The sequence below is a fragment of the Pogona vitticeps genome, chromosome 1, assembly GCF_051106095.1.
Source record: "Pogona vitticeps strain Pit_001003342236 chromosome 1, PviZW2.1, whole genome shotgun sequence".
Classification (NCBI taxonomy): domain Eukaryota; kingdom Metazoa; phylum Chordata; class Lepidosauria; order Squamata; family Agamidae; genus Pogona; species Pogona vitticeps.
Genome location: NC_135783.1, coordinates 108,796,800 through 109,085,157, shown reverse-complemented (window position 1 = coordinate 109,085,157; position 288,358 = coordinate 108,796,800). Strand labels below are relative to the sequence as shown.

Here is a 288,358-nt window from a genome sequence, read left to right as displayed (position 1 = left end):
AACAAAGGCCATGAAAGGCTGCTGCTTCCAGGGCAGGAGTGGCAACAAGTATTCCTGGGCAATGGCAATGGCTTTTTATCGTGTTAATGCCTGCCTTCAAACACCTCTAGACAAAACTCTGGCGAAAGTTTTATAGTAGCCTAATAATGGCTAAAGTGAGTTAGGAAGAGAAAAAAAGCACATAGCTTTATTTATTTCAGAATTTACATCCTGCTTTTCTATAACATAGTCAAGGACTGAACTGTGATCAGGGAACTGATCTCTGATTCGTAAAAATTAAACTCAAGGAGGCTTACAATTAAAAATAATGTCCTCTTAATTATGTAGACTGGCATAAGTCAAACAATGTAAACCACAGAAGCAAATTGGCACTACTGAAAAAAAAAATCAAGGCTTGTATTCCTCATTGTCCAGCAGACATGAGACTTGATGCTTGACAAGGAATACAAACCTCAGCGTCTTAACTAGCAACAATTATCTATTTGCCAATTATAAGTAGTCATTCATTCATTCATTCATTCACTTAAAATTGTCTTTCTTTCTTTCTTGATCCCGTTAGTGCCAAGACAGTACTCTTGAGTGGTTACAACAAATAGAACGCGCGCACACACACACACACACACACACACACACACACACACACACACACACAAAGATAAAAGCATTAAATGCAACTACAATTAACCCTTAATTAAATAAAATAACATTTAGTATAACACATGATGACACAATGTACAATAACTCTTACCATCAGAAACAACTCACCACAATCAAATCACAGACAATAAAGGATAAGGACAGACATCGTATCTAACCATGTTATTCGAGAAGGTGAAAAAAGCATTAATCTTTCTATAAACTCATTTTAATATGTACTTTTCTCTGTAGAGTTCATCATTATTATTGTTACATCCCAAATCCTAAGGAGAAAAAAAACCCAAAAGAACAACAGTGGAGAAATATTTCCTTCCAGTAAAATGGAGAGAGAGAGAGAGAGAGAGAGAGAGAGAGAGAGAGAGAGCACATATACACATAAATGGAATTCTACTTTATTTCCCTGAATGGCTGCCTGTCTTTCCCACAGAAATATATATAGAGAGTTGCATATATATTTCTGTGGGAGGTGGACACCATTGGTATGAAGTGGTGGTCCCCTATTTTAGACCATTTATATATATATTTCTCTGGGAGAGCACTTCCAAAAATGCAGATAAAATGGGAAACCCATATTTCAGGTGCAATTGGGTTAGCAAGCTCAAAAAGTTTGTGATAGAATCTCTCTCTCTCAGCTTCCAGAATTTTTGGTTGAGTCCCCTCAATAAGGGCATGGCCCAAGAATTTCCATGGCGAAATTCAGTGAATTTGACCTGTCAGTTAAACTCCTTACATGACCCTTCTAAGATTTCCTAGGTTTAAAGTGTTCAGATGTGCTTTACCTATTCTTTCTGGTGGCACTCTGGGATTATGTACCTGTTGCCCAAGGGTGAAACAAATGGCAGGGCCATGTAGTCTTCTCAGCCATATGAGCCTGAGGTGATTTTGGTTGGCAAAGCAAACTCCCAGTTCCTGCCTCCACAGCCAGGTGATTCCAAATGTCTTGTAGACTGGCAAATTTCAGAAGGCCTTTCATGCACAGTTACTATATGGAAGCTTAGTAAGTGTCAGTCTCTCTAATGCCTTATAGGCAGATGGAGAATTTTTCCTGGCTAACTCATTTCTACATAGAAGTAAAGAAATTCCCAAATAATTTTATTTTAAAATTCTTCCAAAAAGGGAAAGGCCCTGTTTTTTAAGAATCACCAATGTTTCTCACAGGATACTTTTTTCCCCCTGTCAAGTCTTTTATGCCTGCCGATCTCTTCCTTCCAAATGATGAAAATCATCTGCCGTTTTTTTCTTTTTAAAAAGATGCATTATTTTATAACAGGTGCTTTTGGACAGACTACCCTGTTCCATGGACATTTTTTTGAAATACGCCACAGCAGTGCCAATGATTAAATTTAATGTACTGCAGTGAGATACTTTAGACTGGAGTTCATTAATGAAAAAGGCCCTTTTGGGGCAGGAGGACAAATTGAGACAAATGAGTTCTTTTGGCACACATGATTTGCTTTTCTATATATGAAGGGCTGAAAAACCATACACTTTTCTCTACAAACAATGAGTTGAATACTGAATCTGGCTCCTGGCTCCTTAAAGGAACAGGGTGGGCCACTCCCCACAACCCTCATAAACTACCATAGAAAGCCTGACTCTTTGTGTTGTGCAGAGAACTGAGATCTGCCTGCAAACAGTGCATAGAAAGCAATAATGAATGAACCCTAATTGCAGGCTTGAGGGAGCTATAATCCAATAAGGGAACTTTTCCAAGCTCTCGGGTATCTGGTTGCACTTCCTGCTTCAGTGTGGGTTGTATTTGGTGACTAGTGATGTGCATCATAAAAATGTTTGTGTTTGTTTCACTTTGGATTCTTTTTCGGGAAGTGCTTTTTATTTTGCATTTTTCTTGTACTGGTCTTACTACATGAAAGGGAAAGGCTCTTTCATCTTAGATGTCCCTTTCATGTTTCCTTCACTCCAAAAACTTTGAAGTACTCTTTAAAACGTATATTAAAAAGCAGACACGAGACAACAGAAAATCAGTCTACTCCAACAGTAGATGAGAAAACTCACCAAAGCCACACCGAAATATATACCTTTAATAGAATAAATGACATATTAGTCAAACATGTTTTTAAAAATCAGATAAAAATGGAAAGCACTACCCGCCCACAAGAAGGAAAAAAAACACAGAAAAATAAAAGATGCACAGTACCACTGCTCCCCCAAAACAAGGGAAGCAAACAAGGAAATAAAGACAAAAAACCACAGTTGAGGCCCTTCCCAAACCAAACCCAGAATATGTTTATTTATTTATTTATTTATTTATTTGATTTATACCCCGCCTATCTGGACCAATGGACTATGTTCTCTGCTACTTAATAGTTTGTCATGTCTTCAGTACTTTCAGTCCATCAGACAGCAGAAAAAAAAAGAAGAAACAAAAATAGCAACCAAAAAAAAACACCCACAATGAGAAAAACAAAGGCCTAAAAAAAGAAGGGAACCAAATACATTTTTTAAAATCCCAAAGAGGCATTCTGGTACAGGTAGGCTGCCTGGCAACAGCAAAAATAATGCAGAAAAATACGGAAGCTCCTCGACAAAAAAGACAAACAGGGAAAGGATACAAAATGGAGGCATAGAAGCCTGTGCAGTGATAATGATAATGGATATCCTCTGTATCCTAATATTAAACATACAGAATTTCATGAGAAATACAGAGGGATATTTTTAAAAAAAAAAAAAGAAGAAGAAATGTAAAATATCATCAAAGAATATTCCCATAGTGTTACTTGGACCATGGCTTGGGATCTTGGGTACAAACTAGCATGTTCTAACTGTTAATAGCAACCAGTTAATTATAGGAGTACCTCGGTTTATGAACACCTCAGCTAACGTAATTTTCAGTTTACAAATGAAAATCCATTGAAAATAATGCCTTGGTTTACGAAAATTTTCTGCAATACAAAGTAAGTTTCCCCAGGATGCATTGTGCCAGGGAGGTTTATAGTGCCGCCCCCGTGCATGCATTCCTATGGGAAACCGCATTTTGATTTACATAATTTTTGCATTACAAAATGTCCCGGAAAACCCATTAAATTTGTAAACCGAGGTACATCTGTATTGCTGCCACAGAGTAAATCAACATGCCATTAGGCAATTCTAAAAATGGGGGCACCCCAAACAAAAAAAGAGTAAAACTTTGAAACTAAACTTTGGATCAGCACAAAATTTAGCACAGAAGTAGCTTGGGGAAGTTTGGGAAAGAGTTTTCAAGTTAACATTTTTAAAAAGTAAAACTGTTTTACCACTACCGCCCATGCAGACACTGGTGACCTTTTGGTCTGCAGACTTAGAACAGATCAAATAAATTAGAATGTTGACAACACCCATGACAGCAGTCAAAATGGTCTACACTTGTTGAAAAACAGTCCTGACAACTGCTGTGTGTTTAAGTAGGAAATGGTTAACTGATGAAAAATGAGTTAGCTTCTGCGTAGTGTCGTTTTGTGAATGGGAGTGAGGACAAGAGGGTATCCAGTAGACCATCCTGACTGCTGCCATGGGTGTTGTCAACATTCAGGCTGCCCTTTGCTATGTAAAGCTTGGCATCCTTTTCTCTGCTGACAACATGGGCACAAAATTGTGTAGCTGTATCTGGCCATTTCCTGGCTTTCTGAATCATGGGTACAGAAGCACAATGTCCTACATTCATAAAGCAGAGGGTTGTGTTTCCTTTTTCTGTTTCTTTTAAAAAGAATTAAATATGTCTACTTGTTCTCTCTCTCTCTCTCTCTCTCTCTCTCTCTCTCTCTCTCTCTCTCTCTCTCTGTGTGTGTGTGTGTGTGTGTGTGTGTAAATCCACTTAAGTTAATATTTTACATTTATTTCGGCTGCCCGGAAATAAATTATGCACCTGGGGAAGATAAGTTTAATTGGCTGTACAATGTACTATCCTTTTTTAAAAAAATCTGGATACCGTGAAGATATTTTCATCCTCCAATAAATATAAAATTAGCAGATTAACAGAACTGTAATTATAAATTCTAGCATTTGTTTGAATGAAGTCCAGGTGGAGATTGTTGATTTTCCTGTTAATTTAGCATGCTCTGCTGCACAGGGTGGGGTGTGGGACTGTAAAACTCTTAAGATTAATTTTGAGAATACAGTATTGATTGTGTATGATTCCCATTAAAATCAATGGGACAAGTTGGCTGGTATTAATTCAACTTTCTTTGATTTCTGTAGTGCTAAGTGATCCTCTGGATCAGGATCCCAAAGATAAGCATCAGTGGTTCTAGACTAACATCTGTAAATGCAAGAAACCCACTATTAAAGCACCCTAACAAATAATAATCTACTGTCTACTTTAGAATGTACTGTGGTAATGAAAATCTCCCATCTTCTGATCCATATTAGAAGGTGATGTTCAAAGAAAAGCACAACTAGGATATATATTCTCACTATTACTTTCCAGTTTGTACTCTGAGAATATCTTTAGAGAACTAAAGATATTCTTTAGTTGCTGATTCAAATGACAGTATCATTGTTAAGGGAGAGGTTACCGGCAACATCTGATCCATAGATATTACAGTCTTGCTAACTGCCAGTTTAGGCAGTCTGCAAAGGTTGTACAAGGAAGTTACTAATGTTAGTAATGAATACAGTCTAAAAATGAATGTCAAGAAGCAAAGTTTATGGTAGACACTAAAAACTAGTGGTCTATGAAATGCAGTTAAAGATCCAAAATGAAAGTCTGGCACATGCTGACAAATAAAAGTATGTTACAAATAGATTGACTGAACAAGGGGCCAATGGCTATGGAGTAAAAATCAGAACAAAGATGGCCCCGGGCAGATTTCTTAAGATGCAAAATGTAATAGACAACAGAAATGTTAATTTGACTTTGAAATTTCACACTGCCAAGTGCAATGTATTCTCACTTCTACTGTCATGGAATTGTAGACTTTAACCATTGTTAGAGTATAAAAATAAATAAAAGGATTTGAAATCTTCTGTTGTTTTTAAATGCATTGATTTTTATTTAGGAATAGGAAGGAACGGGGTGGAAAATAACAATGGAAGAAAGGGATTGGATAGGGAACCAACTACATTTCAAAACTAAGTGGACAATTACAATTACATATGTAAATAAATAAATAAATATGTCAGAATGATTTACTGGATGGTAGGAGAAAATTACTAAATTCAAACTATTTCCTCTGTCCAGTACCATCCAAGACTTTGGCTTTTTTACGTATTTCAGTCTTTGGAACTTTAGAAGCATTAGGAAAGCCCTTCTATGGACTGCATTTTAAAACTAAGACCTAAAAAAAAGAGATCAACCTCATGGCTGTATAAGAATAATTTGAAATGTGAATGCCTTTCAGGATGCTTTCGTAGATTGAGATGGTAACTTAGTAAATCAAAAGGCCAAGAAATTATAAAGTACTGTACATACACCTGGATCCCCATATCTATGAGATGAGTATCCACAGTTTCACTTATTTAATTATTTATTTGTTTCACAGCCTGAAAAAACAGAAAAAAACTATTTCCACATATATTACCAGAACTGGCCCCTAGAGGGAGCCAGAAACCATTCTATGAATACTCATCGGGGCAGAATACATAGCATGGTCTCTAGCAGCCAGTTCTAGTAATGCATATCCGCTTGGCTCCAACACTCTTGGCTTTTCGGCGCCAGGCAAAGACCTTTCTGTTTAGCCAGCATTTTAATTAAACAGTTTTCTCTAGCTGGCCACATGAGCAGCAGGACTTATTAATGTTTTAAGAATTGTTTTAATATAGGATATTTTATATTGTCTTTTTAACGTTTTTAATGTTTTTAAGTTTTAATATTGTTGTACGCCGCCCAGAAACCACTGGTAATGGTGCGGCTAAAATAAATACAGTGGTGCCCCGCACAGCGAGGTTAATCCGTTCCGGATTAACCTTCGCTGTGGGAAACATCGCACTACGGAACACCAAAAGGCATTGGAACGCATTAAACAGCGTTTAATACGTTCCAATGCCATAGAATACTCACCGTAGTGCGATGTTTCCCAGGGGCCAGCAGCCATTTTCGCTCCCTCCCCTCGCACAACGAGGGCGCCAAAATGGCTGCCATCAGCTGTCCGGCGGGTCCAAAATGGCCGCCGGAACAGCCGAAAGGGGCCGGGGCGCAGCGTTTTCGCGCCCTTGGTAAGCAAGGGGAGCGCGCGAAAACGCTGCCGGAAGCCCCGAAATGGTTTTTCCCATCTTGCAGAATCATTTAATTAATTAATTGTTATAAATTTTCCTGAACTTGTTATCTTTTATGTTGTAAGCCGCCTAGAGTGGTTGAAATGACTAGATAGGCAGGGTATAAATAAATAAATAAATAAATAAATAAATAAATAAATAAATAAATAAATAAATAAATAAATAAATAAATAAATAAATAAATAAATAAATAAATAAAGAGAAAATTGCAGATTGTTACATAATCATTCCAGGTAAAATAAACAGGAAATGAAGTAGAGGCAGTAGAACATATTGGCTGAAGCACCTTTGGAGATTGGTTTGCATGCATCCCAACATAATCATTTTGAGCTGCCGCATAGAAAGTAAAAAACTGCTATGATGACTTCTAACCTCCTGTAGGAAAAGAAGTAGAGGTGGAGTTGTTAGTTACCTGAAAATGTTGATGAGCATCTTTGCTATTCCTTCATCGAAGTCATTGATAGAGAAGTTAACACTGGAACCAAGTCTTTTATGCAGGAATTTAATGATACCAGACCACAGAAGCGGTAAAAGAGCGGGAGTGCAACACCTCCTTTGACACTTCTCTTCAAGATGATGAGCAGCAGTGGATGAGTTCTCTTCAGGCACAGGGTCACCAACCAGCAACGCACGCAACCAAGACTAGCATAGCCTACTGCACAGTTCATCAGTTTCTGAGAAGACTATAATTTTTGAAAGCTTATGATGTGAAGATATACTAGGTGCATCACATTTCCCTTATTTATTTATTTATTGATTTATTGATTGATTGATTGATTGATTGATTGATTGATTGATTGTAATTCAAAATATTTATATTCTGCCTTTCTCCTTGCGGATCCAAGGCAGCTTACACTATTATAAGAAACAAAGCTAAAAGCTAAAAAAAACCCAAAACAACAAATTATTGAAATATTTTAAAAGAATTAAACAAAGAGCAATGTTAAAAGCACAAATAAAACAACAGACTACAATCCTTCCTTTAAAAAAATTCTCTTGGTCAACCAGTCCTTTAAAAGAAAGCCTGCCTGAAGAGGAAGGTCTTGGTCTGCTTCTGGAAGGACTACCAGGCTCTATCAAAACCAAACAAGAGTTGTTCTTAAGAAATTCATACCAAGTCTTCCAGCTCTGCAGGTCTAAGATGGTGGTGGTGGAGGGGTTTTTACAATCTTGCATGCTGCCCGTGGTTTGAGTAACTGGGAAGGACTTTTCTGGGTGATTGTCAATCTATCCAGCACTGACCAATCATTCCCACCTACCTCTGAATTCAAAAGACAAACCCAACTCTCTACTGAGCTTTCTTTCCCCCTCTCTTTCTTCTGTTTAACTCAGTTTTCAGTTTGCTTTTTGCTGGCTGTTGATCTGTTCACAACTGTAAGTAATGAAGCATTTTTAATTCTTTCTCCTGCAAATGTCTCAGAGTGAATTATTGAGACTTTAAATGCCTGTTAATGGGGAAAGGATTACTATCTTGGGAACTTGTAGCTATTCTCCTCTATGAGTTTTGGTACTTCTACTGCACAACATAAAGAAATTTTTACCAGAAATTCAAAATTCTGTAACAGATGATGACAACTCCAGGTAATCACGTTTCTTTTTCTGTTTCCCTAAATGTTCACAGACTGAATGATCTGTTTCCACTTTTGATACTAGCATCAAGCTGCCTAGGCCATTATTTCACAAATCTTTATTCCCCTTTCTTGAAAAGGTGGGCAATATTTCCCTGACTGTTCATTATTTTTGTTTATTAAGGGAAGGGGGGAAATGTTTTGCCTTTGGAGTTCAAATGAATAAAATATGGCTGCATGCCTGATCAACATCATTAGGCCATAAGAAAAAAAAGAGAGAAAGGAATTGCTGTGGAACCCTTTAGTGCCACTTTGCCAGTGTTTTTCATTTGTCCCTTCATTCCTCAGGGGTTGGGTGGTTAAACCAGGAACTCTGTGGAAGCCATTTCATGTCCTCTGGAATTGATTGTGAGATGGGTTGGTGGCCTTCAAAGTGAGGTGTATGCTTTTCTGAACATGCATGCTGGTAGAGCTTCATCTAAGGAAGATGTGCATAAGCCTTAATTGCATTTTTTTCTCTTTTTCCCTTTCATCTGCCATTTGGAAATGGACAAGATTTTTCTGTGCTTGTTTTGTTATTGCTGAGAGATTAATTGCAGGAGGGTGTCTGTGATTAGATGTTGGAAATCTGCATCTTTTAAAGGTGTCTTAACTTCTTTTCAAGAATACTTAAATGAGGATTAGTCAAAATAGAATGAATAGTTTGGGAATATATTATCATATCCTGAGAGTGTGACTTAGAATTTACAAGAAGCATTAGAAAACACTACACATTTCTCATGCAGAGCAGTCATGTTTCTTTTAACACACACACACACACACCCCGCCGCTGCCATTTGCTCTCCTAAACACAGGGATGAGAAAGTTAATTTAGGGAGAAACTATAACTCCCAAACTACTCCAGCCAGCATGGCTAGTGGTCATGTTGCCAGATGTATTTTAGGATATGTAGTCCAAAATATAACTTTCCCCATCTTTGCTTAAATGTACCACTAAGCTGTCTCCTCTAGTATTTTCCAAACCCTAAACAGCTGCTTGAATTACAAGCAAAGCATATTTTTAAGTGTTCATGAATCAGGAAACATCTTATGAGGCAGGAGGCACCTTTTCTTCCCCCCTGCAAGATGGCATGCATCTAGGACAGATCCTGTAGAGTTGCTCAAAGCTCCACATATGACCAAGTTTGAATTCTTTCTAGAAGCAAAAAGGACAGAACTGAGGTTGTCGTGTTTTGAGCACATCACAAAGAAGCAAGATTTCCTGGAAATGACAATAGCGCCAGGAAAAGTTGAAGATAGCAGGAAACAAGGAGGATCAAATATGAGATGGATTGATGCCGTAAAGCAGTTGTCCCCAAACTTGGGCCTCCAGATGTGCTTGGACTACAACTCCCAGAAGCCTTCACCACCACCTCTGCTGGCCAGGACTTCTGGGAATTGAAGTCCAAGAACATCTGGAGGCCCAAGGTTGGGGACCACTGCTGTAAAGGAAACCAGAGGCTTGAACTTGCTAGAGTGGAGCAGGGCTGTTAATGATAGGACCTTCTGGAGGTCACTAGTCATCGGGTTGCCATGGACTGGATGTGACTTGATGGCAAATAGCTAAAACCAGATAACTTTCTATTTGCCTATATGATAAGTTTACCATTTTATGTGTTTAAAGCCACTTCCCTGTTTAACTTGGCTGTATATTTTATACGTTAAGGATATGGAATGTGGCCTATAGGGGAAAAGCTTTGCATTCCAGAGGTTTTATGTAATCATAATCATAATCATAATCATAATCATAATCATAGTCATAATCATAATCATAGCAATAGCAATAGCAATAGCAATAGCAATAGTACAACCTTTTAATTGCAGAGCTGAAAGGGACCCAAAGGATCATCAAGTCCATCCCCTCTCGAGGAGGCACAGTGAGGAATTGAACTCCCAGCCTCTAAGCCACTGAGCTATCCAGCAGTTCATGTATGTGACCCCTGTGCCAGATATGAACACATCTTAATAAAACCAAGTAATGCATCATGCATGACTGACATTTTTCTGTTACCAGGGTACATAATATTCAAAAGCTGGAAGAGCAAAGTCTCATTGGGGGATTTAATAGATTGCCAAATTACTAACAGTGCTTGTGAGGAATTTGAAGAAGCTGCTTGTTTCCTTCAAATAAGATAAACCTTACATTTTCAAAAGTCAAACCAATGCTCACCTAAGTGAGCAAAATGCAAAAGAGCCAGAAAAGTTAATCGCCTGTAGAGGGAAAATGAAATACAAATATTAGAAAAGTCAGATTTTTTTTCTCTTAGAAGGGCTTAAAACTGCACTGCTCTTGATTAGTGGCATCCTATGGTTTGAGAAGCCAAAGGTCTCATTGTGTTTCTCCAACAACTAAAACAAACCACATACCACTCACTGCATGAGGTCCTACAACAGATACAAATGCAGGTTTCTGTTTCATAGTTTTACAATCCTTTCATCATTTATTCATAGCTAAGCCCTGCTTAGACCACAAATCTCAAGTACTGTAGTTACCATTAAAAATCCCTTTCTTTAATCCAACTTTGACTTGAAGTGTCTCCAAGTTGTCATGGTGCCTGGAATATGTTCTTTTCAAGCCAGTGAGAGAAATAACAAGCCCACACTTGAAGAAAAACACTCATATTGCCTCCCTGCCCCCCAACACTTTTTAGTATAATCTGGTAGAATACTATAACGGCTAGGCTGTCTGTGGATTTCTGTTAGATTGCTCAATGAGATGGAGTACCCCAAAGATAGGGAGTTTAATTCCCCATTGTGCTTTGCAGAAGAAGAACCAGTCTGGGTGGCTTTGGGGCAAGTTACATAGTCCCAGAGTGGCCCAAGAAGAAGGGAGTGATAAACTACTTCTGAGTAATCTGTAAAGAGAAAAGCCCAGAGAGGGTCATCGTAAGTCAGAATCGACAGCATGTAATTAATTAATTAATTAATTGGTCTGAAAAACAAGTTCTTCCCACCTCTGGTGTGAGCAAGGTACTATGGCAGCACATTACTTTTTGCAGAGAAGTAATTCTTCTAATATGTACTTGTGCTGATTTACCAACTTTCACCCTAGACATGAACAATCTTATCACTGACTTCCCAGAACACCACAGTACACCACAGTAAAACATACTTAGCCGCCTAAAACTCTGAACAAGATCATTTTGTTCCTGTTGCTGCTTATTTTGCTGCAGGCCTTTATGCAGCAAATGAAGGAGGAAGGAGAGAGTTATCTGGAGCATCGTGGGGCACATGGGTTTGGAGCAGATTCTGGTGGTTTGTCTAAGCTTCCTGTAATTAAGGTTAATCTTCTCAATACCCCCATCCAGCTGAGAACACTAGCATGCCCTCTCCCTTGCCTGTCAGTAACACACACAGTATATTTCCACCATACATCACAGAAGCAGCTGGAAAGCTTCCTATTACGTTTTAATTAAACATTTCTTGTGTTGAAGTGCTTATCCTGTCTCCGTCTTTTTTCTTTTTTAAAAATGTGGTTCTTGTATGACACATGTAGCATTTCTAGATACTTGAGAGAAAAACAAACAGAATAAACTGGCACCTTGAAAACAGTTCCCCAGCAACAGCAATAATAGGTAGGTAATAACAGCTAGCAAGGTCAGGATTTTGCTTGGGAGTCTCTCAACACTTCAAGGTAAACCTGCTTTTGTTACTAGCCAGGGATGATGAGAATTGTGATGCAGTGCAATGGAAGGGCACTGGATCAAGGAAGGCCAGCTCTTGCCCATTGGCTTGAGAGCACAAACATCCCTGAAATAGATGAATTTATTTCTGAAAGCATTCGTTTGGATGAGTCAGCTGGAAGCACGCTCCACAGGAGCATGAGAGTCTGGGGAAGGGACACACACACACACACACAGAGAGAGAGAGAGAGAGAGAGAGAGAGAGAGAGAGAGACTGTTACCATAGGCCTACAAAAGAACAGGGTAATTAACTGACTGGTGACAGACCCTGAGTATTTAGCCTACCGATCTGGGTACTTTTCATGCCAGGTCTGCTTTCTATTATTTCTCAAGGGGTACCCATGCTGCCAATCAGTAGGCAGAGTGTTCATATAATGTCTTTACACTAGAGGCTGAACCTTTTTTAAATGTAACATTAGATGAAAAAAATGTAGTTTTGCTAAGTCCCAGTCAATATCAGCTTCCTAAAAAAGATGTACTTGTATATTATATGTTTCCAAACACATTCATCATATTCATAAAAAAAAAGTAGTGAGAATTAATTGGCTTGAGCTGACTATTTATCTCTCTTCCTACATGGTCTCATGTTGGACCCCTATCCAAACAAAATCTTTCACCTCCTACTTCAGGCAGACATCTTTTTTTTTCCTGGTTTAGCTTATTGGGATGTCAGCAGAAAGAAGAGTGTTCTTCTTAATATAGCATTATGCAAGCAAACTGTACACCATTTTGAAATGCTTACATGATAAATATTGCCTTGATTGTCATAACACGCCGTCTGCTTGACACCCACTGTGGCAGAGAATCCTTTTCACAGCCTTACATAAACTAACAAAATGCCTGAAAACATTAACCGAATGCTTGACAACAAAGTTTGTCATTTACTGCTTTTGTTCTTTTCTCCCAGTGCCCCAGCTTCTGTGATAAGAATCCTGCAACAACATCCAATTCACCTTTCAAGTTTGTCTTCTTTCAGCCAGGTGCCCACGAAAACAATATGCAAATGGATCCATATATATATACTGTATATATATGTGCTCTAGACATCTCTAAAGTACTGTGCTTCCCACTGTAAGCCTTTTCTGTGTGTCTCAACATGAAGGCCCATCAGGAACTCTATGGCCTTCAATAAGCCAGTTTCCTTCATCGGTAGAAATAGTAATGTCAAAGTAGAAACAGATGTTAGGAATCACTTACTGGAATCCTATTGGTGTTCACAGAAGCTTTGTGTAACTTGCTGCAGCTAATTGTAGCTAAGTTATGAGCTACTAGGGCACATCTGCAACTGGCCACATGACCAGCCACCTCATTAATTAGCTGTGACAAGTTACACAAAACCACTAGTCCACAAAATAGTTCTGAAGAAATTCTAAGAAGGAAGCACAACAAGATGGGAAAAAGACATGGACATTCTGGGTAGGACACAGTAAAAAAGTGATTTCAAGATGGATGGCTTGGTGTCAGGCTCACAGGAAGAGTGCATAGCCAAGGGTGCCACCTGTTGCGGTCTGTTGACAGCCATTGCTGCCTACCTTTAAGTCACTGGTCTGGATATCCACCAAATCCACAGCTGCAGGTGAAGGTCTTGTCAAGGCTGGGGGTCTGGAAAGGATGGCTTTCATGGGCAGGGAGAGCTCACAGGTGGAAGTAGGAGTTGGCTGTGCCTTCTTCCCCGGCTTTGGTCTTCGTGAAGTTCAGAGAAGAATATGAACTCTGACACTTGAACTCTGGCAAGATAAACAGAGACATAGATATAAACAAAGAAGTTCCTATCTCAAGTCATACAATAGAGTTAAATCACTTACAACCTATAATAATAATAATAATAATAATAATAATAATAATAATAATAATAATAATAATAATAATAATAATAATAATAATAATAAATTAATTAATTAATTAATTAATTAATTAATTAATTAATTAATTAATTAATTAATTAATTAATTACAATGAGTGATATATTACTGATGTTTGGAATCTGAACATCTTTATCTCACAGAATTTTGAGGAATTATTCATCCAATATCCTTTCCCCCATAGGTTCTTCACTTTCAGAGAACAAAGTAGAGTTCAGATTGATTACAAAGTGCTATGTAGAAAAGAGATTTTTTAAAATATTAAACTGTCACCAAAGGTAGAAAGTGTTATTTTTTTCTTGTGAGTAGTTATGCGTGAAAAGGCATTGTAACTTTTCACATATGTTAAATCCATCTGGACAAATTCAATTCCATGTGCATCTACTCAAAATAAGCCCTGCTGAATTCAATAGGACGTACTTCTAGGTAAGTACTCATAGATTGGCAGCCTTAACTGGTTCTTTGCTACAGTACACTAATAACAGTAGCTCATGGTGGTATTTCAAACGTGTCAGTCTTGAAGGTGCCAAAAACGCATCACTGTCTTAATTTAAAAGTGGTTACGCTGGTCCAAGAACATAATTAGAATATGTTACTTTAAGTGAAAAGGTTCTTGCTTCTGCTTTTGGACACTGTTAGTCCTTTCAAAGAAACTAGATGTTCTGGGATAATCCAGAACATAGTTCCAGGTGAGGATGACAAACCTGGCAGGAAATGAATCTGCCAACCAAGATTTCTCTCTTCCTTCTTCTTACACCTTTAATCTACAGCTGCAGTGGGCAACAGGCAGGCAATGGACACATGCACTCTACCCATTTTTTGTAGTCCTGCAGCCCTGTCTGCCTCACCTGGGGTCTACAGGCCACTGTAGGGAACAGGACATAGTGTGTGGCATGCACAGGTCCTACAGAGGAGGTGGCGGTGGTTCCCAACTTTGAGTCTACAGATGTTCCTGGACTGAAATTCCCAGAAGCCTTCACCATATGCTGTGCTGGCCAGGATTTCTGGGAGTTATAGTCCAAGAACTTCTGGGGAGCCAAGGCGGGGAACCACTGGTCTAGGGGTTCAAGAAGGGCCACCTACTGCTGCTGCTTCTCCCAAGCATTTACTGCTGGTGGCAGAAGCCTCACCATGCCGAATGATAAGCTGGTCTGAATTATTGCTAATTCCTGTGTCCCATATGGAAAGTGGCAATGGCTGCAAAGTTATTTCTTTTTTACTTCCCCTTGAGCTAGGTCTTATGTCCATGGGAGTCCAGGATCAGGGTTGCTCTGTAAAAGATGGCTGTGACTGTCCTGGAGGTAAGGCTAATCCAAATACATCGAACAAGAGTTCTGAGTCAGTAGACCAGGAGCTCAGAGTTGGCCCAGCCTCACCATTATTCTCTACCCTTAGCTCCCCTTCTTAGCCCCAGTCCATCTGTTGCTCTTTGCTGGGGCTTAGTTCCATTCAACTCCACAATCCCCTTCAAGGGTGACCAGTAGTTCCAGATGAATGATGGTTCCTGCAGAAGGAGGCCTCCTCCAGCACCTGCATGAGTGGCAAGAGTCACAGTTTCTGGTGGTGGCGGCCCCAGTGTTTCCCTGGGTGGGCATGGGTACAGGCAGTTGGGTCCCCTTGGGCTGTCATAGCTGATGGAATTAAGTGAAGATGATTGCACTGCCTCCACATCCCTGCTCCCTGTCCAGGCTCACCACTTGCCTATCCAGGGGTCCTGAAGATCATTTAAGTGCATCTTCACTCAGTGGCCAATCTTCCAATACTTCTGCCCATGTCTCCCCCTTGTTTTCCTCCTCCTCTCCTCTAATTCCTGGCTCCGCCCCTTCCATCCCACCTCTGCTCCAGGTGTTCTGTATCTACACTTCCCATCAGGTGCTCCTTTTTCCTGCCTGTGTCTCTTGCTGGTCCTGTTGCCCAGGTCGGTGCATGGTCATCATAGAGACATGAAGACATTTAAAGCCTATATTCCTAGAACTGTCTAGCTGCTGAAGGATACCTGCTTTCAGTAGCTGAGAGCTTTTAACCTGTGGCCACCCAAACTTCACCAAGCTTCACCCAGGAGCCCCGTGTTCTGCTCTAGTGAAGGTCAGCCCAGTAAGACAAGTAGGGCACTCTCCCCTAAGGTGGTCAGAAAGGGCAAAAGATGCTACATTTCCTCTCCCAGAAGCAAATCAAATTATTTCCTGTGGAAACCTACTGAAACAACATCCTTCGGTTTAGTTAAACATTAGTTAGCAAGGAGTTGCACTGCAGGGCTATTGCAAGTGGGGAGAGAAGAGAGAAAGCAGAATCTATTTATCTCACTTAATGTGGCTCCCTTGCCTCGGAATCGCTGCTCTTCCATTCCTGAGAAGCACCGGCTGCAACTGTTCTTCCCAGGAAGTCCTTTGCTGCCAAGGAGCTGCTGACTCACAAAGAATAGCTCTGTTGCTTTTAGGTGTGCAGTCATTTGCTGAGTCATTGTGTCAAGCCTAGGTTTTCTGGCCGAGGCGCTTTCTGGAGCTGGGAAGTTGTTTAGGGAGGAGGTGGTTCTGTTCGGGGGGGGGGGGGTAGAGCTACTTCAGAGCATCCTCTGGAGACAAATCTGCTGTATTTTCTCTGTGGAGAATTGGAGTGTCCTGGTTAATGTTTTGTAAAGGGTGAGAGGGACTTTTACCCAGCCCTTTGCCCAGTGGTTCTGGACCGGAGAAGTGGATTACACAGCACAGACCATGGGGTCCATCTTTTCTTCTGTTTCTCCCCACTCTTCCTTCCCCGAGCTGGTTGTCTTGTCTGAAGGGGGTCTCACTCCCTCTTCCTCCTCCCCCTCCTTCATTTCCAAAAGGTGCATGTAAGGCTCAGCCACGGCCTCCTTGCCCAGATGGGCCCCATCACCTCTTTCGTCCACTCAGAGATTGCCTTCTGTCTGCACTCACTTGGGGGCCAGTCTCAAAATCACCTCTGCGGGGGCCACTGGGCAAAGGCAGATGACCCGCTATGAGTGCGAGGAGTGGACCCTTCACACACGTGGTTGAACTAAGGTTCACAAACATTTTTGTCTTTTGAAGGAGTTTGATATATAGTGCAAGCATAAAAAGTCAAAGTTATTGTTGTGAAAGAAAATCTCTATGTCATGGCCAGCACCAAAAAATATAAATGTCAGCTCCCTGCTCCCACTTCATCTGCATCACCATCACACCCTACTATACATTACAGCAATAGAGGTGACCCTACCGTTCAGCAGAGGGAAACAGGCACGTCCTGCATCAGCTTTTCAGTATCACGAGAAGGTATCGATTGTCTGCCCATTCATTTTAGTGTTTTTATTGACAGGTGTCGGAAAGGTGCTTGCAAGGTTTTCAGCCTCATCTGCTAAAATGAATGGGACTGTCTTTGAATACCATGCACAATGACTTGGGAGGTGGTGACTGGAAGGATGCCATTTACTGATCTGCCATAGGCAGCAAGATGTCTTAGGCTGAACTTCTGCACTGACCTAACTTCTCCTTTACAGATCTGGCACCAAAAAGGACAGTTCAGTCCTCGGGCGACTTTGCTCATTTTGGCCCAGTGGTGTGTGAACTGCACAAAAGAGCCTTTGAAGCTGCTGACTTCTGCTTGAAGGTTTTCTCGGAGCACCAAACTAAACCAATGCATTGCAAACAAAAGTATGCTTTAGAGATGTGCACGAATCAGAAAAAATGGTAATTCACAAATAACAAATTTACATTTTTTCTGACAAATTGATGAATCAATTTGTCAATTTGCTTTTGCTTTTAAAACACTGTAAAACAGTCCCATTCCCCCCCAGAACCTAGAGACACTAAAATCGCAGGGGTGCTTCCCCTGACTCTCCTCTACAATCCCTCCACGTTTGGTGAAGATTGGGTTTCAGACATCCAAGTTATACACCAACAAAATGGGTCCCCCCCCCGTAGGAAAGTGCCCTTTAGCAGCTGGCTTGGGGAAATCCAATCTTCACCAAACTTGGAGGGATTGTAGAGGAGAGTCAGGGGAAGCATCTCTGCAATTTTGGTGCCTCTAGGTGCTGGGGGGGGGGTTATAGCACAAGGAAGCAAAAATCACTAAAATTTCATAGATTCGTATTCATTAGGGGCATTGATTCGGATGAATATGACTTGACGAATTAGCAATTTTTGATGAATTTTGCAATTGGTTTTTTAATTCATGCCCATCTCTAATACACATCAGCTTGGCGAGATGAAGTCCATAGAGTAGCCCTGAGGGGTACAGGAAGGAAATGGAGATACATCTGTGTCTCTGTCTGTGTGTGTGTGCTTTATTCCTGCAAACTTTTGAGCCTGTCATCTGGCTATGTTCATGTGATAAGATTCAGAAAGCCACTAAAGCAGCAGCAGCAGTAGGCATTTCATTTAATCTCTTTTGAAGTCCAGCAGGCACCAACATTTCAGCAGAAACCAATCAGTTTCACAAAATAGTATGCTCCTTTCTGGGAATTATCCCCATGTGTTTATCGCACAAGCTAGACAAGGGCCATTTTTAAAGCAATGCAAATGCATATGTGTCAGTTCAGAAGATGTTATATTTAGAAAGAAATTGTGCTCCACACTGATGGGCAACGTTGCATCACAAGGAAGAAGGAAACCTGCATCCAGGCTCTCAGCTGCATGCCTATATTCTGCACCCAACACCTGTCTCCTACAGTCTTTCATGCCCCATCCACACAGAGCATTTGTTCAATTTTCCTTGAACCCATGATGCTTTTTCTGCAACCCAGTGTCTACAAAACATAGAGGTTTGTAGTAACTAATGTCAACAGAGTTGGGAGCAGATGGGAAAAAAAAACCAAAAAAACCCCAAACCCTACACTTTATTTCGAAGTATTTTTATACCACTACTGTGTAGTAGTGCATTTTTGTTCTGATGTTCTCTGATCTGCATCAATGCAGGATCTGCCCATGTGGATTCTAGTGTTGCATTGTCCTATGCTGATCTATGCTTTTTGTGATGGGTTATCCTTTGATGATAAGTCCTTACGGGCATTTTTCTGCTCACCTGCCTCTACCTCTTTGTACCCTGTAGATCAGGGATCTCAAACTCAATTTACCTGGGGGCCGCTGGAGGCAGAGTCTGGGTGAGGCTGGGCTGCATCAGATTTTCCACCAAGCGGACCAAGAGCCCGAGGAAGCCGCCCAGGAGTTTCCTTAGCCCAGCTAAGGGGGAGGAGGAGGAAGGACGCGCGAGCCCTTGTTGCCAGCCATGACCCCCTCCGGCTCCTTCTTCGCTACCACCAGCAGCAGCAGCAGGATGAAGAAGCAGAGAAGGGAGGGAGTGCCGGCGACCACCTAGTGGGGGGGAGGAGGAGGGCACAACATCATTTTTTTTTAAAAAAAACCTCACAGAATCGCCTTGCCAAAGGAGAAAAGCCCCCGTGAAATTAAACAGAACGGAGTGGGGCCCCCACAGGTGCACACACGCACACACACACACACACACACACACACACACACACACACACACACACACACACACACACACACACACACACACACACACACACACACACACGGAAGTCCGGCAAACTTCCTCTCAGGGGGCCCCCCTCAAAAAAAAGGCACACTCAAACTTTGCAAGGAGAGCCCAGGCAGCCTCCAGAGCCGAGGCAGCTGAAGCAGGACAAAGAGGAGGAGGAAGAGGCACTGCCAGGCACTGAGGCAGCCACTGGTTGGACTGGTGCTGGGGGTGCCGAGAGAGAAAGAGAGCCACTTCCCTGGAAGAGGCAGCTGCTGCTGCTGTTGGCAGCTTTATGGCGCTCTTTGAGGATGGGCCAGGAGGGAGCTCCACTCTCAGGCATCACTCGGCAGTGGCTCGAGCACTCGGGAGGGAAAGGGCTGGCAATGTGCCTCACTCGTCAGCTCTCCCCCAAGACAGCACCTCTTGCACCCTCCATCCGGAACTGCAGCCTGCCAGCCGGCAGACAGGCGGGCTGGCTGGCAGGCTGCAGTTCCAGATGGAGGGTGCAAGAGGCACTGTCTTAGGAGAGAGCCGGCGAGTGAGGTGAGGCCTTTTTTACTCTTGACAGCAGAGGACATGTGGGTACTTTGGGGGGGGCAGGCAAGTCGGGGGCCACAAACTATCATCCGACGGGCCGCAAATGGCCGCCAGGCCACATGTTTGAGATCCCTGCTGTAGATGGATAAAACAAGGAAGGGAGAAGAAAGTGAAGCGGGTGGTGGGGAAAGGGCAGCAATGCTAGGCAAAACCCGAAATATAAAAATGTATATTCAATTACAAAAAAAAGGAAAGCTCAACAATATGGGGGGGACGGACTACATATGGGGTGGGGTAGTAACATTTCAAGCTCATTTACATTGGCTTTTACATCATGTAACCAATGGAAAATAATGTGAATTAGACTATCCCACTCCCAGAGCATTTTCTACATAACTTCTCAATGTAGTCTCACCCTTGGTAAAGGAAGACACCACCTTTGGTTTGCAAGAGCTGAGCAGGGCTGTGAATGACGGAATCTTTTGGAAATCATTAATTTACAGGGTCACCATAACTGGGAAGCGACTCAAATTCATTTTGCAATGGAAGGCAGAAATACCCTTGGCAAAGCAATTACTTCCTTTCTAAAGCAGAGCACTCTCTCCTATCCCCCAGATCTAACTACAGAGACCTCTAAACCATTTCATTTTTATATTTTGTTGTTGTTAAAAATATCAGGTACAATCAATCAAATTTATAAAAACATTGATTGGTATTAAATAACAGACACAAGTTTAAAACAAAAACCTAAGTATCTGCTAAATATCGGCACAGTATATTTATGTTTTCCCAGTAGCTTTGCAGCAGCCTGTCCTGGTTGCTCAATAGCAGATTGAACACTTCACCTGCAGGGGCAGGGGAGGTGAAATTATTTTTTTACTCTGCTAGACCAGCACTGTTGTACTGAATTACTTAGATTAATTTTTTAAAATTGCCTTTGTGTGAAGTTCCAATCAAAACTGTGGTTGCAGGCAGTTTCTCAATCAGTACCTCGTGGTGCAGTGGTTAAACTGCTGCACTGCAGCTAAAACTGTGACCACAACCCGGGGTTCAATCCCAGGTAGCCGACTCAAGGTTGACTCAGCTTTCTATCCTTCTGAGGCTGGTAAAATGAGTACCCAGCAAATTAGAAGGGAGGCATTGTGTAGCCTGCATAATTAACTTGTAAACCACCCAGAAAGTGCTTGAAGCACTATGGGGCAATATATACCATAAGCAGCATGCTTTACTTTGTGTCTGATGTATTATGCTCCAGGTTGTTGCTGCTGGTGGTGGTGCTGTTCTTGTCAATATCTTGTGGCTCCTTGAAAAAGTAAGGCAATCAAGAAGGATGACCCATTTATTCAAGGTCACACACATGTCTCAACCAGTTGAAAAGCAATAGGCAGGCACAGTGTGTGGATCCCAGTGTGGATACAAGCAAACCACCCCATAATACTCTTACAAAAATGGGCACAATGTGGCTATTTTTCTGAGCTTGTTTGCATTTAACATCTTGGCATGAGACTTCATGCCTCTCATTTCTTGCGGCCTCCTGCTGAAGCATTGCTGAATCACTGTCTGGCTTTCTTTCAAGCAGTCAAGGCCTGATGTCTCCCTGAGACCATGTCTGTCACTTATCAGCCTCCATGGTCCATATAGTGTATTTTGCAGAAGCACCAAAAAGGATTCTACGAGCGAAATTAAAGGGGGGGGGGAATTATAACTATGAAACTAGACCTCAGATCAGCACCAAATTTGTCATGGATGTAGCAGAAAGTCTTCTCTTGTTCTGTGCCAAAATTGTTTGGGCAAAGTGTGTTTGAGTTGTGATTTTTTAAAACAATAACAATGTTTCACCTCCATGCAGAAACAAGTGACCATTTCAACAGTTCTTAGAAAAGAGATGAAAAATGTAGATAAGATAAAATTTGCATACCTGGGGAATAAAAGCTCTGTTGTAGCCTCTTTTGTCCTGTCCACAGGAATTGAGCCATTGCTGACTCTAATTTAGGCCCTTTAATTACTGCTTTTTAAAGCCTAAAACCTCTGAAATCACTCCTTTTTTATATAACTTCTGAGAATTCTGAAGGAATTATTTGCATAGCCTAACATTCTGGCCAATCAGAATGTGTCTCCAGTCTCCTCACAGGGCAGGTGTCTTTTCAACTTTGCCATGGCCTTCAGTGTGAAATAAAGCATTTAACTCCTTCCTAGCCACACATTCTTTGCTTCTGCCTGTGGAAATATTTTAAAAGCTATTATATAAAATAAATAATAATATACAACAGCTCACTCATTTAAGCTGTAAAATTACAGGTTTTTCCCTTTGTGGCTTTGAATGATCTCAAAGCACATTTTACCTGGTTTACGCATGAGTAAGTTTACCCAGTTCGCACATCCACATGAGTTCATATGATTTTTAGATGTTATCCTCCCTAAACCAATGTCAGATCACAGATCCTACAGTGGGGTCTTGACTTGAGAACTTAATCCGTATTGGAAGGCGGTTCTCAAGTCAAAAAGTTCTCAGGTCAAATCTGCATTTCCCATAGGAATGCATTGAAAACCATTTGATCCGTATCTGCTCTTTTCCGTCCATAGAAATTAATGGGAAGCTGCTATTGCACCTTCGACCACTAGAGGGGGATATTTTGTTTCTTTTTTTTTCTTAGGTCAAGAAAGGTTCAGGGAAGGCAGGGAAAATACAGTCCAGGCAGTTCAGTACCAGGCAGTCCGAAGACTGTCTCCCAATCCACTCTCTAAACGCTGGGAGGAGTGAGGAAGCAGACAGGCACCCTTTTCACTGGCCAACAGTTAACTAAAAGTTCACATTTTGCACTTTCCCTGCCTCCCACATGGGTTTTTTTCAGTTCTTAACTCAAATCTAAGTATGTAAGTCAAGTCAATATTTTCCTATCAGAGCGGTTCTTAAGTCAAAATGTTCTTAACTCGAGCTGTTCTTAAGTCAAGACCCCACTGTATTTGCACCCACAAATTACATCACACACAGGGGTCTGAAAGGCTGAGAGAAGGGCCTCCTGGAAGATCTTAAGAAGCAGATGGAGTTGGGTATCATCAGCACACTGGTGGTACCAGACCACAAAGTTCTAGACAGCCTCTTTCAGGATTTTCATATACTGTATATGTGATATAGTGTGGGGAGTCATGGAACACTGAGACTCTGCACAGGATAATGGTCAAGATGCTGAACAGGAGTCCCCCCTGCACCAGTGCCATTCACAAAGTGATACCATGCAAGGGAAAATCCCAGAAACTGACTTCTTTTTTCATCAGTTAACCACTTCTCACCCAAACACAAAGCAATTGTAAGGGCTGCTTTTCTATAAGTGTGAATGGTAGTGAGCTCAAGAGGGTGTTGGGTAGACCATCTTGACTGCTGCCATTGGTGCTGTCAGTGTTCAGGCTGCTCTTTGCTACGTAAAGCTTGGCATTCTTTTTCCTGCTGGCAACTCAGGCATGATATTTTGCAGCAAAATATGCAGGTTTTTGAATCGTGGGTACAGAAGCACAGGATCCCACATTCATAGACTGGAGGGTCTTTTGTAGTATTGAATCTATAGACTCCTGTTAGCCACCTTTTTCTCCTAAATCCCTGGTTGTTGCCTGGGACCTCTCTTAGCCTGTTCTCCCTTGTCTTCTCTGCCCAAAATGTCAATTCTTCAACGTGGTTCTCCATGAATCCACACTAATGGGTTAAGTCAGCACTTGTGCTGGCCTCTCGGAATCTTCTAGAGCTGCAAGAGAAAAGTAACAATGTTCAGGTTGCCCTGCACTGAGCATGCTCAGCCCGCCAACGGCTCAGTTCCTTTTTTCCGCTTATGAAAGTTGGAACCTCTCGGACTGAGCTCCTGTTTTTTGGCTATATTTCGTGTTTTACATTGACCGGACTGAAAATCGTTGATCGTTAGGGTCCTCCCCAGCATTTCTTCAATACAGTCTGGTGAGATTAAGGATGGTTGATCTCCATCACCCCTAAATTCTATTTCCCCTACACCATGGTGGTTTGTCCATCCCCCTTTCTTTGGTATGTGCATAGCTTAGGGAAAGATCCTCTTTTCCTTTTTCACTTTCCATCATTGCAATAACATCTGCACTCTAAACTGTTTCATCCAAACTCTTGCCAGTTTGCATAGCCCGTGTAATGGCACTCTGAATTTTAGTAGCCTCTCAGCCTTGCAAGTTTGCCAAAATTCTGAGAAATTCATATCTCCCCATAATATTTCTGGAACAAAAGTATTTTAGGATTTAGTCACTTGCTTTATCTGCTTACTGTGTGCCATATACACAGCTCTGCTGTAACATTTGCTATTCCCCATTGTGTATACTTTGATCCTTGTGCATCCAGTAAATTTCCCCTATTCAGCAATGCTCTGTCAATGTGATATAGTGAGCTGTTTCTGTTAAAACATACTATTGCCATAGCCCAAACCTTTATTGTAGGAGTGTGTCCCCAAAACATGCATGAACACACATACTGTACATCCTGAGATCACAACACGAAACAGCACAGGCCTTCTTAATCCAAGACACGCAAGGTTCCCTACGCTTCTAGAGATTTCTGTGTGACATTCCAGTTGATTGAACTTGAGTGTTGTGACCTTTACATGTTTTCTTTTTCTAACACTGCTAGTTGCTCTGACTTCCTTTACAGCTGCTCTAGTCAGTGACAATTGTGTCATTCAAAAAGGCAGGCTGAAACACAGCCTGTTGTCCCCCCCCCCCCCACAGTAGATAGATCCGTTTATGAACATGGATTTACAATATCAGCTCACCATCTGTCACAAGCTGTTTTTTCAAATGCTGTCCTTATTCCTTGGCCTCTCTTATCAACCCATTTCAATATTGGCCCCGCAATCTCGGCAAAGATTTCTTCACTTGTAAAGTACAGTTGGGACTCAGGATGCCAAGATTTGCATGCAAGAAGGAAGAGCCTCCCAGAATTGAGATCAGCATTTTGGCAAACTGCAGGGAACAAGACATCCTGTCTCCTGATGTGAAACCCACCCACCCACCCTCCGTGTAAAATCTGCCCAAACACTTTCCTTAGCAAGCACAGATGCATTCAACTGTTTCTGATTTTATGGCAGTTCACAATGTATTTTTTTATTTTCCTTAAAAAAAACAAACCTCAGAGAAATAACCCTCAGAGAATGCAAATCTCTTGGAATGAAATAATAATATTGTAGTACCTGAAAAACTAATGTGATAGCACGGGGCTGTGTCCCTCTTCAACAGTTATGAATATAATGAAGTTATTTATATAACTGATATGTATGTGTACACACACACACACACAAACATACACAACTCTGTCTCCTAGAATATTTTGCCACTGCCTTTAAAGCAGACAATGTGAAGCAATGGCAGTTCAAAGTGACAGTAGCATGAGAGACTGCTGAGTTACAATCAGAGCTCTACATGAGTCCCTTGACTCAATTAGGAGGCTAATTCAGGGCTTTGTTATATATCCTGATTCAGTCTGGAACAATTTTGGCCCCATTGGATTTGATTTCTGCCCTGTACATCCATAAAACTTTCACAGCAGATATATTTGGTATGGAAAACCAAGGCAGATACCCTTTTTGTTTTTCCACTGATGATGCCAAAAATAGCGATATGTAATGGACAAGCATCGGAACAATATTTTAGATCTCAAACCTAAAAAAATTACTCTTTCATTAATTCTTTATTGTCTCCAAACCTGCCAGAACATCCTGGAGCAGCAACATCCAAGTAGGATAATCAAACCAAATTCATGGCACATGTGTTGAGACAGATGCAGCAAGCCACACATCATCCTCAGGAACAGATTTCCAGTACCTGTTCTGGACAGAAAATCAATGCTGTGAAAACCAGCCTGAAATGGTGATTCCCAAGTAGGGCAGCTCAACAAAATTCATCTATCCCCTTCAGTCTGAGAGGTGTTTTTTTTTTTTAAATGGATGGCTCTGTTGTTTTTAAATGTGTTTCTAGTATTGATTTTATTCACCATTTTTAATATTGTAGTTGTTTAACTCTTTTTAAATATTTGTATATTTACTGTTTTTAGCTTTAAATATTGTCTTTCTAATGATGTAGGCCGCTTTGGCTCCTTTTAAGGAGAAAAGTGGGACAAAACTATTTTAAATACATAAATAATAAATAAAACTAGAGGAGACAGATGCAGCCCACCCCCAAATGTCCCTAGTAGCCGTTATGAGCTTAAAGTCCATACTGCCAAAGTTAGCGAAGGACTTCTGAGTAGGATAGCTCAATGAAAATTAGCTGTCAAAGAAATAAAATAAGACAAAGTATAAACAGCTGGAAGGCACAGAACAACAACGTACATCCTCTTGGTCTTCTCTTCTCCAGGCTAAGCCAAACTGATGGGGCCTGGGAAGACTGGCAGAGAGCATACAGCCACAACCTTGTTTTCTGTGTGCAGCCATGGTTCCCATGGAAATTCAGTGGTTTGATGTACAGTATTACTCCCATCCAGTCATATATGACTGCTGAATTGATTGTTGTCACCAGACCGGAACCTGCTGTTCATGGGACTTTTTGACAATGTGAAAGTTAGACCCAGAATGTGATTCCTACAGCTATATTGTGGCTCGCTGCATTTGCCCCCCTCTTCTGCCATAGGAATGAATTTTGGCATGCTGTCCTACTTGGAAATTGCCAGTCTGGTCTGTCTTGCATAATTTTGGTTTCCTGCCTGTCAAGTCCTTCCTAATGATGACTTGCACATTATTAGACCGTTCCCCTCTCATTTGATATGACCTGCGCATATCACTGTCCTGGGCTGTTTTGTGCACTATGGATTTTCTGACTGGAATGGGTGCCAGAATGCAATCACTGAGACTGTTTTGTGATTTTTTCTTCATAAGTTCCCTCTGATCAGGTGGGTTGGGTGAACTTCACTGGGTTGTCCGGATACAAAGTTGCTGCATACCCCTGCCCATATTGATCTTCTCTCTGGAGCAGGTTCTGGAATATTATTCCTGCCTGTGTTTTGTGGCTGATTGCACCAGATTCCTCTAGTTGGATGGGACGGGTGAATTTTGTTGGGCTGCTCTACTCGGAAGTCACTGTTCCGGGCTGTTTTTCACAATGTTGATTTTCTGCCTGCAATGGGCACTAGAACCTTGTTCCTGGGGATGATTTTTAAAATGCTGTGAAAACAGGCCAGCACAGGCCTATAAGGATTTGAAATGATTCCAAGGAAACAACAGACAAGCTCCATCTTACTTATAAGGAGACAAGTAGCTTACAACACACACTTGTGCCCATTAGATTGGAAACAAACCATAGCATTGCTGACAAACCAGTGTAAGAGGTCCAAACAACTATTGGAAGGAACAACAATCTTTGTAAATTTTTGTTATTTACACTAATAAGTTGCAGCTGGGTAATGCCTCATTACTACATCATGATCTGAGGAACAATTAAGCATGTGAAGTATTCCCTAGTCATAATCAGGTATGCATAGTTAAAGCATAACAAGCTTAATAGCATTTGATAAGGAAAGTCTGTCTCCAGCTCCCACCATTTTCCCAAAATATAGTGCACCTTGCATGTCATTTATCTGTCTCTGAACTGTGGGAACATTGGAGCAGCTTTAGCTACACAAAATGGAGGACAGCAGATCAAAATGGAAGAAAGATGGCTCCTCCAAGTATTGGGCCTAGCAGTAAAACGGGTATAGTTTGCATGACAAACTTCACCTGTTAAAGTGCCTACCCCTCCTAAAAAATTATTAAAAGTACAAGAATCTTGCTCTCCTTTTCAGTGTAGTCATTCTAGTCATAATATGGAATTCAAATTGTTGAATGCATCTAATTTTCTGAGTTTATGGAATTTCTCAGGATTTTTAACTACTAGTTTTTCAGAGCAACCCCTGGCAAATTCTTTGCTTTACCTCTGCTTTAAGTAGTAATACAATTTCTTGTTACATTTTCCCGTAGAATAAGCAAGCTGACAGCTTAAGTAAGTATTTGAGCCAATTTTCTCCCATTGAGACTGATAAAGCTTAATCAGCTTATATCTATTGTAACATTTTTTTATGGCTTGGTCAGTAAATTCTGCGGACAAGTCCACACTGCACATAATATGACACATATAGGTTTCAGAATCCGATTTAAGAGTCTATGCCAGTAATAAGTCAATTTGAATATACTGAGACATATGGTAGAATTATATTGGTCCTCAAATATCAGACTTCAGGGTTGTTTTTTTAATCCTCATTTCTTGAAGTCACTGAATACTACCGCACCAATATTTTAACCCTGTCAAGCTAATGATGGTATCTGTGGCTCCAAAAGTCTAGGCCAGGGTTGGCCGACTGTGACCCTTCAGGGTTGGTTTTTTTTTTTTTTTTGGTTCCCCCCCCCCCCCTTGCAGGTCCCATGATCTCTGAACAGCAGAATCAGATGATGAGGGAATCTGGGAACTACAGTGAAAAAATATCTGGAAAACCAGAGTTGACCACCTGTGGTCTAGGCCGTTTATGTGGAGCAGTTCTCCCCATCAATGTGTCCCTTTCAACTATACCATGATGAATAGAAACATGGAAATATTCCACCTCAGCCAGTATCAGAGAAAGAAAGGAGAAAACTAAAAAAATGTTTCTTTTGTTTCTGCCCATCCCTGTTCTTGCTGTTCATTTCTTTATTATTTGTCTCATTTGTAGGCTGCTTTTCTCCCAGTAAAAGTGACTTAAAATGATAAAACGCAATTGTGACATGCCCCTGCATGTCCCCAGATTATTTCACTAGCCTGAGGCCCACAACATGTTTCCTCCTTTATCCTGCCACCAGTTGATCTCTGTCAACAATGTTCAATTAGAAAGATTGAGGCCCATGCTGATTGTAAAGTTTAGCAAAAAACAAGTTTGTTGGTTACATTTCACCTAAACAGGTTCTTCAAAGACTTTAAAGTATTCAGTAGTTTTGTAATACGTAACTTGTTTCACTCTTAATTCTCAATAGTTCCACATTCTGCACTGCCTCCCTTAACTCGTAACTCTCTAACTCCAACTGACTAGCTTTCCACATCAGACTCTCATCTCTGACTCAAACTGACTGACCAAACTCCCGTCTTCTCTGCCTCACCCCTCCCTCCTGGTTTCTCCGGCTCCTCCTCCCAACAGCTCCCACTGGTGTATGCAAACAGCCTCCTACATGAGCCAAAGCAGGGTGATCGCTACAGCAATACGTTGCAAGGTTAGAAGACAATTAAAAATACAATGCTGTAGCCATTAAAAGGGTTTTAACTGTTAAACATACACTTAGGAGAATAAGGGGAAAAAACAGCATCCAGGGACTTATTTGGAGTTATGAAAAGCTTACCTGAAGAAGTAGGTCTTTAATGGCCATGGAAAGAAAAAAGAGACAAGACCAACCTAACCTCCCAAGGGAGAGATTTCCACAACCTAGGAGCAGCCACAGAGAAGGCCCTGTTTCGTGGCCATGACAAAGGCACTTGCGATGGCGGTGGAGCTAGAGAAGGGCCTCCTCTGAAGATCTTACAAGTCAGGAAGGTTCATAGGGGGACAGAGGTTCCTTCAGATAGCCTGGACCCCAGCTATAGAGGGCTTTATAAATGATAACCAGTACTTTGACTGAGCTTGGAAACAGTGCAGTTGTTGTGGGAGGGGAAAGATACACTCCCTGTAACTAGCTCCAGTCAGCAGGTTGGCAGTTATGTACATATATGTATGCCAGCAGCTGTGCGACTGTTACAAACAAAAATACCCCAGTTTTGCAGAGAACCAGATCACACCAATGGCCAACCATATGGCCCCATATCCACACACTACCATATCAAGTGGCTCGCCACAGTGCAAGAAGTCATAATGAATGGAATTAGGACATGGAACAAAATGGCTGAAACAAATTTATCAGGAAAAAAAATCTGAGGTTCCTTTTAGAACAGGTTGAAAAGGCACTTGATATCAAGTCTGAGTTAGTTGTGTTCTTTAATGTTTTTTCCCCATTGATGTGACCATTAGTAGAGCCTCTTCACACAAACATCCAGGCGTGTGCCAGCTGTGGGAATTCTCTGCAGAGTCTGACTCCTATCTTGTGACATGTTGTTTGTTTGTTTGTTGTTGTTGTTGTACTTCTGTTGCTACATTTGGGATTTATCTTTTGCTGCCTTCTTACCACATGCTTACTTGGTGCTTCCCAACATGTGAAGAAATCAGAATCCTGTCTCTCTCAGGCAAAAGTGAGCACCTGTGAGAGGCTCCTAACAGATCAGGTGCTACTGCATGCACACTTGTCTTATGGCCACTTATTTGCCCAGTGGTTACAAGGATGAATTTCTGAAACAGGACCAACACTCTGGATAGGGGAAAGCCTTCCTCAACTGATAAGTAGCACTTTTCACAATGGTTTTGTCAAAGACTATGTTGCCATTTCTATTCATTCAGGTCCATCCATTACTCCTTAGTCCACAGAGACTGTCCAGTGACATGAGTTTATATAGACACTTTACTTGCACAAATATGATAGTCTAAATAAAACAAAATGCAATACTAATGGGAAGTGGATCTCTAAACAGTTTTGGGAGGCCTGTGGCTGAACAGGAGAATGCATTTGAAAAGAGAGATGAATAAGAGATCACTTGTATTGTAAATTAAGAAGTCTTTGTTTACAAAGACCAGCACCATCCATATTTAGATATTACATTTTTTTAAAAGTTCATTTGATTTATATAATTTTTGCTTCATTCCGTGGCATGAGTTATCTTTAAAAGATTTTAAAGAAATTTTCTTTCAGTATGGCAGAAACAGAATATTTAGTTTTTTTTTTTAATTTAAAATATTTTACTTTGCCTTTCTCCTTAAAAAGGACTCAGGGTGGCCTACATCATTAAAAGGTAATATTTAAAGCTAAAAATAGTAGTCATACAGAGCGCACCGTTTAACGACTAATTCACATAGCGATCCGGTTTTTGGGATCCCTAATGCGATCGCATACCGATGGTTCCAATGGGCAAAAATCGCTTTGCGACCATTGGTAAGCGTTTCGCTTACCGATCTTCGCATTGTGATGTCGGGGGAACAGCTGATTGGCGGTTCCAAAATGGCCGCCGAAAGACCCAAAATGGCCGTGCGCAGCGTTTTCGCACCCTGCCCTCGCTTACCGAGGACACAAAAATGCCTGCGCTATGGAGGAACATCGCTGAACGGTGAGTTTGGGGCCCATTGGGTTTTTCTATTCCATTTGGCGATGTTTCCGAATAGCACCACTGTACTAAAAAGGGTCAAACAAACACCACACTAAAAATGGTAAACAAAAGCAACACCAAAAACAGATCTAAAGCAGTAAGGCACAACTATCCATTTAAAAACCCCACTCCAGCAGCCAGTCACTAAGGGGAAGCTTGCCTGAAGAGAAATATCTTTACCTGTTTGTGGAAGGACAGCAAAGATGGGACCAGTCTGTTCTCCTGTGGGAAGGAGTTCCAGAGTTTGGGAGCAGCAACAGAGAAGGCCCTCTCCTTTGTCCCCACCAAATACACCTGTGAAGGTGGCGGGACCAAGAGAAAGGCCTCTCCTGATCCTCTTAACACTTGAGCAGTCTTATAAAGGAAGGCACATTCATTGTGATAACCTGGACCCAAGCCATTTAGGGCTTCATAGGTTGGAACTAGCATTTGAATTGGGCCCAGAAATGGCTTGGTACCCAGTGGACCTGTTGCAATAGGAGGATTATGTGATCCCCGTATCCATCCCCAGTAAGCAATCTGGTTGCCACATTTTGAACACACTGATGTTTCTGAACCCTTTCCAGAGGCAGCCCCACATAGAGCACATTACAGTAATCCAGCCAGAATGTAAATAAGGCAAGTGTCACTGTAGCCAAATTAGACCTTTTGTCAACAAAAACTTGTTTAGGTTGAAGATGCCTTTGCTGCAACAGGATAATAATTGAATTCTCTAGGAACAGAGTAGTATTCCACAATGAATATATCAGTACAGTGGTGCCTCGCATAACGATGTTAATTGGTTCCAGAAAAAAAAAACGTTATGTGAAAACATCGTTATGTGAAGCACCATTTCCCATAGGAATGCATTGAAAACCGGTTAATCCGTTCCAATTGGAACGGATTATCCAGTTTTTTCCCTCCCCCCCGCGGCTTGGATCTGACCCATGGCGGCTACCTCAGCCATGGCTGGACTCCCTAGAGTCCGGCCATGGCTGGGGTAGCCGCTGCGGCTCGGATCCAAGCTGCAGGGGGAGGGTGGTGGGATTGGGATGCCTTTCAGGCATCCCGGGCTTGGATCCCACCAACCGCCGGTTACCCTTTAAGCGGTGGAGACAGGCTGGGGGGTGGATTGGGAAGCTTGAAGCCTCTCCGCGCCGCCTACCCCAGCCGTTCTCGGACTTCCAGAAGTCCGAGAACAGCCTGGGTAAGCAGCGCGGGGAGGCTTCAAGCTTCCCGGTCCACCACCACCCCAGCCTGTCTCCGCCGCTTAAAGCTTCCTTGCGCTGCCTAGCCCGGCCGTTCTCGGACACCTAGGTGTCCGAGAACGGCCGGGCTAGGCAGCGCAAGGAGGCTTTAAGCAGCGGAGACAGGCTGGGGGTGTGGACCGGGAAGCTTGAAGCCTACCAGCGCCGCCTACCTCGGTCATTCTCGGACTTCCAGAAGGCCGAGAACGGCCTGGGTAAGCAGCGCGGGTAGGCTTCAAGCTTCCCGATCCACCCCCACCCTGTCCCCGATGCTTGAAGCCTCCCCGCACCACTTTCCCCAGCCGTTCTTGGACTTCCAGGCGTCCGAGAACGGCAGGGGTAGGCGGCGTGGGGAGGCTGCCGGCGGCAGGGACAGGGTGGGGTGGTGTCCACAAGGCTTCCAGGCAAAGGCCTGGAAGCCTTCAACACACCCGTACCCTTCCCCCGCCGCCGCTGAGAGCCTTCCGAGCTCTCAAAGGGCTTTCTCCAATATCGGAGGGGGCCCTTTGAGAGCTCAGAAGGGAATTGTTGGCAGGGGACGGTGGCTTCGGGGTCCTTCCGAGACCGCAGCCCACTGCCGACATTTTCCCCCAGCTGAGCAGTGGGGCTTCAAAGCTCCCGCCGCTCAGCTGGGGGAAAATGGTGCCTGTGGGGAAAAATCGCAAAGCAATTTTTCCCCATAGGCAAGATCGTTGTGCGATCGCAAAAGCGATGGCAAAAAAGCCATCGCTATGCGATTTTTTCATTAAACGGGGCGCTCGTATACGAGGCACCACTGTACTCTGTTCTTTAGGGTTTTTTGTTTTTTTAAAAGGTAAGTTCCAATGATGCAATTGAACAAATAAAACAAGGGGGAAAGGAGCCTCCCTGAAGAGTGGAAAGCATTGTGAATACACTCGGGCATCCCCTGGGCAACAGCGTGGAAAAAAGCCCATTAGAACATCTAGTTCTTCCTCCTGTGACACACTTATCAATTAGTGTGACTTCCCATACCTTACACACCCACTGCACTAAATAAAAACTGCGTACTGAACTTCCAATGTGATGCTAACGACATTCTTAAAACCAAGCCCAAGGGCAGTAATGAGGTCCCTGTGTTTCATGCTCAGGGCAGGGGAAAGCGCCAAGGATGGGTGTGTGTCATAACCTCAATGTGTTTAAAGAAACATTTGATCAAAATGTATGTTTGTTTGTTTGTTTTTTGTTTGTTTGTTTGACTTAAAGACAGAATATGATGGGGGGAATTACCCTTTCATATATATTTGTATATATAGAGTAGATGTGGTGGCGCTGTGGGCTAAACCGCAGAAGCCTGTGCTGCAGGGTAAGAAGACCAAGCAGTCGTAAGATCGAATCCATGTGACGGAGTGAGCGCCCGTTGCTTGTCCCAGCTCCCGCCAACCTAGCGGTTCGAAAGCATGCAAATGCAAGTAGATCAATAGGGACCACCTCGGTGGGAAGGTAACAACGTTCCGTGTCTAAGTCGCACTGGCCATGTGACCACGGAAGATTGTCTTCGGACAAAACGCTGGCTCTATGGCTTGGAAACGGGGATGAGCACCTCCCCCTAGAGTCGAACACGACTGGACAAAAATTGTCAAGGGGAACCTTTACCTTTATATATTTGTAAAGTGTGCTTGTTAACATATTGTATGTGCTGAAATGAGAGAGTTAAATCTACAGAAGTCAAGATACTATGTTTTTGCTCCTGCAGGCATTACTAGCCAATCAAATCTATGCAAGGAAATAAACATCTACTCTAGTTGTGTCTGTTAATGAAAATTTAACTCTTCTGCCAAGTATCTGTGAGAGCGACAAGCTTTACCAACACGGAACTCTGAAAAAAGCAGGGAACCCATTTCCCTTAATCAAAGTGTTCAAATCAGAGAGTTTTAGAGTGGAAGGTCATGTTTCCAAAGAATCAAAGACCTCTCTTTCCTTTTAGGTAGACGGTAAATTGCACAGAGTAAGAGATCAGGTGGGTGATGCTAGGAAGGTCATCTGAGCTAAAAATTCAAAGGAAAATCTCCTTGAGTAACTAGATGTGAGAGTATCAGGTTTGAGATTAAAGAAGGAAACAGTGGAGTCCTCTTTGGGCATTCATACATATTCCGCATCTCAAGAGTGGGAACCAGGTCTGTACTGATATACTTGGAGGTGTAGTTGCTCATTATGATAGTTCCCATAGTTGGCCACTGCTCTAAGGAGGATTCAAAAATATAGCCAGCTGGGTCAGTCCACATCAAGAGAAGAGTGAAGTCTTTTGTAAAGTGAATGGCCTTTAATTGGCCACGTAAGACCAAATAGCCTCAAATATAAAAGCGACAACTTGCAGCAATATACTGTACTGTTCCTAGAAAATCAATTTCTCTTGTTATTGCGAGAACTGCAGGTATGCTGAGAGAGAACAAGGATGCCTGGAAGGGAACTAGGGGAGGATATCACAGTTTCTGCTATTCAGGAAGTCCTGGGACTTCATCCCTGCAAGCCCAGACTCCGCTACACCACCGGGGGTGGGGAAGAGCAGGGTCATATTCATTGCCACACTTCCACCATCACATTCCCTCTCTTATGTCCACCTGTTGTGAAAAGGTCTAAAGCTCTCTGAAGTGATTTTGGATCTATGTAGTGAGATGTTAAAAGAGCTGAGTTCTGTATTCTGCGTGGCCTCCTCTGCACCCACTAAGCTAGCCTGCTTGCCTCAGGGCAGGACGAGAAGCCAAACAGTATGTCCACACATAGAATGGGAGGCATCAGCAGCTTGTCCTTTGCCTCAAGCAATACAGTACTGACATCTTGGGAGCTCTCCCCATGACTCCCTTCAAAGGCAATATGGAAACGGTTACCATTCTCAGGCATTATAGTTTACATCAAGAGCTTGCCTTTGCAGAATTATTTAAAGCTTACCCAGAGAGGCATTTTTCAGCAAACATAAATCTCTGGATCTGGCAGGGGAAGGAGTTGGCTAGCTGGTACCATGGTGGGTGGCCATGTTTCTTGCAGTGTGTTTCAAAACATGTCTAATTAAACATTCCTAAAAACAGCAGGTCTGGCTAATGAAGGGACCTGGGGATGCTTGGCACACACAGAAAGGATGCCTGTTGTCTGAGTTCTTGTGTTATGTTTGCTATTATTTATTCATAGCCTTGGTTGTATGTTACAATTACAGCAATTCGTTATTCACACATCTTTAGGATGTTAGAAGCCATTCCCAAAGATTGCAAGGCTAAGCAGCCTTAGATGATTGCTTTGACAAACTCAACTACATTAAAAATAGGAATAAAGATACCTGCTTTGGTTGCCTAATGGCTCCTCATTTTATGTCACTCTTGTCATTTCTCCATTTCTTTTTCTCTCCCCTATACTTGTCCTGCTTTGTACTGTTTGAACAGCCCTTTCAGGTGCTCAACAGAAATAGACTGAAGTCCGTTACTCACCTTCTGCGTCCTGCCATCTTCTTCTACCTCAGTCCCTTTTCTCTTGATGTCATCAAACATGGATATGTGGCATTTGTTTTTAATACATTTGGCCCTTCCTAGTTACCAGCACCTTCATCTTCTGTAGCTGGCATTCCTGCCCCCTTTTGATGTAATGTGGTGGAAGCATTTGTTGACCTTTAGCAAACTCGTGTTTTCATTCTTTCTTCCATGGTGCCTTTTGTGCTTCCATCATAAAGGAACTTTAAAATGACAATCCATTCTTTCTCAAGACTTACCTGACTATAATATCTAGAAAATCCTGCCCTTTGCCCTATGCTCTGGTGGCAGTGAGTCAGCATCACTGCTCTTGATTTCTTCCCTTTTTAAAGAAAACTTTCATCCTGCATGGCAGGGACCCTGTCAGGGGAACCATCTGTACCTCTCATCATCATACACCCATTGCTCCTCCTCCCTCCTTGTAATTCACATTATCCAGCCACCCTTATCAGGATAAATTCTAAACAGAGCTTGAATAACCACATTCACATAAAAGTGAGCCTGTTTCAGGAGCATTCACAAAACAGAGACTGGACAAAAAGTGAGTAAGGGTGCACAGGAAAGGGTTGTTTTAACTGGGGTGATTTCCCTTAAAGTGATGCTTCTGTCTGCCAGGGAAGGGCTCCAACCTGGCTCCAAAAAGTAGAAAAAGGCCTAGCTTGGGCACAGATCGAGTTCAGGCTGGAGTACTATTCCCCATATGTCCTGTGACTGCCAGAAAATACATCACAGTGGAACACTCCATAAGGAATCCAAATTGTGATCAGTTTCTCTGTGTGATCACACCCAGCTGGGTGGCCTTGTCCACACTGTAGTGCTGTCCCCAGTCATTCTGGAGTTGCTCTGGATTGTTCTCATACTTTCTGTTGCAGGTTTGAATAGATGATCAAGTACTGGTGTTCACATATGGTGAGGGTATTTGTTGCTGGAGGTACTGGAATGCACTGGGTCACCCTGGTAGTGCCTGTCCACTCATATCTGGAACTGCTCCCTGAGATCTCACTCCCAACACAGACTGGTGTCCTCTTCTGCCTCTCTCCTCCTCCACTGCCTCCCTGACTAATTCACTCTCTTCCTTTCCCTCCTGTTTTACCCACCCACCATTCTCAAACCTTCATGACTGATTCACAAGGTTTTCGAATTTTATGTTAATTTTACTTTACTTTTAGATAACTTTAAAAAAATTAAACAGTAGGATGAAGGAACAGCTGATATCCTAAGAACATATTTATTTATTTACATGAAACGGGAATGATAGTAAGGTGTGGAAGGGTGGGACACAGGTATAAGGAAATGTCATCAAATGATTCTCATCCACAAAGTGCACAGATCAGCCCTCGTCCACGTGATGCTGTGATCCACATGAGCAAACTGGAGCAAAGCAGAGCAAAAAGACAGCACCATAGAATGTAAACAAACAAAAAATCTGGGAAGTAAAAGGTTTTACTATCCCACCTTGTTGCAATAGGGTTGTTCTATCCCACTAGTTACAGCCTTGCCTGGTGAGGACACCAGGAGGCAGTAACAGTATCGCAAGTGCAAGGAGAGTTGAAACAAACACTCCATGGAGGCCATTTAATTTGTATCAAGAGAACAGCCTGCTTTTGATCCCAACAGGCCCTTACATTTCAAGTGGCATTCACATTTTTTTAACATCCACATTAATTGCATTTTTGTAATTAGCACCAGAAAGAGGTTGGTGCTATTCCCCCCCTCCCGTCTCTTTCTCACATTTCTTTGTAAAGTTCAAAAATCAGTTTGAATCAAGGATATGTGTCACATATGAAAATTAATATGAAACAACCTTTCCGTGAAAAAAAAATTTCTGAAGACCAAGGCAAGACAGGGCAGGGCAGAAAACTGCATTTTATTAGTTTGTGGCATTCTTAGATGTCAGCTACATGGGGGGTTAACTTGCTCTGTAGTCCCCTGCTAGAACAATTGGGGTCACTCTAAAAAACCATTGACTATATGGTAATGTTTTTAGAGTATTCCAAATGGGAACCAGTCCCTCCCAGATTGGTCTAGAATTTGGAGCCTACTGTTTATTTGGAATTATTAGGATCAATCCAATTAAACATGGTTTTCTTGCTCTGCAATTGCCTAGATCACTTCGGTGTGGGGTCAAGGGAGAGTTCTTGCTGCATGTCATTGGTGATGTGTAAAGGTGGGTGTGGCCTGGTTCTAACTGCTGGTGGCACCCTCCACCCTATTTTGAAATTTTCAAAAGTCATTTTTGCTTTAATTTTATTTTAAATTTTAAAACTTTTCAAAAGAAATGCTTCCCCACTATTGCACTACATCACTAAACTGCTATAAAGTCCAGGACTGAATATCGTGTCCAAGCAAGCTTTGTGTTTGCACACACTGATGTGTGTTTTGCAAAGTTGATGTAGCTCCAGGAACATCCATAGCCCAGGAGGCCTTTCTAGTGTGGTCCATGTAACCGTCCACCTTGGGAGACAATTATCTGACCACTACGCAGAGATGCCTATTATTAGGCATTCCTCCAACTGCAAGCCGTAGAAGGGAATCATGCCCTTCCACGGAAAACATCCACTTTTTATTTTTACAGCATGTTTTGCAAAATGTGTCAATGGATCACCATACCTTCAAGTGATAAAGCAGAATATCAATAGGCAGAGTGGAAAGACACATTGGACTAAAAAGTACTGTGCACTTTTACCGGTATTTTGTCTGCAACATTATGAATGAGGAGCATGCCTTAAGTAGCTTGTCCTGTTGATGAACAGCATGGAAATATGACATTTTCCACTGGCCTGCTCTTAGATGGGTTGTTGCTATTGCATGCCATCAAGCCACCTCTGACTTTATGGGTGACCCCATGAATGAGCGATCTCCAAAATAGCCTGTCCTCAACTGGCTGCTCAGCCCTCGCAAACTCAAGGTTGTGGCTTCTTTTAGGGGGCCAATCCATTTCGTATTTGGTCTTCATCTTTTCCTGCTGCCTTCAAACTTTCTTAAGACTATTATATTTTCCAGAGAATCCTCCCTTCTCATGATGTGCCCAAAGTAGGACAGCTTCAGTTTCAACATTTTTTTGCTTCCAAAGGTTGTTCAGGCTGTACACGGTCTTCACCAGTGGATTCCATCAATGGATTTGTCCACAAAAGCTCACATTTAAAAATATAAAAATTAGTCTTTAAGATGCCACCATGTTTCTGTCTTTTTCTTTTTTGTTTTTTGTTTTCACCTATATATTTTTCCCTGTCAGCTTTCTTTACTGTCCAGTTTTCATACCTCATACATAGTGACTGGAAATACAAGGGTGTGGATGATCTTGGTCTTGGTCCCCAGTGACACATCCTTACACTTGATGATCTTTTTGAGTTCTAGAGAGGTTGTTTTTGATGAGTCGTTAAGTCGTGTCCAACTCTTCGTGACCCCATGGACCAGAGCACGCCAGGCCCTCCTGTCTTCCACTGCCTCCCATAGTTGTGTCAAATTCATGTTGGTTGCTTCGCAGACACTATGCAGCCATCTCATCCTCTGTCATCCCCTTCTCCTCTTGCCCTCACACTTTCCTAACATCAAGGTCTTTTCCAAGGAGTCTTCTCTTCTCATGAGATGGCCAAAGTACTAGAGCCTCAGCTTCAGGATCTGTCCTTCCAGTGAGCACTCAAGGTTGAGTTCCTTTAGAATTGATAGGTTTTCTCTCCTTGCAGTCCAGGGGACTCTCAAGAGGATCCTCCAGCACCACAATTCAAAAGCATCAATTCTTCGGTGGTCCGCCTTCTTTATGGTCCAGCTCTCACTTCCATACATCGCTACTGGAAAAACCATAGCTTTGACTATGTGGACCGTTGTCGGCAAGGTGGTGTCTTTGCTTTTTAAGATGCTGTCAAGGTTTGTCATCGCTTTCCTCCCAAGAAGCAGGCGTCTTTTAATTTTGTGGCTGCTGTCCCCATCTGCAGTGATCATGGAGCCCAAGAAAGTCAAATCTGTCACTGCCTCCATATCTTCCCCTTCTATTTGCCAGGAGGTGATGGGACCAGTGACCATGATCTTAGTTGTTGTTTTTTAATGTTGAGCTTTAGACCAGTGGTTCTTAACCTTTGTTACTCGGATGTTTTTGAACTGCAACTCCCAGAAACCCCAGCCAGCACAGTTGGTGGTGAAGGCTTCTGGGAGTTGCAGTCCAAAACTCCTGAGTAACCCAAGGTTAAGAACCAGTGCTTCAGACCATTTTTTGTGCTCTCCTCTTTCACCCTCATTAAAAGGTAGCAAGACATAATTATATTAAAATGACAAAGGCATCGGAGCATTTGGGATTGAGTTGAAAAATTAACATGCTAAAGAATGAAAATACACTTGTGCTAGATAGTGTGTCCTTCATTCTGAATCCTTGTCTTAAAAAAAAAGCTGATCTCCCTGACAACAAAATGCATTTTTTTAAATGTTGGAAATCCTGAAGTCATTACTGGAAACTCCACCTTGCTGCCAATGAAGAAATAAAATTTCTAGTAAGATGTATTGCTATGGATAATATTTCACATTATCATCTTTCTCAAATGGCTTCCTGTATTCTTCAGACAAAGCAAGCAGAATTCAATGGGATAGGGGCATTTATTGATATATTTTCTCAGAAAAGACTAGAGGGAACAGTATTATATTTCTTTTCCATCAGCATCTCTCATCCAGCAAATTCATGTTTCTTCTTAGATGCCCTTTAAACATCACACTAGCATGATGCAAAGCTCTTTTCCATGGTAACTCCAAGAGATGTAACTTTATTAATAATCTCTTCAGCAGAAATTAGAATTTCCCACACAGTTTTACCCAAATACGGTATCTACAGCTCACAGAGGCTTGCAGAGATTCTTCTGGAGTAGAATTCACTTCAGATAACACAGAGGACTCTGGTCCATAAAAATAAATAAATAAATAAATAAATAAATAAATAAATAAATAAATAAATAAATAAATAAATAAATAAATAAATAAATAAATAAATAAATAAATAAATAAATAAATAAATAATAGAAGTAGCTGCAGACAAACAGATACATCTCACAGCAATGTCTTATTCCTACAAAAATCCATTTCCCTTTCGCACCCTTCTATGAGGAGTACAGATGAGGAAACAGGGAAGCCACCGGTGGCCAAATGATAATGCCATTGTCCTGGCTCATTAAGGAGGAGGAGGAGGAGGAGAAGGAAAAGGAGAAGGAGAAGAAGCCTATCCTCAAGAAGTATTCCTGGTACACAATGTTGTAAAAAAGAGGCTACCATATGCAAAAAGTACAGGTACACCAACTCAGAATAATATGCCAAAACACCCTGGTCAGAGAGCACAGATTAGAACACGTGGCAGCAGTTGGCTAAGACTAGATAAGACTGTTTAGTCCAGTGTCCTGGATGCGTATTTTATTCTGACTATGCCACAACCTGCATGAAATTTATTTGTGAGCATCACACCTGCATTTTCTGTTACTCATATGTTGTTCCTGTAATTGAGAAGGGATTACCTGGTTGAGATGATTAAAATTCAAGCTAATTTAGCATAAGGATCTCTATGCATCTCATCTTTTTCTCCCTCTCGCTTTCATTTTACTTTTTTGGAGCTAGAAACATGTATTATACCTGTTGGGCGGATGGAAGTAAAATGTACGTTTTATTCCTCTCCAAGGGGATAATTGTCTTGCCATGATAAAACTATAAACAGATTTAAACAAGGGATGTTGTTGGTATTTTACAAAATTCAACACCAATGAGGACAAGTGAACCCTAAGAGTATGCGAGCAAAATATCTTATTCGAAGGAGTGAATTGGGCAGGTTTCAGGTGTCATGAAAGATAAGCAAATTCTTAGCTGTTTGGCTATTGTTATGTTTTTGCTATTAGAAAGGGGGAGAGGTTTTTATAGGATGTTCTGGACTATGGGTAGGGTGGCAACATGAAAAGGAAGGCAAGGGTCTTATACCTTTAATAGTTGTGTGGAAGAGGGAATTGTGAAGCAAGCTATACATAGTGAAATTCCCTCTTCTATAAAACTAGAATAGATATAGGTGTCCTTCTATTTTACTTGACTACCCTACTCATGTATCCATATAATCTGGGTCCTTTGCAATTTCACTTGGATGAGGGAGGTGACATTTGCTCCTTTTCCAGAACTGGAAGCAAGACAATAATGAGCAGCCATCTCTGTGTCAGCTCACCCCACATATTTTGTGGCTTCTGTTCTGACATTACTTTTGCAAAACCAGGAAGAGTGTGCTAAAGTGCAGCATATGCTATAAAGATTGAATGACGGAGGGTGCCTGTCTGCTGAAATATATCATCCCTAAGCCAGTAGACTGGAGTTGGTTGAGAGTCTTACATCAATGTAGCAGCATACATTAGCATTTTAGAGGTAAAAGATGGTATAGGAGGAATGCCAGCTTAGAGTCAGAAAAAGCTAGGTTTACATTTCCTCTCAAGTGTGAAATTAGTGAGATCACATGACAAAGGGGAGAGGGCTTCTACGCCTGCGTGCTGTGCTTCAGCCTTATGGTGTTTCAGTAACAGTCACGCACAGGTTCTGCAAACTCAAGACCACGGCTTCCTTTATTGATTAATGTCCCACCATCGCTGTATTTTCTAGTGGATCTCGTTTTGTCATTCTATGCCCACCATATCAAAGCCTCAATTTTGTCATTTTTCTTCCAAGCTTCATTTGACCTGTTGGCGCCACTGCTGTTGTGATGCGCTATCTATCATTGCTGTGGTATGCTATCAAGGCAACTGCAACTGATAGCAACCCTCCCAAAAGTCCTATCTTCAATAGTCCTGACCAGCTCTTGAAAACTCAAGGTTGTTGCTTCCAGTATTGAATCAATCCATCTCTTTTGGTCTTCCTTTTTTTCCCCTGTCGTTTTCAACTTTTAACAGCATTATTGGCTTTTCCCGGTGGGTTTGGTCCCAAAGTTGATAGCCCATTTTAGTCATTTTTGCTTCTAAAGCGAGTTCAGGCTTGATTTGATCTAAGACGCACTTAGCTGTCTTTCTGGCATTCTGCAAGATCAGTAAAGCTGTTCTCCAACACCACATTTTGCATAAACCCATTTTCTTTCCCTGACAGCCTCCCTCATTGTCCTGCTGACACATCCATACATAATAATAGGTATAACATAGTATTTCTGTGTTAGCTCCATTTCTTCTGAAACAACAACTACTACCTACCATACCCAAGTCAAGATGCATAGCACTCACAGTATCCAATATCAATAGATCTTGGTCTTGGTCTCCAGAGATACATCCTTGCATTTGAGGATCTTTTCTAGTTCCTTTATATCGTTCTCTTGAAGTCCCAATCTTCTTCTGATTTCTTAGCTGCAATCTTTGCTTGGATTGATGAATGGACCAAGATACAGAAAATCTTCAATGTTAAAATTGTATACTACTTCTGCAATTATCATTTAATGTTCAACTATAGTCCTGCTTTTGCACTTTTTTCTGTCACCATCCTCAGTAGGTGCTTAAAACCATTGCTGCTTTTTGCCAGTAATAAGGTATCATCCGCATCTCTTAATTCACTGATTCTTTTTCTCCAATTTTCACCCTGTCTCCATCTGGATTTGATCCACATTTTTGTATGATAACATTCTGGGCAAGTTGAATAGATAAGAAGATAAAATGCAACATTGTCTGACACCTTTGCTGATGGGAAACCATTCTGTTTCTCTGTATTCGGTTCTAACAGTAGCTTATTGGGCAGAGTGTGTTCTGCATCCAGACAGTAAAACATTGTAATACATCCATTTCTTTTAGAATGATCCCACAACTTTTCATATCCACACAGTCAAAGGTTTAGCTATAATCTGTAAAGCATAGTTTACAGGAATAGTAATTTTGCATACTTCCTTGATAATATTTTACAGTATATTGCCCAATAAGCATTCTTCCTTGATAAAATCTCCGATTTCAATCCACAGTTCTTTTGGCTCAAAGCCAGTTGAGTTTATTAATACAAATCTGTTACTAAATCACAGATTGACAGTGTGGTTGTTTTAGTATTCTTCAGCTTTACTCAAATTTTTCATATTAACAGCTCATTGTCTCTGTCACAGTCCAGCCTTGGCCTTGTTTTGGCAAAAAGAATGAAACTTCTTCATCTTCTACTTCTGACTATGTATTCTAATTTCTATATCGGCCATCTGGTGAAACAGTTTTAGTTCTATAGAAAATGGCATTTCAGCAGGGGTAGATTGAAAACTTCCTCTTCTTTACAATTATTAAATATGCCTGAGCACTATCTTCTTCTTCATCCTACATGAAGCTCACAGAGTGAACTTTGAAACTATCATTTTACCTGAACTGTCACACAGAGCTGTTGTGAGAATAAAAGAAAACAGCACACTCCTTTGAGGAAAGATAGGATACAATGAATATCCCATTGTTCGTTTAGTCGTTTAGTCGTGTCCGACTCTTCGTGACCCCATGGATCAGAGCACACCAGGCCCTCCTGTCTTCCACTGCCTCCCGGAGTTGTGTCAACTTCATGGTGGTTGCTTCGCAGACACTGTCCAGCCATCTCATCCTCGGTCGTCCCCTTCTCCTCTTGCCATCACACTTAAACAATTGTAGAACTGTATTATTAATGATGGTGATGGGGTAATGATGGCGATGGGGAATACCCCAGCACCATAATTAATAATACAGTTCTACAATTGTTTATCAGAAGTACTTTCCACTGAGCTCAATAGGCATTTTCCTTTGTAAGATGGGAAAGAGAGCATGATGAGGTAAGGCAGAGCCAATGTCAGGAACTGCATTATTTCACAAGTATTTCGCTTTCCATCATTTGTCATGGGATTGTAACTGGCATGATTCATTACAAACAGCATCACTCTATTGGTCTCATGGCGAGTGTCCCTTATGCTAGAGTGCACTGCCTTACACCTTCAGAAACTGAATGCCTGACGGAGGGTGAGGTTCTCGTGGGATCTTGCTCATATATCCACATTCACAAGACAAATCACATAATGACAACTGCCTAGCTTCAATTGTGGGTGGCAAGGGCTGGGTGAAATTTGCAGAAGTTGTGTGGGCATATTCTCTTCCCAGGGACTTATATTTATGGGTTTGTTTGTTTTTTAAATAAAAGACTTAGGCCTCAAATCAATAATGACTTGCTGACTAGAAATATAAATCATAAATGTTCGTGAAAATTAACTTGGTTACATGATGTTCTCTTCATTTAAAGGTAAGGAGCATGCTGGATCTTTTTTTTTTTCATCTACAAGAATGAATTAGTATATGGGAGTAGCAACAGGTGGTTGCAATCTTCTCGCACAATTGTATGAATGATAATTTTGCAATTCTAGTCAAACTAGAGATCCTTGAGTGGTTTTGTGCGAAAATTCAACCAAACTACAGTGGTGCCTCGCATAGCGAGGTTAATCCGTTCCGGATTAACCTTCGCTATGCTGAAGCATCGTTAAACGGTACAGAAAAGCCCATTAGAACACATTAAACATGGTTTAATGCGTTCCAAATGGGCCAAATACTCACCGTTCAACGAAGCTTCGTAATGGCCGGCAGCCATTTTCGCGCCCTCGCCTCGCTTAACGAGGGCGCGAAAACGCTGCGCGCGGCCATTTTGGGCCATTTCCGGCCATTTCCGCGCTTCCGGCGGCCATTTTGGCCGCCGAACAGCTGATTGTCGGGCTTCGTTTTGCGAAGATCGGTAAGCGAAACGCTTACCGGTCTTCGCAAAGCGAATTGAGCCCTATTCAAAAGACGTTAAGCGATCGCATTAGCGATCCGAAAAAACAGATCGCTATGCGATTTCGTCGTTATGCGGTGCGCTCGTTAAGCAAGGCACCACTGTAACAGCTTTCACAGTATTTATTACATGTGGAAGTATCAGTATCAGATTTTATAAAGAATTTTTTAGAAGTCTTCAAACATCAGCCCGATTTCTGGACTACTGCTCTCAGTATGCCTCAACCAACATGCCACTGATTATGGTTATTTCCACACAGCACCACAGGCATTACACTATTCTCAAGATTCAATATATGTTTTGCTTCCTGCTAGTGAACCGGGGATGTAGTCCCAGTATGTGTGTAATTCTGGCTTCTGCTCCACAAACTGGAGCCAAACTAGCCCCTGGTTCACCCCAGAGGATGGTGTTGATTGTGTTGTTCATATATATCTGGAACTTGACTGGCCAGCCAAATAAATGCTTTCCCCAGAAACCTCTCATAATTATGCTTTGTTATAATTCTAGCAGAAAAATCTCCACATATTCCTGGATTCCTGGGTGTCTCAGGGTCAGGAATGCATTTGCACAGTTATCACTAGTTACACCAATTCCTGGAAATATCTGTCTTGACAATGGCTACTGTGAGATTCATCTTAGCTACATCCCAGCTGGGTTACTATAAAGGCTCTGTGTGGGACTGCCTTTCAACAGTGCTTGGAAACTTCAGCTGATCCAAGCTTCAGACCCAATTACAGGGAGCACACAACTTCCTTTCTACAACAGCTGACTCACTACTGCTCCATTTCTGGACACAATTCAAAGTGCTGCTTATGACCTGGACGTCTCTGTTTAACTTGGATCTAGGCTATTTGAAAGACCATCGTCTCCCATACAAGCTTATGGGCTTTAAGATCTGCTGGGCAGGCCCTTCTCTCCTTGTCAAGAGAGGCCATGCAGGCAAAGAGCTTCTTTTTCAGGCAGACCTGCAGAAATCAAGTGCTCCCTTTGCTGGCTCTCTTTTTAAATGCAAACTTTTGTTAGAACTTTAATCGACTATTTTAAGGTGCTTTGATTGTAGTTTTTAAATTGTAATCATTTAATCCTATTTTAATGTTCGTAATTCTCTTGTATTTCAATTTTTTATTGTTTTTAACAGTTGTGTAAGCTGCCTTGACTCCTAATTCTAGAAGTGTAGCGTATAAATACAATGAGTGGGTGGATGAATGAGCATACATGTACAGCATGGGTGTACATCCCTCCTTTCTCCTATCTGTGCTAGTCAGGGGAGACATACTTCATGTGTGCAGCACAGGAGTACATCTTTCTATTGTCATGTGTACAGAACGTGGAGGAGGACACAAGTTGAAGCTTGGGTGAAGGAAGGACTCTCTGGTAAAAGGGTGTTTTTGCCAAAGGGGTAATTTAAAATGACAAACAGTTCAGAATGTGCTCTCACTGCCTCCAGGCAGCCTCCAACAGCTTCTCCGTGCTTATGTTCTTAATATAAAACTGAAATTCCTTTTTGTTTTCTTAAGTGGAATTAATTTGTGTAAACTACTCAGCCATGTGCCATTATTTTTTTAAAGATTCTATAGACTGATAGGAAACAGGCTTCACTTTACTAACCCTCTGCTCCTGAATATGTATTGCAAACAGTGGTGAAGTAAAGACAAGGCTCACAGGGTCAAAGTGTCTGGATTTTTTGAGTGGCTGGGACTATGACATCACCTGACACCAACATCACATTTCCTTTTTCCCTAAGAACTTAGCTGCAGGTCTCAGATACAGTCCATTGCTGTGAGCTATCCCTGCTGTCATAGAAAGGGAATAATAAATTAAGAGCCACTAACTTTACTAGAGACTCAATCCTCTTCATTGATATGGACCAATCCAACAGCCTCCAGTTTTGAACTCTCCTTATGGAAAGCAGGAAAGCTTATGGGGGCCATCATGATGAACACTTGCACTCCCAAATTTACCACTACACTATTCATCTCAAGCAAATTTTTGGTGCACTACAGTTCAATAGGTATGTATACTAAAAGTCTTTTTTTTTAAATGAACAACGTTTGGAAACACTACCCATCATACTGAGTTGGGGAGCCTCTAAGCTGTTTCCCGGCTAACTGATTATTCCAAGCTAGTTCTATAATTGGCTGAAATCCTGTTGTGTAACTCTGCATGTGCAACAGGAATGATGTCAGCTAACTTCACCAAATTCTTTGTGACATTACATTGTGTTTTAAACTTTTGGCTCTACAGAAATATATACAACACTCATTTCTTTGCTTTTGTGTGAAGTGGCAGTCAATGCTGCAACTGCGGGCAGTTTCTTGATCCATTCTACACATAAGACAAAGAAAATATTTTTGAAAAAAAATCAATCCAAGTGATTCAGGACATTAGCGGTGGGCTAGCAGAGTAAAAAATAAATAATAATTTGCCTCCCCTACCCTTCAGCAGACAACCAGGGTAAGAGCACAGAGTGCTGTCCTCTGAAGATGCCAGCCACAGAGACTGGTGAAACATTAGGAAGAACAAACTTCAGAACACGGCCAAAGAGCCCGAAAAATCCACAACAACCATTAGATCCCAGCCATGAAAGCTTTCACAAATACAACCAGGGTAAGTGTTCAGTTTCCTAGTTTTTTGAAGTGGGTTGCTATTAAGCCACTCCACAATACTGGAAATAGGGTCACTTGAAGACAGTAGGCCATTTGGGTGTTCAGATCACACCAAATGACATGTTGCTCCTCCCCTCTGACCTCAAGCAACCCTATTAAGACCATACTAACCCTCATCAAAAAGGTCAGTGCAGTTGCACCCTAAGAAACCACTCCAAAAGGCTTAGTGGTTCTTAATTCTGCAGTGAATTATGGCTAGGAAGCTTGTTTATATAGCTCTCAACAGAAACAGATATGCCATTTTGACATATTATTATACAAGAGAAAAACGAGTGTACCTAGGAAGCATATAATATAAACACATCTTGTAAATATGCATGCAAAGGAGGTCTAAAAGCTGCAAGTACCAATTTGCTTTATGGTGTCATTGGCCAGCTAAGGGCAAAAAAACGAAAAGTGTCAAGTGTGATGAAAAACCTTTTTAGCCTTGGTTCAGAAAATGTAGGCACCTTTCTTTGCCTGTAAATCTAATTATGTCAAGATGTTTGCTAGTGTTTATTTATTCAAAATTTTAACATATATTAGATTCCCTCAAGAAGTTCATCTGTTTGTTTGTTTTTTTACTTCATGCTAAGTTCAAGTCTTTGGGCCTTTTTAACTTCTCTTTTTGTGCCACTGCCTGCTTCAAACTCCTAAATCACAAGGGACACAGACTTCTGCCTTATGTCAAGTCAGAATGCAGGTCCATCTAGCTCAGTATTAGCTGCACAGAAGCTACCAGGCACTGGCTGAAATCATGTTGCTTTGTGACAGCCAAATCCTAACTTTCAGTCTGTTTCTCCTTAGTAAACAAACCGTCCCTGCTATGAATCTCAGTAGAAACACATCAGAGATGCTTTGCTTACCATAAAAAATGGACCAAAAATTACAATTTGGCTTACACAACAGGATTTCAGCCACTGAATCTTGTGCACAGAGAACATCAGTCCATGGAGAAGTTCCTCCCCATCAACACATACAGTATTTCTCCACAAAGTCCATCTCTCTCAGGTACATGCTCACCTGTTGATCTTGTAAAGGCTCTATGTCATTTCCTAATCAAGAATCAACACAATTCCAGAGGGGTAAACATATAGAGCCTACGTGCAAGCAGGAACCTCTCATCTTTAGACTTGCATGAGAGCAATGAGGCCAGCTTCTCCCCTGTAACCATACTAACAATTCTCCATTAACAGACAACTGAGCAGGGTGGCTTAGCTTGCTTGGAATCCAGAATAGGAAATCAAGTGGTTAGGAATATGCAGATGCCGTTCTTTCTGCTCCACTGCCTGTTTGCCTATTTTTGCCAAGCAAATGAAAAAGTAACCCTGAAAGATTAATTTATCAGAGATTTCTGAACATGTAGTTCTGTGTTAATAGGAGGCAAACAATGGAAACTTTCCACTTTCAGAGTGTTGAGAATTACACATTTCACTGAATTCCCTAAAGCAATACCTCAAAAGCAAACAAACAAACAAAGAACCACCACCCACCCTTTTATATTTTACCTCTGGGTTAATAGTTGAATGAAAGTGTCATTGCACAGCATGCAGTTCTAAAGAATAGATTTCGCATTCTCATCTCAGTAAAGTAATTGCAAACTTTTTATATTGTCTAAGTGGAGCAGCAGGAACAAGTCAACATTTATCCCAAACTAGGGCTGTCAGAGCCCATGTGTAGAGTTTCAGACTAGGATTGAAGAGACCTGGGTTCAGTATGCACTTGGGTATGGAAATGGAACTGGGGTAATGATGGCAAATCACTTCCTGAACATCATGTTTATCAGTTAAAAAAAGAAAAAACTCCAAAACAAAAAAAAAAGGTAAACCTCAAAATTTGGTTTTTTGTTTGTTACATTTTTATTCCACACCATCTAGTGTTATGCCACTATTCTGGGTGGTTTCCAACAAAACTGTAAGGCATAAGAAAAACAGCCACTGCCACCCATACCACATTAATATAAAAAAGCAACTGACAGAAAATACCAGATGGTGGCCATGGACCAAAAAAATAATATTCACAGAAAAAATTAATGCATTTTTTTTTAAAAAAATAACAATTACAAAGGAATAATGTTCTGAAATGCTTCTCTAAAAAGCAAGTTTTATGTGCTTTCTAAATATTAGGAGGATAGGTGCTGGTCACAAAATGGTGGCCACCACCAAGAAGGCCCTTGCCCATGTGTGCTTCTTTTGTCTTCTCATTGTCCTTCTGGTCATCCTCACTGACCTCTCTCTATCTTCCCTTGAGCTATTAGAGCACCTCCCAGTTTCTAGTTCTTGCCAAATAAGTTCTAAGTGTAAAAACACAATGGCCCAGATTTTATTTCCTTTTATAATAATCAAAAGACAATTGCACGAGCAAATCTACCTTAAGAGGTTGCTCGTTGCAGTCCCTTTCATATTTTAGCAGAGTAACTGATAGCAGAGGGACGTGGTGGCGCTGCGGGCTAAACCGCAGAAGCCTGTGCTGCAGGGTCAGAAGACCAAGCAGTCGTAAGATCGAATCCATGCGACGGAGTGAGCTCCCGTCGCTTGTCCCAGCTCCCGCCAACCTAGCGGTTCGAAAGCATGCAAATGCAAGTAGATAAATAGGGACCACCTTGGTGGGAAGGTAACAGCGTTCCATGTAAGTCGCACTGGCCATGTGACCACGGAAGATTGTCTTCGTACAAACACTGGCTCTATGGCTTGGAAACGGGGATGAGCACCGCCCCCTAGAGTCGAACACGACTGGACAAAAATTGTCAAGGGGAACCTTTACCTTTACCTTTAACTGATAGCATACTGAGTTGCATGCCTGTCGTGTCCACTGTGGAAGAAGGACGAGGAGGTGTAGTGCGCAATGCAGTAACATTCTTCTTTGTGTTCAGTGCTAAGATGCTGAAAGATGCTTAAGCTCTTAACAAGTTATCAGAGGTCACTAGAAGATAGTGTGGAAGACTTCAATGGCTGGAAGCTGGTTACTCCAGGTGTTCTGGGGTTGTTGTTGTTGTTTAGTTGTTAAGTCATGTCTGACTCTTCGTGACTCCATGGACCAGAGCACGCCAGGCCCTCCTGTCTTCCACTGCCTCCCGGAGTTTGGTCAAATTCATATTGGTTGCTTCGATGACACTGTCCAACCATCTCGTCCTCTGTCGTCCCCTTCTCCTCTTTCCTTCACACTTTCCAAACATCAGGGTCTTTTCGAGGGAGTCTTCTCTTCTCATGAGATGGCCAAAGTATTGGAGCCTCAGCTTCAGGATCTGACCTTCCAGTGACCACTCAGGGTTGATTTCCTTCAGAATGGATACGTTTGATCTCCTTGCAGTCCAGTGGACTGCAAGGAGATCAGACAATTCAAAAGCATCAATTCTTCAGCGGTCGGCTTTCTTTATGGTTCAGCGCTCATGTCCGTATATCACTATAGGAAAAACCATAGCTTTGACTGTGTGGACTTTTGTTGGCAAGGTGATGTCTCTGCTTTTTAAGATGCTATTGAGGTTTGTCATCACTTTCCTCCCAATCTAATTGCTTTCCTTCTAATCCCTTTTGGGGTTAGAAGTTTGCAAAGTGATACAGTGTGCCCAGATCAGACCAGTCCCAAGAGGTCTTATGTTTTGATGTTCAACTGTGTCATCTTTTGATGTCTGGTTTGATTATCAGTTTGCTCATTAGTGTGTTACTGTTCCTCCAATTAGTGCATTATAAACATCCAAGAAGTTGGTCATACAGATCTGTGCTTAATGAACAGGTACCTTGCAGATTTTGGGCATTGCTGAGCTTCAGCATAGACCAGACTCTGCAAAGGTGCTGTGCAAGAACTGACTCTCAGGGGTCACCCACCACCGTTGTTCAGAGGCTCGTGGTGTGCAGAAGGACCATGGAATTTCTCTAATTTGTTTCTTGCTTGTACGTTTTTTGCTTTACTGTCTCTTGTCCCATTAATCAGCATATTGGCTGGCATCCATCTCATGGCCTACTCCTTCGCCCACACTATCTCTTCCATTGTTGCCTGGCTAAGCCTGTTGCAGAGGACAGACTGAGAGCTGTCACCAGAGGATGCCGTGCCCTTGGTTTTTCTCCTATGGTTCCTGCTCTTACTGCCCAGGTGCTGGAACGTTACTGCCTCCCTTTTGAGCAGGAACTGTTGCCTCTGCCTCTTCAGGGAACGGAGCAGGCTCCTGGCATTGTAATGCCCTGGCCATTTCTGCCCTGCTTATTTGCTGCCTGTGGCAAAGGCAAACTGCATCTTTTGAGCCTTTCCCACTCAAAGTGGTCCCAGACAATGCACTAGCTTTTCTGAGGTGGTGGTATCTCAGCCTGCGTACCTCAGGGGCTGTATTAGTCAAAGTGGTGCCGCTACACCCTGCCTGCCTCTTACCTGTAGCCTCAAAGAGTGGGAGCAGACTTACTCCTGCTACCACCAGTCTGTTTTCCTCTAGCCCTAGGAATAACATGATGCCCAATAAAACTAATGATCAGATATAATGGTAATATAATACTAAGTGCTGGACGGAAACTGTGACTAGTATATGTAAGTTGAACTAATGGGGATACATAATGGACTGGAAATGAAATGTACCTTGCACAGACATGAGCAGTGGAAATAAAAAAACTAATAGTACTTATTGTAATGCATATTCGTAATATAAATTAAATGTGTGGTATAATTGCAATATACAGTATATACTTTGTAAATAAAATAACTAAGCTTCCTGGCAGAATTTCATGCACAGCTGAACACAAACACATCTATACATTTCACAAACAATAAAGAGAGAGGGGGAGAGAATTTAAAATGAACCACACGGAGCAGAGAAATCTGGGGTGGCAGAAAAAGTTTAATCAGCTAAAATGCAGAGACTTAAATAAAGTAAACAGCTTTCATCAGTGAAACAAATTTGAAAGGCAATGCAAAAGTAATAGGCAAAAGTTATATTATTGGATTCACATTAACAAGACAAAGAGAAGAGACACTGTTTAGATTAAATTTACACTATAGTCAACAGAAGTATATCCTAGAAGGCTTTTCACCCTGGCTGTTACTACTACTGGTAAAGCTAGCAAAAGAATGCTAACTTACTATATCATTGACCTTGCACAACCTCACCCTACAAGCACTATCTTTGGGGAGTGGTAGTGGAATCCTTGTCTGTTTTGGGGTGAGAACTATGACTGAGTAAAACCAGTTCTCTTCTCAGTCGCATCACCTTGTTAAGATTCATTGACCACCTTTTCACTGCTCGTTGCAGATGTCTGAATTAATCCATAGTGTTCTGGACCCTTTCACTCCACTCCAGAACCAAATCTGACTATTCCACTTTGATTCCACTTTGAACCTCATATATCCCAAATCAGCCCAATTCAGTTCCAAATGTGGCTAAAGAGCCCTATCATGCATTTTGCATGCTGTAGCATAGCAATTTCCATTAAACAGAACCCATTGAGATTTATTTAGCACATCATTTCCTTGCTGTTGTCCAGACTTTCTCATTCTTGGCTATGCCAGGTTAAAAGCCAGCAAAAATGATGTGGCATCTGCTTATGCCACAATAAAACATATACTTTTAAGAAGTGTTAGACTCTTAGTTATATTTCCCTTCACTTGGCTGAATGTTTACGGTTTTCTGGATGCCTTTTAGGGTTATGGCTTTATACTTATCCATATCAGAGAACCATTTCAGATGTTTCTTTGCCCCACATGATTGCATGTGTGAGTACAGTAAAACAGAAGGAAAACTGAAGCTATAAATAGCACATGATTAGAAGAGGACAATCCCTAACTAATGATAGCATTTGAGTATCATTGCAAGATTTTCTTTTATCTTTAATAATAACCATGCGACATCAAGTCAGTTCTGATATATGGCATGACTTCCCAGGGTTTTCCAGGCAAACAATACACAGAAGTGGTTTCCCATGCCTTTCTTCTGGGGTCATCCTGGAACTGTGCAGTTTGCCCAAGGTCATACAGGCTGGCTCTAGTCATAGGAGGCATGTTGGGGAAATCAGACTTCCAACCTCTGGCTCCACAGCCAGATACCTAAACCACTGAGCTATCCAGCCAGGAAATTACCTTACTTTGTGATTGGTCTTCAGGACTCAGTACAGGATTCCTTTGAAGTCTGCTTGTATGATTCTGAAAGCCTCTCTTCTCTCCAGTCTCCAACATTACCATGATTTCAGCACTAACTTGAAGTCTATCTATATCATCTTCTTCTGGCCTCAAGCCTGTAACTCAGCAGATATCAGAGGAAGATGCCAGTGGTATGAAGCAGTACATCCATGCAGCCAGAGAATACATGCAGGGTCAGTACAACCTTTATGCAGAGGAAAGAAGATGCCTCAGGTATCAAATTCTGAGGAACAGAGTCCAGGGACAAAGTGTGAGAGGACAGAGTGATGTTTACCATGCATATCACCTGCCCTGTCCTTTCTGAGCAAAGCTCCCACCCTCAGGTCTAGGACAGCATACTGTCCCATCTCTCCTGCTGAACTAAGCTTCACTGGCCATTCTAGTCAGCTTTTATACAAGGAATGGGGATTGCCTCCATCTTCTCTTTGGCCTCAGGTGGCAAAATATCTTAGACCAGCTTTGAGGAGATTTGATCTGCATGATCATCATGACTGTTCAAAAATGGGCTGTTGTAGCAACCGAAATTGTAGTTGGTATATCCATGTGTTGACAGCAGCTTGTACAGCTGTGGCCTCCACACAATCTCAGAAGGATTATGAGCCTTACTGGATCCTTTGTCAGATTACATCTCCTCACCCTCTCCCAGTCTAAATGCACACATTTCATTTAACCTCCCCAGGACTCCTGCCTTAGCCTTCTTTTTTCCCTTCTACTGCTGCTTCAAATCTAATTTTTCTACCAGCATGTTCTAATTCTCCATCTGCCTCCTGGACCCATATATCTACTTAATATAGAAAATAAAACAGATTGCAGGTGTAAAAATACACATTTGGGCATTCAGCAAAAGCATTTCTATTACATTCAAGGAGCCCAAGGTTCCAGCAGATATTTGCACTATGAATAGCACAAGTGGTGCAAAACAACCTTTAAAAAAAAAACTTAATAGTCAGTGAAATATTCAGAAAGCAGCCAAGAAGGACAAGATGGGTTGAAAGAGCCCAACTTGTCAGCTCTCAAGATCATAGAGATTTATCTGGGGAAAAAGAAAGCAAGCCAACGCTCTTATTGCACTGGACATTTAAGCATTTGAAGCAATACGTCACTGCCCATTTTCTTCTCATGGAACAACACCTGGGCTTTCGGATGGCCAAGCATTTGCCATCGCTGTCAGGGCTGACAGCATCTGTTACCTAACCATCAAGCAATGGTCAAAAAGCCTGGAGCCCTACAAGACCACAAATAGGCCTGTCCCTTCCTAGAAGAAACAGACACCTACTAGTCACTGTTCCTCCCAGCTGAGCAGGGATTGCAAATTTGACCACATGGAAAGAGAGGGGCAGCCCCCTAGCCTCTGCTCCCCCAGCCACGCCTCTGAAGACAGGGCCTCTCTTTGTGCAAGCAGTATGTGCACTGGTGCATAGTCTCCACCAAGCCACTTTTACCCTGTATGTTTCAGGCTGGGAGAAGCAGAAGCACCAACATCACAAAGTTGGGTATTTTCTTCATTTTAACTCTGTGAGGAATGCTTTTGGAGCATTTGAGTTTTATTTCTACCACTCTGATCCAACGGTACAAATATCATCCTAACATTGGTATGGAAGGCAAATCCATGCTCCAGGCTGGCTATGATCCTGCAGGGTTAAACAGGTTTAACGGAGGGTTCAGTTTTTGAAGCCTCCTACCATTGATCTGTACCAGCATCACAAGAGGTAGGACGTGATGCTGGAGGGATCACATCCATCAAGTCTCGAGGGCAATCCAGAAACAAAAGGGGTGATGCCTTTATTAATATAATAAAGGCTGTCAAGTCAGTTCTGACTTACGACAATCTTTTTCAGGGTTTTACAGGCAGAGGGTACTCAGAAGTGGTTTACCACTCCCTTCTTCTGGGGGCTTCCTGGGACAGTGCAGCTTGCCCAGCCACACAGGCTGGCTTTTCTGGGATGCACAGTGGAGAACTCAACTCCCAACCTCTGGTCCCATAGCCAAATACAGTAAATATCTAACTCACTGAGCCAGCTGATACCTTTATTAGGCCACTAAAATATCTCATCATCAAAAGATAACTTCTGTTCATGATTTTCTAGTGGCAGTTTTCATGCTCTCTCTTCCTCTCTTGCTCTCTCCGGCTTCCTGGGTTTTGCCAAGATTTTCCATCCTATCCATCCTAATCTTTTCTTTCTTCTTAGATGTCCACTTGTCAAAATCCACTTGTCAAAAGTGCCTCAACTTACAAAGTTAATCCATAACAGAATGGTGTTCATAAGTTGAAAAGTTCATAAATTGAGTCAGCATTTCCCATAGGAATGCACTGAAAGCCAATTAATCCGTTCCGGCTGCTTTTTGTTCTTATGTAGAGGTGCCGTTTGTTAAGTCAAAGCATTTGTTCCCATAGGAACTAATGCAAAACTGGTTAATCCACCCTCTACCACTAGGGGCAGAATTTTTCTTCTTTTAACCTAAGATGACCTAAGGTTTATAAAAGGGCAAGAAAGGAGGGAGGGAGGGAATGAACAAAAACAAAACACCTTTAAAACCAAGCAGCTTTAAACCAAACCAAGCACCTTTTAAACCAATTTTTACATTTTAAAATTACAGTACCAGGCAGTACCAGGCAATCCAAAGTCCATTTCCCGCTTTTTCCACATTTTTTGTTCGTAACTCGAAGCTCTGTTTGCAAGTCGAAGTAAAATTTTGTGAACAGAGCTGTTTGTAAGTTGAACAGGGTGTTCGTAAGTTGAGGCACCACTGTATTAAGTGATGCTAATAAAGATAATCACAAGGATTTTAATATTTTCCCCACAATTCTCAAACATAACTACTTTTATTTTATTTGTTTGTTTAAAATATTTTTATCCTGCCTTTCTCCTTTAAAAAAAATCTCAAGGCAACATAGATTAAAAACACAATATTTAAAAGCTAAAAACAGTAAGTATACAAACATCTAAAAAGAATAAAACAAGTCTTACATTAAAAACAGTAATAAAATCAATACTAAAACAGATTAAAAACAACAGAACCCAACAATCCATTTAAAAACCCCTCTCAGGTTTTGCCTTTGGCCTGTGCTGATCTGTTTCAAGGTTCAATTTAACGTGCTCTTTTTAACTTATAAAGCCCTAAACAGAATGGGCCCAAACTGACTCAAAGACCGTCTCTCCTTTTATGAGCCTGCCTAGTTTTAAAGATCATCAGAGGAAGCTTTTCTCTCAGGCCCACCACCCTCACAATTGCACTTGTTGGGGACACAGGAGAGGGACTTCTCTGTCGCTGCTCTCAGAATCTGGAAGTCTCTCCCATGGGAGGCCATGCTGGCCCCATCTTTGCTGTCCTTCCACAAGCAGGTAAAGACCTTTCTCTTCAGACAGGATTTCCCTTAGTTTCTGATTGCATTGTTGTGCCTTCTTGCTTTTTAATGTGTTTTTGGTGTTGATTTTTTTGAAACCATTTTTAGTGTAGTATTTGTTTGATTGGTTGTTGTGGGTTTTTTGGGCTCTTTAGCTGTGTTCTGAAGGTTGTTCTTCCTTCCTAGGAAGAACAACCTTCAGAACACGGTCAAAGAACCTGAAAAACCCACAACAACCATTAGATCCCAGCCGTGAAAGCCTTCGCAAATACATTTGTTTGATTCTTTTTAATATTTGTATACTTACTGTTTAGCTTTGAAATACTGTATTTTAATGATGTAAGCTCCCTTGGGTCCTTTTTAAGGAGAAAGTTGGGCTGAAAATATTTAAATCAATCAATCTTATAAGGTTTGTTAAGCCTACTTCTTATTTTTCACCCTCCCTCTCAGCTTTCCCCCCTCCTTAAGCTTCAGAATAAATGACCTATAGCAATTTTTAAACATACAAAGAGCCAAAGTTCTGTCTATTTCAGCATTCTACTCACACCATCAACATTCTGTTAAACTTTAAAGCCTGTCAGCTGATAATTACTTTCATTTACACCTGGTTCCATGGGGAGGAAGGGAGGGAGAATTGTTTCCAGCGTGGAGAGAGGTGATAATAGGTATATCCTCCTACAAGCTAATGATGATGAAGGACAGTCACATAAGCTCAAGCAGCTAACTCATCATTCATAAATTTTGTGTGCACCACATTACACTTACTGCATGTCAGTCTCCAAGGTGCCTTTGGCACTTCAAGGAGATCTCTGTGGATATGTTTGTTGTTGAATAGGTAATTCATCACACATACAGTATACATTTGTGTCTTCTCTTCTCTGGAGATAAATAAACTGAAGCCATAAGTGTGGAAGAGCCTGGAAAATAATTTAAAATCCCTCCCCTTGTTTATCAATGAGTGTTTGGAGTTTTACATTTCTAGAGAAAGTATTTTTCCGTTACTGTCCCAGAGACTGTGGTGGGTTGCCATCTTCGTTGGCTGCATCAGAAGCAATCCAGTGGGTCTTTTAGAATGGAAAAATCAGCGGATAGGGAGCTGTCATTGTCCAAGGGATGCTCAGAGGTGCTCACAGTCCTCACATTCATTGGGAAGATTCCTTCCATATCCCCATGGGTTGCAATATGACTTCTAGATAGATTTGCAGAGAGAAGCCAAAAAAAGACGTTGGAGTATAGGATGGTCAACAAGGAGATGATGACGTCAAACTAATTCCTTGACTCCTACTGAGGAAATGGAATCTTACCTGTATTTAGCAAAGGACCAAATAGAACTGAAGGTGAAAAAGACGTAGCTTCACTTGGGTTAAAATCCCATATGTCCTATCATTGCCCCAGTGCCTTCTCTATCCTTTGTGCACTAGCACCCCTCCTTCTCCTTTTGCACTGGCTTGCTTGCTCTCTGTCTCCCTCACTTCATCTTTATAACTCATTCAGTTTCTCTGACAAGTACAGTTCTCAGAATCCCCCCCCCCCCCCCAACACAGCTCCTGATTAATAAAGCTCGGAGCCCCCATCTAGAAAATCACAGTGGAATGTAAAACATGTACATTTCTGAACTCACCTCAGTGGAGTCTTGAAAATGGTGGTGCCACATTACTCTTCAAGCAGGAAAAATAATTAAAGTGCTCTTGTGCCTCCCTATCCTGTCTCATAAATTTTGTGTGTGTCACATAGCCTACGTTTTATATGTCTGATTGGTTCTATTTATTACCTTATTTTGTATGTGTGTTTTATTTTATCATATTGTAAACCAACCAGAATAATGCTTTCCACTACTAAGGCAGTATACTAACTAACTAACTAACTAACTAACTAACTGACTAACTAACTGACTAACTAACTGACTAACTAACTAACTAACTAACTAACTAACTAACTAACTAACTAACTAAATAAATAAATAAATAAATAAATAAATAAATAAATAAATAAATGTCAACCCACTAAATACACCCTCAAAATCTTGTGACAAATTTTGAGGGTCTAGCAGCTTAAGAGAGATTCATTAGGTACAGGGTTCCTAATGGGTACACTGCGTAATTTATATTTTAAGTTACAAAATTACCCCAAACTCCTTTTAAAATCTGGTCAAAATCCATCCAAGCATTTATCATTCTGTTGCTGCATTAGTGGATAGGTCTATTTCACAATAAGTTGCTTACCTGTCCTGGATGAGACTACGTGGCCCATAAAGGAGGAGGCCCTGACCCTAATAAATAGGTCTCTAGCTGCACTGACTAGCAAAGACTTTCCTGAGTTCCAGATGCTCTATTTCTCATCCTTCTCTGGAGATACCAGGGGTTCAGCCTAGCACATTTTCATTGCAAAGAATATGGTTCACTCCACCACTGATCTATGGACCTTCTCTCTTGGGGTTCTCCATTAATCTTCCACACAAGTAGGAACCAGGACATTTCTGGGTTCAAAGATTAAAAAAGAAACTTTGAACTGAAGTTGTACATTCCTTTAGGATCAGGGAAATATGACTGTTCTGCCTTATTCTTATTATCATCCTGACCATAGTACAGTATTCTGGATGGCAGTTACTGCCATATGTACCATAGTGTATTATACGGACCTTTAAACTTCTAGAAGCACATCAAAAATCACTGAGTGACAACCTATTTAGGTTCAGTAGCTGCAGCTGAGGGGGGGGGCATTTCTGTAAATAACAGCTACCTGATTAAGAGCAGATCCTAACCGAATCCATTCTTTACATGGATGCTTCCCCATTGAAAAATGGGTTCTGCTACAACCGATAGTTTGGGGTGGGCACAACCTCCAGATGTCCAAGGACCACGAATGCCTATTCCTGCACCTTGGAGGTCCACACCCTCACCCACACCTACTTCCACAACCCACAATCCCCTTTACTACTCCCTCCTATTGGTGGTCCCCTGAGATTGTGCTGGTTGCCCAAGGCCACACAGGGGGCAGCGCGTATAGCCTCATTAACCATACATCAGGTGACCTTGGCCGGCCTCTCCTTCAGGAAACACCATGAGGATTCACACTCCCACCCCCCCCAACTTATCAGCTGGGTGCTCCAACACACTGAGTGATACTAGCTCTCTTAAACCCTCTAGTGACTGCACCCAATTTTAAAATGATGTGGAGGGTGGTCCAAGTATTCCAGGGACCATCTAAACATGGCAAAACTGCTTCTCATGCACCTCAGAGAGCATAAATTTTCAGCAAATATACTATATATCAAGATAGAATATGCTATAGAAAAGCAGCAAACTCTCCTGTTACGGAGAACGGTAAGCTGTGACCTTCCTAACAGTCACTTTTAAAGATAGGAAGAGACAAGTCAGAACCAAGTGCCACGATACTATGTAGATTAAATGAGACACAATATCCCTGACTAGAGGGGAAATGGTCATGAGCCAGGAAATGAAGGGAATAAACTGTCTCTTAAAAGTCTTGAGTGTGTTAACAGAAAAGCAGTATGTAGCTTAAAGAATTCTTCTCTGCAAAGAAAATTGAATGGAAGCCAGATCCTTTGTTTTGAGAGTTAAATCATAGGTCCTTACTTTAAATGTAACTAAAGAAAATACAGAACCTGGTTTTATAAAAGCTAGGTACAAAAGCTAATTGCAAATGTTCACGTTGCCATGGTTATGTTTGTTTCTTCTCTCATGGTATGGTATTGTTAACACCTCATTGGTAATACATAAAATGTCATACATTTAAAATTAGAAAACCCACCAAATTCTTTTTTTTTAAAAAATGAAAGTGTCTGGTATAAACGGAAATGTGGGCAATGTGTTTATAGACCTAAAATGAGATGAGTAATTATTAGGTCCAAACTTCGCTTCAGTATTCAGAGTGGCATCCAATAAATAATAGAATCTTTTGACATCTAACACCTCAACACTCAGATCGCAACCAGCAGAAAATCGAGGGAAGCAAGACTTCAACTTACGTTATAAAATGCTAGAGGCTGTATGGAAGAAAAACATCTTGTCTGTTAATGTTTTATGCCACTATTAAGATTTATGTCAGATTTTCTGTTTCACTAACACTTGAGCAAACATTTCAAGATATTTACACTGGAGAAATTTGTTTGCTTGACATTTCTCCTAGCTGGGGAATTGTGAGCGAAATCTTGGCAAAGCTGCCTCTCTTGACTGGCCGTTTAGCCCCACCTCAGGGCCCAGTGAGAGTAACCAGTCTCCCCTTAGCCTCAGTACTGGGAGAGTTAAGTCAGACCCCAAGAGCTGAGAACCCAGACAGTGGGTATCTTGTGCTCACGATGGTGAGATACAAACTGAGACACTGCCTGCAGAGGATGTCACACTCACTCTGGCCAGGGAAGAGTGACCCCCTAGAGAAGAGAAAGGAAGCAGGGAGCTGGAAAATACTATAGAGGAAACACTGCAGGTCATCAAGAGCTGAAGGAGAAGGAGAAATTATCAGCCCTGTACCTGGGGGTTCAGATAGAACAGGAGGAAAATGTGGGAAGAGGGCCAGCTGGGGTAGAGGAAGAAGAGGAAGAGGGTGCTTGTGGAGATGCCCAATAACAACTTGGGGAGGTCTACCAAGCAGAGGAGGAAGGAGAAGAGTTCCCAGAACCCCCTGGTGAGTTGGGTGATTTAATTAAAGAGGTTCCCAGGACAGAGGCCTTGGTGCAAATGAAGGTGCCAAAGGAGAAAAGCACTTAAATCGTCAGCCTCCTCCCTGCTCTCCCTATTGGAGTAAAAGGGTCCATAAACAGAACCCATGTAGATTGGGAGGATCCAGGCCTGGGGAACTGATGCCAATCCAGCTCCGACACTGGAGAAGAAAATTTCAGAGAGAGTGTCAGCATTGCCATCAGGCAGAGCAGGTCAAGACTTCAGAGCCAGGAGGAAGAGGATCCTGGGCCCTCATGCAACACACAGTCTTCCCCCATGGTGGGTGTACTGGTCCTCACTTTCGTGGGCTCAAGGTTTGGGCTGGCTTGGTGTCCCATACGAATGGATGCTAGAGATTTGTTCACCCTAGTGATGTTAACCTGGGATGGAGAAGAGACCAAAACTGATCTGCGGCTAGTGTCACCAACTAGCCTATGACAACATCTACCAGGCAAAACTCATGTGCTTGTAACACCTGTCCCGGGTGGAATAAACTCCATTGTTTTAGAAGCACCTGTTAGTCAGTGTATGAATCAGGGAATGGGGGAAAGTCTACCTGCTGACGAAGCCAGGGACAGTGCAGCTCATAGGAATCAACGTACTTTATATAAAATACATTTCTTCTTACTCAGTAGGGTTTTCTAAGGAACTTTCATTTCTGAGTCTGACCCGGATTTCTGTTGGAACTTCAATCTTGATATTTCTTCAATACAATTCTCCCTCTGGATAATTTGCCAGTTATCTAGCTTGGATTTTCTTCTGGGACTGAACTCCATTCAGGGGAAAAATAGTAAGTAAACTTACTTACTTACTTGCTTGCTTGCTTGCTTGCTTGCTTGCTTGCTTGCTTGCTTGCTTGCTTGCTTGCTTGCTTGTTTGTTTGTTTGTTTGTTTGTTTGTTTCTTAATTAGATTTCTATCCCACCCATCTAGACCAAAGGCCTACTCTGGGCGGCAGAGTAGGGGGAAAGTAAAAATCAAACAAAATGCCGAGGTCTCCAGATTGTTGTTGGCCATTAGCCATTGTGTCCTGCCTCTACCATTCAGTCTATGACCTTGCTTTGCCATTTGGATTTTTGAGATTGGAGTCTTACATGGAACAGATGTGACAATTGCTTTGTGTTTAGGATGATGTAGCTAACAAATGAAACCGGACATTAGGTTCTGGGATTTTCTTTTGCTTTTAGGAATGGTAGTGACCACAAGATGAGGTCCTATTAGACCATCTAGCCTGCTGACATTGGTGCCATCAACATTTAGGCTGGTCTTTACTTTGTAAAACCTGGCATCCTTTTTCCAGTTGGCAATGTAGACGCGACATTGCAAGACAGTATCAGGCAATTTCATTCTCTTTTCTGTTGTGAACACTGAAGCAATATCTCACATTCATAAATCAGATTGTTTTGAACAAAGACATTTCCTAGCCTTTTAAAACAGATGTTTAACAACACACAATACACCCAAATTTACAATGGAAGAAATAATTGGCAGGCCTAGTCTATATACCCCGTGAAATAAATCCCATTGATAGGGCTTCTGGTTGACTGAGTATATTAGTACTGCAGTCTTACCACAGGAATAAGCCCCAATAAAACACATTAGTTTCCTGAAGGACTAGCAAGAACTTTGGGCAATACTGTGAAATACTTCTATCAGCATGTGCAACTAGAGTTCATCAAAATTTCCTATGAAAAACAAGCATCAATACAATACCATATCTTTTAAGAGACAGAATGGAGTAACTGCAAAATTTAAAAACATGTATTTTGAATGACTTCTTTTTTAGAAGACAACCACTGATGATGCTCCCACTCAGTTAGTGGGAAAATTGGTGCATGGAAAGAGGTTCCATTTAACAGCTGGGAGTTAAACTGCAAAGGGCAGCCCAGTACTTTCAAGAGAACATTAAAATGGACCAGGAGCCAATGGAGGTGTTTTAATATCATTTAACATAAATGCAGTGTTCTTGATCCTTAGAGGCAGGAATGAATGACCAAAATCAGATGCATGACACCTGGAGCAACCAGCCTTTCTACCAGCAAGCAGAGAATTGGAGTATTATGGGGACAACCATTCTATTCCAGTTTCTCAAATCTTCACAGAGCTCTAGTATGCTAATGAGTAGACACTTAATGCGTTAATGTTTTCAGTATTTTTTAAAATTTGCTACATAACCCTCTCATAAAACTGAAGAGTCACCTTTTGAACTTTCAGAGCTCAGAGCACAAAGTATTGTAAAAAGTGGTTGGGGGAAGAAGAAGAAAAAAATCACTGCTGAAAACAGAAAGGATGTAATTGGTTGCCACGCTTAAGCAGCTCCATTGGCAGCGTTGTTAGGATCTCAGGACTCAGAAGTGGTTAAAAAAGAGGGAGTTCTTTATTTTAACCACTCAGAAATGGTTAAAAAAAAGAGCATGTAATGAGACTCCTTACAGAATGATTCCCTGCATTTATAAGATACAATCTCTGTCTGAATTCTTGCTAAGGATTAAGCATTCAGGTCTTGGATGCTTTTTCTTGTCTATTACAATCCGTGTGTGGATTGATATATTTTCTTTCCTGCTATATATCACAGTTCATGTTTAAGATCAAAGCAAGAGCAAATTGCACCAGTGAATAGCAGAGTAGTCCTAAGCCCTCCCACTGCCTGAGACAGGAAAAGAAACCATACCATCCCCACTTCTTTCTATCGGTGACCATCATCCATCCTTTTGTCTTCTCTGAAGCAGTGGGAGGCAAAAGAAGCTACTTCTGAATACATTTCCTGAACTCTTCCTAAAAGGAAAGATCCAGGCACAGAAAGCAGTATAGTTTTGTAATGTAGCACTTTCATATTCCAACCAGGAAATGACTTGATAAGGCTTGCCTTTTAACTTCCAGCCAAACTTTTTTGGGGAAGGATGTAAAGAAAAGACTGTCCAGAAGCTGACTCTATCTCTGCACTTCCGTTTGTGACCGCATAAGTCGTTTCAGATGGACATTCAGTGTTATCAACCAAAAGGCATTGAGTAGCTGTACTGCTTTCTTCTCATTAACAAAACAAACAAACAAACAAAAAACAGAGAGTATTATAAATGGAAGATACCATTCCTTGCAATATCTTGTGAATGAGGCACAATAAAACTCACATTCTTCTGGGTCCTGGCAGCAAGTCAGGGTTTCTAGGTATTGACTGAGCACCAATGCTAGCTAAGAGATACCCATAACTAGTGCTACTTATGCAGTAGTTGTTGACAGGATTGGCCCTATCATTAGGCAGAGTGTAGCAACTGCCTCAGACAGCAGGTGCTGGAGGAAGGTCCAAACCCATCCTTTCTGTTGGACGACAGACCTGTGCTCGCCACACAACTGCTTCTGCACCCTCTAAACTAGCCTCCTGCTCCCAGGTGCACAAGAGCAGTGGTCCCCAACCTTTTTGGAGCCACAGATTGGTTCAGCAGGTGGGGGACAGGGCAGGGGTGTCAGTGCCTGTGGTGGTGGGGCATCTGTGTGTGCGTGCATGGGCCGGCATCCATGTGTGGGTGGGTGAGACATCCGTGCATGCATGCGGGGATGTTTGTGCATCTGTGGGGTGTGCATGTGTCTGTATGTATGCATCAATGCATGTATGTGGTGGGTGTACATGCGTGCGTGGAGGGATGAGAGATCTGTCTCTGCGGCCTGGTCCTGCCAAGGCCACAGCCTGGTATCGGGCCACGGGCCGGGGGTTGGGGACCCCTGTGCTAGAGGACTACAGCAAATGTACCTGGAAAATAAACCTATATCATATATATATGAATATGCTATGACAAAGGGACTGTATGGAAGAATATTCTTTGCCTTTTATTACCCTGTTTCTCTGAAAATAAGACCTAAGCTGAAAATAAACCCTAGTATGATTTTTCAGGATGCTCATAATATTAAGCCTTACCCCAAAAATAAGCCCTAGTTAAGTGAAACCCCACCCTCCACCATTGTGCAGCAAACAGAAGAAGAGGCCATGACTGTATTTGAATAAATGTAAATTGTTGTACATAAAAAAAAAATAAAACATCCCCTGAAAATAAGCCCTACTGAGTTTTTTGGAGCAAAAATTAATGTAAAACCCTGTCTTATTTTCGGGGAAACACGGTATCTTTATCCATCATTGCACCCAACAAAAATAAAAGAAGATTAGTCTCTTCCTGATTATCCTCTAATTGGATCGAGAAGGCTCTGAGTTGATGAGACTACAAGTGAAGACAAGAACGCCGTCTCGCCTCTAGTTCTGAAGAAAAACTTACCTGCTGTTCTGCTTGATTTCTGTTGGTGAAAAAGGGGAAAGCACACTTTTGTCCTTTGTCTCAAGCAACAAAACACCTTGCACTGGCCCTGCTTGCTGGCACTGACTTCCAAAGCATCTGTATGAAGGTTCACTGATTGAGTGCTCATAATCTAAGGGTTTGTTTAGATAGGCATTTATCCGCTGTTTGGTGTACTGGGAAGGCAGATGGCTTCACTCTTTTTTCTAGTGACTATACAATGTCATCACTAGAGTGGACCAATTTGCCCCCTGAGTACCCCGACCCACTCCCTTTTGAGACCCTGTCAGGCAGGGGCTTCTTTGACTGTGTGATCACTGGGAACGGACCAAAATTGAGCCTAGAAGCTGTCAAAATTGCCACAGCTCCTTCCACTATCAATTTCCTATACCATGAAGTTGTTTAATACGGTTGGTTCTTAACCTTTGTTACTCAGATGCTTTTGAACTACAACTCCCAGAAACCCCAGTCAGGACAGCTGGTGGTGAAGGCTTCTGGGAGTTGCAGTCCAAAACTCCTGAGTAACCCAAGGTTAAGAACCAGTGGTTTAATAAATTAGCCACTTCAGGATGTTAGCAAATTGAACACTTTCCCTGCTTCTCTGCAGAGGGGCAGGGGACTTGAATTTCTTTTTTACTCTGTTAGACCAGCACTATTGTACTGAATGACTTAGATTATTTTTTTAATTGCCTTTGTGTGAAGGTGCCAATCAAAACTGTGGTTGCAGGCAATTTCTCAATTAGCACCTCGTGCCGCAGTGGTTAAACTGCTGCACTGCAGCCAAAACTGTGCTCACAACCCAGGGTTCAATCCCAGGTAGCCGGCTCAAGGTTGACTCAGCCTTCTATCCTTCCAAGGTCGGTAAAATGAGTACCCAGCTTGCTGGGGGGGGCGGGCAATGTGTAGCCTGCATAACTAACTTGTAAACCGCCCAGAGAGTGCTTGAAGCACTATGGGGCGGTATATAAACAGCACACTTTTTTTTTTACTACACACATAGCAAATAATTTTTTAAAAAATTAATCAAATTGATTAAATGTATCAGTGGTGATCTAGCACAAGCAAAAATAATTTTATTTTCAGTTGGATGGTTTACTGAGGTCTCAAGTACAGTGGTGCCCCACATGACAATGATAATCCGTCCCGTGAAAATCGCTGTTTAGCGAAATCGTCATCATGCAAAAACCCTTTCCCCATTGGAATGCATTGAAACCCGGTTTAATGCATTCCAATGGGGAAAATACCTCCTCATTCAGTGAAGGTTGCCCATAGGGAAGCCATTTTGCGAGTGCCGATCAGCTGTAAAAATGGCTGCCCTGTGAAGCATGGGTCCGGAAAACACAGAGCAGCCATTTTGCAAAGCCGAAAAAATCGTCATCTTGTGAACAAACGGTTCGCAAAGCACGGACCTAATCGAAGTCCAGCGAAAATCCCCCTTTGGAATGACTGTTTTGCGAATCACTATAGCAATCGCAAAAAGTCATTGTTATGCAGATTTGTCATTTAGCAGGGTCATCGTTTAGCGAGGTACCACTGTAACGTGATGTCTCTTCTCAGCATCTTCCACTGATGGATATCAAAGCCAATCACACTCTTCCAACTTTGCATATTGCCTTGCTTGGTATGCATACATGCATATACACACATATGCACAGAGGTATGGACAGCAGTCAGAAGGAGAACTCTGCCCACTTCCTTTTGCCTGACGGTTCCCCCCATCCTCCCTCTCCTGCTTGTCTTCCTTACCTTTTTCTGTTTTCTTCTTCCTTTCCCAACAGAAGGACAGGGGACTCTCTCGCTTGCTTGCTCCCTCTCACCATCTTCTTTCTGACTTCCTTGCACAGTGGAGGAGCTCCTTTGCAGCTTTGTGATGCAATCCTTTTTGGGGGGTTCAAAGTCTCTCGCCCTTACCCCCCCCTTCAATTGACAATGGTCAACTGAAAGGGAAGGTATTCACTTGACAGTAGAAGGAACTGGAGGGTCACTTGAGGTTGATATGACATTCGGCTGTGCGGATTTTACCAAATGCCATATTGCTCCTCCTCTCAACCTTATTTAGACCATACCAGCCTGCACCAAAGAGCCCATATAGAGAATCCCTATGTTTTCCCAATAGTTTCTTCCTGGTTGCCAGTAAAGAGAGGTCGGGGCACGATTTTCATGCTGTCCACTGAGGGGAGGGCGGAGAGAATCCCTTTCTAAAATGTCCCACATAGTAAAGACTTTCTCTATATTATAAAGATTGCATAAGTATCACAATATGTAATCCTGTATATTTTCATCCATCCACTTCATTATAAACTGTCTTTGATTTTGGTGCCAGCTAAACACAAAACAAAATAAAATAGCTAGAACTGTTTGTATATGTTTTATCATAACCCAAGGGTTGACTACTGTCACATCCCCAGTTCCCCTGTTTGTTTTTCTACACACCCAGATTCCCTTTCTGGCACATGTACTTTTCACCCTTTTTTGCTGCCACCAGCAGCAAAGTTCATCTCTGTCCCAAATATGACTATTAGATCAGTGTTGTCCAATATAACAATGTTTATTTATGGGTTTGTAGGCAAATCATATGAAGAAAAACATGGATGGTCTTTTATGATTCATTCAATAAACGTTGCTTTGATTAAATTTATCTTTGCTTATGTAGATTCACTTTAATCAAGGTATTTACGGTATATATTCAACTATTTATTTATTTCTTAGCGCTTTTAACTCTTTCCAATCTTAACCACACCAACTTTCCAGGTTCCTGTTTTCAATCCTTCCCTAACTATTCCTCTTAACTCTTTCAGTCTCTCTATATATATCTCTCTCTTCTTCTCTCTAACTCTCCAACTGCCCTAACTGCCTAAACTGTCCTTAACTGTCTTTTTTCTCTCCTTTTATTTGCCTGGTTCCGCCCCTCCTGTAATGTTATTGGCTCCCACATCAGAGCTCTGACCTGACTGACAGGAGTGTTCTGAGAGCTGTCCGTCACAACTACATTAGCCATATATTCCACAGTTTATGTCAGATGGGGCACTGATGAATTAAAATTAAAATTTGGTGACTACAAAACATAAACTCAATGCTGGGAAGCCCACTGTGGGATCATCTTTTTTTTTCAGCCAGAAGGGGTGATTTAAATTTGTTCTGATTGGGTTGACATCACTTTTGTCTACTTTGTGCCAGTGTAATCACCTGATTCAATGCAAAGAGACACTCACAGAAATATCAGTTCTCAACTAAACATTAATATTCCCACACAGTGCCTTTAAAAAAAGCAGTGGAATACACTAATGCTACAGCACTTAGGAGAACTAAATAGACAGAGAGTGAGAGAAAGTTGATTGCCAATGAGCACCTTGTTAGTACCTTAAGGAAGCTTCTCCTATTGGACCTCCATGTAGACCTACACCCTGCTCACTAATGAAAACTGTTGTCAGGACAGCTACAGCAATTCATCCAGGGAAACCTGATTTGATAAATTGCAAAGACACAGTGGATCAAACCATATTTTTCCCACTGTGTATTTGCACCTTCACTGAGACCTTTAATTATCTTTCTGATATGCTGTAGGGGATGTACAAATGTGCTATATAATGTTTGAATAATATGTCCCCCAAAGAAAGGGGAGGCTAACAAATAACTTATTTTTTTAAAAAATACAAAATTAATTCACCATAAGGGAAAAGTACAATAACTCAAATCCTGAACCTGTTAGCCTGAATGAATATATTCAGAAAAGTCAAGACCTGAAACTTCCATTAAATCCCCCCCCCAAAAAATTAAAAGTCATAGCTATTACTTGATTTTGCCATTAATATTAAATAGGGAGCACAGCTTTGTCTTGGATTAGAAGCAAAACAGAGTACTGCCTGAAGCAGTCCAAAATGAAGCGATTGTCTATCTGAATTAATGAAGCAGACTCCAAAGCAATGTAGTTATTTTTGGTTTTGTTCCTCGCTGTTGTCTAGCCTGGTGGTGAAACCAGAATAAATTGGATGACATCAACTTAGCTATATTTTTAATATCTATAAGGCAAAAGTTGAGGAGGGCCTCCAGAGAAGAGAGCACATAAGGAAGGCAAAGGTTATAGAAAATGTGAAGCAGAGGCTTGCAAAGGGTAGAACAAATATTAGCTGTGCCCCCCCACAAGAGCTGAGTAATGAAGTACAGCCAAATTATCATATACATTCACATCCATTTTGAATTCTGTTCCGCAACTGCTAGGCTATTGCTGCAGTCTTATAAAAACTTGCCCTACCAAACAAATGGTATACACACATAGAGGCTAAATTGCTTTTCATTGAGCCACTTGGTGCTGAAGGGAGCTACCAGGCCTATATCTTGCTGTCAATTTTCCTGATATATTTCTGTAAGCCTGTTGCCGCAATGGGCACATGCAGCTCACTAGCCCAACACAGACTTTATATGAAGAGTGGTCTAGTTTCGGTGCTAAGCACCTCCAAGTGAAGCAGGATTTGGTAACTGTGAGCTTCCAGGTGTTACTGTGCTGTAGTTCCTGTAAGTTATCTAGGCATTGATAATGGATGATGGGAGTTATACTCCAACAAACTCTAAAGGGCCACATTTCACCCACCTGAGTTGAAGGATCAAGTGGCTCCTGTATTGCCAGGAAAAGCAAATAACGCTGGACTAAATCCTAGACGGACAGATAATCTGACCCAGTGGTTCCACTCTGTGCTTGTAAATCTCAGCCATAACTTCCATCATCCACAGTTAGCAAAGCCATGCTGCTGGGGATGATAGGACCTGTAGTTCAACACATCTGGAGAGCACAAGGTTGGGAAAAGCTGCTTTAAAGTGTACTTCCTTCTCTCATAAGAATACAAAAAACAGTAGAGTTTTCCCCATAACTCCACTTCTCCACCAACAGAAATAATGCAGTGCTTTCTGACCGTCCGAACAGATTCTTTGTGTGAGAGGAAGCCTATAAATTCTTGATCCATATAAATAATGACAGTTATTGCACACAGGTGTTAAGGAGCTGAAAGGCATTCACAATATACAACTTTTATTTTTCTTCTGCGTTGAAGAATAAGCTTTGAACTGAATATCTCATCGATAGCCAGTGGAAATGCCACCATAAAAATTATGCCTGATCATTAATGTCCCAGCTAAGCAATGGTCCTGGCTAGTCATTATAATTAATCAAAAATATTACTGGGAAGACAGTAAAGGTCCATTCATTTTATGTCAGCTAATCCACTGGCAGAAAACACATAAGGTCCATCGTAAAACCCAGGCATATTGCAGATACATGCTATGCATATCAAACAGGCTAATTACTCTGAAAGGTACTTATCCAGCCCCACACATGATGAGGTTAATCAAGTTACAGGTACTAAACTAAGTAGATGTGAGCCTTCTCAGTATCTATATGGGAGAGCACCTGGATACACTATGATGGAAGAAAGGCAGAAACTAAAGGTACTAAATCTGATAGTTCATCCTAACTAGTGTTGATCCTTTGAACAAATGGGATTTGTTAACACTTAACACTAATGAATGGCGCTGTGGGTTAAACCGTTGAAGCCTCTGTGCTGCAAGGTCGTAAGATCAGCAGTTCGAATCCATGCAACGGAGTGAGCCCCAGTCACTTGTCCCAGCTCCTGCCAGCCTAGTGGTTCGAAAGCATGCAAAATGCAAAAATGTGAGTAGATAAATAGGTACCACCTGGGTGGGAAGGTAAAGGGCATTCTGTGTCTAGTCACGCTGGCCACGTGACCACGGTGGATTGTCTGCAGATAAAACGCTAGCTCTATGGGTTGGAAATGGAGATGAGCACCGCCCCCTAGAGTTGGACACAACTGGACAAATTGTCAAGGGGAACCCTTACCCTTACCTTTTTACTTATCCATTGGCTACTGGGCCACGTGAAAGAATTTCAGAAGAAGAATTCTCTATCCTTTATAGACTACAGAAAAGAGTTTGATTTGGTGGATCACAGGAAATTATGGGTTGTTCTGGGAGAAATGCATAATCTGTATAGTGGACAAGAAGCTTCATTAAAAAAAAAAATTTTTAAAATCTCAAAATTTAATAAATACAGTATTCCCAACCCTCACATTGCCTGAAAGGAAAGTCTTTGCCTGACAACAGAAGATCAAGAGAGAAGGGGCCAACCTGGCTTCTCAGGGTAGCCCATTCTGTAGGAAGTCCCATGGGTTGATTCTCCCATTTCATGCTTTTTCTGATTGATTTTCTTATCTAACTTCACAAGGTCTATCAGTCCTGCATCCAAAATCTGCCCTGAAGCATTAATTTTGTGAAAGATGACTGGGCTTTCTGGAGCCTCACCTGTCTCACAAGCCCAAGCAGGAAAGCCCCAGTAACAAGTAGGAGAGCCACATGGCCTCCATTAGGGAGGACAGCCCACCTACCCACCTACCTTTTTCTTTCTTTTTTAAAAGGGCTGCTGGAAGGCAATCCTCTTTTGGAAAGTGTCTTTCCTTTGAAAGGCTGTCCAGTCTATGAAAAACTATAAGAAAGGCGATCAAGATCCCTGTAGATGCCTATCTGTTTGCAATATGTGGACGGCAGATTCTGCCAGCAAGTAAGTCATCTGGTCACACTTGAGTGAGATGTGCCGTAATTCTGTATAAATCATTTTTAAAATTTCTAATTTTTCATTTGAACATCTAATTTTGGGTATGCATTTTTGTGCCATCCAGTGTCCCCTTTGGTCCATCTTTTTTGAGCACAATACTTGATTCTTTCTTTTGATTCTTTCTTTATTTACTCTTTACTCTATTTTTCTGTTTTGTAAATTGTTATTGGAAGATTTATGTAATACTTTTGTGTTATTTTATTAGTTGTTTACATTATATTGGAAGCCGCCTAGAGTGGTCGCATAGACCAGATGGACGGGATACAAATCAAATCAAATCAAATCAAATCAATCAAATAAGTAAGTAAGTAACTAAGTAAGTAAGTAACTAAGTAAGTAACTAAGTAAGTAAGTAACTAAGTAAGTAACTAAGTAAATAAATAAATAAATAAATAAATAAATAAATAAATAAATAAATAAATAATGTCCTTCTTCATGATGGGTCTGCAGTCATCCTAGTAATAAGGAAGAAAGATGGATTCTTTCTTCCCCCTCAGGAGACTTTCCAACAGGGTGTGTAGAATATCAGTATCATCATGGTCATCATCATCATCATTGTCACCTTAGAACTGCAAAGCTGGAAGGGATCCTATGGATCATCACGTCCAGCCTCCGTCAAAGAGGCACAGTGGAGGATCGAACTCACCACCTCTAGCCTCACAACCAGATACCTAAACTATTGAACTAGAGATGTTTGCTGACTGGAGCCTTCTACCTGCACCCCACTGATCAGCTCTTTATTGGCCTTCAGTACTGCCGGCCAGAAATACAATTTTAAAATGCTAAAGTTGAAAGGGGGGATAGGTTCCCCGTCCATTGCCTGATTGTTTTCCCAAGAAATACATGAAGAAATCTAGAATTTTTGAGATGCATTTTGTCACGTGCCAAAACATTTTAAAAGGTGAGAAATCTGGAAAAAAATTATGTCAATGGATACATAGCAACTTTATACATTACACCTGCCTGTTTTCCAGCAACTTGGTACAGAAGTTATTCCTTGTGTACATTCAGTGCAATATCTCTAAAATATGGCATGGACAGGCAGAGTTTTGAAAGCAATGTAATTCATGAATTGTCCGTCAAATGTCTGGGAACATATTGTGGGAAATACTATGAGCCAGATGCTTTGCCTGACATATTGAACTCTGCTTGCCATTCTTTCACTAACAGAGAAAAGAGGAGACAAGTTTTACTAAAGTCCTTTTTGGGAGAAAGGAGGGGTAAATATTTTAAATAAATGAATGTATAAATAAGAAGAGGCTATAGGCTAGAGACTCATAGTCTTGATCTGTCCCAGTACCTTTTGTCCCCTATTAGCCAGGCATGAAGAGGAAGGGAGGAGGAGGAGGAGTGAGAGTGGAACAATGAAAGGAAGTTTCATAAGCAGGTTGCTCCAGGAAGGCAAATGATTCCATCCTACTTCCTGGATAACTGCAAGGAAGGGGAGATCAATCCCCCTGAAAGTTGGGAAAAGCCTGAGATAGATGCCATTGAAAAGGATCTGTGGCTTAAGGGCCCTCTGGCCCCCTTCAGCCCTAGACTGAAGCCCTGTCTGTGATGATACAAGGGAAGGTGTGACCAGTGACCAACCCAACCCTCCCAGCCCATCCCATCAAGAGAAGGGGAGAACTTTCATTAACTTACCAGTGGGCCCCTCTGTTGACAGCTATCTTGCTGCGTACTTAGCAATAAGTAAACCATGAATGATGGAGAGAGTAAGAGTGTGTGATTTTGATGAACCCAGGAATAAATGTGATGTCTGTTTCTAAGACATTGACATAGAATTTCCAGCATTTTATAAACAAACAACAATTAATTTGTCTTTATATGAATTGCTGAAGTAGCTTGCATGCAGATAACAAGTTACATGCTTTTTAAAAATTATTGATGGAGCTCTCCATCGTAGGCATCCTTCAGTCTCGAGAGACTATGGTAACGTGCTTTGAATAGAGGTCTTGGAACAGCGTCTAGTGTGGTTGAGAAGGCCAATTTGAGAGTGGCCATCCCTTCCACACTGAAGACAAATACAATCTGTCCCCTGTCCAGCTCTCTAATTTTGCTCGTTTCCGGACTGCCTCTTTGCCTCAGCCTGCTGAACAAGTGTTTCTTCAAATTGGGAGAGGCCACACCTGCCTCCAGGCTGAACACTCAGATGTCAAGGTTTTCCATCTTTGATATAACCCAGTTAAACCCTGCAGCAAGCCAGTAAGCCAAATGGTTAATCACTCTAAACAGGAAACAGAAATGTTTAGCCCACCTTCTAATGAATGTTTTTCTTTTCTATCTTAGCTGACACATAAAAGTGGAGATTAGGCGGACTATGGAAAATGCAGCATATTTATAAGATATCACAAGCAGAGGACATGGTGAAATGTGTATATTTAAAAATAATCTAAGAAGATCCCATAAAGATATCTAGAAAGAGAAATTTTAAAAAAGTTTTCCATTTGCTATGGATCATTGATATCTGAATCTCCTCTCTTGGGGACAATTTTATTTCTTGACTTGCTTTTTCACAATCGAATTGCCAATATCCCCCAATAGTACACTTTAGCGTTGCAGTATATTAGTGTTTGACATAATGCTAATGCAAAGTAGCTAGGTTCAAGGACCATGAAATAACCCAGCTGAGTTCTGGCTAGGCGGGGAGGGGAGAGGAAAGGAAAATTAGTAAAGGTACTGAAATCCAGGTATCTAATGCAACTACATCAACTGTGACAATTTTTTAGGCTCATATAATAACAACAAAATCTTTTACCTTACTTAATTCAATATGCAGTCATGTGAAATAGGTGGAGGTGAAATAATTCTGATGCAGTCTCCTGAATTTGAAGGAAACTGCTGTTCTCCCCCCCAGACGGGCACTATATCACGTATTCAGTAATATCAACTTAAAACCTAGATTGTTCACTCTGGCTCCTTTACCTTTTGTTTACGGATGTGTAAGTAACTAGTCTCTGTTGCCCTAAGGTAGGGTAGCAATATTTTAAACAAATGATAAATAAATATTTGATCGATTGTATTTCCCAGGCTCTCTCCTACCATTTCCCCCTTAAGTTTGGAGGGCCTATCCTTTCCCATCACCTTTGCACTTGAGCCAGTCATTTCCATTCTTCACTTAAGTATTTTCAGTTGCTGTTTAAATTGTCGAATAAACTTGAAGGTTTAATGTGACTTGGGGCAGTTGTATCTGAATGAAACTAGCTGGCCCTGCACAGCTGAGGTCAGAATAATGGCTTCTGGTGGCTCGGAGGCTAGCCAGTTCCAGGGCTCAAAGGTATCGGTGAGAGAAAGGCTTCCAAGCATTTCCTCCGTACATCAGTTTATGACAGCCTCAGCAGGCTCCGAAAGAGACTCAAGGATGGATGATGAATTATTAACACCTCACAATGACCTTCACATGCAGTATGGTTCAGCAGCTGGATTAAGCACTGTAAAAACAATAAAAAGAACTGAAACTGAGGCCTTCTTCAACACATGCAGGACAGAGGAGGCCCAAGGGCAGAACATTGGGGGTTTTTTTGTTTTTTTTTTTTGAAGAACAAACTATTCTGCCATTCATTATTTAGAAAGAGGAACAGATTTTTATTCGTTGATGAGGTGCTTCTTCTTATCATATACCAGGTTGTTTACCTGGCATATAGTAAGTGTTAAAAGTAGCAATTTCCCCTATTTATGACAATGTAATTTACCAATAGGATTGTGGCCATTACAAAACTTCTCTTGGCACTTTCACCCAGATGCCTTCAACTATGCTTCCTTCCCCCAGCCATTGGGAAATGGGTTGGGATTTCTCGTTGAATACATCCAGAGTAGGTGGAATTCTATAAGGGCACATTTCTTATGGATATTGACACAATGAACCAACTGAATACCATAAACAAAATGTGTTTCTGCAGAATTTCATCCACCTGGCACACCCCTGAGTACATTTGCTGAGTACGTGCAATTTTTAAGGGATGAAAAATTGCATGCACGTTGGAAAGAGAGTGGATGTCCAGACAGAAGCCTGGAGCCCTAAAGCAGTTTATAATCCACTCCAGCACTGGGTGAAAAAAACAGCACATGACTGGTCTCTCTCTCCACTGCTGCAACATCTCCAGGAAAAAAAAGGCACTGGGAGGTAGAAGTACAACATGAACTGCCCATGCGACGTGTCATCTTCCTCTTTCATCACACCCTCTCCATTACTGTGAGTAATAGATGGACACTTAAATCTCATTCAATTGAAAAGTAATACATTGCTACCATGGTCATTACTGGCTAATAACAACATTCTGTTGCTGCAGAATTCCAAGAGTGACAAGTTAAGAAAGTATCTCATTGGAAGAGACATTTGAGATTTTAGTAGACATTCCAGAGGTTCCAAGAAAGGGCAGCTTCACCACCATTTATCCCTTATTTTGGTCTGCTGAAAGCATGCTGAAGTGAGATATATTTGCCAAGGAAAGACAATCGCAGTGCTTCCATACCAACCCATTTAGTTAGCAATTGTATTACAGAAGATTACAATTGGACAGAAAATTATAAGTGGATCATAAAAGGCCACATTGGTTACAGTATTGGTGCAACATAAAGAGTAGATCCCAGCATCAGGTGACCCACTTGCCAGCCAATGGCAACCTCCTAGCACCTGCTGAGCAACCAAGAATTAGTTTTCTTATCTTAGCTGCCAGAAAGCTGAGATGGGATGTTGTGAGTTCTGGAAATTTTATATGTAAAAAGCCCATGATTTACTTCTAGGAAATATGTACCTCTGCATAATAATGCACAGACTGAGAAGGGGACTCTTTTTATACCTAGTGTTTTTCTTCAGTGACCTTATGGATTGTGCTTATCAAGCCAGAACCACATCAAAAGGAAAAAATATATAACATTTATTAAAATCATAGACAAAATAATGAAATGTCATAAATGTTCATTAAAAAGTAAAAACAAACAATATGCTGCATTGAAAATAATAAAACAGTAGGGCCATATGTGCTAGGGATTGGTTCCAAGCTCCTCGTGAATACTGAAAACTGGATAATAGTGAATGCTATTGGTAAAAGGAAGAAACAAAGAAAAAGAATATTTTCACATGCATTACTGGAATTGGCCACTAGAGCTAGGGACCATGCTATGTAGTCTTCATTCACAAGTATTCATACCACAGTCTCTGTCTCCCTCTAGTGGCCAGTTCTTGTAATACATGTGCTAAAAGGTTTTTTTCTGGATTTTTTCATTTAATATTTTTAATATTTTCAGACCAAGAATAACTGACTCCATGGATACTTATATCATGGATAAGATGATCCTACTGTATTAACAATAATGTTTAAAACATAGAAAAGGAAACAGTTACACTGTTGTTACTATCCAAGCAATGACAATGGAAGAAATTAAATAATATAAGAACGATTGCAGGATAAAATGAATACGTATAGCAAAAGGAAAATCTGAAACACAGCGCTAGGTGAATACCACATAACTGCAAAATCTCCTATCACATCCTTCTACCTTAAACGCAAACAAAATATATGTTGCTATAGTGCTTAGAAGTCAAATGAAGTGACTAGTATGAGAGTTCTTTTTAATTTGCGATTATGTAGAAAAATATCAACAGCTTGAAAACAAGCTGATGAGAATGCTTTTACTCCCTGTGTCAATCTGAGAGTAGAGAATACACTGTGTAGTCTACAGTAGAATTCATTCTTTAATAATATTCAATACCATGAGCACACCATCTGGCTGGAGATTCAGTGCTTTCATCCTTTGTACATTTTTGGCTGGTAATCCTACGTGCACTTACTTGAAAGGCAGAATCACAGGTTTGCTTCTCCCGAGGTGGGGAATGCTTGTGCTGATTCTGCAAATGAGACCATTAAGGCATTTGATAAGTGTGCACATTCACAAGAACAGCAGAACATAAAACCACATAACAGATCACATTAACTAGGAACAGAAGGCCCACTTCACATGCAGAGAGGGGCCTCAGCGCCTTTGCTTACATGTATTCAGATCTAAAGTGAACATCAACAACAACTGCGGAGTGTATTTTAAGAGCATTTTCCTTTTTACTTGAAAGTAACCATAGCAATGATCATGTCAAACAGTCGTGCTTCAAAAAATGATGGATTGCATGCCTTTGGTTTGCATAGCTAGCTAATATGTAAGCTCACTATTCATTATGAAATCAGAAAAATTCAAGGATTGCTCCCAGATATAAGGCACCTAGTGCTAGCAATTAGAAGGCATTGTGCAGTTCTACTTTTTTCTCCTTAATTGATTTTCTGCAGGAAGAAAAAAAACTCAGAAAAAGCAGTGTGAAAATACAGCCAAGGTACAGTACCTATTTCTGACATTGGTGCCCTCAGAACTACCTTGTTGCTGGAAGACACTCAGGACTACCCTGGAAATAAATGAAGCCATGCAAAGGAAAAGTGTATTCAGGACAACTGTAACGCCAGGTACCAGCAATGCTACAAAATATCTGGCATGAGACTTGCAGATGAAAGATCTCATAGACAGTACAGACCCTTATATTAAGTGTCTGGCCTCCAAATATTGGCCAAATTCTTGTGGCATAGCATAGTAAATTGTATTAGAGTAGGCCCACTGAATCAAAGGGGATTTGGTGAGTCATCTCCTCCATAAATTCTGTTAATTAAAATGAGCCTACTGTAACTGAGACTCACTTTAGCACAGCAAGTCACAGTTAGAGTAGGCCCATTTGAATCAATAGAACTTATAGAGGAAGTGCTTCACTAAATCTTCATTGTTTCACTGGCCCTACTCTAGTGTTCTATGTTAAATAACAGGATTTTGACCAATGTTTATTGCTATTACAGAATGGAATAATACAGAGATGATAAGCAAGAAGTATGATGCTTATATACCACCCCATAGTGTTTAAAGCATTCCCTGGGAGCTTTACATTTTTTGAAATTATACAGGCTACACACTGCTCTCCTCCCCAGTGAGCTGGGTACCCATTTTACCTTGGAAAGATGGAAGGCTGAGTCAACCTTGATCTGGCTGTCAGATCCAATGGTATTGAATGCTGACCATGAGTGGACTGTCACCCAGCCTAGATCTGTGCAAATATTTTTTTCCTGCCTAAATGCAGAACTATATATTTTTTTCTATTAAAACTAACTTTGTGCGGGATTTTTTTTTTTTGGCCTAGTTCTCCAATACCTGTCAAGGTCCTCTTGAATTCTGATGCTGTCTTCTGAAATATTACCCCCTCCCACGCAAGTTTGGCATCAGCTGCAAATTCAGTATCTATACCATGATCCAAATCATTTATGTAGATGTTGAACAACACCAGACTCAGGACAGAACCTGTAGCACTATACTTATTTTTCCATGTATAAGATTCTACTTTTTCCTAAAATCATTACACTAAAAATTGAGGGGTGTCTTATACACAGAAGTAAGCTGAGAACATGGAAAGAATACAACTGCCTGTGCCTTGCCTCTGTAAACAGGCTTCCTTCAATCATTAGGGTTAGCTGCCTCCAATCAGGAGACTTATGGAACTGACATCAGCTGATGCTGACAATAATAAATGTTTTATTACGGTCATTTACCAGCAAAAGTAAGGTACATTATTTAAATTAGGAGACATAAAATCTATCTAAAACATTAAAACCACTAAAAACACTAAAACACTAAAAAAATCTATATACATATGTATAAAACTACATTCATACATCCTACTAAATATCTTCTGCCTCCCTATCATAGGCCTTATCTATGGGCTACTGCAGCTTGCATAGAATGCCAAAATTGTTACTTTGAAGCTCATAGAGCGCTTGTGATCATTATACCAAATTAGTATACACCAATTTACAGATTCTACAGCTGCACTTTAGGTGTAACCTTTCCTTCACGGATTTTAATTGCAGCAGCACAGAATTTAGCTAATTTTGTCAGCATATCTGAATTTTGGTTTGGCCCAGTATATCTGGGCCGCCTAGAGTGGTCTTAACCGACTAGATAGGCGGGATATTAAATGAATGAATGAATGAATGAATGAATGAATGAATGAATGAATGAATGAATGAATGAATGAATGAATGAATGAATGAATGAATGAATATCTGCCAGGGCATCACCCTGTCAGCAAAAGCAGTGTGCAATGTGCCTCTGATCATCCAGGAAATGCCCTTATGTAAGGGTTAACAAGGACTTCTCGAATGTCAGAATAAAAAGCACAATGAAGTAAAACATGGGAGACAGATTCGATCTCACCAGAGTTACAGGGGCATATACGCTGAGTGTAAGAGGCGTTGTTATACTTCCCTTCCTGGACTCCTGACAGAAGTGCATTGCCAGAGTAAGAGCTTTGCGTTGTTTAGGTGTTAGGGGTAAGTAGAGATATTTAGCCAGTTTGGATGGGAGCCGTGCGTTGTCAAGTATAAACCTATTTCTGATAATACCAAGGTCATGCTGCCTTCCTGTCTCAATAACACACTGCCTAAGATTACTCTTGGTCTTCACATATCCCTTTTGTTGGATACTTTCTACTGAATAGCCGTATCTGTTGGTTTTATGGTATATTACTCTCTTCCAAGGTGACTGATGGTTATCCTGTAATACCAGTGAAGTCAGTCCAATTGGTTGAAAGGTTAGTTTCAGCCAAAAGTTAAAAATGGCCAGCCGAGCTCTGGCTTCAACCTCCAGGTAGCCCACTTCAAGCCTAAGGGCTGCATTGGATACCCCTCTTGGAACTTGTAAGATAGCCCTCACGAATTTAGTTTGAACTACTTCTAACTGCATAAATGAAGAATAGCACACAAGAGCTGACTAAGGGATTTGGCCTGAAACAATCTTAGTGCAGCTGGAATGTACTGATCTCCTTTTGAATACAAGAACTTCAGCAAGGCTAGATTTTTGTGCTGCTTGTACCACATTGATAACATGGGCCTTGTGGTTTCCATTATATTGGAAAATGCTGCCCAAATATTGATTAGCCTTAATTTGTTCTATCTCATGCTCATCAATTAACCACTTACAGCTCCTGGGCCTCTGAGCGAACACTAATACTTTGGTCTTCGAGCAATTTATCTGTAGCATTTCCTCTTTACAGTATTGTGCAAGAGCGTGTAATGCTCTCTTTAGTCCTATTGGTGTCTGTGAAATTAGGACTGCATCATCTGTGTATAACAGAAGGAATATATGTCTATTGGCTAGTTTGGGGGGGATGGAACTCTGGATGGCTGAGTGTCATTACCATTCAGTTGATATAGAAATTAAATAACAATGAAGCTAATATACTGTACACCCTTGCTTCACACCATTATAGGTAGGAACTTTATCAGACAAGTGTCCTTCCATGTTGCATCTAATTCTGAGTGTTGTATTTTCATGCAGCTTGTACATAAGCAGCAGAAGGTGTCAATCTATTGTGGAAGACTCTAACTTACTCCAGAGCCTATCTCGTGAAATTAAATCAAAAGCTGATCTAAGATCAATAAAATCAGCAAACAGGGACCCTTGGGGTTTCTTAGAGTACTTATCAACTAGGTGCCTTAGAATAAGGGCATGGATCCTGTGTAGATCTACCAGATCTAAATCCAGCTTGTTCATCTTCCAAAACATTCTCAGAGTCCATCAATCTATCATTGTCCAAGATAAATGTTTGGCATAAAGCTTACTAATTATGGGTTGTAAACTGATTGCCTTATAATTAGCTGGATTATCTTTTTTCTCTTTTTAATAAATGAGGATAATAATAGCTGTGCCCCATTCCGATGGCTTGTGAACGGTTTGGTCAACCTATGAATAGGTTTGCCAGAATTGGGGCCCACCATTCACAGTTGTTCTTAATGAGTTCGGGTGGAATACCATCACAGCCCGGGGCCTTTTATTTCAGAGATTGATACAGGGTGCCATTCTAGATTCATATATAAATGACTCACATGAAATGAGGGATTGTCTATTTTGGCATAAAGCTCATGGAAGTGAGTTCATCCTAACTGAAAGATTATTGGTAATTAATGTTATGGATTCCAAAATGATTTCATATCTTTCCCCCTGGCTGCTTTGATAAGTTTTTCCCATTCTATCTGTTGAGCTCTCCTTTTTTTTCTCTTTAATTAATTTCTTATAACTTTTCTTAAGTTGCATCAGTTCCTCCACTTCCATTGATGATGGATTTTTGTTTTCATTTTGTGTAAGTTTTGAAATTACCAGGGAGGTTTTTTTTTTTTGTATCAATACACTCCTTATCAAACCAGTTATAGGACCTGCGCTTGATAGTACGGGTTTTTGTTGAGTTATTTGAACCAGCTAAATCTACTACAGCAGTTTATTTATTAATGTTTCATACATTGCAATTATGTTGCTACTTCGGCACGCTTTAAGTCTGATACAACCAGCCAGAAAAAAGTCCACAGGAACAATATTCCAATACTCACTCCAGGCAGAAAACCAATATTGGGGTGGGTGGGAGAGAGGGACCTAGAACAGCAACTTTGGAGCAGCATAGTCCAATGGAATTCACTAATTCCACCTTACGAGTGGCAATGGCTGCAGCCAACCACAAAAGAGTCCCAGTGACCACATTCTGATACCCATTCCATCAGAAAATCCTTCTTGCACAAAATAGTCCAGAACAGCAGGCTATATAAAATTTATACCATTTCCCTGAAAATAAGCCCTAACCTGAAAATAAACCCTAGTACAATTTTTCAGGATGCTCGTAATATAAGCCCTACTCCAAAAATAAGCCCTAGTTAAGTGAAACCCTGCCCTCCACCATTGTGCAGCAACCAGAAGAAGATGACATGACTGTATTTGAATAAATGTTGTACTGTACATGAAAAAAAATTCCCTGAAAATAAGCCCTAGTGCATTTTTGGAGCAAAAATTAATATATAAGATCCTGTCTTGTTTTTGGGGAAACATGGTACTATTTCTAATATTTAATAAATTTTACTTACTGTTTTTTCATTGCCTTATTTTTGCCTAACCTTTCCTTTTGTGGTGCTTTTTTTTAGTTCCCCACATTTATAATTTCTTCTTACCCAATCTTTAGTCCACTGCTCTAATTATATAAGACTACTGTAAATCATTCCTGTATATGCTATCCATTCTCAACACGTCTTTTACGTGTTCTCTATTCCTTGGTTTTTTTCTAGCCAATCTTTTATCCTAATAACGTGTTTCTTTCTCTATACATTTTCGATCCTTCCATTGGCTGCGGTGCCTTCTGTCCCACCAACCACGGCCAGCCCCAGCAACCCCTGGCTACAGATAAGGGGCTGTGCTAGATTCAAGAGCTGAAAATACCTTGATGTTATGCCCTAGGCTTCCAACTTGTCTGGAAAATCCTAATGAGCACAAAATCCTGAGTCACCTCACCACTGATATATATCCAAGGGGATAAGAAAAGGCAAAGAAAATAAAGGTGGGGGAAAAAAAACATAATCAACTTGTGAATACATGTGAAAGTGAAGACAGAGGCCAAGGGTGGGTCAGAGAGCCGACAAGGAAGGATGCTCAAGCCTGATCCAACACATGTATGTTGGAGGTTCCTTTTTCCTATGCTATAATGAATTAGGAACCCCCTCACAGAACAAGCAGCTTTCAGCTTTGGGTTCATTATTTTCCTCATCCTTATGTGATTATCTGTCTTGTAATACAGTAAAACTGGAACGTCTGATTATCACACCATCCCGATATCAGAGAGAGGGCATCAACTAACCTTGGCATCTAGAAAATGATGCCATTTCTCTTGCTCTGAGAAAAAGCCACAAAGTTCCTTCCTCTCTTTTCTTCTACATCCCTCCACAGCAGCGAATCTCAGTTCACACAGTCCACAGTACCAGCCACAATTATACCAAAGATGTTGTGAAAATCTGTTGAAATTGCACATGAAAGAGGATACCACCTTTAGGATATTTGGGCTTCTGATCTGTTCTTATCAAGCCTGTTGGCTCATGGAAGATGTTACAGCAAAATGATCCAGACACAAAGCATGTGTGTGATCAATGGGAATGGACTAAAATTGAGACTTGCAGCTGTAAAAGCTACTGAGGCTCTTTCCAGTTTGGATTTCCACCATCATGAAGTGGGTTAATAAACAAACCACTTCAGGATATTATCAAATTGAACACTTACACTGTTCTACTGCAAACAGGCTGGGGAGGTTAGATTATAATTTTTTTCTGTCTGCTAGACCATTGCAGATATGCAGAATCACTCAGATTAAAATTTAAATATATTTTTCTTCCTCTTGGGTGTAGCACCAATTGAGAAACCGCCTGTAGCAGAGGTTCTGATCAGCACTTCACACAAGGGAAAGTTTTTAAAAAAATTAATCTAAGTGATTCAGTGCATCAGCAATCATCTAGCAAATGCAAATGATGATGGTGGTGCTTCCCCTGTCCTACTACAGGGGAAATTTGCCAACATCTTGAAGTGGCTCATTTATTAAACCACAATACTGGATATAGGGTTGCTTGAGGTAATTATGCTATTTGGATGTGAGGACGTGTAGAGGTATGTCCAGCCCACACCAAAGGGCCAGCGCGGTCACACCCATACTCTGAATGCCAATTTGGAGAAGCATCCCATAATTGCTGACAGGTTATTTGAACTAAAAGCTGCTAGCCCTATCGATCCCATGTCATAAATTGGAATGTTTCCTATGAGGATTCCTATGGAATGTTTATCCAAACACACATACACACAAAAACAAATAAAAAAACTGCCCCAGATCCTTTCATCACAAAGTAATTGCTGTCGTCAGAGGCTTGCCATCATTTCAGTATGTCAGTTACAAGAGATGCGCGTTGTTGGTTACAGTTGCTGCTGAGGCACACACCAGGTCCTTGTAAAACATTGGTAGCTTTGTTGTATCTCAGAAGCAGCTATCTAAGGCGGAATTAGGGATCTGGCTTGGAACAGGGATTTTGAAAAGACCCTTTATTGTTTGGCATTGTGGATGGATCCATCCTGGACTTAAGCTGTTACGCATTTTGGTAAAACTTCACAATTTAATTAGAAATTGTGCTTTGGGCCAATTTGGAACAAAGCACGCAGCACTAATTGCATGGCAAGACAGCTTCCAGCCATGGGGTAATTTGATAGGATAGATTGATATAATTTGATAGGATTTCATAATCATAATAATTGTGTACCGTTAAGTCAATTCTGACTTACAGCAATCCTTTTCAGTGTTTTTAAGGTAGACAGAGTACTTAGAAGTGGTTGACCATTCCTATCTTCTGGGAGCACCCTGGGACTGTGCAGCTTGCCAAAAGGCCACATAAACTGGCCCTTTTGGGATGCACAGTGGAGAACTGAATTACTGTAAATGCCAAAACTTGGAAACATCAATTTTATTGGATCACACCTCCTAGAATCACCCAGCCACTGGCCATACTGAATGTAAGATTTGAGGAATCATAATGGCAACAAGTGAAATTTCAAAGTTCTGCTTTGAAATGCTAAACATATTTGTCAGATTAATTGACACCATGTATGGGTACAGAGTAGGCATCCTTCAGTTTCAAGAGACTATGGTAACGTGCTCTGAATAGAGGACATGGAACAGCATCTAGTGTGGCTGAGAAGGCCATTTTGAGAGTGACAATTCCTTCCACGCCGAAGACAAATACAGTCTGTCCCCTGTCCAGCTCCCTGATTTTGCTGTTTTCCTAACTACCTCTTTGCCTCGGCCTGCTGGACAAGGGTCTCTTCAAATTGGGAGAGGCCATGATGCACCGGCTGCCTCCAGGCTGAACGCTCAGATGTCAAGGTTTCCCATCTGTTGAGGTCCATTCCTAAGGTCTTCAGATCCCACTTGAAGATATCCTTGTATCGCAGTTGTGGTCTCCCTCTGGGGTGATTTTCCCGCACTAAGTCTCCATGCAGGAGATATTTTGGAATCCGATGGTCAGCCATTCTCACAACATGCCCAAGCCAACATAGATGTTGCTGTTTCAGTAATGTATACATGCTAAAAATTCTAGCTTGTTCCAGGACTATTCTGTTTGGAACTTTGTCCTGCCAGGTGATACCAAAAATGTGTTGGAGACAACACATATGGAACATGTTCAACTTCCTCTCCTGCCATGCACAAAGGGTCCAGGAATCACTGCAGTACAGGAGTGTACTCAGGACACAAGCTCTATAGAGCTGGATCTTGGTATATGTCATCAGCTTCTTATTAAGCCATACTCTTTTTGTGAGTCTAGAGAACATGGTAGCTGCTCTGCCAATGTGTTTATCCAGCTCAACATCAAGGGAGAGAGTGTTGGAGATCATTGAGCCAAGGTACACAAAGTCATGAACAACCTCCAATTCTTGTGTGGAGATGGTAATAGAGGGAGGTGAGTCCACACCCTGGCCCATGACTTGTGTTTTGTTCAGGTTGATTGTTAGTCCAAAATTTTGGCAGGCCTTGCTAAAACAATTCATGAGTTGATGGAGGTCTTCAGCAGAGTGGGCAACAATGGCTGCATCATCGGTGAAGAGGAAGTCCCATATGCATTTCAGCTGGACTTTGGTCTTCACTCTCAGTCTAGAAAGATTAAAGAGCTTTCCATCTGATCTAGACCAGAGATAGATACCTTCTGTTGCAGTTCCAAAAGCGTGCTTCAGTGTGACAGCAAAAAATGTATGTAATGGTACAAAACATGCAAATTAGAAGGCTGTGTTGCAAGTATGAAAACGGGCATTAACTGCATATTAAACAGCACGCTCTAAATACAATGCATTTCATGAGCTAATGAGCAAAAAATGTATATTTTGCTTTCTCCCTCTCTACCTTGCATTATGATTAATAAATGTAAAATGTGATTCTGGTTATGGGCTGCTTGATTGAGAAAGATGTATTCTGTCCCCAAGACAGCTTATTTATATGCACTTATTTATGACTAATCACTTATTGACTTCAGTGTGTGTGTACCATCTCAACAGGAACAAGCATAACTTCATGGAACAAACATATCTCTCAAATCAATTTGGTATCCGCCTGATCTGGAAACCCGATCAAACACTGTATACAGCTTGGAAAAAAGACAAGAATGCATTATTAACTCTGGACTATATAATAAATTAAAACTGATTCATCCTTATTGAACTAAAGCAGAACCAACTCACCAATTTTTCTGCCTCCAAAAGATCATTCCTGAAACAGAAAAAAAAACCCAACCAAACACTACAATAGTGTTCACTCCTCTACACTCTCTCTTCTATGAGGGATTGAAAACAAAACAGCCAACATTATAATGCCATTGTACAAAATGCTAGCAAGACTGCACCTGGAGTATAGCCTACAGTTCTGGTCGCTGCACCTCAAAAAAAGCACAGTGGAACTGGGAAAGGTGCAGAAGAGAGCTGTTAAAATGATGACTGGGCTGGGGCACCTCCCTTGTGAGGAAAGGCTACAGCGTTTGGGGCTCTTTAGTTTGGAGGAAAAGGCGCCTGAAGGGGGGGGAGACATGATTGAAACGTATAAAATTATGCAGGGGATGGATGAAGTGGATAGAGGGAAGATTTTTTCCCTCTCACACAATACTAGAACCAGGGGACATCCACTCCAACTGAGTGTTGGGAAAGTGAGAACAGACAAAGGAAAATATTTTTTTGACCCAGCATGTTGTCAGTCTGTGGAACTCCTTGCCACAGGATGTGGTGACACACTCAACTCCAGGATACACCTTTGGACAAAAGGAATAGTTCAACTGCAAACTGAAGTAGGAGGGAAACAGGACCTTTGGAAGTGGGTCTGGCAACCAAGTGTTGAAAGTTTCAAATGGATCAGTGGTTCCCAAATTTTGGGTCCCCAGATGTTCTCAAACTACAATTCCCAGAAATCCTGGTAATGGTAAAGGCTTCTGGGAGTTTTAGTCCAAGAACCACTGATAAAGGAAAGGATGAAATCCCATTTCCTTTTCTGGATTTAAATACTAAAACCAACCATTTCACGTATCATTTCGAATCAGACCTTTGCTCCAATTGTACTCTGTAAAAATGTATCTGTCAATTTTGACTATGGATAATGCAAGACTATGGATAATGGAAGAGAACTGCTTTGAAATCAGGCAAGTGTGATAGTCAATGCAGCATTTTTAAATTCATTTTATAGCTCGAGGCAACGTAGAGGGCCAGAGATAAAAAGTTTGTTATGAATAAGATGTACCACCAGCTTTGAGTTTGCTTCTCAGATGCATTTTAATGGAATGTGGGAAGACACAATTGTCATATGTTTTATTTCCAGAGGGTGAGTATCCATTCAAGGAATGAGCATTTTGTATTATTTATTTAACATATTTGTAAGCTGGTTTTCTATATATAGTTTCCCCAAGGTGACAATCCAGCAGGGATCAAAAATATAATATACCCAGCAGAATCATTTTCTTTCCCACAGTAAAAACGGCAGTTGTGTGCAACAGAGGTATTTAGATGTGTTGCCCACCTTCTTATTGAGCCGAAGACAAAATGGAACAAAATGGGGCAAAGATGCTCTTTTACCCTCCTTGGCTTCCTGCAGCTTGACTCAAACACTGGGCCGCTCCCTGCAATAGATCTACAAATTGTGGTGCACGGAGGTGATTTTAGACCCTGCCCTGGACTTCATATTCGTATTGTATGGTGCCTGTGATGGACAGGCCAGAAATCACATCTGTCCATCACAATGGAACACTGATTCAGTAGCCAATGGTTGTGCAGGAGGGCGGAACCAAGGAATATAAGAAGAGAATGGAGGACATAATCAGTTAGAGTTTTGGTTAGTCAGGAGTTAGGGAAAGAGTTAGGTAGTTGGAAGAATTGTTTTGGAAAGAAACCCTTGGAAAGAAACATACTGTATAAGAGAACTGAGTGCAATGAAAACTATAAGAAATAAATACATTGTTTTAAAGTGATTGAAACTAAATACAAAGTAACCAGCATATTTCCAAGTTAAATGAAGTTTAATGAATATCAAATACAATATCATCTATGATTTCCTTGAGTCTTAAATATGTTAATCTGTTAATAAACGTTATATTTGACACGACTGATTCTGTGGTCCTAATTGGTAATTGAGGAAGGATTTTCTCTGGTGGCAGCGAAAGTGGAGACAAGAGAAATTGTCATGCCTGAAGGCAAATCTGTTTGTTAGGGAGAACATACAGAGGAGCTGCTCCCTGCATAGATCTACAAATTGTGGTGCACGGAGGTCATTTTAGACCCTGCCCTGGACTTCATGTTCTTATTGTGGGTTGCCTGTGTATGTAGGCTTGTAAAGAGGAGGAGCTTTAGAAAGACATATTTTCCATACACTTACGATGGGACCCAATTAATATTTTCCTTGCCACTGACCTTTCATCCCTTAGCACTCATGTTTAAAAGAGAGAAGAACAAAATAACAAAACAAACCGATTGCTGGTTGTAGTGGGGTGGGATATGCTGATAATGAGCCTTTTTAGATTTAAAACTCACATAACCCCACGACTCAGGGAAATAAATTGAATTTGCCTGTGCTGCCCCGATGCTGCATGAATTTACGTACCTAAAAAGCAGCATCCCCTTAAACAAAAAAAGGATAATGCATCAAAACCAAAAAGAGCCCTCTGACTATAAAAGGCTATATCCATTCATTAGTCCCACTGAATAAGTGCAATTTGCACTCGATGCGTAAGGACTTTTCCAAAGTCCCGTTCATTCCGTGAATTTGTCCTAGTTGGGATGAACGACGGGCTGGAGCGCAGGACCCGCCTGGCGTCCCTTCGCCTTCAATGGGAAGTTGCTCCTGGCCGCCTGCCGACTTTGCCCCTTCGCCGCCTGCTCCTGTCTCGGGGGTCGCGTGGGGGGGTGGTTGGGTCACGCGGGGTGCTGCTGCGCCCCTGGGTTTCCACCCCAAGGTCCACCCCTCGCATGCGCCCCTGAGGCGACATTGAGAGCGCGGTCCTGCTGTCAGGAAGTGGGGTCATTCACTCGAATCGAGGGAGGCCTCTTCCTACAGCCCCCTCCCCGCCCCGCCCCGCCCTCCCCATCCCGCCATTCGAGGCGCCCAGGTAGCTCTCGTGGGTCTCCTTCTCTCCTCGGACGTTCACGGGCAAGTGTCGCCCCCTAGCGTCCGCCCATCGGCTGCAGCGCGCACCAGCTGCGCCGGCCGGGGTGTGCTTTGCCACACGAAGCGGCCCCGAGGCAGCTCCCCCTTTTTTTCCTTTTCTCCCGCCTTCCTGGACCTGCTGCTTGTCCGCGCGGCTGGCGCCCTTTCCGTCTGCTTCACTTTCTTGCCTCGTGTTCGGCTCCTCCTCCTTTTCCTCCCGCGGCTCCTGCCAAACGCTTGGGGTTCCCGTCACTGTCGCCGCTCCGTCTCTCAAGCGGCGAGTCCGCGGCCAGCTTCCCCGGCGGGGCGCTTCTCCACGGGCGCAGACGCCGCTCCGCGTACCGAAGGGGCGGCTCTGGACGGAGAGCGTGGCGCGGCGCGGGCTGCTGCCTCCGCGCCGGCTTTTTGGAGGCGCTGCCGCGGCTGGCGCGCTCTTCCGTCCGGGCGGAGGGGGCGGCTCCGCGTCCTGAGGGCGAGCCCCAGCTGCCTAGAGCCGGGCGGCACGGAGCGGGCTAGAGCCGGAGGCTGCCGGCGGCGGCAAGTGGGATGCGAAGGAAGGCAAGGGCGGGCAGGGGAAGGCGGCTGTGGCGAGGCGACGCGCCCGAGCCTGGGTTCGGTCACGCCGTGGAGCGCTGAGGCCAAAAGCGGACCCCTCGAGGTGAGTCACCCACCGGGGAAAGGGGGAGCCCTCCCTGGAGGGACCCACGGAGGGAAGGCGCGAGGGAGGGCGTCCTGGCTCTCCTGCTTTCAGGGCGCAAGTGTGGGCGCTCTTTCCCAGGATACCCGTCCCATTCCAATCAAGGATGCCGACTTCTTCACAGACGTGCCGAGGTGAGGGGAGCCGGGTTCGACTCGTGTGGGAGCCGCTTTTCTGCAGGTTGGGGGATTTTTTTAAAAAAATTTAAACCCCATATCCAGGGCATAAGGACACTCTCAAAGCGAAGTGTAAATGTCTGGTGTGGTTATTTTGCAAAGTACTGTATGATTCCAAGTTACTAGCTACATCGAGGGCTGGCGGGCGGGCTGGCTGAGTCTTTCGGTAAGGAAGAGAGAGACGATCCTCCTGTTCGCGGTCTCTGCGCTCTCGCCCTGAGTTCTCTGGAGCATGTGCAGATTTTAAAAAGGAAAACCAACGGGTTTGGGCTCTCGTGTCCCCCTCGCGCGTGACGGGTTCAGCTTAAAACCTTGAGAAGTGGCGGGGCGGGAAATCAGCTTCGGAAAATAGACAGGACCGGAGACCTTGGGGGTGACATTGGGAAAAGGGCGGGCGGGGAAAGGGCGGCTGCGCGGTTGTGCGTGGCGGGCGAGTTCCTGGTACCTCGGGGCTTCGCTAATTCTGGGGAGAGAAAACTGCTGGATAGCTCGGTAGTTCCGGAGTTCGATTCCCCAGGGTGCCTCCTTGACAGGGGCTGGACTCCATGATCCATAAGGTCTCCTCCAGCTCTGCAATTATGGGATTATTATTATTACATATGGTTCGGTGAAAGCAATATGGAAATTGCACTCAGCAGGGGCTTAAATGCACTAGAGAGGGAAGCCTGACCAAAACAGTATGAAAGGGGCCGTGGGCAAGGGTGTGTGGGGAGGGGCGGCACTATCCTCTCAGCAGAGTCACTGGGCCTTGAAGAGACTGAAGCCAGGAATGATGTGGGGTTAATCTAGCCCTTTCCACCATAGCCCTTTTGCTACTCCCTCATTGAGAATTATCTACAGTACATATGGTGACTGAGGGAGACCTTCAGAGTTTCACCAGCTCTCATATTTGGCAAAGAGAAGATGAGTTTTTTAAGTTAAGCCAGGACTAGGGATTCTCCATCTGGTTCTCCAGCTGTTTTTGGACTACAGTTTCTAGAAAGCCTTACCACTAACTGTGCCGGCCAAGGTTTGTGGGAGTTGGTGTCCAAAATATTGGGGCAGACAAAGATTCTTCACCCCTGATTTAAGCACTGGATTCTCCAGTGACCTATTATGCCCACTGTGGTTGCCGTGATGGAAGGCACGTCAGCCAGAGATAGACTGTATTGGAATGACAGAGATCCAGAAGCAAAAGTGGGTGTTTCTCTCTCCCACACATGCGCACTAGACTCAAGATACAGCCTTGCAGCTTCATCCATGTCCCGCACTGTCCATTCATTTCACAAATGAAGGAACAGGCAGAAAAATGCATCTTTCCCACAGATTAGAAATGTTTCTACTGTACCTGGTTTCTGTTGCCATTTCCTCCTCCTCCACTCCAGGTAGTGAGGGTCAGAGTTTAGCAGGAGAGGAACATTTTAAAAAAAAGAAAAAGGCTCTACCTATCATGTAAGGTAGGCAAGGTGGTCCCCTTAAGATGTTTTATTACAGTTCTCATAAACTCAAGTCATCTTGGGCTGGGGTCAGAAGCTGTGAATGTTGGAAGTCCAGAATTTCTGGAATGCATGATGCACTTCACCGATGGGAGGTTCCATTGAAATAAACAGAAATGCTATCAGGATTGGAATGTGTGGGTATTAAATTTTCCTCCAAGGAAAGGTTGGTCAAATTATGAAGATAAGATGCACGCTTTACAGATAATGCCATCTTACCTGTTTGCTCAGTATGAAGTGTTTTCCAAGTGGATGTATTCAAACATTAAGTCCCAAGGGGACTTCTTAGGAAACAGGCTTTAGATTGCAGCCTAAGGAACAGTTTTGGACTAAGGAGATCCTTTTGGAAAACACTTTAAGCTTGATGTCCTAACTGCACTAGCTTCTAATTGGAAATGCTTAGGACTGGGCTTCAAGCCTTATAATGCCACTTATTCTGAATGGCCAGCATTTTCCTGTTCTGCTTTAAAGGGACATTTTCTAGAGTTATAGAATCCAAGAATTTGAGGTGATGATGAATTTCATATGGAAAAAACAAACATATAATAGTACTGCATTGAGTAGTATCTAGGTGTTGGAAATTAAGAACCAGACAAGGCAGCCATCTCCTTTAAGACACTTTTCACTCCCAACTCCCCCGAAAAAGGAAAAAAAGAGAACTCATAAATATTTGTAAAATGGCAAAAACTATATCCTTGTTAACATTTCCATCTTCAATTGCACTTATATACATTACCAAAAGGAATCCACTTGCAAATTCAGCATAAAAATACTGCAAAACTGTTACAATGTTCTAGTATGTGCACCACCCTCTAATAAAGATACTATCATCCCTCACTATTAGCTATGTTGACTAAAATGTATGGGAGTTTCAATCCAGCAGCACCCCAATGGTGGCAGATTCCTCTCCCTGACATAGATACATCTGATGAGGGTCATCCAGATTGAATGGAGCTGACCCGATGTGTGCTGATGAAAATGAAAATGCACTTCCTCCAAGAAGGCAGTGTGTTGTTGCTGAATGAGGGCCAGAACAGACTTACCTGTATGACAGGGTTGTGTTCTTCCAAGCCTGGAAATCAAAGGACAAACTTCATTTCAGTTCAATTTTTTTAACCTTGCAAGCATGTTTTCAGGAGTGTTGCTGAATCACACCAGAAATGCTGGGCATTCAGGTGTCCATTTATGTCAGTGCCTAGAAGAGGGGAAAAAATCAAAGCACTTTTACAATTCTTCTGTAGAAATGGATGTCTGGGTTGGGTGATGGCATTTTCGCATCACTAAAAAGTTACAAAGAAGGTGGCCTCCAGAGTCTTTCAGAGTGAAGGAAAAGAAGAAGGGGAAGGAGAAATGAGATTCTTGTAGAAATGCCATATGCTCAAGAGATGCTACTCACTCATTTTTCTTAGATGTTGATAGCAACTTGGTTTTTATTCTCATTGGCAATAACTATTTAGATTAACCATAAAGTGTGCAGTCTTTAGGATTCTGCAGAACAAGTGGTATGGAAGGCAGATTCTGCAGAACAAGTGGTATGGAAGAAACAGATTTTGTTTGTCATTAAGTATAGGTGCAAGCTAGATTATCATCTGTTTCTAAACTTTAAGCAAGAATATTCAAACTCAGCTTTCCTAAGAATTCTGGGGTCTTTCTGCAATGGTACTATCTGTGCTGTTTCACTATTAGCTAAGTAATTGCAGACATGGAGAATTATTGATGAAGATGCTATGGATCTTTTTTAGTTCCATTCCTCATTCTGCTGAAATCTGCCCTGATGGGATAACAAAAGGGACTATTTTTCAGTCCAATTCTTGATGAATCCTTGTTTGTAGATGCTTTCTTCATGACTTAAACAACAATCTAATCATGCTGAGAGAATCTGTGGAAGACAAATCACCACTTTCTCGTAAGCCGCGTCAAACTCACTCTGACAAGAAAGGAAGGACTTTTTGTCCTCATCTTCTTCTCTTTTTGCATAGTTTTGTATGCTTCCATTGGTTTCAGTGGAAGGGAAAATAACACTGCCAGCTCCTGACCCGACTGCAGGATCAGGAGTCTCTTCTGCTGTGCACACCCCACTACATAGAATACCGCCTCCTTCCTTCTCTCACTCCCTTGTCCTAACCATAAGGAAAGAACTGCTGGCAGGGTAGCCACAGAAATGGGAGGCTTCAAGGATCCCCCCCAGGTGGGCCACCAATAGAAGGGAAAGACTGTGGTTTCCTAAGGCCTCTGGGAAACCCTTCCTGCACTAGTGTTCTAGTAAGAGAGACAATATATATATACACACACCAGCCAGTCAAGTACCTCTAAAATTCATGTATCAGATGAAATGTACTGGTACATGAAAGCTTATGCTGTAAATACTACATGCTGTAGGACTCCTAATTGCTTTAAACCGTTTCAGTCTTCCTTTTGCAGGCAGAGGCAGCATATAAAAATAATGCCAAGGGCAGTTAAATATTATGGGGAAAAAACAGGTACTGAATTTTTTTCAGATATCCCTGAATCTAAACATAAAATGTTTTCAGAAACAGCAGCATTTTCACTGAATATCAAGTCTTTGAAATTAATGAACTGTCTGTAACTTTGCTGTCTATGGTGGTAACTATTCGCCAACAGACCTTATTTACACAAGTTTTTACCCTTTTTATTTACAGAGTCAGTCATTTCTCTGCTGACAATTACCTTGCTTTACTTTCATCCGTGAACTATAGGGACTCCCAAATGTGATAGTATCCATTTCCAGTCCTCCCATTCCATTTGCTTGTGTAGAAATTGAAAGGGAGCATGATGTAAATTCCATAAGTCAGTTTTTCCCCACCCAGTGCCTCCACATGTGTTAAGGTGTAACATGGTCCATGCTGGCTGGGGATGTGGGGTTTGTAGCCCTACAGTCTGAAGGGTGCTGTGTAGTGGAGAGCTGCTGTGGGTGATAAAAACACCCTCTAGCTAACTTTTTTGGCCCAGGAGGAAGATGGGAGAAATGACTTACTGTTAAAGTCATTATAGTAGTTTTATTGCACCAAGGTAAGGGTTAACAACGTACATTCCTACTGTTGCTATTTGACTGTAGCTGCCATGATTCCTCACCACTGGATCTGTTAGCTAGAGGTAATGGAAGATACAATCCAGCAACATCTGGATTGTATCCTCTGCCCTAAAAGGACCAGTGGTTCTCATCCTTTCATATCTTACATCTCTCCAATCAATCTCTCTGTCAAGAAAACTTGTTTTCCAAAAAGTACATTTATATATTTTCAGGCATTCTGTTAATTGTGTTATTTATGGTAAAGTGGTAGGCAAAGAGAACAGGGAATTAGAATTAAAAACCTAGTGTCCAAAGAACCAATCAGCATGACAAAAGATCACATATGGATGATTTGTGGCAGATAGGGCTAGTAGGAAACACCACATCACACTTGCAGGAGGACATGGGTATTGTGGCAGGGTGAATTCTTGTTCATTGCTATGAAACTTATTTATTTATTTATTTATTTGTTTGTTTGTTTGTTTATTTATTTATTTATTTATTTATTTAATTTATATGCCACCCACTCTACCCAGAGGTCTTATTGTCCTGTCCCCCCAGATTATACCTTGTATCCCATCGCACAGTACAACACTAACATTTACTCAGACGTTTTTCACTTTAGCCACTCTATGACTTTGATTACAATTTCAACCTTATTCCTGGATTTTTAAGGCTAAAGAGCACAAATTCTATATCAGGTCACCTCAAACAGCCATTCTAGCAAAATACTGTGGGTTTTTTTAATATGCTTCTTGATTCTGAGTCACAGTGTGTGCTTGTGAAAGAGAGTTGGTGGAAAAGAATGTGCCGTCTCCTCCAAAGGACAAAAGTATTATGATAAAGGAAGAAGGGAAGAAGGAATTGAAGGCACAGAGAATCAGAGGAGAGATTTAAAAGAGAGATCTGCCTGGTGGAAGAAGGGAAGGGAAAGGAGGAGGAGCTAGAGATCAGTGTGTGGGAGGAGGATATAAAAGGATCATCAGGAGAGTGGGTTTTTTGGATTCCCACAGGGATAAAGAAGAAGGAAGAAAAAAGCCGAGAGAATGTGAGTGATTTATTGAAGGACTTCCCTAACCTTAAGGTTGGAGGACTATTGCCTGACCCGATAATAGGGAGAGAGGAAGTGACTTTTACCGAGACGTCAGAATGGACGGTGGCAGTCCTCCCAAGAGGATGGAGTCACTGGAAGAAGGTGGTGCACCCCGATCCAACCTACAACAAACCACCTCCCGAGGGGGATTGGGCATGCCACCTGTGTTGTGGCACAATCTGAGCCGTCTGGAGTGCCCCACTGAGGAATCCTACAGACAAGGAACGTTTTGGTCCAGCTCCCCAGTATTAAGAAATAGTACCCACTATGGAGAACCCACAGGCTTTGAAAGAGAATTGCAAGAATTGAATTATGTATATCCCACAGAAGTTATTGTTGATACTCCTGAACCCAAGTTCAATAAATCTGGTAAAAGTTTGAAAGAGACAGTGCTTTATTTTCCCGTGCAAAATTCGGAACTTTCAGAAGAAACCTAATCACAGTGATATAAAGATTAACTTACATTATTGGGCATCATTTTTGCTCCTGATGTAAACTAAGGTACAAGAGCAGAAGAACAGACTTTCGCCCGGAAGGATATTAGTATATCTTCATCATATCTGACATGCTCAGCTCAAAGCTGCTGCTGTTTTTCTTGTTTGTGCTTCCGCTAACCTGCAAGCATTTGCTGTATTCATGCTGTTCTATGAATACGTATTTCTTTTAATTGCTTTTCTTAGTGATCACACAAATAACAGGTAGTAAACTGAACCAAGATGCATTTCCCAACTAAAATCAGTGCAAATTAAGTCTTTGCTAGAATTGGGCTTAATAAATACCGAAGTTCAATTTGAGTAAGCTCAATGAGAATGAAATTGGTGCAAGAGCACTTACGGAGCTGATGCATTGTTCAGCCACTGCTGATCTGTGGTGGCTGTGAACAAAGCACTGCCCATTTGTGAAAGATATTGCTAGTGCAGAAAGGAAATGAAGTGGTGCGTAGTGACACCTCTTTATTTTAGGGTGGCTGACAAGGTGTCCTTGACCTTCAGTCTTCCTACCAAGTTCCACAACCATCTAGACACATTTTGGTCCTATGCAATCCCAGCACGCCCACTGCTCCTACTGTTGACTGTTAAGGGCAGAGCTTTTTCCCTTAGTTAATCTCTCATAACATATGGAGTGCTCCGTTCAAGGCAAGCCAAGGCTGGGTAGCCTTAGGAAGCAGAGACAAGGCAGTGCAAGGGTGTAAAGCAACAGGATACAAACAGGGGGGAAGACGGGCTTTTGGCAGGGGTCTCCTGCATGACAAGCTACACTTGCTGAAACTCCTTATTTCAAGGAGCTGCTGAAACTACAAGTGCCTCACCTTCTCCTCCATGCAAATGCCCTAGAGAGCCCTTTCCTACCTCAGCTTCCTTTCCCAGGGATGGAGTGGGTGGCCTGTGGTGAAGGCAGGTTAGGGGAGGGAAAAAAACCAAAGTGTGCAAGAGAGGGTTGCTTTTGTCAGTTTGTGCCAGCCTCAGTTTTGCAAGAACTAAATACTTCTACTTAAAATCCTTACCTCTGTCCTTAGAACAAAATATTTGTTTTTTAAAAAAATTAAAACCCAGTAACATCTCAAACCATTCTGCTTGTCTTACCTCTGGCAGCCTAATCTCTCTTTCTACAGTAGTAATTAAGCACAGCTGCTGAGTGCCAACAGGGCTATAATGAGAAGGACTAGAACTCTGAAAACAAAGAGAGTTCTGTATTGAAATAATAATTTGTTATTGAACCCACTGATACCAGCCTAATCCTGGGCATGAAAATTAGGCCAAATTTTTAAAAGCCTCTAAGGTGTATTGACTAGGTTATTCTGCACAAATGTAACTTTTCTTTTCCTCTCAAAATGACAACAAATCTTTATAGTTTTAAACAGTGTTTCTTAACCTTTTTGAAAGAAACGGCCCCTTGAGCCATTGAGGAAGTTATCATCGCCCCCCTCCCTGTGGTGATGATATCTTGTTTGTTTGTTTGTTTATTTATTTAAGACACTTAAATCCAATGACCCCTGAAAACAAAATTAAATTCCAAGAAAATGAAATGCCCCCCAAAAAGCAACATTTAATGATTTAGTTGCAAGTGAAATTTAAGACGCAAAAAGAAATATAAAAAGGGCATAAAAACAAATGCAGGAACTAAAAATTTCAAGACAAAAAGTCTGAAACTAAATTAAAATTGGAGGAAAATATATATTCATGCACACTGTAAAAAGGCTGCAGCCATCTTCAAAGGTTTGGCTTGCTCCAGCACCCCCCTACCGCCCCTTTCTTCTCCAGCGCCCCCATGCCGCCCTTTTCGTTCTACCGCCCCCCTGAAAAATGAAATCGCCCCCTGGGGGGCATTATCGCCCACATTAAGAACCACTGGTTTTAAACATTAAATCATAATCAGAAATGTGTTACTTTTCCCCAAATGTCAAGTGAATTGTTTTTGTCAGATTGATCATATCAGCTGAGTATGATTTCTTCACTATCATAAGATATGTAGCACTTATCTACAACATACATGTGAAATTACCCTTTCACATGTATGTTGTGACATTTATAAAAGTCTATTGTGATAAATTTCTTCTTCCAAGGGTCTCCAGGGATTAATAACCAGGGTTTCACGTTTAGCAGAAATAATTGCTCTCCCTGCCACTCTCTCTCTCTCTCTCTCTCTCTCTCTCTCTCTCTCTCTCTGTATCTTGATACTGCTAAAATTCGTCTGTCTCTCTTATTGAGATAAAGTTTCTTTTGCCCTTGGAAAATAATTTAAGGATTTACAAAATAGATGCTAAAAATCACATTGCATTGTCTGGTAAGCTCATTACACAGCAAAGTAACCTAGTACCAATTTAAACTGGAAGTGCATTCACTATATCTTAATATGTAAAACATTCCAGACAGCATATGCCTAGTGTGGGCAGATGCTGAGCTTACAGGTTCCACATTAATTGCAGAATAAGAGTGCCTCTGAGCACATATTTAGCTGAGGAGTTTGTTTGTACAGTACCAGAACTTCAGCTTATTTAAAGAATCTTTTTAGACTCAAGTCTGCTCTTATTTCTCAACTAATTTCCTTGATCATCTCAATTTAGGAGTGGGGATGGGACTATTATTGTTACTCTCACTAAATCCCTAGGAACTGGAAACTCTTGATCTGCTCTAAATCCCTTGGAATGTTTTTTCTGTGTATCCTGGCAAATACTATAAACAAAAAGGAATGAGGCAAAGCTGTGATAGGCAAGATCCAGGAGCTAAAGGACCACTATTCAGACCACTGCATTTACCATGGGCCACACTGCTTGCCCCAACAGGAAAATACCAAAAAGCTAAGTTTCAGTTTTGTAAAACTGCTTGGGGGAATTGGGACAAAAGGCATATGGGGGTTGTGTGCACCTTATTTGAAAGAAGAACTGCTGCTTCTGGAGGCCTCCAGAAATAGCAGTGTTTCTGGAGAGAGGCAGTAGGATCTATGAGCTGTATAAACTGATAGGGACCTGCATCCCTCCTGTCATTGTAGAATAAAGAGTTCAATGAGTGAGAGTCAGAAAATGGAAAGTTACTTCCAACATGAAATTAATTCTGGAACTTGTTGCTAGCCCTCCCCCAGCAAGTAAGTAGGCTATCATTTATTTTTATTGTCACTTGTCATAAAATGTCAGTTTTTCCTGAACCAAATGTAATTTTTAATCTAGAGAGATTTTAGCTGTTGAGAGTAGGGTCATATTCCCTTGATTAACTTGCACAAAACAATCTAGTTGTTTATTCCACTCAGCTGTAGTAGGCATTTGTAAACTATCATTGTTGATTTAAGTTTCTCTAAACATGCAGTAATACTTGTAATGAAAGGGTGGGCGGGCTCTCAAAGCCAGCAGTCTGTATAAGGATACCAAAAAGTGTTGTAATTGCTGCATGATACTCAGGAATAAATAATTTTGTTGTTGTTTAGTCATTAAGTTGTGTCCGACTCTTCGTAACCTCATGGACCAGAGCACGCCAGGCCCTCCTGTCTTCCACTGCCTCCCGCAGTTTGGTCAAATTCATATTCGTAGCTTCGATGACACTGTCCAACCATCTTGTCCTCTGTCATCCCCTTCTCCTCTTGCCTTCACTCTTTCCCAACATCAGGGTCTTTTCCAGGGAGTCTTCTCTTCTCATGAGATGGCCAAAGTATTGGAGCCTCAGCTTCAGGATCTGTCCTTCCAGTGAGCATTCAGGGTTGATTTCCTTCAGAATGGATAGGTTTGATCTCCTTGCAGTCCAGGGGACTCTCAAGAGTCTCCTCCAGCACCACAGTTCAAAAGCATCAATTCTTCAGCGGTCAGCCTTCTTTATGGTCCAGCTCTCACTTCTATACATCACTGCTGAAAAAACCATAGCTTTGACTATGCAGACCTTTGTCAGCAAAGTAATGTCTCTGCTTTTTAAGATGCTGTCTAGGTTTGTCATCAATTTCCTCCCAAGAAGCAAGTGTCTTTTCATTTTGTGGCTGCTGTCACCATCTGCAGTGATTATGGAGCCTAAGAAAGTAAAATCTGTCACTGCCTCCATAACTTCCCCTTCTATTTGCCAAGAGGTGATGGGACCAGTGACCGTGATCTTAGTTTTTTTGATGTTGAGTTCATGGTGTTCATTTTTTGCCCTCTCCTCTTTCACCCTCATTTAGAGGTTCTTTAATTCCTCCTCCATCCATAGTTCTTCAGGCACTCTGTCCACCAAATCTTCTTCCTTGAATCTGTTCTTCACTTCCACTGTGTATTCAAGAGGGATTTGGTTTAGATTATACCTGAGTAGCCCAGTGGTTTTTCCTACTCTCTTCAGTTTAAGCTTGAATTTTGCTATAAGAAGCTGATGATCAGAGCCACAATCAGCTCCAGGTCTTGTTTTTGCTGACTGTATAGAGCTTCTTCATCTTCATCTCTGCAGAGAATATAATCAATCTGATTTCGATATTGCCGATCTGGTAATTTCCATGTATAGAATCGCCTCTTGTGTTGTTGGAAAAGAGTGTTTGTGATGACCAGCTTGTTCTCTTGACAAAACTCTATTAGCCTTTGCCCTGCTTCTTTTTGAACTCCAAGGCCAAACTTTCCTGTTGTTCCTTTTATCTCTTGACTCCCTACTTTAGCATTCCAGTCCCCTATAATGAACAAATGATACCTAGATACAATGTTAGATGTTTTGCCATGATAATGGCAAAAAATGTTGATATGACACTATTAGTTGATCTGATAGCCCATTTCATCCATTAACAAAATTTTCCTCTAGTGTTCAAATTGGAATAACCCTGTATAGTTAATTTCTCTTCTCACTCAGTATGTGTGATGTGAACAGGCTAATGCAATTACAAACTAAATAACAACAAATTGAACTTTAAATCATACTTTCCCCCATTACAATGTGAATGTGAATATGACAGCCAAGACATGTAATCTCCATTTGGCTAATACCGTATTCGTCGCTTCCTGACTCCTGAAACTACAAAACCTCTTGTTCATGCCCTGATGGTTTCATGCCTGGATTATTGTAATAGCTTGTTAGCTGGTCTTTCTTCTTCTGCACTTCGTCCTCTCACCTTGGTGCAGAATAGCATGGTGTGAGTAGTTTTAAACCCGCTGCGCTACTCTCACATTTCCCAGCACCACAGGGCATTGCACTGGTTACCCATCAGATCAAGAACATATTATAATGTTCTTGTTCTGACATTTAAAGCATTACATTTTTCTTGCTCTAGCTATTTAGTGGAACTGGTAGGGTGGCATATTCCTCGTAGGAAGACTCAATTTGTGGATTCTGGTCTCTTACTGTTCCCTTGGATGAAGGCGGGTAACTCCAGACTTAGAGCATTTTTTCATCTGGCCCCAAAATTATGAAATTCCCTTCCACAATACCTTTGCGTGGAACCACAGTTGGACAAATTCAAACAAGACTTAAAAACCTACTTGTTCAACTGGGAACCATAGGGGTTGACCATGGAAATTATGTTATTATAGCTATTTTGATTGTAATCATCATCATCATCATCATAGTAATTATTATTGAAAAACACAGGTATAGTGAGTTATTACATTACTTGTTTGTTTTTCAACAGAAAGTTCTCCCTAAAACGAACAAGCTGGCCAAAAATTTTACACAGAACATTCCATTAAAATGTTCCTGGGATAGTAATAAGTAAATATAACTGATTTTTTGGAAAATTAATTAAGAGAGCAACTCCATTGACAAGTAATCTGAGAAATACTCCAGGATTGGGATGACCATATTTGTATAATTTCCCATCAACTACATGATGTGTAGTTGATGGGAAATTATAGTCAATGTGAATCAGTCCCTGATTTTTCCTTCCAACCTGTACTTTTTTCCTCTGTCACTGCAGCTTCTACTTTTTTCAAATCAAATGCATTTGCATTGGTTCAAGTGGTGTGATTGCTTGAATTGCCAGTTTCCTATTCCCCAACTCCTGTCTGGTCAGCTAAAGCAAATTCATCTGAGGAAACCTAGCTTCCTGGCTGTCAGTATAGAGTGATTGACTTCTCATTTTCCCCGCTGTGTAGTCTCACCCTAAATGGTGAATCATGCTATTTTGCAAAGATGCTGCTATTGTGCCCTTGTTATACCACTCCAAGTAATATTATACAGGATTCCTTTTCTGTGCTCTGGCAGGTCATGGAATGAAAATGTAGGATCAAGTGTAAGCGGTGGTTGTGGTGGCAACCATTCTTAACGATTTTTTTTGTCTTTCTGGGAACAAACCAAAAACCTTACAAACAGCATGAAAAGCAGTAATCCAGGTACTTTTCCTAAGAATGCAAGGTCACATTTTTGTAGGGTCCTGTTAGTGTTATTTTGTAGTGTTAAAGATGTGTTTAGTCTGACACATCGATTAACTAGCTAAACAAACAAACAAACAAGAGTTGACAGTTCATTCATCTAAAATCATTAGGTATTCTTAGCTGCTCTTATACAAAGGACCTCTCTTAGGAAAAGAGAACAGTGAACTTCACAGGGAATATGAGCCACTATTGCCTTGACAACCTGAATGATTTGGATTTTGAGAAATTACAAACCACTGTGATTACAATTATATCTCCATAGTCTTGCTGTTAAGATTTAAAAATAATTGGGGTAACATTCCTGGAGGGAAAATGACTAATTTGGTCAAAATAATATAGCACCAGGATACTACTGACAGATAAGCGTTTAGCTCAATTGTTGATTAATCTTTTTCTAATGTCTCTATTACCATTAAATTATTACTATAACAAAGGTTGGAAATGTTATTATTTTTTAAAAGAGGACAGTTCTTGGATTCCTCTGGAATCCTCTGGTAACCATAGCCACCGCAAGGAATTGCTATCTAACAACATGCACCTTCTCCAGTGCCTGTAATATGTGAATGTTGGATGGGTTGGGATAAAAAACATCAGTGAGACAGTTTCGACTTTGTTGTTTCATGTGCATAAAAAAGCAAGGCCAGCTGGATCATTAGGAAGAGTGAGGCAAACATCACAAGGGGCAGATACACAGGAAGGAGCAGCAGTGGCAGCACAGCACCCATTCTTCCCAGGTCTCACGATGGATAAAGTGGATAGAGGGAAGCTCTTTTCTCCTTGACGAAATACCAGAAGCAGGGGACATCCACTCAGACTGAGTGTTGGGAGAGTGAGAACAGACAAAAGAAAATCTTTCTTGACCCAATGTGTTGTTAGCCTGTGGAACTCTTTGCCACAGGATGTGGTGATCGATACCTTTAAAAGGGGATTGGACAGCTTTCTGGAGGAAAAGTCCATCGCAGGCTACAAGCCTTGATGGGGATGTATAATCTCCAGGCTTCAAGGGAAGGTACCTAAAAATGCCAGATGCAGGGGAGGGTTATCAGGAGACAGCTATCTAGTTGTCTCGTGTGCTCCCAGAGCCATCTGGTGTGGTCACCGTGAGACACAGGAAGCTGGGCTAGATGGGCCCTTGGCCTGATCCGTCAGGGCCCTTCTTATGTTTTTATGTCCCCAGTCATTTGTCTTCTGTTGGAGAGCAGGCCTGTGTGAAGAAGTGTGTTGCAGAAAGGTTCCACTGTCAGTCTAGCTTGCTGTTGTATGTGGAATCTTCGGTTTGTGTGTGTCACACTTTACTTGAGAAAAATTAGAAATGCAGTGGACTTTGTCTTCTCATTCCTTTTCTACTGATGGGCAGATGTCACCATCATTATATAGCACTGATTCCCAACCTTGGGTCTCCAGATGTTCTTGGATTGCAACTCCCAGAAATCTTGGCCAGCAAAGTTGGTGATGAAGGCTTTTGGAAGTTTTGTTCCAAGAATAACCCAAGGTTGGGAGCCAATGTTGCTTCCAAACTGACTCTTCAGTCAATAGTCTCTTCATATACAATGGTGCCTCGCTTAACGGTGATAATCCGTTCCAGGAAAATCGCCGTTAAGTGAAAACATTGTAATGCGAAAAAAAAACCATTGAAACGCATTGAAACCCCTTCAACGCATTCCAGTGGGGTCAAAACTCACCGTCCAGCGAAGATCCTCCACAGGGCAGCCATTTTCACTGCCTGTCTTGCGAGGAATCCGTCCCAGAAAACAGCGGGGAGCCATTTAGTTTACCCAGTGGTTATTTTGAAAGTGCTGATCAGCTGTTTAAAAAACGTCGTTTTGCGAAGAATCGGTTCCTGAAGCAGGGAACCGATCATCGCAAAGCAAAAACAAAAAACCCCACAACCCATTTAGACCATTATTTTACGATCGCAATTGCGATCGCAAAAAGATAATCATAATGCAGTTTTATTGTAATGCAGGGCAATCGTAAAGCGAGGCACGACTGTACTTCTATCTATTTTACCCTTAATGATCAACTATATCACTCTGTACATTTTGCTTTACGTGACAGGGGCAAAACAAGCTAGCTTTCTGTTTTAGCACTTCTTTATTGGTCACTCTCCTAATTTAAAAATTCTTAGTATCTTGTAATGAATTCACATTTCACATGCTTCTGTGTTTTTTTATGCTGGCCGTGACTGAGAAATCCATGATTTCACACATAATGAAATCCTCAAAGCCAATTTTAAGTTTGCATTGCATATTACATTTTTCATCTTTAAGGATGCTGCTCCAAGTCATCTCTGTTTTGACTTTTATTATATAGCTATGCATCATACCAGTCCTGGTAAAAAGAAAAGAAACATTAGGAAATATGTACAGTATACTATTCAATGGCAGTAGCTCTGCCAGTCTCCCCAGCCTCCCAACCTCCACCATGCAACCAGAGATTGTGGAGTGCACCCGTTCACAACAACAGGGCTTCCTCTCAAAGGAGATGCTGGATACTTGCTTGTGCAAGCTCTGTAAATGTCACAGGGCATTCTGCTTGTGTGACAGGCTGTTACATGATAAGAACAATCAAACAGGATTCTCTTTTTTGAGATTTAATTGAGTATTTCTTAGTATTCAACAAGTATGTCTTCTGTATATTAGCTGCCTGTTTATTCTTCTGGTAGGTTTATCTTGGCAACATTATGGATTTTTTTCTATGTTTTTCTCTCTCTTTTTTTGGCAATTCACTTACTTCGCTCCATAAGACGCACCTAGCCATAGGACGCACCTAATTTTTAAATACCAAAAAATAAAGTAAAAATAAATAAACAGAGCAAATCCCACGCTGGATCTGCAAAAAAAATCACCAAAAAACAAAGCAACATAGAAACATACCCCCAGCCCAAATCTACCCTCCAAAACCCACCCAGAACATTTTTGTAAAAAGTAAAAAGCAGCACCTTACCAGTCCAAAGCCTCCCGGAGGTCCTCAAAAGTCAGCGATGGTGGCGTGGGGGGGACCCCCACGGGGCCTTCTGAGGCCTCCGGAGGCCTCAGAAGCCAGCGATGGTGGCGTGGGGGGACCCCCACAGGGCCTTCTTAGGCCTCCGGAGGCTTCAGAAGCCAGCGATGGTGGCGTGGGGGGGACAGTATTCACTCCATAAGACGCACACACTTTCCCCCCACTTTTTTGGTGAAAAAGTGTCTTATGGTGCGAAAAATAGGGTAATTTTCATCTTTTTAAATTAAAAAAGGCAGATTCTTAATCAAGGAATAGAGAAAACATGACACATACTCTGATGTACCGTATGCTAATAAGAGGAAAGATTCTGGTAAAGAAATATTTGCTTCTTTATACCATTGGGAAATCTTTTTTTAAAAAATCTTATCTTGCAACAAGGTCCATTTGGGAATTATGTGTCAGAACCATAATGGCCAGATCAGGTTTCCCCAACCTGGTGCCTTGCAGCTGTGCTGAACTGAAATTTCCTTTATCCTCTACTCACCTCACTGAAAATATTAAGTGCTGACTAAAAACCTATCCAGACTCACATATAGATGGGTATATGGATTGCTGTTGATACAGCTTAGTTTGAACCAATGATGGCCCTTTCGTTTGACAGAAAAGTGAACAGTTCTTTCTAGACATTTTGTTTTGTTTCCTTCATCCATTCTCTGGAACTTTGATTTCAGTTGATATTAGTCTGGCTTGGCAGGAGTGCTTTTGCACACATGCCCCTGTCCGCTGGGGTTAGAGTAAAAAAACAACACAAAACAAAAACAATAAAATGGCAGGGAGGCTTGTAGTCTGTGCTTTCCCTCCCTCTCTCCCTCTGCCTACCCACCCCCACTTCTGCCAAAACAAACAAACAAACAAACAAAAAACCCCAAAGTGAAGCTCCCAGACCCAAACTGTAGGGACAAATGTTTTTCTGATGATTCTACTGGCTGATGATTTTACTCTCTTAGGGAGTCTTTCTAGCGGGCTTGTAGGATGGACCAGTGGATCCCTGAAAAGGTTAGATGAGGAAGAATGTCTGAGGGGGGCAGTTATTCTGGAATCTTTGTTAATTTGCTGCAAATTATAGTAACGACTCCATGAAGGATTCCAGTTACTACCTCTGTAGGCTGTTTTGACAGAAAATGGAGTCATTTCCTCAGAGCAATTCCCAGAAGCATAAAAAATGAAGGAGCAATTAGATAGTAGGATATGTGGGGTGAACATAGCTTTCACATGCAAACACTGATCTACAAAGAAAATTAAACATATAAACTGATTTGATGTAACCAGTATGCCAGCATTGCTGTATCTTTCAATGGTGTTTTATCCAATGCACGCTCTATTTTACAGTGAGCTGTATTGGGCTTGGTATTCATGTGTCATGAGTCAAACCTTCTAGCTGTTCATAAAACTGAGAGTCTTTAACTTAATAAAGTAATAATAATTATTATAAATAAATAAATAAATAATAAAACAATTTTATTAATAAATTAGTTTTCTTTCATCTCTAGCTATTTGCACTTTCCCCTCAACTATATCACTCTGTACATTTTGCTTTTCATGACAGGGGCAAAACAAGCTAGCTTTCTGTTTTAGCACTTCTTCACTGGTCACTTTCCTAATTTAAAAATTCTTAGTATCTTTCCCCTCATTCTCCTCAGCTGCAAGTAGTCCTATCTCTCTTGTTGCCTCGTAGTCTAATACACTTTTTATTCTCTTAAATATAAAGGTTGCCCTTGACATTTAGTCCAGTCGTGTCCAACTCTAGGGCACAGTGCTCATCTCTGTTTCCAAGCCATAGTGTGAGCGTTTTGTCCGAAGACAGTTCCCGTGGCCCACGTGGCCAGTGCAACTAGACACAGAACACCGTTCTCTTAGGTGTCTCTTATTTCCCTTGTGCTTGAAAGTTATTGGAAAATAATGATCTGTTTTGTGAGGAACATCCCAAAATGTTTGGACCATAGGCCTTCTTAAATAAACCAGACTAAATTCTCCAAAGAATATACTTCTGAATGTTTAATTTAGTAGTTTGTTTTGTTTATTTAGTTGTGTCAAGTATTTAAACTTTCAGAATTCTTGCCCTAGGTACATCATTGTGGTTAAAAATCTAAGGGCTAAAACTAATCTTTAGTCCCAATTAGTGTAAACACCATTGAATGAGTTCTGTTTACTAAACCAGTACTTTAATTCCATTGATTTCATAGGTCTATCTCACTTGGGACTAACAGGTGGATTTTAGTCCTAATTCTGAAAGCCACCCAATTCATTTTGAGATGACCATGCATTAACTAAGATTTCCAACTTTAGTCCATGCAGATATGTTGTTCTGTGTAATATTTGTGGCAGATCCATTCCTTGATCCATGCTTGTATCATTAGAATCCACTTGACTAATCATACATTTCCATCCCAGGTTTCCCGTGTGGAAGGATAGGTCATGTTACAAGATGTAGAAGAATGAGTTGGGGCTCTTTTAGTGAATAAAATCCGTTCTTGTATAGGTCTTCTCATACAAATTGATTGATTTCCAATTTGTTTTGTTTTTTTTGTTTTGTTTTGTTTTGTTTTTTTTGGTCTTAGAAGGCAAGGTCAATTCGCTTGTTTCCTTAGGCAGGGAAAAACTAAATCATCATCATCATCATCTGAGAACTGCAGAGCTGGAAGGGACCCAATGGATCACTGAGTCCAGCCCCTCTTCTGATATTGATGTGAATCTGAACTCTTGCTTCCAGAAATCCTAAACTGCTAAACACAACAGACAACACAATCATACCCAGCCAACTTTGGTTGGGATTAGATATGGACACATCCTCAGTTCGGACGTTTGTGCCACTTCGCGTGGTGCCAAAAGTTTATTTCCCCTGCCTCTCCGGTCAATGACCCACTCACCAGTCGGAGTGCATTCCTCTCCTCTTCAGCTGTGCAACCATTCCCTGGAAGGAGTATGGGTCTCCTTAACTAATCACTCACTCATATGAGGCAGGACAGACAAACCTATGTGCCTGCTGAGGACTGGTAGAACAGCCAAAGAAAAGGAGGAGAGGAGCACCCTCTGACTGGTGGGTGGGTCATTGGCTGGGGAGACAGGGGAATGACACAAGCTACACCTGTGGTGTTATGCGTACAAACCAGCATGAACCTCCAAACTAAGGTTCATGCCCATTTCTAATCATCATGACTGAGGATGGCGGGTATTTAATCTAACATATCTGCAGGGTACCAGGTTAAGGAAAGCTGATGTACAGTAAATAGAATATTTTAATATTCCTCTGTCCTAATGCCTTTAATATACCTTTCATACGAACAAGTATTTGTCTGTCCCTGCCTGCCATTTCTTTTCCTTCCGAATTGCAGAGAAAAGAAGTGACATCCAGCAACTTTAGTTTTCTAATGGGCATCTCCAGTTGGTGAACTTTTTCTTTTAGTGAAACATCAACTGGAGTCTGACAATCTGGAAGACAAAAAAAAGCCTCTAGGCAACAAGACAATTTTCTTTGCTTGTCATATTAATATGGAGAAATTGTGACATTATTGTAACCTTTTAAAGCAAGGTTAGTGCTGGTGTTAAAGAGGAGATTATGGCAGGAGTGAGAGAACAGCTTCTACTTTATGGAAAAAGATCATTTTGTCTTAAACAGTTCCATTAATATCCAGCTTAAGCTGTCTTTAAGTCCATGGCTTTTCTCTTTGGTTGGCTTTCACGCCACTTTGAGTGTTCCCAAATTATCTCTCCTGAGCTCACTGACTGTCAGAATCTTATGGATAATCTGAAATAGCAGTTCCTAAGGGAAATGTTGTACCTGTAGCAATTGAACTTCCACTTCCTACTGTTTTCTCTGATTTCATTGTTGCAGTCTCTGGGCATCTGCAGAAGAGAAGGGCAGTCTAACATTGTTGGCCCCAGGGGTGCAATTCAACCATTCTTAACTTCTAATAAACAAATACAGAAATGTATGGAAACCCCCAATCAGCTCTGTATCCAAATAATGGCCCGCTCTGCCGGTACCCTTTAGGAGTAGAGATGGGGATATTCGTACAGTATTTATATATGAACACGAATATCGTCATCGCAGCTGGCCCTAATGAGGATCCGGCCTCCAGGACTGGACCATTCACGTGTCCTGCTGAAACACCAATCCTGCTTGTCTTGCCAGTGGCGCCTGGAGCTCCACTCTCTTCCTGCTCTCTCAGCAACCATGCGGGGAGACTCGTCCTCTCACCCCCTTCCAGTGGCCAGCTGAGCAGGAAGAGAGAGGAATCTATAGCCTTTGCATTTACTCTGTTCCTCAACCAAAAAAAATGAGGTACATTAATTGCATATCTGATTTTATATGCAATTTTTGGAAATGAAGTGAGAAACAGGCACAACTTATTTATTTCCAACAAGATCACATTCAATCAAATCCATTTCGTAACACATCCTGATTAACATTGAGGTTTCTGTGTACCCAGGAGAAATTTAAGGAAATGACAAAGCACCTGGCATGTCTGTCTTAACTAATCTTGGAGTGCCCACATTTCCCATCTGGATTATTGTGGCAATGTGTTATACGTGAGACTGCCTTTCAAAGCAGCCTGGAAACTTCAGCTAGTCCTTTAAGACTGCTAACAGAGATCACAGCAGGTGTAGGGACAATTGTTGTTACACACCATCAAGTTGCATCCAACTTAATGGTGACTGTAATGGGCTTTTCAAGGTATGTGGGATATTTAGTGGTTTTACCAGTGCGAGACCACATTGAGTTTCCATGGCCAAGTAGGGATTTAAAGCCAGGTTTACTAGTTCCCAGTCCATCATTTAATTGCACCATGCTGGCTCACTTACCTTGGAGTAAGCCCCATGAAGCAGAGCAGGTCTCTTTTCCAAATAAATATCCCTGTGATTTTCCTGTTAGCAATTTGAGTCTGAGGCAGGGGGAACCTTTATTTCATTTAAAGCTCCCAGAATCCCCCCCCCCCCAGCTAGCATGACTGGTCACTGTACTGGCTGGGAGGTTCTGGAAGTTGTATATTTTTAAAGGAGCAATGTTTTCAAGGTCTGCCCTCTGCCTCTTTCTTGTTTTTGACTTTTAAAGTCCTTACCAGTTTGGGATGTGGTAACTTGAGAAATCATGTCTGTGCCCTCATAAAAGATACACAAGAAGGCTATGACATAGGACATTGTTAAAAATGGCACCCCAGCCTATGGAATGCTCTTGCTAGAGAGCCTTACACAAGTTTTCTTTTTACTGTAGTTATTTCTGCACCAATTATAGATTTTTTTTTTATTTTGACACGTTTGCAGTAGTAAATTCACTCTTAAGTCACTTTTTTGTTTCGTTTTTTATTTATACTAGGCAATATAATTTTGTTTAATTTTCTCTGCTGTGACCAAGAAATGTTATGGTGCCATTTGCTGTTGTTGCTTGCTGTGTTTTATTCAGAACTTGGAAGATTAGGTTTGAAACATAATTCATTAATGTTAAACATCAAACATGGGGAGAGTAATTCATTCTTGTCACTAGGAGATGAAACTATTTAATTCATTGAATAGCATGAATTTAGTCATTTATTAAACAGCTGTGAAATAAATAGTGGGATTTATAAAGAATGGCATGTGAATTATCATCGTTGCCCCTAGTGGTGCATTATCTACTGGCTCCCTCAAAAGTTTCACCATTTTTAAATTACGTCTTCAATCTGGGGAAAGCACCGTATTTAAAGAACCTACCGTATTTAAAGAACACCGTATTTAAAGAGGTGTGTTCCAATTGGTTTGTTCGGCATCAGCTGACATCAGTTCCATAAAGCTCATGACTGGAGGAAGTGACTAAAGGAAGCCTGTTTACAGAGGCCAGGGTTCTCTCCTCAGCTATTTCAGCTTACTTCCGTGCAAAAGATGCCCTTCAATTTTTATTTAGTGTAATGATTTTAGGAAAAACTAGTGTCTTTTGCATGGAAAAAATATGGTAGTTTTCCCAGACAAACTACCAATGTCATAATGCACTTTTTAGCTGAGAATAGTACTTTGCATAAGGTTTTCAGGTGGTGCCTTACCTGCATTTTACCCTGATGCCTATTTGTTTGTTTACATAGCAAAGAAGCTGTAAGGCTAATGAAATAAAGTAAAGCCACCATGTTTGTATTTTGAATTTTCACTCTGCCCATGTACTTAGTGGCAGGAGTCTTGTTGGCTTTAGCTTTGCACATGTAAAGCTGGTGATGTCATCAACCACAGCCATTTATCTTTAATTAAGAGTTATTATTCCATGTGTGTTAGGAATATGAGAATATATTGAAATGTTGTGGTTTAAGGAAATAAATGAAATATTCACGTTAAGTATAGAAGTTTACCTTAAGATAGCTCCTTTATCAATATAATTATCAATGCACCAGAACAACGGAAGAACTAATTTCAAATTTATTAACAGCAGCAAGATAAATGGTAGCAAGGAATTGGAAAGTTAAGTACAATTTTCAACTGGAGGAATGATATAAGGAAGTTTGGGATATAGTTATCAATAATAAATTAACATGTAATACAAAAAATAAGAAGGGATTGTTACATAGGGATATTTTTTATTTATATATAGGAAGATTTTATTGAGTTTGTGTTTTGTTTTATTTTTAAAGGGAAGGATTGTGTGCCATCACAAGAATCAATGCAGTTTTAGAAAGTGAACAGGCCACCGTAAGGAAGGAAATTGTTTTATCTTTGGATGGTCCAGTGGGGCACACCAGGGTTATTGTTTTGGTTTTCTGTTTTAAGGTTTTTCTATGTAGTTGTGTTACGTTTTAGATTGCATTAAATCAATCAATAACTTTTTTAAAATGAAAAGGTTTCTTATTCCCCCCACCCAACCCCAGGTTTTGAAGCTCTGTAGGGTCCCTTGCAACTGGAAGCAGAGACCAGTGGCAACAATTTTCAGACATTAAAGGCACCCATGGCCCCCAAAGATTTCCCCAGGTTGAAAGGGATCCCTAGGGAGCCTTGGGACCTGAGCAGGACGGAAATAGGAAATACTTAATTAAAAATCAAAGACTTTGGCTGATGGCATCATTAGTCTTACATATATGGAGCTGCACGAACAGGGTTCCAGCCCATGTCTTACTGTCATATATTTTGGCACACACACACACCTCTAGCTCCCAAGCACTGTTTGACTGAACTAACTAGAGAGGAAAGGATGTGATAGTTTGTTTCAATATATATTTTTATGTAACATTTAAACTCACAAATTAACATGAACTACTGTACTGTGAATTAAAAGGGATGTGGTGGCACTGCGGGCTAAACCGCAGAAGCCTGTGCTGCAGGGTTGGAAGCCCAAGCAGTCGTAAGATCGAATCCACGCGACGGAGTGAGCTCCCGTCGCTTGTCCCAGCTCCCGCCAACCTAGTGGTTCGAAAGCATGCAAATGCAAGTAGATCGATAGGGACCACCTCGGTGGGAAGGTAACAGCGTTCCGTGTCTAAGTCGCACTGGCCATGTGACCACGGAAAATTGTCTTCGGACAAAACGCTGGCTCTATGGCTTAGAAACGGGGATGAGCACCGCCCCCTAGAGTCGAACACGACTGGACAAAAATTGTCAAGGGGAACCTTTACCTTTACCTTTACAGTGAATTAAACTGAACAAGCATTCCTATTTGCACTGAAAGCAAGATCAATAGTTGTTAAACATTGGTTCCAGTTCTGTGTGGATTCTGCAATAAAAGGTGACTCTGGAGGAATTACATGTTTCATCCTGGTGTATGACTATTCAATTTGCATCCTTCAAGTTAGTTTATTTCTGTTTTGCCTTCATTTTTGTGGTCTTTTTTCATGCTTAATGCTCAGCCCTTGAGAATATGGGAAGAAAATGAAGGATCAGAGGTCATTGCTGTCTGTTGCTGGCAAAAGGAAAACAGAGTTGACACGGAAAAGTCTAAATGTTGTGGAAGTTAGAGCAGAGGGTGTGGGAGTAGGAAGGACAGCTAAGAATAGCTGTCTGCACCTGACTGAACAGCAAAAATACTCTGAGGCATTAGAGTGGCAAAGCACACACACGGTGGTAAATAACCATTCTTTTCCTCTGGTATTGCATCAAGCATACAAAGACATTCTAGCATCCATACAGAATAATACTGTATGTTCAAATATTTATCTATTTAAGGAAGAAAGCAATGTAACTGAGGAGGGTAACACATTAATATTATGTGATAGATCTGTTGTTATGTGCTGTCACATTACATACGGAAACCCTATGAATTAGTGACCTCCCAAATGTCCTATTGTTCATAGTCCAGCTCAGTTCTTGCAGCTCAGAGCTACAGTTTATTTTATTGAGTCAGTCATATTCAGTCATCTTATTTTCCCACTGCCTTCCAATTTACCCAACATTATTGTCTTTTCCAGTGAGAGTTGCCTTCTCATGATGTGCCAACGCATGATAGCCTCAGTCTAGTCATTTTGCCCTTAGAGAGAGTTCAGGGTTAACTTGATCTAAACCCAGCTATTTGTCTTTCTGTCAGTTCATGGTATATGGAAAGTTGTCCTCCAGTTACACATTTCTTACGATTTGATGCTGTTCCTATCAGCTTTCTTCACTGTTCAGTGTTTTTATATATGTACAACTACGTAGCAGTCGGGAATACCATAGTATAGACAAACTTGGTCTTGGTCTCCAGTGACACATCCTTACTCCAAAAGATCTTTTCTAGTTCTTTTATAGCTGCTTTTCCAATTCTTAATCTTCTGATTTTTATTTATTTATTTATTTTTTGGCTGCAGTGTCCATTTGGACTGATGACTGAACTAAGGTACAGGAAATCTTTAAGTATTTCATTCTATCTATTGTCACCATCAAAGTTATTTAACTCTTTAATCATGTTTGTGGCCTTCTTCGTGTTCAGTTGTAATCTTTTTATGTGACTTTTGTCAGTATTTGCTCAGCTACTGCTACTTTCAGTCAGTAAGATGGTACCATTGCGTATCTTACGTCATTGTTGTTTCTTCCACTAATTTTAACTCCTCCTTCATCTGAGTCTAATACAGTTGTTCATCAGATAACGTTGAAAGATCAACTAGCCACCCAGAGTGGTAGAATTTACCAGATGGGCGGGATATAAATCAAATTGTGTTTTGGCATCGTAATGTAGTGTTTTTATGATTTAGAACTGTTTATTTACATTGTTTACTGTATTATTTTTAAGGTTGTTAGCCGCCTAGAGTGGTCCTTGCTTGACCAGATAGGCGGGATATAAATAAAATAAACAGACAGACAGACAGACAGACAGACAGACAGACAGACAGACAGACAGACAGACAGATAGATAGATAGATAGATAGATAGATAGATAGATAGATAGATAGATAGATAGATAGATAGATAGATAGATAGATAGATAGATAGATAGATAGATAAAATAATAATCTGGTCTGACTCCTTTGTCTCTCCAGTTCTATGTGGGGCTGCCTTTGAGACTGACGCCGAAACTCCAGATGGTACAAAATGCGGCGGCCAGACTTCTTACAGGGGTGAAAAGTATCAACATATTTTCCCCACGCTGGCCGCCTTGCATTTGCTGCCTATTTGTTTCCACATTGATTTCAAAGTTCTTACAATTACATAAAAAGCCCTAAATGGTTTAGTACCTCGATATCTGGCAGAGCGCCTTCTCCCAACAAGTTCTGCCAGAGTCACTTGTTCCAGCCAAGCCGGACATCTGAGGGGCCTAACGCCAAGGGAGATCCAGAGGAAAGAATGAGGAACAGGGCCTTCTCAGCAGTGGCCCCTCGATTTTGGAACAACTTGCCAGTAGAAATCCACTTGGCTCCCTCTCTGGGTTGGGTGTTTTCAGGAACAGACTTAAAACCTGGCTATTTGAGCAGGCTTTCCCTCCTGCCATATCTTAATATGTCTTAATGGCCACCTTGGATGTATAATATATGTTTTTGGTTTTATTGTTTTTAAATTTGTAAACTGCCCAGAGTAGACCTTTGGTCTAGATGGACGGGATAGAAATCCAATAAATAAATAAAATAAATATTTTGTCCTAACAGTAGCACCTCTCCAGATTATCACCAGATCAGTCAAACACTGTGGCACATCCATTTCTTTTACATAGTTTCTCATGATCCAAACAGCCAAAGGCTTTGCTGTAGTCTGTAAAGCATAGACTGCCTCTTATCTGCAACTCTGTGTTCCAGTGGCCAACATATATTTTCAATATGGTTTGTAGTGCCACTTTCTTTTCTTGATCCAGCTTGAATATATGGTATATCTTGATCCATATATGGTAAAAGTTTTTGTTGCATAGCCTTGAGCATCAGTTTTCTTGCATGGGAGATTACTGCAGTGGTCATATAGTTGCTGCACTCTTTGGCATCTCCTTTCTGTGAAGAACTCTCTTTTTTTGGAACAATTTTTTTTTTTGGAGCAACTGCATAGTTATTATTAAGAAAAGATTTCTGTGACATCTCTCCCTCAGAAACAACTTTTTTCTTTCTTGCAACCTACCCTGTTTCCCCGAAAATACGACAGGGTCCAAAATGCATTAGGGCTTATTTTCAGGGGATACTTTATTTTTTCATGTACAATCTACCTTTATTCAAATACAGTCACGTTCTCTTCTGGTTGCTGCACAATGGTGGAGGATGGGCTTTCACTTAACTAGGGCTTATTTTTGGGGTAGAGCTTATATTATAAGCATCCTGAAAAATCATACTAGGGCTTATTTTCAGGTTAGGTCTTATTTTCAGGGTATCAGGGAATTATTTACTGCTGTTCCACTTTTACCTTGCATTCCTGAAAATTTGAAGTCTCTACATGTGTCTTTTACCCAAATTGGCTATTTCACAAATGGGTGAAAATTGTAGTTTTCTTTTTATCCTGTTTCCCTAAACAAAGGAAACAAATTTGAAACAAAGGCCCATTGGCCCATTCTTCTACTGTCTCCATGCCTATTCTCGGTCACTATGGATAACATGGCTGCACATCTGGAGTTTTCATGGATTCTTTCTCTTCACTATCTTGCAAATTACTGTAACGTAAAACACAATTTCAATTATCTGTTAATGAGTGAGTGCAGGATTGCAATTTAAGGCCGGGGATTACAGTGCATCTCTTTCTCGAATCTCACCTCAGGCACAATCTTAATTGCTCAGCTTCAGCTAGTCCCTGTTTCTTGCACTCAGACCTCCATATTTAATCATCATACATTAATAATAATATAATACTGTCATACAAGCTTCTGTATTTAGAAAGTAATTTGAACAGTTTGTGTAGCAAGCCAATGCATCACTTCTCAGAGGTAAGTGCTATTGAATTCAATGTAACTTACTCCCAGGTACTGTAAGTATATGTGTATGTTATATAGCATTGCAGACTAAAACAAAATAAAGCTGAGAGAGGGTTTTTTGTCCCATTTATTTCAACATTGAATTATGTTCTCAATTCTCTCACTCAATTGAGCTTTCACTGTAACCTTCTGCCTACACTCCTGAAGGTAGACTTCATTCATCTCAATCTCATAACTGTATTGAAACTGGTGTTTGTGGACGGCTGGGCTGATAAAATAGACACTGCTGCCTTAGAAACTAACTGCTTCCAGAACAACTTCTTACTTCATTTTTATTTTTTGATGTACTGTAGTAGGTAATTTATTTGCTTGTTTGCAGCATATACATTTTATCAAGGATGTTTCATGGTGTTGTAACTTGCTAAAGGTTTACAAAGGGCTGCTGTGGTTTTGCTGAGGGAAGCCTCCGCCACCTCTGCTGCCATCTTTGCAAAGGGCTGCTGTAGTTTCCCTTGAGGCTAGTTCCACTGCCACAGCCACCATCTTGGGAAAGATGGTGGTGGCAGTAGTGGCGGAGGCCTCAGAGGCGTGGGTGGTGGTGGACAAGGTAAGTAGGTGATGGGGGAAGGGGGGCAGGCTGTGGGACTGGGAGCCTCAGTTGTGCGGGCAGGGAGCTAGCCTTGCCCTTCCCTCTCTGCCTATGGACCCACTGTTGAGCTGTTCAGTGGGCCCATAGGGGTCTTCCCTCTCTGCCTGTGGTGGATGAATAAAAATGGGTAAATATTTGTCCCTTCATATATGTCAAGATCTCCAGAATTGACAAATACGAAGGGACAAACATTCAACAAATCAGTGATTTATGATGAATATTGTGATTCATTCTTTTAATTCATCCCCATGTTTACTCTCTACCAGATTTTCAAAAAAAATGTTGCTACAAATTCTTCCTTCTTATTGAGGAATCTGCTTGTCAGTCTGTGCTTCTTAGGCACGAGAGCAATCTACTGTAGTCATTAGGCAGAGGATGGTACCATTTCAAACAAGCAGATTTGGGCTGTCATGACAGGGGAACAAATTATTGTTGGAGTTTTATTTATAGCCTTGCATTCTGTCTGTAATTTGTGTGACTGAGAGGTAAATAAATGGATTTTTTCCCCCCACCTACAAATGTCTCAGAGGAAGTTATTGAGACTTTAAGTGCCAGTTAATGAGACAGGGGTGGACTGTGGGGAACTTGTTAGATATTCTCAGTGGTTCTCTGTTCTTCTACTGTATAATGAAAGGGAATTTTACCAGAAATCCAAAACTTGGCAACAATTGTTAGTTACTGGATTTGTTATTCCTGCATGTTTACTGTCACTTAAGGGATGACGTGATTGTGGGATTTCCTGCATCCGGTGCCAAAATAATTTTACTGGCTTTGCCTATCATACATTTTAGCTCAGGTGACAGTCAAGCACCAGTTGCTGCTGTATGTGAGACAGGAGGCGAGTCGGGATCACCACTCGCCGGAGCACCATCCCTTCTCACCAAGGAGAGTGGAAGGAAAGGAGGACTCCAGTTGATTCCGGAAAGTCCCAGAAGCAGAGGCAGGAGAGAGAGGGCTTGAAGGGGATGGGAATAAAAGAGACAGAGTTAGAAAAGGCGGGAAAGGAGAATGAACAGTGGGAGGAGAATGAGGCAGGGGAAGGACAGGTAATAGAGAAGGGAGAAGCATTACCTCCAGGATAGGAGTGGATCTGGTTGCAGGATCCATGGACCCAGAAGTGGGAAAAACAAAGAGTGCCCAGGGAAGAGGCAGACCATAGGAGACGATCCATGATTCCTCCCAGACCAACCTATTGGGGAGAGGCAGAAGCTAAAGAATGGAGAAGAAAGCTGAGAGAAGAGAGAGAATGGGTAGAGCAAGAGAGACAAGGAAGAAGGGAATGATGAGTACAGGAGATGAGGAAGAGGGAGGAGTGGAGAAGGTCTGGGGGACATTGGAACCCGGGAGAGGTGCCTAGTGGGAAGATCTCATTGGCGACGCATCCGTGCTCTTGTTACCTGTACTGATGGGGGCAACACTAAAGGAATGGGCACTGCCTGAGTTACCAGGACCTTGGAACACTAATTGTGGCAACCCTTTTGTGTTTGAAGAATGGAAGCCCCTTTCCACCCCGTTGGAGGAAGGAAACAAAGACTTTACACCAGTTGACTTCCGGCTTGATGCTGCAAGGAGACAGCAGCAGGAGGACGGAGCTTCGTCCCCTGGGCTGAATTCTGACCTGTTTGGGACCCCCAGGGGGTTAAAACCACCCCAAAGAGGTGGTGAAATGGGGGAGACACCTGTTGATCCCATGGGAGTGATGGTGGTTACCCTGTTTGATCCGGTTAAACTCCCCAATCAACCAGCGGGTGGAAACAAGCAGCTGAGAAGCTTGCTTGCAAGTCATCGGCAGCAGGCAGGTGAGAAGTGACAACCCTAATTAACATTGTTACCATTGGGTGAGAAATATTTATAACTATTCTATTTTATGACCATCCCTGGATGAGACAATCCCTATAACAGAAAAGTGTCTCTTAGCCTCACCACTTAAAGAGCAGCTGTGAATCTGGAGAGGGGAAGAGATGCAAAGAGAAGCAAAGAAAATAAATTGGACATTAATTAGACATTTAATTATACTTCAAGGAAGGAAGTTTGGTACTACTCCAGCGTTAGAAACTTTATCCTAAAATTATTAAGCAATTCTGAAGTTAAACTGGTAATGTTATGGCTACAGCTACTTACAGCTATCTACAGCATTGGGGAAAAGCCCAGAACATTGACCTTGAAGACTTTATGGAGACTTTGACTTTTTTTCTCTCAGAGGACTGACTGAAATACAGCGATGCCTCGCAAGACCAAATTAATTCATTCGGTGAATCATGTCGTCTTGCGAAATTTTCATCTTGCGAGGTGCGGTTTCCCATAGGAATGCATTGAAATTTAATTAATGCATTCCTATGGACGAAAAAAGTCAGAAAGAAAACGAAGTCAGAACAAAGTCACTTACAGTACCAGGTACTGTAGACCGAGCCCCGCTCCTGATGGTGCCTTGGTAGCCCCAGAACAGCCGGACACTGTGTGACCAGAGTGCCAAACAGCTGAGGCAGCAGCCATTTTGTGGTCGTCTCCGTTCCCTGCCCCCGCCTCCCAGTTGTTCGGCCCTGGGTCTCAGAGGCTTCCCAAGGCTTGCCCAGCATGGAAAAAGGCAGGGGTAAAGTCAGTCAAGGCACCACTGTAATTATAAGCAACCCATGTGACACAATGTTTAACAGGCATGAACTGAATGTAGATAGATTGAAAAACTAATAAAATGTTATTTTAAAAAAAGACTACACCAACTCAGGACAATGGTTTATTTGTTAGTTCAAAAATAAATGTTCCATCGTTACCACTGCAAACGTTGTCAAGTGATATTATTGGGGAAAGTAAGGAGATCCATGTCAACAACAGTGAACCCTCACACTGCACCTCAGAGAAACAAATGTCTTAGCTATTAAAATGTGCAACAAAAACAAGAAGAAAAGTATAAATTCATTTCCAAAAAATGCACCTCCTTTGCTGCTAGGGAGCTATTTGGACTCAGCCCGATACTGCCACTTGGGGAGGCCTTGCTTTCGTTCTGCTCTGCTCAGTCATGGCTTCAGCCTGGGAAGAAACTTTATCAATGCTGAGAATTAGATTTCCATTGTGTGGACGTTGCCTGGGAACATCCAGCAGCAGGGAGCAGAAGTCTCGTGAACCTCTTCAGAAAGCCCTAGCATTGGTTCTTCACATTCTTCAAGGCATATATCATAGGTCCAAAGGCTAAGTCCTGGTTTATGACTAAGTCAGTTAGGGCCTTCTCCAACTGTAAATAAAATTCCTTGTCCACAATAAAATCCCTGGCAGGCAGGCCACAATGTGGCTCTCTGTGGACATCAAAGAGTGCCTCAAGAACTCACTCCGCTTCAGATGCCAGGAGGGAGTGGCTTGGGCCCCACCCATCCCCTCGAGCGGAGTGCCATAGGAGGGAAAACGGGAGACCCTGGGCAGTGGTGGTGGCAGTAGGTGGGACCTCGTCCATATGGTCAGGAAACAGGTCTCCCTGCAACTTCCTTGTCCATGGCTCTTCTGCCAGGCCTGCCCATGAGGAGTAGTGGTGAGGAAAGGTCACCCCCTAGGCTCTCTGCCACCACCAGGAGCCAACTCGGGAGGAGGGCAGCAAGAGGGCTGGGTCTCTCCTGGGGCTGATCTCTCTGCCATTCCTCGTACTGACCTTGGGAGGAGAAAAAGGGACAACAAATTGGCAGTGGCAGCGGTGGCAGCAGTGGCAGGAACCTAGAGGAGAAAAGCAGGGGGATACATGTCATCTATAGTTCATGTGTGGTGTACCTTGCTTTATGTGACATTCTATACCACACTAGATGCTTTAGAAATAAAATTTAGTGGAATATGAATATTTAAACAAACATATAAATATGGCTCATATGTCTTTTTCTCTGTATGTGTATGAACGTACATGTCTGTCTATTTGTTACAGAACCAAATCTGTACGCAATCTGCATAAATGTGGGGCATTTCTTCTGACAGCTCAAGGGAAGCATTTTTTTCCCCTTCCACTGGTGGCCTTTGCATCAGGCAACAGGAAGGAGGACATTATCCTATTTTGCTTCCATGCCATACCCTTTATGCTCTATATTGCTGATTTACTCCTTCGATAGACCTAAATAGAAAACTCATTTGATTCAGGAATCTTCCTTACAAACATTTGTTACATGCTTCCAAAAGGTGTCTAATGCATACAGAGAAAGAACAGCTTCTGAAAAAATCCAGTGCTTAAATCCTATAACAAGGAAAACGAATAACTGGTGCACTAGGTGGTTTTGCCTAACACTACCGGTCTCACTGGGAATGCTAGGTACTGCTTTTGTACCCATTTGTTTGTTGTTTAGTCATTAAGTCGTGTCCGACCCCATGGACCAGAGCACGCCAGGCCCTCCTGTCTTCCACTGCCTCCCAGAGTTTCGTCATATTCATGTTGGTAGCTTCAATGACACTTTGTACCTATTACTGTTGGTAATGTGTGTATGAGGGACTTTGCTAAAGGGACAGACTCTTTCTGGCATCTATCCCGAGGAGCTGTTGAAGGTCCTCATTCTGAACAGTGAATCAGCATCACATTACTGTGAGCCTTCGACTGAAGTTCCTCTGCTAATACGACCATAGGAATCAATCTCAAGCAACTCAAGGGAGAAGCTTTAATTCTAAACTAAGTTAATATAAACATTTGGTTACTGGTATCCTATGAGCTTGAATTTTTTTTTCTTTTTTCTTTGCTTACAAAGCTGGTGCACATGAGAAGAAAAAGAGCTGGATTCCATTTAGGTCACACACTCTGTTTTAGGTAAGCACCTTTGTGAACATTATGAGTGTATCTTATATGGAGCTGTATAATGGTCCATTTAGTACAAAGTTATCTACTCTGGTGAGAGGTGGTTCTTCATGGTCTCAGGTAGAGATCTCTCCCATCACCTGGTAACACCATCTATTCAACTACAGAGACCTTTTGTCTAGAAAACATGTGTTTTATTAGTGAGCTATGTAAACTCATAACCAGAGCATTAAAACTATTCCCACCCCCGTTATTTGTCCCCAAAGACTACAATTCAAAGTTCCTCTTTCCAAGTGAAATGTAGATTTATCTCTTTTTAAACCGAGCATTATAATTTCCCAATCTTGGCTGAGACATTTCTAACAATGGCATATAAACACCAGGAATATGAGGTCCCTCCCCAAATATGCCTAGCATATCTGCTTTTCCCACAGCTTGGAAGAGTTACTTCTTGGACTACAGCTTCTCTAATTCTCTAGCAACTAGGGAACTGTAGTCTTGGTTTTCCCTTGTGACCCTTTGACCTTTTAAAATTTGTTTTTGCTTCCCACTTAACGTCCATGGCCTAGATATACATTATCCCTGTTTGAAACACTAGAAACATTGAACTTTTGGAAAGATGAAATAAAGTATTTGGAATTAATTTTTAAAATGTCATTTAAAAAGCAAAGCAGCCAAAAGAAAATGGCCCTGTTTAACAGAAATAACAACCAAGTTGCAGAAATTTACTCTGATGAAAACCAAGTGTACTTGGTGACATTTAACTTGTTCAGTATGATTATCTATGTGATAATTCAGCTAGCATGATTTCCCCCAAAGCTGAATATGATAGATTTCCTGGTTCTGAAGCAAATATTTGTGCTTGCCATGTCTCTAAGCAGCAATATAAAACCAGAATTTAGAAATCTTTATAGGTGTGAGGTGACCACCATTTTTAAAATGCTGTTGTCTGGAAAGGTTAGATGTACCTTTGAGCTTTACAGTAGATAGATACCATCTTTTTCAATTACAGTATATTATACTGAATGTACCTAAGGGCATGTTTATATAAGCCAAAGATATTAGTATTAGGAGCAAATACTTGGTGAATTGTCTGGGTGGAGACCATGCTGCATCTGTGCTGTGTGTGTGATACCTGCCAACCTGCTGGCATTAAAAAAAAAGTCCAATGACTAATATATTAATGATCCTGTTAGTGACTCTGGGCGTATCTGCACTGGTCCTTTTGGTGTGGGCTGGTGAGATCTAAATAGGGTCACTTGAGGGCAGGGGAAAGAGCAGTATGCCATTTGGCACAATCCTCATGTTCAAATGGAATATTGACCTCAAGTGACCTTTCTGCTCTTCCACTGAATACCCCCTCTGCTCTTCAGGGATGTGTATCTGCTAGATCAGTGGTTCTTAACCTTTTTAAAAGAAAAGCCCCCTTGAGCCATTGGGGAAGTTAACATGGCCCCCCTCCCCACGGTGGCAGCAGCACCGGACCTGCTGCCAGCATCAGCTGCTCTGGATCTGCCTCCCGGATCAGCACTGTGGCTGCAGCCGCCTTCTTAGGTTTGGCTTGCTCCATTGCCCCCATATCGCTCCCCTTTTGTTCCTTCACCCCTGTGTCGCCTTTTTTGTTCCATCACCCCCCTGAAAAATGAAATTGCCCAGGTTAAGAGCCACTGTGCTAGATCATTGCTGATGCATTGAATCACTTCTTATTAAATTTTTAAAATATATTTTTTCTGCATAGTGCTGATCAACGAACTGCCTTCAGCTGTAGTTTTGTTTGGCACTATGTACAAGAGAAAGAACACTTTTCTTTTGTTTAATCTAGGTGATTCAGGACATCAGTGATGGTCTAGCACATACACAAAAAATAATTATTTCACTTCTCCTGCCCTTCCACCAAGCAGCAGAAGAAGTGTTCAATTTACCAATATCCTGAAGCAATTTCTTTATTAAGCCACTTCATGTTACTGAAAATTGACAGTGGAAGGAACCTTGGCAGCTATGACAGCTGCAATGCTCAATTTGAGTCAATTCCCAGCAATCACACCTGCTGGGAATGAACTAAACTACAGTGCACCTTCCCACACCAAAAAAAAGGAGACATCCCTGACAGGGCTCAAAAAGATTTGTTTGTTCTTTTTTAGTATGTGCACACTTATTGTTTCAGCTTTAAATATTGTCTTTCAAGGAGAAAGGGTCTTTTTAAGGAGAAAAGGTGGGGGTAAAATGTTTTAAAGAAATAAATAAAGTAGTGGAGGTTGTTGTGGATTTTTCGGGCTCTTCGACCATGTTCTGAAGGTTGTTCTTCCTAACATTTCACCAGTCTCTGAGGACAGGAGTATTTATAGCTGTGGGATCAGCTTTTGTCCTTTTCAGAACATGCCCTAAAACAACCTGGACATGAAATTCTATTTCAAAATACTGAAGTACTGGACAACACCAGCAATCGTTATGTTAGACTGCAAAGGGAAGCCATTGAAATCCACAAACACCAGGAGAGCTTCAACAAAAAAGAAGAAAGTTTAAAACTCAACAAAGCCTGGCTCCCAGCACTGAAAAAAACAGCCTGCAAAAGGTCAGAGAAGTCTACCCAACTACAAGGACTGGTGAACACTGCACACAAAAGACCAGCTAACGACACCCATCAGTCACAGTGACAGATAATCTCTCCCTCTTATCACAACAATACACCCACAACAAAAAAACACGCTGATCACCACAATCGCCCATCTCCTGAAAAAGACAATACTCAACTATCTAAACAAACTGCAGCAGAGCACAGAGTTCTGACTCCTGTCCTCTGAAGATGTCGGCCACAGAGGCTGGCGAAACGTTAATCAGAACAACCTTGAACATGGCCAAAGAGCCTGAAAAACCCACAACAATAATCAGATCCCAGTTGTGAAAGGCTTCAAGAATACAAATTAGTGGAGGTTTTCGACCAGCCAGAATCTCATGAGTTTACACTGGATGTTAATTAAAACAGACTATGGTTGATTCAAAAGAAGTTTTACTGTGTCTATTGTTGACAGGAATGCAATATGACACAAGGTAACAAAAATAAAACATAGAGACCACTGCTGGGAAGCCTTCTTGAGCCCAGCTGGTCATGAGGCTAGGTGCTTCACTCTCAATTAATGCATGATTTTGGAGATTTGGTTTCTGTCTTCTTAAATAGACCTCTGTGTTCTAACATTGGTGAGTGATGGTAGAAATTAAGCAACTGAACAGATTCTCTTTTATGCAAAAAAGAGCATAACTTGTATATGATTGGATCATGTCCCCATGTTTACTGAAGATTCCAGTACATAACTGTAAAATATAAAAACATAGAAACAACAAATGGCATTTCTCTAGCAAGACTTATTCATTGAAGTCCATTAATGTCTTATTTTGTGTTTGCCATTAACTCCAATGCTTATCACAATTCAAATTAACCTTTCATCATGATTTATACATGGGGTAGACAGGAAACAACCTCCTACTTTACGATTTCCCTTTCCATGTGTCTCAAATGTCTCCAGTCTTCCTTCAGTATAGGCAATTTATTCCTTTAATGTCTTTCTATAAAAATCACTGTTTCCTAAAGACAGGAACGGAATCATAATTGAAAATGCATTTGACTTCAGTCAAATAGTGCTTCATGGAAAGTTCCTAAAGTTTGCCTTTCAGTTTTGTCTTCCATGCTTGCTGCTTATGGTAAGATCTGAATCCATGGCTGAAAGAAATGTTGCCTGCAGGAGGCCCAGATAGAAAGTAATCCTGGGTACCACCACTGTCTGACTCTGACTACTGCGGAGAATGCAAGGAAGCTCATGCCATCTGCAGAATTCTGTCTCCAGGGTGTTTGCTAATAATGAATCATCATAATGTGCCATTAAATCAGTTCTGGCTCATGGCAGCTCTTTTGAGTGTCTTCTAGGTACAGAATACACAGAAGTTTTTTACCATTCCCTTTTTCTGAGGGCATCCAGGAACTATGCAGGCTCCCCAAGGCTGCCTCTTCTGGGATGCAGAATGGGGAGCAGAACTCCCAGTCTCTGGCTCCACAGCCAGGTGCCTAACTCACTGAGCTATCCAGTCTGCTAAATAATGAATACAAGAATCTTATTTAGGAGGACCCACCACTTAGCCCTAAAGAACATTATTGTGTAGTTCCTCCATCTTCTTCCTCAAAATTGCAGCCCTGTTTACACATTACACACTTGAAATGGGGGGGGGGACAGGAGCATGCATATAGATCCGGCCTGTCTCCCTCACATCCTGCTTCTTCAGAACAATCACAGAAACCCCATAACCCCTTAGAAGCACTGCTTCGGGCCTCTGCTGTGAATGTACAAGCATCTGCTTGGCCTTTAGAAAGGTTGGAGACATGGATCTAAGTCTACGCTTTTTATGACAAGTACATATCCAGTAGAACTCACCAAAAGTCCATTCAGTTTTACCATATAAAAGGCATCTTGTGAATGGGCCACCTGTGGTTAGGTAAACATGAATATGTTCCTCTGCCCTCTCTCAGTACTACTATGAAGTGGAAATCATATGGGCGGAATGTGGACCCAGCCACCTATCATGTTATCAGTACAATATTAATAATCTGGGGTATGTATTCCTGAATCTGAGTAAAAAGAGGCTGAAAAATTCTTGCTGTATTGTGTTGAACAAGTCTTGAAATAATATTTCGCCTTTATTTCTTCTTCTTCTTTTCTTCCTTTCCTTCTTCGTATCCTAAAGGTATACTTTATAGTCAGAGAAAAATCACAGTATCCACAGCTTGTCTTCATTAGTTTTGTGACCCAGCTGGCTCCCACAACTCAAGCTGTTCAGAAGGTGAAAATGAAATGCACGTTTACAAGCTTCAGCTTGTTTTGTGGTCCATGACTAGCTCAAACTAACTCAGCTGTTGCATAAAACCTTTTACAGAGCCGTTATTCAGCAAGAGGAAGGGACATTGTGTGGAGTGCAAGCAAGCCAGTCTATTAGGAAGGTTGCTGGAACATGACCCCTGAAATGCTGTCTCCTGTGAGAGCCTAAAATTGGAATTGCTGCCTCAAAAATCAAATCTATTTTGGGCACTAGGATATACTCTATTCAACAGCATTGAGGCTCCCAACAAAATAAGAAGCAATAGTTTTATAGTAGATAAAGTGAACCATGTGAAAGATTGTGAATGCCAAGGAAAATGAGCTTGAAAAAATTATTTTTTTGGGTGGGGGAGCTAACAGTTACACAGTCCTGACCATTGGCTATTCTGGCTAACAGTCTGCAAGTTGTATTCCAAAAATGATAATTATTCCAAGCTATGAGGGTTCTACTTGTGATACTCCATGGGGCAAAGGAGGACAATGCCCAATCAAAATAGCTGTCTGTGTGACAAAGAAGCTACAGCTCCCTCTTCTTACAGTTACAGAGTTAGAAAAAGTGGGGAAAGGGCTTATTCTGGGGAACAAGATGGTCATGTTCCACTCAATTAAGGGAGTGACTTTCCTCAATGCAACCCTCTACATGTGAGACACATGTTATTTCCTACATATAGCCTGGTTCTGTAGTGAGTTTTTTTTTAATATGCAGGGATAAAACACACGTGTCTTTCTGTAAAATTCTGATGGCAGATGGAAGCTGCAAACTCATTTGCTCATCAAAGCATTATCAAATTCCCAGTGTGGTGTACTGCGTAGTGACGGACTAGGACTCTGGAGAACAGGGTTTGAATCCCCACTTTGCCATGGAAACTCACCAGGGATGTGAAACTGGTAAATCCAACCCATAAATATCTCATTTATCTTGAAAACCCTGTTAGGGTCACTGTAAATCGGTTCCAGCTTAATAGAACAGAACACAACACACTCATAAGAAATACCGGTATGTTGTTAGATATATTCCAGCATTCTCTTCCACAGCAGCCACTGAAAGTTGCCAACCCAAATGTGAGTGCAGTGGCCTGTTCCTGTTTATGTTTCCCAGGAACTCATATTGAGTGACCTCTGCTTCTGACTCTGGAGGAAGTATATAGCCAATGTCATTATTGATAGCCCTATCCCCCACCAGAATGAACAGATCCAGCAAAAAACCCATGGAAAGCAAAGGAAAAATTTCAATGAAATTTTCCAGTAGCTCAAGAAAGGCTATTACTTCTTGCTCTCCTAATCAGTGATATAAATCCCTCTTTATGCCATCCTTGCAAGCAAAGATGAGGAATAGCAACCTATTTCTCCTTGGTGGTACAGTAAAGGCACGAAATTTTCAGCTGCTTTCAAGAGTTCTCACAAGAGTGAGAACAAGGTTTTATGCAACAACAACAAAAGGAAAGGAAAGGATTATTTTTGTACAAATGTGTACAGTTCATGCAGTATGTGCACTTGTATGATTTGCCCCAGACTATGATGACTGTTGCTTTCTTTAACAGTCTGAAACAGGTGATTTGTTGGCCCATTTTCCCTAATGATCAACTAGTTCGTTGCTTGCTGTGTGCACATGGTTTGTGTTTTCCAAAGGGAAAGGATACTGGGGTCATTCCATGCAAATTACACAGACCTGGGATGGGGGAACTCCCAGGGTCTTGTTCTTGGCTAGAGGTGGGGAATTCGATGGGTCTTTCCATTAACTTTCTTTGTCAGGTTGAAACAGGCCTCAGTGTTGATAACAAGGAACTTAGCAGGTCTACGTACTTTCTACGCCTAGTCATAATGAAAACCCCTTTTTATTTTGATTATGAAAGATCTACAACTGGAAGCTCACATTTTAATCTAATAGGGAGGTGAGGAGCATGCGACAACCCCCCCCCTCCAACGTTGGACTACCATTCCCTCATCGTTGGTTGTACTGAATGTGATTGACAGGACTTGTAGTCACACCACATTGGGAAGACTTCAGCTCCCCACCCCTGTTGTAATACAATCTAAGACAAAGCTCAACATCCAGATACTATAAATGGTCATTCCTAGGGATGTGCAAAGTCAAACAATAAATGACAAAGTTTGGGAAAAGTTCTAAAACATGTTTAATGTTTGAGTGCTAATTAGTGAACTTTTGTTTCAGTTGGATGAGTGTGTCCTGCCTATGACTGTCTCTTGAAAAAAAAACATTTGAATATACAGTATAGCAGCAGTAATTAGAGCAAAATACTTGAGCTTACAAAGACATTGATACATTGTGTGTGTATAATTTTTTTTTTTGCAAAAACTTCAGATCTTTGCTTGGGAGTAGTTTTTTGCAGAAAGTAATTACTGTTTTTAAATTGCTAAAAAGACTGGTGCATGAATGTGAATACCATGCCATGCGGTCAATATGCATTAACTTAAATGCTCTTTTCTAAAACAGGCTACTTCTTGAGCATAAATTTATCATTACATCTTTAGATTTTGCATTTTACTACAGGAAGGAGTTCAGATTTGACTCTGTGGGTCAGATCACAGCTTAAGGTGAATGCGTATTGTCCTCTTCTTATAATGTTATCCCTGCAAGCAGGCAGATCTTTCCATGCTACGTGTGTGGCACATTAGGCAGACAAAGGAAGCCCCTCTCTCTCTCAACTGACCAATCACAGAACAAAAGCAGGGTGATTTGCCAAATATGGATTGATAAAAGTCCATGTTAGGAGAATCTTTTCCTCTTAAGGGAGGCCTGCTTCTAAGAGTGTCTTAACCATATCGTATAGTTGGGACCCAGTACAAACATAATAAACACAGTCACCAAAAACCAGTTAGTTATGCCTGTGGTCACAATGCAAATGGCATAATTTTTGGTGGCAAATTGCCACAATTTACAAAATTACTGTGGACATTATCTGTTGTGCCTTGAGTTACATTATTTGTTGGTGTACAACAAATAATGTGTCCGCTAACTTCATAACTTGTAGTAGTTCACCACCAAAAGTTGCTCCATTGGTATTATCCTAGGATAAAATGACAATATGATTTTGGCAATTGTTTCTACATCAGAAACTATTGGAGACAAAATGTCTTTTGTCTGTCTGGCCAATCCTTAGCATACTCATGAAAAGAGGGGAAAACATTACATCTGAATTTAAGCAACTTGTTCAAAAGATATTCTTACGAGCTGAATGTGAGGCACATCTAGGAGGGATAAGTTTTGAACAAATTATCTAATACCGGAACCCACTTACTGCTGTTTCTGCAATAACTGTAAGTAGCAGTTGGAACATTTTAAAAACTGTTGGCTCATGATGCATTACCATTGTATCCAGTACAGTCCACATTAAAATAAGGCCATATGGATGTCAGTTAACCAGCTGGGCATTTCAGTGCTTCCATCACCTCCATCCAGCTTTATCAACAGCAGGAAAAGACACATCTGATCTAAAGAAACAGAAAAAGGGGATGCTGGCTTGGAGCCAGATTGGGAATGGAAGAAAAGGAGGTTACCACCAATTTTCCCTTTCCATTCTAGCCCCTAGTGGTTTCATGATGTTTCAGAAGGAGGCCCCAGAAGATTTGTGAGAGATTTGTGAGGCTTAGGGCAGGGGAGGAGTTGCCAAAAAAAAGGCAAGCTACTCTCTTTATTGGCACAGCTGTTATGTGATAACAGTCCAGTCTGTAGTGACACCAAATTCAGTACAGATGGGAAACCAATAGCTCCTCAGAGGTGTTCAAGCTACAGGCACATCATCATTAACTAGTGGTCATTGTGGCTGAAGCTGATGAGAGCTGGAATCCAACAACATCTGGAGGACCAAAAGAATTAACTGTAACCTGCACTGTGGATATCAGGGACGTGACATTAAATCATGCAGACGTTGCCTCATGTCATCATCTTAACAGCAGAAACCATATATGTATGAAGGCAAGTCTAGAACAACAGTGAGATCTGTTTAATTGGGGATAGGAATTAACTCATTACAAATAAGTATTTGAAATTAATTCTTCTCAATAGTACATTGATAGTTGCATTATATTATGACTAACTTAAACAATCATAACATCACTCCTTTTATTGCATTAAGATGACTTCTGCATTTATATTTATATTTATAGGAGCACTCTCGCTAAATAAATCTCACATGGTGCAAATGGTAGCTCCTTAGGTGCATCCCTGCCACACAACTAGGACATATGAGTGGCACTTTGCCAATTAGTCAATTGACATGCAATAAATTAGATGTGCAACCAGGCATACGATTGGGATCTTGTTAGTTATAATTTGTCATTGTAACAATTTTCACTTTCTCCAGACTAAAATCTTAATAGGATTGTGGCCATAGTAGTCTTTACTTTGGTGATGCCCCACTTGTGAAACATTTGTATTATACATGCTTACCAGAGTATGCATGTATGTACGTGTGTATATACTGTAAGTATGTGTGTGTATATATCTACTTCACTTAACTAATAGATGCTTGAAAAATCCTTCCAATTCCTCAATCCTTACAAATCAGTCACTGACATGATCTTTGGCTCTTTTGTTATTTAGACATATCAAGGCAATTTGGTTTGTTTACTTAATTACTTATTTTATTTCCTTTTAATTGTTTTTATTTAAAGTTGTATTAAATCTTAGTTTCATCCTCACTATACTTTTCACAGTGCTCTTACAAAAAAAAAACCTATTTTTAACATTAAATGTTTAAATAAAGTCAGGTCTTTTATTAACAAATTTGTGTCTCTTTTATCTTCTAGAAAAGCAACAAGCCAATGAAAAAGATCTAAAGCTTTTGAAAAATATGAGATACAAAGATTTCAGATGTCACGTGTGAAGAATCCATGATAATCTGGAATGGAGTGGTTTTATATCTAGCATTACTTACTTGTGAGCAGTTCGTGTAAGCCAGAGAAGATGAATCACACAAATCTCACTACAGAAGACAGTGTGGCTGTCAGATCAAAGACAGTCACTGAAAACATGCTTATTGCCCTGACTTTATCTGTAATTACAACCCTAACGATGCTGCTGAACTCTTCCGTCATTTCTGCCATCTGTACAACGAAGAAGCTCCGTCAGCCAGCAAACTACTTAATATGCTCACTGGCTGTTACAGACTTACTTGTTGCAGTTTTGGTCATGCCACTGAGTATTACATACATAGTGATGGAAAAGTGGACTTTGGGATACTTTCTCTGTGAGGTATGGCTGAGCATTGACATGACTTGCTGCACATGCTCAATACTTCATCTTTGCGTCATTGCACTGGATAGATACTGGGCGATTACAAATGCCATTGAGTATGCCAGGAAAAGAACCCCAAAGAGAGCTGGCGTTATGATTGGCACTGTGTGGACAATATCCACCTTCATCTCAATGCCTCCTTTGTTTTGGAGAAACCACAGCGGTAACACCAACACCAGTGAATGTCAGATTCAACATAATCATGTGATCTATACCATTTACTCCACATTTGGAGCATTTTATATACCTCTGACCCTCATACTGATTGTCTATTACCGAATTTATCATGCTGCAAAGAGTCTTTATCAAAAGCGTGGGTCGAGCCGACATCTCAGCAGCCGGAGTACTGACAGTCAAAATTCGTTTGCCAGTTGTAAATTTACACAAACTTTCTGCGTGTCAGATTTCTCCACATCTGACCCAACCACAGAATTTGACAGAATGCACTCTTCTGTGAGAAGCCCTACCTTTGACAACGACTTGGATTTTGTTGGAGACCGACAGCAGATTTCCAGTGTCCGAGAACGCAAGGCAGCACGCATTCTTGGCCTTATTTTAAGTGCGTTCATTCTGTCTTGGCTGCCCTTTTTTATTAAGGAGCTCATTGTGGGCCTTGGGATTAGCACTGTGTCTTCAGAAGTGGCTCATTTTTTGACATGGCTCGGTTATGTGAATTCATTGATCAATCCTCTGTTGTACACTAGTTTTAATGAAGATTTTAAACTTGCCTTTAAAAAGCTTGTAAAGTGTTGGGAACACTCTTAAAACAATTCTGGCCAGTTGCCATGTGACTTACTGGCCTTAAATATGAGAAATAACTGACTGAACCTAATAGCCTGTTCGGGTTCTTTTATTTTTAGGTTGAGAGTGGCCCATAAAAGGGGTTTGTTTTGCTTGTCTTTCAGCTTCATTACTCTTTACCCTGTAAATCTGTCATGCTGTTTTCTACCTCTTTGTATCATGAATATATGAGTTTCTACACCAGGAGTTTCAAATACATTTTATTACACAGGTTCGTTCTTTCCCTCCCTCTCCCTCCTTTTTTTTAAATGCAGCACATAAGACAGTGTATTTAGGCCACTTGTAATATAGACATCCACCTATGTTAGTAACAACCTGCCACTTCCCCCTTCCTACCTGATTCTCAAGCATAAAATGTATACAAAAACTTGGTGCTGGATCAGACAAAAAGCCTCTGCAATCCAGGATTCTATTCCACACAGTGGCCAACCAGTTGTCTACTGAAAACCTTAAAGCAGAACATCAACACAACAATATCTGCATACTTGTGTTCCCCAGCAAATGGCATTCCAAGGCATTCTGCTTCTGCTTCCAAAGGTAGTGTAGCCACCCTATCTAGGGGCCACTGGCAGCCTTGATCTCCACTACTGTACTTGGTTGGTTCTTTCCTTCTAAAGATGTAAACCTTCACTCATTTTGTTCTTGCAAGTAACTACATGTTTTGCAAAAACTGCATGTTTCATATAACCAGCAGTAACTTTTTTTTATTGTGGGTTATCTAAAAACGGATGTGAAACCACCTTTTTCACACGTCCTTCTTGAATGTGAATCCTGGCATTAAAGCAGAGTATGGCACAGTGCCAAGAGAAACACCACCAGCGCTAGGAGGCTTCTCGCCTCCTACTGACATCACTGGGGTCAGAGCAGTCTCACCTGCTTGCCACACCGGGGTGGGGGGGGGGGAGGAAAGAGCTGCTAGCCAGTGCTGAAGTGGCAGGAAGCCTCCACAGCACTGGCCAGGAAGCAACGGCCTTCTTGCCTTAGTGGCAACTCTAGAGGCTGTGTTTCTTTGCCATATGACAAAACCCAACCCAAGTACCAGCAGTAGCTGGAAATCCTCCTAGCACTGGGTAGCCTGGACAGTTTTTAAATGGGGCCAGTGTGCACTTTTTAAAACCACACCAGGCTTGCATCATTGGAAACGATCAAAGTCGCTAGACTCTTGCTATAGGTGTCGTTGTGACCAATTAGTATTGTGTGCCTTTTTCAAAGAAGTGATTTTTTTGTATGTGCACAAAAGCCAGGATTTTTACACAAACTATAAGGAAAAGATATACAAAATACAAGGTGTTTATACAAAATGCAAGGTTTTGTGCAAGAAAAAACATATGGGGATGCTAGTGCTGCCAGTGGCAATGAATTCAAGACAGGCTAGTGTTTTCATCTTCATTCAGTAGAGGTGAAGAGAAAAAAACTAGATACTCATTCTGACATACTGGGTTGAGGTGCTTCCTCGGCTCTGTCCAGGAATTGCACCCCACCTCACCCCCTGCACGCACATGCGCGCGCACACACACACACATCTCTCTGTTCCACAGGGTTTGCATCTTGAAGTTACTCCTGCCCACTTCAAAAGCTTTCCATTATAAATGTTGATTTGGACCCATAGCTGTGTGTGTGTGAGAGAGATAAGGAAGACTGCATGAATCTCTGTTGGGAGTTTTATTTCTATTGTGTATAAATATATATTTGGATTCTTTACTGAAAATTTTAAAAGAAACCAAAGCAACAGGGCTAGTATTTTGTTCAGTGTTTATGTAAAAGTAGAGGTGAAGCTATGAATGCTACTGCAGTCATCCTATGAGCTGTGGGACACAATTGGGAAGGCACACAACCAGCACCTCATCAGATTGCTTCTGCAGCAAGCAATCCCCAAGTGCATAAATATTGAACAGGATATTGGCCCAAGTCATGGCGGCTACAAAACAGATATTTAAAGCTCTTGGAACAGAGTAGTCACATTTCCCCATGAGCAATTATGAGTGGATGCATGATATGAAAAGACAAAGAATGATCCTTAATGATTATGAGATATACTACTGCAGGTTCAGGAATGGTGCTAATTGTTCTTTACAGCTGCTCTTACATCTGTGCTGAAAAGCTTCACCAAGTGCTAAGTAAAATATAATATTCTGTGACAACATAATCTTTGATCTCTCCCTCTCTGCTTCATTGCGCTTCCATTCAAAATGCAATTAGCATCAAGCCTAAGGCTGTACATAATTAAAACTCAGAATATGATTATTTTTGCCAGATGGCTTGAGATTACCTGACTAAAAAAATAGGTAAAGACAAAGGCATGCTTTTCTAAAAAGCATGCCAACATCCACTATTAGCATGCTTTTTAGAAAAACGTGCCTTTGTCTTTACTTAATTTTTTTTATTTAATCAAAGCTAACTTAAATGTCGTGAATTTCAAGTTAATGTGATTAAATCTGAATCCTTCCCAGACATTGGAAAAGTTACTCGTTTATTAACCATTCACAGAATCAGAATCCACCAGCCAATACAGCTAATCTGGTCAGGAGATTCTGGGAACCATCGTCTTTAAAAAAAACTTGCTCAAACAAAACCAATATACAGTTTGCCTGTAATGAGTTAGAGGCCAACCTTGCTGATGTTTGCCTGCACACGTTACTGTACCTGTGAAGCATTTAGCCTTGCCAAAGGATTTGACAGGCCAAGTCTGAAAAAGCTCCACACTGCCCACCGCTGCTCCCTAGGCAAAGTAAGTAAAGTAGTAGGAGTGGAATTGTGGCCTTTCGCTATCTAGCTGGATAAGTCTAGTGGCATTTTGTCAGCCTACACTTGGTTTTGGAGAACACATCATTTATTGCAGAATGGGATCGATCGATTACCTTCAGGTGTAGAGCTTTTTAGTTCTCTCCATAGAGTTATCCCAGGAGATTGTGATGGCTGAGAGTAATTGCATCACTTCCTTATTCTCTACAGACGCTGGCTAGCAGCTGAATCACTTCACAGTACAGATGTCAGAAAAATGTTTTCCAGCAAGCCTGAGGAAGTGGACCAGTTTAAGAAGCCCAGAACAGGTGTGATGACGTATACACGCGTGTCCTCTTAAAAAGCATTAAAGCTGAGAGCTCAAGAGGAACAGCTCTCCAGCATCTGCTACCTGATCAGTTGCCTTATTCTAACAAACAGCAGAGTCAAAAAGAGGGCAGAGGTCCATGACTTTTAATCACAACAGCAAAGAAGTGGGGTGAACTGTATCATGCCCCTGGATTTGCAGAGCTATGCTCAGTGATCTGGCCATTTCCTGCTCTGTCTTCCAATGGTAAAGGAGGGGTAAGAGTTAAGAGCCTCTAAACCTGTAAGCAGTCTGTTTTTCACAATTTCCAAATAAAGTGTTCTCCAAATTCGAAAGTGTACCTGCCCTCCATGAGTAGCCCAAGCTGTCAACTAAATTTCACCCTTCTATTGCAGCAGCAGAGACCACACCATCACCCAAAGCTAGAGCACAGGACACAGCTCTGTAGGCCCAGAGGAGTCAGCAGTCCCCTCCCCTTTGCAGCACTAGTTCTAACTGTATGGCCATGGCAAGGGTCCCCTTTGCTTAATGGCACAAGCCCAGCCAGGAAGAAACTGCACTGCTAAGGCTTACAAGCCCCCACCCACCCATTTCAGTAGCAGCACTTGCAGGGGTGGCCACTCTTCTCCCCATCATCACCATCACAATGGCTTTCCTCATTTGCTGGAAGCTAGGAGGAAGTTGTGCCAGTTGCTCACGCATGACCCTTGCTTTCGGAGGAGGCGAATGCCACTCTTCCCATCTCCATTGTGGCATCAGCACCAGGTAACTGCCCTCCAGGTAGAGAGTGGAAGGGAATATTCCATGTGTGCAAAAGAAGCAGCAGGAATGGCAGTTCTCTCCCAGCATTGTGGCAAGCAGCAGGAGGTCACATCCTTCCATTCCCCAGAGGCTGGGAGAAAGGTAATACAGGGCCAGAAGTTCCTCAGTGCCTAGTCTTGCATTTGGGAGTATCTTGGCTCCAGAGAACCGTGATGAGCAGGACGTCAGAGTAGAAGGACGCCTTCCAGGGCTGTCAGAAGAGCACATGGTGCTGCCTTCAGGAATTGGCCTTCTGAGGCAGCAGCACGACTTTCCCCAATTGTAGTGGCAGCCCTGCTGTCCTCCTTACAATGACAACCTTTCTGTAGCAGCATTCCTTCTCCTTCCCCTCTCTCAAAGACATAACGGATCTATTCTCCTCTGTGATCCACTGTCTTCTCTCCCCAGACATCTCAGATAAAGCAGGAGCTGGAGGCCTTGTTGATCCGTGAATGAAAAGTTAGCATTTAAGCCAATGCGATGCAGGTTTATCTGGAAGTAAATCCAGACTGAGTGCAGTAGGACCTACTCCATAATGTGTATGCTTGTAACTGTAGCCCTCAGAATATTAATAGTGTTAGTGACTTGTTCTAGAGCAGACATCCTCAGTCTGAAACCTTCCAGATTGGACAAGGAGGGGGTCTCTTTCTCCTCTTATTTTGCACTTCTTTCCCTATTGCATGCTCTTCTTTGATTATATCCTACAGATATAGATAGGAATATTGAGATACAGGGTGATAACTTCTGCATAGAGTCCCTAGGTCAAGGAAGCAATTCTGGAAATGGCCAAACTAAACAACACTTTCAGCTAACCAGACAAAAACTTAGGCTGTAGATATTCAGGACAATGACAACGGCTGAAATCCTGATGTTTAGCATAATCCAAGTCTTAACTTTTGGTCCATTCCTCCTAAGTTAAAAAAAAAAAGTATCCTTGTCATGATTCTTGAGAGTACATATGCACTCTGATTTGGTGCACATGTACACACATCCCTGAGAATCATGGCAAGAGCACTTTGTTTACCATGGAGGAACAGATTGAAAGTTATGATTTGGCTTATGCTAATCAATAGGATTTAGACCAAGAAGGCTTAACATGAATTTGCTTTCTGCTTACATGACTCAGTAAGGTACCAGTTATATCCTTTATACATATTAGGAAACTACAATAGAACATTTAAATGAAATGTACAAAACAAATAAAAAAGTACAACCAGGAAAAAAACGTAAAGCTGAAGAAGGATACAGAATCGCTTGTTCATGGCTCCCCTTACAGTCAAACAGACCACACTGCAGCTCACTAGTGCTATACTCAGTTCCTACAGTACAAGGCTGCCATGAACAGAATGCCAATTTATGTACCTAGGCAATAGAATGTCATATAAACATAGTAGAAGATTCTGTCTAGGATCCTTTGCCTGACCTTCTTCCATGAAAAAAAGAGCATACATTGTATGAATATTCCGTTCCCATATGATAGCCATGCGGACCTAACAGACTAATGCCAGTACTGTACATTCTGGCCTACAAACCCTCTATTTACAGCTTTGCTCATGAATTGCAAAGTTTAAAAGATGCAGTGAAAAGCAAGGAAAAGTAGAAAGTTCAAATACCATGTAAGGCAGATTCTGAAGTAGTCTGAGATGATGAAAAAGGACAAGGAGCTGGAATTTGTTGACTGGCTGCTTCACATACACACACACTCAAGAAGAGTTCTGCACCCTCCGGTGTGTGCAATGTCCTTTGAATACTGCAGTTAGTTTTAGAATGGTAGGATCTGTCTTTCTTCCTCCTTTAGGGTTTCCTTCTTCCTTTTGCCACGTGCATTGCTTGAGTAGGAGGCCTATGTCTGCTGATAAGCCAAAGCAAACCTACTGACTCTACATCAACAGAGTCCTCCCCACCCCACCGCACCCCACCCCACTGACCTGACCTCCAGTGCAGAGGATGCCCGTGCCTGAACTGGCAGATCTTAGGAGCCAAAAGCAGCAGCTTTTAAAGGATTAAAAAAAAAAGGAAGACAATCAAATTGAAGAGGTGGCTTGCCCACAAATCTGAAAAACTGCCTGTTTACAGTTTGGTACCATGAATCTGCTTCTTATGATCTACCGTTTTGCATAGCCATTTTCATGTCCTCTCCTCATTTAAGCAAATAGGAATTTCAGATAATTTAGAAATCTAGATAATGGCCCAAATTCAGGTCCAAATGGGATCAGTAATGACCTGCACAATGGCAGGTCAAATCATATCCCAATCTGAAGCATAAAACTGGCAGCAGAATCAGACGGGGGGCACACACAGTGCAAGTTATCACATATTAGGAAAACTAAAGTGATTTCAGCTTTTAAACTGTAACATACAGCTTGGCCCTCAGATATTTCAAAACAAACAAGTAATTAAGTCTAAAGATGATATGGAGAGTAAAACAATTACTTGGCAGGATGACCTGGGGTGAGAATGGAAGGAAAACTAAGTCTTTTAGAAAGGCGTATAAGTCATTTAAATCTTCAACAGAATTTGAAAGGGAAGTGGCAAGAATATTGTCCACCCCTACATCCCACAACAATATCAACTTACTTACTTACTTACTTACTTACTTACTTACTTACTTACTTACTTACTTACTTACTTACTTACTTACTTACTTACTTACTTACTTACTTACTTACTTACTTACTTACTTACTTACTTACTTACTTACTTATTAGATTTCTACCCCACCCCCACCCCCCTAGACAGTGTCTACTTGGGGCGGCTTACAAATATCATAGATCAAGTAAAGAAGAGGCTAAACTGACAAGTAAAGCCAGAAATGGCACTCTATAATCAAGTAAGCACTGTAAAGCTGGAAGGGTTCAGCACACCTTGGAACACCTTGAGAACCAAAGCAGCAAGTTGAACTTGTAGGTTTAAGGGATTAGTGAAGCTTCTGAAGATGATGATACAAATGCTTACCTGATCTCCATGCCTGATACTCTAATTCCTGATCTGCAAAGCAAAGAAGGGTCAATTGAATGCTCACACAGAATTCTCACAGATAGAGGTCAAAACAGAGGGAGACCAAGAGACATTGTAATACTCTTTGTAAACAGTGCTATAAATATTAAAATCCTAAAAACAGCAATCAGCATCTCCTTTAGAATTTAAAGTAGACAAAATGGGGGGAATAAACACTGATCAGTATGAATGGAAGGACTGCTCAAGTGAGAGATAAAACTGATCACACTAAACATGAGAAACTTTTAAACATCCAGAGAACCAGACTGCTACAGATTCCCCAATCTGGACATGTCCTTACCTTTGAAGACATCTGACAGGAAGCCTCTTGAAAAAGGAAAGACAAAGGCTCCAATGAAAGACCAAGAGATGCAGGAGTAATAATATCAGATGGGTTTTCCTCTTTTCAGTCATGGTGATACATAACAGGACAACATTCATAACAACCACCCATAAAAATCACAACAGACTTCAACAGACTCACTGCTTCCAAGAGACTCAAGAGAGGGGAAAAAGAGAAACAGCAGAAAGGTGGGTCTCTCTTTGAATTCAGGAAGGAATAATTGGTTACTGCAAGGTAGATTGACAGTCACCCTAGCCCAGAAAAGTCCCTCCCAGCCAAACATACCAAAGGCAGCATGTGAGATTGCAAAAATTCCAGCACAAGTGACAACCAATGGCACTGAAGGTATAGTCCTTTTAATATGCAAACTAGAGATAGGCACAAGCCATCAGTTTGGACATTCCACACTTTGATGCCCCACTCCCTCTGATGGGTACCCGCTCAGAGGCAGTGCCTGGAGAAGGTGGGGCAGGGAAGCCAGGATACTGTTTTGAATGAGCCCCCTCCAGAGGGCGGCCACTCAACATATGTTCAGCCATCCATCAAACTGGCATGAACTGCCAAACCAGTGGTTCATGCTCATGTCTACTGCAAATTGTTAATATTAGGATACATGGAAACAACAAATGGAATTAAAATAGTATGGGGGAAAGTTTTAAATGATCCATTGATCAGGAAAAAGGGGGGGGGCTTCTTATTATTCAGAAAACTCATTTACATCTCCTTCAGCCACAGTAACAGAAAATGCTATAAGAACAGCTCATCTGTAAAGATTCTCAGTCATTCAAGTGATGTTATCTGGAAGTTGAGTCTTCTCAACTAAGAAGTCCAGTTGACTCAACTTTGACTCAACATGACTCAACTTCCAGATATAAGTACACTTCCGCACCAGTATCAGCATTGAACCACGTCTTAAAATATAGGAAATATAGGAAAACTCTACGATGATGTGTAATACTAAAAACTGCCTCTCTGAAAGCATCCTTTTCTATCTTAAATAGATTTTAGTATTTAGTATCAGTAATTAGGCACATTTTCAATCTGTTTACTTTTCCATAAATTTGTAAGCAGACAGTGTGACTGAATTCACACCACAAGATGGTGCTCTAAAACTATAGACAGCCCTTTTAAAAGCCCTCTGCTTTAAAACAGATGAATCAAAGTAGCCATTTCTCTTCCCACCTCCTTTATTTTTTCTGCCATACAGGAAAAATTCCACATACAATAATGTATATGACAAGCAGGGAAGCAACATCATGAAAGACAATCAGGTAGACATAGGCATCTGTCCCTATCCTCTTTGGTGATGATTAAAACCTACCTAAAAGTTTTGGGGATCAGTAAAAATATTCAGAAGTTCTTCAAGAAAATCATAGAAAAATTGAAAATGATCTTAATGGCCCAGGGTGAAGAAATTGGGGAAGTTAGCATCAAAAGAGGACTATTTCAGGGGGATTTTTTGTCACCACTGCTGTTTAACATCTCACTTATCCCCATGACAGTAATTTTAAATAAAACTGATTGGGCGATCATATTTTAGAAGCAGCAGGAAAAATCAATGATACATAAACCACTACATAGACAACACCTGAGAAATATTGATGAAAAGCATGATAATAATTCAACACAGGCATGGCTAAAACTGGAGACCATTAAGAACAAAACCAAAAGTTTGGTTTTTGCTGACAAAAAAAGCACTCCAAAGCAATGTAATGACACCTAAGAGTCAAAGAATTAGTGCTAACAGGAAATGTGGACACTGCCAAGAAAAATATGACACTGTGTCACAGCTTTTTTGTTTCTGATCATGGGGCGTTCTTGGCAAAGATACTGGAGTGGCATTGCCAGTTCCTACTGCAGGTGGATTGCGTTTAGTCGGAACTCTCCACTATGTTCTGTCCGTCTTGGGTGTCCCTGCACGGCATAGCCCATAGCTTCTCTGAGTTACTCAAGCCCCTTTGCCACGACAAGGCAGCAATCCATGAAGGGGACAAAAGTCCGAATAGTCAAAGCTATGGTTTTTCCTGTAGTGATGTACGGGAGTGAGAGCTGGACCATAAAGAAAGCAGACCGCTGAAGAATTGATGCCTTTGAATTGTGGTGCTGGAGGAAGCTCTTGAGAGTCCCCTGGGCCGCAAGGAGAACAAACCAATCAATTCTAAAGGAAATCAACCCTGAGTGTTCACTGGAAGGACAGATCCTGAAGCTGAGGCTCCAATACTTTGGCCATCTCATGAGAAGAGAAGACTCCTTGGAAAAGACCTTGATGTTAGGAAAGTGTGACGGCAAGAGGAGAAGGGGACGACAGAGGATGAGATGGCTGGACAGTGTCTGCGAAGCAACCAACATGAAATTGATATAACTCCGTGAGGCAGTGGAAGATAGGAGGGCCTGGCGTGCTCTGGTCCATGGGGTCACGAAGAGTCGGGCACGACTAAACGACTAGACGACGACGTGTCACAGCTCATCTGAGAATGTCCAGTGATTGCACAGATTACAAAATTAGAATGATAGAATGGCAAAATTAGTGCACTGGTCATTATGCAAAAAAGAAACTTACCAGCCTCCAAAAACTCATGGGAATATGGGGTAGAGAAGGTGTCAGAAAATGATGAGGTCAAGAACTTGTGGGTTTTCTGGATCCAAATTGATAGACACCTTGAGCATAACACACCAGACATAGTAGTAATTGAATGAATAAATGTCTGGATCATTGACATTGCAATTCATGGGGATGCTAGAGTTGAAAATAAAGATTTGCAGAACTCAGAAATAATAGCGTCAGAGCTACAAAAACCAGCAATATTATGAACAGCATACATACTGTGCTCATATTTAACAGATACTTAGGGTTTTTGTTTGTTAAAATTCGTATCTGTTATATATACTAGTCAATGTTTTTATAATTTAGATTGACTGTGCCTAGTATTTTTATTTTTAAATAATAATAGTTATAATAATACTAATACTAGTACTACTAGCAGTAGTAGTGATGATGATGATGATGATGATGATGATGATGATGATGATGATGATGATGATAATGATGATGATGATGATGATGTGCTGTCAAGTCAATTATGACTTACGGCAACCAATTTAAGGGTTTCCCAGATGGATAATAGTCAGAAGTGGTTTGCCATTCCCTTCACAGTTGGCACAGTGGAAATCAAACTCCTAACCTTCGGCTCTGCAGCCACATTCTAAACTGAGCTACCCAGCCACCTATTTCTTAAGTAACCACTTATTGATATGGGGATTGCTGATGTTAGGCACTGTTATTGTTGTTATGTGTCATTAGGTCACTTCTGACTTAGAGCAACTCTGTGAACGAGCAATATCTAAAATATCCTGTCTTCAACAGCCCTGCTAACCTCTTGTAAATTCAAGATTGTGGCTTCTTTTATGGGGTTGATTCATCTTGTATTTTTTCTTCCTCTTTTCCTTTGGCATTACTCCACCCGTTGTCTCCAAAGTCACCATAGTTGTTTTTCCCTATTATTAGAGGCTCAAGCTAGAACAAGCAATTTGCACATCATTAGGACTGGTGCTTCCTTAAATGGTGAAAAACCCACAACTGCCATGGGAGTCTTTTCTCTTGCCTCCATACCTTGCATCCCCCCATACTTAGCTTTGTGATTTGTCACTGGAAAGTAAACATAGGTTTGTAGTGTTCACCCTGCTCATGAATATTTATGCTGAGATTTGCATGCACTAATAGGAGTCGCTGGAGGTGGAGTTAATGGGAGATTAGAAAAAAAAGAGGGTTGGAGTTCAGAGAGAAGGACATTGACTGGACATTTATCACGTGTAACAATAATTTTCCACTTGGTTTTAACGACACATAGTGTGTGCCTTTGCTTGGTGAAACAACCCAACCAAGGGCCATGTGGGAACATGACAAACTGGTGGCGTAGCAGTGGGATCCGAAACAATCCAGTGTGAAATTTAATTTTCTTGAGTCTGGAGGGGAAAGGTTTAGGATCTGTGGCATAAGAAGTGGTTACCCATTAGAGTCTTGTGGAAGACTTAATTTCAAGGCTTCTGAAACCAGGTCTGGGGAATCCCAAGAAGAGGTCCTTTTGGCTCTTGTGAAGGAAAAGAACCAGTCCAATTTAATAAGAAATTGTATTGTTTATGCTGCCCAAACAAAGTAAAAAGTGGGTTATAGAGGCACAGGTTGAGCTCCAGGGTGCTGAGGGAAATGGGAACCCTCAAATTCAGAGTGATTAAGAAACTGAGGGACCAGCAATAATTGCCTCAGAAGGAGAAAATATCCAAAGCTCCCAAGATTTTGAAAAATGGAAGATGGAACAGGAATTTAAATTGCAGGAGTTAGCTATGAAAAACCAATTAGAATTGGAAAAAGAAAAAAATCAGAGAACTTGAAAGGGAATTTGAGCAAGAAAGCAGGCAAAGAGAAATTCAGTTCCAAATTGAAATGAAGAATTTGGAAATAACTGCTCATCATCATCATAATTCCAGTGTGGGAAATCCCTCAAATATTGATCTAAATAAATTTCCCCAAAGTTGGAAAGGAGATTGTCCTGAATCTTTCCTGGTTTAGAGAGCTTGTTGGGACTTTGGGGTTAAAGGTGATGAGAGGATGATAACTTGAAGGTCACATAGGGAGTTTTATCTGAGATCTATTCACAGATGCCTCTTGAACAAGCTATGAAATCTAATAGCAGCTAACTATGAAATCTAATAGCAGCAAACTTACGAGATGGGCGCTGATTTGACAACACTTTGATTTTGAAATCTGCAGTGTAAAAGGATCTTAGAATGTGGTCATGGATGCTTTGTCTAGAAGGCCAAATGACTAGAGAAAATTCATTTTTTATTTATCTGAGTTCAATATTAACTGTTCTGTTTTTTGTAATAGTTATGTGATATGCTTAAACTGCAAAATTTACTTTTTGGATGTTAATAAACTGAGAGGAAGGTATAGTGATAGTAAAAATAATAGAAACTATCCTTAGTAATGTAAGAAGTTAATATTTGCATTCGTCCATGAACCTTAACCACTAAGTTTTCCCTCCTAAATCAAACTAATTAAGGGGGAGAGGAATGTAGCATTCACTCTGCTTATGAATATTTATGTTGAGATTTGCATGCACCAATAGGAGTTGGTGAGAGGTGGAGTTAAGTGGGGTGAAGAAAAGGGGGGGAAGAGAGAGAAAGAGTAGGCGGTTGAGAGTGAAAAGAGAAGGTTGTTTTAATGGAGAGTTAACGACATTGGCTGGTTTGTTCTCACTTGTAACAATAAGCAATTTCTACTTGGTTCTTAAATGATACGTCGTCCAGACCTCTGTCATTAATAGTGAACAAAGTTGATGTAATTGATTGGTGGCAGCTGAACGACATGTAGTGTGCTCCTTTGCTTGGTGAAACAACCAAGGGCCTGGCGGGAACGTGAGGTGCAAACACAGCCTGCTGGGATTGTGGCTGCCATCTCTGCTACATGGCTGAAATGGATGGCATGGTGTGCCTCCCTCTCTCAGTCATATCCATTTCCACCCCTCCTTGCCCTAATGTTCTTTTTCATAGAGAAAATAAACAGACAGGTAATGTCACAGAGTACAGCTAGTGTTGATTGTAATGTCTCTTTCAGGGCACAGGGTATGCCCAAATTGTTTGCCCAATATATAAACAAAGAAAGATAGGGGCCTTCTGCTTGTGTCTAGTAATTTGTTGGCTGAAATCCTGTTCACACAACTATGTTGTATAAGGCTGATGGTATGATCAACAGAAGCTATTTATCAGAAATTAAACACAAAGTATTTCTGTCCTATAGTTCCTATACTCCTTATTTGCAAACCATGACAGCCACAGAATGAGAGGAGGAAGTGTTTACCAAAAAATCACCAATGCCAGAAATTATACCCTGCCACAGCATTTTTTGATAGTCAGACTCCCTCCTCCCATGCTTGGACTCCCATGGGTGCCAAATGATGAAGGGGATTCCATGAGAGTTGTGGGAGCCATGGGACAGAAGTAGGAAGTGTTTAATTTCTGAAAAACCCTTTGCTGATGACATTATCAACCTTTCAGAGGCATAATTATGGAAGCAGGATTTCAGCCATTACACCTTTTATTGATGTGTTTTTAATCTACTTGTTTTTATGTTGCCTAGAATACATGGTAATAATTACACCTGCATAAGCAGGAAATTACTGCTAGTTAAGAAACTGGTCTAAATTATCCCGTCACTGTATGGGGGCTACCTGCTGCCACACAATCCCACAAGGAAAAGGAAGAAGAGGCAAGTGGGTGGGAAGACACCAAAAAATTGCAGCCACAGAGGTGGCCACAGCAACAGGAGCCACTGCACAACCCTAAAAAAAAAGTAGAGCATCTATGCCAGGAGGTCCCTTAATGTTCTGCAGTGCAGCATCATTTTGGCCACTTTCTAACCAGCCTTGGTGTGGGGGGGGGGGGGCTGGTTCTAAGCAGCATCCTTGAGCTATAACATTGCCAAAACAATCACCAATGTCATCCTGTCTTCCATCCTCCCCCTGTTCTGTTATAGTCTTCTTCTTCAACTCCTCTCACTTCTTCTTCTCAGCCAAGAACCAGATCTCAAACTCTGATGGTGGGTAGCTCAGTCAGTGCAGGCACTGGGTGGCAGGAGCATCCCAGCTCTTTGTTGCCTGAGATGACCACCTCATGTGGATACCTCCTTGTGCAAGGGATGGAAACGGTACATTGTTCATGATGTGCCATTTGTGAGTGTGATGGATGCCCCACGGCACACCTGTCACTCATAGCTGGAGCTCATTTGCATAAGCCTATGAGAGGACAGGAGGGGCGGAGACAGGGAGTCAGTTAAGTCAGTTAGAGCAAGAGAGTGAGTGGAGAGAGTAGGAGAGAGGTTTAGTCAGAGAAAGAGTGAGAACTGTAACTAATAAGGATAAACTGGTTAAAGTGAATAAATAAAACAGGAGGTGATTGAATGTGTGGCAGAATATATGATATTTCAATGATTTTGATTCTATGAAATGAATCAAGAACACCTGTGATTCTGAATTACCCTCATACCCTTTAATAAACAAGTTCTGTTGTTGGCAGCCAGTGTCAGGCTAATGTCCTTTACAGCATGGATAAAGAAATCCACTGGTGTCAGCGAAAGAAAGAGGGAACGTCACCAGCATGAGCTCTTAGGTTGAGAAAAAGAAACAGGGGCACAGGGTGAATGTCGCAGTGAGACTACAGTAGTACCTCGGTTTACAAAATTAATATGTTCTCCGAAACGTTACGTAATACGGAAAATTCATAAACTGAAATGCAGATTGCCATAGGAATGGGGGCAGTGCCACAAACCTCCAGGCACAATGCATCCTGGGGAAACTTTCTTCGCAACCTGAAAAAAACTGGAAAAAAACTTAAAACCAGGCATTATTTTCAACGGATTTCCATTCGTAAACCGAAAATTACATAAACCGGGGTATTCGTAAACCAAGGTACTACTGTAATTTGACTCCAACAGGCTCAGGCTTTTAAAGAAATTTATAATATTTAAAGCCCTGGGGAATTACCATGCCTAAATTTCCCAATAATATCTGTACAACCTGCACTGTACTCAGTATAGAGTATGGTCATGTTCAAGGCCTTTAATGAGGCAAATGTATAGACATAAGGGGGTGTAATAACACCATGGGCACCCAGTGTGGTGTAGTGGATAGAGTGATGGACTAGGACTCTGGAGACCAGGGTTTGAATCCTTGCTCAGACATGGAAACTCACTGGGGGAGTGGAAGTGGTAAAACCACTCCTTAAATACCTCACTTACCTTGAAAACTCTGTTAGGGTCACTATAAGTCAGTTCCAACTTGGCAGAATGTAACAACAACAAATACCAGCATTTGTTGAGCAGTGGGCAGGGAACTTGGCCTTCTGAGTTAGAGGTAAGCAGGGAGTACATCTAAACTGCTGGTAAACCTCTGGGAGACTTGCAGTAGATCAACAAACACTTCTGACTCTAAACCAAGTATAGAAGCAACAAAATTATGACATCCTTTTATCCCAGATTATATTGAGATTCCTGGGCTTCCCAAGAATATTGTGCAAAAAAAGAGAGGCCTTTGTATCCAAACAGATGTACAAGCTCAAAGTTCTTTCACTCTCTTTGTATTTGTTTGTTTGGTGAACTTTAAGCATTTGAACAAATGCAAAGGTGTTCCTATAGTTTGTAGCCTAGTCTCCCCTGACTGTCCAGGCCCTTCAAGCCTTCTCTAGATCCCCTTTGTTTTCTGTATTCATTTGGGACATGAGTTTTCATCAACAACTATCTGTATCATCAGGCATACGGTTTAGGATTCTGTTGAACAGAGAAGAAATGCTTTAGGACAACAACTAAGCCCAAATTTTAATCAGTTCGGTAATGGAAAGAAACCTGGAAAGTTTTGAAAGGATTTTCCTTTAATTGACCTTTTTTTCTTGCAGTGAGGATCATTTTTTTCCCATGTCTGTCACTGAAATGTTGCCATTTGATTCTTAAGCAGCTGAAGAAAAGAATCCACATATTGTAATATATGTAATTGCCATTTCTGAAAGCATGACACAGTTTTCCACAATGCAGTCAACTTGGAATGAAAAATTAGTTCCAATAACAGTAGGGTCCTCTTTCAGGAGGAAAACATGTACAGTATACATTAATTCACAACTTATATGCACAATAAGGAAAGCTTTAGTGATCCCACATAATTCTATACTTTGTTGTTAGGGAAATGTTAAAGCAAATGCTGTAATATAGACAAATGTTAAGGCATGGTGAAGAAAAGATGAAACAAAAGAAAATACATTTCATAGCATATTAGCCCCAAAGTTTCTTTTTTCAGACAATTAAAGATTGTATGCAATATTGCTGTGAAAACAAAAATATACATTCTGTGTCATCCTTGGTCCACTCCAGAGGTCTTAAGATTTGTGATAGTAGCAGGTACTGCAGTGGCAATCCGTGTGATTTTCTATCTTTGTGTTTTCATGGTGCGGAATAGGAGCCTTGGGAAAATTTGAAGAAATTATATTTCAGAACACTAGAAATGAACAGTTAACATTCAAATAAGATCTTACAGCTTAGTTCTCTCAACTATAAGTAAAACCTCAGTCAAGGTCACCTGAGTTCTAAGCTAACTCTACTGATATTTTCACATGAAGTATTACGGATTCAGTACAGCACTTGTGGGTACATTCAAACTTAAAATGCAGGAGGGCCCCTAGAGGACCAGGTCTTCAAAGACATTTTGAAAGTACATTTCGTGAGGAGCAGCTCCTCGCAGATGCAGCAAATATGTTGCAATGTAGAGTTAAAGTTTCGGGCTCTTTGGCTGTCCTCTGAAGATGCCGGCCACAGAGACTGGCGAAATGTTAGGAAGAACAACCTTCAGAACACGGCCAAGAAGCCCGAAAAACCCACAACAACCAAAAAATTTACTTACTTTAGCAGGACTTAATCCTGAGTAAATATATATCGTTTTGCAGATTTTGTGGAGACATAAGACTAAGAAGACATTTACAAGCATACTGGCTCTCCTGGTCAGGGGAGTAGGATTGCAATAACCTGTTGTTCACTTTTAGGACATGTAGCAAAATGATGCAAAGCCCAAAAGTTACCCCACTATGAATTCAGATTAGAAGTAAATTTTTAGAGATGTATGAAATGAAGTTCAATCAAGAAATTCTCCCACCCTCCAGTGAATTTCCTTGGCTAAGCACAGGTTTGAACGGAGATCCCCTCAATCCAGTCTGTCACTCTTACTGTACTAGCCGCTATTGTTTTTCACTCCTCCTTTAATCAGGACAATTCTATCCATATTTACTCTAAAATAAACCCTGTTGCAGTCAATTAGTCTTACTCCCAATATGAAAAAACAGAAGCCTTACCATTGTGAGACAATTTATATTTACGGGTACATAAAGTGATGCACTGATCTCAATTCACATAGCCAACAGCATCCACGTTCCCTCTCCAGCCAAGTGGAGCACTTTGTTCTGTGTACTTTGGAATAGCAGATCAAGCCAATCTCCACTTTCAGGTGGCATTCTAACCAGAGGTGGAGGGCCTACTCACCCACCAACTATGAGAATAGAGTGCTTTGAACATGTGGCTCTGGCACAGGCTGGAAGAATGAGGGAGGGAATCAGAGCCAGAAAAAGAGAAGGGGTACCTCCTCTAAGTTTTGGTTATGGTTCTCTTCCATTGCCAGATTAACCACTCGACTGGCTTTCCTGTTGGTTACTCACACTTTCTAGAAAAAGGTTTTCCTCTTAATGATTTGAATTTAGATGATCTCAACTGCAGTTGTCAGTAATTTCTTGTGTGCTGTCTGGTCTTTTCTGATTTATACAATTCTGTAAATCAATGATTTCCCAAAGGTACTATCATCAACAGCCTTGTATTGTTGAGTCCTTCTATCACATATTACGTCTTCCTGTTTTTCTATCGCCTAATATTATTGTCTTTTCTAGATGTTTGTATTCTCATGGTATGTCCAAGGAATGATAGCCACAGACTAATAATTTTAGCTTCTAATCACAGCTCAGGATCAATTTGATGCAGAACCCACTTTTTTGTCTTTCTGGAAATCCACGATGCTAATAATAACCAATCCATCCCTGCAGATTCCAGAATTATTCTAAAGCAGGGATCTTCAAGCTTTTGAGTGTGAGGGCCACTTCTTATATTTTCAGCATTTTTGAGGACTGAAGGAACGTGCATGCACACATATGCACAGCCGGCTCACTGGCTCCCTGCATGGATGCCCCCCTGAGCTCATGCACACATGCATGTCCCCCCATGCATGCACACACCTCTCTCTGTGCACACAGGCTAAAGGGAATGGGCCCGATAAAATGACAAGGTGTGCCAGATGTGGCCCGCGGGCCATAGTTTAGAAACCTGCAAAACAAATCCCATACTGTTAAATACAGCCCTTACCTCTCTGAATGATCTTGCAACACAGCATGTTGCTTCTGATGTAATATTCTTCGGGACTGGCATTGTCTTCTTTGACCTCATGGGGGTGGGATAAGCCCTTGAGAAACAACATCCTACACACTGGTAAACAGGTCGCCCATTAAACAATCTTGTCATGTGTGGGTTCAGACTTAATTTGCATTCAGCACATCCTACCAGACACAGAAAAAGAATATATTATTTTTTTTCATGTATCACAAACCCAGCTTCTATAGCATTGGCATGTCTAAATACATCATTAATTCATGAATGGCTTACAGAGATGACTGAGTATCCAGTCTGAACTAACCAACATGAAGGAGGGCTGGCTGAGCTGATATAAGCCAGCTAATGCTGGGCTGAGTCTGAACTTTTCCAGTCTACCAGTGTTGGAAATTATTTAGGATTAACCTGACCTTAGCCTACCACTTTTATGACAGCATAGTGGCTGTAAGTTTGTGCTGACAGAGATTTGGATATGTGATCATTCAGCTCCTCCTCTGCTGCATCCTTTTTGGGGGTGGGTGAGGTTTCTTGTGCTGATGGATTTCAGCCATCACATAAGTAGTGCTGGTAGACCTATGTGGGCTAACAAATCTGAATGGTCACCTTGTGCTAGCACAATAAGCATCTGTCCATTCCAAATTTATTATAGCTGGCATATTCTTGGTTTTGGACTGCACTCCTCCTCCTGAATAACTACAAGTGCTGGAATTGTATTGGTGATTTACAAACATGTAAGATAAATCATCTAAGCTGTAGCAGCAGATTGGTGCCATTTAACAAGGTCCCAGTCATATACCTGGTTGCCTGCACATCACACAATATGACCAGCCCCTAGTTAATTAGCAGCAGTTGGCTGCCATGACTTATGCAATTTTGCTTACCCATGCATTAACCACCAAGAAAACGTTCCCCAATGTTATTAACTTGCAGTGCTGGAAGCTCCTTACTTGGGAGCACTCTCAGCTGGAAACCAAAAAATAATCATATTCAAAATCACATACCAAATGATCATTTTAAAGCTCAAACATATAGAGATGGATAATATGCATCTCACTTGACACTAAGATTCTTAATCAGCAATATAGCCTATCCACTTTTGGTTCCAGAGTAACTGAATCAAGGCTGCAGCTATTAAATTCCCATATTTGGCAATACTAAGAGATAGTTCTTTTTCTTTACTTGAATACTCTTCAAAGCTGGCATGCAATTAAAAGGCCCCTGCTAAAAAGAGAATTCAGCTAGAAACTGGAAGACATTGTTGGAAGGATTTGAAATTTGGTTATTTCCTTTTTGGTGCAAAGAAAAAGTATGGAGAGTTCTGTCCAGTCCCATTACTTGTCTTGGAAAAGGAAAAACTATCAGTCTGGATGTGTCTTGGTTATAAGGAAACTAAAAGATCTTTTACTTACAGCGTTCATGGCTTTGTTCCTTTATGTAGATAGCATGGAGCTACTACATTGCCACATGTCTATCTTTGGAGAGCATAAAATGGAAGAAAGAGGAAAGGCAACCAACAAAGGAAGCAAGAGAAAGGAAGGGGTAAATTCTCAATCTTGCATGCAAGAACCCCCTAAGTCTCGTCTTGACTTGCAGGTTCTCAGGCTGGTCCTTTTCTAATGGTCTGGTCAGGATATTTGTTGTCATCTCTGCAGTAGGACAATAGAGCACCTGGATCTCTTTCCTGTTTAGGTCACAAACCAAGCAGTATCTCATGCATTCAACTTTCCCCTTTGTGACAGTTTGATGCAACTCTTGTTATTTTTCATCATTCAGATTGACATTTCTTCATCTGTTCCAAAGTTCTTTCATAGATTCTGCAGCCATAACACTTTTCTGAATGCTTCTGCCACATCTACATTGTGGAAGACAGTGCTACAACATCTTGTTCAAAATTTGCCCATGAAATATGCCCACCTCCAGGCAGGAAAAAGAGTTCACCAGCGGACTTGTAAGGTGTGCTATCCATTTCCAGCTTCTCTGTGCCCTACACATTTGGGGTGCCTGGTGGCAGGTACTCTCCATGGCTCTTTTCAAATACTTTTCAGCTACTCTTTCAACAGCTATCCAGTCACCCAGTGCCAGTGAACTGACATTTCTCCTCAGCACTCCTACAGCTATGCCAGAATCTATCTAGTACTGATTGTCAGGTACAGGCATTTTCCTGTAACTCTCCTATACTTGCTGTTGCCTTCGATTGAGGTGATAGGACCCATCTGCTTCTTTCTCGGTTTGAATGCCTAAATAATACGCTGCATCCCCTAGTTCCTTTATTTCAATTTTGTTAAGGTTGTGTACAGCCTCTTTGTATGATTGATCTCTCTGGGTTGCAACAACCAGATTTTCAGTATAGGTCAAAATGAATGTCAAATGTTAATTTCTGCTTCTTATACACAAGCACTAGTTTGCCTCACCTTGCTGTAGCAAAATGTTGTTCAGTTTTTTTATTACAGACTCTGGCAACTTGTTTGAGCCCATATCTGCCTCTCTTTAGTTCGCTTGCTACAATTGGTTACTTGTAATTGATGAGGCCTGGTGTCTGCTACACGTACAGGTCCTCTGCAGTATCTCCATGTAGAGATGAAGTCTTGACATATAGGTTCTTCACATGTATTAGCCGAGAATTTTAATCTCTTTTTTGAACCACCCCAGCCCCAAAAACTCTTCTTCCATTGTCTAATCTCTGTCTCTCCTTCTGTCTTTGTTCTAGAACTGTCAAATGCCTGGTGCAACAATCAGCATTTCTATTGGGAAAAATTTGCATTAACTTAAAACATTTTCTGGAAACACTTCTAGTCTGATCCAAAGCCATCACTGCTTTTTGATCACAATGTTTGTTTGCTATTCTAAGGAAATAAAGGTAGGGGGAAAGAACCTGTCTAGATGAGTATATCGCTTGCTATTTGAATTGCTTTTGGTGAAGTTTGGTTCAAATCAAATTACGGTGTCCACAAGTGTTTTGACTTGGAGTGCTCCATACATAGGTCTTTTTTAGAGCTGTCCCACTCCTTTCTTGCACAGCACTAGGGCTTCAGGGTTGTTGTTGTTTTGTTTGTATGATTCAGCACATTCCTAATTATCCCACAATGTAGTTATTTTGTAGATGGTTAGTTGGTATGCAAATAGAGTTGTGGGTTGTGTTATCTGACGGGACAACCCCGTGATATATTAGGTGGGTTGTAACATTTTAATGGACAACAGGAAAACCCCACTTCTTTATTTTCATTTTCTCTCCCACTTTATTTTTTAAAAATATGTTCCTGTTGATACGGTGATATTCTAGATAAATGAGATACATCGGCAGTATTAAGTGTACCACTCTAGGAAGATCCAGAACAAATTTAATGCGAAAAGCAATTTTAAAAAATGAATATTTTGCCATATATGGTACAGAGGAAAAAAACTCATAATACCTTAACACTTTTATGTTATTTTATAGATTTCCAGACCAGGAGACACTATGTGAGAATTATTTGAGAATTTATTATAAGGGCACACAGGTGGTAGAGATTTGACTGGAACAGTTTTTTATTCAGATTTATATAATTAGTGGTCTTAACTGACCAGATAGGTGGGATATAAATAAAATAAAATAAAATAAATAAAATAAATAAATTAAAATATGAATTGGCTGCCTTTTACCATCACCCATCCTCAAGGGGTTTCCAACATACAGTATGAACTTACATTGCTTAACAATCTATTAGAAACCAGAAGATAATAGAATAATAAAAATTAATAATCAACAAAAATTAGCAATAGTGCTAATCACAAGTAATCTCCAGCTTTCATTTCAAATACAAAAAGAATCTCACCCTGCATGCTGAAGTCCCCATCAGGTAATGAATGGAGAATATTAAGAGAGAAAGACAACATGGCAAGAGTGACAGCTGCATACTTTCCATAGTAATCCATCACTCTCCTGCAGAAGAGGGGAAAACAAAGGTACAAAGTATATACAAAATAAAAACTGGCAACATACTCATCTCTTATGAAACATCCTGATATACAGTGTTAGGAATAGGAAAATGAAATTGTCTTATTTTCTGCTGTTCTTTAGGACTTCAAAGACTTCTCTTTCAGAAACCTTTTTAATTCTACTGCTCTTTAATTTGTATTATAGTGTATTAACTGGCTTTTCATTTTTAAGAATGTTGGTTCTATTATAATGTTATTTATTACTTTTTTATTAATTTTTTAAATAGATTCTATTAGTTGCTTTCAGTGCTTCCACAAGAAGGGGGAAAGCGCTAAAAACATTTAAGATCAACAAAGAAATATCTATTAGCCCTGTAACATGTGAAGCAGCTCGAAATGCTAATTATAATTTTCATTATAAGTACAATTCTCCGAGGGCCTAGTTCAGACAGGAAAACACATAGAATATTACATGAACTTAATATATATTTTATAGGATCAAGGTACAATCTAACATCCTGCTCAATCATATTTCTTGCTAAGTAGATGCAGTTATGAATGCATGAGAAATTCAAAATGACGGTTCAAACTTATAAAGACCTAAATGGCTTGGGTCCAAACTATTTCAAGCATTGCATCCTCCTTTATGAGCCTGGCCAGGTTTTAGGATTATTAGGAGAGGCCTTTCTTCGGTCCCACCACCCTCACTGGTGCACTTGAGGACATGGGGATGGGCTTTCTCTGTCTCTGCTCCCAGATTTTGGAATTCCCTCTCACAGGAGGCCAGGCTGGCCCCTTCTTTGCTGTCCTTCCACAAGCAGGCAGACCTTTCTCTTCAGGCAGGCTTTTCCCTAGCGATGGGCTGCCTGAGTGGGGTTTTTTAAAACACTGTTGTGCCTTACTGCTTTGAACGTATATTTGGTGTTGCATTTGTTTACTGTTTTTTCAGAGTGGTATTTGTTTGATCCTTTTTAGTATTTGTATTGTTTTTAGTTTAAATATTGTCTTTTAATGATGCAAGCCTCTTTGGGTCCTTTTTAAGGAGAAAGGTGGGGGTAAAAATAAGTAAGTAAGTAAGTAAGTAAGTAAGTAAGTAAGTAAGTAAGTAAATAAATAAATAAATAAATAAATAAATAAATAAATAAATAAATAAATAAATAAATAAATAAAAAAATAATAGGGCAAAGGGACATAAACAGCAGATTATGAAGTCAAATTAGTGTTGGCTGTGGGGGGAGGGTAGTAAAAATGTAATTGTGTGCACACAAATAATTAATTAGTAACATTTCAGTAGTGAGTAATACAACTCAAATGAAATCAAGTAGGTAAGTAGAACCATGCACAAAATATGAAAATAGAAGGAAGAAAATAGTGCATGATAATTCAAATATATAAAGAAAATTATGTATTATATTGTCTAATGAGCTGATTGTTATTTCTTAAAAAATATTTTTTAAGAACTCAAGTGAGCAACAGTAATTCGAATGTAAGGTTTTCATTTTCTAGAAGACCAACATTCAGAAGAGGTTTTATTTTCTGCCCTTTTTAAAACCAACCGTACTGCTATCAATAATTTATGTGGAATCCTATGTACAATTATCAGGGAGAAAGTCACACTCCAAAGCCCTTGCAAAAATGATCTAGGAACAATTGTCATCACAGTAACAATCTTCTTTAATTCTATGTATTTATTATGAAGCATCCGCATTAAGCAGTTTTGGCATGCGTCTACACATGTGGACGCTTTTTTAAAAAAGAGATATTATACATACTATAGGAAAACAAAGCAGAATATGTCAATGGACATAGATCTGAACCAGTCTTTGACTAATATACTTGCTTGATACCTATGTTTCTTGCATGAATAAATAACATATATAGGTGCATGATATATCTTAATTATAATGTGTGGGCCATTCCTAAAACACCAAGGGTTGCTGATTTTTTCAGTCACTGTCCACCTGGATTGCTGACATTTTCTGATGCCAAACACAACAGTTTTAATTCAGAGAATCAAGACGGGGATCCAAAGAACAATACACGGAGCACTACATGTACAGTACAAACAAAGTTTTCTCATTCACTTTCCACTGCAACAATTTGTATCTTGAAAAAATCTGCTTGTGACTGTCAGGGTAGCCACCAGAGTGAGAGGTTTAGCTAGGGGGCTGCAGCTAGAGAGCAGCAATCTGTGGAAATCAAAACTCTTCCCCTCGTTAAGCAGAAATGTCTTTTTTCTGTACAAAGAAGACATTTCTGGATCCCTGCCGAGGAGAGCAAGAGAAGATTGCCCACCAGAGCTTGTAAAAAAAAAAAATTAAGACCTCGACTCCCAGGATCCACTCCCCAGTGAATTTGGCCAGAGATGTGTATCTGGGGAATATAGCTGAAATAAATAATTTTTCCAGGCATTGTTCCATGTTCATTGCTGTACTGAGGGAGAAAGGCTGAAAACAAGGATGCTAATGGGATAATGCACTTGGTTCTCTGTTGATTCTCCTGTCCTTAGGAGACTCCTCCAGACAGTAACATATTATATTCCTACAACAGCACACAAAAAGAGAAAGCTCAAGATTTTAAAAACCCTGCTGAACATATTTATATTAGATTCTAAACCATGGCTCCTTTTAGAAACTAAGCTACAATGCATACAAAAAAGGCATTAACATTATTGCATTTGAGGACGGAGCATGAGGGGGATCCACGTGGCTTGCAAGGGATCATCTCTAGTGACCCAACGAAATCGTAGGGCTTGATCACACCTGCCAGAGGAACCCCAGTTCTACCAAGCTGGCTGTTTTTTAGATTGTTTCATAATTTTCCATTCACATGATCCACCACCAACTTCAGTTCATTTGTCTCAGCAAGCACTGTATTTCCCCCATGCCAGGAGGGTGGTTTTAAATTGTAGCAATGATGAATCACGCCATTCCTAATAGTTTCAGCCTGTGTGAACATTGCTGTCGATGCATTTCCTTTGCAAAGGGGTCACGTTCCTGGGTGAGGTCGCCACTTCATGGGTACTGCATGTGGATCCCTCTCTTTTTTAATCTTTTAAAAGGCATCTTGCTACATTGTGAAGCAGCTGCTACCCCCTCCCACCCAAAAAAGGAATACATTGCTCAGAAGCACCCTTGTGGGTGGGGAAAGAGAGCTTCACAGGAAAAAACGGGGGGGGGGCATTTCCGTCTTGGAATTTTTTTGAAGGGAAAAAGAAAAATGCCAGGAAAAAAAGCAGAAACAGAAATACATGGCTGGGAAGGAGGAAACTGGAAGGAGACAGCCTTCCCCCCTCCCCCCTTGAGGGTGAAGGAGGGCTAGAAAGAGAGACATTTCCTGCTTTGAATTATAAAGAAAGGAGTGTTGCATTAACATCTCCTCTCTCTCTTTTAAAACCCTGTACTTCATGATATTTTTCAAGTTTTTCAAAACTCACTTCCTCCTCTCAACTGGGACCTCTCTTATTGCACTGTTGATGTATAACTTTTGTTATTTAAAAACAAAAAGGACAAAGGGGGCACTGACTGCCCCTAAGAAGCAGTAGAGAAAATGAACTGATACAAAATTAAGAGTGGTTTAGCCTGCTATAACGGTTCCAATAGAAAGAAAGAAACGGATGCAGTGAAAAACCATGTGAACACTCCTGCCGATATATATCTATATCTATATCCTGTGACCACTAGAAAAAAATGTATCACTACAACAGGTCTGAAAAGAATCTGTATAGCTGGGATTCTTTTCTCACTTGTGATTGAGCCCACTGCCTAGCAAAAGAATAGCAACATTTTGTTCTTTTATAAAGATTAAACTTTAAAGCAAACAGATATCAATTCAATCAATAAATCTAAACATTTTAAACAAATAATATTACCCTTCCTTTTTTTCCGAGTGAGGCGGGTTGATTAAAGGTCTGAAACAGGATTTTGAAACTGAGCTGCAGCGTGTGTGTCAGTGCTGAGACAGAATAAACTCTGTACTTTTCTTTTATACCTGCAAAATTAGTCTGTCATCTTCTACCTCAGTTTGAGCCAATGGATCAACTGTAATTTCTGCTCATTGGCTAACTATTGCTTGATGTAATTACTACTCCATCATACTGATGTTATCTCTTCTTTTTCTCTGAAACAGATCATTTTTTTCCATTGTAATATTACGGAAAGGTCAGACGGTAGGCACAGGGATCAGTGATGTTTACCATGCAGCTTTCCCTTGCATTTCCATCCACAGATTGCAGCCATTTTCAGTAATTACAGCCATTTAAAAAAGAACAACAACAACAGTGAAGACTGCTCTTTTTCTATAGCTTTTTAAATATTACAAAACAATCTTTTTGGTTCCTATAATCTCTTTCCATAACTGAGATCTTATTATTAGCAGAAGACTGGAGAATACAAATTAGGAGAGATTAGTAGCAATTATTAAAATGACAAATAATACAAATTATTAATTACAGTGGATTAAATCAACTTACTGAGGTGGCTGGAGAGCTCAGTGAAATGGAGCACCTAATTTTGGAGCCAGGAGGTGGAAATTCAATTCTCCACTGTGACTCCCAGAAGAAGAGCCAGACTGTATAGCTTTCCAGACCGAGCACCCCCAAAAGAATAGCTAAACCACTTCTGAGTACTATATATTTAGACATCCCTAGAAATTGTTTCTTGCTTGCTTGTTTGAAATATTTTTACCCTGCCTTTCCCCTAAGAAAGGACCCAAGGAAGTTTACATCATTAGAACAATATTAAAGCTAAAAACAGTCAATTATTCAAACATTAAACAAATTAATAACATTATATTTAAACATGCCCTGAGCAGAGTGTGGAAATTTAGCTACAGTGGTGCCTCGACTTACAAACTTAATTGGTTCAGGAAGATGGGCATAAGTCAAAATGGGTGTAAGTCGAAGCACCATTTTTCATTGGAATGCATTGAAATGCAATTAATCCATTCCGGCTGAAGAAAAACATCACCAAAAAAAAAAATCACTGCAAGACCAGTCAAAAGAGCTACAAAGAAGCAGCCTTGTCACAACCTATAGTTAGAAATTTGAATTTCCCGCCTTTTTCCCCTGCCTGTTTCTGTTCATAAGTGGAAGCTCTGGTCACAAGCAGAAGCAAAAGTTTGCGGCCAGAGCTGGTCATAACTTGAAATGGTTGTAAGTAGGGGTTCGTAAGTCGAGGCAGCACTGTATTTTTAAAAACCTCCAAATATGCAGTGGATAAAAATTCAGAGACCTACAGAGCAGAATTATCTTTGAGTCTCCCTCAGACCATCCCTTTTTGGATCAGTTTACCTCAACTGGCACTTACTGTCTCAATATTTCACTCAGAGACTCTAGTAATGAATTTAAAAGGTTCATTTTACTCACAATTCTTCATAGATTAAAACAAACAGCATTTCATAGAAAATATTAACTAGTTATGTCAACTGAGCATAACTGTTTAACTCACCTTATGATTGACTGACTGACTGACTCCATAGCTGATAGAACACTTCACTCTATCTTCAGACTCCTGACTGGAACAAGGCAAGAAAAGAATTCTTAGGTAGAGAGGTGTAGCTCTCTTCAAACTTTGAGGCAGAGAAAGAACAATTGACTGCTACTGAATTGATTTACAGCAGCCCTTGTCCAGAAAGGTCCTTCTGAACCAAAAACACTTAAAGTCATTATATGAAGGTTGCAATATTTTTTTAAAAAAAGTTTGGTACAACATTACTTAAATACATTTAAAAGCAACAAATACAAGCCATGTCATTTTCAAACCTCTTCTAAATAGTCAGCCATAAGGAAAAGCTTGTCTGAAAAGAAGGGCAGCAAAGGTGGGGCCAGCCTGGTCTCCCATGGAGAGAGAGTTCCAGAGTTTGGGAACAGTGGCAGAGGTTATCTTCTATGTCACCACCAAGTGAGAAAGGCCCCCCCTAATGATCTTAATATCAGGCAGGTTCATAAATGGACAGATATGGTATTTGAGATAGCTTGGACCCAAGCTGTTTAGGGTTCTATAGGTTAAAACCAGCACCTTAAATTGAGCCCGGAAATGGATTGTACTAGCTTTAATTGTGCAAAGACAGTCCTGGTAACTGCTGAAATGAATATATGTACTCCTATATTTGTTTCTAGGGTCAGAGATGAATATAGGAGTACATAAAAACTGTGCACATGTATTGCCATAAGGTCGAACTTATCTGACGGCACATAATTAATTCATTAAAAATCCACTTGTTATTTCCAAATAGAGTAAATAAACTGAATCAATGAGGCTTCTTAACTTGAGTAGGTGTTTAGGTTTGATTGATTCAGTGTGTTTACTCTTTGTTGTTTAGTTGTTAAGTCGTGTCCAACTCTTCGTGACCTCATGGACCAGAGCACGCCAGGCTCTCCCGTCTTCCACTGCCTCCCGGAGTTGGGTCAAATTCATGTTGGTGGCTTCCATGACACTGTCCAACTGTCTCGTCCTCTGTTGTCCCCTTCTCCTCTTGCCTTCACACTTTCCCAGCATCAGGGTCTTTTACAGGGAGTCCTCTCTTCTCATGAGATGGCAAAAGTATTGGAGCCTCAGCTTGAGGATTTGTCCTTCCAGTGAGCACTCGGGGTTGATTTCCTTCAAAATGGATAGTTTTTTTTTTCTCTTTGCGGTCCAGGGGACTCTCGAGAGTCTCCTCCAACACCACAATTCAAAAGCATCAATTCTTCAGCGGTCAGCCTTCTTTATGGTCCAGCTCTCACTTCCATACATCGCTACTGGAAAAACCATAGCGTTGACGATGTGGACCTTTGTCGGCAAGATGATGTCTCTTGCTTTTTAAGATGCTCTCTAGGCTTGTCATCACTTTCCTCTCAAGAAGCAGGTGTCTTTTAATTTGGTGGCTGCTGCCACCATCTGCAGTGATCACAGAGCGCAAGAAAGTAAAGTCTGTCACTGCCTCAATATCTTCCCTTTCTATTTGCCAGGAGGTGATAGGACCAGTGGCCATGATCTTAGGGTTTTGTTTTTTGTTTTTTGATGTTGAGCTTCAGACCATTTTTGTGCTCTCCTCTTTCACCCTCATTAAGAGGTTCTTTAATTCCTCCTCACTTTCTGCCATCAGAGTGGTATCATCTGCATATTGGAGGTTGTTGATGTTTCTTCTGGCAATCTTAATTACAGCTTGGGATTCCTCCAGTCCTGCCTTTCACATAATGTATTCTGCATATAAGTTAAATAAGCAGGGAGACAATATACAGCCTTGTCGTACTCCTTTCCCAATTTTGAACCAATCAGTTGTTCCATATCCAGTTTTAACTGTTGCTTCCTGTCCCACATATAGATTTCTCAGGAGATAGATAAGGTGGTCAGGCACTCCCGTTTCTTTATGAACTTGCCATAGATAGTTGTTGTCGACATAGTCAAAGACTTCTGCATAGTCAATGGAGCAGAAATAGATGTTTTTCTGGAACTCTCTGGCTTTCTCCATAATCTAGTGCATGTTAGCAATTTGGTCCACTGGCCTTGTTGTTAGCCATGCTTTCTAAGGACACTTGACTTCACTCTCCAGGATGTCTGGCTCAATGTCAGCAACCACACTATCTGGGTTGTCCGGGACGTCCAGATCTTTCTGGTATAATTCTTCTGTGTATTCTTGCCACCTCTTCTTGATGTCTTCTGCTTTTGTTAAGTCCCTACCATTTTTTCCTTTATCATGTCAGTCTTTGTACAAAATGGTCCCTTAATATCTCCAATTTTCTTGAACAGATCTCTGGTTTTTCCCTTTCTAGTCTTTTCCTCTATTTCTTTGCACTCTTCATTTAAGAAGGCCCTCTTGTCTCTCCTTGCTATTCTTTCGAAGTCTGCATTCAATTTTCTGTAACTTTCCCTATCTCCCTTGCATTTTCTTTCCCTTCTCTTCTCTGCTATTTGTAAGGCCTCGTTGGACAGCCACATTTCGTTTTCTTTCGGATGGCTTTTGTTGCTGCCTCCTGTACAATGTTACAAGCCTCCATACATAGTTCCTCAGGCACTCTGTCCACCAAATCAAGTTCCTTAAATCTGTTCTTCGCTTCCACTGTGTATTCATAAGGGATTTGGTTTAGATTACACCTGACTCCCCTTCATGGATTGCTGCCTCCAGAGCTAATGAAGTGATTGGGCCCAAGCCAAAATTGTGGTCAATTTGAGCCTCTTCAGCATCGGTGGTTGGTTCATAAACTTGAATTACTGTGATGTTGAAAGGTCTGCCTTGGATTCCTATTGAAATTATTCTATCATTTTTGAGATTGTATCCCGGTACAGCTTTTCCCACTCTTTTGTTGACTATGAGGGCTACTCCATTGCTTCTACGGGCTTCTTGCCCACAATAGTAGATATGATAATCATCTGAATTGAATTCGCCCATTCCTGTCCATTTTAGTTCACTGACGCCCAGGATGTCAATGTTTATTCTTGCCATCTCCTGTTTGACCACATCCAGCTTCCCAAGGTTCATAGATCTTACATTCCAGGTTCCTATGCAGTGTTTTTCTTTGCAGCATTGGACTTTCCTTTCACTTCCGCAACTGAGTGTCCTTTCGGCTTTGGCCCAACCACTTCATTAGCTCTGGAGCTACTTGTACTTGTCCTCCGCTCTTCCTAAGTAGCATGTTGGACGCCTTCCAACCTGAGGGGCTCATCTTCCAGCGTCACATCTTTTAGCCTTTTGTTTCTGTTCATTGGGTTTTCTTAGCAAAGATACTGGAGTGGCTTGCCAGTTCCTGCTCCAGGTGGATCGTGTTTAGTTAGATCTCTCCACTATGACCTGTCTGTCTTGGTGTCCCTGCACAGCATAGTCCATAGCTTCTCTGAATTACTCAAGACCCTTTGCCATGACAAGACAGCACTCCATGAAGGGTTTTACTCTAGTAGGGAGTAATAGGTGGATTTAGTTCACACTATCCCTTTTATGTGAGACGTGGTGGCGCTGCTGGTTAAACCGCAGAAGGCTCTGGGCTGCAAGGTCGGAAGACCAGCAGTCGTAAGATTGAATCCATGCATCAGAGTAAGCTCCTGTCGCTTGTCTCAGCTCCTGCCAACCTGGCAGTTCAAAAGCATGTAAAATGTGAGTAGATAAATAGGTACCACCACGGTGGGAAGGTAATGGTGTTCTGTGTCTAGTTGCACTGTCCATGTGACCACGGAAACTGTCTATGGACAAACACTGGCTCTATGGCTTGGAAATAGGGAAGAGCACTGTTCCCTAGAGTTGGACACGATCGGACTTAATGTCAAGGGGAACCTTTACCTTTACCTGTACATTTCCCTGTTATGTTGGTCAGGTTTCTGTTCATACTGCAAAACATTTTTTCTCACTATCACTTCCACTGCTGAGAGAGCCGATTCTGAAACATGGTGGTACCTCACTCACTAATTTAGTCTTTATGTTACTTGCTGTGTTTGGGGCAGCAGAAGTGTTGTTTCCTGTCATACAAGGTGGTTGAGGGTGGGACAGGATAATTCTATTTCCCACTTAAAACAAGTGGGTACCATGTTTCTAACAATGACGCAAGCGCTTGCCTTATCTAGCAGATAGCTGGAAAGAATTCCCCTCCCCTGCTCACTTAGCATTAGAGAACTACACAATGCATCACTCCACTGAATGTGTGCTGGCAAGTGTGCTTTGCACCAATACCCAAACAATCTGTAACACAATGGTTCCAAGATGTTGCGGTACTACAACTCCCAGAAGCCCTGACCACTACCCATCTTGGCTGGCTAAGGTATCTGGGAATTTTAGTCTGCTGAACAACATTTGGACACGTTGAACAAAATTTGAACAAACCAAATGTCAGAAACACTCTTACAGAACTTGAGGGCATGGGAGAGATATAAAATATATTTTCTGCTTTTTCAGCCTAGCTTCCTTCATACAATAATTGGGCTCAGCTCAGCACACCTGTTATCCTGACACCAAGGCAGGCACCCAGATTACTCACACCTGAAAGCTCACAAGTGAAAATATACACTATTATTTATTTTAAACATTTCTATCTTGCCTTTCTCCCCAAAAGGACTGAAGGTGGTTTACATCATTAGAGCAGTATTTAAAAGCTAAAGATAAATAAATATGCAAATATTTAAAAATAATTAAAGAAGTATTATAATAAAGTGGTAACTAAGATCAATATTAAAATACATTTAAAACAGAGTACAGCAATCCATTTGAAACCCCTCTCAGACCACTAGTCATGAAGGTAAATCCTGCTTGAGGAGAAAGGTCTTTGCCTGCCTGTGGGAGGACAGCAAAGATGGGGCCAGTCTGGTCTCCTGTGGGAGAGAATTCCAGGATCTGGGAGCAGCAACAGAGAAGGCCCTAAGTACAGTAGCTGATTGGACATTTAATTGTCCTTTGAAGAGATACACTGTTGTGAGCCCTGCCGGCCCTTGTTAGGTCAGCAGACACTCCCTCTTCCATCCTTTGCTCCATAAATGAGGACACAGGCACTTATAAAAAGGGGGGGAGTATTAAAACAAAGGGGGATCAAGAACAGTAACTCCCTGGAACTGCCTCGGACTAGTTTTGGGCATGACCTGGGTGTCAGGCTTCAAGTCTCTAAGTTTTGAGTCTATGTGTACTCCAGTTTACACCCATGAGAGGAGTTTCTGTGCAGTACTCCTTCGTGAGATTACCCCTGTAGTGATGCCAGATGGGTTCCACAAGAGGGAGGACTTACAGTATATGCCCACGGTGAAGGCAGTAGCGCCAGTCTCTGGCTCTCACTCCCCCTTGGATCCCCACTTGCTGGCCCTGGCAGGCTCAGTGCCATTTCCTCCAGCAGCATCGTGGCTGGGTTGTAATGTAGACTCGCTGGGAGCTCCCTCCTGGGTTCATTGGCAACTGTCCCTCCTCTTCCATTTGCCCATCAGCTAGGTCTCTAGAGGAGGGAACCCCTGGAGGAGTTCACTGTCTGGGACTTGGTGAGTCCCAAGGAAAGGTGAGGCAGCCCACTGACCAGGGCACTGAGTTATAGATAAGTGGTGATTCTGTACCAATCACAACTTAATTTTAATATCAAAAAGGAAAATGTTGGCAGATTTGTTTGACTGGGCAGGGAATTGGGGTGGGTGGGATAAAAAGGACTACAAGAGGAAGTGTTTATTGAAACTCATGGTGCAATGTTATGTGCATACAACTGATAAGATATGGCAAAACCACACTCTGTACACTGTAGGTTGAGGCTCCATTGACCTACAATGCATTGAAAACCGATGAATCCATAACCGGCCGTTTTTGTTCCATTTTTGTTCCATTTTGGTTTTTTCTGGTCTGTAGGTCGATTCTCTGGCTGCAAGTCGAACCTAAATTTTGCCGCCAGAGAAGTCTGTAACTCGAAAAGTCTGTAAGTCGAGCTGTCTGTAAGTCGAGGGTCCACTGTACCTCTTTAAAGAAATACAAACTACTCGCACACAAAAGCCCAAGAAAGGAAAATTTGAAACAGACAAATGATGCACAATAAAACAAATCCCATTTAGTCATTCAGAGGAAAAAGAATAGAACTGCTTTTCAATTAATGTACAGTTGACTGTAAAAAGGATCTCTGTTATTCTGAAGTCATGCTGGATGGGTCACTCTGTTCTTTTCAGTGAAGGGAGCAGATTGTGTTTATGTAGGCATTCCTTTGAATGTACAAAATCATTCTCTTAATTGAAATTGACAGAGTTGCCTATAAACAGTTGTGCAAAATTACTGAATAATGAGGTTCAGTCCCGCATCAGTGGTTTTTTTTTAATGGATCAATTTTTACATGCAAAATTTGTCAAAATGTTTCATCTGCATATTTAAAAAGTTGTAAACTGCAATTGTAGTATTGTGGTGGTGGTTGTTATATCCTGTCAAATCGCCTCTAATTCATGGAGACCCTATGAATGAGCACGCTCCAAATAGTCCTGTCTGCAATCACCCTCCTCAGGTCTTGCAAACTCAACCCTGTGGCTTCCTTTAGGGCAGGCTTGTCCAACCTGCGGCCCAAGGGCCGCATGTGGCCCAGGTCGGTTCATAATGCGGTCCAGTGCAATTTTTTATTTTTAAAGAAATTCCAAAGTTTCAAGTTACACTGCTGGCACTTGCAGCCAGAATGCGACTGGGGCACGTCAAAATGGTGGGGGGAGGGAAGGAAGGAAGGAGCGGGAGGGGAGGGGAGAGGGGGGCTGTGTGACTGCATTGCGCCATCCCCGTTAATAGGTGGACCCTCTCCGGGCCCCATAATGCCACCGGAGTTGAAGCTGGCAGCCTCTGCTGTCTTAGATCGCAGCTGCCGGTAAGCGTGCTTGGAGCGGGGCTGTGGAGGATGACTAGGGCTGCCCCCCATGCAGCTCAAATCAAATTTATGTGCGGCCCAAACCAAGTTTTCATCTTCTAATGTGGCCCAGGGAAGGTGAAAGGTTGGACACCCCTGCTTTAGGGAATGAGTCCATCTCTTATTTTGTCCTCCTCTTTTCCTACTGCCTTTCACCTTTCCCAACATTATTGTCTCTTCCAGAGAATGTTGCCTTCTCACAATGTACTCAAAGTAGGACAACTTCAATTTCAACATTTTTGCCTTCAGAGATAGTTCAGGCTTGATTAGGTCTAGGACTCATTTGTTCATCTTTCTGGCAATCCAAGGTATTTACAAAACTCTCTTCCAGCATCACATTTCAAAAGAATCAAATTTTCTTTCCTGTCAGCTTTCTTCACTATCCAGCTTTCGCACCCATACATGGTAACTGGAAAAACAAGAGTCTGGCTGACTTTGACAATCTTTTCTAATTCCTTCATTGTTTCCCTTCCTGATGAGTTCCACAGCAGCCCTTCTCCCTACCAAACTTCAGCAATCCAGCAGAGGGTGCCTATGATGGGAAAGCAGGGTGATTTTTTTCCCTATTTCTGTTTACATTTGGCAGTTTATGCATCATCACCAGCAAGTGTCCTAAGTTTTTTTCCAAACATCTGCTGTGCATTAAATTCACTTCTATGAAGAAGTCCTATTAGGGGAAGTTTATCCAGTGAACCTCCGAGTTCCAAACTATTTTTATTGGAAAATATTGAATCAGCAATGTAAAGAATGGATTTTTACCTGGGTTATTCAAACAGAAATAGGCCAGCTATGTTTAGGGTTGCAGTTTTATTCATAGGTACACATAGGTCTCACTGATTTCTATGTGTAAAGATGCTAAGAAAAGCAACAATTTCTTTGAGAGCTGAAGGAAGTATGATACAGCTCACAAAATAACAATGTGCAGATGCACACACACTATTGTACAAAACTTGTAGTACAGAGAAAGCATAAGGAAATTATAGAAATATGGGTGTGTCAGCCAGTGTCTTGTCAGTCACTGAATTTAGCCCATCTCTATTCATGACAGGTAGAGACCTAGCTATCGTCACTTTCCTCTGTTTTCTCTTTACTGTTCGCATACTTTGAAAACATTATGATCTTTGCTAATATACAGCCATGTGCTCTTTGAATTCTAGCTAACGACACCCATCAATCAGAGTGACAGATCATCTCCCCCCTTATCACAACAAAACAGCCATAACAAAAAAGACCCTGCAGCTACAAATACTCAACAGTCCCACACACTACACGGAACACAGACAGAGTTCTAGCTCCTGTCCTCTCAACAGCATTCTTAATTAGTATGGAAGCAGTAGGAATGTACTTAGTTTTTCAGACGTGGCTTCTCCATTTTGGCTTTATTTTTGTAAACTAAATAATGACATGGTGTAATCTGTCATGTGTTGTTGTTAATTTGAGATTGTTATTTACCTAATTTTTAGACCTGCTAGGGACCAGATGATTTTTACTATATCCCGATATGTAAAACCATAGAATTCAAAGAGGGTGTACTTTGGTTGTTGTAGGTTTTTCAGGCTATTTGGCTGTGTTCTGGAGTTTTTCTTTCTAACATTATGCCAGTCTGTGGCTGGCATCTTCAGAGGACAGGAGCTAGAACTCTATTCATTAACGACACCCATCAATCACAGCGACACATCACCTCCCCCTTATCACAACAAAACACACATAACAAAAAAATACCCTGATCACAGGAATCACCCTATCTCATGAAAAGAACAAGAACCTGATCCCACAAATACTTAACAATCCCACATACTACATCAGAACACAGACAGAATTCTAGCTCCAGTCCTCTGAAGATGCCGGCCACAGAGACTAGCAAAACGTTAGGGAAAAAACAACAAAAAGAACATGGCCAAACAGCCCAAAAAACCTACAACAACCATCAGATGCCAGCCATGAAAGCCTTTGAGAACATGGGGTTGTGGCGATCCCCCTTTGTGCCCTTTATACCTCTGGGCTCCACAAAGGTAAATACACCCTTTTCGCTGCCACCAGGTATTTTCCTAATACCAAATCAAGTCCCACACACAGGAGCTGTCACCCCAAAGGGTCATACAATTTCAGGAGGCAAGGGTTTTAAATAAATTTTCTTTTATTATTGAACAAAATCATAAGGAGAATCAAATATAACTGTTTCATATGTTCATGGATATTAAATCAGGTGTTAAAGTGTATCAGATCATGTCATTATCTCTCATATTATACTGATGCGCTCATTCCTGCTTGTTCAATATATTTTACTCTTTCAATTTCCTTTCTTAACCCTTTTTGCTACTCCTAAGCCCTAGCACTCTCTCAATAACTTCTGGTCCCTAACTCTGCCTGAACCTCTCTCTCTCTCTCTCTGGTTCCAACTCCTAACTGTCTCACCCAGCTGTTCCAACTGTCATTCTGACTCCGCCCCTCCTGCTCCATCCCCTGATTGACATGCAGGAATGACGTCATACTTTGGGTTCCATTACAGGGGTATATTTTCTTTTTCTCATGACTGTATTTCCTGCTTATTCCTCATTCTGTGCATCAGTCCATTAGGGCAGTGGTCCCCAACCTTGGGCCTCCAGATGTTCTTGGACTGCAATTCCCAGAAGCCTTCACCACCACCTCTGCTGGCCAGGATTTCTGGGAGTTGAAATCCAAGAACATCTGGAGGCCCAAGGTTGGGGACCACTGCATTAGGGGAGCAGTCACTTCTTACCAAATTAATGTCACATGTCATCATGTTGCCTCTGACTTACAGCAATCTTACAAATGAGTAACCTGTCATGAGCAGAGATGGGCATGAGCTGCTGGTTCAGTGGTTAGTTTCCTAGATGAACAGTGGATCCATGGTTCAGCGCCTCACCCCCTCCAGCAGGTGCCCACATGGCAGCAGCACCTTGCCCCACCCCACCCCACCTCCTCTGGACCCTGCCATAGAGTGGGCAGCTGGTGGAGGAGGTGGGATCCAGAACTGCAGATCGACTGTTCAGTTTGGAAATGAACCAGGCTGAACTGCTGTTTTTTTTTTCCCTTAGACAAGAACAGGTTTTTTTACAACAGTAAAAAAATGTTTCACATATTAAACATATGTATGCTTTACTTGTCCCACTGCTTATTTAACTTATATGCAGAATACATCATGAGAAAGGCTGGACTGGATGAATCCCAAGGTGAAATTAAGATTGCTGGGAGAAATATCAACAACTTCTGATATGCAGATGATACCACTCTGATGGCAGAAAGTGAGGAGGAATTAAGGAACCTCTTAATGAAGGTGAAAGAGGAGAGCGCCAAAAATGGTCTGAAGCTCAACATCAAAAAAACTAAAATCATGGCCACTGGTCCCGTCACCTCCTGGCAAATAGAAGGGGAAGATATGGAGGCAGTGACAGATTTTACTTTCTTGGGCTCCATGATCACTGCAGATGGTGACAGCAGCCACAAAATTAAAAGACACCTGCTTCTTGGGAAGAAAGTGATGACAAACCTAGTCAGCATCTTAAAAAGCAGAAACATCACCTTGCCAACAAAGGTCCGCATTGTCAAAGCTATGGTTTTTCCAGTAGCGATGTATAGAAATGAGAGCTGGCTCATAAAGAAGCCTTTTGAATTGTGGTGCTGGAGGAGACTCTTGAGAGTCCCCTGGACTGCAGAGAGAAAAAAACCTATCCATTCTGAAGGAAATCAACCCTCAGTGTTCACTGGAAGGACAGATCCTGAAGCTAAGGCTCCAGTACTTTGGCCATCTCATGAGAAGACTCCCTGTAAAAGACCCTGATGTTGGAAAGTTTGAAGGCAAGAGGAGAAGGGGACGACAGAGGACGAGATGGTTGGACAGTGTCATCGAAGCCACCAACATGAATTTGACCCAACTCTGGGAGGCAGTGAAAGACAGGAGGGCCTGGCGTGCTCTGGTCCATGGGGTCACGAAGAGTCAGACATGATTTAACAACTAAAAAACAACAATGCTTTACTTAATGATTACATAACTTTATTTTTGTTTATTCCTCAAGATAGGGTGAAATAAAGTACCTTTCACTAGTGCTCCTGTTCAAAGTAGTCTGTGTTAGTCTGTGCAAGCATATAAACAAGAAACACAACCTAAAACAATAACAAAGAAAAATAAATAAGGCAAAAATGTTAAAGACACACTGCTGTTATTTTAATGTAAGTTTTCACGGAACAAGTCCATTTCTCCAGACATAAGAGTAAGAATACAGAAAGTACATGGCAAAACAGTCATACATGGCTCTAAGATAAACTGTAGTAGTTGGTAGTTTTAATTTGTAAATAGTGTGAGTTATTTTGGCATTTATACTTAGTAACGACAAGCCCCATTTTGTATTCAATTAATATCTTTTGAAACTTGTTCTGTAAACAGCAACAAAATACCGCTTAATGTGAGCTTTCCTGGAATAAGTCAACTTCTTATGTCTGAAGATGTGGACTTGATTTACAAATGCTCATATTAAAATATTGCAGTTAATCTTTTAAGGTGCCACAACGTCTTTATCTTCTTTATTTCGTTGCTTTTGTTCTGTTGTTTCTTGTTGATATGCTTCTTTCACTAATGCACATAAATAGAATCAGATTCATTTAGCCACCAACTGTTGATACTGTTTACAGAACTCAGTATCATCTTTACCAGGTGTGAAATGCCAGTCAACAACTTGTGGCCCGTTCAGTCTTTTTCACTTAAAAAAAGTCTCAAAAACAGTTTGTCCAAACGTCCTCAAATTTGGTGCAGAGCAAGAGCTGTCCGTCTGCTCAATCTGTGCCAAATTTGGTGTGGATCCTAGGTCCAGTTTAAAATTATAATTTTTTGTTTGGAGGGAATCTCCTTAGTTTTTGAATTGCCTTATGAAATGCTGCATTGGGCTGTTGCACAATTTCTACTGTATTTGCCATGAAACCTTAGGACTGTGTCTGAGGACCTGGACTTGTCCACGAAAGCTTGCTTTAAAATAGGGAAATTAGTTTTCAAGGTGTCACAAAGTTTTTGTCTCCTTTATATATATATAGAGAGAGAGGCGGGACGTAAGAGTTAAGCCACTGGGGAGCAATTGAGGCAAGTATATATATATTGCAGTTAAATATATATTCATACTTAGGTGTATATATATGTTTTTGTTTCTGTTTTGTCTTGCTTTTTGCCTCAATTGCTCCCCAGCGGCTTAACTCTTACGTCCCGCCTCTATATATATATATATATATATATATATATATATATATATATATAAAGGAGACAAAAACTTTGTGACACCGCCGGTGTACCCAGGGGAAGAAATAAAATTAGTCAAACTTTCAGAATGAAAATAAAAGATGTGTCTGAAGAAAGTTTTGTTTCGCGCTCTCGGTGAGCCTAACAAACGCTTCGCTCCTTTCAATGTGGGAAAGAAAACGTCAAGGAACGAAACGGCAGCCTCGCAGGGGACGCTCCCGCCTCTGCCGCCAAAAGTCTTCGCGACCCAAGCACCGCTCGGCGCGCGCCGACACGTGACACTCCCCCCCCCTCTGCGAAAAGAGCGCGCGGGGTGGGTGGGGACGAGGAGGGCGCGAGCAAACCGCCTTTTCGAACTCTCCTCCGTAATCCCCGCACGTGACCCCCCTCCCCGGAACGTGGCATTGTGTGGTCACGTGACCCTGTACGGGGCGTGCGGGCGGGGTGGTGGGCCGTTCAGGAGGCATAGAGGGGGGGGCTGCGTACGCGACGGAGCTGGGTGCGAAGATGGCGGACGAGGAGGCCGAGCAGGACAGCGGGAGGATCGGCGGTGGCGGCGCCGAGAGCGGCCTCCCGGATATGCAAAGCTTGAAGGAGCGGCTGCTGGAGTTGGAGACGGGGCTGAGAGAGAGCAGCGCTACGGCCGTGGAAGCGGCCACCGAGTACTGTCAGCAGCTCTGCCAGGTCAGGATGGGCCTGGTCGCTTCTTGGGAGGGAGCCTGGCCCTTGCCCGCTTGCCCTTTGGAGCAGAGGCGGCGGCGAAGCAGGAAGGTGCGAGTCGCTGGGCCGCGCTTCTGCGGAACGCCAGCGCTGCTCATTGAAACGGTCTCTAGGCAGAGCAAGGCGGTGGGCCCGCCCCCCTTCCGCCGGGAGGCGAGCTCCTCACGGTCCCGGAATCCCCTCCCCCGTCCGAGGGGGGGGAACAGCGCGGCTTTCCCCCCTCCCACCCCGTGCGGCCCCCCCGCCTCCGCCGCCCTGGGTCCTGGCGCTCCCGTATCTTGACTCGGCCCCTTTGTTGGCGCTGGGGCCGCCTCGGCTTCGGAGGGGCCTTTGTCTGCTGATGGCGGCGACGGCGGCGGCGAGCTCCTCTCCCTTCCTTCGGCCGTGCCATAAGCGTGAAAAAGGGGCTGGGAAGGAACGCTTCTTCCCGGGGAGGAGTTAGGGGGGGAGTCGTGAGGGAAAGCGGGCACCGTCGCCTGCCCCATTGTGTCTCTCTGGGATGGGCGCTCACCCTGCTTCCCAGTGTGTGTGCTGGGATCACCTGTACGAGGGCAGAAGGGACACATCCACCTCCTAGGAGGCTTCTGTGAGCCCCCCCCCCTCTTATCCTCTCTGAATTAAATCACCTTATCTGAGAAGGTCCAGCTTTTTCACTTTGCATTGGCCAAGAATCCAAGGCATACACTGTGTTTTTAGTGCTTGTTCAGCCTATTGCTGTTTGTACCAATTCAGATGTGCTTGGTTGTATATGGATATGTCAGCTGCCAAACAGCCCTTGTTGTCTTAAACCCTGAAAGAATTCGGAGTGTTCACAAATGTGTTAAACGCGTTTACAAAACCCTCACAAAGTAAACCTTTCCTTTTGTTTACTTTCGTATAGACGGAGAATATGGTAAAAGGTATTATATCCCAATAATGAATGGTAATTCATTTTCATTAATGTTTATAGTTACATTTGATTCGAAGACCACGTTGGTTGTTCTAAGTAGTTTGAACTAGTTTCACATTATTCACATTTGCACTGTTTCAGAACCTTTAGAGTAAAAATTTTCACAGAACTGTCAGCTGAAACTGCAAGTGATGGTTCATCTTCATACAACAGTAAACTCACCAGCTCTCTGTGGGGAACTAAAGTACCTGCTTCTGGACTATGGAAAGTGGCTGGGTTTAGACCAGCTTTCCAGCTGTGTATTGGGTCTCTGGTTTAGAATTTGGAACCTACAGAACAGGGAGAAACTTACGTTTTTGATACTTGAAGTTTAAATTTATGAAAAAGTACATTATATCAGATAACTTTATGCAATCTTTTAAACCTGCAAAATGGAAGTAAATCAGTATTTTCATCCGGGGGTCCACGTATCTTTACTTGAGTGTTTGTATTTCAAAACACCTTTGTAATTACTCTTTTTTGAAATTTGAAACAATCATGTCCTGTATTTTGAGTTGTATATCAGCAGTTATTTTACCAGTGGAGAAAACTTCAGTTCTTCAAGGCCAAATAATCCAGAACTAAAGTGTGTGAGTTGAACATGTATTGGGAGACTACATATTAGAAGCACACATGTGTCGTATGCAAAAGATACCAAGTTTATTCTTTGACATCTCTAGATACCTGAAAGTCACTGGTAGGAGCTATGCTCAGCTGATTCCATCTCACATAAATAGACGAACATATGAAATAGTCCTTTGCCTGAAAACAGTTCTCTTGCTCTACCATTACTGACATAGGCCGAGGCAAAGAGGCAGTCACGAAAGCAGCAAAATCGGGGAGCTGGACAGGGGACAGATTGTATTTGTCTTCAATGTGGAAGGGATTGTCACTCTCGAATTGGCCTTCTCAGCCACACTAGACGCTGTTCCAAGTCCTCCATGCAGAGCACGATACCATAGTCTCTCGAGACTGAAGGATGCCTAAATTGACATAAGCAAAAAAGCATCAAGCCTAACCATGGTTTCCCATTTTGTTCCAACCAGGAAACTCTGTTTAGATGTTCCAAAAGAAGCCAGGATATGAAATGAGTTTCAACCTATAGTTTCATATCACATCTTTTTCTGAAACTAGTAGCCGTAATTTAATGGTCCACACAAAATAGGAAAATGTGGTTAATAAGCGTTCTTTCTGGTTTGTTTTATTATGCAATATAAACAAGATTAGAAGAGATTGTTATGTGGCATGAACTTCTTTTGTCTTGCCCTATTGGTATAATCTTAGTTTTGTCATATGAACGAATAGTAGCCTAATCCTCATTGTTGTCCTTTGTGACATTGCTGCAATCAGTTGAATTAGAAAATTAACTTTGGTCAATAGAACTCCTGATGTCTTGGGTGAATAAACTTTCAGCAAGACTCAGACTGATTTGGACAGTCGTTCAGAGGTTCCTATATAATGATTTATATACAGTAGCTTGGAATTAGTGCTGCAGTCAGGTGCCCCTCACCCTTCTCTTTAGATGAGCATACCTGGTAGACAGAGTCCATTTAATCAAAACCAAAGAATTATGTCTTAATGTGAGTATAAAAGCTAATACGAAAAACAAGAGTTAGACATATGTCAGATTGTACTAAGCATAAATCATGTCTCAGTAATTACCTTTTGTTGTGCCTGTTATGTTGGCAAGTGATTTTTATTGAAGAGTGTTACAGACCTTGGTTTGTTGATTCAGATGTACCCCAAGATAGAAAATCTGTGTGCTGATGTAAATGTTTTCATCTTGAGTTCTTGGATTTTTTTGGATTTCCACTTCCAGAAGCCCTGGTGCCCATGGCCAGTGATCAGGGATTGTACAGTTTGTCATTCTGAATATCTATGGGACTAAAGGTTGAAGCTACCTCTGCAGTGTAATATTTAAATCATCATAGTTCACAACGCTGAAACAAAAGCTGGCCTTTCTAATTCAATAAGAGTCCTCCAATTCAACCTTCTCAAATCATTTGTATATTATTCAGCCCCAGCAAGCATGACTTTTTGTCCACAGTGACAGGAGGGTAATAGGTTAGGGAATGCTGCTCCAAAACTATGTGCAGTCTTATATTTTAATTCTGATAGCATAACATAGGGCCACTGTCGAAGCACAATCTAATATTAATTTAGGGTTCACTTGTGTTATTCCATGTATAGTTGCTTCAGATTGGAAGATCCCAGTTAGGGTTGGGTACCAATAAAGTATATCAGTTACGTTCCTTACAGTTTATTATGAAATACAATAAATGCTGCTTCCCTGTGTTGTAGTCACTCGATACTACTGGCACAGGTGAGGATTTTCTGCTTCTGTTTGTTTGTAAAGGGTAAGGGCACGTAGCATATTTAAGATGATACATAGTGAACCAAGATCAAGACTACAAAGTTTCTTGGGATCTGGTACAATTCAAGAGCAGAAAATTAGCAAATCCAAGACTGACAAAGGTGTCAGAATATAGTAGCAGATAAGAATTAAGCAAACAACAGCTCAGGGTTCCTTATAGGAGAAGATGTGCCATCAGAGGGAAAGCTAGAAAGGAAAGAATGAGTATAGGATGAATATAGAGCAGTGGTTCCCAACCTTGGGTCCCTAGATGTTTTTGGTCGACAACTCCCAGAAATCATGGTAAACACAGCTAATGGTGAAGGTTTCTGGAAACTTTAGTCCAATGTTAAATGATTTTTTAAAAGCAAATTGATTTAAATCATGATTGAAATTACAAATTAAATTTAAAAAATGAATTTTTTAAATTGTCAAAAAGTCCAATTTAAAAAAAAATTAAATAATGATTTAGATCAGGTTGATTAAAATAAAATGTACCCTGACATTTTGCAGATATAATTTCCTGTCTAATCCTTTTCCCGTGAGAGAGCAAGGCATTCTGTTCCGATTTTGATAAGAGATGTCAAAGATTTTGCACATATTACAAATACTTCAAAATGTTGCTGGTGCTGTTTCATTGATAACAATTTTTAAGGATTGTTGTTATGTACCATACAATCACTTCTAATTTATGGCATCCCTATGATTTAATGACTGCCAGTGTTCTTAGTATTTTAACAGCCTTGCTCAGGTCTTGAAAAACAAAGATCTGTGGCTTGCTTCATTGAGTCACTCCATCTCATTTTAGGCCTTCCTCTTTTTATTTTGTCTTCCACTTTTCTTAGTAATGTCTGTTCAAGTAAGTTGTGTCTTCCTATTATATGTCCAAAGTACAATGGCTTCAATTCAGTCATTTTGTCTTCTAGTGAGGCTTCAGATTTGGTTCAATCTTTGGTCCATGTACCATATTTTTCCGTCTATAAGACACTACTTTTTCCTAAAATCATTACCCTAAAAATTGAGGGGGTGTCTTTTACATGGAAGTAAGCTGAGATAGCTGAGGAGAGAACAAAATGGCACATACCTTGCCTCTGTAAACAGGCTTCCTTCAGCCACAAGGCTTAGTTTCCTAAAGTCAGGACACTTAGCTTACTCGAATCACTAGCCTTATGGAACTGACGTCAGCTGATCCTGAACAAACCAATTGGAACATACCTCCTTGGAGGTGGAACCTGTAGGCTCAAGATTCAACAGAGACAGAATGTCTGACATTTTGAGCCCAGAGGCTGAATCCTCAAAGTTATGTTTTCTTAATTTGGGGGTTAGAAAATTGGGAGGGGGGTGTCTTGTAAATGGGGGCGTGTTAGAAACAAAAATGCAGTATTTGCCTTTTTGGTGGTACATGGTATTCATAAATATTTCCTCTAACACCATGTTTTAAATGAATTGATTTTTCTTCTTCTTCCTAACTTTCGTATCTGTACATAGATATTCAGAGATATCTGCATATAGATTTTCAGAGATATCAAAGTATGGATATCAAAGTATGGATTATCTTGATCTTGGTCTGCACTTTGGATTAACAATCAGCCTGAAGAAAACACAAGTCATGGGCCAGGGTGTGGACTCACCTCCCTCTATTACCATCTCCACACAAGAATTGGAGGTTGTTCATGACTTTGTGTACCTTGGCTCAATGATCTCTGACACTCTCTCCCTAGATGTCAAGCTGGACAAACACATTGGCAAAAGCTGCTATGTTCTCTAGACTCACAAAGAGAGTATGGCTTAATAAGAAGCTGACAACATATGCCAAGATCCAGGTCTATAGAGCCTGTGTCCTGAGTACACTCCTATACTGCAGTGAGTCCTGGACCCTTTGTGCTCGGCAGGAGAGGAAGCTGAACACATTCCATATGCGTTGTCTCTGATACAATTTTGGTATCACCTGGCAGGAAAAAGTTCCAAATAGAGTAGTCCTAGAACGAGCTGGAATTGTTAGTATGTACAGTGGTGCCTCGCTTGATGACGTTAATTCGTTCCAGCAAAATCACTATAGAGTGAAAACATCGTAAAGTGAAATAAAAAAGCCCATTGAAACGCATTGAAAACTGTTCACTGCATTCCAATGGGCTGAATAACTCACCATCCATCAAAGATCTTCCATAGGGGCGGCCATTTTCGGTGCCTGTAAAGCGAGGAATCCGTCCAAAAATACAGCAGGGAGCCATTTTGAGCAGCCGGCGGCCATTTTGAAAACCCGACGATCAGCTGTTTTGATTATTGTAATGCGAAGAATCGTTTCAAAGCGAAAAAACCCCATTAAAACATTGTTTTGCGATCTCAATTGCGATTGCAAAAACATCGTCGGGAAGTGGATTTGTCGTTAAACGGGGTAATCGTTAAGCAGGGCACGACTGTATACATTACTGAAACAGCGACATCTATGTTGGCTCAGGTATGTTATTGGAATGGCTGATGGTCAGATTCCAAAAGATCTCCTGTATGGAGAATTAGTGCAGGGAAAGCACCCCAGAGGGAGACCACAGCTGTGATACAAGGATAGGGATCTGAAGACCTTAGAAACGAACCTTAACAGATGGGAAACGTTGACATCTGAGTGTTCGGCCTGGAGGCAGGTGGTGCCTCATGGCCTCTCCCATTTTGAAGAGACCCTTGTCCAGCAGGCCAAGGCAAAGAGGCAGTCCCGAAACCAGCAAAACCAGGGAGCTGGACAGGGGACAGATTGTATTTGTCTTCAGTGTGGAAGGGATTGTCACTCTTGAATTGGCCTTCTCAGCCACACTAGACGCTGTTCCAGGTCCTCCATACAGAGCACGATACCATAGTCTCTCGAGACTGAAGGATGCCTAATCTAATCTAAGGTCTCCAGCAGCATATCCTTTTATTTTTAAATAGCTTTTCTAGTTTATAATGGATCAATGGATCTTCAATGGGCAGCTAGTTATTGCTGCCCATTGGAGAAGATCCATTGATATGAATAAGACTTGTTAAAACACAACTACGGTAGTATAAACTCCATTTATAGTAGGATCTCTGCATCTGCAGTCAACTCTCATGGTACTACAGATCAATTTCTTAAGCCCAGGCCAGGTTTTCAGAATGCCTGAACTAGGTGGGATGTGGGGAAGAAGAACTCACACAGGGGATGGGATTCTCCTTATTCCTTCCCTCTTGCTCAAGGTCTCCCTGGCATGGGCTGGTTTGGGCCCTCAGCCAAGTCAAGGTAGGGTGAGGCATGGGTACTCCAGTGCTGGCTTCTGCCAAGAAGTCAAAATGGCCACAATTGCACCAGGAACTGGAAAGATCAGGTTGAAAGAGGTGGTGGCAAGAGCTCGGGGGGGGGGTCTGCGCTGCCCAGGCAGAGATGCAGAGCAACAACATCCATGCAGAAGGAGAGAGAGGAAGAGAAGGACCCAACCAGCTCCTGCACTTCCTCTGCTCTCATCACATACCTCCCTCCCCTCCCCATCCATTCTCCTCTTTCCTTAGCTGATCTGGATTGGCTATCCCCTCTCCCGGTAGATTTTTGGGCAGGAGCACACACAAAAATGAATCTTCATTCTCTGAACTTGGGCGTGGAGAGAGTTGCCACCACCGCCTCTGTTTGGAAGATGGTCTGTGCAGCTAAATTGGCGGCAGTGGCAGGACTTGCTGGGGCAGCTGAACTTGAAGAGGGTGGAAGATTTTTCTCTCTCTAAATAGTGTTGTTGCAGATTGACAGTACAGGGATTCTGTTTGCTATGTGTTTATTACTGTCTGTGGTTTTCAGTATCTGCAGGGGGGCAAGAAACTGTTCCCCCACAGATACAAAGGTCCGACTGTGTTTCAGTGGGTCTTTTCTGTTTGAAACTAACATTGATTTAAGTTGATCCTTTTTCATTACTGACAGATATTGTATTATATGATGGTTCTCATTAATTCAAATATTACATGAAGATCCTGTCCTCTGGCTTACTAACTGACAGGATGAGACACCCAAGGAAAGGGAAGGGAAGCTGGAGCAAGTCAGTTTGATAATGTCAGAACAAAGTAATAAGTTGCAAGTGAGCATTTATATTTGGTTAAAGCTAAATGTATAGACAGAAGTGTTGGAGCTATCCAGTTATTTTTAGGCATTGGGGGGAAAGTAGGTGTATCTTTCCATTGCAGTTCCAGGTTAACTAGATTTGTACTCAGAATGCTTGGGGCAAGTAATTTTTGTTGTCTAGAACAGTGGTCCCCAAGCTTTTTGCCTCCATGGACCAGTTTAACGTGTGGGCAGGAGGTCATCCGTGTGACCGTCTGTGCATGTTTGAGAGAGGTTGTGCAGGTATCCATGTGTTAGTGGGAGGGACCATGTGTGCACCTGTGCATGCGTGGGAGGGGCCATGTGTCTGTGGGAAGGACTGTGTATGTGAACGTGGGAGGGGGTGTGCGTGCATGGGAGGGGGCGTGCATGTCTTCATGGCCCAGTCCTGTCCACAGACTGGGGGTTGGGGAACCCTGGTCAAGAAAATGTTGAACTGGATTTTTCCCCGTTAGAGGAATTCTGGAAAATGTGAAGAAAAGATTATGATCCTCAAATCGTGTGTGAGCTGACTATATATTTGGCACATAGATACTTGAATTGAAATATTTTATTAGAAGAAAATAAAGTTCACATGCAGCTTAAATACAGTGGTGCCTCGCTTAGCGATCGCTCCGTTGAGCGACGAAATCGCTTAGCGACAGAGTTTAAGCAGTCGCAAAAGCGATCGCTTAGTGATGGTCCCTATGGGGAAAATTCGCTTTGCGATGATCGCAGGGAAGCGATCGTCGCAAAGCCCCCATTTTCGGCCAGCTGATCACGGTTTCAAAATGGCTGCCGGGTAAACAAAATGGCCGCCCACTGTGTGTCCTCGCTTTAGAGGCACCAAAAATGGCCACCCCTATGGAGGACCTTCGCTTTAAGGTTAGTTTTGAAGCCCATAGGAACACATTACTGGTGTTTTAATGCGTTTCTATGGGTTTTTAAATTCCGTTTAGCGATGAAATCGCTTAGCAATGTTTTTTCCTGCACGGATTAATGTCGCTAAGCGAGGCACCACTGTACTGCATTCAATCAAGTTCCAGATTTGGAAGCTACTTTTATTCAAACACTTGTCTCAATTTTTACATTTTTGTTTTTACCTCTTTTAATTTGAAAGGAAAAATCTCAGAAAATTGCTAGGGGGTTAATTTTAGAACATGCAATGATTATGTTTTGGTTGTTAATTCCTCTACTTGTAAAAGAGGTCAACTCCTTCTCACTGAATCCACTGGGGCACCTTCAGTTTCACCCTCACTGTGGAATGTGGAAATATTTACACTTAGTCAATTTCAAATGCAGGAAATTTGGCATTCATTCATTAGTACTAATGACTTTTATGAAATGATGAGTGTCGCACACCCCCAGTTCCCCTGTTTGTTCTTCCACACAACCCAGGTTCACATTCGGGTATGACATTTATTTCTCACCCTTTTCCGCTGCCACCAGAGGATTTATTCCTCACTCTATCAAACATGACTCTTAAATCACAGTTCTCCAATATAATTAATGTTTATTTACGTGTTTATCAGTAAATCACGTAAAATGAATCATGGAAGGTCTTATTTTATTCATTCAATAAATTGTGCTTTGGTAACATTTATATTTGTTTATGTAGAATCATTTTAATCAAGGTATTTATTCATTTCTTTTCACTTCTAAATCTTTTCAATCATAACCATAAACCATACAAGATTTGTACTTTCCTTGTCTTATTCTGTATCTCTATTACCCTTCTCTAACACAAGGCTGGTCCTAACTGCCTAAACTGCTTCTCTCTAACTGATATCCCTAACTGAAGTTCCTAACTCTAACTTCTAACCCTAACTCATCCCTAACTGATCTTTAACTCTCTTCCATTCCTTTTATATTTCCTTTGTTCCGCCTCTTCTGTTCAACCATTGGTTGATATATCAAGGTTCCATTATGATGGACAGGAGTGGTTACTGACCTGTCCATCACAATGAGGTTTTTCAGAAGTGGAAAATTATTCATGGAAAAATTAAGCAGTATTTTTTTGTGTGTGTGTCTGCATTGCTGCTTGGGACATGTGTAGATATGATATCTGCTCTGAATTTTCTTTTCACAGTATAGGATTGAGTACCCTACCTATTATCCCTATTCCTTGTGGTCTGTAAAAGAATTCATAGTGGTTGCTTTCCGCAGTGAAACTACAGTTCTGTAGAACTAGGTGACTATACTGGTTGGGCAAAAGACAAAATATTATGGTTTGACCGGAGTGTATAAACCAGGGTCCCCAACACCTGGTCTGCGACCCAGCACTGGTCCGTGGCCTAGGCAGGACCAGACTATGGACACAGATCTCCTGCTCCCCCTGTGAGCACCCCTCCCCGCAAGTGCACCCCATGTGCATGAACAACACGCCCCCGAGAGTGCAACACGCCCCCGTGAGCATGCCACATCCCTGCATGCACGGACACCGCCCCCCAACCGGTCCACGGTTGGGAAAAGGTTGGGGACGACTAGTATAAGCAGTCCAGTTGAATGCGTGATTTGTCATGAAACATATTATTCCTGCATTAACAAGTCTTAATTCTGGTATGGTATCAAGTTTACCACCTGGAATTAGAATTACCAGAATTACCATCTGGAATTAGAACAAGTTCCATTGGTGGAGGATGGTACAGTACAGTATTAATTATACACAACTTACTGTTAAGTTTTAAGTGGACAGACCAAGCTGCCATGTTCTTGTTGACATTTACCTGTACTTTGATAGAGCAGATGTAAAGTTTAGCAGTCTGGAATGTCATTCTTATATAGCCTGCGTTCTTTAAAGTAATTTGTGTACAGTGGTGCCTCACTTAACGATGTTAATTCGTTCCAGTGAAATCGCTGTAGAGCGAAAACGTCGTAAAGCGAAATTAAAAAACCTATTGAAACGCGTTAAAACCCAATTAATGCATTCCCATGGGCTAAAAACTCACCGTCCAGTGATGCTCCTCCATACTGCGGCCATTTGCTGTGCCTGTATAGCAAGGAATCCGTCCCTAAGCACAGCGGGGAGCCATTTTGAGCAGCCGGTGGCCATTTTGGAAACCCTACGACCAGCTGTTTTGATCGTTGTAATGCGAAGAATTGGTTCCCGAAGCGGGGAACCAATCTTAGCAAAGCAAAAAAACCCCATTTAGACCATCGTCAAAAACATCATCGTGAAGCGGATTCATCGTAATGCGGGGTAATTGTTAAGTGGGACACGGCTATATAATTCACTGGGAATTATTCAGCGCATGTGGCACTCCATAATTATGAAAGGTTTTTTGTTTATTAAATAGGATGATCGATGTTAGGCATGTAATCAGTGCCTTGAAAATCTTAAAAACCAGCAAAGATTAGATAGTATATGCTATAACATAGGATATTTTAATCTGTTGCCTTTGAGTCCGCTGAATGACCTGTTGAGTTCACAAATAGATTTATTTACAGGCTCTGCCAAAGCCTAAGCCTGCTTATTTAAAAACAAACAAACAAACATGTATCTCAAAGTCATACCTCCCAGAGTTAGGTAGAAGCTTGACAACATACAAATAAGTAAATGAAAGCCTCCCTTATTTCTAAATAGCATCGAAGCACCCCAGTTCTCTTTTATATGCTTGTCTTGTGCAAAAATAGACAAGTTTCTTCAACAGCAGCTGAAAGAGGAATTCTTGTTGCTCACCCTTCTGCCTGTTCCAGGAAGATAACTCTGTAGCAATCCAAATGAGATCCTTGCCCAGTCACTGCTAGATTTATTTATTATTTATTTATTTACAATATTTTTAGCCGCACCATTGCCAGTGGCTTCTGGGCGGCGTACAGCATTAAACCTTAAAAACATTAAAAACATTTTAAAAGACAATATAAAATAGCATATATTAAAATAATTCTTAAAACATTAAAATTAATATTAATAAGTCCTGCTGCTCATATGGCCAGCTAGGGGATATTGTTTAATTAAAATGCTGGCTGAACAGAAAGGTCTTTGCCTGGCGCCGGAAGGCCAAGAGTGTCGGAGCCAGGCGGATCTCTCTAGGGAGGGCATTCCAAAGTTGGGGGGCAACAGCCGAGAAGGCCCTATTTCGACATGCCATCCCCCTCACCTCTTTCAGGGATGGCACCTTCAGAAGGGCCTCCTGGCCTGATCTTAGAGGACGGGCAGGCTCATATGGAAGAAAAACCTATTGATCAGAGGGCCAGACTGTTCTCCTGACCTTTCTAGGCATCTTAGGGAAGAGAGATGTTAAATTAGTCATCTCACCTCTGGAATAGCATGTATGTAACGAGCTATTCTTTCTACTATGATTTTGTTCAATTCCTCCAACAAAGAATTCCTGTCTCAAAGCTAAGATCTGAATGTACAGTTCCTTTCAGTTTCAAAAATGATTTATTTGTTTAATGTATTTACCAAATGTACATTCTGCACAGTACTTTTATCACAATTCTGTGCTTTATTTTTAAAAGTTTATTGCAGAAATGTACATTACAATAGTATTCACCAACTTCTGCATTTGTGATTTATATTATGATTGTTAATTTAATGGTTGTTTTCTTTATAGGAGTATAATAGCTGCCAGATAATTTGTCCTTGGATTTCATTTCAACTTGTAATTTTATAAGTTTCGTGAAAGTGCCGTGAATGTAACAGATTTCATTTGTTCGCATAAATTTGTTTCAGCAGGTTAATCTGACTATTTTAAATAATCATAGTTATATTGATTATTGTTACATACCAGCTGCATTGTGTGGTTTTCCAGCCCCACGTGTGCAGGTGTTATTTGCTTGGCTTGTGTCAGTACATTGCAGTTATGGATTAGAATTGAAAGCAGCTAAGTGTTCCATCTACAGATACCTGTCTAAACTCTTTGCTAAGACTGTGAAGGAAAGAAGTCCTATGCATGAGATAGGTTCCAAGAATTGTAGATGTAGCATGCTCAGAAATCAGTTACAGTGGGGTCTTGACTTAAGAACGGCCCGAGTTAAGAACATTTTGACTTACAAACCACTCTCATAGGAAAATGTTGACTTGACTTACATACTTAGATTTGAGTTACAAACTGAAAAAAACCCACGTGGGAGGCAGGGAAAGTGCAAAATTTGAACTTTCAGTTAACTGTTGGCCAGTGAAAATGGTGCCTGTCTGCTTCCTCACTCCCCCCAGCGTTTAGAGAATGGATTGGGAGACAGTCTTCGGACTGCCTGGTACTGAACTGCCTGGACTGTATTTTCCCTGCCTTCCCTGAACCTTTCTTGACCTAAGAAAAAAAGAAACAAAATATCCCCCTCTAGTGGTCGAAGGCGGAATAGCAGCTTCCCATTAGTTTCTATGGACGGAAAAGAGCAGATACGGATCAAACGGTTTTCAATGCATTCCTATGGGAAATGCAGATTTGACCTGAGAACTTTTTGACTTGAGAACCGCCTTCCAATTCGGATTAAGTTCTCAGGTCAAGACACCACTGTAATTGCTACATTTCATATATGTGAATTAGCTGGATAAACATAAATTCAGTCTTGTTTAACTTTGGTAATTATATTTCTTTTTACTAAACAGACGCTTCTTGAGTATGCAGAAAAGTGGAAGGCATCTGATGATCCCTTGCCTTTGCTGGAAGTATACACAGAGGCTATACACAGTTACATTAAAGCACAACCTTACCTTGCCTCTGAGTGTGAAAATGTAGTACTTGTGCTTGAACGCTTAGCCCTGTGAGTATATTTTTATGAGTGTTAACATCCATTTGATTTTTGTTTAAAGCTGCTTGATACTTAAGAATTGTTGTGAACAGCTTTTCTGAAAATTGAGTAAGAGACTCACTCTCCTTTTGACTTTGCAATCTTGTTTTTTTTTCCAGAAGCTATGTTGAACTCCTGCTCTGCCTGCCTCTTGAATTGTCAGAAAACAAATGGAAGGAGATCCAGTCCTTTATTCAGGTGGGTGTCTTGTTTCAGTTTTATAGCCATCTTACACATTTGTGCTCAAAGTTAAGCTTAAGTGACACAAATATATATACAGTGGTGCCCCGCATAGCGACGTTAATCCGTTCCGGATTAATCGTCGCTATCCGGAAACATTGCTAAACGGAACTAAAAACCCCATAGGAACGCATTAAACTTTGTTTAATGTGTTCCTTTGGGGCGAAAACTCACAATTCAGCAAAGATCCTCCATAGCGCCACCATTTTCGCCGCCTCGGTAAGCGAGGAAACCATGCGAAAATGCTTACGGCGGCCATTTTGGGCACCCGGCGGCCATTTTGGAACCGCCGATCAGCTGTTCTAAAAACATCGCAATGCGATGTTTTCCCATTCAAAACATCGCAATGCGATCGCATTAGCAATCGCAAAAAATAGATCGCTGTCCGGATTCGTCATTAAACGGTGCGCTCGTTATGCGAGGCACCACTGTATATGAAACCTTGTCCTTAAATGTGCAGTGTTTTCTGTTGTGTGGTAGTTCCTCTGTATTTGTATGACTGATGTATGCTGGAGATTCCCTAGCGGTAGTGTCAGAACATGTCTAGAAAGAATCTGTAATAGTGATAGATTGCTTTTGATGAAATCTTAGCCTTGTTAAGTAAATTCTAAAACAGATGATAAATGTTTTAGTCCTACGTGTACACATTTTGGCTCAGCTTAATAGCCGTTACTTCTGATTTCTCTGTTTCTGCTTACACTTTTCCTGTCCTAATTCCTTTGCACTTTTATTCAGCCAGTTTTGGTTGAGAAACATCCCTATTTCATTCCTTTCTTTGAATACTATCATTCTATAGCTCAGGGATGTGCAAATTGCAGCTTTCTGATGTGGCTAGCACCTCCCAGCATTCCTTATTATTGGGTACATTGGCTTGGGTTGATGGATGTTGTAATCTAACAGTATCTTTAGAACTGTATGTTGCTCACCTATGCCATAGCTAGAATACTAGTTCTAGAATAGGGTTGTATTTGTGTTCCAGTAAATTTTTCTGATACAGCTACGCATCAAAGAAAAGAAGGTGATTAACATGTGAAGCACCCCCAGGAAGAGATAAGATGTTTTGTATTTTGAACCAACATTGACTTTTGCTATGTTTGGACAAATTATAATCATACAGTCTGCATTTTTTTTACCAATCTTAATATAATTTAAATACGGTGATAATAGAAAACATTTTTTTAAATCACTAATGTGCAAATATTTACATTCCTACTCAAGTAGTCTTGTAAGTCACTATAGATAATCAATCAGGGTGGTTTAGCCATATTGTCAGATTATTATTAAGATAAAAGAAACAAATAAAGTCAGTAATAAGACAAGCTTTTAGATATCTGTGAATGCCAGACTGTCAGCTTCTAGTACTCTAATGACACCCAGTAGCATTTCAACACCACTAAATAATTCCAAATATCTGGTTAAATTAATTAATTTTTAACCTGTATCAGATCCACGTGTCAAAAAGTGCACACTTTGTTTCGGTGTGATATTATGCAAATTATCATAAACATATTTGCTAGAATGTTTTCATATTCTTTTCCAGATGGTACACAAAAAGTTGATGCAAAATGGAAGCTGCCAGTTAAGTTTTTTATTTCTTCTTGGCCAAGATAACGGGACATGGAAGAATCCAATTCTTCGCAGTATTCTTTCCCAAGAATCAGTGGATCAGCATAAGGGTATGGTTTTTATTCTCATAAGGAAAGTAAGAATTCTTAGGAATCCTCCCAAGGGAGAATTTGACTGAGTTTTAGGTTGGATTATCAGTAAATATCCCATGCTTTTCAGATGTTAACGTAGTATTATTTTTTGATGTTGCTTTCAGTCAATCTGTCATGCCTGTATCTATTGTATCAGTGCAATGTAAGTAAACGTTACATATTAATCAGTTTATGTTGACCCCATGTTCCAACTGAGTACATTGAGATTTTCATCATTTTTCCCATGTTCTCTTATCATGGGATTCATAATGAGATAGTGTGTGTAATGAAAAAAGAATCCAATTTACTCGCATTCCCTGGAGGCTTTCGTTTAATTTTGTTCAATAAATATGGGGTTTTTGCATAAAAATATATAATTGTATGAAATCTTGCTTTTCCATTTTGAGGGTGTAGTCATACTGTATGCATGTGCATTCATGCCCTCACATAAAGCCCAGAGAAGTCAAAATGCAGGGGCCAAGGCTGTTCTTGTGGCACCTGTTTGTCATCTTCTTTTTCTGGAAGAAGAGAGTGAATTGTTTGTTTTGGAAAATCCAAGGAACAGAGATTTGCCAACAGAGCCCTCCTGCACCATTTAATTAACATGGTCTAGAGGGGCGGGGTAAAAATCCAATAAATAAATAAAATAAATAAAAAATAAAAAAATACCAGTTTTTAAAAGCAGCAAGGCAAAATCTACATTTAATATTTAGCAGTTTGAGGAATTAATGAAAGAATACAGAAAAGGTCCCATTGACATTTTCAGGGTCTTAGAGGCTTTACTAATGTTCAGTAACTTAAGACTTCCTTAGTATGAATCGTGTGGGTACTCTTTGCATGAAATCTCTCCAGCTGTCAAACTATTACATATATGCAAATAATGCCTTTATGAAGCACAGAAGTATATTACTTCCTCAGAAGTAATCAGAGATTTAATGGCTAGAATTCTCTTGTAGCTGCAGTAGCAAATTGCTGCTAGTTAGCAAGTCACCGCTTGTCTCCTTCATGACAGAAAAGTTGTATGAATTGGTGTGTGACAAAGGATACGAGTGACAAATTGGATTTATCCTGGTGTAACTGACAGATAAGATTCTGGCTGTATTGACCAAGACGTTGCTAACAATATGTGGCTCTTTGTGGTGCTTTTTTGTATGAACAGAATAGAAATATATTACAGCTGTAAATAAACCCAATTAAAAATACATTAAAAAGGAAGAAAATGTAGAGGAAACGAAAGAATTCCCAAAGGTGAAGACAATTGTTTGAGGACTTATTTTTACTTTAAAAGACAGTTTAGTTGTTCTAGACGAGATTAAACCCAGCTTTCCCAGTCTTAGACTATTAAAGGCTAGTTATAGTGCTTTAACATTTATTTTTAAATGATAATGGAAATTGCGATGTATGATGGGACCCTGGCCACTCTGCATTGTAACAGAGGAAATAAGGTGATTGGCTGGAGGGTGCAGGTGGCCAGGCTGAGCCTGAAGGAGGAGGGGCCTGGCGAGCCGAAATAGAAGGAGAAGAAAGAATGTAACTGAAGAAGGAGGTTGTTTTGGGGCAGTTCGGCTATAACTGAAGAAAAGCTCCTGTTGAAATTTGTTTCCCTAGAAGTTGTTACTTTGTAATAAAGAGAATATCATTTTTCATTCTTTAACTGCTTGGTCTAGTATGGTTAATGGTGGGAGTCGAGCCCTTCAAAGGAAGGTTATTTTAAAAAGTGATGTCTGGGTAGGGGCCAGTCACACTGTGTTTTTACAGGAGGAAAATAAACCTTGACATTAAAACTTTAATGTTAATAATTTTAATATGGTGTCGTTCCCATTCATGAGTTGGAAATACACATTTAAAAAATCTCAAGGTCTTCCTGTATCTTATTTCAGTGATAGCTTAGAATGTTCCTTTGTCAGTGTAAGACAAACTACCTCAAATGATAAACATTGTGATTTAAAGGATTATTGGGGACTGTGGGTGGAAGAGCAAGGCTAAAAAATAACAAATGCAATTATTTACTGGATCATTCAAGATTGTGATTGCTTTTAATTAGATATTGAAAGTAAATAATTGAATTATTCAGGATTTTGTTTTTAACAGTAAAGAGCACATATTTAGAAATATATAAAAATGAACTACTTCTAGCTAACGAGACAGTTGCTTCCTAGATTTTGATGAAGACTTCTGTCTGTTTCTTGGGAGGAAATAATATCTGTCTTCGTCTATTAATAATACAGTTATATTAGTTTATGCAGTCAAATTACTGTAATTGGATTTTGTAGATACTTCCCTATTCATGTTGTTCTTACCTTTCTGTAGTTCAGCTAATTCAATATTCAGTTATCAAAAACAAATCTGGTTTTAGACTAGGGTTAAGACTGCCACATACTGAATCAAACTTCACAAAGCTGGTGAGACTCAGATAATGCAGTACTACATCAGCACAAGGTATGATACCCTTATTGGTCCTGAACAGAGACTCTGCCTTCTCCATCTGGTTATAGGCCTAAAAGATGAAGTGTGGGTGTTTGGAGTGCAAATTATAAGCAATAATTCCTAATCATGGGACATACCTGTTAGGATGTTGGTCTTAGCTTCTATTTTCCTAAATTTATGCAACTGGAGTCGATATAAAGTAATCTTTTACTCTGTTTTAATTAGGATTTTTATATCAAAACATCAGTTTCTATTCTGCTGGCTTCCCCCTCCCCTTGTTCTGCCTTTTTGGTACCAAAGTAAATAGGTGACATTTGCCACATCTCTTAGATGTGAAGAATTGTAACTGTCCACTACCATTTCAACAGTATTAAAAAAGCTGCACACAAAGCAACATATTAATCTTTTAAGTTATACGAAGGATCTTTGTTGTTTTGGGTCAGTATGGTATCAGCATTTAAAGATCTTTGCATTTGATAGTTATGAAAAAGCCATTTTTAAAGATCATGAAACAAAGGCAAAAACAAAGTGGTATTCTGTCACTGCACAAATTAGATAATGCATTCTAGTGCTAGGTAATCATTAAAATTCAGAAATAAATTTTTCCTCTAGAGTACAGTAATTTATAATAAGGACCATATATCCCTACTAACCAAGTTAGAAATTAGCTCAAAATTTCAAGGCTTAACAATTCCTTCTTTCTCCTAAACATTTGTGCACTATAGCCTTTTGAAGCAACAAAATCCCCCCCCTCCAGCAGTTGCGAGGTACAGGCAGCTGCAGAGGAAATAGGTGATCAAGTAAATTACTTCATCAGTTTCCATTATAAGAACTATCTGCTAGACTGAAGAGTCTTCTGTGAACAGAGCTAAATAATCCACTATTAATTTTGAGGAGATTATAGCAAAACTGCTTGTAGTTGTTTAGATTAAAAATACTACTTGAAAATATTAATTTGTTTTTGGTTTAATATAGAGCTTTAAAATAGGGCTTGAAAAATGTTAGAATGTCTCACCAATCAGTCAAAAATTTCACTAGTCAGCATGACCGGACTATAGCCTTGCAATTTATGTTAACAAATTTAAACTAGGCACTTGTTCACTTTTATTTCTACATAACAATGCATATGAACCCAAAATAAATTGCATCACGTACACAGTATTCACCTATGTCTTCTTAGTAGAAAATGCACTGCTATCAGAGATGTTACACTTGTGTCCTTGAACATGCCTGGCAGTTTTAGCACGGAAGTACCATTTATTGATGGCTTTAGTAGGGTTAAACTGTGGTAATGGTGATCCATTTAGATTTGGCATCATAAAGTCATATAAGCTTTCAGTCTCTAAACATGATCTGAATTTATTTTTGATCAGATTCATCTGGCTGAAACCCCTTTCACAGCTAACTGTAAAAACTGGTAGAACAGAGGCAGTTTTATGGAGCTTCAGAAGAACAGGAAACCTACCCCCATGGTGGTTCATTGCCTTTCACAGTAAATCCACTGATGACAGACCTTTTGCACATATTTTGAATTCATACCATTCATCCAGGGATTTCTGAATTATGTCGTCTTTGCCCTTGTGTTGCAGAGAGTCTTTGTAATGAGATACAAGTATGATTACTTCCTTTTTACCAAAACTTTCCAAGGACGTTTCTGGCCATGTGAAAGTATCAAATATTGACATAGATGTTAATATGCCATCTGTAGCAGTGTTCAAAAAGAGCATCTTTATGTCAGCCATTCCCATCTCAATAATTTCTCTTCTATCACATTCGAACATTTTTGTCCATTTGTAATTTCATAAAGCTGGATTCCATTGTACATCCCAGTACACTGAAGTATTATTTATAAATACATTCTCTATAGGTCCTGGAGGTTTTTTTTTCAGTTCTTCAAGACTGGCTATTGTTTTCTTGATATGAATCTGCGCTTGATTTATTAGCAGATCAGGCTTCTGAAAAATCAAAGAAAGTTTTTTCAAAGGCAACAAAAATAATGGAGAAAATGCAAGGTTCTTAAGAATTTGTACTTCTTAAGGGTCTTCAGAATGCCTTTAGCTTTGTTGCTGTTGCTCTGCTTCCCACAGCTCACATTTTCAAGGTGTGTCAGAAGAGATCTCCAGTCTTGAATGACAGCTTTGATGGTCCCCACTTTGCTGACTATCCAACGTACTGTATGCAATTTCTGCAATTTCAGCAGTGTTGTTGACAGAGCGTCTACTGTTTCTGGCAACTGCTTTTGCTTTTTACTGGACCTGTTGTAGAATTTGTACACAGAAATTAGGCAATTGTCAATTTCATCAATATATGATACTCCTTTAGGTGACTTTAGTACACTTAACTGAAGTTAGTGTGCAACACAATGAACAGTTGTGATATGATTTGCACAATTAGTAATTTTAGTTGCCAAACCATTAACACCCACTATGGTTGAAGGTGCTACAACAGTTGCCAGGCCAACTAAACATTTTCCATGTCTCCAATCCAAGTTCACTCTTTGGAGTTCCTTGTCTATGGTGTCTAGGTAGCCTGAAGCAGTGCTATTTGCTAAGGGAGCAATAGCTAAATATGATTCCTTGAAACCACTAGCATTTATATACCTAACATAAATGATACATTCCTCCATGTCAGATCTATCAGTGGAACCATCTAGTAACACATAAACAAACATGTTCTTTCACACTTTGTGCAATGTAAAGTATACACTCCTTACACTGTTTATTATTGGTATAGTCTTCTAGCACTTCCACTTAAGTTTATCAACAAGCTCCGCAAGACCTGTTGGCCATAAGCCATTTAAACTCCTCCTTCCACTTTAACAAAAATTTTCTTTTTCCACTTTTTTGACTCTCAACTGTAGACCCAGCACTAGAAACACATGGTAATTGCGGAGCACCTTGTACCGTACAGTTTCCATTGTTCTCCAATCTTGACATAGTAGATTGTTTTTGAAAAAAATTAAACAGATTTTGGTGCCATTTCTTTACCCCTCACACATGAGCAAACAATTGACAGGATTCACCAGGCATTTCTACTTAGGACAGAGTAATTTTGGAAGCTTTGTGTTCCCTGTTTTACTTATTTTGAATGTCTCCAGGAAAAATACAACTGAAAGCAAAAGGGCCTGGACTTTTAAGGAGCCATGGTTCCCTCCCACCCAGGATGTTTCCTCGTTCAGTTGAAATTGGGAGCAGGGAATCTCCATATTCTCCAGCATTGGACTACTTTACATTCTCCTGCAGAGCTATATATCTATGTGCTACTCGAACTCTCTTCTCGTGAGAAGAGGGCAGTTTTCCTTTTGCAATGGGAGGGGGAGGGGAGGACTGCAGGATCAGAGAGAGAGAGATGGGCAGAGGGTAAGGAGGGAGGGAGCTGTGGCTCGTCAAGCAGCGTTTTTTTCACTCGTTACAGACAAGTGGATTTTTCCTGCTCATAAACATGTGACATTTTTTTTCAACTATTTGCACTACTGTCACTAACCCCTTGAGTTCATATTTTAATGAGGGCATACAGATTGACATCCACTTCAATCTACACCCTTAAATGTTTGTGAGTTTCTGAAAATTTGGGACCCTCCCCCATTCATCAATTGGGGAAATGCAAACAGCTGTAACTAGGGAATAAGGTATACAGTGGTACCTTGACTTGAGAACGTCCCTACATAAGAACAATTCGAGTTAAGAACGGCTCGGTTTGCAAAAAGTTGCTTCGACTTGAGAATGGAGCCTCGACTTAAGAATCAAAAAAAAAAAATCCGCACAAAACCTTTCCTGCCCTTTTTTTGATCTTTTGCAATTACAGTGGTGCCTTGCTTAACGATGTTAATTGGTTCCAAAAAACCCATCGCTATGGGAAAACATCGTTAAGTGAAACACCATTTCCCATAGGAATGCATTGAAAACCGGTTAATCCGTTCCAATGGAAACGGATTACCGTCCTTAAGCGAAAATCGCCATAGGAAACATCGCTAAGTGAAACGATGTTTCCCCCAACGGAAAGCCATTCAAAAGCATTGCAGCCGGCTGCAATGCTTTTGAATGGCTTTCCGATCTCCGTTTTTGCTCATTTTTAAGTGTCTTAAAATGTTTGAAACTTGTTTTAAATGCTTGGATTCGGTAGTGCACCTTGTGAAACATGTGCAAACTTATTTTGGCTCTGTTCTGAGTCTTCGTTAATTTTTGGTGATTTTTTGTTTTCCCCATTTAAATCCATTGAACAGACAGTTCAATGCATTTAAAGGGGAAAAACAAAAAATCACCAAAAATTAACGAAGACTCAGAACAGAGCCAAAATAAGTTTGCACATGTTTCACAAGGTGCACTACCGATTCCAAGCATTTAAACAGGTTTCAAACATTTTAAGACACTTAAAAATGAGCGAAAACAGACATCGTTAAGTGAAAATCCCCCATAGAGAACATCGTTAAACGATGAGGAAAATTCCTCCAAGAAATACATCGTTAAGTGAATTCTTCATTAAACGAAGCAATCGCTAAGCGAGGCACCACTGTATATATCTAGTACATGACAGTGGTGGTGGAGTTGTAACCTATTTGGGGGGTTTGGTAACTATTATTCATGATTTCAGTACCTTCGCTGATTTGACAGATATAGTGTACTGTTCATAAGACAGCTCTTGAAAATGTTTCAGAGAGTTTATATGATGCAGAACACACTGGATCAACCTCATACAAATGGTCTACTTGGAGCTTCAGATGTTAGGGTTCCTGAAGTTGCATTAGCCTTCTGTAAAGCTTGTTCCCCTGGCAGCTTCTATGGATGTGCTTATTGGTAACTCACTTTAGATTATTAGCTGCCGCTACCACCAGCACTCTCTTCATCTATCCAAGATGAACAGAGCCTTTCCTTAACAACAGATGAGAGGAATTCTCTTGCAAGGTCTGTCCCCTTCCCTGGATCCTGGAAGGACAATAAATGAAAGGGAAAAAACAACCAAAGACTCAAGGCCTGGTGGCTTGTTTCCTCCTTCCTTAATTGGGGAACTCTCTGGTATATGAGTCAAGCAGATGATGGACTGGCTGAATTATTTCTAAGAATGAACTAAACTTTATTCTTAAAAGAATGCAACAAATTCAAGCAAAAACTACAGCAAGGTAGAAAATTAGAGACATATTTCTGGGCACAAAGAAACAAGGAAACATATGTAGGCATTTCTGAATAATCAGCCCAGCCAAACAGAATCATAATCTCTGATGCAGCTGGTTCATTACAGCCTATATTCTGCTCATAGCATTTACTTGTTTCTTACTTCCCATTATCCTCAGATCAGCTCTTCCACATGGCCAGGTGGAGAAAGTAAAATCCAAGAAAACCAAAGGAAGTTCTTGCTAATAATTTAAAAATCCCTCTATCAAATCTGATAGACCCATAATTTTGAGGCATCAGCCAATACTTTTAAATCATTGTTAACATCACCACTGATATCAAAACTGTGTCCTTTTGGTGTGAACTCTTTCCATCTTTTATGTTGCAAGCTTGTAAACTTCATTAAGACTTTTGAGATCTGTTGTTATCTAATGGCAAGGATCAATCCACTGTTATGACACCTTCACTGACCTTTAGTAGATTATATCTGTCTTGGTTTAGAATTTTCCTCTTTTTAAAACTCATTGCAGTCTCTGAGGTTTCCAATAGTTTCTAGGGATTTGCCAATATGCCAACTCTGAATGTTTCAGTACTTTTAAACTGTTGAATTGATAGGACATGTGCCTTATTTAGTCTTTTTACAAGGATAACAATATGTACTTTGGTTTAGGTTGCTTACATGAGCCATAAAGTACTGGCTCCAGTATCAGGCAACATAGTTTAAGAAGTATAACAGCACTCTGGAACTTGTCCAGAAGAGAACAGCCAAGACAATAAAATGCCTCAGAACCCAACTATGTAAGAAATGGTTGTTGTGGGTTTTTCTGGCTCTTTGGCCGTGTTCTGAAGGTTATTCTTCCTAACGTTTCGCCAGTCTCTGTGGCTGGCATCTTCAGAGGACAGTACTATGTAAGAAATGGTTGAGGGAGTTGGGTTATGTTTAGCTTAGATAAGATTCAAAAGTGCTATCCTAGCTACCTTCAAATATTGGAGTTTTCACATGGCAAAAAAACATTTCTTGTGTTTTTAGAGGGTTAGGTCTGAACCAATGGTTCAAATGACAGGAAAGGAGGTTTTTGGCTAAATGTGGGGAAATAACTTCCTGACGTTAAGAGCTGATCAGCAGTAGGATTGACTTCCTTGGAAGGTAGTGATCTCTCCTTCATTGAAGATTGCTAACAGAGCTTGGCTGGCCATCTGTCAGGGATACTTCTGAATTGGTAGTGGTTAGATTAGATGAACATTGAGGTTACTTCCAGTTCTTTGATTCTGTGATTAAGGATTACTGAATTTTTACTTCAACTGCAGAACACCTTACCTTTTACTATACAGTACAATATTCTTCTAAGTTAAGGCCAGTGTGTTTTATTTTTCAAAGGTTGTGATCCATATCCCAAGAACAGTTTCAATAATTATTTCAACTTAGGTATATTTGTTTGACTTGGTGGTGCAAGGCCATTTTGTACTAAGTATTTTGACAGATTGCTGCCTAATGAAAGATTGCAGCTAACTCCCTGTTCACATTTCAGATGTGGAAGAAAAACTTGAACTATTTTAATGCAATACCATTTAAAATTGTAAATTGTAAAACAATTGCTGGCTGCAAAGGAAGGTGATTTTGTGTTCTGTAACTTAGAAGAATATTGTACTGTATAGTAAAAGGTAAGGTGTTCTGCAGTTGAAGTAAAAATTCAGGAATTAATGTAGTAGTTCTTATACTTTATGTATTTGAGATGCATTTTGTGCCAGATTTCTAGTAATAAATACAAGCAGTGGCCAAGCTGTTCTATCACAAAATACATATAGTGGTGCCTCGCTTAGCGATTGCTTCGTTTAACGATGAAATCGCTTAGCGATGACTTTTTCGGAGCAATCTTGCGCTCTGTTTAAAGATGGTTCCTATGAGCGATTTTCGCATAGCGATGTTTGAGACCATGTTTCGCATAGCGATGACAGTTTGGGTCCCCCTGTTTCGCTTAACAATGGTTTTGACAGCCTCATGTTGGCTGTTTTTTAAATGTTTAAAAATGTTTAAAATGTTTAGAATGCTTGAAATCATAAGTGCACTTAATAAACCCTTTGTTAAACTAATTTGACTTTGTTCCGACTCTTTTTAAATTTGTTGTAATTTTCCCCCCATTGAGATGCATTGAATAGGTTTCAATGCATTTCAATTGGGGAACCGTGTTTTGCTTAGCGATGTTTCCTATAGCGATTTTCGCTTAAGGGTGGCAATCCGTTCCCATTGGAATGGATTATCCGGTTTTCAGTGCATTTCTATGGGAAACCGTGTTTCGCTTAGTGATGAAATCGCTTAACAGCGATTTTTTTGAACCAATTAGCATCATTAAGCAAGACACCACTGTATTTATATGGTTTTTAACACTTGACTGGTAACAATTATTCAATTATGGCATAAACTAAATCAGCATTTTCATCTTCATGGTTTCAAAAACAGCCATCTAAAATAGATTTTAGACTAATATAATCATCTTTCTGACTGTTGGAGATACTATTATACTCCTTTGTTACTGGGTTAGAAATATCGTATGACTTGCTCCATAATGCTGCCATGTAGTCAGTATTAGTATTGATTGATATATTAGTTGTGGAAATAATTACGTTCTTCAAGAAACCATATTTATAAATAATAATATAATTTGTGATTTCAGATGGGATAGGCCTTCATGAATCACATAGTGAATGTCTTTTTGTGGCATTAGTATTGAGAATAAGAATCTGCCCCTTTCATCCCATTTCACCACTTTCCTCTCTGAAAAGTAATCCAAGTGATTAAATTGCCTGCAGGGGTATCTGTTTTCTTATTATAAAACTACTTAATCCAGCCAGTTGGGACGAAGCTTGCAGTGGCATTGATTTTAATTTATTTTTGTATATAATCATCTGGATTCTTCTCCAATTTCTTATTTTCCCTTTGCTTAAAGACCTATATCTATGATTATGTTTCTTTTCTTCTATATTCTGCTATTAGATAGTATGACATTCACCTGATTATATAAGCACTTGCAATAAGGTTAAATGTGGGTTTTCTGTTTGTAACCTAACATTTCTTTGGGTGCTCAGTATAGCCTGAATCCCATAGCCTGGAGTTAGACCCATTGAGTCAATGGATTTTATACAGGTATTATTGACAGAGGATTCTGTCAATAATTTTATACAGGTATTATTGACAGAGGATTCAGTGGCTGTTGTCCCTGCAGCAGCGGTGTGCTTTAGCCTAGCACTTTTCCTATTCTTTGAATCATAAAGGGGAGTCATTCAGTTACATAGGTATAAATAAAACAGTATGCTAAAGGGCATTGTTTGGGAAAGGTTCCAGTATCCCTTAATTTTAGGGAAGGGACTTTTTTGTGTGTCTACCCAATAATCTATGGAGATTACTTTCCAGTAAAATTTACTGGCTGCCATTAGATAGCCAGTCTTTATGTTCACATATTCTCTTGCACTTCTGACTCAAATCCATAGGTTGATGGATTTTTAGAGTAAATTTTACATCTGATAGTTGAAGTCTTCAGTTTTTCTGTCCATGATGGATTTTATTTAAATCACGATTTAAATTTTAAAAATCAGATTTTTTTTATTATTTAAATTTTGAAAAAAAGTATTTAAATTAAGTTCATTTTTAAAAAAATCATTGATTTTTATCCACCCTGTTTCGGTCATTTATTTCTTTGAAAGTATGGCTGTACCTAATGTTTGGTCATAACAGTATCCAAAACAAATAATACGTTTGGAGTGTAGTCAATTTATTCTCTTTTTATTTATGCTATTGGTAATTGTGCTTTCTTATTTTCCATGCACCTTCCAAAATAGTTGCTATAACTAAGGGCCTTTTAAAAGGTTGTCTCTGAAAAGGGAATAGGGGTAGGCTTCAGATTTGTGCTCTTCCTTTCCCATTGTTACGTTGCATCTTTTTTCTTTGAGAAATGAAGGCGGACTAGTTAATCTTGATTTCTATGCTGAGAGATGACTGAAATGGGTGAAATTATATCTAAAGAGATTCTTCACTATTTTCATGTTGTTTTAGGGGATTAATGTAACAAATGCCTAACTAGCATATAGTAAGAACTTATTTAATATATTTTTCCTCCTCTAAGAAATAATGAACTGTATTGCCCAGCTTGGTTTCATATTTAAAACGTTTACACATTTATTTTGTTTTCCTCTACAAAGTGATTGATAAGAATATTTACCCTAGCCCATCTCTCCTGTGTAGAGTAGTACAGTGGGGTCTTGACTTAAGAACGGCTCGAGTTAAGAACATTTTGACTTAAGAACCACTCTCATAGGAAAATATTGACTTGACTTACATACTTAGATTTGAGTTAAGAACTGAAAAAAAAACCACGTGGGAGGCAGGGAAAGTGCAAATTTTGAACTTTCAGTTAACTGTTGGCCAGTGAAAAGGGTGCCTGTCTGCTTCCTCACTCCTCCCAGCGTTTAGAGAGTGGATTGGGAGTCTTCAGACTGCCTGGTACTGCCTGGACTGTATTTTCCCTGCCTTCCCTGAACCTTTCTTGACCTAAGAAAAAAAAGAAACAAAATATCCCCCTCTAGTGGTCAAAGGCGGAATAGCAGCTTCCCATTAGTTTCTATGGACGGAAAAGAGCAGATACGGATCAAATGGTTTTCAATGCATTCCTATGGGAAATGCAGATTTGACTTGAGAACTTTTTGACTTGAGAACTGCCTTCCAATACGGATTAAGTTCTCAAGTCAAGACCCCACTGTACAGTATTAGCTTTATTTTGTTCTGCCAGGTCTTGTAGTTTTAACAGTTGTCTGCGAATGCTAGAACTACATTGATCAGTTCCTGAACACATAGCTTTTTTATTTTTGAGAAAACGCCATGCCTTCCTATCTCTTGCTTAACCATCAGCCAACTATTGCAACAAAAAATCTATTTATAATAAAATTAGAAATGAATGTATAATCATTTTAAATTAAAAATAAGCACAACGTTTTTCTTAAAGAACTGTTTCTTGAAAAGTAGGGTTTTTTAAAAAATCTTTATTATTATTATTATTATTATTATTATTATTATTATAATAATAACTCAGTATTTTAAAAAAAGAATAAAAAATACATTTTTATACATCTAAAACAATTAAATTATAAAACTGATTGTTCAGTTATGCATTGAATTATTAAGACAGGTAACACATTAAAAACTTAAGTAAAAAAAATGGCATTCAGGTACTCAGTCATGATTGTTAAAAGCCTGCCTGAAAAGGGAGGGGGCCAACCTGATAATATGTATTACAAAAATTATTTAAACTGATAAAAACATTTAAAATTAAATTCTCAGTCTTGTTTCCAGTTTAGGATTTATTCACATCCCCAGGGGGCATTTCCTGTTTCTGTTGGAGAATCAATGACATATGTGATGGTAGTGAAGACCTAAAGCTTTTGCTGTTTTGTTAAAAACATCGAAATAGTTAAATAAGAGTTTTCTGCCACTTTGAAAACTAATAGATTTAATTTATCATGAGCTGTCATAGGTTACTATCTGTTTCCTCAGCAGTAGGAAATATAACATTAACTTTCTTATGTATACACCACATATGCTTTTTGGTTGGATCAGAGTGAAATAGAGTACGAAAAATGATGATATTATTAACATTGGTAGTAGACTTCCCAAGGACTGGGTGCGTAAATACTCGGCAATAAATCTGTTAGTCTTTAAGGTACTATACATCTCTGTTTTCATCCTTTTTGCTAGGCTGAAAGTTTCCCTTTAATTTTCTGAACAAACAGGGTTCCAGCCATGACTGGAAGCAAATGGGTGGCAACACTGGCTTGACTGCATGGCAGTGATGCAGCGTTGCACTGCTTAGAGGGAATGTTGGCTGAAACTGATAAGACTACATATTTGAATATTTGAAATAGGTTGATTGTAGTCTTATCTATGCTATTTCACTTATTAGACTATCTGTAGTTTAATATTATCTTATTGAATAAAATGAGAGAACCGTAGATGGATTCAAAATGAATCTTAGAATTGTTTGGATAGTTACTATGTTTAATTTTGCTAATAAATACTGTTACATAGATTAATGTTATGCCTATTGCATGGGGAAATAACACTATGCTTCATTATCTGTCTTTCAGTAAATGAATTCTTAGAGTCTGAAGGCCCTGTGCTACTGGATATGCGCATTAAGCACTTGATGAAATCAAAGCAATTAGCTCAAGCAACATCCCTAGCAAAACTCTGCTCTGACCATCCAGAAATCAGCAGCAAAGGGAATTTTAAGCAAACCTATTTAGTCTGTCTTTGTTCTGGGTCACCAAATGAAAAGCTAATGCAGGAGGTGAGTATGTGTTATGTGACATAATTTTTCAATCCATTAATGTTGTAAAGGGTTTTGTTGTTGTTGTTGAGGGAAGACTTTTAGGAAACTTTGATTAAGCAGGGTGTGTGAAATAAAACAACGTACAAATTAGTTCCTGATTAGTGAATCACTGATTCTTGAATCACTGAACAATGTTAGATAGAAGGATAAGGCTGTGGTCCTGTGGGGCACCAGCAGAGCTTAAAATTCTCTTAACATAGTTAGTTATACAGGCTCTCTCATTTGCACAACATTGGCCTTGCACAATTGGAGATTTATTTTAGGAATACCTGAAATACAATAGAACAAGAAGTTCTGTTGTAATTTTTCCTGAGTGCCTCATTGTGTCAGCATCATGAAAGAAGAATCAATCACACTATGGTTGTTGTGTGATTGATTTGACCAAAGAGGATCCTACTCTAAGACTGCTGTGGGACAGAAGTAGACCAAAGGTACATTCAGATTTACTGGTAGTTTTCTAGATTATCTAATTTAGACCAGCAAGGATTTCTGCTTAGTTCTGCTATTCCATAGCAGCAACATAAAAATGCCACCCATCCTCTCCCCCATGCCCTAAATTATGCTGCTGAATTGAAGAAGGTTCGGAGTATACCAGGAGTGGATTTTTGTGGCAAGACTGTATAAACTCCATTCACTTTGGATACTCAGAACAAATTCCTAGGCTCAGAATTCTTTTATTCTAAGTGTATGTCTTTTGCACCAGGCTCCAGTTGGTGGATCTCGGGGTTCTAGTAAAAATCAAAGTAGATCGTGCAAGCCTGAAGTCTGCCCATCCATGATATAGGAGGCTACTGTTAATGTAAAGTACCTGTGATCGTCCATGAGCTCTGGGCAAAAAATTAGAACAAGTAAGCATAGAAAGTTCTTAGGAGAATTGCATGGTTTTGAGTAATTGTTTTGGGATATGGGTTTTCAGGGAAGCACTTTTAAGACTTGGGATAATTGAGTACTCACTGATTTCTCTCTGTGTTGTTAAGTCATGGGTATTTGTTAAGATTTTCCTTAGAAGTAATGAGAGCAAAAACCCTGATAACCTTGTTTGAATTTTGGAAGATAAATTTTAAAAAATTATTTAGTTCATCATTTCCTGAATCTGTGTCTCCAGATATTTCAAGTTTCAGTTCTATGAATTCCTGACCCTGAGTATTGCTGACTGGGGTTGATGGGAGTTGATGTCCAAAATATCTGGAGGCCCACCATAGTTGGAGATGCTGCTTAGTTGGAATGTTTTACTGATTTGGAAACTATCAATTTACAAAGTCAGCAAAAGAGTTCTGAAGATGTAGCTATCAGATAGAGAAAGCCAGACTTAAAACTATCTTTCATTTATGCCACTCATATTCCAAGTAGAGAAGCGGTTGTCACTCTTCATTTTTGGAGCTACTGATATCCTTCAATATGGTGTAATTAAGGCATTGAAGTTACCATATTTATGTGTGGACCTTATTACTACCAGTGTGGAATCGTGGAGTCCATCTACATAAAAATAAGAGGGGAAAATGATACATTTTAAAACATAGGACAATAGGGAGGTTCCAACTGAGCCATTTAATTTTACATATGGTGAGATTGATGTAATTTTGTGTGAAAGAGAATTTAATAAATAGTCTCCATTTGTAGGCTAAAATTGCATAGACCTGACAGAGTACTGGTCATGAGTTGAACAGTCTTACAACAAATTATTATTAAATTGCAAAGCATCTTCCAGTTTTCAAAAAGCTGCTGGTAGGTCTCTCTTTTTTCTGTTATCCTCACAACTACATTGTGTGGGTGGAGAGCTCAATTTTCATGTTTAGCTCTTAAGTAAATGCAGGACTGAGGCAATTTTTGTTCAGGTTGAGAACTGTCTTCTGAACAAAACTGGTATGCAGAAGTTTTTAATAGTCACAAAGTGTTGCACACAGTATAACCTTAGAAACCAAAACCAGTAAAAATAGGTGGAGTAAGTTGAATGGTTGACCTAGAACAGGGGTCTCAAACTCAATTTACCTGGGGGCCGCTGGAGGTAGAGTCTGGGTGAGGCTGGGCTGCATCAGATTTTCCGTCAAGTGGAGCAAGAGCCTGAGGAAGCCGCCCAGGAGTTTCCTTAGCTGGGAGACAGGCGGGCTGGCTGGCAGGCTGCAGTTCAAGATGGAGGGTGCAAGAGGCGCTGCCTCGGGAGATAGCTGGTGAGCGAGGCGAGGCTTTTTTTTACTCTTGACAGCAGAGGACACGTGGGCGCTTCGGGGGCAGACAAGACGGGGGGTCACAAACTATCGTCCAGCGGGCCGCAAATGGCCCCCGGGCTGCATATTTGAGACCCCTGACCTAGAATTTCAAATGTAGTCCTGAATACAATTTGTATTTTCTTCCTTGAAAACTTCCAGTAGATACAACATTACTTTGTTGTTCATAATTCCCGTTGGCTCAAGCTAATATGGTTGGAAATACGTTTCAGGTCTTATTCCTTTTAAGATTGTGTCAATGTTTTACTGAGAGCATAGAGAGAGGGCACGAACCTCAATTCAGAAATTTGTGCCAGTTCGTATGCATGGCATCTGTGGTGCTGTGTGTTCCATTCCACCACCTTCCCAGCCAGTGACCCATTCACCAGTTGGAGCATGCTTCTCTCCTCCTCCTCTTCAGCTGTTCTACCAGTCCCCAGCAGGATCACGAGTTTGCCTGTCCTGCCTTCTTGTCTGAGTGGGCGATCAGCCAAGGAGGTGGGCCAGGGAAGCCTGTGCTCCTGCTGGAAACTGGTTGAACAGCCAAAGAGGAGGAGGAGAGGATCACATGCCAGCTGGTGAGTGGGGGATCCAGCCGGGGAGGCAAGTGAAGGGAACATCTGATACCTGTGGTGCCGCATGTATGAACTGGCGTGAACCTCTAGTAAGAAATGCAACTAATTTGGACTTCCCTCTCCTTTTCTAGCCTACTAAAGTCATCTTTAGCAGCCAGGGGGACATATTCCCACTGATTGTAGAAGACACAACTTAATTCTATGTATGTTTGCTGAGGAGTAAGACTAAGTAAGTTTCAGGGTTGCAAATTAGAGTTAAGTTAAACGCAGCAGTTTCCCAGGTTTTAAATAGCCTCTTGTCTTTCGAACTGTGACAACAAATTGGGGGTGACAGCCAAAGATCTTTGCAAAGGTTTGAGCAACCGTTCTGGATCACCTCTGTCACAGATTCTGACCCTCCAGGAATCTTCAGTAGGAGTAGGAATGTGTGTGCATAGTCAGATTTTTGTTGTTGCTGTTGTATTGTTTTATTTATAGTTCACCATTCTTCCAGAAATCTAAGGCATCATACATGGGCCTTCCTCTCCATATCTTATCCTTTTCAGAAGTGGGGGGTAGCCTCTAAGGGTTACACATGCTGATTCCAGGAGACTGGAAAAGTGCACCTCCCATTTTATGCAACAATAATATTTTTTAAAAAACTGGAAAAGCCCCCTTGCACTCTCAAGTGGCAATTTTTTAAAAAATGAAAAACTGCCACAACCACTGGGGGCTGTCAAAACGTGTCAGAATACCTCCCAAATGCCTGGTAGAGGAAGTAAGTGGGCTTTTTCAGCAAATACTCATGGGGGGATGTAAAATGTGGGTGTGAGGTGCTGGGAGTTGCATTTGGACCCTTATGGGGGTGAGTGTTTCACATTGTTCGCCTTACCAGAGACCTGTGATACATAGGCTGAAATCATGTTGCTTAGTGTAGTAAGTTGCAATTAGAATAGGCCCGTTGAATCTGTGGATTTTCTGACTCAGCAACTCCAAAATTTCCATTAATTCTGTTTATTGATTACAGTGGTACCTTGACTTACGAACTTATTCCATCCCAGAAGATGTTCATATGTCAAAACGTTCGTAAGTCAAATCAGCATTTCCCATAGGAATGCATTGAAAACCGATTAATCCGTTCTGGCTGTTTTTGTTTGTATGTAGAGGCGCCATTTGTAAGTCGAAGCATTAGTTCCCATAGCAACTAATGCAAAACCGGTGAATATATCCTCTACCACTAGGGGGAGAAAATTTTTTAACCTAAGATGACTTAGGTTTAAAAAAAGGGCAGGAAAGGAGAGAGGGAGTGGACGCCTTTAAAACCAAGCAGCTTTAAACCAAACCAAGCACCTTTTAAACCAATTTTTACATTTAAAAATTACAGTACCAGGCAGTCCAAAGTCCATTTCCTGCTTTCCACCGTGATCTTTTTTGTTCGTAAGTCAAAGCTCCATTCGCATATCAAAGCAAAATCTTGCTAATGGAGCTGTTCATAAGTTGAAATGTTTGTACATCGGGGCATTCGTAAGTCAAGGCACTTCTGTACTTGAGTTGCAGCTTCCTATGCTTAGCAACAGATTTTCAGCCATAGCAGTAGTTTGTGAATGGATACATCGTCTTTATGGTTCTGAGAGAAGAGATGTAGTCTCATGCTCTGTGTGGCTGGGTGCAGCTGTAATGTTTCCTAGTCTTTTCACCACTGGTGGTGAAAGAGAATGCCTTAAACATTTCTGCCTGCTCTCCTTTTTAGAATTAACCTTGCTCTGCTTTCATATCTTGGTGCCAAGCTCAGTTACCTTTAAACCCAAATTTAAACTACCTTCAAGCCTTGGTTTAAAGCTAGATTTGTTTCGCATCAACATCTTGAACAGATGGAATGCCCATTGTATGATGTTAAAAGGAAAGGAATTTTCAAACAGAAGTCAAAGGAGGAATAAACCCACAAGTTTCTACTAATGTACCAGTCCTGAGCTCTTAATTTATGAGTTATTTACAGTTCCATTTTTCTGCATTTTACATAAAGTCCATCCGTTCCCTACTTGTTCTTGAAATGCTTCCTTCTGATTGGTTTAAATATAGGATTAACTTGTTCAAATCTTCCTAAACTTTATCTAGTATAAAACATATATTTAGATTTATGCTTTATTCTGTTACAATACTTTAAGTTTCATGAGATACAAAATAGAAGATGCATCAAATAAGGATTTCTTTTTTTAATTTCACTTCTGAAAAATAAACCTGGTGTTTACCTAGAATATCAAAGCATTCAGAAGTTGTTATTAAGGTATCTTTTACCTGAAAACAATTTATATATTCAATTTTTGTCATACATTTTCTCTCCCTTCAGATTGCAGACATAGACTGCAAAGATGCTTTAGAAATGATTTGTAATCTAGAATCAGAAGGTGATGAAAAGAGTGCTCTAATTTTATGTGCAGCATTTTTATCTCGGCAACTCCAGCAAGGAGAGATGTATTGTGCATGGTAGGTTGGAATTACTTTCATTTTCAGCCTTATAGCCAGTGTGTCTAGGATATGGTAAATGTACAAACAGTCATTGAACAAAGAAAATACTTTTGTCAATACTTAAAATTAATGTCTGATTCACTGACCAAAGTATAAGAGATGACAGCAAAAACAATTCTGCCTTTAAAAATAAATGTGATAGTAGGAAGCTGATCATGAAACATTTGAAAAATTGATCAGATAGAGTTCATTTTAGTAGATTTGTAATGCTGTGGGCCTAGTAAGACATCTTTCTCAGCTATTCAGTGTGAGATCACATTTGTGCCAGGATAATTCCATAGACCAGTGGTCCCCAACCCCCGGTCCGTGGCCCGGTGCCAGTCCGCGGCCTGAACCGGACCAGGCCATGGAGACAGACTTCTCATCCCCCCCACATGCACTCAACTCCGCACAGCTGATTTGTGCATGTGCTACAGCGCACCCATGTCAGTGCTTCACTGCCATTTGCATATGCGCACGAGCGCCCATACAAGCACAGCACTGCTGTTTGCGCATGCATGCGAGCGTGCCCACACAAGCGCCGTGCCACTGTTTGCACGTGTGCGCTCATTCACACATGCGCACGAGCACAAGGGGTGCCCCACCTTCCCCAGCCGGTCTGCGGGGTGAAGAAGTTTGGGGACCTCTGCCATAGACGTATCGGTTTTAATGATCAGGAGACAACTTCTTTGAGCAAGAAACCAATAGTGTGGCATAGCTGATGCTGAGATATTGCCTCACTTCGTAATATTTGTACAGTAGGAGCCCATATCCACTGGGGATTGGTTTCAAACTCGCCATGGATACTGAAAACCATGGCTAATAGCAAATGAGAGAGAGAGAGAGAGAGAGAGTATGGTAATAGGAAGGAAAAAACCAGAAAAAAATTATTTTCATATACATTACCAGAACTGGCTAGTAGAAGGTGTAAGAGACCATTCTATGTATTCTTCACTAACAGGTATTCACAGCATGATATCTGGCTCTCTGTAATGACTGGTTCTGGTAATATGAAAATATTTTTTCTGGATTTTAAAAAATGTTTTTAATATTTTCAGACCGTGGATAAGTGAATCAATGGATACTGATCCCATGGATAAGGGAGACCTACTGTCATGCTTGTTTTAACCACAGTATCTAGAATAAATTGGTTAGCCTTGGAATTGTTAGTATATTCAATATTGGTACTTGCTAATAAAATACAACTTTAAATGTAAGTTTCAAGAATGATAATTTGTTTGTTGGATTTAATTTTAATGTGTTGAAGGTTTTAAGATTGTCGAGATTATGGCCTGGACAGAGGGGCCCTCATAAACCACTTAGCCACATTGGGCAGACTTTCCTGGTGTGAGTAAATTTCTGGAGGGTCAATGTGCTGTTGGCTGGGGGAAATCGTCGTTCCCCATACCCTCTCCGAACACTCTGAGTCACACTTGACCCCTCAGTGCTCCAGGGAGTTACTAAAATCACAAGCATGCTTTTACTAGCATGCCAACCCTGCCAGTTAGGAATTCCAACATACACACAAAATATACAGGATCTAGTCAGGGCGTGAGGTAGCGCCCTTATTACCAGAAACCCTCGTCTTCCCAGGGTGACAAAACTACTATAAAATTTTTATTATTTTGCAAAAAATAGAAAGTTACAAGCAATTTCTAAAAAATAGTTCCAAAAGTTCAAAAGTAGTCAAAAAGTTTGTGAAGCAAGAATGCTTTCAAAAAGGGTTGAAGCCTAGTCAATTCCAGAACAGTTCTCACACAAGGGGGGGGGGGAGATAACTGTCTTGAGCTACTAACATAGAAACAAAACTTCATGTTCCCAGAGTATGTGCAGGACAGGATGTGAACATAGGATTTTCCTCAGAAAAACTAGGCTGAACTAAGCTTATACCCCATCCAGTGGTGGCAAACCTTTTTGGGTTCGCGTGCCCAAACTGGGGAAAAAAGCGGGCGGTGTGCCACCATGGCAGAAGTGGCGGCGGCAGAACCAGAAGTGGTGGCGGAAGGGGGAATCCCAGGCACGGAGGTGCCTCAAAACCCCACTCCAGATCCGCTGCCAGCGCCAGCTGCTCCGAATCCACCTGCTGAAGCGCCAGCACTGTGGCTGCAGCCGCCTTCTCATGTTTGGCTGCACAGGGGAGAGAGTAGCGATCTGGCGAATTATGGCTTGCATGCCGGCAGAAAGGGCTCCACGTGCCAGCCATGGCACGCGTGCCATAGGTTCACCATCACTGCCCCATGCCATATTTATACCCATCATCCACTTTCCAGACTTTGATGCATTGCATCAATCAGGTTCCATTTTGCCCAAAAACATTCAGAGGGAGGTTGTGTGTTTTTTTGCTCCCTCCCCTTTTCTCAGTTATTTTCTAATGAGTTTTTGATACCAGGAACGAGTATTTCATGGCCTTGGAAATTCAATCTCATATTGGTAATACACATTTGGCAGAAAGATCCCAGTTATCAGGCAACTCTTACCTAATAACTCTTCTTGGCCAACTCTCACCTAGGACAAAGCTAATAGGCCCTAGTTTCAAAGGCACTGAAACCATCATCCATTCTTTTGCCAGTCTTTCAACAAAGGTGAATTACTGTCCTCCCATTTTTGTAACAGATATGAAAAGATTATGACCTGCTTTCATGTTCATTCTTCGTAACACAATTGAGTCAAACAGTTCTTTTATTTAAACAGAACTATATTCCATGTTAATGGCTGAAATCCTGTTGCTTTGTGTAGTAAGTCACATTCTAGTAGGCCCATTGATTCAAATAGACTTACTCTAATTGCAACTTTAGAGTAGGAAGTTGTAATTAGAGTAGGCCTATTTGAATTAATTGAATTTATGAAAGAATTAACTCGCAAAATCCCCACTGATCCAGTGAGCCTGCTCTGGTGCAAATTAATACACTAAGCAAAAGGATTTTTTCCCCATTGGTTTAGGTGTTTACATGTAAACTGTCTGGCTACAGTATGTTTATTTTTTTTTAATTTTTTTTTCTGTTGTAACGCCTTACTAAGAAGAGAAGTACAGAACTCTCAAGAGAACAGTAATACATAGAATATGATAATAAAATGTATATTAGTATCTCTTCCTGCTCTCTCCTTAATTATTGAAAATTGATTTGATTAATTATACTAATTATAGTGTTTTAGTGTGGATGTTTAACTATGTAAAACTGTGCTTTCAGGGAATTGACACTCTTCTGGAGTAAACTACAGCAAAGAGTGGAGCCTTCTGTACAAACATATCTCGAAAGATGTCGTCAGCTGTCTGTCTTAACAAAGACAGTGTATCACATTTTCTTCCTAATTAAAGTAATAAACTCAGAGGTAAGGATGGACAAGTTGATTGTTTTTCATGATGGTATGACTAAGCAAAAAATTGAATGAGATCAAATCATTAAGTCATTAAAAATAATGTTGGTACCTACAATGTTCTTTTCATGTAGTAGAAGAATGTCTTCCGCACTCAATGGCATTGGTCTAGCTAAAGAACTATGGGAACATAAGAAGAGCCCTTCTGGATCAGGCCAAGGACCCATCTAGTCCAGCTTCTTGTATCTCACAGTGGCCCTACCAGATGCCTCTGGGAGCACACGAGACAACTAGATACGTGTCTCCTGTTACCCCCCACCCTCTTGCATCTGGCATTTTGAAGTACCTTCCTTTTAAGCCTGGAGATTGTACATCCCCATCATGGCTTGTAACCTGCAATGGACTTTTCCTCCAGAAATCTGTCCAATCCCCTTTTAAAGGCATCTTGGTCAGACGTCATCCCCACGTCCTGTGGCAAGGAGTTTCACATACTAACAACACGCTGGGTAAAGAAATATTCTCTTTTGTTTGTTCTCACTCTCCCAACACTCAATTTGAGTGGATGTCCCCTGGTTCTGGTATTGCATGAGAGAGAAAAGAGCTTCCCTCTACCCACTTTATCCATCCCCTGCATAATTTTATATATCTCAATTATGTCCCCCCCACAGGTGCCTTTTCTCTAGACTAAAGAGCCCCAAACACTGTAGCCTTTCCTCATAAGGGAAGTGCTCCAGCCCTTTCAGCGAGGATGCTCATAATATAAGCCCTACCCCAAAAATAAGCCCCAGTTAAGTGAAACACTGCCCTCCACCATTGTGCAACAAGCAAAAGAAGATTACATGACTCTATTTGAATAAATGTAGAGTGTTGTACATGAGAAAAATAAAACATCCCCTGAAAATAAACCCTAATGTGTTTTTGGAGCAAAAATCAATATAAGACCCTGTCTTATTTTTGGGAAAACATGGTAGGAGTTTGGAAAGGAGAGTGACGGAACCAGGGCTGTCCCTCCAGTATAGAAGGCACTCTGGATAAATTTGATTCTACATTCTTGTCTGTCAAAGTGAAAGGGGGCAACAGGTTTTCAGCATGTCCTCCTACTATGATACAAAAATAATGTCTCACATAAGTACCAGTGTTCATGTTGACTTAACAATGGGTCATGCAGTGAATCTGCTCTAGTTGGAATTACCATTCCATTCCTACATAGCCCTTGATTTCTGAGCTTCTGCCTGGATAGAATTTTTGTCATTATCCACATAGAGCAGTAAGTAGCATAGTGTTTTGTACTTTCCACAATTTATTTGATTGCCAAAGATGTCCAAGTGGTCAAGCTTTTGCTGGAAATCTCAAGAACAGAAAGATGAATCCAAATATGGGAGTGAGCTCTCAGTTTCCTTTCACTAATCCAGGGGACCACCTGGTTTTAGCTTCATCACTGTTAAAAAATAAAAGTATTACTTTGGCTTGTGTTGAATGTGGATCTTGATTAATTGAAGAAATATTTCAATGTCATATTGATTAGAGAGTTACTTTTTCCTATTTCTGGGTTGCTTTCCAACCCAGAGGGCTAAAAAGTAGATTACAAGTTATTTAGAAAGAAACAGGAATAGGTTAAATCCAAATGCTATCCCACAAAATAAGTCAGAGTACCAGTAAATCAGCCACCAGTTGTTGTTGTTGTTTAGTTGTTAAGTGGTGTCCGACTCTTCGTGACCCCATGGACTAGAACACACCAGGCCCTCCTGTCTTCCACTGCCTCCTGGAACAATTTAACAGGAAAAATGAGCCGAAACAGTTAAGTCAAAATTAAAGTACAAACAAAAGCTGTAGATAGGATCTCTAAATATCTGTAATGTAGGGATGCAAGAATCAGGCATAAAAAAGAGAACATGTCTAAGTCATTTGAACTGCTGCCAAAGCAACCATGTTACACAAATTGCATCTGATTGTGACAAGATTTTATTCATTCTATTCCATTTCTATTCTGCTTTTGCAGGTATACCTGGCAGCTAACAGAATGATTTTGAAAAAGCAGTGCAACTAAAAATGCTTGCTGTTGCTTGGTGTAATAGTTTGCATCTAGAGTATACCTATTGAATCAGGTGGGGATTTGATAATTCAGCTCCATAAGTTCCTTTCATTTATTGGCCCTACTTGATTTGTGACCTACTATGCTAAGCAACAGGATTTCAGTAAGATATAATATTAATATGTTAATATTAATTTTAAAAGATCACTACCTTAAAACAATTCAAAACAGTTAAAACACATCAGGCAGTCTGTGGCGAATAATCTTGAGGGATGTAAACAAAAGATAGTAACAGGATACCAGGGTTGACTCTTAGGATTTTGAAAATTCTGATTTTGAAAATTCTGTTGTGACTGAAAATTGTGTTTAAGGTGTAGGCTGCAAAAATCCTTGATCATTGTAACATGAGGACAATGGTGTTTTGTTTTGTTTTGTTTTTTTGGACTTATATACCGCCCCATAGCGCTACAAGCACTCTCCGGGCGGTTTACAATTTAATTATACAGGCTACACATTGCCCCCCCAGCAAGCTGGGTACTCATTTTACCGACCTCGGAAAGATAGAAGGCTGAGTCAACCTTGAGCCGGCTACCTGGGATTTGAACCCCAGGTCGTGAGAACAGTTTTAGCTGCAGTAAAGCGTTTTAACCACTGCGCCACGAGGCTCTTTGTTGTGTATGTTGACCCAGTAAGATTAAAACAACATCTGGTAAAGTCCTGTCTTCAACAACCATAGACTGCTAGGGTACAACAATGTTGGATTTGTAAAAGGCAAGAAAGAAAGTGTGCTGTTATTTATACTTGATAGACATTTCTAAAATTGAGGTTTGGATATAATTCTTTTTTACACTGGTAAAACTAGAAGACCACTTATTGAAAAATGTAGTACTGTTTCTGACTGACATCCTAGCATGATAAAACATGTTATACCATCATCTGTCTGTAGGAGAGAGAAACATGAAGCAAGAGCCACTTCAGAAAAAAATGTGTTAACAGTTGAGCAGAATTCTAAAGAAGAAGTACTAAGGAGACTGTGCTTATTTATCTCTTGATAGCTGGTATAATTTGGAGGAACTGAATCAACCTATAATACTGTTTATTTGGATGATTGGATAGCTCAGTGAGTGAAGTACTGTATATGACTGTGAAGCTAAAGGTTGGGAGTTCAACTCCCCACTGTGCATCCCAGAAAAGCCAGCCTGTATGGTCATAGGCACAATCCCAGGTTGCCCCCAAGAAAAGGGAATGGTAAACCACTTCTGAAAACTCTCTAGAAAACCCTGAGAAGAGTCACCATAAGTCAGAATTGACTTGACAACACGCTGTTTTTATGATGTTGTAGTGATGGTGGTGGTGGTGAAGGAGGAGGAATGTAATTGGTATTTTTGCACCAGTGATGCTTGCGAATCACTTTCTTTGGTGTGTTTTGCAAGTTCAGTATTTCAGCACATGTATCTGTGACTAATTTCTTTCATGCAAAGCCAGCTTGAATTTTGTATTTTTATACTTTTACATAAAATCTTAAATTCTAATGCATGAATTGTTATAATTTTTGCTAATATATCATGTTTAACTGTAGATAATCAATTGCTCTTTAATATTCCATGCTTTACAGATTGATTCTGCTGGACTTGCAACTTGTATTGAGCTTTGTGTGAAAGCGCTGCGTTTAGAAGCTAATGAAAATAAGGAAGTCAAGATTTCAATTTGCAAGACTATCTCTTGCTTGTTGCCTGATGATTTGGAGGTTAAACGTGCTTGTCAGTTGAGTGAATTTCTTCTTGAGCCTACTGTGGATGCGTACTATGCTGTAGAAATGCTGTATAATCAACCTGACCAGAAATATGATGAAGAAAATCTTCCTATACCAAATTCATTACGCTGTGAGCTCTTACTTGTATTAAAAACACAGTGGCCTTTTGATCCAGAATTTTGGGACTGGAAAATGCTAAAGCGTCAGTGTCTTGCATTGATGGGAGAAGAGGCATCAATCGTGTCCTCAATTGATGAACTAAATGACAGTGAAATGCATGAAAAAGTAGAAGATTGCCCAGATGAGAACAGAGAAGCTTTAGTAAATGGACTTTCTGGCTGTTTTGATGAAGCTACAAATCTGCTTAGAGGCATTAGAGATAGAAAACAGAAAAACAGAGAAATAAAGAAGTTGAGAGAGCGGGGGTTCATATCTGCTAGGTTCAGAAACTGGCAAGCCTACATGCAGTATTGTGTGCTGTGTGACAAAGAATTTCTTGGACATAGAATAGTGAGGCATGCACAGAAACACTACAAGGATGGAATTTATAGTTGTCCTATCTGTGCACAGAATTTTAATTCTAAGGAAACTTTTGTTCCTCATGTAACACTACATGTTAAGAAGTCCAGTAAAGAGAGACTAGCTGCAATGAAACCACTGAGAAAATTAGGAAGACCTCCTAAATCAGTAACCACTGGTATGAGCAAAAAGAACAATACAGTTGTTAAACAGGAACAGCGGCATATAAAAAAGAACAGTCTTTATGCTGCAGACTTCATTGTTTTTAACGATAATGATGGTTCTGATGATGAAAATTACGAAAAAGACAAACCATACGTTCCAGAGATAACACCAGTTCAAAAGCCATTGCCTGTCAATGAGTTTACGTGCCCTGTTACCTTATGTAAAAAAGGCTTTAAATACTTTAAAAATTTGATTGCCCATGCAAAAGGTCATAAAGACAGTGAGGAAGCTAAGCGCTTTCTTGAAATGCAGAGTAAAAAAGTAATTTGCCAGTACTGTAGAAGGCATTTTGTAAGTGTTACCCACCTCAACGATCATTTACAGATGCATTGTGGCAGCAAACCCTATATCTGTATACAAATGAAATGTAAGGCTAGTTTTAATAGTTATGCTGAACTTTTGAGTCACAGAAAAGAGCACCCAATCTTCAGAGCTAAGTGCATGTTTCCTAAATGTGGGAGAGTGTTTTCAGAAGCATATTTGCTTTATGATCATGAAGCACAGCACTATAATACCTTTACCTGCAAATTTTCAGCCTGTGGGAAAGTTTACCGTTCTCAAAATGAGTTGGAAAAACACATAGAAGATCACACTAAATCTGAAAAAACATTGCAGTCTGATGGGGATAGTAACAGTTCTCAGTCTTTAAATGAGTTTGAGAATGCTGAAGGAACTCATCCAGAAGATGTGTTGGTGTTGCCACCTGAAGATAGCATAAATAATTGTGCCAACACAGAAACTTGTGTCACAGATCAAATTAAAGATGAATCAGGTGAGACTGAGAAAACAAACATTTCAAATAGCATACTGGAGCATACTGATTCAACCTCCATGGATATTACACAGGAACCCACACCTGTTCCAATAAAGGCAGATTCAGTACTTTTATCCAGCAACAGTTTGATGCCACTTCTGGGACAAAAAATTAGAGAAAATATGGCAAGAAAGGGCAAACTACCTTCTGTGAGTAGTAAAATAGATATTGGTGCACCTGCAATCCAGGAGTTGTGCTCTGTAGTTGAAGATACTTGCAGTGATCTTGCAGTTTTCCAGCAAGAGAAGGATGGGTGTATTGACTATTCCCAGATTATTTCCATGAATTCAGCTAAACCTGAACCAGAAATCTTTGGAACGCAAAGCCCAGAAAAGGAGAGAAGCCATTTATCCTCCAGTGCACCAGATGAAATAGAGTATCAGAATTTACTGTCTGCAAAACCTGAATTTGAAGAGAGCAGTAAGACTGTTACCGATCTCTGTAGTCTATCCTTGAAGACATTAGAAGGAGTTACAATTGCTCCAGCCCAGAGCAATCTGGGTACTCCTTTTGTTCCGATTATCCCATTGGCAACTCCAGTTCAGAAGTTTTCTTGTCAAGTTGAAGGGTGTACTCGAATCTACAATTCTTCTCAGAGCATTGGCAAACATATGAAAACTGCACATCCTGTTCAATATGCTGCATTTAAGATGCAACGCAAAAATAAGAAAAATCGAAAAACAAACAGTTTACAAAATTTGCCAAATGATACCAAAATAGTTTATTTTTTGCCATCACAAATGTCTACACCCAGTAGTGATGCTTTCCCTCAACAAGCCAAAATCAGTGTAACTCCCACTTGCACAAGTCAGCTGCAGCAACTGTCTAATGCTCTTTTTCCAACACGTCTGGAAAGTATGACTAATTCATTATTACCAAATGTAGAAAATGTTAGAAATACAGGTCTCTCTTCCCATATCAAAAGTGAACCAGAGAATACATTAGATTCTCATTTGGGAAGTCTGTCTGGTGCAACCTTACCTTCACAGTTAGATGATCTAGAAAAGCCAATTATGCCTCTGAACATCGACAGTGGTTCAGATCCTTTCCTTCCATTACCTGCTGAAAATGGTCCAATTTCTCTTTTTTCTTCACCATCAGACAATTGTCCAAGTTCAGTCTTTTCACAAATGGAGAATAATATCAATCATTTTTCTTCACATTTAGATGGAAATACTAATTCTTCTTTTCCAAAAGATGACAGTGTTGACATGCTCTTTTCTTCACAAGTGAATAGAGAGAATAACTTCAATGAAATAACTCCACAACCTCTGGTATCAGAAAAAGCAAAAAAGGATCGTAGGCGTGGTTCAGATGGAAAAGAGAAAAAGCCAAAGCACAACAAAAGAGCAAAATGGCCAGCAATAATCAGGGATGGCAAATTTATTTGTAGTAGGTGCTACAGAGTATTTTCCAATCCCAGATCACTTGGTGGTCACCTTTCTAAACGATCCTACTGTAAACCTCTGGACGAATCAGAAATTTCTCCTGAAGCTCTACAACTTAATGGGCAGTCTTCTCTTCTTGCCAGTATGATTCTTTCTTCAAATGCTTTAAGTTTACAGCAACAGCAGGAATCTGCTTTTAATCAAGAAGCATGTTTTAAAGAACCATCATTCCTACAGCTTCTTGCTACTGAAAATCGGTCAGCTTCTTATTTGCAGAACTTGTTTCCACGGACCAACATGACTAATTTCAATGCAAATGAAAGTGATGAAGGAAATGAAATTATCAAACAGGCCTTGGAAACTGCAGGCATTCCAAGTACCTTTGACCCTACAGAAATATTACCACACGTAACTACAACAAGTTGTGTTACAGATAGTACTCAAATAAGTGCAACAGTTTTGCCAAGTCCAGGTGTGTCACCTTTGTTGCCAACAGTCTGCAACCCAGCTACCTTGCTAACAGACCAAAATAGAACATTGAACACCAAAATTTCCTCAGTAGAAGAGTGCAACAGTTTGCCAGTACTTCCAGATGATTTATTATTCAAGACTTTGGAAAATGGTTTATGTTCCACTATGGGTTCTAAATCTTCTGCCACAATACATAATTTTGGAAGTAATGCTTCACGAGTTTCAGTCATAAGCACTGTCAAAAGTTCAGATTTGGGTAACTTGAATAAAAAAGGGATCAGTGGTTCAAAGAAAAAGAAAAAAGTAACCCCTTCTTCAGTTGTGCCTCCTGATAGTTCACAGAAATTGGTAATGAATGATTTAACAGCATTGGGACTTTTAACTAAAAGTGTTGAAGGAAGTATGCAAATATCCACAGAGGACTTTCAGTCAAATATATTGGCAAACTGTGAGGCTCAAGTGTTAATGGAAAATCTTCCACAGAAACTAACTAATGTGGACAGTGAATTAGCTGCCAGTGTCAAAGAGAATGTCAAAACTAGTCATGAAACTGTTGCAGAAATAGCTCCTTTAGTAGTGAAATCTGAAAATAGCGACTCTCATGTCACTGTAGTTTCCTGCATTCCAGAAAGCGCCAACTTAGAAACATTAGAAGATAATGGTATCCAAAATCTTGAGAAGACTGTTGAAATAATTAAAACAGCAATGAATTCCCAGATGATTGAAGTTAAAGCTGAAATGCAAGAGGTATCAATTGAATCATTGCAAAAACCACAGATCACAGCTGTTGATTTTTCTTCTGAAAATCCTTCACTTACTGTTAAACCATCTGACCCTCCTCAGTACACACAGTGTGTCACCCTCTCTAACACTAACCTTTCTCATTCAGAAACCTCTCACAAAGAAGATAGTCAGATTATAGAAATTTTAGAAGGCTTGAAAAAGTTAAAATTAGAAGGTGAAACATCAGATCAATTATTGGACAACATAATTAACTGTCTTCCAGCAAATGCTCTGCTGCCCCAGATTGTTGTTCCAGTTGTAACAACTGAGAACACATCTCTTGTCCAGCCATCTTTAGAAGCACATCCTCCCTTTAGTGAAAAAACCCACAAGCCTTTTATGTGCCAGGTACCAGGCTGTAATTACAGTGCAATGACAAAAGATGCATTATTCAAACACTATAGCAAAATACATCAGTATACTGCAGAAATGATACTAGAAATTAAGAAACACCAGTTGAAATATGCTCCATTTAAATGTGTTGTGGCTTCATGTCCAAAAACATTTACAAGAAATTCTAACCTCAGAGCCCACTGTCAGCTGGTACATCACTTTACAACGGAGGAGATGGTGAAATTAAAGTTAAAAAGGCCATATGGAAGAAAATCCCAACCCAGAAGTGCAGGCCTAGCATCAAGGTCTGCTGAACCAAAAAAATTACCATGTGTTCTACTGGAAGATAAAAATGAATCACGGTTGACTGAAGAACTAAGAGTAAAGGAGGAAACACAGAGAGAATATGTGAAGGTTCCAGAAATGATGATACCAGAAAGGGTGGTGCCAGCAAGTATTCTTAATGCTCCTGAGAAATTGGAAAACCCTCCCCAAGTTCTTCCAGTTCCTTCAGAATGTCAGAGTGTTGCCCCACTCAATAGCATGCAGGTGCAACCAAAGTTATACAAGGTAAGAAGGCATCGAAAGGAAAAGGAAGAAAGAAAACACAAAAAAACAGTAAACAAATCTCTGGAATTCCCTGCTACTTACAGTCCATACAGACCATACAGATGTGTACATCAAGGCTGTTTTGCCGCTTTTACAATACAACAGAACTTAATTCTCCATTACCAAGCCGTGCATAAATCTGATCTTCCTTCATTCTCTCTGGAGGCAGAAGAGGAAAGTGAGCCGAGTAAGGAAGATTTTGATAAGGAAGAACATTGTGATGAAACTGAAACAACAATAAAAGAATTCAGATGTGAGATTAGAAATTGTTCTAGGATCTTTCAAGAAGTCACTAGTCTTATTCAACACTACATGAAACTTCATGAGATGACGCCAGAAGAAATTGGGAGCATGAGGTCAGCTGTAGATGTTGGAAGATTCCCTTGTGATCAGTCCGAGTGCAAATCATCTTTTACAGCGTATGCCAATTATATCCTGCATCTTGAGACAGATCATGGAATAAAAGTGAAGCAAACCAAAACAGAGGATGGCATGTATAAGTGTGACTGTGAAGGCTGTGACCGTATTTATGCAACAAGGTCTAATCTTTTGCGGCACATTTTTAATAAACATAATGACAGACATAAAGACCATTTAATAAGACCTCGACGGTTCCTGACACCAGGTCAGGAAAATATTTCAATAAAAGCTAATCAGGAAAAAACCATGAAGATCAAGCATAAAGGATTAAAGTATAGGACAGGAAGGAGTGGAAATAGAATAATTAGGATTAGGCGAAGGAAAGCTATTTGTGTAGAAAGCAAAAACTTTAAATTAGAGCAGATTCCCGAGAATAATGCGTATTCTTTGAAATGTGGAAAATATGTGTATTCAATAAAAACTAGAGATGATGCCTTGTCTGAATGCACAAATAGACTTATTACACAGTATCCTTGTATGATAAAAGGATGTTCATCAGTTGTCACAAGTGAGAATAATATAATTAGGCATTATAAGTGTCACAAGTTGTCTAAAGCATTTACTTCACAACACAGGAATCTCTTAATTATCTGCAGTAAGTATGCAGACAATTCTGCTGAGAAAGAAGCATCTTCGCAGGGTGACATGATTGAGAACGAAGGATGTGATGTAAAAGAATTGCAGCCACAGTCGACAGAGGCCTGTGAAGACGTGAAACCCCCTTTACCATTGGCGGGAAAAGAACCTGAAAAGAGTGAGAAGGACGAAGTCGATGAGCTAGCAGAACTCTTCATTACTAAACTTATTAATGAGGATCTCACAGGTTTGGAGAGTCATGCCAAGGTCTCTCCTGATATAAATAGTGACTGTCAAGAAACTAATCCTTGCCTTTCAGAAAAACAAAACATAAATGGTAATTTAAAAAGAGTAAGCAAAGAAAAAAATCTGTCTCAGACGAAAAAGAGAAAAGTTGGGAAGCAGGAAGAAATTTTGGCTGTTGAACTAAGTAGCATGCACAGAGAGGAAGAAACTGCTGTTGATGTTCAGACTACTGAAGAGCCATCTTCAGCTTTTGACTGGAGTTCATTTAAGCCTATGGGATTTGAAGTATCTTTTCTCAAGTTCCTTGAAGAATCTGCAGTGAAGCAAAAGAAAAATACAGAGAGGAACTCTAACTGTGGAACCAGGAAAGGTTCCCATTCAAACTCCAGAAAATATAATGACAAGAACTCTTGTCCAAGAACACGATCATGTTCTGAAAATGAAACCTATGTACTTTTTGCTAACCCATCACAATTTCAGTGTAGTGGTACTGTAAAAATAGTTTTAGACAAGACTTTTAAAGATTGCACTGAGCTTGTGTTAAAGCAGCTTCAGGAAATGAAACCTATTGTCAGTCTGATAAGACTTGATGGACAATTAGATTCAAATCCAGAGATTATAAAATAATCAGGTAATATGAGTGGACTCGTTCTGATGATTGATGTCTAAACATGACCTGTACTGCATTTTTTTTTAAATTAGGAAGCCATTGAGCATGATACTGTTTCTTAAGGTTTTATTTTGAAGTGATTTAACCTAGCAGAATCATGACACTTGTCATGTAAATTTCTTTGTTTTTATCCCTATGGGACTTGGAACAGAATCATTGTTTCAGTTTTGTAAATAAGTAATCAAAACCTCAATTTTTTATCGAATGTTGCCCTTTTCCATGACTGAACTCTTTGTGAATTGTCTGTGGTATCTTTCACCGGGTCACTGCTCATATGTAACAGTACTTTTTATTTGTAGATACGTTTTTGTATATATTTATTATTGTAAATCATGTGCTGCAACCAGCAGTCTGTAAGTCTGAAATATTAAATGACACATTTATATTCGAATTTTAATTTGTAAATAAGTGATCAAGTTTTTAAAAATGTTCTTTTAAACTTAGAACTTTTTGAAGTAAAAATTAGGTAAGTCTACCATATCCAGTTTATTTTGCAGCAGAGGAGCTTGATGAGATCACACTTGGTTAAAAAACATACTGACTCAGTTGTATTTGTAACTTTATCCACTGTCTTTGGGTATTATACAGCTATAGTTATCAAAACATTTTCCTCAACCACTTTTAATTGGATCTAAAACTCTTCCACTTCCATAATAGAAATGTAAAATTTAAATAGTTTGCTGACACTGGAGAATTAAAAAACATTTTGGTATTGAATAACCCATCGTGAATGTGATAGAAAATTAGTAGCGTGGAGCAGTGTATATATTTGAGGTGGTGATTTGTGAAGTAGCCCAGTATTGCCTTAAATAAAATCACATTTCATTTCTTGTTTTATACATGTTATCTTACCAAGGTTCTTTTTTGGTTTTGAAATTTTACATTGGTGTATAGGTTAATGTCTACAACCCTGCTTTGGAAATGATCTTTTGTAAGAAATGGATTTTTAAACTTAATTTGGTTATTGAATCATAAAAGCCATTTGTACAATATGTCATTAGTACAATAGCATTAGAAACACAATTGTGCCATCAAGTCAGAACCAACTCGTAGTGACCCTAACAGGACTTTCAAGGTAAGTAAGAAATTGAAGGAATGATTTTACCAGTTCCACTCCCCAAGTCAGTTTCCATGGCTGAATGGGGATTCAAACCCTGTTCTCCAGAGTTCTAGTCCACCACCCTATCCACGGCACCACACTGTGAACATTTGAATAGAAGATGAGATTATGTTTATAAGAGAGGGTGTCACTCAAAATGGCCTGTATTCTAGGAAGACATCATTCCCAGCAACAACATACAGAAGTAGTAGGAGAGGAAAATATATTTAGCAGAGTCCATGAGGTTGATCATTGAAATTGTGTGGTCTGCCTTCTTAGTTAACTACTGTAGATTCAGAGAAGGGTAGGCCTTATTGATTACTCTGTGAGAACTAGGCTCTGTTTTTCCAAGCATTAGTAAAAGTTCACTCAGGCAAGAAATACATTCATGCTCCGGAAGCTCCACCTCTGGTAATGTAGTTATGAAAGACATTTTTTTTCATAATTGTTCATGTCAGTATAATAAAATAGGGAGTTTGGTAGAGTCAGATGCAATGTATGTGTGAAGTTTGGAAATGTATTAATATTTCTGAGCTCCAAATGTATGTGTGTTCGTGCACATGAACATATACAAGAATATGAACAATTTTCTTTTTCTATAAACGAATGTCTGATACAAATAGAAAGACGTGTCAAACGGATTCTAGCTACACATGGAAGGATGTTGTAGAGAAAATTAATCAGGAGATTCATTTTATTATCTGTGAACTTTTCCTCATTTAATGGATACAGTACAGTGGTGCCTCGCATAGCGACGTTAATCGGTGCAGCAAAAATCACAGCAAAGTGATTTTGTTGCTATGCGATTGTAAAAAGCCCATAGGAATGCATTGAAACCCCTTCAATGCGTTCCTATGGGCTTAAATCTCACCTTAAAAGCGAAAATCCTCCATACAACAGCCATTTTCGCTGCCCGGTAAGTGAGGAATCCGTCCCAAAACACAGCGGGCGGCCATTTCTTTCCTGGTGGCCATTTTGGAACCGCCGATCAGCTGTTGGAAAATCATCGCTATGCGATGATCGGTAAGCGAAACAGCGAACCGATCATCGCAAAGCGATTTTTCCCCTTTAAAACATCGCAATGCGATCACTTTTGCGATTGCAAATTCTTCATTGCTATGCAGTTTCCTCATTAAACGGGGCGCCTGTTAAGCGAGGCACCACTGTATTGCCTTTCATTTTGAATAATTCCAAGTTAAGTATCAAGTGCACATTTTTTAAAAAAATTGATAAAAAGAACAAATAACATGCAACTGGTGCTCCCTTACCTGTGCATAGGCCATCCTCCTGATAACTGTCTTTGCATCCCAGCCTTGGAAGAGAGCTAGCTTCAGGAAAAGTAGGTATAAGATTTGGAGGTGGGAATCCTTCAGAATGGCTTGATCTGTTACAGTAGGCTCAGTTGAGAAATGTCATGGGGTATGGCATGACTTAATGGAATGTTAGGGAAAATTCCTTCAGAGAAGAGTCCATAATATGAATATGCATGGATCTAGCAAATAACCTGGGGGCAGGGGAGGAAACATATTTTTGGATTTATCATCTATACCATTGATTTAGATCATCTAGGTAAGTGCAAAATATATAACTATATGAGGCATGTCAAACATGGATGGGAAGAACCTATGAGAGGAATTGATTTTTGTTTTTAAAGCATTGAAATGGGTCGTCTAGGGATTTTTAATACTCGATATTACAGACAGTTGTGGACTGTAGCTGGTTCTCAGCAGTTACCATAAGTAGAATATTGTTTGTGTTTGCCCAGCTGCAAAGGACATATGGGTCAGTTGTGTACTGTAGTTGTTATATTTTCCTCCAGTATTACATTTAAGTCTTTTTGGCTCAGTGTAGGAGCAACCTCTGCACTGTGCATTTAACACCACAGATAATTTATGATTCTTTTTCGTGGTCTCTGTGAATTCACACATATGGGTATTGTCTGTGCCTGTGCTGACTCTCTCGGAAGATTCTAGAGCTAAAAGTAACAATTTTATGGTGGGATCCTCCATGAGGTATATGCTCCTCCCACCCACCATCTTCCTCAGTTCCTTTTTTCCATTGAGCTGAATGGTTCTCAGGAAAACTAGAGCGCTTCGCTTTTGCCTTTAGGCTATCTTTTTCAGGCTCTTTGAGCTTTTGTTTCCAATTTATTATCTAGTTAAATGATCCTCCTAGTCTTTTGTTAGCCTAGATTGGCTTCCCGCTGGTTTTTTCCTCCCTTTCCCCTTCCCCCTCCCCTTTTTCCATTTGCCTCTAACTTGCTTCGCATGGCCTCGCCGTCGCCTTTCAGGCGGTGTACAACTTGTGCGAACAAAATCGCACTCTCCGATGGCCACGATCAGTGTCTTTTTTTGTCTGGGAGAGGAGCACCAGACTTCTTCGTGCCCTGCTTGCAAGAACCCTACCAAGCCGGCACTTAAACAAAGACTCCAAAGGCTCAGGTCTTACCTCTGTCAAACGGCTATGAATCCTCCTGCTGCGTCCTCAGAGGCGGCCAGATCTCCCGCTCTCTCAGCGGACAGAATTCCAGCAGGTCAATCCACTTCTGACTCTGTTTCGGTGCTACCAGCTAAGGACACTGTTGAGAAAACAAAGCCATCTGGTAAGCACAAAATGCCTTCCTCTGGGAAAACTTGACCGCCCAATGCGGGCTCAAAAAAGAAACCAAAACTTGCTTCCAAAAGGCCCAGGAGAGAGAAGCCTCCTGCCGTGGAGCCCCCTCTTCCTTCTCTGCCTTCTCCCATTCTCGAGGAGTTCTTGAGGGAAGCTCCCTATCTAGCCTCGGATGGAGACGAACCCCATGAACCGGCGGGCCTTTCTTCAATCCCCCTTGGTACTCCGAGCATTAGCCTGAACGCGGCTGCGCCACGGTCTAGCCTGGCCTCAGCCCGTTCCAACCCTGAATCTGGGTGGGCAGTTGAAAGCTCGGCATCAGAACCGTAGGCTCCCCCTTCCCCTCTGCGAAAGAAAATGGAGAAATGAAAGCACATTTCCCCGCAGAGGCCCACTGCAGCCCAGAGTGACTTTTGCCACTTTCCAATGGGTCCGTTCCAGTACTTTAACCCTTATATCTGGCAAACCCTCCGTGATCGGTACCAGCCTGATCTGGCTAAGCGTCCCCGACTAACACCAGACTCCCCTTTGGCCGCCCCTTCTATGGATTTCCTCCGGCCTCATACTTTGGCCCCTGTTACAACGGCCTTGACGTTTTCACCGCGCCACACTGTACCGTCTAAACCGGCCTCGCGCCTTCCTGCAGCCCCTTCGGCACCGGCCTCGCGCCCTACTCCGGCACCAGACCCGATCCCCGCTCGGGGTCATTTTGAGACTCTGCCTACACAACGGCATCAAGCCCCCCTACTGAGGGCCTTGCCCAATCCGATTACCCTTCCTCTCCAGGCTCACCAGCTTCTTCGGAGCCGCAACACTCCGAGTCCTCCCATGAGCCCGACTTGCCCCCTCCACCTCCCAACACGAGAGGCAGTCACACCTCGTCTTCTTCAGACGATTTTTTCCTCCTACACCCAGCTGGTTTTCCAGATGGCACAAGCCCTGAATCTCGATGCAGAGCAGCCTCCACCTGTTGATGTCGATCCCGTGTTTGATGACATCGACCAAGAACGAGTTGCTCCATTGAGCCTACCCTTTACCAAGTCTATTCTTCGTCTCATTAAAGACACTTGGGGAAAAACCCCTTCCACTATGCAGATTTCTCGCCGTACCGATGGCCTTTACAGAACCCACGGTGTCAAGGCTGAATTCCTCACCAAGTATCCTGTGCCAAATTGCATCATCGTGGAATCGAGTCAAGTTCAAGCTCACGCCAAAGCCAAACCTATCCTTACTAATAAGGACGGCAAAAAGTTGGGCACATCCAAACGAATCTACTCCCTACAAGCCTTTTTGCTTTCAAGCATCAGCTACCAAGCTACCATGGGCACCTTCCAGCGTTATCTCTGAAACCAAATCCTTCCATTGCTCGATGCAATCCCTGAACCTGTCAGGGCTGACCTCATTAACATTCATGCCCAGGCCATCCCTCTGGCCAAGTATCAGAGGGTTGTGGCCTGATACATCGCTGAAGCGGCTGCCAAAACTCTGGCGACTTCCATCTCCATCCGTCGCCATGCCTGGCTCAAATCCCCAACAATTTCGGACAACACTGAGTCCAGAATCAAGGACCTTCCCTTCGACGGTGTCGGTCTCTTCAACCAATCAACAGATGACACCATGGAGGATTTTCATAAAAAATGCAAAACCGTTCTTACTCGGTTCAGCCGTCTACCTCTTACCAACGGCCGTTCTATCGCTCGGGTCAGGTCTACCCTAAGCAATACCAATCTCAACGTTTTCAGCCTTACAGGCAATACTGCCCGCAGCAAACCTGATAGATCGCTGCCGGCCCCGCAGCCCCTTATGGCATCGTACAAGCAGCAATCCTTTCCTCACAACTTTCAGTCCTTTGGTAAAGGACAACGAAAGGGTAAGCAGTACTGACATCCGTCCCTGCCACCCTCACCTTGGGCCCTCTTTGTCCTCTACCAGGTTGGCCCCCTTCTTTCACTGATGGCAATCCATTACTTCTGACAAGTGAGTTTTATCCATTATAGCACGTGGCTACCTCATTGAGTTTTCCACCTTACCCCCTTTGGGGTTTATTCATTACCTAGCTGTCGACCTTTGGGAATGGTGCTATTCCAACCATGTCTTTCCCATTGCCGTCCACATCTCCACGGACAACACCTTGGCGGACCGACTCAGTCGACTCCCTACACGGACGCATGAGTGGACTCTAAATGATGCCATTTTTCGACAGCTGTGACGCAGATGGGCCAATCCTTCACTGGACCTTTTTGCTTCAGAGACCAACAAAAAATGTCCCCGCTTCTGCTCCAGAGCAGGCAGAGACAGGGCCTCCCTAGGGGATGCGTTCCTCATGGACTGGTCCCAAGACCTCCTTTACGCATTCCCCCTGCTTCCCCTCATTCAGAGGGTCATCCTTCGACTCCAGCACGACAGAGCCAACGCGATTCTGATAGCCCCGTTCTGGCCTCACCAGCCTTGGTTCACTCACCTGGTAACGATGTTGTCGGACATGGTCCGCCTTCCTCCCCGTCCAGATCTCCTCTCGCTCGACCACAGCCTCGTCCTTCACCCCGACGTCACCTCTCTCAGTCTTTCAGCTTGGAGGATACTCCCAAAGTGATGCAGGTCCTCCTTCGAGCCCGAAAGCCTTCTACCACTCTCCTATATAAGAACAAGTGGAAATCCTTCCTCAAAGACACCCACAACAACGGCTTACCTTCTGTACCCGTCTCCCTAATGACTGTGCTTACTTACCTTCTTTACCTCTTTGAATTTGGTCTCTCTCAATCCACGATGCGGGTCTATCTGTCAGCGATTATGGCTCACCAGCCAGATGACTCACCATCTTCCAAGTTGTTTTCCCACCCAACTGTTAAGTCTCTCAAGGGGCTCAACAACATGCACCCCCCTCGACTATGCATCACTCCCCAGCGGTCGCTGCAACTGGTTCTCAACGTCCTTATGCAACACCCTTTCAAACCTATGGCGTCTATTGACTTTAAGTTTCTTACCCTCAAGGCGGACTTCTTAGTCACTATTACATCGGCCAATAGAGCCAGCGAGCTCGCCGCCCTTCGGCTGATCCTCCCTTTATTCAGTTCCACCCTGATAAAGTGACTCTTTACTTTGATGTTTCCTTTCTCCCTAAAGTGGTCTCTGACTTCCATCACAATCAGCCCATCATACTTCCGTGCTTTTTCAAGTCCCCATCTTCGCCCCTGGAACATATGCTCCACAACCTCGATGTCAGACGTGCTTTGGCCTATGTCGAAAGAACTAAATCCATCAGGAAATCTAACAAACTTTTCCTGTGTTTCCATGGCCCAAACAAGGGGCACCCAGCCTCTTCTCAAACTATAGCATGCTGGATAGTACAGACTATCTCTCTTGCCTACAGCCTGTCGGGGAAAACTCCTCCACAGCATTTGACAGCTCACTCTACCAGAGCGTTGTCCACCTCTGTTGCCTTTCACCGTGGCACCGTCAACGTTAGTCAAACACTATCGGCTGGACGTCAGAGCACACCAAGATGCTGCATTCGGCAGAGCTGTCCTGTCATCCTTCTTACCGTGGCAACCCACCAACCGGTAAGTGCAGCTTGCTAGTCACCCATATATGTGCATTCACAGAGACCACGAAAAAGAAAAAGAGGTTACTTACCTGTAACCATGGTTCTTTGAGTGGTTCTCTGTGAATTCACACAACCCACCTATCCTTCGCCACTATCCGTCATGGGTTAATTGGATACTTAATTAATTGTTTCCTTCGCACCTGGCGGATAATAGGAACTGAGGAAGATGGTGGGTGGGAGGAGCATATACCTCATGGAGGATCACACTATAAAATTGTTACTTTTATCTCTAGAATCTTCCGAGAGAGTCAGCACAGGCACAGACAATAACCATATGTGTGAATTCACAGAGAACCACTCAAAGAACCATGGTTACAGGTAAGTAACCTCTTTTTTTTGATTTGCAGTGCTGAAAACCCAAATCTTGTTTGCTGTGTCCATGGTGATTTTCAACATTCCTTTGTCTTTCTTCAGAGCTGAAGAAGAGGGCAGAGGATCGGATCGCTGGATCAGGAGCTAGCATTAGTGAAGTAAATGTGGCATTCTGTAGATATGCATTAGGTTTTCCTGAGTTCTACAGAGGTGCCCATAGAAAAGGAAATGGTCTCAAACACAGCTGCTTGTTGGCAGAAAATTCATCTAGTTACTTAGTATTTAGATCTAGTATGTCAAGGATTCCAAATTAATAAGGAGCATGTGGGGTGGATACCTTGCAGTAAGAACTATTCATTAATTATTTTGGTAATAGCCATTTAAAGTGGAGGTAGGGTGAATTTTAAGACAAGGACCTGAAACTGGGAAAGTGGCTTGAAATATCCTCAAACACATTTTTATATTGGTAGCTCTTAAATCTCATAATCATTCAACAGTTTAGAGCAGTGGTTCTTAACCTTTGTTATACAGGTGTTTTTGAACTGCAACTCCCAGAAAACCCAGCCAGCAGAGCTGATGGTGAAGGCTTCTGGGAGTTGCAGTCCAAAAACATCTGAGTAACAAAGGTTAAGAACCAGTGGTTTAGAGCAGTGGTCCCCAACCTTGGGCCTCCAGATGTTCTTGGACTGCAACTCCCAGAAGCTTTCACCACCACCTTTGCTGGACAGGACTTCTGGGAGTTGAAGTCCAAGAACATCTGGAGGCCCAAGGTTGGGGACCACTGGTTTAGAGAACCCCTAGGGGAATGTAAAGAAATGTTTTCCATGTTCCATCCATGCATTTGGATTATGTGCTGCTATAAAAGGTCTGAATTTATACATTTATGAAGGCTGAAACTTCAATGTTTAAAATGCCATTCAGTCCCAATTCTTTTACTTTTATTATACCTTCATTTTAGTGTGCAATTAATTCTACAGGCTCTATCTAGCAGTGGTAGTGAAGACTTCTGAAATGAGGTGCAAGAATCTTGCAAGTGGAGTTGTCTGTGGCTCAAGATTCTTTACCCAGTTTAGGGCTATTTCCACTTCCCAGTACAGACCTTTGACAGCTGTTCAGTAGGGCTCCCACACAAACTAGAAAGAGTGGTGTGGCATTGGAAGGACAGGTAGCTGAGATTGTACAAGCTACTTTTTGCTTGTCCCGCTATTAGATAAGAGTAATATATCATGGAAATGCTAGTCAGCCATTTGCACATTCTGGGCATTTCAGCAGAAAAACTCTTTGATGTAGACTTTCTGAAGTAGCACACATAGAGAAGATATCCTGCAAGCTTACGTGTGACTTGGAGGTGGTGATAAGCATATTACTGTAAAAGACAATAATGAGGATTTTATATGCATGTTTTTGTAACAAAAAGGTAATTTGTTTTAATATTTTAGTTAGAACTACCTGCAGCAGTGACTCATTTTTCCTGACATTTTTGTAAAGTATTTTATTCAGAGCTTTCAACATTTCTTTAAGTCTTACTTAAGAGCCCCATTCTGCTGAAATTTGTCGATACATCCTTGGATAAGCTATTTGGTGCTCTGGTTTGCCATTAAGAATAGATGTGTTGTAGGTCTTGCTGGACTGTTTAACTCTGGATTGTAGTTGGCATTTGCATTTTGAAAGCACTGCACTTGTGACTGGCAGCTAATAGTTTGAGCCGGAAGTATGAGATTTATGTTCCCCTTATTCCTTCTCCAGCACAGCCACACAGGAGGTTAAAAGGCTTTGTTTCGTTTCAAGTAACTATGCTTATTTGTTTGATGTTTGGACTACAGCTCGCAGAATTTCTGACTCTGGTTGATGTGTCTGGTAAGAGTTGTAATGAAAACAGCTGTAAGGCACTACATTCCTTACCTCTGGCTTAGAGAAACAAGCCAGGATCTTAACTATAGTTAGCAGTTGACTTGTTTTATTTAACTACAGTTAACACTATAACCAAAGTTTATGGTTAATACTATTGATGTATTTACTGGACTTAACTGAAAAAGGAATGAAAACTTTCATTTCTCTATTGATGCCTCAAAAAAGGAAAATAGATAGTATGTGATCCAGAACTTCAATGAGGATGTCGTTTCTAATATTACAAATGACCCAATGTGAGTTTCCAACTTTAGTTTCTATTCCAGTCAAAATGGAGCAAGAGGTGGAACTAAACAAAAGAGATAATGAGCTGGGGTTTAAAGGAAAACAGCTGTAGATGTTTATAGAGTCTACATTCGACAGGATATAAAGGTGAACCTTCTTAATAAAGTTTACCTGCATCATTTTGCATTTTTACTCCAAATGTATTTGGAGACTTTAAAAATTGTTTATTTTAGCATGTTTATGCAGCTTTTCTGCTGAACGCAGTTCACCATCATTTAGAAACAAAACACAATTTACACATAGCAAAATATAAGCAAATTAACCAAGCAATTTTAAAAATGTTGTTACAAAAGTTGCAAGAAGTTGTAACATTTTACAATCCAATATAAAGGCAGGAAGCTAGCTGGATAGCTCAATGAGTTGAGATAGCTCTGCAGAGCCAGAGAATGGAAGTTCAGTTTCCCACTGTGCCTCCCAGAAGAGCCAGCCTATGTGGCCATGCAGAATTCCAGGATACCTCCAGAAGTAGGGAATGGTAAACCACTTCTGAGTACTCTCTACCTAGAAAACCCTGGAAACAGGTCACCATAAGTCTGGATTTCACTTGACGGTGCACAAATATAGAGGCAGGAATTAATCATACTTTTTTGTTTTAATAAACATTGACATGGGAGGGTTTTTTTTTAACAAGACATAACATGGAAGGACCAAGTTGAGAAATAGAAGCACAGAGACTACACCATTTATAGAGAATGGTGTGTTCTGTGGCAACAGAAAGTCAAGCAAGAGTCTGTTCTGAAACTTAAATAGGTAGAATTAAATGGAAGTGCTGGATTTGATCCATGCAGGCTTTTAAAGACAATAACCCGAACTGTAAATCATGCTTTGGAACAAACTGGAAAATGATATTGACCACAAAAAAACTAAAAACAATTTGTTTTATATAGTGAGGTCCAACAACAGTGAAACTTGTGAGCACTTCAAAAGTGTCCCCACATATAGTAATGGTTGGCTCACTTCCTCAGTTTGGGAGAAGGGGCAGAATGGCCATGAGCCACAATTTGTACACTGCAATAGTCTTAACATGGATGTGGCCAAAGTATGCATGTGCAGGTCCAGATCTGCCTTCTTCAAGAAGGGCTTTAATGCAAAAGAATTTGAGACAGCTGTCAGAAATTTTAATGAAATTGGCCAGCTGGAAATAAAGCTGGATTCAGGCTGAACCAGTTAGTCAGCACACCTTATCTTCGAAGGGAGTGCTTCTGTAGTCAACCTGCTGACTACCCTTTCTCTGACTTTTCTACTGATATTTTTTTTTCATCTGGGTTAAGTTCCCCCACAGTAATCTTAACATAGCCTCGAGTTCCCATTTTTCTTTTCCCATTCTATTATCTGTGCATATTTTTATTGTAATAGTAAATAATAGTAGCCAGTCTAATAGCTTTCAATATGTTTTATATATTTAATTATTTTTAATGATTTTGCTGAATAATTTAAAGAATCTGTGTCAAAAATAGAGTGTTATGGAAGTGGCAAAGCCAATCCACCATCCACTACTTTATGCCCTTAACAGAGTGGGAATGAATTTTGTGACTGTTGACAAAGATGTCATAATCATTTATACTTCTCTTGCAGAAGGCAAACAACAGGAGTCACTGTCATTTTTGTGGGAAACAGAAATTCCAGGTAAAATGACAGCAGCTTCCATTGCAAAACCTATATGAGCACTATGGTGGACGTGAGATGCATAACCTGAAGAATTGTCCGTCCTTAATGAAGAACCCAGTAAACCACAGGACACTTTGATTTTTGTTGCAGGAAGAACCCTATTGGTTAGTTTTGCCTGTGCAAGTGCAATGGCATAAATTGCAGTGATCGGTTGCCACTTTTTAAGTTTGCTGCTTGTGTCCTTTGTTGTCCACCAACTAATGTCACAAGAAGTGTAAACCAGTGGCTAGAGATGGGCATGACTCAATTCATGCTGCTATCTACAAAGCTGTCTGTGCAGCACCTCCCCCAGCCCACCTCCTGGGCTAGTTGGCCCACTTACAATTCATTATGCACTGCCAGGGTCCTCCTCTGGCAGCACTCCAGTCTGGGCAAGAGCTCAGGCTGCCCTTTCCTGCCTCCTCCAGCAGCCAACCATTTAGTGGAGGAGGACTCCGAAGCTCCTGCTCACACTGGAGCACAGCCAGAGAAGGAGGACCCTGGCGGCACACAACAAATTGTGAGTGGGCCAGCCAGCTGGGAATGGAGCGGGGGAAGTTTCCACACAGCACCTGTGTACAAACTGGCACAAATTGAGTCATACCTATCTCTACCAGTGCCAATTTGCCACTGTAGTTTACATCATTGTACTTCATAAGTAGCAAATAAGATTCTCACCTTTTATGACAAACAGTAGCAAGGTACTGTCTTGTCTCTTCTCATTAGCCTGAAGCATCTTCAGGACAGTACATTTGTTTTTTTAATTATGTCAAAATATTTTAAGTATTTAAACTGTATAATAAGCTCAGCATAAACATGAATGTTGATACATCAGCTTAAGGGAAACAGCAGTTTTTACATCCTTGTTAATCAAACATGGTATACTTTAAATAATTTCCTGTGTTTGGAGAAATACAAACACACAGCCTACGGTTAAAAACCTCAAGCTGTCTTAAGATTTTCTAAAGTCATTAAAATGCATTTCATTTATTGTGTCCTTTTATTCTTCATATTGGCTGGTGGGCAGGGGTTTCTTTTTGTCTGTTTCATGGAAACTGAAGACAGTGGTTGAGTCATTGCCAAAAAATGATGTTGATCCATTGTTATCTATAGAATTCAGCTTTTTGTGATCATGTTTGGAGTCTCGAGCTTTCTTGATGTAACTCCTCAAACAGCATTTGATGGAATACTTGAAAATCAAATAGCTGAACTCAATGACATTTAAGACTATGCATAAAGATGATGTCACCACCACAATATACAAAAAGACTTTCTTCTCTGTGGGTTTGGATATATAGCAATCAACAGTATTGGGACATGGGCTCATGTCACATTTCACAAGACGGGGAACATTGAATCCACCATACAGCTTGTAAAACAAAAAGAGAAAACCAATTTCAAATCCTGTTTTGGAAAGAAGGCTGATGAGATAAGTACAGAGCAATCCACCATCCATACTTCCTGGGTCTTTATACAGCTTTGTCCTGTGTCTCTTTTCCCTGCTCTCTCGATAAGCAACATGGAGCACAACAAGAAGTGATGGCGTGGAGACCATAATCAGTTGCAAGGCCCAAAGCCTGATCTGTGAAACTGGGAAGAAATGATCAAAACATACATTTTCACAGCCAGGTTGCCTAATGTTACATTCAAACTCCTTCTGTTCATCCTTCCAAACATGTTCAGCTGCCACAACATAGACAAGCAGACGGAATATGAACACAATAGCCAGCCAGATTCTGCCAATTCCAGTTGAATATTTATTCACTCCACTTAGAATATCTCGTAGAAGTCCCCAGCTCATTGTAACTAATTCACGAAGGGTGAGGCACTGTGATAAAATAAATGCACAATATACGATTATCCCTTTAAAGCATAACACAGGAGATCAACACTGAATCAAATGACTGTTTCAATCCAACTGAACTGGTTTTATAAAAAAATTAATCTCTGATTTATAGATTTGATATGTGTCCATGATTCAAAATGCTATGAAACGACCCGACATTGCCTTACTGCTAGCAATGCAAGTACCATGTTTCCCTGAAAATTAAGACAGGGTCTTATATTAATTTTATTTAAAAAAATGCATTAGGGCTTATTTTCAGGGGATGTTTCATGTTTTTTCATGTACAACAATCTATTCAAATACAGTCATGTCAACTTCTGGTTGCTGGACCATGGTGGAGGACGGGGTCTCACTTAACAGACTTATTTTTGGGGTAGGGCTTATATTACAAGCATCCTGAAAAATCATACTAGGGCTTATTTTCAGGGAAAGCGAGTAAGATGCCTATGTTGCTAGCAGGAAAAGGATGGCAGGCTTTACATAGCAAAGGCCAGCTTGAATATTGGTGAGTCCAATTTTAGCTATCAGGATGTTCTACAGAATCCCCTCTTATGCTCAACCATTCACAGAGTGACACTAAACAAGGGAAAAATCCCAGAACCAGACTCCTTTTTTCATCAGTTAAATAACCAAAGCAATTGTCATGGCTGTTTTCTGAAAGTTCTCCAAAGGCTTAGAAGAAATACTGTATGGAAGTATGACCAGCTGAGTTATCATCAGGAACTTTGATGGAACTTCTGTGTGCAGTCATAAAATGACAGTGGTTCATTCACCCTTCATATGTATTACTACAGCTGAAGAAACATTTCAGAGAAGCTTTCTACTGTATCTCCTCTTTCCTGCTCTGTTATTCTGTGACCCATGTCTCCTTACTATGTCACTCTTGTTCTCCCTCCCTTCCTGTGACTTACACTTTATATATGGACAATTTTTTGTCCCAGTACTTTTTTTTAAAAAAATAATAACCTGGTAAGCGACTGAAAATTGGGGGACATTCTTTACACCTCTTTGTGGTGACTGGCAGAATGGCTATGCTGTAGGTCACATTCTGTATGGAATCTGAAACAGAACCTGGTTCAGAAGGACCAAAATGGAATTTTTTAAACACTCATACTCCCTAATGGAGTATGAGTGTTTAAAAAAGTCATCAAATCATTTAGCAATAGAATAGAAGCTGCTTGAAATAAATGTTGGAGAAATGGGTAATTTCTCCTTGGCACAGAATAGAACATTTCATTGAATTCAGGATCAACTTAGGGAGGGTGCTCAGCTCGCTCAGCTGACAATCTAAATGTAATTTTCTCAAAGGTAGGATCCTAGGTAATCTGACTTGGTAAGTAAGCCCATATAGATATCCAGTGTGGTGTAGTCAATAGAGTGATATGACTAAATTCCTGCTCAGCCATGGGAAAACTTGGGAGGTGGAACTGTAAAAAAAAAAAAACACACATTCCCTTGTAAGCCCTAAGAGGGTTGCTGTAAGTTGGTCCTGACTTCATGACATATCACACACACAAGCAAGCCCATGTTTACCTTCTAATGACAATTGTTAAAGAAATCTTGCTGAAATGCAAGATATAAAAGTGAGTGAAATCATGTGTTATAACAAATAAGAGGTCTTTGAGTTCCAAAGGAACTTCCACTTCTAACAACTTTTTAACTGTATTATTTAATTGGACTCTTAGTGAAGCTTGGTTTGATCACATTTAGGATAATGGTGTGAATGTGACAAGTAGACTATTTTTCAGTTCTACTTTTTGCTGCTAGGTGGCACTGTTTTGTCACTACGTAGTATTTCCTCACTCTCCCACCTCTTTCTGCTGTGCTTCTGGTACCCACTCTGCCATTATTGTAAAACTCCTACTTGTTCCAGTAGTTAAAACAGTGCCCCTTTAATTGTTATACATAGGCTTTCATGACTTTGTGTTTGGCTAAACTATTTAAGTGGTACAAGATGAGATAGAGATATTATTCAATTCTTCAAAAAAACTGTTTATGAATGTGAAATATTGTGCTGCATCCATGATGCAGACTGCCGTGAAATGGCCCAATATTGCACAATATTGTGCCTGTGTTGCCAGCAGGGAGAAGGATGCCAAACTTTACATAGCAAAGGGCAACCTGAATGTTCACAACACCCATGTCAGCAGTCAAGATAGTCTACATCTCTTGTGCTGTCTACCATTTCATGGAGGCATTTTGATACCTAGAGAACTAGAAAAGGTAATCAAAAGTAAGGATGTGTCAATGGCGCCCAAGACCAACACCATCCCCACTCTTATATTTCCAGTCACCATGTATGGGTGAAAAAGTAGGTCAGCTAAAAAAGCAAACAGAAAAAAAACCCAATCATTTGAAAGGTGGTGCTGGGGGAGAGCTTTGTAGATATCCTGGACGGCCAGAAAGAAAACAAGTGGGTCCTAGATCAAATCAAGCCTGAGCTATCTCTGGAGGCAGAAATGTGGAAATTTGACAGCACATAACAACAGAGAACTTGTTAACTGGTTAACAGTGTTTAACTGATGAAAAAAATATGTCTGGTTCATTTTCTCGTGTTTGGTCTCTCTGAATGGCAGTGAAGTCCAGTTTAAAAGTTACAATTTTTTGTTTTGGCTAGTCTTATTTTTAGAATTGCCTTATAGCATGTTGACTTCTGCCAGCACAGGATCAGTGCTGCAGTCCCATGCAACAGTAATAATGGCAAGCTTCTTTATGGTGAGACGGATTTGTAAGGATTCATATATTCATTTGTATCAGACACTATTGGAGAAGTGGGCAGAAACAAGACCTGATTTGATCTCAGATATATTCTGGAGCTAACAGTATCCCCAGGAAGACCTGAAATCATGCTAAAGAGAAGGGAAAGCCCTGGATATTTTCATATGAGGGCATAATTCAGTCTATATCAGACTTTAGTTGGAATAATCAATCAACTTGTCCTCTGTCTCATATGAAAACTTCCACACATGGCACAAGCATATACATCTATGCAGAAGTGCATATAAGATGAACTTTCCAAGTAATCTCTCTGTCCCCTCAATTCTTATTTTAGAAACTGCAAATGAATTGGATGGGCAGGAAGCATGCTCTATATTTGCTTTGCATTTGTGAATGTAAATTGATTTGCATTTGTCAGCTTATTCGTTGTTGGAATGGGATAGAAGGGAAGGGAATAGCTAGTAATCTGCAAACATTCCCTGGAGTGAATATGGGAAATTTAATCCATCAAATATTGCTGGACTCCATTTCCCACTAGCCCAAGCCAATCTGGTCAGTGGTAAGACCTGATGGCAGTAGTGGTTTACAAGCAGCAGCTTAAACCACAAGCAGTAATTGTAACCAAACTTGATCAACCCCTCTACTTTATTTGAAATATATTTTCATCAGAAGGATTGCTCTCTGACAACTTGATAGCATTATTTATACTAGCTGATCTATAATGATGATGGTACATGCCTGTCGGTTATTACATATTAAAATTTGATGCTAGTTTAATTGATGGAAGAACCCAGTTTATGCTCATGAAAAAATTGCAGCATGCAGTGGAAGAAGAGTAGGCAACACAGAGTTCTTTTGTGAAAAGGTGTACAGCACATTTGATAAATATTTCTGAGATTTTGTTCCTTTTACCCAAAACTCAAGCAACTACATTTGAAAAATGAAAACAGCTAAATAAATGAAGTATTGCACAGGTATCACTGGTGTTTCAACATAAGCATCATATGGGGCTCCATACAGTATCCTTTGGGTCATATTAGAGCAGATTTCAATGCCAGCTTCAGGCTTGAAAAGGGCACTTTGGCAAGAAACCTGAAAATGACATCTCAAAGAGTCTATCTTCTTACCACTGTTACTGCCAGCTGTTCTTACTCCTGTTCTTACTTCTCTCCCCACCACCACCATTATCATTACCACTCGTTTATTTGCCAGGTAGACAGTCAATCTTTGACCATTCTGTCTTGATCCTACCACTTTTGTCTGTACTGGAATGAAAAGACAGTAGGTTACAATGGTAAAGAGAACATGTAGATCTTCTCAAATGGTTTTCTGCTAGGCCATGGATCCTTGGCAAGTGGCCAACCAATAAATATTGATCTAGTTATATTTTGCCTTTCTCTTAAAACCGGGACTGCACATAACAAGCTTAATTAAAAGACGAACAGTTGTAATGTTCCCATTAATCTGACTAAATGAGTCAAAAAATGCTTAAAAAGAAGGAATCGAGTATGGCTGAGGAAATCTTTGAGTCTTAGGATAGGCAGGCCTATCCTCTTTGATAAGAGAAAAACTCTCTTGCCAAAACAAAGAAGGGAAAAATTTACGAAGTAATATTCATTTATGAATATAATCTTCAGAAATCATATATTTTTAAAAAGTCTCCAGAGAAACAAGAAAAATATAATAAATGCTCAAGAAGTGAAGCAATGCAGGATGTCTTTGAACCTGGTTGCAATGTTTATAGCTGTTTCTTAAATGATAAGCTCCTGCAGAAAATATGCAATTTGTGGAATGCAATACCCCTTGCATGACTTGCTTTTCTGTAAAATAAGCCATGTTTATTTGCTGTTTTCAAGACAACTGAGGAACAGCTATTGATGTCTCATTGGTACCAGTGATAAAACATTTTAAAATTCCCAACAAAAGAAAGAAAAAATGTAAAAAAAAAAATCAGGCAGCATGAGCCAACCTTGGGCTTGTGTTAAAGTTTCTCACCAACCAGTGATCAGAAACAATCTGTTCTTTAAGGTGAAACTACATTGTCAAATACCATGGTATTTGTTCTACTTATAAAATGGGTGAATTCAAAATATTTATTGACTACATGATGCAAAGGCTGATTCAATCAATCCATCTTTTTTTGCTGCCAAAATGGCTTTATTTCTCTGCCACTGGGAGACTTCTACTTTTTCAAGCCAGAACTATCTGAATGTCTTTTTCCCCCTGTATGGTCAGTTGTGATATGTTCCAGTAAAAATGGGTGTGTGTGCCTACAGGTGATGTTTGGGTGACCTAGGCAGTAGGAGCATGATGTTCAGGACTAGGGGAACATGCCCCCACATTCTTTCCTCAACCCTGATTATCTTCCGATTTTTAAAAAACACTTAGATTTCTTACATATGTGAGATTAGTGCTGGATCACCATATCACCTTATCACAGAGTCATCATAATTATTTCCCATGTTTACACCACATAAAAGGATTAGCAGAGGTGGGACCAGAGGAAGGAAAGATTGGCAGTAGGACCAGGGGAAGGATGGAAAGAAGGGGGCGGGAATGTGAATTATATTGCACCCAGTATGAAGGGTGAACTTAATCCACGGCCCCTTTGTGAGCAGTGACTGCAATTTCAAATGTAATACAGGCTGTGAATCAAATCACAAAAAACCCGAAGTGCTCTGATTTGGTTTTCCAGTGTAGTCACACCCTTACTACCAGCTGTACTCTTTTCTATAACCCACAATTTTCACTGTGTTCCCTCAGAACCTAAACATGCTCTAGCAACACATGCCTGTACCCCTGTTTTTATTGCAGGCAATACCCTTACATTTTAAATTTAAATTTTAAGCACAGTTTTACTTACATGCAATTTTTAAAAGAACATATCTACACATGCTCTGTTATAAGTGGGAAGCACACTTACCTGTACAGCAGCAGATGGTTGTCAGAGAACACAGCAGTTTTTTTCTGGTACCATTAAAATTAATGTTTAATTTCCTCAGAAACAGAGTTTTATGGCCCCTAGTCTTGAGAAAGAGCTCCAGCGGTTTCCTAGGCAGTATGTAACCTAAACAGGTGTAACCTGATCATTTGTGCTGACAAACTATTCAAATAGGGAACACCACATGCCTCCTGTTGCCCGGAGGAGGAGTGTCGGGGAAACAGAAACCCAGAACAAATGGTTTCAAGTCACACATTCCTGCTGAACTTTCTTTGCAAAAGTGTCATCACGAGAAAAACCACATCAGGGCTTCAAAAACTGAAGCATAATTTGGAAACTCTCCTGGCAGAGAGTAAGTTGAGAAGTAGAGTTGCATAATGGAAAATGTGCTGGGCTAGCATTACAAAGGCAGCATTCCGGTTCCTGGTCAACAATGGCATTTATTTGGGTGCTTCCAGACAAAGAGTGACCAATCAAAAGACATTCAGAGATGGGGGAAATTTTCATTTTTAGACTAGAGTTCCCAGAGCATCCTGGCCAGCATGATCAGAGAGTGTTTTGGGAGTGATAATTTTTTAAAAAACCTATCCATCTCTGGTGCACTTGTTCCATCTTAACAAAATTTTGGGTTTCCTGACAAAAGGGTTTTATCACTCACAATTATACGGAATTCTGCAGCAATTGCATCTTTTACTATAAGTACATCAACTGCAATAAAAACAACCTCCCAAGCATGTTTTGCTAGAATATTTAATACATTCTCGTGAACCAGATAAAATAAGGGAGGAAAGAGCAAAAACAGGAAAAAATAGAAGCACTGCAAATTGATGGTGACATTGTGCAGAGATAAGAAAGTGACTTTTGTAGTCTAAAGCTCTCAGAAGTTCTCACTGGCAATATTTGACTGGGATATTCTAGGAATTGTCCCCAAAATTAATTTCTGACATTTCTGACATTTCCTGTAAACCATGACTGAGGCAGTGCTGTTGCACAGTGAAAACCTAACCTTGAAGAACACTTTATAGAAAACAAAAAGACGGAAGAAGCAGGAAGGACTGAAACTTGAAATCAACATTGCCTAGACTCTCTGTAAAATTCCATAAAGTTTATGAGGCATTTGCATGATGTAACCATCTTCTGAAAGCACTTTGTAACCTTGACCTAGTCACACATTCTTAGCATAATCAATCACACAAATTCAAGGAGAACATAAAGATACCTCTGAGCTTAACGGAGGAAAGGCAGAATCCCAGTTTACTTCTACATTCTATTCCAATCTCCATAGTTGTTTTTGTTATGCTGACCTGCAGAAACTCCCTCTTGAGTTTGAAAGCAGGTACAGTGGATATAAAAAGTTTACACGCCCCTGTTAAAATGTCACGTGTCTGTGATTATTTCAGTTTTTTATTTTTGCTTCCCTCCACCTAAAAGATTTCAGTTTGTTGTTCAACTGAATTATAATTGTTGTAAGCTGCCCAGAGACCTTTGGGTAGAGTGGGCGGCATATAAATTAAATAAATAAATAAATTAAATAAATAAATTAAATAAATAAATAAATAAATAAATAAATAAATAAATAAATAAATAAATAAATAAATAAATAAATACAGTTCATAAGTCTTATTAAAGGTGGAAAAAGTTCTGAAATGATTTATCTTTCATTTTTTTACATCACAGACACTTGACATTTTAACAGGTGTGTAAACTTTTTATATCCACTGTAGCTCGTATATTAAGCAGGAGGACGGCTCACTTCAAAATTTGAGAGATGCTCTTGCTTCAGTCACAAGCCTCCTCTTTTTGAAAGTCATGTCAGTAACAGATTTTTTTTCTTTTCTTTTCTTTAAAGAAAATAGATGTTTTATATTAGATCAAGAAATGGACAGATTATGTAGCTACAGATCTATGCAGGGCATTAGGATTGCCAGTTTCTCTGTACCCTTTTTCATCTGTTGTTCACTTTCTCATCTCTTCCCAACTAAATCCTCTATGAAAGCAGTCCCCAACTTTTTTGGGACCGTGGACAGTTTGGGGGTGCGGGCTCCATGTGTGGACTGGTTGGGGGCAGGTCACCCCCGTGCTCATGGGTGTGTGTGTCATGTTCATGGAGGGGAGTGTCATGCTTGTGGATGGGCGTGTTGTGCTTGCAGTGGGGTGCGTCATGCTTGCACGCATGCGCACAAGTGGAACACGCCCACCCGTGACCGCAACACATCCCCTGTGCATGTGGGCGGGGGTGGAAATCCGTGTCCCCGGCCCAGTTGAAGGACGCCCATGGACCAGCACCCGGCCGTGGACAGGGGGTTGGGGACCCCTGATCTAAACAAACCACACAGGGAGTGCCCCCAGACTGCTTTACACCTAAACCTGTAGAGAAAGTTCTCCCCTTAATGGAGCTTCCAATGGGAAATAAATTAGTTCTGGCCCAAACCCCTTTCCCACTGCTGATTTATTTAACTGGAAACAAGATCTTCCACCATATCGAGAGGCCCTTCAGAAGTACCTGGAGTCATTACTACTCACTACTCTTCTGAGCAGCCTCCTAAGCGAAGATGAGAAATGCCAGACTCTTGCTAAGACCTACACGTGGTATACTACTCATAGGGATCAACAAATAGCCGATGGCAATGGGACAGTTGATTGGCCTGAAGCAACAGCCCTCATAACCTGAGTTATTGATCCCAATCCTAATAAGTTTGCTGGGACCTGCCTGCTGAAAGCAGCAAGAAATGCTGTAATTCATGGTCTCAAACTAGGAGTGCCAAAGGCTGTGAAACCTTCACAGACTATATGAGATTGTTAAAAAGAAAAAACCCACGGAATCCCCAAATAAATTCCTGACAAGGCTCAAGGATGGTTTTCGCTGGTAGACCCATCTTGATCCGGATTTGGAATCAACAGCCAGCTGTGCTACAGGTGCAGCTCCAAAAGCACCCAGCCATATGTGACTGCAGCCACTGAACTGCCTGAGTCCTGCAGCTGGTCTGGTTAGACAGCTATGCATCAGCTGTAGCACAGCTACACAAAAGCACTTTGCACATGTCTCTCTGCTGTCTATCTATGCATTGTCTATAATACAAGGGTGCTTCTGAGGAGAGATACCTGCTCAATAAAATGCTATGTACAACAACTCTGAGTCAAATTTCTTTATTAGACAAGGTAGCTCAGGGCCATGGTCCTAGGGAAGGATATTGCAGGAAAAGGGGAGGGACACAAATCCCATTTTCATTAATAATAATGGGAAGGGTGAGAAGGAATGCATGGTTTGCCAATCATGAGTTGTGTGAATGGGATGACTCATGAGGCTGAGGGGGCTGGGAAGACACTGGCATGGATACAGGCTGGTGCCCTAATCATCAGTCAGGAGGTAGGGGGTGGGCAAGATATCACTGTGATGGATACTAGCTGGCCCCACCAATCATGAGTCAAGAGGCAAGGGTGGGAGGGATTCAAATTGCCTCCCCCAATCATGAACCAGGAGGTAAGGGGCAAGTGGACTGACAGTGGTAGGGATTCAAGCTGGCCCTCCAATCATAAGCCACAAATTTAGTATTGTAGAAGGGACAAATGCTGCCGAATCATGAGTAAAAAAAGAAGGGAGAGTCCAAGTGCAAACTCAACATTACCCAACCAGGAAGGAGAGCAGGAAGATGGACAGTGAAAGGTCCAGGCCTTGAACTGTGTAGAGTTGTGCAGAATTGTGTAGAGTTGTGTCAGATGGACAACAGACTATAGGATCCCTGGAAAGCATAGCCTAAGAATTCTTGCCTGAAGTATAACTTTACACAGCTCTAGTCACTAACTTTGCCACTAATCATGAGCTAGGCCAGGGGGAAGAGGGAGTAATGTGAGGCCGTCCTATAGATCAATAAACAGAAGTTTTCTTTGGCTTCCTCCTGTGGTTGTCTCAGACAGTGGGGTGGGTGGATGTTTAAATGAGAGAAAGGCAGATGTCATGGGGGCGCTCTGACTACACCAGATGCACTAGGAGGGGCTTAAGCCTTCTACAGCGCAAACTGGCATTGCCAATAGGTTTCATGGCAGCTGCAGAAAGAACTTGCATTTGGGGAAAATAGCACACTGTACCTTTAGCAGGCATCTCCCTCTTAATTGTGAGAGTCTGGTTCAGCCAGCCTAAGGCCAGCCTGGCTAGTTAGGATTGTGCCCTAAGTCAGAATGAGAAAAAGAAAGGAAGATTTATTTTAGTGCTAACATTTTCTCAATTTAGACCAGGGTTCTGTGACATAAATAATACTTTGAATGGCAATTAGTTCTTCAACATCTTCTAATATTCCATTCTTGACTTTTGACTTAAAAAAGAATAGGTAAATAGCTCCACTTCATTTACTAAGATAGTTAATGGATGCTCATTTGGAGATACTACTTATCATTTATGAGCTTATAAGAAAAACAAAAACAAAACAGCCCAACAGCAGCCCATGCAGAAGTATTTATGATCCACAGGACAAGACTTTTATTTCACTCTTGCAAGCAGCCTTAAGTTGGGCTTAAGAGTGTGAGAGACTTTTAAATAACTATTGACATACCGCTGATGACATAATGAGAGAAGTTGTCACATGACCTCTGAGGTCACATGATTGCTGGAGCAACAGTGCTCTAAGTTCTTGACAGTTGGTCTTTGCCCACTTGCTGCTTTCCTGCCTCAACAGCCATTGGGAGCAGAGTGAGTTAGAGAGAACTTGGCTTTTCAAAATTACTTACATTTACCTTTCATCCAGGCTTAATCGTGGACTTTCTCAGCCATTCAGGTTCATAGTTGGTAGAGATGTACTCTGTATCAATGGACAGGATTGCTTCCTGTTTTGTCTACAGCTCTGGAAACTACATTAAGGCATTGCCTGGGTAGTGTAAGTTTAAGGTGGTGAGATCTGGCAGGGTAGTTGATGTACTTTTGAGAGGTCGCTGTTGTTTTTTAATGGAGATAAATGGGTTTGTTAGGGGGCAGCCAGATGTAAGCTGGATTTCAATAACAGACTTCCCACACAGACGGGAAAGAGTAGCATTTGTGGGGATCCTTTTCTGGGTGCCCCTTTCTGATGGAGCCATGGGTGTAGTTGTTGGAAATGAAACAGAAATGTTTCATTTCTGAAACATTTGCCCACTCCAAATGATTAATCCGTGTATTTCATCCCTAGCTTTCATTAGATTGTATTCGGTTAATCTCCTTCCTTAGTAACCATAATTAGAAAAAAAGTTTTTGTTTATGTTGTTCAATATGTTCTTTACATATTGTTTCCAAGTCTGAAGGGTTCAGAAGATTATTCTGTCAAATATTTTCCCATTTAATGTGTTAATATGCCAGGATCTATTGAGTTGTTCAGTTTAATAGTTCTCTTTTTGGGTTGATTTCTCTTGTATTTATTTTCATATTCATAGTTTTAATTACTTGCTCAAAATTTAAAGAGATAGTGGTTTATAAATGTTAATCACTTAGCTGTCTCCTAGATTTAAAAAATCTTATGGTTAGGCACTGACCAGATAAGGGATCAAATCTCAATTTAGGTTTATTTATTTTTTACTACCTTCCCTTCTCATATAGGCCAAGACATCAACTAGTTAAGAGATCAAACTAGCTAAGAGATCAAATCTAATTTTGGTTTATTTTTTCCATTTTCACAACCTTGCCTCCTTATATAGCCCAACACACCGACCAGGTAGGAGAACAAACCTAATTTTGGTTTATTTTTTCCATTTTGATAACCTTGCCTCTTTATACAGGTAAAGACACCAATCAGGTAAGAGACCAAACCTAATTTTGGTTTATTTTTACCATTTTTATTGGCTTCCCTCCTTATGCAGGTGAAGACATTGACCACGTAAGGAATCAAAACCAATTTGTGTTTATTTTTTCCATTTCCCCCCTCCTTATTCAGGTAAAGACACTGAGAAGGTAAGAGATGAAAACTAATTTTGGTTTATTTTTTCCATTTTTAGCACCTTCCCTCCTTATATAGATAAAGACACTGACCAGGTAAGAGATCAAACCTAATTTTGGTTTATTTCTTCCTTTTTAACCACCTTCCCTCGTTATACAGGCCAAGACACCAACCAGGTAAGAGATCAAACCTAATTTTGGTTTATTTTTTTCCAGTTTTACCACCTTCCCCTCCTTATGAAGGTAAAGACACCAACCAGGTAAGGGACCAAAACTAGTTTTTTGGTTGTTTTTGTTTTTGGCATTTTTACCACCTTCCCTCCTTCTACAGCCCAAGACAGGTAAGACATCAAAACTGGTTTTGGTTTATTTTTTCCAGTTTTACTGCCTTCCCTCCTGTGATGTGATATTTTTTGTTTTTTGATGTGTTTTTTCCCCAGCCCCATCGCATTCGGGCTGGCTGTGTGTTTGCGGGGGATTTTTTTGGTGGTTTTTTTCCCAGCCCCATGGCGTTCTGCTGGAACTGGCTTTGTGTGTGTGGGCGGGGGGTTATTCTTTTTCCCCCAGCATTCCGCTGGGGCTCACTGTGTTTGAGGGCATTGTGTTTTCCCCCCAGCCCCATGGCATTCTGCTGGGGCTGGCTGTGTGTGTGGGGGGTTTTTTAGTGTTTTTTCCCAGCCCCATAGTGTTCCGCTGAGGCTGGCTGTGTGTTTTGTTTGTTTGTTTGTTTTGGCGTGTTTGTTTTCTGGCCCTAGCACATTCCTATGGGGCTCCCAGTGTTTTATTTTTATTTTGTTTTATTTTTCTGGGCGGAACGGATTAATGGGGTTTCTATGTATTCCTATGGGAAACGGAGCTTCGACTTACAACCATTCCGAGTTATGCACATCAACTAGAATGGATTATGGTCATAAGTCGAGGCACCACTGTAGTGTGGTTGCTGACCTTGAGCCATATATCCTGGGGAGTGAAGTCAAGTGGGCCTTAGAAAGCATGGCTAACAACAAGACCAGTGGAGGTGATGGTATTCCACTTGAACTATTTAAAATTTTAAAGGTGATGCTGTTAAGGCGCTACACTCAATATGCCAGCAAGTTGGGAAAACTCAGCAGTGGCCAGAAGACTGGAAAAGATCAGTCTACATCCCAATCCTAAAGAAGGGCAGTGCCAAAGAATGCTCCAACTACCGTAGAATTACACTCATTTCACACTCTAGTAAGACTATGCTCAAAATCCTCCAAGGTAGGCTTGAGCAGTATGTGGACTGAGAACTCCCAGAAGTATAAGCTGGATTTCGAAAGGGCACAGGAACTAGAGACCAAATTGCTAACATGGATTATGGAGAAAGCCAGAGAGTTCCAGAAAAACATCTACTTCTGCTTCATTGACTATGCAAAAGCCTTTGACTGTGTCGACCAAAACAAACTATGGCAAGTTCTTAAAGAAACAGGAGTGCCTGACCACCTTATCCATCTCTTGAGAAATCTATATGTGGGATTGGGAAAGGAGTACAACAAGACTGTATTCCCTCCCTGCTTATTTAACTTATATGCAGAATACATCATGTGAAAGGCTGGATTGGATGAATCCCAAACCGGAATTAAGATTGCCGCAACAAATATCAACAACCTCAGATATGCAGATGATACTACTCTGATGGCAGAAAGTGAGGAGGAATTAAAGAAGCTTAATGAGGGTGAAAGAGGAGAGCACATAAAATGGCCTGAAGCTCAAAAAAAAAGAACAACTAAGATCATGGCCACTGGTCCCATCACCTCCTGGCAAACAGAAGGGGAAGATATGGAGGCAGTGACAGATTTTACTTTCTTGGGCTCCATGATCACTGCAAATGGTGACAGCAGCCACAAAATTAAAAGATGCTGCTTCTTGGGAGGAAAGCAATGACAAACCTTAACAGCATCTTAAAAAGTAGAGACATCACCTTGCCAACAAAGGTCCGCATAGGCAAAGCTATGGTTATTCCAGTATGATGTATGGAAGTGAGAGCTGGACCATAAAGAAGGCTGACCACTGAAGAATTTATGCTTTTGAATTGTGATGCTGGAAGAGACTTTTTGAGAGTCCTCTGGACTGCAAGGAGAACAAACCTATCCATTCTGAAGGAAATCAACCCTGAGTGCTCACTGGAAAGACAGATCCTGAAGTTGAGGCTCCAGTATTTTGGCCATCATGAGAAGAGAAGACTCCCTGTAAAAGTCCCTGATGTTGGGAAAGTGTGAAGGCAAGAGAAGAAGGGGACGGCAGAAGACGAGATGTTTGGACAGTGTCATCAAAGCTACGGACATGAATTCGGTACAAAAATTCCAGTAGGCAGTGGAAGGCAGGAGGGCCTGGCGTGCTCTGGTCCATGGGATCATGAAGAGTTGGACACGACTTAATGACTAAACAACAAAATAGGTTGTTGGCAGGAGAGGTAAGTAAATGTTTGGAAGGAACACAAGGTCCATTCCAAACCTGCTTTCTTCCATATATAGTTCACACATTTCGTCTCCATCTCACTCCTTAGCCAAATCTTCGCACTCACCCTCAGTCCTTACATCTGAATTCATCCACTATCACATTGACCTGCCCTCCCCACACCTCCCTCCCTCCAGCAACCGACAGAACATGTCTCTTCTCCCCCTACTCACAATCACCCATCATTGCTCTTTATATGCACATACCTAAACATACTATTACTTAAAAAACAAAAACAAAAAACCCCCCAAAAAACAAAACCATGACCTCTAGACCCACCCAACTCACTTCTCATACATACACACTCCACCTTCTTTCCAGCCATACGGCTCCCCTACAGGAGATCTTCCCCTCCCAATCCCACACCATGCCACATGACGACTCCTCTGCCCCACATGGACAAAAAGCATCCTGCTATGCACTCCCCTCATTGCTTCCATGCCCCACATGCCCGACAGCCCCAACCAATCCCTCACGCCATCTATAACATTCCCCCCCCCCACAACCCACCCCTTAGAGGGGTTAAAATCAGTTAAGTATGTTCCTAGTTAACTCCAACACTTGGGTTCATCTCTGTATTTCTGGAGCTGGTGGGCAATGTATAACTCTGCTGGTGTGGATTCATACGCTGGCTTGGAACTATTTTTCCCACATCTCCTGATCTGACATAGGCAGGCAGAGGCACCAATTGGCGCTTCCCACAAGGCTGTGCTGGGGCTGGATGACTGTACAGTTATAAGATCCTTCTGCCCCCAGTCAGCCCTTTTTCCTTTGAGTTAACCTGCCCACCCTAGTTGCTTCAGGGCCAGATAGGAATTTTGCATCCATCTCACCTGATTGGCATATAAAAGGTGGGCGGATGTATTTTTGCCTATCCTACACTGTTTACCCTTGGGATTCTGAGGGCTATTCTAGGTTTGAATCACGTTTAAATAGGTCAAACTGTCAGGTAGTGCGGAAGAGAAGGTGAGCTCCCAAAAAGCACATGGGGTCCTACTGCACCCAGCATCACAGCAACCAGGATCTAGCGTTTCACTTGCTGGGATGAGGGGTAAATAAGGTATAGTCCCATCCATTGCATGTCTTAGTTCTACACAATTGGATGGATGGCAGATAGGGAGGTTTTTATTCCAAGTCTGTGGCCAGCTGGGTATGAGCTGTTCAGGGGACAGCTCTGACCAGGAGCTTAGGACTCAGCCGCTTAGGATTGGAGAGGGGGTAAGAGATAACCCTACAGCCTGCCCCAGGGATCCACATGACATCCAGGTCCCTCTGCAGGATGAGAATGATTGGAGGTTAAAAGCAATAAAGTGTGGCCCTAGTTAACTCCAACACCTGTGTCCGTCTCTTTATTTCAGGAGTGGGTGGGCAGAGATTAAATAACAGTGATGGAGGAAAACATTGAATATTAATTTCATGAACTCTAAAATATGTGAATAAATCTACAGTGTTTTGGAAATTCATAGTATTACTTTATATTCCAAAGCGTCAATAGTCAACAAGGGAACACAGCGGAATATTTTAACTACAAAAACTCTCAAATGCTTTCCAGACAGTTTGCATGTCTCCTCTACATTTTCTCCTTTGCATTTTTTTCAACAGCTCCACAGTTTATCCCAAAAGCAGTCTTGACTGCCACTAGCAAAGTTCCATCTCCCACCCTCCAAATGTAGGATATCCACAACAATAACCACAGGCCTGACACTATACTGTTTTCCTACTGATTCTGCCTCTTATCACACAAGAGGTGAATTACCGAGACAGAGCTCACAAGTTCAGAAAACATCAAATTCGTGGCATTCCCATTTGGACATAAGAAAAAAAGCTCTCCTCTTTTGATCCTGAAGGATAGAGATCCAAGGGTTGGACCCTTATAAATTTTAAACAGAAGTTTAAGAGCTTCTGTTTTCAAGAGCTGCAGATGGAGATGCCATTTGTAGCAATCTGTGACAGATTGTTACCACTGATCATATAGGTAAAAAGTACAGTGGTGCCTCGCTTTACGATTGCCCCACATTATGACGAAACCGCATTACGACGATCTTTTTGTGATCGCAATTGCAATCCCAAACGATGGTCTGAATAGGGTTTTTTCACTTTGCGATGATCGGTTCCCTGCTTCGGGAACCGATTCTTCGCAAAACGACGATTTTTCGGACAGCTGATCGGCGGTTTCAAAATGGCCGCCGGGTAAATAAAATGGCTTCCCGCTGTTTTCTGGGATGGATTCCTGTGAAGGTGTAGAGAGAGAGAGTGTGCCGTCCGCAGAGAAGACAGAGGAAAAAGAGGATGGAAAGAAAGAACAGCTGGATAGCAGTGAAAGTAATAAAGAAGAGAGGAAAGGGTTAACAGAGAGAGAGGGGGAGGTAAAGGTGGAAGTGTGCTTGGCTGAAGGGGAGTGGGAGGAGCCAGAAGTGACAGTTGGAGGCAAGGAGAAGGAGAGAGAGGGTGTTGTGTGGTTTAGTGCAGTGGTAGAGGAATATGAGAGGAAAAAGAAAGATGAGAAAAGACAGGCATTTGAGAAAGTTCGTACCCAGGGTTTATTGAGAGACTTCCCAAACCTACGCGTGGGCGGACTTTTGCCTGATCCCGCACCTCACCAGTACTCACCTGCGCCTATACCAACCCATGAATGGAAAGTGACCGTAGCCCCGTGGAAAGGAGAAGAGCGGCAAGAACAAGGTGGGAGGAGGGAAGAGTTTGAAGAAGGTCCGGATGAGAGGGGGTTGATCAGGCACAAATGCTGTGGGACAATCTGTGCCAAGAGGAGTCCCCCACCCCCTCACTGGGGCTACAAGAAACCCTATGGGGCCCATCGCCGTTAACCCCTTGGGACTATGTTCAATGTTTGGAACATGTTGATGAGGCTTTGTTGCCAAGTTGTAAACCGTTGGAACCGTTAAGAAACGTGCTGGAGGGTGAAAGAAGCAATAAAAGTTCTGTTGTTAAAGTTATAAAGACTCAACCTTTATTATTTCCTGCTGATATGGAGGGGCCGCCTGAAGGGAAAGGCGAACCTTTTGACAGTGGCGCCCAACGTGGGGCGGCCCCTATGGCAGGAAACGAAGAGATAAAAGAGTTGAGGCAAACCGTTCAACGCCAAGCGAAATTGATCGAAAATTTAGCGGAGCAGCAAACGTTATTAACACGTCAGTTGGTACAATTAAATGTAGGAGAAGATAAAGCCAAAAGCGAACAGAAAGAGGTGAAAAACCCATGGGTAGCCAGTCCCACACCAATACGGATGCAGAAGATGAGTGCCTCAGATGACCCAGAAGCTTATCTGCATACCTTTGAAAGAGTAGCCACCGCAGCTGGGTGGCCGAAAGAGCAATGGACTTTAATTTTAATACCCTGCTTAACCGGAGTATTACAAGAAGTAGTAGATACGTTATCTACACAAGAAGCAACTCAGTATGAAATAGTCAAAGGCGCCATTTTACAAACTTTAAATTTGACAGAGGAAGCATATCGCAAAAAGTTCCGAGAGCTCAAGTTCAAAACGGGGATGCATCCGCGCCCTGTAAGCCAGCGTATGAAAGCTAATGTTATTAGATGGCTAAAACCAGAAGAAAAAACGAAAGACGAAATAATAGAAATGTTTGTTATGGAACATTTAATATCTACGCTATCGGTGAACATGCGCAGTTGGGTGCAAAGAAACAGACCAAAGCGGTTAGAGGAAGCAGTTTGCCTGATTGAGAATTATTGCGCGGCCGAGGAAGGAGCGAAAGAATACGCCGGAACTACTTTTGAGAAGACACGCCCGCAAGACAAGATGGCGACCGGGAGCAGCCACGCGCCACGCGGTCCGTCCTCATTTTCGGTTATCGGCAGGGGAAGACCTCAGCATTTCGAACCGATGCGCCCTAAACCAACGCGCCCTATCACATACGACCAAAGGCTGTTCGAACCGGGCACCGGGCTGAAAGAAGGGAAGGACGGTAAACCCGTGTGTTTCGATTGCGGCCGCGTCGGCCACGTGAAGAGGCAATGCCCCGGACTGGACTGTTCTTGGGTAGGACAGAACGACGAACGAATTAAGATATTGGGATCAGAACAAGAGGGTTGGGAAGTGATGGCTACTGTAAACGGACACGAAAAGAGGGCATTGATTGATACGGGGTGTAGCAAGACATTGGTTCGGCAGCTGGAGGGAGTGGTTATACCAGATGATTTAACTGTAAGGTGTATACATGGAGATTCAAAAAAAATACGCGACTACTTGGGTAGACGTGCAAATCGGTAAAGAGTGTAGAAGAATGAAAGTGGGAATTGTGCCGGGGCTTTCGAGAGAGATGCTGTTGGGACGCGATTGGGAGGGGGCGAGTGAATTGCTTAAGAGTAAAGAAGGGCTAGCCGGAGATTGCGACATTAATGAAATTGAAACTGACTTTTTAAAAGGGGGCTCACGGGATCAAATGAGACTATGGCAACAAGACGACCCGACCTTGCAAAAAATATTAGATGAAGCCCAACCTACAGGATCCGTCATGCCTGGGAATACAGGATTTGAGATAGAGGAAGGCTTATTATATCGAGTAAACCAAGAAGGGGAAAAACAGTTAGTGGTGCCCATGAAATGGAGAAAAGATATATTAAGAATTGCTCATGATATACCCACTGCTGGCCATTTAGCTGTCGATAAAATGAGTGCTCGCATAACTCAAAGATTCTGATGGCCAGCGTGCAATAGTGATATACAACAATTTTGTAAAACGTGTAAGGAATGCCAAATGACTCAAACTAAACCCAGACCAGGTGCGCCGTTAATGCCAATGCCTCTGATAGACCGCCCATTCGACAGAATAGGAGTTGACATTGTAGGACCCCTAACGAAATCAGCGGGCGGACACACCCATATCTTGGTATTAATTGATTATGCAACAAGATATCCAGAGGCAATACCATTGAGATCCACGAGTGCTAAAATAATAGCAAGAGAATTAATGCAGGTTTTCACTAGGTTAGGGTTTCCCAAAGAAATATTAACAGATCAGGGGAGCAATTTTATGAGTTTGACGTTGAAAGAAATGTGGAAGCTTTTAGATGTAGAACCAATTCATGCTTCAGTCTATCATCCTCAAACAAATGGATTAGTGGAACGATTTAACAAAACGTTGAAAGGCATGTTACGTAAATTAGTGATAGACAAACCCCGAAAGTGGCACCTACTGGTGGCACCACTCATGTTCGCAATCAGAGAAGTGCCACAAGCTTCCACGGGATTCTCACCATTCGAAATGATGTATGGTTGGAACCCTCGAGGGATTTTAGATCTAATTAAGGAAAAATGGGAAAGCGGAACAGATAATTCCCAGATGACGGTACAGCATGTTTTAGAAATGAGGGATCACTTAAAGAAAGTAGCAGAAATGGCTAAAGGTAATTTAGAACAAGCTCAAGCCGGGCAAAAGAAAAGATATGATACAAAATTGTCTCCAAGGTCGTTTGTAGCAGGTCAGAAGGTCTTACTATTATTACCTGCTGACAATGCTAAATTGTTTGCACGGTGGCAAGGACCTTATGAAGTCATCAGGCAAGTAGGTAAGGTAGATTATGAGATAAAAACACCTGATAAGAAAAAGAAGACAGGTATTTACCATGTCAATCTATTGAAAGAATGGCATGAGAGAGAAGCTTTGTGGGGTGAAAGTATGGAAGAGGACTTAGGGCCAGAATCATCCCTGTATCAAGAGGAACGAATGGAGATTCCTTTGGGGGAAAGTTTAGATGAAGTACAGAAAGCACAAATAAAAGAGATAGAGAAAGAGTTCCAAGATGTCTTTTCCACCAAACCGGGACATACCCGGATGGCAGAACATCGTATTAATACCAGAGAAGGAATGGTGGCCCGTAGCGGAAGTCGAAATTGGCCCTTCCACCTAAAAGATGTTATCAACAAAGAAGTGGATGAAATGTTAAAATTAGGGATAATTGAACCCTCGAATAGTCCATGGAGAAGTTATCCAGTAGTAGTCCCAAAACCCGATGGGAAAATAAGATTATGTATTGACTTTAGAAAACTCAATGAGGTATCAAAATTTGATGCATATCCAATGCCACGCATTGAAGACTTATTAGAAAAGCTAGGGGGCGCTAGATACCTCAGTTCGCTAGATCTTACGAAGGGTTATTGGCAAATTCCTGTGAGGGCTGAAGATAAAGAAAAAACAGCATTTGTCACCCCAAAGGGGTTGTATCAATTTATAAAAATGCCATTTGGGTTACATGGAGCAGGGGCCACATTCCAACGCTTAATGGATAGAGTTCTGGAACCAGTTAGCACGTTTGCGGGAGCCTATATTGATGATATACTTATTTTTAGTAAGAGCTGGGAAGAACATATACTGCACATTAGACGAGTATTAGAAGAACTCAAAAAGGCAGGATTAACGGTGAATCCCTCCAAGTGTAAGGTTGCCCAAGAGAAGGTGAAATTCCTAGGTCATGTTGTAAGTAAAGGGGAGATATGCCCCTCAGAAGAAAAAATTGACAAGCTATCTGATTGGCATATTCCCAGAACAAAGAAAGAAGTACAACAATTTTTGGGATTGGCTGGGTATTACCGCCAATTCGTACCTAACTTTTCTGGTATTGCGGCCCCACTAACTGACCTCACCAAAAAGAAAGTGAACAGGTATATTAAATGGGGTAAGTTAGAACAAGAGGCTTTCGATAGGTTAAAATTTATTTTGAATGAGTTACCTAAGAGATATGCCCCTGATTTTTCTCTCCCTTTCATAGTACAGACAGATGCGTCAGACAGAGGTATCGGGGCGGTGTTGGCTCAAGAAAAATCTGGAATAGAGTACCCAATTATGTATCTCAGCAAAAAGTTGAGCCCTCGGGAACAAAAATATGCAACTATTGAAAAAGAAGCTTTAGCAGTGAAATGGGCTATTTTGACGTTGAAATATTATTTGTTGGGAGCGCCTTTTACATTAGTAACTGATCATGCACCCCTTCAATGGTTAAATAGAATGAAAGATGCCAACCCACGCTTGACACGATGGTACTTGAGTTTACAACCATATGCATTTCAGGTGAAATATAAAAAGGGGGTCAACCATGCTAACGCTGATTATTTTTCGCGACAGGGAGAAGGAAGTATGCGCGGTGATGAAGAGCGGACGGCCCACTCCTCCGGGGGGGCGTGTGAAGGTGTAGAGAGAGAGAGTGTGCCGTCCGCAGAGAAGACAGAGGAAAAAGAGGATGGAAAGAAAGAACAGCTGGATAGCAGTGAAAGTAATAAAGAAGAGAGGAAAGGGTTAACAGAGAGAGAGGGGGAGGTAAAGGTGGAAGTGTGCTTGGCTGAAGGGGAGTGGGAGGAGCCAGAAGTGACAGTTGGAGGCAAGGAGAAGGAGAGAGAGGGTGTTGTGTGGTTTAGTGCAGTGGTAGAGGAATATGAGAGGAAAAAGAAAGATGAGAAAAGACAGGCATTTGAGAAAGTTCGTACCCAGGGTTTATTGAGAGACTTCCCAAACCTACGCGTGGGCGGACTTTTGCCTGATCCCGCACCTCACCAGTACTCACCTGCGCCTATACCAACCCATGAATGGAAAGTGACCGTAGCCCCGTGGAAAGGAGAAGAGCGGCAAGAACAAGGTGGGAGGAGGGAAGAGTTTGAAGAAGGTCCGGATGAGAGGGGGTTGATCAGGCACAAATGCTGTGGGACAATCTGTGCCAAGAGGAGTCCCCCACCCCCTCACTGGGGCTACAAGAAACCCTATGGGGCCCATCGCCGTTAACCCCTTGGGACTATGTTCAACGTTTGGAACATGTTGATGAGGCTTTGTTGCCAAGTTGTAAACCGTTGGAACCGTTAAGAAACGTGCTGGAGGGTGAAAGAAGCAATAAAAGTTCTGTTGTTAAAGTTATAAAGACTCAACCTTTATTATTTCCTGCTGATATGGAGGGGCCGCCTGAAGGGAAAGGCGAACCTTTTGACAATTCCTCACTGCACAGGCACCAAAAATGGCCGCCCTATGGAGGATCTTCACTGGATGGTGAATTTCCAGCCCATTGGAACGCATTGAAAGGGTTTTAATATGTTTCAATTGGCTTTTTATTTTCGCATTACGACGTTTTGGTTCTACAGCGACTTCGCTGGAACAAATTAAGGTCGTAATGTGAAGCACCACTGTAAAATGAATGGAAGAAGCAGTACAAGAATAATAATAAATTATTGCTCTGGATACCTTTTTGTTTGTTCCTTGTTGGCCGCAGCTCCTTGGCCCCGGCAGCGGCAGCAAACAAGCAGCAGCAGGAAAGGAAAAGGAAAGGAAGAGAGAGGGAGGGAACAAGCAACAGACCATCAAGACGGATGTATGGACGGGGGCAACCTCTCCGCGGCAGGCTGCGAAAGGAGACAGGGGAGGGGAGTGCACGCGAGAAGGTTGTTCTCTTGGCATCACCCCCTCACACGGCACATCTGAGAAGTGCATGGCCAGGTTGCAAGTGGTGGCCCTCCTTCACCTCAGCCGCAGAGAGGACGAGGTGACAGAAGCAGCAGCCTCGCTGGGTGACCCGCGAAGAGCGGGGAGGGGAGCGAGAGAGAGTTAAAAGCAGAAACCCCAGTGGTGCCCAACCCCTGAGGAAGAAGACTGCCAGGCAGGGAGAGGGCTCCCCTTCTGGACACGTGGGCGCTTTGGGGGGAGGTGGGACCCAGACCATACGAGGCAGGGAGGAAGCGCCGCACTTGATGAGTAGGTGCCGCCGCTGCTCCCGCTCCAGGTTGGGCAGAAATTAGAAGCCAGGCAGATTTTGAGAGTGGCTGGGCGTGTCGCGCTTGCGGGTGGCCATGTTGCGCTCGTGCGCATGCACACAAGCTCAATACTCCCCTCCGCAAGCGTGACACGGCCCCCCGTGCATGCGTGCAGGGGGCGGAGATCCGTGTCCGTGGCCCAGTTAAAGGAAGCCCACGGACTGGCACCAGGCTGCGGACCGGGGGTTGATGACCCCTGCTCTATGAAACCACTCTGTTACAATGAAAATAAATGTTAGAAATGCACCCAACTAGTCCAGGAAAGCCTGTCCATTCCAAGAATTTCTTTCCAATCTATTTGAGGGTGTGATCACGTGGAGAATTAGATCAGATCTTTGATCTGGCACAGTCTAATGCAATCTGTGATCCAACAATAAATAGGGAAAACCATTCCAGCCCAAACCCAATCTGTGCCCAAGCTGGATCTTTTTGCTATAGCTGTGGGGGGCTGCTATATTTTGGAGCTGGGCTAGAGCAATTTCCTGACTAATGGAAAGGGTTGCTTTAAGGGAGGTCGCACCCATGAAAGTGACCCTTTCTGGTGCAATCAGGCTCAGGCCTTTCCAGCTGTCTGACCGCACTCTGAGTTATTTAAAATATTTCTATTCCACTTTTCCAAGAAAACCCTACCAAGGGCTCCTTTCTTGGGTCTGTTGTATCCTATTCATCAGGACGTAAAATATCAAAGGCCACTAAAGAAAACAATAAACCATGAAAATAAACATAACTAGGCAAATAATACTTGCAGTCTGTGTAACTGACTCTGACAATACATCCATGTTTACAAAAGACAGGGAGTGAAGCTCGGAGGTAGTGCGCATGCCTTCATGCAAAAATATTCCACGTTCAATGCCAGTAAGAGATCCAACTGGGGATAAGAAACAACCTTCAGAGAAACCTTGGACAGCCATTATTAATCAGCATTGATAATACAGGGTGGCATGACCCAATTAAGTATAAAGTACCCTTTAATTTTCCCAGATATCTCAGGTAGAGGAGTCAATATTGATAGCGCCTGCTAAATTTATCATTTATATTTATACACACATTCCAGCAGTGAATAAACAGTATTTAACTCCCCAACCTCACCTACGTATGATGCACTGATTCTGCAAAACTTTAGTTGGTCGAACAGAGCACAAAACTAACCTAAGTAAGATGAGTCTTATCAGGAATATATCAATGACTTTTATTTAGCTTAATTGAAAGAGAAGGGAAATGAGACAGTAAAACAGTAAAAAAAAATAAGAAGTGGAGAGAGATAAGCAAAGGGGAGGCAAGAGAAAAAGCAGAAGAATGGGGGTGGTGTAGAATTGTACTGGTACTGCTATAAGGTTTGCATAATTTTTTGTGGCTCGTGGATGAGGTGCCAGTGTGCATTTGGGTCTTGGGCCCTGGCATTTCATCCATTTTTCTTCTTTTCTCTTGCCATAATTAAAAAAAATTAAAATGTATCCCATGCAGCAATATTAGAGGTGGGAGACAGATTTGAATAAACTGGAGACAATGAATTGGATCTAGCCTTAGTTGCACCTAAAGTAGACTCAGTGAAATAAACAGAACTTGAGTTAGTTGTCCTAATGTAAGTCCCTTCTGAATCGGTCTACTCTGACTAAGACTGGCTGATAGCTTGTGTTTCAAACTTATCAGAACTGGACCATGTACAGTGGTGCCCCGCATAGCAACGATAATCCGTGCGGAAAAAATCGTCGCTATCCAGATTCGTCACTATGCGGGGAAAGAAAACCCATAGGAACGCATTAAAACATGTTTAATACATTCCTATGGGGGAAAAACTAACCGCTATGCGGAAATCCTCCATCTGGCCGCCATTTTTGCTGCCCAGTAAGTGAGGACAGGGTGCGAAAATGCTGCGGGTGGCCATTTTTTCTTCCGACGGCCATTTTGGAACCGCCGATCAGCTGTTTTTAAAATATCGCAATGCGAAGATCGGTAAGCGAAATGCTTACCGAGCATCGCAAAGCGATGTTTTCCCTATCTAAAACATCACAATGCGATCGCAAAAGCAATTGCAAAAAACGCATCGCTATGCGGATTCGTCGTTAAACGGTGCGCTCGTTAAGCGAGGCACCACTGTACTGAGGGATGAATTCTGAAATGTCAGAGAAAAATCATTCATGTTTCACAGAACAATACATTGAAAAGCATGTCTATTTCTCATTTAGCTTTCCTTATCTGACAAAACCCTGATTCTACTCTAAACCTTTCAGGCTTTGGGGAGGACCTATTTATTCAATGACGTTGTTGAGTATGATCAGACTTTATGAAAATGGATGGAACAGAACACTACTCGCTTTCCATGTTCTATCCATCTGAAATGATTCATTTATGACCTTGCTTGGCATTTTAAGGCAAAACATTGCTTTATGCTTTGTCTGCAAGGCAAGGCCAAGCGATTCAATCCACCTGCTTCTCACAACAGATGATAAAATGAAAACAGCACTATTTTACTTCAGATACGATCTTTAATTAAAATGTAACTGTTTACAATGACTGCATTTTTAAAAAAACACCACCTGGTATGTGTTACCTACATATGTAAAGCTCAAACCTTTTATACATCATCAAAAACTCTTTATGATGTTAAGATACTGTGAGAAACCAGTTGAAAGTCCTTATATCTATCAGGTAGACAAAGTATACCCAGCTGTGTATGACAAAATTATACAGAGCAAGAATCTCCTAATTTGGTTGTTGTGGGTTTTTCAGGCTCTTTGGCCATGTTCTGAAGGTTGAATAACCTTCAGAACATGGCCAAAGAGCCCGAAATTTAATCAGAATTTAACATGGCCAAAGAGCCCGAAAAAACCACAACAACCATTAGATCCCGGCCGTGAAAGCCTTCACGAATATGATCTCTTAATTTGTTTTGATAATTATTAATTTTTAATAAATGAAGGCTGGGATTAAATTCTGATAAATCCAAAGAACTTACTTCTAGAGCAGAAGGTAGGTACATAATGACCGGAACAATATGAAGAATGAGAGTGATTCCAAACAGAGGGTTCTCACCACTCAAAAATTTAAGAGCTATATATAGTTATTCTGTTTTTCTTTCTCTTAATTGATTTTCTCTGGTAAGAAAAAGCAGGAAGGAAAAACATAGGAGAATGAAAAAAAGTAGTATCTGGATTTCCTGTTATTTCCATTAAAAATAACTGCACAGTAAAAGTCTCATCTAGAAGTTTAAAAAGGGAGAGTGGTTTTAAAAATGGGGAGTAGTCCTGCATTAAGATGTCTCATGCTTTGCCATCCACACAACTCAGTGGGATACCATATAAAGATTACTGCACTATTTCCCCTCCACACAACAAAACAACTAAACAATAAGTACTCCAATACTGTGTCATATTTTATGGGAGCTTTTTTCCTTGTAGGAAAGTGCGTGGAAATTGAATTCATTATTTCTTTTCTTGTCTGTGTATGCAGTATAAAAGCTGTTGCCACAACAATAGCAACAAGTACAGCAGATGATGTGTTGTGAGTTAAATATTGACACAAAACACAGATGGCCCATTGAATCCCTGGTATCAAAGTAGATGTTTGGCGTTTTCTACTCTGCAATGTTTGCAAACTGCCAACATAGGCAAATTATAGTTCAGTGACTGACAAATTGCCTTCTCTTTGCATACACGATGGGGTAGGGTGGGGAGCCAATTTATTAAAGGATCTGATGCTGCCAACGGTCTGTTGACTACTGAATTCTAGCTCCACATCAGTGTTTGTTCAAGCTTTGCCACCTATCTTCTTGAGATAAGAAAGAAAGAGAAGGAGGAAGCTGGCTGTACAGAAGGTGGCAGCAAACCGCTACTTCTCTGGTACTGGTAGAAAATGTCCAAACTGTGAATCAAAGAACTCAGGATGTCCAGATTTCAGAAAAGTTATATAGAAGAGGACGTCTGTGATTTCGTTTATACTTACAAATGTATTTATTAGGTTATTTTGCTTTCTTGTCTGTTTTGCAACCCATTTCTAAACCAAAATCCAGCAAAGGGCACCAAATCTTACTACTATTACGTTAGACTTTAGGTGCAGATCCTAAATTCACAGATTTTAGGACATCCATGACTTTTATGGGTTGTCCTCTGTGCACATAAACCAAAGCATAAAAATAATAAGCCCCTAGCTTCAAGGTACTTGCACAGTACAATACCTTCGACTGGAGGTCCAGATTGTCATAGAGCCATGCGATTTTAACATGGGATCCTCTTGAAATCACCATCCAATCACATATCTAATTACTATACACAGATTCCTCATGGATCTCCTATCATGATTTTTATAGTTTGGTCACTGAGGACAGTTTAATCTATGATTTGACAGTGGTTTGGGGAGAATCCTGAGGAAAAAATCATATTGATTGCTGAGGATCTGTGCTTCAAATTAATGTAGTTGTGCCATCACAGAGCTATGTAGTAAAGGACTGTTATGGTTCTGTCTGTAAGCATTAATTTAATCTATGCTTTGGGATGATCCCATGTGGAAATCAAGGAAATCTATGAGAATCTGCACATCTATACTGTTTTGCACCACAGCATCATTGTGCAGAGAGATATCCATTTTTTAATGATTCGACCTGTGGACACAAGTGGGATTTATAAGTTGACTGCGGTTTGGAGAGGATCTTATGCAAAAATAATGTGGCTCCATGCTGCTGATCCATGTGTTTTGCACTACCACCATACTACACAGTAAGTGATATGCGATTTTTATGGTTCAATGTGTTGGTATGGATGGAATCTGTTATTTGATGGGCATTTAGGGAGTTTCCCCTGTAATAACTATGTCCTTAGTAAGTTCTTACAGGGATGCACAACCCACATCCATCTTTTGGCATCGCTGCCAAGGATTTTTATGCCTTAGTTTGGGGGCAAAGATAGGGTCTATGAATTGATAGTACAGTAGTTCAGGGATGACCCCAGGTATAGAGATACAGGAAGATCTATTTTTTAATGGATCTGACTTCTACTTTCTTCTTTGGGCACTCTAATTTCTAACAAGTTTTCCCTAACTTTCCACATGGATTACTTATGGTGAATGGGTGCAACCTTTATGGTCGCTGGTGAGTTAGTATTTCAGCACCTGCAGGTTTTTAACACTACTCCCACCCTTTAAAAACTTTTCTATAACCAAAAAAGGGTAAAACCCAAACGATAAGACTAAAGTATTCAATATTTCCCCTTAACTTTAGGTTTGAGAGACATACGCGTTACAAGACGATTGACTCTTCCTGGGGTCAATAATGTTTACAGCGCCCTGGGGGTTTATTCAGAAGTCTGGTTGAATTTCGATTTAAGCTGGACTCCCTCGTTAACAGGATTGCTTCTTAGTCTCAGCCTACAATGAACGTCAACGAAGCCTCCAAACCAGCAGGGGGCGCCCACAAACTCGTTCATGGGAGGGGCGTTCCTAGAACGTCTTTTCCGTCCTTCGTCTTCTCACTTACTGGGCGCCTGGGACGCCGAAAGGGGAGCCAGGTTTGGCGCGGAAGTTGGAGGGGAGTGAAGTGGGGGGGACCCCCTTTAGTGGCATATATCCTTGGGTTCATGTCCCTGCCCGAACTTGGAAGGCTACTTTTATGCTTGCAGGATTCTTGATCACAAAACGGTACACATGATCTGACCAAATAATCTAGAACACTGCAGATTTCAGATTCTGGGGCGGAATAATATACCGTATATAAATATATAAAATATATATATTTTTCCCCCAGGCTCTGAAATCTGCCGTGTTGCTGGTCAGATTATTTGTACATTGTCTGTGGTACTTACGTTATCCGAATGTTTTCTGCAGCAGTAAGATGTCTTCTGCACCTCAACCTCCAGATTTACAACATGAAGCACCCAAGGATAAAGATTATCGAAGTCCAGGGCTCCGAGGTGTGAAAACTACCACCCTGTTCCGTGCCGTAAACCCAGAACTTTTTATTAAACCTGTAAGAAGTTTATTAAAGAATGGCAATGATTTGTGTCAGAGAAATGTTGCAATTTATATTATATTTACTTATATTGTATTTAACTATATAGAGTGCTTTCTCATCTTAATTTTTATTCACAACTAGCATCTGCTTTGATGGGGAAAAAATAAAGCTGTAACTTTTGAGAGTTGTGTGGCATCAAAATGTTTTGGTGTGATGTAGAGTAGGGAAGTAGTCACAATGCATATATGCCTGATGTACTGTATGTTATTCTGACTGCAGAGTTTAGATTATTTGAAGTCAGTCGGCTTAAATACAGCTAGTTGTCTGCTAGATTTGTGGTTGAAATATTTGTGTGTCCTGACTAATCGATTGTTGATAATCAGGTTTGATAGGTTATGAACTGCCAAGAGAGTGTTTGCAGTGAGGTGGCAGTATAGAAGTTGGAATAATAAATAATAATAAATTAGTAAAAGTGATAAGGGATGACAAGTATAATATGTTAAAAAATAGCCTTTAGTGACCATTTATATATGAAATTTATGTGCTATGCTATTTAGTGTGATTAGAGCAGATTACCGCAGTTTTCCAAATGCAAACACTTTGTTCTAAGTGACAAAACAATCTAAGTAAGGGTTTGGTCAAGCAGTGTTAAAAATGCATTTTAGATAGTTGGCCCACATAATCACAATCTGCAAACTTACTATCTGATCAGAGTTTTAGGGTATGTCGAACTTAAATGCAGAATATATACATTATTGCACTGGCTACACTGTACAGTGCTTCCCTTGATTTTATATAAAACTTTCCTTAAGATCCATGGCAGCTGCTATTTTTAAAATAATTCTGCAATCTACAGTGTAATTCTAAACATGCCTATGCAGAAAGAAGTCCCATTGCATTCAATAAGTATTACGCCCAGGATAGTATATGGCAGCTTTCATTCAGTATTTTTCTTTTCCCCTCCCTGAAACTGAAACAAAGATGGATAAGAAAATAAGAGACACATTTTACTATATAATACCTTTGGAAGGTGGGGAAGCTTTGTACATAACGGCTTAAAGCCAGACACGTAATTTATGTCAAGTAAGGCTGATAATGTCATCAGTCACAGTGTATTTTTGGAAATTAAAGTTTCTTATTTCCCCTTCAAGGTCCCAAGGGTTTCATTGTTGGGAAGCAATTGGGGGCAATGGAACAAGTAATGGAGTCTTTAATTTCTGAAATTTGCTGTTACTGGTAAAATCGTCCTGCTGATGGTGATTTTCTGGTATTAAAGATTTCCACCATATTTCATGGCCCTCAATGGCTTCCTCACAATGAAAGAGATAGCAAGAGAGCCACAATTCTTGCAGGTGGAGTGGGACTGAAAAATATTAATATTTTTATTATCTATTATTAATAATGAAATTTTTAAAATATTAAAAATTGTTATGGAGGTTATGGAAGTTATATTTTAATTGTAATGTATTGCTGGTCTTTGTAAATAAACGATTGATTGATACATATATTTCAATTTTCACAGAACAAAGCAGTTATGGCTTTTGGGCTTGTGACCCTTACACTTTGTGTGGCCTACATTGGATACTTGCATGCACAGCAAGAGAATATAAAGGATCTCTACGAAGCTATTGACAGCGAAGGAAACAGAGAAATGAAGCGGAAGACTTCTAAATGGGACTAGAGAAATGGATCTCTAACATGATGTGGATCAATGTGGCAGGAGGAAAAATTGTATACATACGTTTTGAGTTGTAATTGTTCAGGATTTTTGTGCAGGAGCCATCATTTTTCTATTCAGCAATGGATGATTCTCTTGAAACATAATATCCAACATGAAATGCTTGTACTTGTTCCGAATAAAAGCCAGAGTTTTTAAGGAATGGATTGTGGTATATGCAGCTCATTGTGTTGCAGCATTCATGGTAGTAAATACCTTTGAATTTTATGCAATAACGTCAGCCTGATCTTAAGATTTTCTGGGCCAGTTTAGGAAAGGATAGTGGCAGCTGGTGACTCTATATTTTGGAGTGCTGGGACTAGCTGAGCCAGTACTGTATTGGGATAGGATTCAGCACCTTGGATAGCTCTCACAATGTGCTGCAGGGTAGATTCACAGTACTGTACCCCCAAATGGGAGTCTACAGCTGCCATGGGGAAAGGGCCAGAAGTGCCAGAGGGCTATTATTCTATTTATTTTCGTATTTAAAATATTTTGCCTCACCTTTCTCCTTAACAATGATCCATAGCAGCTAAAAATAGTATTTGAAGCCAATAATAGTGAGTATACAAATACTAAAAAGGATTAAACACATACCATACTAAAAAAAACTGTAAATAAAAGCAACACCAAAACACATGCAAAGCTGTAAGTCACAACACTCCATTAAAAACCCCCACTTGGGCAGCCAGTCACTAAGGAAAAGTTTTCCTGAAAAGAAAGGTATTTTGCCTTTGCGAAAGGACAGTAAAGATGGGGTCAGTCTGCCCTTCTGTGGGAGGAAATTCCAAAGTCAGAGCAGCAACAGAGAAGGCCCTCTCTTTTGTCCCCATCAAACGCAACTGACAGGACCAAGATAAAAGGCACCTCCTGATCTTAACACTTGAGCAGGCTCATAAAGGGAGATGCAGTCCTTGAGATAACTTGGGCTGAAGCCATTTAGGGCTTTATAGGTTAGAACCAGCACTTTCAATTCTGCCCGGGAATGGATTAGCAGCCAATAGAGTGGCTGTAACAGAGGAGTTATGTGATCCCTGTAACCAGCACCAGTTAACAATCTGGCTACACTGTTTTGGACCCACTGATGTTTCTGAACACTTTGTAAAGGGAGCTCCATGTACAGCATGCTACAGTAATCCAGCTGGAATGTAACTTAGGCATTTGTCATTATGGCCAAATCAGATCTTTCCAGGAACAGGTGCGGGAGGTTCACTAAGTTTTACTTATACAGATGCACTCCTGGCCATCGCTGAAACTTGGGCATCCAGGCTCAGAGATGAATCCAGGAGCAGCCACAAGCTGCATACATGTGATTTCAGAGGGAGTGTAACCACACCCAGCCCAGGTTGCAACTCTGTTCTTTGATCAGCCTTTCAACTGACCAGGAGCCCCTCTATCTTGTTTCAGTCTATTCATCCTCATCCAGTCTATTACTGACATTAGACACCAATCTAGAGCCAAAACAGCCTCCTCCAATTTAAAGGGCAGGGAGAGATAGAGTTGGGTGTCATCCGCATACTGGTGACACTGAACCTCAAACTCTGGACAACCTCTCCCATCAGTTTCATGTTAAATGACATAGGAAATAAAACAGAAGCTTGAGGGACCCCCACAGGTGTTGAACAGGAGTCCCCAACACCACCTTCTGAGTTCTCTCTTCCAGGAAGGACCGGAGCCCCTGTAAATCAGGGCCTCTAACTCCCATGCCAGAGAGATGGCCCAGAAAGATACCAAGGCCTTTGGTAGTACTGAAAACCACTGAGAGGTCTAGCAGCATCCATAGGGAGACACTCCCCTTTGTCCAATTCCTGGCATAGGACATTCACCAAGGTGACCAGAGCAGTCTCCATCCCATAACCAGGTCTGAAGTCAGATTGAAATGGATCTAGGTACAGTAATCTGTCTCTTCCAGGGATCCATTGAGCTGAGAAGCTATGACCCACCTTAACACTTTACCCAAGAACGGAATAATAGAGAATATTGAATGGCTTTAGAGAAGCAGGTAAAACTTCCTTGAGTTATTTATTTAATATAACAGATACCTTGAGATCCTGTTTATTGCTAATTGGGGTTCAGATGCTTTTATGAGCAAAGCTTACCTTGCCTAGCAACAGTTACCGGGTCAGAGGTTAGTCCACATCCTCAGACTGGTGACCAGATGATATGAGAGCTCTTTAACACCAGAGCTAAAGAAGAAGCAGGTGGATGCTTCATGGTAATATCAGCTTACCATACAATGATGAAACATTCCTCCCTTTCCCACTGACGTGCATGGATTCTAAGGAAGCACCACATTAACTCTGTTTTGCCTACAAGAACAAGGGCTTTGCTTCTGCATGTAGACCACGATCAAGACTTCTATTATCTGTGGAGCAGGAAAAAAACTTGGATGCAATCATGATTAGGAATCCAGATTTTGACACATTTGTTTGCTGTGCCGTTTGTTCAAAACTAATTCCACCACCTCCTACACCAGAGACCTTTGAAAGGATTAGGGAATATAAGCCTTACAAAACACGGTATTATACGCACAAAGATATACTGGGTAAGTTGGTGTCCTAGATTATACATGTTAGTTTACAACAGAGATCCATACATTTAGAATCTATCATGCCAACACTGCTCAGAGTAAAAGAATATCTCTACATATGAGCACAGTTTGGAACTAGTTATTTATATATGGTATATTTTTTTTCAAATAAGGAAGGTATGGCTATATTTTCACAGAAATGCAATAAAGGATCACTTCATTCTTTATTAGATTTATATACCACCAATCTAGAACGTGTCTACTCTTGTCACAGTGTAACTAGTTATTTCTGTCGATATGGAGGTGTGGCGTCACTAGATCATGTGGTGGGTAGACTATCACATTGTTCAAATGCTGGTTTCTGTTGCTGAGTCATGCTTCATTGGGGAAGCAAAAATTAGGTGGATAGGAAAACATTTATTTTACAGGTCAATCGTTTGTAGCATTCAACTATTATTTAAAATAACTGAAAAGGCAACTAAAGTTACTTGAGAAACAGACAGGTACTGTACAGAGTTTTTAGTATAGTTACAATAAAAAAATTAACTACATTTCTGAGCTGTGGAATTGTGAATTATATCTATAACTACTTGCATTGTAAATAACTTTGTGATTTCTGTGCATGAGCATTTGTGCTTCAAGTTATTACATCTTAAAATTAGTGGGGGATTGTGACAAAGCAGTATACAAACATGTTTGTATACTGGAAATATTTTTTTAGTGAAAGGAAAGGGGAAAGCCTCTAAGCAACAATCAATACAAATTTGGAAAGAAGGTTCGTAATAAAAGTATTGTTCCAAAGGGTCCCATGGGTATGGGGGTGCACTGTGTTTTAGATTGTATTAGTATTTTGTATTCTTGTATATGTTTGGGAAATTTAAAATAATAATTAAAAAGTGGAAATATCTTTTTAATAGAAAAATTAATTGGAGAGGAAGGATTTTGAGCTTACAAAAAAGTTGAAAGGGGATGAGGGACATGATGGAAGCTTATAAGTGCCTTACCTCCAAGTGATACTGACAGAAACCTGCTGACATGTGTGGTACATCACATTACTCTAGCCTCTGGAGTTATCCTGCCTACCCAGAGGACTTAGTGATTTCTCCTTACTTAGAGGAGCTATAAAGAGTTCCAGGTCATGCAGGGCCTTACCTGATTGACAACAGTATACATTTGTGACTGCATGATTTGTTCCCACAGATTTCATGCCCCTGGATATTGCTACCACTACTATCAAAAGAAGAATTATGGCTAACATCACTTTACACAATTGTTATTAATATCCAGTTGATATATGTTATACCAAGTTGGATCACCATGCTAGTTCCCAGTCATGTAGGTGCCTGGTCCACGTGATCATCCCTCACCTATTTGAGAAAGAAATATGGTGGGGGTTTTGTTTTTGTTTTGTTTTATAGGTAGAACAAGATAATTAATATTTCAAGCAAAAGGTGTGCTGCTTCTATACTGCGTCATAGCACTTAAAGCACTCTCCGGGCGATTTACAATTTAATTATGCAGGCTACATGTTCCCACCCCACCCCAGCAAGGTGGATATTCAATTTACCAACTTCAGAAGGATAGAAGGCTGAGTCAGTCTTGAACTGGCTACCTGAGGGATCGAGCTCAGTTTGTGAGCAGAGTCTTGGCTGCAGCTCTGCAGTTTAAACTACTGTGCCATGAGGCTATCACCTTAACTATCTTTGAACCTTAAAATGTCTGGTATCTCACATAGTAAAGCAAAGGAACAGATGTAATAAATAGTTCATATATAACCTCTAGAATTCTATCTTTCAATTGTTCCTTGGCTTATTCAGAGCTTGGAGCTGACCTTAAGCAAGCAGAAGCAGAAAGAAGAGAAATTGAAATTGAAAAAAGAATTGATAAAGTACGAACTAGACTGCTGCTTCAGGTAAAAATATTCTGTAGTCATACAGTAAATTGCTTCCTTTCTTTATTTATTTTATTATTATTTATTTATTTATTTTATTTATATCCCGCCTATCTAGTCGCGAAGACTACTCTAGGCGGCTTACAACAAAGTTAAAATACAATAAGCATAAAACAACAAATTACAAAACAGGTAAAAGAAAAAAGACAATAAAGAAATAAGAAAATCAAAAATAGTCTTATGAGAAGGCCTGCCGAAACATCCAGGTCTTTAAAAGATTCTTGAAAGTGCCCAGCGAGGGAGCTCCGCGAATGTCAGGAGGTAAGTTATTCCACAGGCGAGGAGCCACCGCCGAGAAGGCCCTATTTCTTGTTTTCTCTTTCCGGGCCTCCCTCGGCGTTAGGCTCCTCAGCCTCACCTCCTGGCTCGCCCGTGTGACCCGGGTAGAACTTGGTGGGAGAAGGCGCTCCGCCAAGTATCGAGGCCCTAAACCGTTTAGGGCTTTATACGTAAGCATTAACACTTTGAAGTCGATGCGGAACCTGATGGGCAGCCAATGCAATGCGGCCAGAGTGGGCGAAATATGTTGGAATTTTTTCACTCCACTAAGTAATCTGGCCGCCGCATTCTGCACCACCTGTAACTTCCGCAGCAGCCTCAAAGGAAGCCCCACGTAGAGCGCATTACAGTGGTCTAATCTTGAGATTACGAGCGCATGTACTAAGATGGTGAGCGCCCCCACTTCCAGGTAGGGCCGCAGCTGGGCTATCCGCCTAAGGTGAAAAAAGGCGGTGCGGACCACCGATGCCACCTGTGACTCCATGGAGAGCACCGGGTCCAGATGGATCCCCAAGCTGCGTACCCCATCCCTAGCAGGGAGAGTCACCCCTCCAAAAGAGAGGGAGTTACCCAAATCCCCGACTGTGGGGGGGCCCTCAGCACTTCCGTCTTGTCCGGGTTCAGCCTGAGCCCATTCTCCTGCATCCATTCCAGTATAGTCCCCAGGCAGCGCTGGAGGCACAGGACGGCTTCTCCTGCAGTTGGCAAAAAGGAGATGTAGAGCTGCGTGTCGTCCGCATACTGGTGACATGAAGCACCACACCCCCTGATGACCCCACCCAGCGGCCTCATATAGATGTTGAATAGCATTGGGGAGATAATCGACCCCTGTGGAACCCCACAATTGAGGCTCCACGGGGCCGAGACCCTCTCCCCAAGCTGGACTCTCTGGGGACGGTCCTCCAAGAAGGAACGGAGCCAGGACAATGCCAGGCCACCTATTCCCAACTCGGAGAGCCTCCCCAGGAGGATACCGTGGTCAATGGTATCAAAGGCCGCTGAGATGTCGAGGAGGACACTTTACCCCTGTCGGCCTCCCTCAGTAGGTCATCACACAGGGCGACCAAAGCCGTTTCTGTGCCGTGGCGCGGCCTGAAGCCCGACTGGAATGGATCCAGGGCATCTGTTTCTTCCAAGAGCGCCTGAAGCTGGTCGGCCACCACCCTCTCGACTACCTTGCTAAGGAAGGAAACATTGGCGACGGGCCTGTAGTTGCCAATTTCGTCCGCCGCCAAACTAGGTTTCTTCCTAATGGGCCTAATGAGTGTGTCCTTCAGGGCAGATGGAAATCTGCCCTCAAGGAGAGACCCATTTATAATAGCCGTGGCCCACTCCGTTGTTAACGGCCTGGCTGCTTTGATTAGCCAGGCCGGGCAAGGGTCCAAAGAGGAGGTGGTGGCACGACAGCGGTCAAGCGCCCTGGAGACAGTATCAGGCGTAACAGGCTGAAAGGTGTCCAAAATCACCGGGCAAGACGGAGCGCTGGACATCTCAGCTCGACTCACTGTACTCAAAAAAGGAGAGAGGTCCCGGCGGATGGCCTCCACTTTTGATTTAAAAAATGCTGCAAATTGGTCCGGCGAAAAACTAGGGGGAGGCCCATCACCCGGACCAACTCCGGAGAGGTCGCGTACTATACGGAATAACTCCGCCTGCTGGTTGGACGCCTCGCTTATCCGGTTAGCGAGGTATGATCTACTAGCAGCCTTTACCTTAGCAAGATAAAGGTTAGTAGCGACCCTGACAGCTATCCTATTAAAATCCGTCGGGGCCCCTCTCCATCTGCGCTCTAGCCGTCTCCTGACCCGCTTCCTCGCCCGGAGGTCCCGGTTAAACCAGGGTGCCGGGCGGTCTCTGCGCCGGAGAGGGCGTTTAGGTGCGATCATGTCAGCAGCCCTAGTTGCGGCAGCAAACCAGCCATCCACCAGAGCCTCGACAGGAGCGCCAGCCAGGTCAGCCGTAACACCTCTCATGGCATCCTGGAATCCAACAGGATCCAGTAGCCTTCGAGGGCGGACCATAACAATAGATCCCTGCTCCCTGCAGGGGGGGAGAGCCATTTTAATGGTACACTTTATTAGGTGGTGATCCGACCATGACAAGGGTACCGACTCAAGGTCAGTCACCATCGGACCACTCTCGCTCCCATTGGTAGAAAAAACCAGGTCAAGTGTATGACCCCCCACGTGAGTGGGGCCGTTGACATGTTGGGACATGTTCAAGAAGGCCATGGTCTCCAAGAACTCAAGAGCTGGACCAGATGTCTCCGCCCCCGCGCGCACGTTGAAATCCCCCAGCACCAATAGGTTCGGGGAACCCAACAGTGTCGCGGAGACAAAGTCCACCAGCTCCGGTAGGGAGGTGGCTGGGTTGCGGGGAGCACGGTAGCCCAGCAAGATCCCAATACCGTCCCTGGCCCCAATAGACACGTGGAGGGCCTCAAGACCCGGCTTTATCACCGAGGAGCGCCTAGTGACCTCCAAGCTGGACTTATGGACAATGGCTACTCCCCCCCCCGACCCTCCAGTCTGCCCTGGTGTTGGACAGCATAACCGGGCGGACAGATGAGAGCTAGAGGGGGACCCCCCTCTCCGCCGATCCAAGTTTCGGTTATGCAAGCCAGGTCTGTATCCTCCTCCAGAATAAGATCTTGAATTACCTGGGCCTTATTGGATACAGACCTGGCGTTCAACAACACCAGGCGTAGAGTGGAAGGCAGGCTGGTCTGGCTACCTCGATACTGGGGGCTGGTCTCCGTCTCAGAACAAGGAACAGCCTTTAAGCATCTGTCCCTAGTTCTTCTAACGCGAGCAGGGACGGAGCCAATGCCATATCTCCCCCTACCCGTAATCACAGAAATATTCTGGGGCCCCTCGCTGGGAAGGCAGGCCTTCCAAGCCATATCAAAAAAAAACAAAACAAAACAAAAAAAAAAAACAGGTAAGTGCAAACAATCAATTAATCCAAAATAAATTACATGTACAATTATAAAATATACAAAAGTAATCTAACAAAGAGCAAACAATCAAAAAAGAAAAAAAAATTAACAATATCAATTAAACAACATTTAAGGAAAGGGAAAAAAAAAAAAGTACACAATATGACTACAGAATTCCCCCAAAGGTTATCCCCCACATATAGCCGAAAGTTGTTTTTCTCTGACAGTTGATTTTGACCCTTTAGATAGTACTGGAGTCAATGGCGTTTCGTTAATACGGCCGGAGTCCCAGGTCACAATAACGGGCTCAGAGGTCTCAGTATGGACACAAGGCAGGGTCACAAGCGCTAGTAAGCAAGCTGGAAAAAGCTTGGACCCTGCCATTTCCCCCCTTAAGAATCCAATTGGGGGGAGATCAAATGGCAGCAAGCAGGCTGAAGCAGAGAAGCAGGCGAGGGAAGAAGGAGCTGGGGGGAGAATCTCCAACATGGCGCCGGCGTTCCCACGCTCCGGTGACCTCCCAGCTCCCGCTGATGCTTGCAGGATCCTGGACCCTCTCGGCTACCCCCAGGTCCAGCAGTCCATCCAGGCGCGTCCCCAAGGTCCCCAGTCTGCAAGAGATGCCCCGTTCCTCCGCCAACTCCACAGGGGCAAGGCACCACCCAGGCAAACAAGGGGCCCCCAAGCTCCTTCAAGCAGCCGCTCACCACCACTCCGCGGCTAACCCGGCGTCCTACGCTCCGCGCTCGCTGGTAGCAGCGTCCATCCACAACGCCAGAGTCCCGTGGCAAGATCTCCCCGGCGCGTCCAGCGACCAGCGCGGCGAGGCTCGTCTCCAAATTTCTTGATATTTATTGATAGCTATGAGGGAACCATGTTAGTCTGTAGCCTGTTGCAGCAAAAACAATGACGAGTCTTGTGGTACCTTAAAGACTAACACATTTTATTTGGCAGAAGTCCTTGTGGACTGCAGTCTGCCTCTTTAGGTGCATGGAATATAGTAAACAGACATTAATATACTCTTGGACCAAAATGCTATTACAAAATACACCATATGCAGCCATGCATGCATGCAAGTGCATTTTTCATTTAATTTTTTGGGCTGTTGTGCATTTGGGCACACAGGCTCTGAATTTAGTACAACTCCCGAAAGACCATTACAATCACCATGCAAATTGTCGTGCAAACTGTGGTATAAAATTCCAAAAAGCATGAATCCTCAGAATATCCCTGTGCTGTCTTGCCACCATATAAGGAACCCCCTGAGGGCATTCCACTAGGTGAAGGAGCCTCATTAGTACTATACTCATCACCCTTTGAACCCCAGGCTGCGTGAGACCTAGAAGGTACATGAATTAGCACTATGGACAAGCTTCTAATCTAGATTTTGCACCTATTTCCTTACCTGAGATGGAATTCTCTCCTGATTGTGCATTTTGTACTTAGCACACCAACTAGATAAGGTAGACAAGCCAAAGTAATAAACTTAGTGAACATAACCTCTTGGCCAAGGCATGTTCTTTAGACACTCAAACCCCTCCCCCCCCCCCCACACAAAGATCACACTTGGGTAAAAAGGTTTATAAAAAATAAAAAGGTTTATTAAAATTATAAAAAAGTACAGTATAAAGAATTCCGAAAGGTAGTTGCACCGTTCCAAAACAATGCAAGAGCAATAAGCAATGCATATTCAGATAATTAAGTGAGCTGTATGAAAGCTTTCCGCATAAAATAATAAAAGCTAACTACTTCTGCCTAAAAACTATTTACCAGATAAATAATCATGACTAAGTTTCTTCTACTGCATCTCTATGCCTAATCCACCATCTTCGGCAGACAGATGAATACAGCCTTCTAATTACATTCTTGCTAGATCTTAAATCCATGTTCCCCCAATATGATTTATCCAATCAGGTTCAAGTCCTTTGTCCAGTAACTTCATCCTCAAAATGCAACTTCTCTCAAACCCTCCTTTCAGTTCTCATGAGAATCTCTGCTAACAAATAATCAGGAGTGGAATGTGATGCCTGTGGCTCAGCGTGGTACGTCCTTGGTGCCGCCTGGAACAGAGCAAAACAAATCATCTTTCTCAGGCAGATTAGCACCACCTGTAGCAGCCTGGAAAAGTACGACTTAACTAGCCATAACCTATCTGATTTCCTCACAAATGGCTTCCTTCTGTGATTTCTATGTAATACCAACAGGATTCTGGCCATAGAAAGGGGATGGGGAATGTGAATTGTAATAAAAATGCAAAAAGCTTATCAGGGTAATAGCCTTAGGAGTAGTTGTTGAGGGCCATTTAACAGTCATTTGAAGGCAGCAAGTACATATCATACTTTTGTAGATGGATCTATTGCCATTCAATGATATTTTGAAAGACCGTTGTGACTTCCACTAAGGTCTGCATTTGTCAGATTTTAGAACTGCTCTTTGCACCTTGCCACCAGGCTTGTATCCGGGAATCTTGGATTGGGGTGCTCTAAATATAAGAAGAGTGGCCAGCATTCTGTGGCAGGGGAGGCCAGAGATACAGATAACCAGGCCTCAGTACCCACCAACTCTGAGGCTGGTGGGCTGGCATGCACAATAATAAGCTTTTGCTTCCTAAATTGACATCTCTTCTTCCCAGTGTCCGGACATATTGTTTTCATTGATCATGGCCAATAACAGCATGATGAGATAAAGTTTTAAGTACCCCCTTCTCATTTACCTCTGTTTTTGAAAATAAAAACTACTAAGCTGATACTGATACAATCAGTTCAGACTGTGGTACGGTTCACATGATTGCTATGCTGCATAAACCAATATTCTCCACTTAGAAGATTAGATGTTGGGAAGGAAATTAGGCTAGACTCCCTTTTCCTGAGAGTTAATTTCTACTTATAGCAATTATTTATCTGTGATTATTTGTTTCTTATGAAGAACTATTTTGTTGTCGGAGTGTTACCTGTGGCCTAAAGTAGCCCAGTCCAGACATTTGTTATTTATGAAAACTAGATCACTGTACTGTGAAAAAGAAAATGAATGAGAAACATTGGGTTACAGCCAGTATTTTATGAGTGGGCTGCTGTTCATGCAAAGGAAATTGTCCTTGTTTATGCCCCTCCTCTCCTGCTTCGGAGGTTCCCCCAAGTCTCCAGAGCAAATTTGGGTTATGGGACTTCAGGGAGAAATGGAGAATATGTTCTGTTGACAGCTGCTCCTCTGCTAGTGGGGAGAGAGAAAGCGAAACCACTGTATGCAATCCATAGTGGAATGCCCTATGCATAGATTTCTTCATAGCTGGCTTGTTTTCTAGGCTCAGACCGAAAAAGAGGATGCAGTGGAAGATGCTCTCAATCGTGCCGATGTTCTACACAAGAAAGATCTTGAAGAGCTTAAAGCAAGAGATGAACAAGCATTACAGGTCAATAGTCATTTTATAGGGCGCAACTTACAAAGTTGTTCTTCCATTTCAACAGGTGTGGGGGGAGCAATCTCAACAAAAGTACCCCTCCATCTACATCATCCCCCCCCCCAATATATTTCACATAATACCCATGGATCAGCAAACCCAAGGGTAGATTTGGAGGGGATTGCAGTGAGGAAACAGGAATAAAAAATGCCTGACTTTGTGAAGAACACAGTTTCCTTCACAGAATGATAGAGTCAAAGCTCTATAAACAAGCAGAAACTGCATGGGGTATAATCTGTCTGATGTGTAGGTAAGGAAATCTGTCTTGAACACTCTGCCGTATAAAAATAAAATAACACCAGTGATGGAAAATGAGATTAGGGTGAAGGTCAAATTAAAAGTCTTCCTCTCCTTGATATGGTATCTCCATACAGTATGCGGTTAGGTAGGGGATAGATAGGAAGGAATTCCATTTGCTATTGGCATTCACATATTCTTTGTAGCCACAAGGGAGAAGCAATCAAGTCTTGCTCTGGTATTCTAATACAGTATATTGTTTGTATTGCTAAAGGAAGCTGTAAAGAAGACACAGCTAGAAATGCTGCAGCATTTGGAAGCAGAACTAAAGAGAGAATCAGAAGCTGCTGAGCAACGGATGACTCACAAACTTCATCGGCTCATACTTCAGTTTCAGCTGGAAAAGACAGCAGCTATAGCTGAAATGAGACGGGAGGAGCAAGGAAAGATAACTGGAATCCTTGATGCACAAAAAAAGTACAGGATTAAATTATCTAATTCTAATTTAAAAGATAAATTGACAAAAGAATTGCACTTGACATTACCTGATATCCAGAAGTTCTGAAGTGGAGCAAATTCTGGCACTGGTGCTGTTCCTTCACCTCTTGCAGAAGTGCTACTAGAAGGCATTGCCAAAGGCATGGCAAATACTATACTTTTATACAAAAGCTATATTTCTTCTCTTCTGCTGGCATAACTATGTACCAGGATTTTGCTCAGTGTGTTTCACAATCCCTGGGCCTCACTCCTCACTATAGCCACTCTGTCACACTACCTTTCCCTTGCTCTGGGTAGGAATGTCCAGCGGGAACACGAAGAATGAGTGCTGTGAGTTCTGTTGGGGACCCTTCCAACACCAACATGCCTTCCGCCTATGGGGCTGCATGCTCAATTGATTAAACACATAATTTTGATAGGTTGCCACCAGCTCCCATAAATTTCAGTATTGCCAGTTCTGTAGCTTAAGAAAGGCAAGGACTGGAAATTAGTACAGTACTACATTTCTCCTCCCCATCTCTGCCTAGACAGTGGCTTAAAAGGATTTGTAAAGTTTATTTAAAAAGAAAGGGAAAAGTAAGAAAATAAAAGGACAATTTAAAAATTACAGAAACAGTTCCATATCTAAAACAACTGTGGATACAGTATTACAGGATACCAAACAGAAACCAGAAAATACCTCATAGAGTGACAGAGTAAAACTGCCTCATAGAGTGATGGAGTAAAACTGCAGAACTCTCCCTGTGTTCCCTGGGCACCCGTTCTTACATAGTACACAAAGGTCTCCTTGTGAGTAACTCTATTGCCAGGAAATGAGTGAGGCTTCACTAAGCTGTGCTAAGTCTCAAAGGGTTCAAATTCTAATTTCCCCTTTATACCCTTGAACGTCCCATGAGCTGACCATTACTTAATTACTCTTAATCCTCTTTTTTCATTCTTACATGCTTCCTTCCCAGCTTTGAAATCTGTATACCCTCTGGGTGAGACAGCACACCAACTTCCTCACTGTTAGATACAACCATTTGGTGACTTTCATGTACAAAAGAGATAAACGAAAGATGGAGTTTGAGTATTAGGCTCCTCTTTAAGGTCTTCTTGATCTCAGGTCTCCTTTGAAGTAACACAGAGACAGGAGACATGGGAACAGGAGATTGGGATAGAGGTGTGAACCAGCTGTCTTCCCAGGTGTGAATGTTCAGATTCTCATGCAATTCCAGGCAGGCAGAAAAGTCCATAATCTGTATTTCATTTCCTGTTCCCCTTGCAGTGTACCATTGTGCTAGAGTTCTTGTGCAAACTGTTGCACTAGATGTTTTGCTGACATGCATGTTTAGATGTTGTGCAGAACTATTTGCAAGAAATTGCACAAGGAGTTGTGCAAGTGGAAGCAGACATCTGGATCATGTACAATGAAAATTAAGTGTGCCCACACTGGAAGTCTAAATGTAGTCATTTACCATTAGAGATGGAATAAGGGCACATGGCTGACTTACAGAGAAGATTGGAGAACATGGTATAATTCATAGTTTCTGTATTACTGTTTAGTACATTGAAGTATTGTGATGCTAGAAAGGTTACAATCAGGCACCATTGGCCTTAGAAATTTCTATTACTCAAGGCTGCTTCCAGCAAAGGTTTTTCCTGTTATGTCTCCCAGCCTCATTCACAGTACTTTAGAGGGAGAACAATTCCAGCTGAGGCTTTTATCATGTCACCACCCTAGATCATTCTCTATATACTACAGGGAACTGTGGACACCATCATCCTCCACTCATAATCTTTCCCTGCTTTTTCTGCTGCATCTTCTGTCTTTTTCTTTCCCTCAGAAGAGACATTAAAATAATGGATGGTACATAGCAGCTTCTAAATACTAGCATGAGAAGCTGTCCCTTTGGAGTCACTTAAGACCCAGATGACTTGATCTTCCATTTGTAATCCTCCCATGTTTTCCAACTGCTGTTTCTGTATTTCTCTTATCAGAAAAAATGTGCTGAAGCAAGAAAGGCAGAATAGCTGTACAGTGTTGTTTGCTTATTAGTACTGGGTGCCCTCCATTGGAAACATGAGGTTAAACCAGTGGTTCTTAACCTTGGGTTACTCAGGTGTTTTTGAACTGCAACTCCCAGAAACCCCAGCCAGCATAGCTGGTGCTGAAGGCTTCTGGGAGTTGCAGTCCAAAAGCACTTGAGTAACCCAAGGTTAAGAACCACTGGGTTAAACACAGACAATGCTAGTTAATTTTTCCAGAGCTGAAAGTAGCTTCTTTTTATAGCGGGCATTCCATTTTCTGCTTCTGCTAAACAAATTTTGCAGGGATGTTTTGCAATGTTCTAAACACTTTCATGATATTTTTAAACAAAGGCAACAGTAGCCTTTTACAACATTTATCAAAAAAAAAAAAAAAGAACATAAGAAAAAAAGCTGTGTAGTCCTTATACACAATTTGAATACAAAGGTGGCCGGTACTTATATTAGACCTCTAAATTTTAAGAGAGAAGCTAGCTTTGAGTCTTTTATTAGACTAGTAATACATGTACTGTATATGTGTGCTCAGCACTGCAGCCTAACATTTCTGTAGGGTACTAGTTTTCATAGAACCTGATTGTAAAGTGGTGTTTTATTTTAACAAGATGCAACTGGCACTGAAATAACTTTACAGTCACTAATAATGAAAATCATGTTAAATACATTTTATGATCTCACTTTTGCAGGAAGTATTTGGAGCAAATTGAGCAAGCTAGTGCGATTGCTAATGAAATTTATCAAAGAAACCTGGAACGGTTAACTTGGGAAAAAAAACATGAAATGGAAATGGCTCTTGCGGTCTCCCAAAAGGAGTTTAAGGAAGAAGCAGAGAAGCTGCTCAGAGAAGCAGACAATGTTCGCGAGGCTCAGCTGGAAGAAGTGGCAAATACGGTGAACCGGAAAGAAAGTCAGCTCCTGTCTCTCAGCCAGCAACTGGAATACATGACAGCCTGGAAAGACAGCCTGGAAGCTGAGATATTAGAAACAAGAGAAACCTTTCAGAAATACATAAATCTCACATTTCCCCAGCTTGCCCCAGGGCAAGCAGATTTCATCTTGCCGTTCAGAAAAATTACTGCATTCACAGACTCTGAAGTTGAATAGCACACTGTCAATTAGGAAAGCTATCAGTGCACCTGTCTAATTTGTTGCCAACATCCAGATATGCTGCTGAGTGCTCCCAGTATGTGTTTGTCTGTGGGAGGAATAAAGCCATCTTTCCTCACTACTTTATAAATGTGCATTTATCCGAGTACAAACGCTCTTTGTATGTTAATTTCCCCCAACACCATTTTAGAATGCATTTGAAAATATCATCCTCACTCCATTTGACCATGCAAGTATAAGAAAAACGTATCAGTGAGGCGCAATTAGACTCGCAGTCTTGGGGCAATGTACTGTATAGTTTTTAACAGGAAATGATATAGGATAACTGCCCCCTGCCACTCTTACAGCTTTAAAAAAATGAATTACTGTACTTAAAAGTGTTTAGAGCTTTTCGGAAGTGCACGACAATGCACAGCGATATCAATAACCCCAGCGTTTTCCTTGGAGGTGTGCCTAAAACGGTAGAGGCAGGTGTTCATGCCAAAAGCAACGGCAGGACCCGACTGAAAGCCAGCGTGCACTCCTTAGCCGACGCGTGTCCGCCGGTTCTGAAGAACCGTCTGGTGGCGTTCCCAGCTCGGAGGGAAGAAGGTTGCCCCGGCTCGGAGCGTCCAGCCCTGCCCGCCCCGCCCTCCGGGAGGGCCGCCTCCCTCGCGAGAGCAACGGCGGCTACCGTCGCCGTGGAAACGCAGCTCTGCCCCCAAGAAGCGAGCGTGGCTCCCCTGTCAGGAACCAGGGTGGGCCTCGACCGGAAAATGGCGGGTGCGGGAGTGGCGGAGAAGGAGCACTGAAGAAGAAGAGATAAATGTGGAGTCGCCTCTGAGGGAAAGTCGTTCGGTTTTGGACCAGAGGAAGGGCGGTGGGCTGGTGGGTAAGGGAAGAGGTGTGCTGGTGGCAGGTGAGCGACGTCAAGGAGACACCCCCCTTCCCTCTGGATTCCTGGACTCGGCCCTCGGAGACCCCAGCAGGGCGGCCATCTTCCAGCCAAGCCCCCTGCGTAGCATTGCGTAGCATAGCGTAGCGGTCCTGGGTTTTTCCCGAGTGGGTGCCCGGCGGGAGCCGTAGGCTGGAAGTCGCCGCCATGGCTACGCTGCTGTGCTGCCGACTTCAACCCCGGCACAGTTTCTGCCCCCGCACCCCCACTCTCGGGCAACAGGATCCCACCCCAGAGGGACCCTGGAGGCGCTTCCTCAGTTCTGAGGACGGAGGTGGGATGCCACGATGTTTGCCGTTGTACAGTACTTATGCACTCACTGCCCTTGCTTATTAAAGTGGGTCGGAGAGCGCTTCCGTGATCAAAAGGTAGTCATAGAAAGGCAGCCGGGAGGGAGTACTAATAATTTCTGCAAGGGGGGTGGACAGCTCTAACGGTGTAGGTGCTTTAAGATGTAATTTAAGAGACCTTGGGGTAGTGTGAGCGGCATACAAGTTAAACAAATAAATAAATAATTTGGGAGTTGCCTTCCCAGAATTTCTAGAGGACTGCATTTGACCACCTCTGCACTTGCAGGATCAGTTTGAAGAGATGCGCTGCCACCAGCATTATTGATGAACTTGCACAAGTTAATAGCAATGTTTCACATAAAGAAGTTAATGGTCCATATATCCTTTTACCAGTTTCTATTAGTGGCAGGACAGATTCAAACCACAGAGAACAGCTCAAACTCCCTGCATTTCAACCTTAATGAGTCTGATTGTTAGTTGTATGTACTGTATTGTATTCTTCTATGGACTCTTGTATGTAGCCTTTCAGAACCTAGGAAAATGGAAAAGAAACTATTTATCTTCATTGTATTAACAAAAGTTATAGCAAGCCTCTTTCCATAAATTTACAAGTTCCATAGAGTGAGTTTTTACATTGCTTCAATATTTTTCTGGTGGTCTGAATCAATCAGTATACAGTATTTGTGACTGCAGTCTTTTTTGTTTCATTCTAATAATTGCTGTTCAACTACCATTGCGGTAGGATATGCATATATTCTTTAAGTAAAATGGCTGCACGTGTTGCTATCATAGATGTTTATGTATTGGTAGTTAGGAGCGTCCCAGCTGAAAAGAATATTAGTAAATTTGAATGAATTAATGAATTCTGATTAACGTTTAGCAGTGCTTGAATACTGAAGAAAACCACTTATGTGGAGGACAAGAAGTAACTGTCAGGATACCAACACCAGTGGAGATTGCTTCATTCACTCTATCCTTTACCAACATCACTTGAAATAATATAATGATGTACTGTCAAATAAATTCTGACTTATGGTGACCCTTTTCAGGGTTTTCTAGGTACAGAGAATTCGGAAATAGTTTACTCCCTGAGGGCACCCTGGAACTGTGCGGCTTGGCCAAGGCCACACAGGCTGGATCTATTCGCAGGAGGCACTGTGGGGAATTGAACTCTTAACCTCTGGCTCTGCAGCCGGATACCAAGCTATCTGGCTAGCTTGACTTGAAATACTATGGTGCAATAACAGACCCTTTGCATTTGATCTAGGAATTCACAGAAGCAAACATACGGAACATAAGCAGCTTCCTTTTTATGGAGTCACACTATTACTCCATCTAGTTCAGTGTTGTCTACTCCAATGGCTCTTAGCCTTTGGACCTCCAAACATTTTGGTCTGCCAGCTTCCAGAAGCCCCTGCTATCATGGTCAGTGGTTAGGGACTTTAGGATCAGAAGTCCAAAATATCTGACAAGTCAAAGGTTGAGAAGGATTGCTCTATATCTGCTTTGTCCAAATTGGTGACCTTTAGATTTTTTTACTCCAACCCCCATCATATTTGATTGAAAAAATGGTAGCCTACATTGATTGACAGTCATATCTTCTCTCTGGAATGCAGGTCTTCTGCTACTGGCCTACTATAACCCTTCCCTTATATTGCTACAGCACTGAGCTATAGTATTGTTCACTTAATAAGTTATATGTCACTCATGAAACAAAAGCTACAGTATATGGAAAATCTTTTGACACCAGCCACCTTATCAACTGTCAAATATTTCTGCCTCCTGGCCAGGCTGTATTGAAAGATTGAAAGGTTAAGGACTGACTACCCAATCAGAATACTGTCAGTAAAAACTACTATAGAGAATATGACAACATTTCTAATAAATGTCTGTTTTTAATTTTTCCTCGGTGTAGAATGGCTCACTCTCAAGCTGAAAATGTGATAAGGAACATCATCCGTGAAATTGGACAAGAATGTGCAATGAAAGGACAAACTGCATCAGAAACTCTGGTGGCATTCATGGTAAATGCAATATGGATATTCTATCAGTGCACTGACTTTAAATACTCTTCTCACCAAGTTATATCATAGCAGTGGCATAAAAATGATTACATGAATTATATGTGATCAAGTTGATTCCAACTTACAATGACCCTCCCTGGAGATTTCTAATTATTAAATATTTAGAAGTGGTTTAGCAATCTCTCCTTGGGCACTCTGGGACCATGAGGCCTATGCAAGGCCACATGAACTGGCTCTTCTGGGAGGCACAGTGAAGAATTGAACTCCCTTCCACCTGCTGCACCGCCCTGTACAATATGCACCAATTGCATCCAAATAGATTGTATAGTGTTAAAGTAAAATAGTGATGGGTGGGCAATAACAGCAAATAGCATGCATGTTTGAACATGCTATTTGAACAGAGGATATGAACAGAGACGGCACCCAGTTTAGGTACTGATATTTGGTTTTTTTGCATATTTTGCGGTCCTTCTGTAAGCAAGCAAAGATTTTTCAGGTATGCTTTTTCTCAAGATTTGGGGCGCCATTTAGTTTGTTTCATTTTCTTCTGCTGTTTGTTTTTTTGTTTTCCCCCTCACCTTCCAGTTTTTATATTATTTGTTTTTAATATGTGAAAATGGGTTCAAGTTACAGGAAGCCAGATTTTGGTTGGTTATCAGGAACAACTTTCTAACAGTTAAAGGAGTACGGCAATGAAATCATTTACCCCAAGAGGTGCTGAGTGCTACAACACTGGAGGCATTCAAAAGAAATTTAGACAACCACATGACAGATATGCTTTGATTTGTATCCCTGCATTGAGCAGCGGGATAGATTTGATGGCCTTATAGGCCCCTTCCAACTTCATTATTCTATGAATCTGTGATTATCCCAATAAAGGGTTAATTCCAGAATGAAATCGGACAATCATAGACAAGCATTTCAAAATTGTATCTTAAGTACAATTATTTTCTTTGTTGCAAGGATTTCAGGCAACTATGAATTTCTTAATTTTGTAAGCTTTACAGTGGTGCCTCACTTAACGAGCGCACCGTTTAACACCGAATCCGCATAGCGACACGTTTTTTGCGATCGCTAATGCGATCACATTGCGATGTTTTAATAGGCAAAACATCGCATTGTGATGTTTTGGGAACAGCTGATCGGCGGTTCCAAAATGGCCACTGGGTCAACAAAATACCCGCCTGCAGCGTTTTCGCACCCTGCCCTCGCTTACCGGGCGGCGAAAATGGTGGCCAGATGGAGGATTCGCCGCATAATGGTGAGTTTTTCCCCAATAGGAACGCTTTGAACAGAGATTAATGCATTCCTATGGGGTTTTCCCCCCCCCGCATAGCGACGAATCTGGATAGCAACGTTAATCCTGAAACGGATTAACGTCGCTATGCGGGGCACCACTGTACATTGCTTCTAGGTTCCAATAATATAAAATTACTTCAAGGTTGTAATAACTTCCAGACATCTTATAATTATAAGAACTGTAGGTAGATTATTTAAAATCCATGCATGCAACTTAAAAAAAGAGGCAACAACTAAAACTTGAGTTGTAAGCAAATACTTTAAAATATAGCAACAAAATCCAAACAAATAGCAGAAAGAAGGTTTATGTTACATTCTTAAAAATATAGGAGTTTATAAAGGCAGAGAATACATCTCCAGAATACATCAAAATGCATAAGAGTAAAACTATAAGCATCCAAAAGCAGTGTAAGGTATGGAAATGTATTTAAACTTTTAAAAGTAAAAATATATAAAGTAAAAAAAAGGTATTATTTAGCTCTAAGCATGTTTAGACATGCAGAAAATATTTCTAAATCTCATTTAGCCTAAGGAGGAAATCTCATTGTTGATTTTCTGGTGTTGCTATTCATTATATATCATGTTTATACATCGGAAAGCAAAACAAAATAGGTAGTTGCCAAAGAGCTGTTACAATCTTAGTGACCTAACTTTGCTAAAGCCAGTGGTCATAAACATGTTTTCATGTCACAGGGTTATACTTTTAAGAGAGTTTTATGGCAATTTCTATATTCCCTATAATGTTTTAACACTCTTAAACAGACAAGGGATCAAACTCTGGCAGGTATCCCCTCCCCCATCACCTATGTGCAGATGGGAACTTTTTTCCTGTAATGCCTTGACATTTTCCATAAAGCTATCTGAGGAGCAGACAGGGTGTGCAGGTGGGTAGCAGCAGCAGGGAGAAAGAGATTAGTTATGTTGTTGGTGGGTAACTCAGGCAGCAAGGAGTCAGTAGTGGTGGCTTATCTTCTGTTATCCTGATACTCTACTGCCTAAAGTGACTGCCTTAGTTTGGCTAATGGTTGGACTGGCCCTGACTGGTCCCAAAACAGTTGGGAACTCTTGACTTAGCAGTTTACAACAGAAATATAAAATA

The 288,358-nt window shown here is 41.2% G+C and overlaps 7 protein-coding genes across 16 annotated transcripts in view; 5 read left to right on the top strand and 2 right to left on the bottom strand.

Moving 5' to 3' along the window:
• The first annotated feature begins 91,368 nt into the window (after positions 1-91,368).
• On the top strand, positions 91,369-140,307 carry HTR1E (5-hydroxytryptamine receptor 1E). Of its 2 annotated transcripts, XM_072998994.2 has the most exons (3): positions 91,369-92,055; positions 124,266-124,324; positions 133,945-140,307. In XM_072998994.2, the coding sequence occupies exon 3, from the start codon at positions 134,102-134,104 to the stop codon at positions 135,194-135,196; it is 1,095 nt and encodes a 364-aa protein (XP_072855095.2). In that variant the 5' UTR covers positions 91,369-92,055; positions 124,266-124,324; positions 133,945-134,101; the 3' UTR covers positions 135,197-140,307. The 2 variants fall into 2 exon arrangements, with proteins under 2 accessions (XP_072855095.2, XP_020648551.3); XM_020792892.3 differs by lacking the exon at positions 124,266-124,324.
• A 5,857-nt stretch (positions 140,308-146,164) lies between these two features.
• On the bottom strand, positions 146,165-162,770 carry CGA (glycoprotein hormones, alpha polypeptide). 2 transcript variants are annotated; one of them, XM_078380449.1, is made up of 4 exons: positions 162,748-162,770; positions 157,198-157,304; positions 153,362-153,552; positions 146,165-151,425 (listed from the first exon to the last, which is right to left on the bottom strand). In XM_078380449.1, exons 2-4 carry the CDS (start codon positions 157,295-157,297, stop codon positions 151,342-151,344), a joined length of 375 nt encoding a protein of 124 aa, XP_078236575.1. In that variant the 5' UTR covers positions 157,298-157,304; positions 162,748-162,770; the 3' UTR covers positions 146,165-151,341. The 2 variants fall into 2 exon arrangements, with proteins under 2 accessions (XP_078236575.1, XP_020646402.1); XM_020790743.3 differs by lacking the exon at positions 162,748-162,770 and adding an exon at positions 161,172-162,650.
• A 12,421-nt stretch (positions 162,771-175,191) lies between these two features.
• ZNF292 (zinc finger protein 292) lies at positions 175,192-224,757 on the top strand. The gene is made up of 8 exons (XM_020791520.3): positions 175,192-175,533; positions 188,471-188,625; positions 188,772-188,850; positions 190,433-190,568; positions 204,257-204,459; positions 209,607-209,743; positions 212,953-213,094; positions 216,727-224,757. The coding sequence occupies exons 1-8, from the start codon at positions 175,357-175,359 to the stop codon at positions 223,873-223,875; spliced, it is 8,178 nt and encodes a 2,725-aa protein (XP_020647179.3). The 5' UTR covers positions 175,192-175,356; the 3' UTR covers positions 223,876-224,757.
• Positions 224,758-230,761: 6,004 nt separating this feature from the next.
• Positions 230,762-244,891, bottom strand: GJB7 (gap junction protein beta 7). 2 transcript variants are annotated; one of them, XM_020791393.3, is made up of 3 exons: positions 242,874-244,891; positions 241,078-241,215; positions 230,762-237,214 (listed from the first exon to the last, which is right to left on the bottom strand). In XM_020791393.3, exon 3 carries the CDS (start codon positions 237,185-237,187, stop codon positions 236,387-236,389), a length of 801 nt encoding a protein of 266 aa, XP_020647052.2. In that variant the 5' UTR covers positions 237,188-237,214; positions 241,078-241,215; positions 242,874-244,891; the 3' UTR covers positions 230,762-236,386. The 2 variants fall into 2 exon arrangements, with proteins under 2 accessions (XP_020647052.2, XP_020646965.2); XM_020791306.3 differs by lacking the exon at positions 241,078-241,215.
• A 20,077-nt stretch (positions 244,892-264,968) lies between these two features.
• Positions 264,969-267,853, top strand: SMIM8 (small integral membrane protein 8). 3 transcript variants are annotated; one of them, XM_020787840.3, is made up of 3 exons: positions 264,969-265,530; positions 265,847-265,988; positions 267,496-267,853. In XM_020787840.3, exons 1-3 carry the CDS (start codon positions 265,448-265,450, stop codon positions 267,652-267,654), a joined length of 384 nt encoding a protein of 127 aa, XP_020643499.3. In that variant the 5' UTR covers positions 264,969-265,447; the 3' UTR covers positions 267,655-267,853. The 3 variants fall into 3 exon arrangements, with proteins under 3 accessions (XP_020643499.3, XP_078236558.1, XP_020644324.3); XM_078380432.1 differs by having other exon boundaries at positions 265,479-265,660; positions 265,767-265,988; XM_020788665.3 differs by having other exon boundaries at positions 265,507-265,660.
• Positions 267,854-270,087: 2,234 nt separating this feature from the next.
• C1H6orf163 (chromosome 1 C6orf163 homolog) lies at positions 270,088-282,842 on the top strand. The gene is made up of 5 exons (XM_020786587.3): positions 270,088-270,235; positions 272,038-272,132; positions 278,690-278,797; positions 279,357-279,559; positions 282,292-282,842. The coding sequence occupies exons 1-5, from the start codon at positions 270,088-270,090 to the stop codon at positions 282,707-282,709; spliced, it is 972 nt and encodes a 323-aa protein (XP_020642246.3). The 3' UTR covers positions 282,710-282,842.
• A 531-nt stretch (positions 282,843-283,373) lies between these two features.
• CFAP206 (cilia and flagella associated protein 206) overlaps positions 283,374-288,358 on the top strand; it is a 17,555-nt gene continuing 12,570 nt past the window's right edge. Inside the window, exons 1-2 of one of the 5 annotated variants that reach the window (XM_020790830.3) lie at positions 283,374-283,610; positions 285,852-285,960. In XM_020790830.3, coding sequence (XP_020646489.3) covers positions 285,853-285,960 — 108 coding nt within the window. In that variant the 5' untranslated portion in view covers positions 283,374-283,610; position 285,852. Of the gene's footprint in view, positions 283,611-283,799; positions 283,921-283,992; positions 284,015-284,151; positions 284,558-285,851; positions 285,961-288,358 lie in introns of those variants that run through there. The other 4 variants (XM_020790926.3, XM_078380421.1, XM_072998965.2 and 1 more) reach the window with 4 other exon arrangements.

What these genes read in the sequence shown, in the direction of transcription:
- HTR1E (XM_020792892.3), top strand. Translation starts at nt 134,102, where the DNA reads ATGAATCACACAAATCTCACTACAGAAGACAGTGTGGCTGTCAGATCA.
- C1H6orf163 (XM_020786587.3), top strand. Translation starts at nt 270,088, where the DNA reads ATGATTAGGAATCCAGATTTTGACACATTTGTTTGCTGTGCCGTTTGT. An exon ending in TACGCACAAAGATATACTGG is followed by an intron (nt 270,236 to 272,037) that starts GTAAGTTGGTGT and finishes TGGCTTATTCAG; the next exon opens with AGCTTGGAGCTGACCTTAAG. An exon ending in GAACTAGACTGCTGCTTCAG is followed by an intron (nt 272,133 to 278,689) that starts GTAAAAATATTC and finishes CTTGTTTTCTAG; the next exon opens with GCTCAGACCGAAAAAGAGGA.
- CGA (XM_078380449.1), bottom strand. Translation starts at nt 157,297, where the DNA reads ATGGATTACTATGGAAAGTATGCAGCTGTCACTCTTGCCATGTTGTCT. An exon ending in TGGGGACTTCAGCATGCAGG is followed by an intron (nt 153,553 to 157,197) that starts GTGAGATTCTTT and finishes TGTGTCTGGTAG; the next exon opens with GATGTGCTGAATGCAAATTA. An exon ending in TTGCAAGATCATTCAGAGAG is followed by an intron (nt 151,426 to 153,361) that starts GTAAGGGCTGTA and finishes AATTTTCCCAAG; the next exon opens with GCTCCTATTCCGCACCATGA.
- GJB7 (XM_020791393.3), bottom strand. Translation starts at nt 237,187, where the DNA reads ATGAGCTGGGGACTTCTACGAGATATTCTAAGTGGAGTGAATAAATAT.
- ZNF292 (XM_020791520.3), top strand. Translation starts at nt 175,357, where the DNA reads ATGGCGGACGAGGAGGCCGAGCAGGACAGCGGGAGGATCGGCGGTGGC. An exon ending in AGATCCAGTCCTTTATTCAG is followed by an intron (nt 188,851 to 190,432) that starts GTGGGTGTCTTG and finishes ATTCTTTTCCAG; the next exon opens with ATGGTACACAAAAAGTTGAT. An exon ending in ATGAAAAGCTAATGCAGGAG is followed by an intron (nt 204,460 to 209,606) that starts GTGAGTATGTGT and finishes CTCTCCCTTCAG; the next exon opens with ATTGCAGACATAGACTGCAA.
- SMIM8 (XM_020787840.3), top strand. Translation starts at nt 265,448, where the DNA reads ATGGGAGGGGCGTTCCTAGAACGTCTTTTCCGTCCTTCGTCTTCTCAC. An exon ending in GACGCCGAAAGGGGAGCCAG is followed by an intron (nt 265,531 to 265,846) that starts GTTTGGCGCGGA and finishes TGTTTTCTGCAG; the next exon opens with CAGTAAGATGTCTTCTGCAC. An exon ending in CAGAACTTTTTATTAAACCT is followed by an intron (nt 265,989 to 267,495) that starts GTAAGAAGTTTA and finishes CAATTTTCACAG; the next exon opens with AACAAAGCAGTTATGGCTTT.